The sequence below is a fragment of the Leguminivora glycinivorella genome, chromosome 12, assembly GCF_023078275.1.
Source record: "Leguminivora glycinivorella isolate SPB_JAAS2020 chromosome 12, LegGlyc_1.1, whole genome shotgun sequence".
NCBI classification, from domain to species: Eukaryota; Metazoa; Arthropoda; class Insecta; order Lepidoptera; family Tortricidae; genus Leguminivora; species Leguminivora glycinivorella.
Genome location: NC_062982.1, coordinates 18429272 through 18717629, shown reverse-complemented (window position 1 = coordinate 18717629; position 288358 = coordinate 18429272). Strand labels below are relative to the sequence as shown.

The following is a 288358-nucleotide window of genomic DNA, read 5'->3' as shown; positions in this document are numbered from 1 at the left end:
GCGTAGGCACTAGTTTTTACGAAAGCGACTGCCGTCTGACCTTCCAACCCGAAGGGTAAACTAGACCTTATTGGAATTAGTCCGGTTTCCTCACGATATTTTCCTTCACCAAAAAGCGACTGGCAAATATCAAATGACATTTCGCACATAAATTCCGAAAAACTCATTGGTGCGAGCCGGGGTTCGAACCCGCGACCTCCGGAACGAAAATCGCACGTACTTACCGCTAGGCTACCAGCGCTTCAGTGATCGGCCAATTAAAATTACATATTTTAATTCCAGCACTGTTTCCTTCTTTCTTCCATTGAAACAAATAATTGAAAAGCAAGCTTCTGCTTAAAGGCATACAATTCAATAGTTATTTGTTATACAAGGGGGCAAAGTTGTATTTTAACACCGAGTGTGGAATTGAAAAACGAGCAAGTGAAAGGATTCTATAGTTGAACCGCGAGCGAAGCGAGTGGTTCGAGAATAGAATCCTGAACTTGCGAGTTTTTTAACACACGAGAAGTAAAATACATTTGCACCCGAGTGTAACACAAAACTTTTCCCCTCACTACAGCGAGGAAACTACAACGCAAAAAATGCGTTTATCACTGCTTTCAGTAGTTCCACAGGTGGTAAATCATCTTTATTACTAGATTCACCAACTTTTATCAATTTTAAATCAGTTAATTTGACTTTATTCAAGGTCAAATTACTTTACCCACTAGTGGATAAAATGCGTTTTTACCCGCTGATATTAAAGGACAAAACACGTGTTTCCGAGCTAGTGAGGGGAAAAGTAAAATAATGGTTACTTTTATCCGTTAACCTGTCACATACGACGTTTTAGTACGCGTGAATAGTGTTGACAAATGAAATCGCACACAGCGCAGTGTTGCGCTACGAGTTTTAGCACCTTTCATCGTTTTATATCGCTAGTGCTATTCATCTTTTAATGTCAGCAAATAAAGGAACGATGCACTTGAAAATGTGTTCTTGGCTTTATGAATGTTCAGTACATGCATGCAGAAGTAGAGAGCGAATCGAATTCCTTTTATAATTTTATGAAATAGTACATTACGATACAAGTGCGTAAAAGAGGAAGCTCGAAACGAGTGGCGATAAATTAAAACACGACCGAAAGGAGTGTTTTAAATCGACACGAGTTACGAATTTTCTTTTCGCGCGTGTATCGTACGACGTTTTTCAGTACAGATTGCCATCCGAAGTTTGGACCTGACAATCATATAATGAACCACTTCTCGCACTAGTGCGTAAAAAAATACCACCTATACTGAAAAAGATATTGATATAAAAAATATGTGTTGTTATCAACAAAAAAGTACCTACATTGATTGAGCATAATAATTTATTTATTTGAAAACATATTTCAATGACATTACAGATAAATCCAATGCTTCATGAAATTAAATTAAAAAAAACAGTACACAATAATTGTTCAGTTGTAATACTTTTATGTCATGTTTTTTTTTTTCAATGTTCTTAATTATTATTTACTGTTTTTTTAAATTTAATTTCATGAAGCATTGGATTTATCTGTAATGTCATTGAAATATGAATTATTGATTAGGGATGACGGAACAGCGTGGCTCCATTGCGTATAATATGGATCCCCTAAAAGTTAATTTGTTTTAGCTGACTTTATCCTTACAGTGACAATTTGGTACAAATTACTTGAAAACGTCACTCAATATTTTGAACTGTTGTTAAAAGTGATTAGTGACATTTTAGGTTGAATATCACAATTATGTCCATAATAAGATACCTATAATTTAACTACCTGAATTGGCTAACTGGTTTCCGGCAAGTTTGAGTAGGTAGTTTTCATTAGTTATTGGAGACTATTTAGAAAACTTTAAACATTTTATCATGTTTTATTATTTATAATGTGCAGCGATACATCTCATAAGCACCAAAATAATAAATCCTGTATTAAAACTGAATCAATAGACGATCGAAAACAAACGAACATGGAGATCGTTTTGAGCGATACCATTTAGTTCAGATCATGTTAACACACCAGTTCCTGTATTCCCACCGCAGAATAATATCACATGCCACCAAAATGTGTGCGATCTCTCGAATGACTTACTTGACTTAGGCCCTCTTGCACCAACCACTTAACTCGGGGTTAGTGGGCTGTCATCTGTTAAATTCCATATAAAATGGTGGGTTAACCCTCGGGTTAACCCTGCATTTTCGTTGATGCAAGTGGCCCTTAATGTTCTATGTCCCCTAGATGGGGCAGAGGGCGTCCACAGTGCGTCGCCATCCCGAACGGTTTTGAGCTTCGCTCTTTACTTCGCTCCAGGTCATCCCTATCGCCTTCGCTTCTGCAGTGATCGTCCGCCGCCAGGACTGCTTAGGACTCTCGAATAGTGGACTTAAAATCTGTAGTCACGGCCGTCATGGGACATTTACAACAAATTCCTTCTACTACGATCCAATCCAAAGATCGATTCCGTGTTTAAGAAAACCCGAAATATTAAAAAAAAAAATCTTATAAGGAAATCAACGTAGAACAAAAACTTAGATTGCTGAGTTTGACAGAAATTACGAAGAAAACAAATGTCGTCTCTCATTTTCGACAATTTCTGCGTGACTAGCATCTCCCGAACGTCGTCGGCGTCTAGTCACCTACTACGAGTGTGTATGCGTCTCGACGCAACGTTGAGGCAATTCTGCAGCAATTCTGTAACCACTCACCAGAAGGCCCAGTCGTCCCCGATACCTCGACGTAAGAGCGCCCCACAAGGATGGGGCGCGACCAGATACAGCCCTCACAGCGCCCAGCGCGGACTCATACCCCGGCAGGGGTGTCGAACGACATCACAGCAGCAGCCATTTTCTGTTGCGCTGTCAGACACCGGCGTTTAAAGGGCACTACTGTCGGGTTCGGGGGATTGTTTTATATTTTTTTTTTATTTTTTTTTATACTACGTTGGTGGCAAACAAGCATACGGCCCGCCTGATGTAAAGCGGTCACCGTAACCTATGGACGCCTGCAACTCAAACAGTGTCACATGCGCGTTGCCACCCCATTAGAAAATGTATATGTATAGTTAGTTATTTTTTCAAATTTTTGACAGCCAAACACTCCAGGGGTTGGGCACATTTCTAATGGACATATGTAAGCGACGACTCGCTTATCCTTTGGAATAATAGCCCAGTAAATAATAACCTGCGATCACAATCGAGAGGTAACATTATACTCTTCGATTGTTTTTATCGACGGTGTTAGGTTCTTTTCAGATCATCGATTTCGCGGAGAATTTTAAATTTAGAACCGGAATGTGAGTTATGGCTCTGGCTTTAGTTTTAAATGTGGCAGTTTGGAAAATCGACATAATTAATTTATTTAGACAATGTGGTCACAAAACTAGTTTTGTTTTGTGCGTAGTAGGTGTGCGTCATAACGGTATTATAAAATCGAATATATCTAATTTTTTTTTTGACAAAAGCTATGTCATAAATAATCATTAGCGCTAGTCGTACATCTAGCAATTACCTGTGGAAATACTAAGCCCTTAGTACTGTACGGAAATGAGCAAATACAGTGTGTATTTTTGATATTACCACATAGTTAAAAGGTTATTAGTAGGTATTAAGCCACACGAAACATATTTTCATGAGGTTTAATTAAAAAAATACCACTTCTATTTTTTCATACAAAACCATTCAGCATGCAATGTACTCGCATTACTACTTTTTTTTTAATACGTCGAACTTAGCCGACTTTACGTAAGAATAAGAACTATCAATTAGTCCCCGCCTTCCAAATGTCAAATAGGTGCACGCAATACATTGCTGCTCTTTTTTTTTTCAATTACGCTCTGAAAACCTTCGTCTGGTTAAAATTTACGGTAATATTTAAAATACACGCTGTATATAATTAGTAAGTACATATAAATAATATTATTACTAAATAATACAGAATTCATATTAGAGTGCAAGACCGATTGGCCTGAAAATCAATTGAAAATTTTGTCAATACCTAATGTTTTTTAACACTTTCCCGAACCAATACCACGTGTTATAAAAACATCCCACAACCCACCGGCACTGATGATCCCATTATTATTCCCATTTGTGATGCGACGGAGCGACGGAGCAAACAGGCTACTGTGCGACGTAATGCATTGTCAATATCACTGTTTGCTAGCGGACTGAGTGCTCAATGCTCAAGACCAATTCAGGGTTGTCAAAAAGGCTTAAGGACGTCCTCCAAAAAAAATGTAAACGTTAGTTTAATTAACGCCGTCTGTTTTTCCGCATTTGCATTCTCTCTTTTACCCAAAAACTGTATATTTCGGTAGTACATTAGTGTTAATACTGAAGCAGGTATTCAGGCACTTTAAATACATACACGTGTTTTTCTCTCCGAGTGTTTATTAGGAATATTTATGTTCCATGCAAGAACACGTCTCAACAGTTGATATGCTGTAACTTAGTTCAAAGTTAATTTTATTTAAGATAATTTATACTTACTAACAAAATTATTTTGAAATTGATGAATTGGAAACAGTTTAGTAATATTTTTTTTTATAAATGTATTCACTATAAGTTGTAGTACCAAATGTGTGCTGTTCTAAGCTGAAGCTCAGGCTTCGCCTTCCTATTAAGCCTCGGCGACTACTTTGGTCTATCTAGCTCCAGTTGATCTTAATCGCTCGTAAAAGTAAATCTTTCAAAATTGTACTTTTTATCGTCACAACCCTAAAATCAGAAATGGCGATGCATTGTAGACGGCGCCTGCCTGAACTTAAGTTCAATTAGTCGATCAGAAAAAGCCCGAGAGCCGCCTGTATGCTGAGATTAGTACAAATATTTCTCTATTTAGGACGCCATACTTAAGCGTTCTAGCGTAACCTATGAGAACATAAAAATAATGGTACTAATAGTAATTCGTAGGTAAATGTTGTGTAGCCAATTTTTGGCCTATGAATTGGATTGGGAGTGATACGTTTAGGTACTCGAGGAGATATCTTTTATTTATCATAAATGTTTATGAACATCAATAAAAGTTCAAATGTTTGTATAATTAATTTCCATTCCGACAGTTTAGTCTCGATTTTTTTTTGCCATAATAGCACTCTTTTAATGTCTCTTCAGCGTTTAGACGCGACTATGCGAACTATTAAAAAAATCTGGTTTGTTATATGTATTATCGGCGTTGGAAAAAATAGAAGTGAACTCATGTTGTTTAAATTTGATTTTTTTTTTCACAATGTGTCATTACAACTTGTTCTACTACCAATGACTTGCTTCTATCTTTATAGAACCAAGTAAAACATACAGTCTTGTCGAGGGAACGGAGAGAAAAATAAATTACCCCAAAACGAATTTTCACTTACCTACCGTAAAAAGGTGGCGCTGGCGATCTCTCGTTTTGGAGGCCAAGATTCACTTTGAATCACTGAGCCAAAATAGTTAGTAAAAAAAGCAAATATTCCACCTTCCTGTCGCGCCATATAAAGAAACAACAACCAGCATTAGGATGCAGATAATCCCTGATTAAATTTATATGATCAGTCAAGCACAAGGTAGAATAATCGGGATCGGCTGCGGGCGTGGTTTGGATTACAATACGCCCGAATGTGTAGTAAACGTTATTTATTACTCGGCCATCGCGGGCCAGCGCCTCGCCCCTGTGCAGAGTATTGAAAATGCTCAGCTGTTACAATGTAAGAATACGCTACAAAAATTAATACGAGGTACGGTACAATATATATCGTAAATATAGGTCGTATATATTCTTAAGAAAATGAAGAAGAAGAAGACAAGTGTGATGGCGGATCTGTGTCAGCTACAAGCCAATGATTGGTAGAAAGCTGCGCAGGTTCGGGATAAGTGGCGTGCTCTCGTTTTGGAAGCACACATTATTTTTGGATTCCAGAGCCATATAAGTTAGTTCTCACGAAAAAGAAAAAAAGGAAGGAAAAATAGTTTACCGCAAAATAAAAATGGGACAAGGATAAGACAAATTATATTGATGCAAAGGATATAAAGACTAAAAGGAATGATCGAGTACCAAATATCAAAATTAAAGCAAACAAAACAAATGACATGATTTACAAAATTAAATAATGATACAAATGAGAGATACATACATATGAACACAAAATATTTTTTCCAAAATCTTACCTATTCTCTAACTAGCTATTTTAAAAGAGAAACATCATCTTAATACTTATGATACGCATTCTGATTAAACAAAATACAAGAAGACAGCTACTCTGTACCTACAAACCGATAAAAGAAATAAAATCACTCTGGTTACATATGACCCGGGCAGTCCTACAGGTTATACAAATATATCTTATCATACTTAGAGGAATTAATAATTAAATATACTAATTTATAGCCGAGATCGCCCGTGGGACTAATACATATTTTAATAGCAATCTCGTTGTATTAAGTTTCATATTGGACTACCGATATATCGGATACGAAAGGCAAATTATATTGGATATTTAATGGCCGAGTTTAAGATAAGGTTATAAATGTAGTGATCCTTATTTGTTTAATTTGTAAATAAATGTAAAACAAGCAAAAGACGATTTGCCAAAACCGGAGGGCATAAATCAAACATGTGGCAGAAAGTGTTTGTTTGAATGCGAAAATACTGGTGGAGTGTTATACAAATACAAAAACACGCTTGGGATGACCTGGTTTATTTTCTCTTCATTAGGTCTACCAAGAAGGTATGAAGTGCGACATCCTATGAAGACAAAATATATCATACTAGCTTTTGCCCGCGGCTTCGCTCGCGTTAGAAAGAGACAAAAAGTAGTCTATGTCACTCTCCATCCCTTCAACTATCTCCACTTAAAAAATCAAATTTTGCAATGAAAGACGGACAAACAAACAGACACACACTTTCCCATCTATAATATTAGTATGGATTGTATAAAAGGCAAACACGTGTATTCGAATCGAAGTGGATTCCAGAAAAACTTTAAGTAAATTAGTTTGTTATTATAAAATCATACAGTTTATACACACAATTTTTTTATAAATAGCCTCTATTGTGTCCCACTACTGACTTGAGCTAAAGCCGCTCATGTACTCCGATACTCGTCCGGCTTTGTGCAGAGTTCACAAAATGAGTCCAGGCTTTTTTGATCTGTCTCTGCCTAAGCCTAAGTATGATGAGACTTTGATAGATTTAGTACCTACGGCACCCTATGCCGGGATTTATGGCAACAGCCAATCGAAATTTTTTTTTTATTTTTTTTTTATTTATAAGGTACAGACAAACATTTACAAAGTTTTGTGCTTAACCTAAGAATATGTACATTTAACAAAAACAAATGCAGGTACCTCAGGTAGGAAATTTACAGGTCAGGTTACTCTGGTTCCTACACTAGGCTCAGCCTGTCTCGTAGGAAGCCATACTCCAATGAGTTAATGTCAAAATTTTCGAATTTACAGAACTTAGCAGCGAGGCATCCTACAATTAATTAAAGTTAAAGTTAAAAGGCGCCTGACAAACTGAATGTGACCTGTTAAAGCCGACGCCGTCAAAGTGTCACAGTCAATGTCCGGCGCGCAAACACGAGTCACCACGCGTGTTTGTGCCGGTAAAAGCCGTGACCGAGGGCCGAAAGTGAGTCGAGAGCGTGGAACAGTGACCCAAGATAACGTGAGAACATACATACATAAAATCACGCCTGTATTCTCAGAGGGAACATGAAACTGATCAAGTTTCAATATCTCTCTTGGCAATTAAGGGTTTAAAAGAAAACGAACTCCACAGACCAGCCATGTGGCGTACCATGGAGCGAGCTCCCCGTGAACATGCTCACCACTTAAGACGCTACAGAAGCGAAAACGCTAAAATGGAATGGAGCCCCCTTCCAATTTGGAAATTCTAGTTTAATATACTAGTGTTATTCATTAGATTTATCGAAAAAAAATTGCCCATTAAGAACAACTCAGTGAAAAGATATTGCGAAAAAAATCTTTAAAATCGAGGTTCCGCTCTCGACTGTTTCCTCCTTCAAGACGTAATCAATCGTTACGAAATTTGACAATCTGAATAACAATGAAATTGTATCGGACCGTTTAGTTTTTTTGGTTAATTGTCACTAGTTTTGAAGGCACCTTTTTTTACGGCATAATCAATAACGCCGTTTTTGGAAATTTTATATGGGCTCTGGCGTCTTTAAAATAAAAATATCAAAAAAATCAAAACGGCCCGACAGAAATAAAAATAATCATAATCTGTGTTAAATAAATTATTGCTCTATCTTTAAAAACCTGGGAAGAAATAGATGAGGGCGTTTGTATGGAGAATTGACCCCTCCTGAAGCGTCTTAATTGGAAGGTTGCTGGATCAAATAAGCTGGGAATTATAGACGCCGGCAAAGAATCCCACTCCTTGTAGGTACTGACAAGAAAATATGAAGCAAAGAAATACACATAGAATATTATTTAATATACTCATCATCATCCTCCTTGCGTTATCCCGGCATTTGCCACGGCTCATGGGAGCCTGGGGTCCGCTTTGACAACTAATCCCAAGATTTGGCGTAGGCACTAGTTTTACGAAAGCGACTGCCATCTGACCTTCCAACCCGGAGGGTAACTAGGCCTTATTAGGATTAGTCCGGTTTCCTCACGATGTTTTCCTTCACCGAAAAGCGACTGGCAAATATCAAATGACATTTCGCACATAAGTTCCGAAAAACTCATTGGTACGAGCCGGGGTTCGAACCCGCGACCTCCGGATCGAAAGTCGCACGCTCTTACCGCTAGGCCACCAGCCAATATACTAGTAACATAAATAAAAATATTACAGGACATTCTTTCACAAATTGACTGAGTCCCACAGTAATCTCAAGATGGCTTGTGTTGCAGGTACTCAGACAACGATATATACCTCTATAATAAACAAATACTTACATACATAGAAAACATCCATGACTCAGGAACAAATATCTGTGCTCATCACACAAATAAATGCCCTTACCGGGATTCGAACACGGGACCGCGGCGCAGCAGGCAGGGTCACTACGCGCTAGGCCAGACCGGTCGTCCGCTAGGCCATACTGGTCGTCAATTTTAATGACGCAAATGACAGTACAAAACAGCAATTAATAATCGTGTAATTAATCCTATTTTGTTATCACCAAACGACGTAGTACAACCGTGTCATAATGAGATACGTTTTTAAGCAGATATCACTTAACTGGTTCACATTATTAAACTAATATACGTAATTAGGTGCTAAATCAATAAAGGTACCGTTATATTGATTAAAATTAAATAGGCTTATTAATTAAGTACTACATTGTTGTGGTACAGATGTTCAAAGTCAAATAAATACTGAATTCAATGATACTTGAATACTCCTTCCTTGTCGTATCGTCGAAAGAATTATTGTGCAGATAATGGAATGCCGTGACGTGGCTCGCAAAACTAAACTGAAGAACGCATCAAACTCTTACGAAATTTATTTAATCTTTATTGTAAGGTATAACAGGGCAAATCTCGATCTTCGAAAATCTTGGAGGCCAATTGTAACTAGCCCATTTATTCCATTAACAAAGAAAGAAAAACTTATATACAAAAGAAAAATTAGACTACGAAAAGAATGGGAACTCCGTAGTCCAATTTATATGTTTGACTCGTAAAACAATAGATGGCATTACTATACTCTCGCGACAAATGGTATTGTTCAATTCACGAAATAATTTCATTTAAATGACCCAAGTCGTAATATTTAAAAATTTGGAACTTGATCATACAACATTATCATTATATAACACCGAAATTTACAAAAACAATTAATTATTTTTTTACCAATCGGGTACTTGAATCAGGTTCAATTCATGGTGTTTTGTACGTTTGATGACTAATAGCAAACATTATAATCCGGTAGATGGCGCGTATGCAAGATGCACAAAACTGCATGCGCTGCATGCTAAACAAAATTGCCATATTGAAGATAACAGTTTTAGTATTTGTTTTGAGTTTTTAATAATATTTTATTCCAAGATAGTTCTAAATTACCTTGGACGTACATTCCAGAATAGGCAAAATATGCTACGTAAAATATTACAACACTAAGTGCGTTTTCACATTATCCGATCAGATATCGGATGTAGGAAGGATTTCAAAGGCGAAAATCGAAAAAAGGCGGCTTAAATATATGGGATATCGGTCCTACATCTGATATCGGATCGGATAATGTGAAAACGCACTAAGACGGAAGTATTACTTTCTGATTATTTTATTTTTATTAGTATAAAAATGTTTTACCACAAACAGCTACATATATGTATATCAGCACGACAGAATCAGGTGGCACTATAATCAAAATGAGACAAAAGTTGTCAAATGATTTACGGATTTTTTTTATACTACGTTGGTGGCAAACAAGCATACGGCCCGCCTGATGTAAAGCGGTCACCGTAACCTATGGACGCCTGCAACTCAAACAGTGTCAAAAGCGCGTTGCCACCCTATTAGAAACATATACACTCCCTTTTGCTGTGTTAAGTACACAGCAAAAAGGAATGAACAAGTTCTAAGGAGGGTTCGGGTAGCCGACGACTCAAAGGACAATAGACGGAACAAGTTAGTTCCGTAAGTGCTCCCGTCATCAACACACCGCACCCTCGTTGAGCTCTGGCACCCTTACTCACCGGCAGGAACACAACACTATGTCTAGTGCTATTATTTATTTGGGGTATTTTTTACATATCGAATATTAATGGGGAATAAAACAATATATTTGTGGGATATTGTTATGCCTCGAATGAAAACCCAGCAATAAACAACGAATAACTTTTAATTAAGCAGCAAATAAGAAATTAACAGATTTTACTAAATTCTTTCACGTTCGATCGCTCATCGTTCAAAACTGTTCTCCCATCGCCTTTCACACCTACTGTCATTCTACTATCATACAACGTTCTGTTTCACGCCATCACCTTACGTTCCGATCCCACATTCTCGGCTGTCCTGCTCTCATATCTGCCTTCAGATGGGCATTTCTCAGTGTTTAAATTTTTTTGTTTTCGGTGGCAACAGTTTTACATGAATCCTGTAAAGAGTCACATGAAATTCTGTCAATTTAAATAGAAGTCGCGGATTTCTACCAGAAACAAAGAAAACTCATGCTACGCTTACGGGGTTCGGGTACTAATGCTGCCACCGAAATCAAAAAGTTGAAACACTCTGAGAAATGCCCAGATATACTTCAACGTTCATTCATCTAACTACATCTCATTCATTCAACATTACATTTCAACATAAATTGAAAAACATCCGACAATATAAGCATTAGATATAAAAACAATGACTGTAACAACTTTTAGCATTTTACAACACAACAACATTTTAAATATTCACCAAACTTACTAAACTTAATAAAGTAACAAATCAAGTTAACTTTTAGGCACCAAGAATTTCTTACAAAGTTAAAGTTTCATCTTCACAGTACTTCTGAAAGCTCTTTTCTTTAATGCTTTACCTCGGGCAAAGGTAATATGTATAATAGGGTTACCAAACGTCTGTCGCTGCAACTGCCACTTGCTAATCACCTCTGCTCTAGATGTCGACTTCATCGGGTAGGGCCACACACACTTGGTGAACGCATCAACAACTGTAATTGTGTGATCGTAGGGCTTCTTCGTCTCAGTGAATGCCCTTTTCCTTGTTCTCATAGCAAAATGACCATTACTATGCACCTTATATGCAACTTCCTTCCCCATTACCTTAGGCACCACCGTTTGCTGTTGGTCTCCTTTGTTTGGCATGCCATTTTCCAAACACAAGTCATTATAGTCACCATCTTTCAAAACTTAATTATTAATTAAGTAATTTATCTATGCCTATATTTGACATCTTAGCTGTGTAATTTATAAAATGTAATAAATTGACTCAATCCTTGTGTATATTTGTAATGAATTATTGTGTAACAAAGTATATTGACATTATATTGTACATACTTTAAATAATTGTTAAATATTGCATGCCTTGCTTGGTAGAACATAAGAACTGCTTTTCAATGTTATCATCTTATGTAATCTCACTATGTTCTTGCAATAAACGATTGACTATTGGCTATAAAATCAGCTGTTTAGTCGCATTGAGCTCTTCATTTCGCCACAGGGATATCATCTTTCAGAGTGATCTTGAGCTCGATCGGCGCTTCCTTAGTCTCCACCGGTTCATACTCGACAACCAAATGCTCGACGTTTTCCTAACAGTACCATCGCGATCAGAAACAGTGAAGTCCTCACTCACGCAATCCACTTTAAATTCGTCGAAAGAGTCTTTGTTGATTAGGTTATATCCACTGCCAGAGTCTATTTACGCCTGCGTTTCTACGTCACATAAACTTTAAAGGTTTTTTTTAGTAGTTTTCGTCTTCATATCATCTACAATATCTACATTATCGTATATTAAGTATTTTGTTGCAATGTTTACATCGTGCCGACAACTGTTTCCGCCATGTTGACAGCTGTCTCGTCATTGGCCAATATTCCAAATATGACCGCTTGTCGACGAATATCTGTCGCCGCGGACTGCTTTACCGATGGAGCCGCTTGCTGATGATTCGCCTTTTCTCCCGAGCCATAGGTGCAACACTGCTTTACCGACGGATCTGCGCAACCAGCGTGGTCGCGCGATAGACGATAAAATATCAGGCCGTCCCTATCGCACTTACAAATAGTGCGATTGGGACGGCCTGCTATTTTATCACTTATCGAGCGACCATAATTGCTTGCCGGTCTTCGAAGGACACTCGCTGAGTCGCTGCTTATATGGTCATAAGTCATAATAGACGGAGAGCTGGCAGCTCCTTTTGCTGTGGGCCACCGTTTACGAGGTATTGACGAAAAACGGAGCATGTAATCGATTAAAAAAACTTTCTTACTAAATTATCCATTTATATATTGATCCTATCGAAAAAACGTACATAACCTTTCTTGTAGGAAATTAAAATATGACGTCCACGTAGATATTTTCTGTTTGGGCCCCAAAAAATTAAATCTTTAAAAATTCATAGCTCGATAAAGCCCCGCCCCTTTAGCTGCCAGACTTGCAGACCTGATGTTGGTCATGATTAGAGAAGCATCTGAGCACCTTTCCAGGTTGCCTCAAGGACCTACTCTAAAATCCTGCCAGCTCTTGGACCATAATCATTGCAAAAAAACACTTCAGTCCTTTAGTACATGATCCTCTTGACACGGCGGCAAGTGATTGGAGAGTCGAGTAGGTAGATAGGTACTTCCCTATGGGCCTATCGGTTTTATAAACACACATACAACAAGTAGGCGCGAACAATTTATACTTACTTTTCTATGATTCAACTTCACGTCATATTTTATTTTCTAATATTCAATTATATATAAAAAAAGTAAAAAACAACAATATAACTGTTTTTCAAACATATTAAAAAAATCCGGACCTGGGTCTCGAACTCGGGATCATAGACGTGCAAGTCAAATACATTAACCCCTAAGCCAAAAAACAAGGAGCCGCCCGGCTCAAAATATTGAATCGTATTCATATAAGGTTACTCGGCAATGTAATTAATTATTATCTCACTAGACGACACTTTTAAACATTGAAAATAGCGCCATCTGTAAATAACTCGAAAACTAAGAGGTACCAGCGACGATAACTCGCGTTAAGTAGGCCGTGTAGCGATGTACTGAGTTACCAATCTTTCTTGATTTATCTATGTTTTTATACCGTGTAGTCAATAGCAATGTACCTTATACAATGGCTAATATTCCAATGTTTTCGAAAGAATTATGACAACATTTTGGAAACCTTTAAGCCCACAACAAACTTACAAAACATCTTGAAAAGTGGTTCAATTTCTAGCCCGTGTCCCAAGATAAAATTTAATTTACCACGATCAGCTATGTTATCCTAGAAATTCAAAACAGACACACTGACGGTGACGCCACAGTATAATAAAGAGTACTATCGTACAGTATGGCCACTCCCGCTCCCCGCTAAAAGTGCCGCCCACCCCCTCTCGGTTACCTCACAGTTACCGCCTGTCAAAAACGCAAACAGTCGACCTGTCATATTTCACTCATACAAGTATAGCACGCGTTCACCTACACGAGCTCAGACTGTGTGCTAGGAACGCGCCTCTTTCATATATTTGATCGCCAGTGTCCGAGGTGCGCTGACGCACTAGGTTATATTACGACCGTGCTGATGCTGATTCCGCTGCACTCGGGTAAATCTGTACATTTGTCGGGTAAATATGTGTAGGTAAATATTTATAGTAATTATAAAAGATATCAATGCTTATTGCTTATATTGACTGTAATATAGACCGTGATTCCCTTGGAGTCATTCTTGTACGATCCTTCACATTATTAAGTATATTTTTTAAACCATACTGCGTTATCAATATTGTGTCTCCAACTATGAACAAGTGAGAAGATGGCGGACACAATAGAGAGCACAATGTCAAGTTTTTGCCACCAGAACTCTGCTAGATTATTACTCTATTCAATTTAGAGTACCTACGTTACAGTGAATGCATAGGAGTGTGTAGCTAGAGTTAATGTTGGCAAGAGTTGAAAAATATTATTTGAAGTATGCGCAAATTAGCTAGTCATGTTTTTAGTAGGTAAGTTTTATAAAAGGTTAATACTTTTTTTTCATAACTAAGGTAATTATAATATTATCCCTAAGCCCTCCTACGTATACACTTATAACTTTGCTGGCCAACTTTATTGCCACTCGTGCCAGCGAGTATTTAAAAGCAAATTCGGCCAGCCATATTAGAGCACACCCAAGGAAACGTCCCGTAAGGTCTTTTTAGAGTCGCCGTCATCGAAAACGATAATGAGGACCACAATTGTAATGTTGTTTGGATTTCAACAGCCATGGATTCTATCTATCGGGGACCATTTACTATTGTTTACTACTTATTACAGACGCATCAGAATTACTACAGATTGTGATGTAATAAAAATTAAACATGTATCTGCATAAATTTATGAGCTTACTAACTTAAGCAATTAAGTATGGAGAAGTGGATCATAGTTATCTTGTATTATAAAACAATATTAACGTCGACTTAAACCTTTCCTGATTTGCACATTCACAAGTCTATCTAGAATAATAAAGAACCACAATCCCCAGTTGCCGCTCGTAAAACTATTTCACTGACAATCGCCGATGGAAACTCCTTCTCAGAGCATTGTATACACTGTATCCGGAGCCTACACTTTGAAACTATCACGGCTTTTCAAAGTTGAAAAAAAATGTGAATTTTTTGTATAAAATATTTAAAAATTTATATGAAAACTTTAAATGCGAAAGTTTTTATCAAATACTCAACTTCATAAATATACAGATGGCGTATGAAATAGTAATTGAATTTTATTGTATAACATGACTACATCTATCTATATATATATAAGAAGAAACTGACTGACATATCATATCAACGCACAGCCGAAACCGCTGGTCCTAGAGATTCCAAATTTGGCACGTAGGTTCTTTATAAGGTAAAGAGGAGCACTAAGAAAGGATTTTACAGAATTATCCTCCTAAAGGTGTCCAAAGTTCAACGTTTACATAAGATTACTTATAATACACGCTTAATATACAAAACACTATGCTGCTACTTATAGTTTTTATTTTACCCATTTTATACGGCCCGACCCGAAGATTAAGTTCACAGTTAAGTCAAAATTCGATTTAATTACAATAATATATGAATTGGATAATATCCAATGGATATGCGTCTCATATACTAAGTTTCGTAGTTAGTACGGCATGGTATTCGTGTTATAATTCGACTCCACCAATGAAATGTTATTTTAAATTATTATAAACTAGCTTTTACCCGCGGCTTCGCCCGCGTAATAAAAGTATTCTTATTGAAACGTTTACAAAAAATAAGATTTTCATTTGGATCCGTAGGTTTCTTTGTAGGTACATCTGTCCGCGATTATTTCGATTAAGGTACAGCGGGGCAATTCTCGACTGGGGGGGCATTGTAACTGATCTATTTGCTGTACGGTCAGCCAAGAAAGTGGTTTACCACTTTTCGACTCTATTGATTGAAAAGTGGTAAACCACTTTTTTGGCTGACTGTACCTTACACATATTACTATTGTTTTAAATGAAATTCTTGCAATGATTGTAGAATTGTTACACAGCGACCACAGCTTAGGTAGTAATACTGGAGAAACTTCATACAACCCACATAGCCAGTATCTCGACGCTATGGTCGGTAGGGTAAAAAGTACTTCCTTGCATTATCGCTTACAATTTTTTCCATTTTGCTTATACTTACTGCAAACGTAAACATATAAAAGGCAAGCAAACAACGATCTTCTTACAGCACATTGAATGTAATAGTTATTACGGTTGCAGGATACTCGCCAATGCCTACTTAACCCCTTCCCACTGAGCCGCCTGCATTTTACACTGCCTAGATATCGATTGCCGACCGATTATTCCGACCCCAATCCCTATTCGTATCCCCGTCCCTATCTCTATCCTTGTCCCCGTCCCCGTCCTCGTCCCGTCCCTGTCCCCGTCCCTCCCCTATCCCTATCCCTATCCCCGTCCCCGTCCCCTATTCCTATCCCTATTTCTGTCCCTATCTATCCCTATCTCTATCCCCATCCCCACCCCCAGCCCTAGCCCTTCCCTATCCCTATCCCTATCCCTATCCCTATCCCTATCCCTATCCCTATCCCTATCCCTATCCCTATCCCTATCCCTATCCCTATCCCTATCCCTATCCCTATCCCTATCCCTATCCCTATCCCTATCCCTATCCCTATCCCTATCCCTATCCCTATCCCTATCCCTATCCCTATCCTATCCCTATCCCTATCCCTATCCCTATCCCTATCCCTATCCCTATCCCTATCCCTATCCCTATCCCTATCCCTATCCCTATCCCTATCCCTATCCCTATCCCCCTATCCCTATCCCTATCCCTATCCCTATCCCTATCCCTATCCCTATCCCTATCCCTATCCCTATCCCTATCCCTATCCCTATCCCTATCCCTATCCCTATCCCTATCCCTATCCCTATCCCTATCCCTATCCCTATCCCTATCCCTATCCCTATCCCTATCCCTATCCCTATCCCTATCCCTATCCCTATCCCTATCCCTGTCCCTGTCCCTATCCCTATCCCTATCCCTATCCCTATCCCTATCCCTATCCCTATCCCTATCCCTATCCCTATCCCTATCCCTATCCCCATCCCTATCCCTATCCCTATCCCTATCCCTATCCCTATCCCTATCCCTATCCCTATCCCTATCCCTATCCCTATCCCTATCCCTATCCCCATCCCTATCCCTATCCCGATCCCTATCTCTATCCCTTCCCTATCCCTATCCCTAACCCTGACCCTATCCCGTTCCTGTCCCTGTCCCTGTCCCTGACCCTGTCCCTGTCCCTGTCCCTGTCCCTGTCCCTGTCCCTGTTCCTGTCCCTGTCCCTGTCCCTGTCCTTGCTCCTGTCAAATTATCATGCTAGGAGGTGAACTTTGAAAAACCTTTCTTAGTGCTCCTCTAAGGAACTTCCGTGTCAATTTGAAATCTCTTGAACCAGAAGTAAAGATAAAAACTAAACCTATACTTATGGCTATTTTGGATATTTTAACCCCATTGCACAACAACAGGGGAGAAAATTTCTTTTGCACCTCATTAGATTTTAAAATCGTTGTATTTATCGTGATCAGCGACCCGATAAACCATAAAAACGATACCCATATTGTGTTTTTGACTTTACCCCCTTTGCACCCGTTTTGGGGTCAAATTTTCAAAAAAACCTGAAACATGTATTTAGTCATATGTCTTTAGGAATCCTTCTGTGAAGTTTCGAATAAAATAGTCAAACTAATCTTGTTTCCCCATACAAACTTTGAATCCCCATTTGACCCTCTTAGGAGGCGAATTTTGAAAAATCCTTTCTTAGTGCTCCTCTACACTATATAAGGAACCTACGTGCCAAATTTGACATCTCTAGGACCAGCGGTTTCGGCTGTGCGTTGATATGTCAGTCAGTCAGTCAATATCTTTTATATATTTTTTTGATATTTAAACCCCATTGCACCACAACAGGGGAGAAGGTATTTCACTTCCGCCTCGTTAGATTTTAAAAACGTTGTATTTATCATGATCAACGACCCGATAAACCATAAAAACGATACCCATATTGATATTTTGACTTTATCACCCCCTTTTCACCCTTTTAGGGGTTAAATTTTCAAAAAACCTGAAACACGTATTCAGTCATATGTCTTAAGGAATCTTCCTGTGAAGTTTCGAATAAAATAGTCAAACTAATCTTGTTTCCCCATACAAACTTTGAACCCCCATTTGACCCCCTTAGGAGGTGAATTTTGGAAAATCCTTTCTTAGTGCTCCTCTACACTATATAAGGAACCTACGTGCCAAATTTGAAAGCTCTAGGACCAGCGGTTTAGGCTGTGCGTTGATATGTCAGTCAGTCAGTCAGTCAGTCAGTCAGTCAGTCAGTCAGTCAGTCAGTCAGTCAGTCAGTCAGTCAGCTTCTTCTTTTATATATTTAGATAGATACAAATAATACAAAATTTTGCCTTGATTTTGATTGAGTCTCTTATGGGGTCGGCTCAGTTAACATGCATTTTTGACGACCGGTCTGGCGCAGGCGGTAGTGACCCTGCCTGCTACGCCGCGGTCCCGGGTTCGAATCCCGGTAAGGGCATTTATTTGTGTGATGAGCACAGATATTTGTTCCTGAGTCATGGATGTTTTCTACGTATATAAGTATTTATATATTATATATATCGTTGTCTGAGTACCCACAACACAAGCCTTCTTGAGCTTACCGTGGGCCTCAGTCAATCTATGTAAGAATGCCCTATAATATTTATTTATTATTTATTTATTTCTGGAAAACCCGAATAATGTCCACATATTCATCCCTTTACTGACATCGCACTGCAAATACATCTCCTTTAAAATAATCATATCGCAAGCCGACTCGCGCGCAGTATTTATTACACTTTCGGAAGCGTGACCGAGCCTTTTTTCACCAGACATTTTGTCCGGCGTTCGTGTTATGTTTTGAGATAATAAAATAAAATCCCAGTTGGTATTTTTTTGTTCAAATACACGTTCGCATATTTGCATACAATGCCGTTGGGTGCAATATGTGGCTAATGTCCTGGTAGCCTCTCTCCAATAACAAGTATACAGTTTTTAAAAAATCCGGAAGGTATAAGGATGAAAATTGTGTATATCTTTTTGGATAGTATCAAAGGTTTAAAGTGAAAAAGACGTAAGATAATCACGGAATTGTCTTTAGAATTTGACTGGATTTTACTCATAAGAGTTTATTTAGTTTATTGATATATTCGATTGTATCTTTCATCTTCGCTAAACGTTTCACACTCGACGTTTTTTACTGAGATTATCTATGATACCTAAAAAACTTCTCGAATGGAATGAGGTTTGGTCCCAAATAACTTCTTATTGTTTTTCCCAATAAAACCTTAGTCGTAACTTCCTACCATTATAGCCAAGGTAAACATATTTACATTCAATAAAGGATGTTCAATCATATGGAAAAATAACCTGCATATATAAATAAGAAGGAAAAACTATACCCAGACATAGTAAAATGGAATTAAACATTAATAATACGACGACCGGTCTGGCGCAGTCGGTAGTGACCCTGCCTGCTACGCCGCGGTCCCGGGTTCGAATTCCGGTAAGGGCATTTATTTGTGTGATGAGCACAGATATTTGTTCCTGAGTCATGGATGTTTTCTATGTATATAAGTATTTATATATTATATATATCGTTGTCTGAGTACCTGCAACACAAGCCTTCTTGAGCTTACCGTGGGACTCAGTCAATCTGTGTAAGAATGTCCTATAATATTTATTTATTTATTTATAATATTTACATTTCTGTTTTTTGTATAAATTTTATATTTGTATATAATATATGTACACACAAAAGTTATGTCACATGTTTGTTTTTGGCTTTTGTAGTTATCAGAAATACACTTGCAATTGGCACACTTTACGAGTACCTATGTCACTATACTTTTAATTTTAAAAACGAATTTAATTAGTATGTCACTATACCTACTTTTAATTTTAAAAATGAATTTAATTACACTATCATTTTGAAACCATAAACACACTATATTTATTCTTATTAAAATAAACATTTCCTAAACTACAAAAACATAGATTAGCCGTGCGAACGTACCACTTTAAACAAGACTTGAAACTAACCCGTGACCCTTGTGTACATAAGAGTTTCTCTTTCAAAAACCGCGTGCCTGTACAAACGTGTACAAGTACTAGTACATTAAATATGAATATCTAAATACCGAAAACCGTGACGGTTTTAAGAAGGTAGAGCAATTTAGCTCTCCACTATTATTAGGACACAAAACGCGAATGACCAGAGCCTTTACAATGCGAGTTTGTGACGATAGCGTAAACTTGACTGACTGAATGACATTCATTGTATAGAGAAAGTAGACAGATTACTTACTAGACAGAAAAATTACATAAATTTTTAGTGGCATGGACGCTATCGAGTACAGCACTAGTGAGTTTTTAGCGTGGAGGGTTGGAGACCTTTCAAACTAGAGGCCAAGGAGTCGTTAAATTGAGTATAGTATTTGGGAAAATTCTGTGAAATATCTTCAGCTACATTGAATATATTTCTGGGCTTACATAGGACTCTGCTGTTTTTCGTGTTGAGGTCGTTGATACTAAGATGAAGAGAAATAAATTAAGAATATACTAGCTATCCATTCATACTTATAAGTGAGCTTCCGTAAAGGTGACATTATGTAGGTATAGCGTATACTTCCTATAAAACTCGGTTACTCCATAAAAAGCCCCAAGTAAGATGAAACAGGTGGTGTTTCAAATAAGCGCTTACGTAAAGCACAGAACATAATTTAATAGTATCTGTCCTCAAAACGTGATATGTAACCTCACCTCTCACCTCACATTGTTTGACACGTCTCTAAAGCAAACTCAGGTAACTAAACTATTGAATATTCATTCCGTAGCGCACGCATCCTACAATGTAACCAAAAATTTCACACAAACACGACGAAAAAAAACGTCTTTTACTCAAATAAACAAATATTTAAACGCTTAGCGCCGTCGGTGAATGAATTTGTTTAAATTTAAATAATTTTCGTTCCCTTACGCCATCTCTGGGTGTCTTTTGAATTCAGATTTCGAGTTCATAGTTTAATACCATGCAACATCTTTCCGTTTGTCCGATGTCGTGTGACGTTTGCATGATTGTATGTTTTTATGGATGAGCAGTGTTTTTTTCTTATTTGACTTTTATTGACAAGGGAAAGAATTAATTTGTTATTTGAGACAGCGTTCTTTATTTTATTTCTTCGTGAATACATTAACAGTTACTGAATAAATAAAAATTGCATTTTTTAAAACGGTGGAACTGTTTTGTTTTAATCCATACTTTTAGGTACATATGTACCTACTTTATAATACTATAAACGCGAAAGTGTGTATGTATGTGGTTCTTCACGTTTAAATATCTAAGGATAGTTTTCACCTCCACTTCGAAAGTGAGTATTTATTTTTTGTCATCGTCCATCGACTACACAAACTACTTACTGATTTCACATGGACGAAGTTTTTTTTTATATTGTATAATGATCGGCGATTGACCCTGAGTCGCGAAAAAAAGCTTGCATGTTTATATGTATACATAAGTTGCTATTACTAAAAAAACATACAGATTTCTCTCATTTCTCGACCGAATAATAGGATTTGTATTAAAGCGATTTGCCCCACATCCATAAAATTTAAACTATCCCAGACTCCCATTCTATTAGAATAAGCTTAGATTTCGACAAGCGAATAATAATTTAATGCGATAACAGGGTACCTAGCCAACATCATAATCGCTTACACTTCGTAAGTGTACCGTAGATAGCGTAGCGAGCTCTCCCTATCGTTATTCTGGGGACCGATTTTAGAATTTCGAACGCACGAATTCGCTGTTCGGAGGTCTATGAAAAACGACGTAAGGTAAAGCGGGACAAATCTCGACTGGGGGACAATTGTAACTTATCCATTTTTCCATTTACACTATGATGTTGAGTTCTACATGTATCCACTGAACATGCCTACCATGCATTGTTAAATAGAGTGTATATGTCGCAGGGAAATGGCCAAAACAGAGATTTCATGAAATCACTAAGGGATATGATCAAATCACGCAGGATGTCAAAATGGCGAATCCATTTTATCATTTCTCTAGAAAATTTCAGTCATTTGACTAAATCCCATACTCTGTTTAGTGAAATCACAAAATCGACCAACAGACACGCCACGTTTTGTCATTTCACTAGATTTGTTTAGGGATTTGATAAAATCACTGAACCACGTCAGTAAGTTGACGAAACGAGCTTATAAAGTCAACTAGTTTTATCATTTCGCTAAAAAGTTCAGTGAAAAGACAAAATGTTTTAATAAATATGAAAATAATTTAAAATGAAACATTTTTAGCTTTGTTTCTTCACTTATTCTATTTTTTTTTCTTATTTATAGAAAACCAAAAACTCGTAAAACGGATTCAATTTTACCATTTCACTAATCTAGTTAAGGATTCAATCAAATCAAGTGACAAAGGCAAGAGTCTAATAAATCTAATTGGATATATTAGATTCTTGGTTTTGTCATTTCACGAAACCAGTTCAGACATTTGATCAAATCACCAGTTGAGACTTTATCATTTCCCTAAATTTGTTTAGGGAAATGTTAAAACTAGTTGACTTTTTGAGTTCGTTTCATCAACTCACTGTCGTGGTTCAGGGATTTTATCAAATCCCTAAACAAATCTAGTGAAATGACAAAACGTGCCGTGTCTATTGGCCGATTTTGTGATATCACTAAACAGAGTCAGGGATTTAGTCAAATGACTGAAATTTTCTAGAGAAATGATGAAATGGATTCGCCATTTTGACATCCTGCGTGATTTGATCAAATCCCTTAGAGATTTGATCAAATCTCTGTTTTGGCCATTTCCCTGCGACATATATAAGTGGACACTCTATTTAACAATGCAAACATTGTAAAACATGGAAAAAATGGATCAGTTACATTTGTCCCCCAGTCGGGATATGCCCCGCTGTACCTTAATGCTATTTTTGAAAACCGGCCAAGAGCGTGTCGGGCCACGCTCAGTGTAGGGTTCCGTAGTTTTCCGTATTTATCTCAAAAACTACTGAACCTATCAAGTTCAAAATAATTTTCCTAGAAAGTCCTTATAAAGTTCTACTTTTGTGATTTTTTTCATATTTTTTAAACATATGGTTCAAAAGTTATAGGGGGGGACGCACTTTTTTTTCCTTTAGGAACGATTATTTCCGAATATATTAATATTATCAAAAAATGATCTTAGCAAACCCTTATTCATTTTTGAATACCTATCCAACAATATATCACACGTTGGGGTTGGAATGAAAAAAAATATCAGCCCCCACTTTACATGTAGGGGGGGTACCCTAATAAAACATTTTTTTCCATTTTTTATTCTTGCACTTTGTTGGCGTGATTAATAAACATATTGGTACCAAATTTCAGCTTTCTAGTGCTAACGGTTACTGAGATTATCCGCGGACGGACGGACGGACAGACAGACATGGCGAAACTATAAGGGTTCCTAGTTGACTACGGAACCCTAAAAAGGACGGCTAGTAGTTTTAATAAGTGGTAATGACCACTCGTTTTCGTAGCTTAGCGTCAACGATTGTCACTTTGGCTAGGCAGGCAGCGCTATTATCTTTACAACGGTGGCGATCAATCATCGGGAGGAATGGAATCGACGCCAATTTGTGAACAATTTGTTGAACTTGATCGATCGGTACTTTTGTCACATACCGCTCTTTTTGTCGCTTAGGCGAATGAACAGGCACATAGTTTAAATTTATCTTTTTAAAAATATTTGGCCTAATTCTATATTTCAGTATAATTAGTACGTATGTAAACCCGCGAGTCATCAAATGTGTTTTATCACATAGGCTCCGGCTGATAGTTAACTAATCTAAATAGTTTTGAAGAAAGTACGGAATCATTCCCGCTACGTTTACTTACTGTTACTTTGAAAAAGTTCCATAAAGTCTTTTGGCGTTAAAAACTAACTGCTCAAGATTGATGAATATTATGATATTAGCCTTACTTGACTTATAGGTATAAGATGAGCTACTAATAAACATTACATTCTAGTTTTGGACCTATTTAAATCTGACTGTGTACAAATCGACTCAATGATAGTTTTGACGACCGGTCTGGCGTAGTTGGTAGTGACCCTGCCTGCTAAGCCGCGGTTCTTGGTTCGAATCCCGGTATGGGCATTTATAGATAGATATATATTTGTTCCTGAGTCATGGGTGTGTTCTATGTATATAAGTATGTATTTATTTATTTAAGTATGTATATCGTCGCCCATAGTACAAGCTTTTTGCTTAGTTTGGGGCTTGGTTGATCTGTGTAAGGCACAGATGGTGTAAGGTGTATCCCAATATTTATTTATTTATTTTTATGTCTAAGGGTATTTCACAATTCGTACGTATTCAAAAAATCCTCTTCACCCCACGCATCACAAAGTTTTTTTTTACCAGTGTACGAGTACATCTAAATTTCCCCGACTCCATGGCTCGGTATCTAATAACATATCATAATCGAACTGTATTAGTTCACACTCGCCCACAATAGCCAGAACAATGGTCTAATAACACACAGCACATGTTACTCTGGTAACGAACAATACACGATTTGAATTTAGTGTAATTTATATCTAACGTTGTAATGTGGTTATTATTGTGGTAATAATTGTTGTAACGTGCCTGTGCGAAGACTAAATTCAGCTGTACATAATATAATACAATGTAGTGGGGCTAGCACCATGATTGACGCGACAGTATGTGGCCGTAACATAACTTAGATCATAAGGCTAGTTTCCTATACTTAAAATAAAATATTTTATACAGTGCACGAAATAAAGCATCACATAATTAGAAAGAAACATATTAATGTCTATTCAATAAGTCAAAGTCAAAGAGAAAGATATGAAGTGAATGAATTGACCGTGAGTCACTCCTCAGTATTTCATAATAATATTGCACACAAAACATAAGATACAGTAAAATACAATGAAACATCATAGTAATTTTATATCAGCAAATTGTTTTGACAGTTCTTAAAAAGAAGCTGATTTTGACTAGTAGGAAACTAGCCTATTGCCCCGGCATTTCCGATCTCTTTCCTTCCTATATTTGTGGTCACCAGCTTTTTTTTTTAGAGGAAGAAGCTTATCAACGCAAAATTTTAAATTAGATTTCAAAAGTAAAACCGGCCACAGACTTTTAGCGAATGACAATGAATATGACTGTCGTGAATCAAAGCACCGTCCATTTGATACGACTTTTTTTCAAGTTTGTGACCATGTCTCGGGTCACGTTGAGGACAGTCTATTCAGATAACCCCAGTCATTAATTATGGATTTTGTTGATTAATTTCAATTATGTTTTTACAAGTTCCTACTTCCATTGTGTAGTGCAAAAAATTGGCATTTCGATGTGTGATTAATTGGTTTACGTTATTTATTATTAAAGAAATATTTGACCTGGAGCATTAATAAAATACAAAGAAAATTTAATGCAACATCGGATATTTGATTATTGGATATGTTAAAAATGGTTGGTTGCTATCGCATAGTATGCTGCCATACAATATTTCATACCATGAATTTTATTCGTACACCTACTCGTAATATAGGCCAATTTGAGACATTATTTTAGAGTGCGAACATGAAAATAGGCTAGTTTCCTATACTTAAACAAAACTATATTATGCAGTGCACGAAATAAAGCACCACATAATTAGAAGAAAAATATGAACAGTAGTCATGTTTAAACGTAATTTCTATTTAATAATTCAAAGTGAAAGATTTAAAGTAAATGAATTGACCGTGACGTCACTCCTCAGTATTTCATAGTAATTCCATATTAGCAAATCGTTTTGACAGTTCTTAAAAAGAAGCTGATTTGACTAGTAGGAAACTAGCCTATGTACTGATTTACTAACCTTCTTATCTTTTAGCGAAGAATTCAGAACATAATAGTAAATTTATCATATGTTTTTCTCCTCGCAAAGACGCATTTGCATGTTTTTGATGTATTATACCCTACTTTTTAAAACATTTATGAACCTCCAGGTCTTTTATACCTTATACATGTTTGCTACCTATGTTATTTGATATATGACTGTATGTGTTCTGAACAATAAAAAAAATATATAATAATAATATCATCTTAAAATTAAGAAAATATTTATATCTTTGTGTATATGTACGTACTACAATCAATAAATCAATATTTAAAAGACAAAATTAGAACTGATGGCACTTTATAAATACACTTATTGGTGTGAAGAGCACAGATATTTGTTCCTGAGTTATGGATGTTTTCTATTTATATAAGTATTTATATATTATATATATCGTTATCTGAGTACGGCAGCAATTCCCGTCAACTTTGTACAATGCCACGTCAGCAAATTTTAATTGATCCTATTTTGTTACCAACATTTAGTAATATAATTCGACTTTCGTAAGATATATACAGGATAATTGTTATAATTAAGAAAATATAGATACTAGAGAACCTTAATGACGAAATAAAACTTAATAAAATCTCAATTAATCAACAAAATCTTGGTAACAAAATAGGAATTAATAAAAACAAATTTAACTTTTCTCTTAATTTTTGTACAAAGTTGACGGGAATTGCTGACCCACAACACAAGCCTTCTTGAGCGTACCGTAGGCCTCAGTCAATCTGTGCAAGAATGTCTTATAATATTTATATTTATTTATTTTTACACTTTACCTAAACAAGAAGTACAAAAAGGAATCAAAGAAATGGTCACCCCATTTTACGACATTCTCATCGAAAATTGTTTACGCTTTATGCCCCCGTAATAGTTCAAAATGTGGTATTAAAAACGTCACGTTTATTTACGGCGAACTAGCCGAATCGAGTTTTATTGGAGTTTTAACTCCGAGTTAGTCGGAGACGTTGATGACTTCGATGTTATTTATGGTGTTCTCGTGATCCCATTTTAAGTATTTGAGTGAAAAAGGCATTAGGGTCTATGTCGACCCTAATGACATATACCGGGACTGACAATCTCATACAAAAAATGTACCCCTGAAATGGCCTAAAATTCATTGGAAACTAGATGGCACTGTTTCACAGTCTGGAAGTGGCAAAAATAACATTTTCTCCAATATTGCGTCTTTTTAATTTATTTTAAGAACAAACGACATATTTCTTTAATATCATGACAACGCTGTAACAGTGCTGTAAGGCTGTAACAGTTTTCTAACCGTTGCTGTATGCTACATCGGTGTAACATGAGGAAACCGAGCCAACAGAAGTAAAAAATCTTATGGATACACCTATAAAGTTAAGTAAATTTCATTAAAAAACAAAATATTTATCGCCACTCGTTTCGAACTTCCTTTTTTTCGCACTTGTATCGTACTATTTGGGGGTTTTTTTTTAATTTAGTTTCAACTTTTTTCGATTATATTTTCACCTCAAAAATAAATATTATATGTGTATGAATATATGCTTTGTGTTAGTGCATACAGCAAAAAGCGAAAACTAAAGAGGTTATAGGTTACAATTCGTCTAGAAGTCATTTAAAGGTTTCTGTATCCTTGTCACTCATGTGGTGACAATTAAATAAATAGAGTTTTTGCCAAAATACTTGTTTTCCGTGAAATAGGTGACATAAAAATACCTATCTCATTGTAACAGTTTTCAACCGGTTATGCTTTATGCTGTCGCAAAAAGTCATAATGATTTTACGTGTTCATGTTTACTTAGATGGAATAGACTCAAAGTAAAAATAATGAAATCACAGTATTACCCCCCTATTCATAAACGGACACTAAAGTTATCAAGCCGATAAAGTTAGTTTGTCCCTTTCCGACGTGTTACTTTGAGAGAAAGGGACAAACGAACTTTATCGGCTTGATAATTTTAGTGTACGTTTATGAATAAGGGGGTTAATGGTATGTATGTATGTATGTATAAACTCTTTATTGTACAAAACACAAAACACAAATACCCAAAATAAATAATAATATAATAATAGTTATGTATTTATGCACATCGTCACCTAGCACCCATAGTACAAGCTTTGCTTAGTTTGGGGCTAGGTTGATCGGTGTAAGGTGTCCCCCAATATTTATTTATTTATTTTATTTTTATTTATTTATAAATCTTTGAATAGAACATTCCAAAACGAATCAGTAACTATAGATGACACAAGTTTCCTGGAGAAAAACGATTCTTAACTGGCATTCATGTACGAGTACAGTGAGTCGCGAAATGGCATGGAGAAATTGTGAATGAATTCATTGATTAATTCGCCATGAACTTTTGCAGCTCACTGTAGGTACGTGAAAATGGAGTGAGCTACAATCAAATGTTGTTCTTCAGAAAATTGCTCCATAGACGACTGTCGCACTAATACTTGAAATGAAAAGTCAAATCGTCTCAGTATCCTGACGCATGCAATCGTCACCTTGCCTAATAGTCAGCTAGGCACAATTATTTCACATCTAATTCTTATGCTTGGGCACTATGCCTCAGGGACCCTCTTAAATTTTTAGTTTTCTTTTTAATTGCATAGTTTATGATATTTATTGTATGGAATTTTTATTTAAGAGTTATTAATAAATAAACTTATAATTCTTATGCTATGATTAAATTTACAACCTGTCTCATGACATTATTTTTTGTCATCCTCAGCGTATCAATAATAGGTTTTTTTTTGCAAAAAATTCATTTTTGGCACAAGCTTTTATCGCCGACTGTACCTTTCTTTCAACAGTAATCTACTGCTCTCCGAGACGTTTCTAAAAACCCCTTACTCCATGGGGATACGACGTTTCATAACAAAGTTCCTATGAACACCTTTCTGCTCCATCATCAGATCAACTCCATGATACCATAATATTGCATTGTCACGTGATTTACATATGTGTGCAAAATTTCAGCTCAATCAGAAACCGGGAAGTGAGTCAAATTTAGCTTCTGCGTTTTAGAGAAAGAATAAAAGCTTGTAAAAATAATGCAATCGAATTTGGTACATTTTAATCGTAATAATAATAGATTAGAACGGTATATTTCGGTCATAAAAAGTGGTTACCCACATCGCACATAAACCTTTAAATTTATACGTTCATTTTTATTCAAATCATAACACGTGCTATGTATGGCGTTCACATTTAACTAAAATATGTACTTTTAAAAGGCCATTCCAACAATGGGAAGTAATTTGACTGTTTCCCTCGCGGGTTATCTAAAGACCGTAAAACTGTTGGGTGGTCTCTAAGTATAAATTTAATAAATAATATCAAACTTTATTAACTTCTAATAAAGTTCAAATTGATTGTGCTTACATGTGTTTGTTTGATGTAACGTGTGTAAGAAGGGCGTAAGAACGTATGGAGCGCAAATAGATTTAGGACTTTTTGTTTGTAGCTGCGGTATTCCGTACTGACTTGGTTAAACCGCATGTAACCAACAAGATACTAATATTGTTGTGTACTACATTTTAATAATTTTCAGTTACTTCGAAGATTTCAAATGTACTTTGAGTTCAAAATGGGTAAACTATAAATTGATGACGACCGCGGTGCCGTGCCGTGGCGTGCGTTGCCGTGTGGTGACGGGTTAAGAATTTCACCACCCCCTTTCTTCCCGTGGGTGTCGTAGAAGGTGACTGTGGGATATGGGTTAAATTGTGGCGTAATAGGCGAGAGGCTGGCAACCTGTCACTGCAATGTCACAGTTTCGTTTTCTATCAACCCCTTATTTGCCAAGAGTGGCACTGAAACTTGAGTAGTTTCATGTGCTCTGCCTACCCCTTCATGGGATACAGGCGTGATTGTATGTATGTATGTATAAATTGATAAAAGAGGGCAAAAGAGCGACAGACAAGATGGCGCTCGCCGCTGCGTTTAGTTATAATGTCACAGGTCCGCGTCGTACAGCCGCTTTCGTGACCAACAAAATGGTCCCGACGGAAGACCAGCGCTGACCCTCGGGTGAGCATTTTATGCTGAGTCGGGACCATTTCGTGGTAACTTATATGTTTAATTTCTTTTATTTGCTGTTTCTGTTTTCTTACTTGTGTATTTTGTAGTTATCACGAATAAATAATTGATTGATTGATTGATTGATTGAAAAGATAGGAAAGAAAGGAAATCCAAATATTAAAAAAAATTAAACAAAAAATAAATATTTTGTAATCAGAAAATATTCTCGCGGGGAAAATCTACCGGTCCTAGCTTACATAATGAAATACTATTCAATAACTACAAAATAGCATTTTGTAGCGTTACCAAAAAAAGTCAAAATCAATTGCATCTCACAACAATTAGAATTGCATCTACAAGTGAAATGCACTTCAGAATGATACGTGAATAGAATTGCACAGGCACCGATAACAGATTTCAATATCAACTCGTAAGTTCAAATTGGCTTACCAATCTTAAAAATAGAACATCTGAAATCAAAAACACCACATGATTCAATAACATAATAAATTATTTATATAAACGCACAGTAACTTAAAAATAGATAGAAGACACCTCCGAGTCAGATAAAAATCAAATCACGGGGCGCCTCAAGTCAAGCATTAAACAACGGAACTGACGTTAATATGACATCAAGTAGTTAAGCGACTAACGTTAGTTTATAGCAGTGGAGGGTTAACTTGTTGTGACGGGTTAAACTATAACTTTTTAATGAGGAAGTTTTGTTTAAGTATTTAATAAAGATATTAAACTGTTATTTGTAATTGACATGCTGAGATTTCTTTGTTAGATGTTTTGGTTGCACAATACTGAATTAGTGATATTTTATATAGTAATAATAAGAAAACAGTGGGCGGAATTTTCATCTTTTCGGAAGATGACATCCATATAAATGATGTTTTATTGTTATTTATATATCTTCTTAAATATTACTTTTTAAATATTAAAATTTTACTGTATTAACTACAACTATCTACACATATGTCGATAAACAATGTCGGTTTAGTAAACTAAATTCAGCATATGACTTCGAGTATGCACAAGCAAAGATAGGAGTTCAACGGGTTACAATTGAATTGAATTTCCTCGTCATATTATTATAGACAAATGTACAAAACAACCGCTTTTAATATAAAGACTTTTACGTGACCAAAAATTAACCTAAAAACACACTGATGTAACTGAAAGTATAATGTCTAAAAATGTAATGTCTTAAAGTATAATTGTCTGAGTGCCCACAACACAAGCCTTCTTGAGCTAACCGTGAGTCTCGGTCAATCTGTGTAAGAACGTCATTTAATATTTATTTATTTATTTAATGAAATTCTCTTAAAATAGACTTTTGGAAATTTAAGCCCTTCCGTAGTGACCAAAGTGCGCAAAAAACTTTGATTAAATTATCTTAAAAGAGTCTCTCACGCGCATGTGACACCCATTAAGTTGCAGGCGTCCAGTTAGTTATGTCCATCAAGCGGTCCGTATGCTTGTTTGCCACCGACGTAGTATTAAAAAAAGGTAAAATATATAATTATCGTCTTATACATATTGCATAATACCGTTCAGTCTCGCGTGATGCTCGTAATTTTGCGATATCGCATTGTTTAGTGGACCCGCCGCGACAGGTGCAGGCCTCTTCGACATGAGTTCATGGGGCTTTCCCGGAGTGATAATATTTATTGGGAAAATTGTAACACGAGAAAATGTACAATATGATGTACAGATAAATTACGTTCTTATAAATGTAAAGATATTTCAGAGGTGACCGAAAACGTAAAAATCGGCAAATACCTCGGTCTCGGCGCCGAATACAGTTTCGTTCCATTCGGGCATCGAGACCCTCGGTCCGTGGGGTCCGGGCGCCCTGAGTCTCTTTGGGGAACTTTCAAAGAGACTCAGGGACACAACTGGCGACCGTAGAGCTGGCATGTACCTCGCTCAACGAATCAATTTGGCAGTCCAGCTAGATAACGCAGCCAGCATCTACGGCACCTTACCGCGGGGACCTTTTTTAGATTTAGTTTAGTTTTAGTTTTTTATTCTTTCTATATATTTTTGTATTTTGTGTCAAATCATTCAATAATATAATATATAAAATATTGTAGTAGGTACTATCGATATTGATGGAAAAAAGGCGTTCAAGTTTTTATGAAGTTTAGTTCTATATGAATTTCCTGTATTAAACTGTGAACTGGCAAAACATTAATTTGAGAATTACCTAATTCGAACCTGTATCACAATCTTTATTATTTAGCCAAAGATTATTGAGATCGATTGCTATATTGGTTATAGAACACTACCGACATGGTTACTTGTTCGTATATTCATTATTGAGAGAAAAAAATGCACCTTCAGTTAGTCTCTCACCTGAATAAAAAACGAAACGGCAGCTGCGAACATTGCATGTTTTACATTAATTACAATCAAATCGTGTTTAATTACAAAAAACAACACTCAACAAAATATCGATTACCACTCATTCTGTCACTGCCTTAATAAATAACGATTCGAACTAACATATCTACCCTTCGCTTTTACAAACTCTTAAATAATAATAAATACAGGTTCAAACTAAGCTTTATGGTGAAGTTATTAAGTATAAATTAAGGTATTGTAAAATAAATATAGGAGGTTAAGAAAATATGTTCCTGATATCTGGAGATCGGTATCGTCGAATATCGTCGAAGTTACGAGCGCGGCGTATCCCGGCATCGGTCGCCATATTGCGCGAGCACCATCTTGTGGAATGGCGATGCGCGCGCAGATTGTGGGACGTCTTCGACATTTTTGTGCGAAGAATTAGCTACGGAATGCGAGGCGTTAGGAGTTTATTGTGATTTAGTTTTGTTTTGAGGGTTAGTAGTTTGTTTGGTAGAATAAAAAACCATCCTTCCAGCCCTGGAGGAAGTCTGTCAGATGTAGCCAATGCTCGACGTATCTCCCTGGAGGCGATACGAAAAGTTTCATTTACTAATTGCGGTGATATAACTTGGTCTGTGTAAACCAACATTGAGGGTAGAGAGTGAGATTTGTTTCGATGCTTCTCGTATATGTTTGTAAGTGTAAGCTGAAAAAAATAGTAGTGAGTAACTAAAACAAAAGTACTCTTTAAAGTACTCTTTAAGGGCGTTCCCTGCGCCAATGGCCTTCGATTTGAATCAATTAATATTATAATAGTTTCTAAAACTTCTCATATTAACAGCATCGTCTTTAAACAAAATAGTATCTCATAATTACTTCATGGCTCATTATTTCTGTGATATTTGATATCAAAGTTGAACACTTTTAGGGTCAAAAACTGGTTTTTTGGTCATAACTTTTGTTTTAATTAGTTTCAAATTAAAATCTCTCTTGAATTTTTTAGAAAAGCTAAAGGTAAATGCAAACATGTCGATTTCATGTATGCAACACCCTTCACTAAAATCAAATTTCGATATGTTTTTAAGAAATTCATAGAAAGATAAGTATTATTCTTTTTAAATATGGCTCTTACGAATAGAGATAAAATATTGTAGAATCGAAAGCCGCTGGTCATTCTATCTCTAGTGGAAATTTAGGAGTTTCAACTCAAAACTTGTCAAAAATCGATGAAAACCGTGTGGAGCCCCTTAATATAAATAAAATCAACGCTATTAAAACTGAAATAATTGCCTATTTAATTAATTAAAATTAATACATTAGAGTCGAAACATTAATGTCATCACTTTAGAATACAAAAATAAGGCACATAGGCTTACGTAGATAGTAGTGAATACTTTTTTCCGAAAGTATTATTTGGGATTTTTTTAAAGCTACGTAATTTAAAGCCTTTATCGTGTGCCAGTTAAGTATTACCATTCCTCAGTACATATAAAATCTAGTTTGCTCATAAATAACAAAAAACAAAGGCCAACACACATTAGAAGGGCTCATTAAACAAAAACCAATAATGTGGACATAAGTCACACTTTCTAACCGGCGACAAGCCCGTAATCGGTACAAAATCCGTCTTTAATATATATCGCGCCAGCTGTCTCGGTTAGAAAAACTCACGGATTTGTGGGTTGGTTCCGTAGATACAGCGCTGCGGCAGGTCAGTGAAATTGCTATCTTTTTTCAATCAGTACCTTAACTTTTAAAATAGTTTCAAATAATGTATCTTGTTTATTGATGTGCCAACGAAAACTTTTCAGAATTACGAAATTTTCAACATTGAAGAAAACCTGAAACTTACCTTATTTTTATATGGAGATTGAAATTTTCTATTTCATAAATTTAAATTTCCTGTATTTCTTGTGATACTTTCATGAAATCTCCAAGAAAATTTTCAATCTTTTTTGAAAAGTTTCCGCAACTAGCATATCTTGTTAATCGGTGTGAATATAATCTGTAAACTATGTATGTCATAAAAAACAGATTTCATCGATAAAGGTAAAAAAATATTTGCAATCCACGAGTATCCTAATCCGATTTTTCTTTTATTTTTCGTGATACTATTGATTATGTTCTATTCTAAATCTAAGATAATGTTAAGGATACGTCAATTTTTGCTCTAGATAGGACCAAAGTGACATCTTTGCTTGAAGAAACATTAAGTAAACTTATTTACGCGGCGGTCGGGGTGGTGTAACGGTCGAACACGTCAGCCGCGATAGCTGGAGACCCGGGTTCGATTCCCGGCTTCGCCACCAGTCGGCTTGATTGCTTTTTCTTTAGTGTATGGTATCTATTTCAGTTAATAAACTTATTTAGTTAAGTCCGTTTACCTTAAGTATGTTTTAGTGAGAACGTTTAAGGAAGTAAGCGTGCAAATCTAGATGTATTGTTACTAATGTAATCTTTATTATCCTGTCACATACTTCTGTTGTTTCTCCAAGAAATAAAATAAATAAAACATCATCTTTATCACTGACATATCCGATCAAATATCGTATTTAAGCCAATATTTGACTTATGTATTAACTTAACATTATTAAGTTTGAATTTCACCATGTTTCTGTCATAGCATAGTACTTAAGCTACAATCATTATCTTTTCAAGTAGGTAGGAGGTACCTTAATATCCAGAGTACATACATCAGATGCGCAATATTTTACATAACAGTTTTTACCTGTTTTTCAGAGACTAGTTTCAATCCTTCCTCGTCTGGTTATTGTTATTCCTCATAGAAAAGGTGACCTTAAAGTGACTTTGACAGACAAGAGGACGTAATTTAAATACTGTCTGACATTTCAGCTCAAACATTAGAAATTGTTTTTACAAGTCTAATATAGGTGGTTTCAAATGATCCTATTCAGCTGTCAATCTCTTTCGTGTCGAGTAAATTTTTAGTCTTCCTATTTTTTAGTATTTAAAAACACTTTATTTATCCATGAAATACCTAAATTAAAAATTTTAATATTGAGTATTACATTAAATTTTTGTATATTAATGAAGGACAATGTCACATTTCTGTAAATTTTTGGCAGTACAAATACATCACTGTCATACTTGATCATAATTTTAAAATAATTTAGATTCAAATGATGACACAAAAACAATTATGTTCAAAAAGTTTAAATGCGTTCGCTGGAAGTTGTGACAATTTTCAGATTTTTCATGTACAGTCAACCAATTTGAATCATAGGCCACTGTAGAACCTTTGCACATTAAACGTCAATGTGACTTCTTATGGCAAATAGAACACGACTTAAATAAGAGAGGGTTCTAGAGTGGCCTAGGATTCAAATTGGTTGACTGTACCTACTCGTATGATTTATTTAATATTCAAAAGCGTTTATATCTTCAAACACTTTAGGCTAAATTGAACACTTTAAATTAAATAGAGCAGGATTTACAAATAGAAGGCAGAATTTTTTAAATAAAAGATTAAATCAATGATACACCATATCCCAAGAAAAAAAAAATTAATAACCATTTCTTATACTTTTTATTACCACATGGTACGAGTACCTGTACTATGATGATCATTGGGATACAGGGGACCGATTTTTTAATTTCGAACGCACGAATTCGCTGTTCGAAAGTCTGTGGAAAACGACGAAATGCTATTTTTGAAAAAGAATGGCTGTTACTTAGTAATTTTAAATCTAGTGAGAATAACCACTCTTTTTCGATTCTGGTAGTAGAATTTTAATCGTTAGTAATGGAGATATTATTGAACGAAATTCACGAAAATCGGCACCCTGAACCGTCTTTTTTTATAAATATAACATTTCCTTCAAAGATGCTATCTAGTACTCTAGTCGTAGCTCACCTTACATTTTAAAGTGTACAGTTAGCAACACCATTACCGGCACATTCCATCGCATCCCTAAAACAAAACCGATATAAAATAAACGGTATCGGTTCATCGGTGAGAAATAGTGCGGGCCTCGTATAGTTAACCCGGGGTCGGGCGCAGCACTAAATTTATTTTAGTGATGTCATGTTGCCGATACGTTATCCCGCTACTGTGAGATGGTGCGATATCGGGGATAATTTGTTGATCGGAAATTATATTTTTAGATATATCGGGTTGTTCTGTTGCAGAAATGGTTGGTTTAAGGACCACACTGGAACTAGATTTAGTAGATAGGTACGAGGTACATGTTGGCAAGTGTAGTTGCTATTATAATTCCAAGTTAAAGATTGATATACAGCTATCTAATTGGACTTAGGAAATGTTTAATAATAAGGATTTTTACAGGAAAATCGTTTATTCTTGGTTTGCTTGCTTGTTAAAAGAAACGAATTCTCTGAAATCATTTTTGTTGCATACAAATCGACTGCTTTAAAACTTGCATTCTATCAAACAACCCAATTTTTTGCTAGATTCAACTTAGTAGGTACAATGAAAAAAAAAACACACAAAAACGTGTCGTGTAACCATAACCTTTTCATTCTAATGAACAGCGAGCAAATCGGAAATTTTTAAACATTTTCCGGACGTACTCGTAACTAAATGCGACACTTGGCGGTATTTGTACTCTTTTATATTCAATATTGAGCATTTCTATACTAAGTTCGTCATCTAAGATAAAGATTACGACTCTGTCCGTATATTGGTAACCTATTGACACTCATTGTTCAAAGTATTCCGTGAAATCGAAAATGAACTGTGTGCCCAATTACTCAACTCATTGTATGTTAATGATTCTTTCACAAAAGATAAACTATATTAATGTGTTTTTTTTTTCGGCTGCATTTCAAAAATGTTATACTGGATATGAAATGGTAGCGAAATCATTAAGATTCTTCAAACTAAAATGTTTGGCTTGTAAAACCACAATAGACTAGTAAATTCTGTTAAAAATACATGTACAAAATATATGTAAAATGGTATTTGCTGTCGAGTCAAGGTAAGTAGGTATACCTACATTGCATAAGGTAACTACCGGCGCCTAAGATCGCCGCCCGTTATATATTTTTATTGTTCTTATTTTCAATAATATTATAAACTTGTACATTTGTTTGTAGTAGCAACGAACGTGGACACATAATTGAAAAAACTTTGAAATTTTTGAAGGAGGGAATCTTACATAATATTACCTGGGCGAGAAGCTCGGGAGTTCCAAAACTCGCGCGGTTTTCCAAGACCTAAGGACTAAGCTAGATATGTACAAGAATTGATCATTTAAAACTATTACGAGTAGACTATTAGGCGCCACAAAGTCTCCGTAAAAAACATCACAGGAATTCCTTCGGTAACATTTCTTGGCGGGTCCCGATAGCATGCGTGGACGCGATGGGATCGCACTAGGCGTCTCCCAACCTATTTTTACCACCACTAAATCCTTCCACCTTTATAATTATGTTACTTTTCGTATAAATAGTGATAATAGTCAGTTGGTTTTGCATCACGCGATGCAATCTGCGCAGGCGCGGGCCTAATTGCAGGGTAATTCATTTATAAACGCATTAATGAGATTTTCAGGTGGAAATTTGCTTTGTTTTTTGTTGGGTTTTAAACGTAATTAAAGTTTATTTAATGGATAATTAGTACTACTATCAATTTTTCACGTAAGTAATAAATAATACATTATACTCACCTAGATGAAGCACACAAAACTACTAAGTTTCCGTGCCAATCTTGGCAATTAAGGGGTTGAAAGGAAATGAAATTGTTACAGTGCCAGGTTGCCAGCTCTCGCCTACGCCACAATTGAACTTATATCCCATACTCGATTTCTACGACCTATCGACAGCACAGAGGGGTGAAGTATGCATCTCATCTTTTTAATTTTTATGTTTTAGAATTGTTAATATGTTTGTTTATTTTTTGCAGAAAATAATTACATTTCTTCCTTACTCAACTTTCTACTATCTGACTGTCCTCTTAACAATTTTTTAGTAATTTACGAATTATTTATAATTCATGTTTTGTCTAAAAGATATTAGGCTACACACAACACAGGATATTAGGCCACATTAAATATCTTAACTTAAGCAAAACAATAGTAAATTTACGTGTGTCACCGCTTGCCAGACGCATGATTTATGAACAAAATACCTATTAATCCAAAACAGCACTCTGACTCATTGGCTCAGCTCCAACCAGTACCGTAATTAATTTTACTACCACCCAAATGTGGAAGTAAACGCTAGTAACCTTGGCTACCCCAAGACCATGGCACTTGTCTTTCTTTGTTGAGGTCAAAACAATGGCTAACATCTTCCGATCCTGGCCTTAATGCAGAAACTAATTGATATTATGGTAGCTACATCCAAACTAAGCTAAAGCTACAATAAACCTTAGTGGTTTCGTTCATGGTTGGGGTTAGAATGTTAGGTGGTTTGTTGTTAGGTTGTTGATCGGATATTGAAATGCGGAATTTGGAGGTCGCGAGCGCACCGACAGTGTTTGGATTCGTTCCAAGCAGCGGTGCATCGGGACAATGCATCTTTGTTTAACAAGGCCGTGCTTCACCTTGGTCCATCCGGGACGTAAAAATAGAACTTGTCTATGCTGTCTACATGATACTCCTCGTGTGTGTTTGCTTTTAGAGTTTGGGTAAATTGCCACAACGTACGATTTTATAAATAGTTTAAGGTTGACTCCCACTTAACTCTATCCAACGCCGGATACTTTGTGTGCTCTGCAGTGGCGTCACTATAATGAATAAGTATTAATTATATGGTATTAATATGTGTACTTACATGTAACGTAACATCTCACAGCTCTTTAGCGATAAGACCGCCTGTTGTTTACCTTTGTTCGTGTTTCTTCCTTGTTTTGTATTGTTGTATTTTATCAAGGTGTGCAATAAAGAGTATTGTATTGTATTGTAACGTAACATCATGTATAGTCAACCAATTGGAGCCCTAGGCCACTGTAGGACTACGTCATACTGACGTTATAGATCACATTGTAAGAAATCTCTCACTGCTTGTCATTTTGACATAGTTGTAGAGCGGCCTAGGGTTCCAATTGGTTGACTGTACCAACAACGTGTATGGATGTACCTGACCTGCCCTGGGTGGCTAGCCGAATGGCACAATCGCTCACGAAACGCTCACGAAACGAAGCGCTAGTAGATATCTATCTCTATCGCGCTTGCGTATTGGCGCGACAGAGCCAGCGGCGTATCGCTTTCGTTTGGCGTCGGAGAAATGCCATTCGGCTACGGGGCCAGTATGGAAGACGGAATATTGGGCATTGAAAGTGGCTCCGCTGTGGATTGAAAATGGTTCGAGCATTATGCATTATGAGATCACCAATGCATAATATGGCGAATGAATGGTAAACGCGCTTGGGGTGGGGCTCGTAAGAGATGGTCAAACTGTGTGAAGAAGTCGACTGGCGGCAGCCTATATCGTGCAGTCCACATGGCTTATCACCGCGTTCAATGGAGACACGCTACTTGTGGTCGCGATCCTCAGCACTGAGGGAATGAGGAAGAAGAAGATCTTTTTTTTTAATTTACTTTTTAAAAATATTTTATGTGATGAAATAAATAATAAACGCTGTCACAAACAATGTATGAGGAAATATATCTGACTAAAGTAGCTTTTTATTACGTTCGTATGTGTGAGTGAGAGAGAGATATTTAGGCTGGTTACAAAAGCCCACACACTGTCTTGGCACGTGCCTCAAATTTTCCCCCACAGTGACTAACTACCTAAGGTGTTAAAATTCAAAGCATACTTTCGATTTCATCGAGATCCTTTGTCTGAGGGGTGATTGGCTCCTTATTTACATGTACTATTGTGTTGGATCGTAAAAAAGACGTTGTACTTATGACCAAAGTGACATTTGCAAATCTGATAAATTTGATGACTGACAGCCTGGCTGGTAGTGACTACAGTTCCACAGTTGAGCTGACGCATACCGAATATGCGTGTATTACTGTGTATTAGCTTAAAATCACTTCCCTAAAAACATAATTATTCAATCTTCTAAACTAAATAGCTATTTCCTCATCCATTTTATTAATACAACATGTAATGAAAAAAAATTAGGCACATGAAGAAATTAAGAGTCGTGTATTGGGTGAATCCACGTAAAAGTAACGCGAGTCACGACTTCATTGGGTGTTTATTTGAACTACCTACAGCTACAAATGAAAGGATCTATGCATATATCAGAAAAGTAACACTTAATTAGAGATAGGTTATCACTTGAATTTGCATCGTAAATAAATGGAACATGCCTTAAAATCGTGACTTATGTTATGTTACTCTTGCCGCCGGTTGACCCTATTCTCATTTTCACCCAAAAAGACGTGAAAAAGTATAAATATTAGTGCCTTCGATAAGATTTTAATGTAAACGGCCTCTGAATTTGATTTTTATTCTAGCAGTCTGCCAAATGAACCACCAAGATGTTATCCATATTTGGCGAACCATTCCTCTAGCAAACATTTCTATCCCATAAAGGGGTAGGCAGAGCACATGAACTGCTCAAGTTGCAGTGCCACTCTTCGCAAAAAGGGGTTGAAAGAAAACGAAACGTTACTAAATATTTGTTTAAATATACATTTAGAATAGTAAAACAGGCTAATTGAATCGAAACACTTTCAAACAGTTAAAAAAACTTCCATTCATACAAGTAGACGGATCAAACGATAAGAAAAAATATTTATAAAAGTATGTTTCAAAAACAGTTACTTTAACAGAAGGCTAATAATATCAAAGATAACCAAAACACAGTCAGGCACGAGATCAAATAACTCGCTGTCCACCAATCTTATCTCAGAACACATTACTAAAAATATGGAAACGTAGATTTGATTTCACTGTTCGATGTTCTCAATAAAGCATCTCACGTCCATATGAAGAACATAAATTTATTAACAAATCAATAAATAATAGACGAACGACAATGTCTATGGAAATGCTTTAAAAACAGTCGCCGTCGACATTTCAACTTTAAACATTAGTTCTGTGGTTGATTTTCGTTTGTTTATTTTTGGTAGCTTTGATAATATACCAAATGGGATTTGATAAAAGTTTCGTGTGAAAATAGAAAGCAGAAATGTCTTCTATTGTTTGTTGGCTAAATAATAAGATGTGTCATGCAGGTGCTAATCTACTTATCTTGGGAGTGGATAATGTTTTATGCGTGATTTGATCTTAAAAGTGGGTCGTAACGGTGACCGGGGAGTTACTGTCGCAATTGACACCTCACTTTTCTAAATATAGTAACGGTATCAATACTTTACACATGGTATTTCCACATAAAAAAAAATAGTTTATAATAAAATAGATTTTTATCTTTATGATGTCTAGTGTGATGTGTACTTCACATCTCAATGTATGTTTATTTTTTTTATTTATTTATTGTTCAGAACACATACAGTCATATATCAAATAACATATGTAGCAAACATGTACATAAGGGATAAAAGACCTGGAGGTTCATAAATGTTTTAAAAAGTAGGGTATACATCAAAAACATGCAAATGCGTCTTTGCGAGGAGAAAAACATATGATTTTACTTTAACAACAAAAGTTTAGATCTAATAAGTCCTTTCAAAGCTGGAAGTGAATGCATAAATGAATCGATGTCATAGAAATACTCATTGTAATTTTTAGATACACGTTTGAAAAAAGTATGCCTAGAATAATTAGTACGTGCGAAACTCACATAAAACAAATAACGAGGACGTAAGGAGCGATGCGGTACATTAAACATAATATTTTGTAGTAGATTAGGGCTATTAAATTCATTTCTTAAGATTTTAAATAAATACATTGTGTCTATAAAAAGTCTTCTATTACAAAGAGAAATTATGTTGAAATGCTTAGCCGACCTGGCTGATGACTCAAATAAAGTGCCGGTTCTGTAACAGAGTGCTCGTAAGAAAACATTTTGTATTCTTTCTAGGCGATTTACATGTTATGTTATTTTTAATGTGTTTTTGTACAATAAAGAGTTATACTACTACTACTACTACTGCTACTAATATTAGTACCCTTGACAAAAGGTTTGAATTTGTGAACTTCCTCATATTTTAGTATAACAATCGAAATTTTCCATTAAATTAATTTTCCTGCTCAATATCCTCCACCGATATTTTACTAACATTCGAAACTTTCCGCAACTTACATATCTGTATTTAAAATACAGGAAGTAAAAATAAAGTGGTTTACTGTTGCACAATCTCTTCTGATTCCACTTCTGGACTATGCGGATATCGCACTCGTGGATCTCACTGAAGAATTACTTGATAAGCTCGAACGGCTGCAAAATGTGTGCATTAGATACGTTTTTGGCCTTCGAAAATTTGACCACGTCTCTGCTTTCCGCTCCCAGCTCAAGTGGCTACCCATCCGTCGTCGTAGGGACATCCATATTCTGTCTCTTCTTTATAATGTTTTGTTTTCTCCATCGTCCCCTCCTTATCTCTCAGAACGTTTTACATTTTTGGCAGATGGCAGTGGGCACCGGCTTCGTTCCAGTGCGAATCTCACTCTAGGTATCCCACCCCACAAACATCGGTCATATAATAATTCGTTTACGGTGTACTCGGTCAAACTGTGGAATACTTTACCACCTCCTCTTCGACAGTGTCAATCGGTCGCATCGCTGAAGGCGAATCTAAAGAAACTGTGGCTATCGGACGAAAACTGAGACAGGGATTGTATGCGGTTTTGTAAGTAGTATATATATATTTTATATATATTAAATATTTATTGATTATTTATATATTTATTAATATATACTGCGTGTTAGACTAAGGAATGAAAAATGTATTGTTATTATTTTGTAGTTTTTGTATTATGTGGATGTCTACCGTCTCAAACTCTCCCTCAAATGCTCAAAGGTTAACTGGAAGAGATCCCTTAAAGGGATAAGTTCGCCTTTGTACTGAAACTTTTTATTTTAAATATTATGTGCTGTATTATTTTTCTGTACAATAAAGTGTTTACTTACTTACTTACTTACTTAAGGAATTTCCACCGTGTTTTCATTGATATGAAGTGTATGTGTTTTTTTTTTGCTATCGATATTAGATTTGTTTTACAAAACAGAGGTAAAGTAAATGTAATACAAATAATAAATAAATCAATCATTAAAACTATTCTAAACTAATAGTTAACATGATAAATTAAACTAAAATTAACACTATTTAATTAATTAAGTTACGTTCCGGCTATCACCTGATCTAAAAGTGCCAAAAAATTTAGCCCTTCACAACCAACTTTTTCAGCTACAATAAGCCATTGTCACATCAACACTACTCCGCCGTGGCAGACGAGGTGGTGGACTACGTTCGCCGGAAGACTGGCTACACGCTGCGGGTGCAACAGCTGCAGTCGCGTCACTACGTGCACTTCAGCTCGTTTGTTGTGCGCGTGCCGCGGCCGCTGCAGTACACCATCGCGAGCGCAGACTTCTGGCCGAAAGGTGTGGTTTTTCGGCGGTTCCGGGGCAACCTGCCAAATCCTACACCGGGGCAAACGACGCAACGGAGCCACGCTGTTACGTCATCGCCCAAATCAACTGTTTAGTTGTAAACTTTTATTGTCTGTTTTTTTTTTCATGTTCATATTTACTGTTTTTTTTAATTTAAGTTTCATGACGCATTAGATTTATCTGTAATGTCATTGAAATATGTTTTCAAGTAAATAAATAAATCAACATTTGGACTAAATCCATTTACCTCCCATACCATATCAAATTACACAAAAATGTACTCTCATATTGTCCTAAGCGGTAAAAAAGCCAAATTGATTGTTACCATTAACACTCGTGTCGAAACATGGGCGTTATAAAACCTAAAAAGTTACATAGACGTAAATAATATATCACATACAACACCCATGCGATATCTTTAAACACCCAATCATCCAATACAATCAATACTAAGCGAAGACGCACCTTAAGTTAAAGATATTTGGGTGTTTATTGCATTCAACGAACGGCAAAGTTAATGTGGTAAAAATGTTCAAAATCGGTCTATATTAATTGACAGACACGACCTGGAGAAGGCTGACAAATTAGATACACAGGGCCGGGTCGGAGGCGGAACTCCTTTGTTTTTGGTGCGGTCAGTGTTTCTTTGGGTGGTACTCTGTTTGGATGGTCATCGCTGAATTTGGGTGTGAAATAAAACCTGTGCCTTATATGGGTCGATTTAAAAAAGGAACGAGGGAAAATCTTTTTAATTTTGTCGTCGAAATTTAGACCAGATGTAACCAATTTGGTAAATAGATAAGTCCTTAGATTAGATAAAGGAATATGTTTTTAAAACGATGTTTTTACAGGTACCTATTCGGACACGCATTAATACATAGATGTGCTATTTCTGAGAGGCATTTGCCAGTTTTGCCACTAATTTTACTTTTTATTAATAAGCACTGACGTTATGACATACTATTTCTTAAATAAGTACCTATATTTTTTATAAAACGTAATGACTTTTATTTCTGGCAATCTACGAAATATATGTCGACTTATCTACTCTATGGTTCTAATTACTGACTTTAATGTAATCTAAACAAAAATTATGATTCCCATGGCATCTGTATATAGAAATATTTCCCATACTATTGTGTGTTCAACATGTTCCTTTAAAATGTTTGTCCCTGATTCGAGTAAACAAACCAAATACGAGAACAGCGTACGGTTATTCATATAACGATATTAATACAGCGAAACAAAGAGGTATAACGTAACACCCGGGACCACACGTTATGTTTTGGGGCTATTCCGGCTGAGACCTCCAAGTTTATCAAATTTAAATAAGGTAGGTTAGGTAGGTAGTTACCAGCAGCGATTGAACCATACAAGCCGATTTCCACAGGCTTGCCTCAAAATGATTATTAGTAAAGTGCCTAATGTAAAGGTAGGTTTCTTTTTGCTTAGTGTTGCCTAGCAGAAATTTTCACCAGCCGCCACTGGTAGGTACTTACTTTATTTTTAGTGACAGCTTATAATCATTTTTTTAATAATATCTACATACATAGTAATAAAATAAATATATCACTAAAATATGATTGTCAGCTCGATACCATTCAGATCTCAAATTGCATCGAAAAGATGTTATAAGTAGATAGTTCTGTTGCTGATCAATTTCCTTACATCGATAACTATTGTATTTTCCTTATATCGATAAATATTTTGTGTGATCAATCAAGTGTGATTATAAGACAAATATCCGCCATGCTGCACGGATAGTATGTATTCTTTATTTGGTAGAATCATAGTACAGCTATTACAGTACAGATGTCATGAACATAAAATTATTAGATCCAGCACAATTCTGCCGACTTGCATGCTCCCTTGCTCTCTTGGTTGCATGGTTGCGCGATAAACAATTAAAGACCTGACCGTCCTTTTCGCACTTACAATAGTGCGAAAAAGACGGCCTGACGTTTGAACGTTTATCGCGCGACCATGCTTGCCTGTCTGGCTTCATTAGGTGGATACGATTCGGATGAGCTACAGGTTTCGTCAAAATAATACAACTATTAAGTTTAGTATGCTACAGACTTTTTAACATAAAAGAACACACTTTAACAAACTAATTAAAAACAATAAATTGTGAATGTGCTATCACTCGACGCTAGCAAGTTTTTTTTTATACTACGTCGATGCCAAACAAGCATACTGTCCACCTGATGGAAAGCGGTCACCGTAACCTATGGACGCCTGCAACTCAAGGAGTGTCACATGCGCGTTGCCAACCCATTAGAAACTCGTACAGTCCCTTTTGCTGTGTTAAGTACACATCAAAAAGGAGTGTACAAATTCCAAGAAGGGTTCGGGTTGTCGACGACTAAAAGGACAATAGACGGAACAAATTAGTTCCGTAGGTCCTTCCGTCACCAGCACACCGCATCCTTGTTGAGTGTTACAAAAAATACACACATTTCAAAGAATAAATTCACAGGTTCCAATCAGAATGACCCTAACCAGTGACCATTTAGAAAAAGTTGACCATAAACTATTTATATTAGAACCATCTCATTAACATACGATAAAATGGTTCTCAAATTACAATGAATATTACAATTTGTTACATGAACTATATCCGCGTCTACACGGTAAAGGCGTAGTATTGATTTGATCATTTCATTATTATTAAAGGCATTAATGAAGGGTTATAAATTAATTCAGTCACGAATTATATGTTATAGTGTTTCAATTGATGATGAATGTTGTTTTAAATGTGTTTGTTGATTTAAGATTTCAGTGATATTTTTTTGTAATGCTATGTGAATTTACACACGTGTAAATACGTACATGTAGTGTAGCTAATCGTTAAAAACATAATATTGGTACCTTTTCAGTACACAAGGTGATATTTTATAGCACTAGCGCGAGAAGTGGTTCATTAGGTGCCTATGTCGAAACTTCAAAGGGCCATCTGTACTGAAATTTCGTACGATACACGTGCGAAAAAGAAATCCGTCAGTCCGTCATTGCCTTCGGTCGTATTTTATTGGGTTGGTAAGAAAGTAATGAGCGATCGATTGAATTCCACATAAAATTTTTGAGAGAGTTCTAGAATCTTCTATGGTCGAAAGTATATAAAGGGAGAGTCGCACAGTTTCTCGTCAGTCATTCACTAGCTGTCGCCGAGCTAATATAAGGAAGAAAATGGACGAATTAAAAGTGCATGTAAGGCATTGCTTACTATATGAATTTCAGTCTGGCCATTCAGCCGCCGAAGCAGTGCGTAATATATGTCAGCGTGTTGCTCCTGAAGTTGTGTCTGAGGCCACGGCGAAACCGATGGTTCCAGCGACTTTTCATTATCAGATCAACCTAAGTCTGGTCGACCGGTGAAGATTGATGTAGCCAAATTAAAAACCTTAATTGAAGGAGATCCGAGGCTAACGAGTCGTACTCTTGCTACCGAGTTAGGCTGCTCTCATGTCACCATAGAAACACATTTACACGAGTTGGGAAAAAACTACAAATACAGTGTTTGGATACCGCACGAACTTGATAGAGATCAACTAAACCGCCGTGCCGATATCTGCATACAACTTCTGTCTTTTCGCCGCACATTCAACTGGTTGGACCATCTTATCACTGGAGATGAAAAATGGGTCTTATATATAAATCACACACGCAAACGTCAGTGGCTAGCTCCAAACGAAAAAGGAATAGAGGCACCAAAAACAGAGCCTCACCCGAAAACAGTTATGCTGTCCGTTTGGTGGGATATTCATGGTATTATTCACTGGGAACTCCTACCAAGTGGAATGACTGTTACCGCATCAGTATACTGTAATCAGCTTGAAAATTTAAACCAAAAAATCTGTCAGAATCGTCCACAGCATGCTAAAGTTTTTTTCTTACACGACAATGCTCGCCCACACATTGCAAAAGTGACTCGGCTAAAGCTATTGGAGCTAGGTTGGAAAGTGATACCTCATCCGCCGTACTCTCCATACTTGGAACCTACGGATTACGCATTGTTCAGATCACTAAGCAATGCCTTGAATGAAAAAAAGTTCGATGATCAAGCCCATCTACGACAGTACATAGCCGAGTTTTTTAATCTAAACCTAAGAACTTCTTCGTCGATGCTATTCATTCTTTACCAGAACGATGGAGACAAGTAGTAGATAACGAAGGCCGTTATATTTTTGATAAATGATTAAAATAATAAATTAAATAAAAATTACAATATTATTATTTTTAAAATCGGGACTTAATCGCGTATAACTACATATTAAACTGACCTCCAACGTTTCAAGGACGGCGTTGTCCCCGTGGTCTCGGAGAAGACTGGCTTGAAATGACATCAACACCTTCTGACAGCCGCGCGAGTTTTTCGAACTACCCGCACTTGGTTTTGATTATCAACTTGAACTGTTTGCGCACTAGGGATGTTACTCTGTCGACATACAACACTGACGATATTTGATTTAACGACTGTCGATATTATTTTCGGCTTACACTTATTAATGACAGGATTCCATGTGGATGAGATCCTAAAACCTTCGTCCCGATTGAAATTGCGATGTTTTTTGATTTCAATGGCTTCACGCACTTTTCTACTGTAGAAATGGCGTTCCGTGGAAAGGACTTTAGGGTCATGTAGTTCGATCCAGTGGTTTGGCCCTGACTCTAACAAATGTTCAGCCACGGCAGACTTGTTGACCTGACGATTTTTCACAGCCGCGATGTGCTCCTTTACCCTTTCTTCTATGGTGCGCTTAGTTTCTCCAATGTAGGAGCTACCACAACTGCAATCAATTTTATAAACGCCAGGTGATTGAAACGGTATAACGTCCTTAGGTGATCTTAGGCTTCCTGCAACTTTGGATAATGGCGTGTACACCGTCTTTATAGAGTACTTTCCAAGTACTGTACCAACCTTATCCGTCACACCTTTAACATACGGCAGAAATGCCGGTTGTCTGGACACCTCAGGACGTTTCCCCCTTGCCTTCCGTCTAGGTTGCCACTTTTTATTCTTGTACCCGTTCCTTCTAAGCACCTCCTGAATATGTGACAACTCATCCTTCATATATAGAATCACATATTAGAATCACAGCGCAGTTTGCCATTCTTAGACGTGAAAGTGATTGGTCGAATGGACGGAACCCTAACTCACACTGTTTACAGAAAGCCTACGCACACTGACAGGTATTTGAATGCCCTTTCTCACCACCACCCGCGCCACCTGCAGTCAGTTGTCTCATCGCTGGTGAATAGAGCGTATGATCTATGTGACCCTGAATATATGAAGGATGAGTTGTCACATATTCAGGAGGTGCTTAGAAGGAACGGGTACAAGAATAAAAAGTGGCAACCTAGACGGAAGGCAAGGGGGAAACGTCCTGAGGTGTCCAGACAACCGGCATTTCTGCCGTATGTTAAAGGTGTGACGGATAAGGTTGGTACAGTACTTGGAAAGTACTCTATAAAGACGGTGTACACGCCATTATCCAAAGTTGCAGGAAGCCTAAGATCACCTAAGGACGTTATACCGTTTCAATCACCTGGCGTTTATAAAATTGATTGCAGTTGTGGTAGCTCCTACATTGGAGAAACTAAGCGCACCATAGAAGAAAGGGTAAAGGAGCACATCGCGGCTGTGAAAAATCGTCAGGTCAACAAGTCTGCCGTGGCTGAACATTTGTTAGAGTCAGGGCCAAACCACTGGATCGAACTACATGACCCTAAAGTCCTTTCCACGGAACGCCATTTCTACAGTAGAAAAGTGCGTGAAGCCATTGAAATCAAAAAACATCGCAATTTCAATCGGGACGAAGGTTTTAGGATCTCATCCACATGGAATCCTGTCATTAATAAGTGTAAGCCGAAAATAATATCGACAGTCGTTAAATCAAATATCGTCAGTGTTGTATGTCGACAGAGTAACATCCCTAGTGCGCAAACAGTTCAAGTTGATAATCAAAACCAAGTGCGGGTAGTTCGAAAAACTCGCGCGGCTGTCAGAAGGTGTTGATGTCATTTCAAGCCAGTCTTCTCCGAGACCACGGGGACAACGCCGTCCTTGAAACGTTGGAGGTCAGTTTAATATGTAGTTATACGCGATTAAGTCCCGATTTTAAAAATAATGATGTGTAATAATCGTGAAAGTTTAAATCAGTGAATTACAATATTGGTTATGATTCGCTCATTACTTTCTTACCAACCCAATAATTTATCGCCACTCGTTTTGAACTTTATTTTTTCCGTATTTGTATCGTAGGTAACGTCCTATTATGTGTTTGATTGGCATTAACATTTTTAAGAAGAACAGGTTCTTAATAATGTTTTTATAATTTGATGTATTACCCAATTTCTGATTAGGTACTAGTGATACGCCGTGGCTTGCGTGGGCGACGGTCGCGCGATGCGACGCATACGAAATCAAACCTTATCGATATGGAAGTATGAGACGCGACGGCGACGGTCGCGCGACCGTCACCCATGCAAGACACGGCGTTAGCATTAAATAGGTACTACTAACCTTTGTACTTCACGTCTCAATATATGCTATTTTTTAACCCCCGACGCAAAAACGACGGGGTGAAATAAGTTGGACGTGTCTGTCTGTTTGTCTGTCTGTCTATCTGTCTGTCTGTTTTTCTGTGGCATCGTAGTTCCCGAACGGATGAACCGATTTAGATTTCTTTTTTTGTAAATCGGTCCACTATGTCCGGGGTTTTCTCAAAATTTAATTTTTGTGGTTAGGTTATTTGTAGCTCCCGAACGGATGAACCGATTTAGATTTAGTTTTTTATTGTTTGAAAGCTGAGTTAGTCGGGGGTGTTTTTAGCCATGTTTCATGAAAATCGGTCCACTATGTCGGAGGTTTTTCTAAAATTAAAATTTTGTGGTTAGGTTATTTTAAATGTGTTTTTGTACAATAAAGAGTTAAGTACTACTACTACTACTAATTTTGCTTCTGATTCTGGCACAAAACACAAAATTATGACTGTTAAAGACAAGCATGCAGTAAATCGTAACGCGCAGCTCCGTAAATATACTTAGCTCTTTGCAGATAGGTAGATAAAATAAAACCTCGTCAACCTTGTTATAATTTGATAACACTTTACATAACTGACTTTGACTTTGATTTTGACAATAGGAGATCGCACGGCCTTGCACTAAATACAGGTTATGTCCAATTACGGCTTATGTCACAGATTCTCACGAGCAGGCCTTGGCGCGTGTGAGTCGGTCGTGTCATTGTTTGTGTGGTGACAGATTGTGTTCAATGTTTCAGTGTTTTATGGAGTCTTAAGGAACCTACTCGCCAGAAGGCCTGTCAGTTTTTTGGTGTTGTCTCTAACTTTACTAAAAGGCTCTCTTCTCTCATCTACAGACGTCCACTGTTAGACATGTGCCTCTCCCGTAGATTGCCATCGGGAGCGATAACAAGCACACTGCAGCAGCACGCGACAAGCGACGTCCATAGCTCTATGTTGCGGCGATTTCTCTTAAGTCGACTGTCGCGGCAATCATCTGGTAACAGTTTAGCACAACTTGCATTTTCGCGCGCGAATCCATATTAGAAGTAGATTTAGATGTGTGGACGCGCGAGTGTATACCGCCAGATCGTTCGTTCTTCTCGTTTGTGATCGTGAGGAGCTTACATGATCTACTATAAACATTTTTTTTATATAGGATAATATAACACCATATTAAATTGATTCACAATTCATGTCTACTAACAGATATTCTACTCTGTGTTATTTTAAAAATAACCATTAAGATTCATTATCCCTCTGAAAAATCTACTTACACACTCCATAGAAATCGAGCATCCTTTATTGCAAAATTAAAAGATACTAATCAAAACAAAACTACAAAAATAAATTAATTCAAAGCAAAACTAATTAGTATTATAAAATTAGCACGGATCTACCCCAATGTCAAGTCCCACGTTTTTGTGGTCGCAAAAAGTTCACATCGTATCATTGTGACCTACATCACAATCCTTGATAGTAATTAGGTGAATTAGTTTATTGTGCCTTGTTATTAATTACTTTTGGAAACAAATTGGGGTTTTTCAATTGTTTAGTCTTGTTGTACAAACAAAGAGATATCCTAGTGATTATAAAGTTATTTAAATAATGCTTAGATGTACAGGTCAATTTACAAGAGTTGGCACTCGAATGGATAGAATGAAAATGTTGTGTGTATGACATCTGCATAGGTATATAGTCGTAACTTTCAAAAGCCACTATTTTATTGGTTAATCTGTCACACACATGGATATTTTCGGTCACTCATTCGCTCCATTCATGTCATTTTTGCGAATTGACCTGTTTACCTAAATTACTCCATTGGGAATCATGTTTTTACGTTTTAATGATAACCATTAGAAGGTAAGACGCAAAGAATAATACGTACTTCCAGGTATTAATTGCACAAAAACAGCGAATAGACATATAATTATTAGAAAAGCCATTTTTAGGGTTCCGTAGTCAACTAGGAACCCTTATAGTTTCGCCATGTCTGTCTGTCCGTCCGTCCGTCCGTCCGTCCGTCCGTCCGTCCGTCCGTCCGTCCGTCCGTCCGTCCGTCCGTCCGTCCGCGGATAATCTCAGTAACCGTAAGCACTAGAAAGCTGAAATTTGGTACCAATACGTATATCAATCACGCCAACAAAATGCAAAAATAAAAAATGGAAAAAAATGTTTTATTAGGGTACCCCCCCTACATGTAAAGTGGGGGCTGATATTTTTTTTCATTCCAACCCCAACGTGTGATATATTGTTGGATAGGTATTTAAAAATGAATAAGGGTTTACTAAGACCGTTTTTTGATAATATTAATATTTTCGGAAATAATCGCTCCTAAAGGAAAAAAAAGTGCGTCCCCCCCCTCTAACTTTTGAACCATATGTTTAAAAAATATGAAAAAAATCACAAAAGTAGAACTTTATAAATACTTTCTAGGAAAATTGTTTTGAACTTGATAGGTTCAGTAGTTTTTGAGAAAAATACGAAAAACTACGGAACCCTACACTGAGCGTGGCCCGACACGCTCTTGGCCGGTTTTTAACCAAAAGTTATCACATGTCTCTTAAGCATAATGAGAGCTCCAACTGGTACTTTTACTGGGCAAAGTGTTGGAGTGTAACGCTGGCCATCTATAGAAATTAATTTGAATTTTAAATGTCATAGGTAGTGTTTTCTTTACCTGTCACTCGACTACTATTTTTCTTGTTAAAAATGTCACTCTTAAATACCCTTTCATAATATTATTTATCAAATATTTCACCGTCTTCCTATCTGTTTATAATTCTACTCTCATAACTACTAAAGCAAAGTCACAAATGACAATGTTGTAGTAGGTAATATAATGGTTACAGGGTAATGGGCTCATTATAGACGGTGCATCGCTTGACCTTGCACCATATCCTTCGTGTTCCGATCTTATCGCGGAGATGAGCTGTACTGTCGCGCTGACAAGACTGTTATTTGTGTATTATGTTTAAAAAACAAAACAATGGGAGAAGGAGGCTGGCGCAAGTGGACTAGGATGGAAGGATTTGGAATTAATCGCCCAGGATCGTGAAAAGTGTAAAATTCTTCTAAGAGCCTTATGTCCCTAGTGAGGGATAACAGGACCACATCATCATCATCATCATCATGTTTAAAGACACCTTTAAGAATATCATTTTAACGAGTGACTTGGTTACGTTTTATACTGATTATGAGCATTAATAAACCTTGGATTAGGTATACTCCTAAGCTATAATATAAATAGTAGGTAATATAATTGTTACAGGGTAATGGGCTCATTATAGACGGTGCATCGCTTGACCTTGCACCATATCCTTCGTGTTCCGATCTTATCGCGGAGATGAGCTGTACTGTCGCGCTGACAAGACTGTTATTTGTGTATTATGTTTAAAAAACAAAACAATGGGAGAAGGAGGCTGGCGCAAGTGGACTAGGATGGAAGGATTTGGAATTAATCGCCCAGGATCGTGAAAAGTGTAAAATTCTTCTAAGAGCCTTATGTCCCTAGTGAGGGATAACAGGACCACATCATCGTCATCATCATCATGTTTAAAGACACCTTTAAGAATATCATTTTAACGAGTGACTTGGTTACGTTTTATACTGATTATGGGCATTAATAAACCTTGAATTAGGTATACTCCTAAGCTATAATATACAAATACAAATAATTTATTCAGAAAAACATAATTTCACAGTGGTTACTCTTAAATATATCAAATAACGGTTGTCTATTGTTTGCCCGACAGTCATTTAACATAATATTCATTTGCCCGAATGATTTGTTTACCATAAAAATCATATGACATACTCGTTGTTTATCCGAATATTACCTTCCATAATCATACAATGCCATACTATTTGTTAGCCATATTATTAAGTGCAATAATATGGTTTCATAGAATATTCAAACGCCATAAGCAATTATTGCCATATTAATTGTTGCCCATATTATTACCTAACCTAACCTACTTTCTGATAGCAGTTTCATTTTCCAGGGGTCACAGTTCTAACCTAACCTAACCTACTTTTCCAGCAGTTTCATTCTCCAGGGGGTCACAGTTCTAACCTAACCTAACCTACTTTCTGATAGCAGTTTCATTTTCCAGGGGGTCGCAGTTCTAACCTAACCTAACCTAACCTACTGTCTGATAGTATTTTCATTTTCCGGGGGGTCACCGTTCAAACCTAACCTAACCTACTTTTCAAGCAGTTTCCTTTTCCAGAGGTTCACAGTTCTAACCTAACCTAACCTTCTTTCTGATAGCAGTTTCATTTTCCAGGGGGTCGCAGTTCTAACCTAACCTAACCTACTTTCTGATAGCAGTTTCATTTTCCAGGGGGTCACAGTTCTAACCTAACCTAACCTACTTTCTGATAGCAGTTTCATTCTCTAGTCCTTCTAGTACCTATTATAGTAGTTTTCGCTTCTGCCAAAGCACATTATGGAAATTGACTTTTCTGGACGCTAATTTGTATGACAAATGATGGTATGGAATGTGGTAATTACGGATTTCGATGATTCTGACAAATGACATTATGGAAACTGACTTTATGGGAAACAAAGTTTCTGGCACTAGATTAATATAGTAAACAATGATTATGGCATAAGATGTTATGAGAAACAATATTATGATTGTTGAATAGGATGGCAAATAAAATTATGGCAAATGAAATTCTGGCAAATGGGGGTATCCCATCAAATAACTATTAAACAAGAAGCATTTACTGATGTATCAACTCTAGAAAAGCAAGATGCATGGAATCAAGAAGCTAATTATTCAGTAGCTTGTTATATACATAAGTGGTAAAGTATAAAATTGTTTAGTTGATCAATGCTAACCTTGTAACTACATCTTATTACAAGTAGGTAGTGCAATAGGCTAGTTACCTATACTCAAAATAAAATATTTTACGCAGTGCACGAAATAAATTATATGGATAATTAGAAGAAATAATATGGACAGTAGTTATGTCTAAACATAATTTATATTTAATAAGTCAAAGAGAAAGATATAAAGTAAATGAATTGACGGTGACGTCACTCCTCAGTATTTCATAGTAATTCCATATGAGCAAAACGTTTTGACAGTTCTTAAAAAGAAGCTGATTTGACTAGTAGGAAACTAGCCTATTCCTTTATACAAAAATTCATTCACAATTGAATATGTTTCCAGTTCTGTAATCGACAGTACGCCTCTCGAAGCATATCGTGACATTGCACTAGTTGCCGCCACCTTGAATCCGCCATTGTCGTGTATTCCCACCTCATTGTTTAACAGATTATAAGAAACCGTATCAGATATATACTCAAGCCAATTCTAACTTACACTGATGTCATTAAAACTTCTGAAGTTTATTTCATTCGGATATCCTGCATCTCGCTTGCGCGTGTCTGTAGCAGTATTGGTGCGGACGAGACGCACAATGACTGAATGACACCTTATATTATCATTCTCATGTTGGTGTATGTCTGAAATGGTATGTTCGCGGTCAATTAATCCGTGCGTATGTAAGTATTAAATTAACAATGAAGATAGAATTTGACCACGGTTTTTATTTCGGTACAATGATATAATTGTTATATATGAATGGTAAATCTGTTGATTTTATGGATAAGTCAAATATCCAGTTTTATTATGCGATTAATGTTACACTATAACTAAGATGTTTTTGTTCTACAATGGTACGTAAAACCTTATAAAAAACAAACAGTTGCGCCGTTTAAAAACTTTTTTCGTTCAGATAAGACATACTTATTCTAGTTCTAGAATTGTTCATGAATCAAGAAACTTTAACAACTACGGCAGAAGGTAAAACTGTTCATTTCATATCTACAAATGACGTAAAATTATATCAACTACTTTTTTATGAATTATTATAATATATTTATGAAAGTATCCTAAGTTTTTCTCGTGAAAAAGTAATCCCCAGAAGATAATCCCGGTTGATACCTATTTTTTATTTGTTGGCTATGGAACCGTAAAAATAACATGTTACCACTGACAAAACCATAGATTTCGCAGTCACGGCGGCCATTATGATTTTAATCCGTTTATCTCAATTCGCGCTCTGATCCTATTTCACATATTTACTTACACATTCGACATACTCTGACCGGCCTTACCTGATCTTTATTTTCCTACAATCGTCAAAACTCTTGGGGCTTAAATATACTAGATATGAACTTAAAATTGAGATACAAAATTTTTATTTGTTTAAAAATTCGATATAGTTATAGTTAACGACTAAATCGATTTCGGTTTCATGGGAGAGTAAAAAATTACGTTAAGGTGAATGCAAAAATTGTTCTCAGTTATAATTAGTGTAAAAAAAACACCGTTAGATACAATGAACTAAATGTTAAAATATTATCTAGATACCTACAAATCGTACGACAGCAGTTAGCAAAAAGTTTGTACAAAAATGAAGGAAAAAGTTAAATTTGTTTTTATTATTCCTATTTTGTTACCAAGATTTTTTTGATGAATTGAGATTTTAGTAAGTTTTATTTCGTCATTAAGGTTCTCTTGTATCTATATTTTCTTAATTATAACAATTATCCTGTAAATATCTCAGGAAAGTCGACTTATATTACTAAATGTTGGTAACAAAATAGGATCAATTAAAATTTGCTGACGTGGCTATGTACAAACTTTTTGAGAACTGCTCACTACATACATAAGTACATTGATATGTCACGTGTAAAGTATTAGAAAAAGATCAAATTTATGAATGCTCCTTAATTCATCGCAGTAGTTTTTTAAAGAGAGACAAACTATGTAATTCTGAATAAGTATAATTCAAAGTTGATGTAACCGTACATAATGTCGTTCATTTTAAGGGAGTTAAATTGTATTAATGGTTATCCATACTAATATTATTGTTACGAACTCTTTTAGTGTTTGTGGTCAAGTTAAATGTCAAAATATTTAAATTTATGTTTTCTTATTGATTGTTATGTTCTTCTGTATGTCACTCTAGGAATAAATGGCGAAACGTATCGTGGTAGTTTTCTTCCAGCTCATTAATTATTTAGTTTCCTTCATCTGGCGACCGTTAAATAAGATGGAAATACTAAAAAAAGAACGTAGTGTAGCCAGGAGGCTTTTTACAATCGCGAAAAGTGAAATTAACGCTATTCTAGAGTCGGCAAATATCGACGATATCACCGCGGCCTTCAATAAACTCCAGCTTCGAGCCGATTCCCTGTTCAACGTTGACCAGCGTATAAAGGAACAGTGGCTAAAAACGGACGAGATGACTGAAGACGAAATTGACGAGGATTGCATGACCAGCGATAAGTATATAACCGACTGGGAGCGTATAAAAGTCATGTACGACAGCGTTTGCCGGAAGAATGAACGCGTGAAGAGGTCTCGCAAGTCTAGCGGCAGCGATGTGTCGAATAATACAGATAAGTCTCATCAATGTTGTGAGAAGTCGACATGCAGTACAGCATGTCATACAAGAAGATTTCGCCTACCAAAATTTGAGTTACGCAAGTTCGACGGAAATTCTAAAAATTGGATTAGTTTTTGGTGTCAATTTCAGAAAATCCACGACGACGAAACAATTGACGACGGAGATAAGTTTCAGTACCTCTACCAGTGCACTGTTCCAGATACTCCAGCACGAGAGATCGTCGAGAGCTTTCCGCCGTCGGGAGCTAACTACAAGAAGGCTATTGAGCAACTGAAGTCCAGGTTTGCGCGTGATGAAATGTTGATCGACATTTATGTGCGTGAGCTCCTTAACCTTGTACTAGCACAAGCAAAAGGTAATACTTCTTATAAATTAGGCCACTTATACGATAAATTAAATACGCAATTATTAGCACTGCAAAGCTTAGGTGTCACTATAGATAAATATGCTGCATTACTTTTCCCTTTAGTTGAGTCCGCCTTGCCCGAATCTGTTTTACGAGCATGGCAGAGATCCCATGCAACCGAGGAGAAAGGCGACGATCATCTGAACCGGCTTATGAAGTTCCTGAAACGCGAAGTCGAGTCGGAGGAGCGGATCCAGCTCGCGCGCAGCGGGATAGCATCGGGTGACAGTTTGCATAGCGTTCCTACTCAACAACCTACCGCAGCATGCTTTGTGTCCACGGAAGACGCAGGTAAGAAAATTTGTTGCGTTTGGTGTGAAAAGGCATCACATAGCAGCTTCGAGTGCTACAAGGCTAATAAAATGTCGTATGAGGCTAGGAAGGAAGTGTTAAATAAAAAAGGAGCATGCCTAATTTGTTTGAAACCGGTATGTGCCCTGACATTAAAACGTCAAGTCAAATTGAAAACGTGAAAAATTCGAATGTTGGAACGTCAAACTTAAGTAACAACGTAACTCAATATAAGGCTAGTACCACACTGTTGCAAACGTTTATGGCAAATATTGTCAGCGATAATAAATGTATACAGGTAGGATGTTTTATCGACTCGGGAGCGCAGAAGACATACTTACGTCGCGACATTATTGAAAGCTTAGGCTTGAAACCTATCGGTAACGAAATCGTGTCAAATTGCCTTTTTGGAGGAATAGAAACTGAAAAGGAACTGTTTCATACATACGCGATTACTTTAGGAAGCCGTGATAAAAAGTTTCAATGTACAATGACCGCGCGAGGGAAGTCAACGCTCTGTGGGTATGTTCCTCGTTTAAATATAAATCACGAGATGTTCAAAGAGTTGCAAAGGAATAACATCACGTTGAGCGACGTCGGCGACGCGGCCGCACCCGACATCGGGCTACTGATCGGCGCGGATCACGCAGGTGCCTTGCTCACTAAAAGTTTTCTGGAACTGAACAATAACCTCGTTGCGATTAAAACCAAATTCGGTTGGACTCTTCAAGGACCCATTATTACAAACGCATGCAGTGTCTTGACGAACGTAGTATTGGTGAATAATTTGCAGATATCAGAGCTTTGGGACTTAGAAACTCTTGGAATACGAGATCCAGCGGAAGTTGCGAATAAGGCGAAGACAGATACAGTCATAATGGATCAGTTTAGAGACTCGATCAAGATTAATGACGAAGGACGGTACGAAGTTGACTTACCGTGGAAACCAAATCATGGAGAACTCCTTGACAATAAACATTTAGCTGAAAAGAGACTGATGTCAACAACGCAGAAGCTAGAAAAGCTAAAAGAGTTTGATAACTATGGACATGTCTTCGAAGATTGGTTAAACGACGGCATAATCGAAGAAGTTGATGACGCATCGAAGCCTAAACACTACCTGTGCCATCACGCTGTCATTAAGAATACCAGCCTCACTACACGAGTTCGTCCGGTCTTTGACGCGTCAGCGCGAGATTACAACGGGAATTCGCTTAACTCGTTTCTAGAAAAAGGCTTGAATTGTCTGGAATTGATTCCAAAACTATTGATAAAGTTCAGAAAACATGCTATTGGGATAACGTCCGATATTAAAAAAGCATTCCTGCAGATATCATTGAAAAAAGAAGATAGAGAATATCTGTCATTCCTGTGGTGGAAGAATAATGAAAGGAAAGAGTTTATAACCTACCGCCATTGTCGAGTCGTATTTGGTGTAACTTGTAGTCCATTTCTTCTAAGTGCGACAATAAACTACCACTTAGAGAAGTACACCGAAGAGTTTAAGGATACAGCCAAACGACTAAGAGACTCATTCTATGTTGACAACTGTGTCATCAGTTTAGAATCGGAAGAAGAAGCCGAAACCTTCATAGAAGAAGCAAAAAGAGTTATGTCAGATGCGAAATTTGATTTAAGAGGTTGGGTGACTACTCCCATGTCCAAATGTATAGAAACTATTTCAAATGAAAATAACTTGTCTGTACTCGGCCTTATGTGGGACGTCAATATGGACCAACTATTCTGTAACGTCAACTTCGCACATGGTACTGGCATAAAAGAAAACGTTACAAAAAGAAGTTTGCTCTCTATAACTCAGAAAGTTTTTGATCCTGTCGGCTTGGCATGTCCAGTGACACTTGTACCTAAGCTAATATTACAGAAAACTTGGAATTTACGCCTGAGTTGGGACAGTGAGCTACCTGATAATTTACAAAAGGAATTTTTGGAGTGGTCTAAACATATTCACTTGCTGAACGACTGCCGAATCCCACGTCGACTTACTTGTAAGCCTATAGACAAATGTGAAAACAGTCTGCATGTCTTTTGTGACGCAAGCAAGGTTTCATTTGCAACTGCTATCTTCTTACGAAGTGATTATGAAGGAGAAGTCACTGTACAACTAGTCCAAGCCAAATCGCGCGTGTCCCCAATCCATGAGGTCAGCATACCGCGTTTGGAACTGATGGCAGCATTGATTGCTACACGGTTATATCTTCAGGTTAAACAAGCCTTAGATATGTCAAACTGCCGCGTTTTTTTCTGGACTGACGCAAGTGTAGCTTTTACCTGGATTACTACTGAAGGTGATTGGAACATATTTGTCAAGAACAGGGTTAAAGAAATCCGACAGCATACAAACGTGGAAGATTGGCGTCACTTACCAGGCATAATGAACCCTGCCGACTTACCATCTAGAGGCTGCAACGCCAAACAACTGCTGAAAAGCAAATGGTGGGAGGGACCTGCCTGGCTAAAAGCAAAAGAAAGTGAATGGCCTAAATCTCAATTAATCGTAGATGAGCGAGAAGTTAACAAAGAAATTAAGAAAGTAGTTCTTGTTAACACTACTACAGACTATAGTACATTCCTGTCTTCGCTAACCTACTTCTCCAAATACACTATGATAGTGAGGATGGTAGCATGGATATTGAGATTTTCGTACAACTGTAAAAATGCAGAAGATAAACAGAGTAGTGAACTGACCTGTGAAGAGTTCCAGAGTGCTGAGAAGAGGCTCCTGAAGATTCTTCAGACCGAAAGGGCAGAAGTAGATCAAAAAAAGATGAACAATTTGAAGATGTTTAAAGACGAAGAAGGCTTACTGAGGATTCGCACTAAATTAGTTCTCAGCGACGAGCCTTCTGACTTTGTCTGTCCGATTTACTTGCCGGGCAAACATGTGATTATTCAAAGATTAGTTGCTTCCAAACATCGTCTTATGTACCATGCCGGTCCTACTATACTATTGGTAGCCCTCAGAGAGAAATACTGGATCACAGGTATAAGAAGACTCGTCAGCTCGACCGTCTCCAAATGCATACCCTGCAAGCGGCTCGCGGTGAAGCATGCTGATACACCTTTACCACCTTTACCTCGTGACAGAATAAAACCAGCTGCCGCTTTCGAAGTGACAGGTATAGACCTAGCCGGTCCACTTTTTCTGCGGTCGGGAGGGAAGGTATGGATAATTTTATTCACCTGCGCTGTTTACCGAGCCGTACATCTTGAACTTACCAAATCGTTGACGACAGAAGCATTTCTCATGGCCTTACGGAGGTTCATCGCGAGGCGTGGAAGAGTTGACACGATATACACTGATAATGGAACCAACTTCCACGGAGCTGATAACCTTCTTAAGGGTTTGGACTGGCAAGAGATTGCGGCCTATTCCAGCGTGAGGAACATTAAGTGGAAGTTCAGTCCTCCTGCAGCACCGTGGTGGGGGGGTTGGTGGGAGCGTTTGATACGTTTTCTCAAGGACCTCCTTAGACGAAACTTAGGCCAGAAGATATTAGCATACGAAGAGCTGATGACTTTGATGCACGATTGTGAGGCTTTGATCAATTCAAGACCTTTAACCTACGTCGCGGACAACTCCGATAAGCTAAAACCCATCACTCCCGCGTGCTTCACACAAGGGCTTCCTTCGAGCGAGATGCCGGACTTAGACCAGCTCGATCATGACTCACTCAACAGGCGCCTCAGGTATCTTCATAAGTTGAGGGAAGATCTACGAGAAAGGTTCAGGAACGAGTACATCGGGATGCTCATCCAGAAGGGCAAGGAGAGGGACTCTCATTTAAGGGTAGGTGATGTAGTTTTAATAGAGACAGACTCTAAGCGTATTAAGTGGCCTTTAGGGAGGATTGTAGAAACCTTTGCTGGTGCTGACGGTTACATAAGAGTAGCCAAGGTACGCACTGCTGATGGAGAGTATACACGAGCAGTTCAACGTTTGTACCCACTTGAAGTGCCATCAGACACAATATAAGGAAGAGTTTTGGGCCTCTGCCCCAAAAGGTGGGAGAATGTTACGAACTCTTTTAGTGTTTGTGGTCAAGTTAAATGTCAAAATATTTAAATTTATGTTTTCTTATTGATTGTTATGTTCTTCTGTATGTCACTCTAGGAATAAATGGCGAAACGTATCGTGGTAGTTTTCTTCCAGCTCATTAATTATTTAGTTTCCTTCAATTATAAATGGGAAAGTGTGTGTGTCTTTTTGTTTGTGCATCTTTCATGTAGCGACGAATTGACGTGATTTTTTAAGTGGAGATAGTTGAAGGGATGGAAAGTGAAATAGGCTACGTTTTACCCCACACTTCCTTAAAATGGGAGGTGGAAGTTTGTATGGAATATTCCGCAATTTTAGAATTTAAAGCGAGCGAAGCCGGGGGCAAAAGTTAGTTAAATTATAAAAGTAGGGAGCCAGCTTGCCTGTAATAATATTATGATAACATTAAATCAAATGTGTACGAAATGCGGACGGGCATGTCGCTCCCGGATAGGTCTATATAGTCACGCGAGGCGTTGTCTCTCGCATTCAGACGCTGCTTAAATCATCTGTCAAGACGTAAGAGGCCTTATGAGTGAGTGAACATTAAATCAGCTAATTTTATGATCGAAACTAAAACTCACCTAAAAATACATACATAAGTATGTATACTAAATATGTATGTAAGACATACCTACAAAAATAGATAAGTAACAGCAAATATCACCATCACGTAAAAAAAATATTACTGACCCTAATTACTTACAAATCGAATCAGAATCATCTGACATGTCAATCAGTCAATTGATTGGTCGTATTCCCAGCCACAGACTTACAAAAGTACTAATAAAGTACACTTGGAAGAATTACAAATAAAGAATGTAGTTTATATTGAAGGTACAAATAGAATCGAATGCAGTGACCGTTATAGTATTGGTAACGAGAGATTTGGAAATGTTTCATGAAAACATACGGAATGTTATTTTGTTATGAAACGCTATCAACTTGTCTTATACTCAGTTTACTTCTCATGTAGGGTAAGGTGGTTGACAGTGGGTCGCTGGGGCACAATAGGTCACGCACACTACGACGAATCCGCCGCGTGAATTACGCGCCGTGGATACCTCTGGCCACGGGACCGCGCGAACAGAACATCGTGTGCAGGTGTGAACGTGATATCACTCCGCGGGCAGCATATTTACGTAAGTTGAAATTTATCGTAAATTTTCGAATTATGTGCCACTGAATGTTTTGTTATCGTTTTTATTACTTACCTTAATTAAAAAGCTATTGTGTGTTTAAACATTTTCCGCTGTAATTTTTTTTTCTATTTGTTTTTAATTATTTGACCCATATGACCCAGTGTCAACCCACACGCCAAAAAAATTAAGTACACAATGGGTCAGATTTAGTAGACATTGCTATGTTACAGACTGCCGCGAAAAAGGGTCACCTGTAGAAAAGAAGGCAGAATACCAAACGAACGAGTGGAAAAATCATTGGCTGCCATTAAATAACCTAACCACAAAATTAAAATTTTGAAAAAACCCCGACCGCGACATAGTAGACCGATTTTCATGAAACATGGTTAAAAACACTCCCGACTAACTCAGCTTTCAGACAAAAACAACTAAATCTAAATCGGTTCATCCGTTCGGGTACGATGCCACAGACAGACACACCCACAGACAGACAGACAAACAGACAAACAGACAGACAGACAGACAGACAGACAGACAGACAGACAGACAGACATACATACACACAGACAGACACGTCAAACTTATAACACCCCGTCGTTTTTGCGTCGGGGGTTAAAAACCGCCCATATCACCACCCCGTACATTCCACAACCCCATCGGTTAAAAAACATCTCAATCACACATTCGCACGTAAGCATCTCTAATTGGTTTAAATCAAATACGAATCATCACACCATACATCAAACACGACCAAATATTATAGACCCCTCTATGTCTGTTAGCACTTTGAAAACCGTGCACAACTCAAAGGTTGCGTGGGGTCTCCTTAAATTGGTTGTGATAATGCGTTAGTCTCTTGTTTTTTTTGTTCGGCGCTGAACCGTCATAGAGCCCTATAGCTTAGTTCTATAAAGTCGTAAGTCCTTATAATTTTCATATGTTTTTTGTCGTTGTGGGACTAGGGTGTATGTTGGGCATACATACAGGCCTGAATAGCGGCGCGATGAAAGCTTATAATCTCGTTCGTTATGAGCGGTGCGCGTACGCATATGGTCGAGCCACTGGTGTTGAGCAGTTATACTGTACTCGTATATTTTCTTATGCTTGCTTCTTTTTCAGGTGCTCCCTGGTGCAGCTAAATATGGGTAAGATAGCCTTAGAATTACATAGCTGTAATTAAAGTTACTATTTTTTGCCAAGCGACCTACTACTTTAAAGGACGTCATCTTATATTGTCCGTGTTTACTTTTTTTTGTGCAGCCGGATTAATTTAACGAAAACCTCTTCATCATTATTCATCATTAAAACCTCTTCAATCGGTAAAAAATATTATGACGCTACGGGAGCGAAAATGCTAAAATGGAAAGGAGTTCCCCTTTCAATTTGGGAATTTCAGTTAAATACTAGTGTTATTAACTAGATTTATCGAAAAAAAAAATGTCCATTAAAAACAACTCAGTTAAAAGATATTGCGAAAAATTTTTTAAAATCGAGGTTCCGCTCTCGACTGTTTCCTCCTTCAAAACTTATTTAAACGGAACTGTATTTGTGAATCTGAATAACAATGAAATAATCTGTGTCGGACCGTTTAGATTTTTTGGCTAATTGTTACCGATCTTGAGTATCATACCTTTTTTTGAGCCATATTGAAAATAGCCGTTTTTAGAATTTTTTGATTGGCTCTAGCGTCTTTTAACATAAAAATAAAAAAAATCAAAACGGTCCGACACAGATAAAAAATAATAGTAATCTGTGTTGAAAAAATCATTGCTCTATCTTCAAAACCCAAGGAGGAAATAGTCGAGAGCGTTTGTATGGAGAATTGACCTGTAACGTATCGTCTTATGCAAAGTTTATTTTTTAAGTCACAACCCCCAACCCCCGACCCAAAAAGGGGTTTTATAAGTTTGAAGTGTCTGTCTGTCTGTCTGTGACATTGTAGCTCCTGAACTGATGAACCGATTTAGATTATTTTTATTTTTTTGAAAGCTGAATTAGTCGGTAGTGTTCTTAGCCATGATTTTGTAATGTTTGATGGAAAATGGTCCACCATGTCGGGGTTTTTTTTGAGGTTAGTTTATCACCCGTAAAGTAGCCGTATGCGTACGCGCAGTTATCGCCGTGTGCCTGCTATACGGCCACAACTCAAAATTTTTAATTTTCTGGATTATTGCAGATTCGTATTCAAAATTGTTCAATTTACGACCTTATTTCGAGAGCCATAGTAGAAAAGGTCCTTAAGAGCCTTTTTCTCACAAGTGGCCGTATGGAATTGACCATCAATTGTCAGAAGATTCCCTGCAATACGGCCACTTGCCAGTTTGTTCGCATGTAAACCGACGGCCGTTTTGAGTTGTGGCTGTATAGCACACGTTTTAAATGTAAGTTTTGAGTTGCGTCCTAAAAACTTGAGTGATAATTGCGATAAATTCCTTTAAATATTGTGTCAAACAGTCAGTATCACACTTATTATTACAAAATTACTAGCCCGACGACGCCGAAACTACTACACAAAATCATGAAACAAATCTCAACTTTGTTTTCTTACAAGTGCAGTTCAATATGTCTCATTACTAAGGTCATAATTATTTTTACCAGTCAGTACACGTTGTTCTCTACTTAAATTATTAAAAAACTAGACTTAAGATATTGAACGGCATTTGTCGAAAGTGTCTTAGTTGTCAAAGCGGACCCCAGGCTCCCATGAGCCGTGGCAAATGCCGGAATAACGCAAGGAGGATGATGATTTGTCGAAAGTGTCTTAAGATCTGCCCTTTTTCCGCTAAACTTGGTTATGGGGCACTCGAAGGCACCATATAGGTGCACCGTCGGATCTGGGTGGTCACACTGTCACTCCACAGACTCGCACCATCTCCATCTGCACCACAAAGATGAGCAGTTTCCGATGCCTGTTCTGATACGGTTCAGCCGACACCAAACCTGTCGAGGCTCCTTAAATCACACTGGTCGGGCCCCAGTATCGAACTCGTACAGCTCTGTAGGAAGAGCTCTGGCTACCCAGTCCATTATCCATGCCTCTAAGGGGCTTACTTGTGACCCACTTTAGTGGAATTCAATTTGGGGGGGTAGTCGAGACTTCAGTCTGAGAACCTTTAGCGCGTCGAGGTCTCGGTGGATGGGGAAATTAGTGTCTCCTCGAATCTTGGCGATTTCACGAAATAGGCACTTTTCTCGGCGGAAGTTTAGAGGCAAAATATGAGTCAGCACCGGCAACCAGTGTGTGGGAGTTGGTTTTGGGCAGCCTCTGATGAGTCGCATAGTGTGGATTAGCTGGGCGTTACCGCGGTAGTATGGGTGCTGTTTAGCCACACCGCTGAGCAGTACTCGGCAGAGGAGTAGACTAGGGATAGCGCGGTTGTCCGAAATGTTGCTGCGCTGACACTCCAGGTAGTTCCAGTAAGCTTGTGAATGATGCTGTTCCGCTTCGCAGAGAGGCTGGTCAGGGTGTTCCTTGAAATTCAGGCTTCTATCCAGAGTGACACCAAGATACGTAAGCTACAAAGTTTTATTTGTTTCAATTTTAAATAATTAATATTATTTGGTAATGACGTAATATAATGTTGATGATTATAAGGTAGTTACACATAATTATTGCTGTCGTTACTGTCAAAGTTCGTAAATAAAATTATTTTAACTATTTGATGTTTTTTCATATATATTTTCATGATACCTTTATCGAATAATATCGTTTAATTTTGGACGCATCTCAAAATCATAAAAAAATGTTTCTGCAATACAGCCATAACTCTAAATACCTGTCTTTAAGGCATTGTATCTTAAAAAAAAGATTTTTTTTGCAAAAAGTGGCGTGATCTTATGGAGGGTTATATCATTCCGAGTAAAAATAGCTAAATTTCAAATTCATAGACCTAAAACTCAAGAAGTAAGATCCTATTTAACAGCCTCAACTATACTCTCAAAACTTTGAGACGCGATTTCTCGAAAAAATGGTTTTTTGAATTGTGGCCGTATAGCAGGCACACGGCGTTATAATTCAATTCGGTAGCCGCGCGGTACTAATTTGTTCGCGGCGCCTATTAGCCACGCTTGCGCACAGCAGTTAGCTCTCATTACTACATCTAAGCAGAGCTTATAATTTTAAAATTATCAGACATCCCCCATTATTTTAATTTTAACATTGTAACATTGTGAAATTTGTGATATTAAATAAAGCCATTCTATGTCTATGTCTATGTCTATGTCTAATGTTGGTTTCATATTGAGGAATTAATTATGAAATTTAAAAAATATTGTAACATACGAGTAATATAAGCCAATACCTACGAGAAAACTATAGGGCGAAACGGTTGGCAAAAAAAAATCGGGAAATATTTATACCTAATACCTTTCAATAATTCCAATGATATTGATAATTATCGACGTCATGAGTAGGTATCACTCATATTAATGGAAATATTTGAAATTCTACCGATCAGGTAGCTCATTAATGTGAGGTCTTATACAATTTATGCACATTTTTTTAACAAAACATAATTCGCAGTATGCTACCTTGTAATACGAGTACCTCACAAATGTCATAGAATAAAAAAAATTCTAATTTTACTTCCTAAACGGTGAAAAATGTGCCTAGCGACTATAATTTGGCAGGTACAGTCTTTCTAATAACCTACTACGGTTTTAAGATGTACCTACCTAATATTTTGTATTTAGTTTATTTTAGCCTTCAGTACCCCATACATACATTTACTTGTTAAAATAATATTTGCCTCATTAGGAAACAGTTTATACACTACCTTATTTTTCTTAAAACCGTTAAATCTGACTATACAGTGTACACCCGTTACAAGATGCAACACGATCTAAACACAAACAGATGCCACAAACGGAATCAAACCCGCATGCGATCTCTATCAGCCAAGAACGCGTGATGTCGCATAATCATATCGTACGCCAAAAGTATGAGCTTCCTGGGGTCCTATTCTTGAGCCGCTCGACAAAATTTCGTTAGTCGAGTTGTTAAAAGTGACAAATAACGACTGTACTTAGATGTCTACGGACTTACTAAAAATCACGGGCAATCCTTGCAACCGCACATAGAGATAATAGCTAAAAGTAAATGAAACAGCAAAAGTTTCAACGAGTGCCATTGGCACATCCTTTTAAAAATCTGTAAGACTACCCTTAGCAGTTATGTTTATAATAAAAAATCATACATGGCTTTCAAGTACAATAAAGAATCCTTTCCATCAGAAATTCTGATAAAAATAGTTACTACCTAAATTATAAGGACCCTATTGGCACTGAACATTACATAAATTGTATAATTTTTATAATTCTAAGTTAAAAAATGATGAACCAAATCGGCAAAACGGTAGCCTCTATTGTACATACAAGGTTTGACTGGCACCCTGATATCTCTCATTTTGTCTAAAAAATCAGCGGATTTCAAAATGTTTCCGCTTATTTAATAACATTTTAATAATCGATTAGTAATCCATAACATCATTCAACAACGCACCAACAAAGACGTCAAAAAGTCACTCAATCCGACAGTGATAAAGACGTCACAAAAAGTCAGAATAGCCTCCTGTCAAAGGTGCGAAATGTCACAAAAAACAGACAAACAGACAGACAGTTACAGATTAGACGCAACCCCCTTTTATTATAAATATATTAAGATATTATCTGGGCTCGCACAAAAAGTCGCCTTTTAAATTGCGTTTAATCCTTTCATCCTTTATTTCACGGTAGCAACTTTGAAGCAAACGAAAACACATCCTATGTATTGAATATAAGTTTGAACTTTGTACAAATTAAATTTACACATTCGGAGTTTGTAATAGAAGATATTTTGCAAAGGGATGGTGCAGTTAAAATCAAATTTAAATCTTATTTTCAAGCTATTAAGCTTTGCATTATTAAAAGATATATAGTAACGGGTAAAGGTTTAAAAGTAAATGTAATAAAATCGTTAAAAGATGTTACTTCTCATTTAGAACAATGAAGCCGTTTAATAAGGAAGGGAAGTATGAATGACTTAGCATAGATAAACACAATGAGATTTCTGATGCATAAAAGGATTTATCTTTTAATACGTCTGCACGTTTACACTTCTTGTTTATAACATGAATTTCATACAGGGGTGTCATCTGTTTTAAAATTTGGTTTATCCCAAAACAAGAATATTAATAATTTGTTTTACCAATAATTCCTTACACGCCTAGGTAAAATATTTATGATTCTAGAAGAACGAGGCTTGTGATATTTTTTATAAAACTAAAGACCTCAGTAAATTTTAAACAAAATAAAAAAAAATACTAATTTTCCTCACAGTGCATCTGTGATAACCAGAGATCGGACGGATTTGCGACATTCTTAGGCCCACTTGCACCAACCACTTAACTCAAGGTTAGTGGGCTGTCATCTGTCAAATTCCATATAAAATGGTGGGTTAACCCTCGGGTTAACTTTCCATTTTCGTTGGTGCAAGTGGCCCTTAGTGACTTACGTCATTTATAGACTTTTAGTATGAGATGACGCACAAAAATCCGATCTCTGGTGATAACTGACAAAAATCATCACATACTATGAAATAAACGACAGCCTAAAATATCGGACTAAGGAAATAATAAATCCATCATCAAAACCACAAATACCCGATCCAAAGCGCCATCGCTCCATTAGCATCAAAACAAAAACAACAATAAATAATATCCACACTAACCACGAACACCCTAAGGATATAAATAATAATTAATCCAACACAATAATTGTTCTCATAACATTAATTGTTCGAAACAAAGGGCGAGGTACAAATAGATGATATCTTTAGAAGCGTTCCAACTACCGACACTGTGCTACTTGGCAATGTTACGCTTGAAGACTTTTGACTAGAGATGCCCCGTAATAGTACTATTGGCCGAATACAGAATATTCGGCACCCACTCTTGGTCAAAAAGGTACTGAATATACGGCGACCAAATATTCGGCATGATACTTGCTATGAATATTTACTGCACACTTTCTCTGAAAATTGTTCGCCAAAAAGCAGAGCGTTTACCTAATAAATTGTTTAATAAGATAACGTATTTGTTACTCAGAACTATAAAATGTTGTTTAAAATTATAGTGAATGTTGTGAGTCAGCCAAATCAACACCATGATAAAATATTTTAATTGAACGATTTGTTGATTGTTTCACAACTTTCCAAGAATACTTTTTAAATATATTGAACATTTTTATTCCATTATTTTGTTTGTAGGTACTTAATGTAACAGATACATGGTAATTCTGACAAACAGTAGGCAGTATTCGGCCGAACACAAAATATAATACTCAACAAAATGGCTGCCACGGCCGAATACCGAATAGTTGGCGAATATTCGCGGTATCTCTCTAAACACGGCGTTGCTCCTTGAGGTAGTCCGACTTGTTTTGGTTCACCGCCTTATGGTAGACAAAAAAAAACGTAATCTGCGTAATAGATGCAAATGTTTTGATGCGCCTTAAGTGAGATTTGACTTCTTTTGTTCGTTAAGTATTTATAATAGTGCATCGTCACACCTGTGATTTCTTGAATGCAAAATGTTAATTGCGTTTTTTTTTAAACTGGGCTTTATTAAATCAAATGCTTATGCTGAACCTGTTGTTAGAGGACATGAAGTGTCTTATAATTAATTAAAAATTATATTAACACTTTTAAAACTATTAGAAGCTTTTCATCATAGACAGGTCCATGCTTGCCAAATAATTATTTCATGAAATCATGATTTTTTCAACTTCATGTAAATTTATTAAGTATAAAATGAGTATCGGTTGTTGTAGTCTTCCAAATAGTTCCACACTATCCTCACTTTTATCTATAAACCTTCAAACGAAGCTTACAAACTTACAAAAATCAACGTCTGGAGCTTTGTGCCTACATTTTTTATAATAATTCTATTTTGTAAAAAAATAAAGAACTACCTCTTAAAATTCATATATGAGGTAAATATACGAATAATATAAGTAGTAAATATACGAATAAAATAAGATAAGTAGTTTAAAAATCCTATAAGTACATTAGGTCAAAACTCAGTTCTAATGTTCCACTCCATCCTCAGTATCCTCACTTCTAATCTATCTATAAAAACCTTTACCCGCGAAAATTCTTCACAAAAATCCAGTAACAAAACGGGCACCGTCCGTACGCATGCGCCGTCAGCCTTGTGCCGTTTGCGCACAATGCGCCGATAAGCGCAATTACGTGCGCCGCGAGATTTGGCGTTACATTCCTGGCGCCCGAGCTACTAACGAGACAGAGATTGTGCAGCTTTTTAAATTTTGGACTTAAGACTCTGAACCTTTTTTTTTAGATCTATTATTACATGTAGGATACTTGTAAGTATGTATTCGTGGGAAAGGCGGAGACAACTATATTGTACATACACAAAATCACACTTGTATCCCATAAAGGGGTAGGCAGAGCACATGAAAATATTAAAATTTAATTTCACAGCGACTCTTGGCAAATAAGAAGCTATAAATAATAAGCTATTAATTATAACTAAGTATTTACGAATTTTCTCTACAGCAAATTATTTTGCCAATTGTGCTCCTGTGTGAGTAGGTTCAACTAAGGTGCAGAGTTCTAGCAACGCGCATGGAACACCTCGGAAGTTGCAGGCGTCCGTATGATTAGGTATCTTTAGGGAGATCCTGCCAAGAAGTGGGAAGTATGCTTGTTTGCCACTCACATAGTGTAAAAAATGCAACAAAATGTTTTACCGATAGTTAATAATTACTTAAATTTCTTTGGACAGGAAATGTTCAAATATTTGATGATATTAGATAATAAATAATGTTGATTACTCCTATACTTAATAAATAAATAAATAATAAATAAATAAATATTACAGGACATTCTTACACAGATTGACTGAGGCCCACGGTAAGCTCAAGAAGGCTTGTGTTGCGGGTACTCAGACAACGATATATATAATATATAAATACTTATATATATAGAAAACATCCATGACTCAGGAACAAATATCTGTGCCCATCACACAAATAAATGCCCTTACCGGGATTCGAACCCGGGACCGCGGCGTAGCAGGCAGGGTCACTACCGACTGCGCCAGACCGGTCGTCAAACTTAATCCTAGTAGCAAATGCCGTGTCCACACACTCTTGCCACAAGCATCCTAGCTCCGTCCAGGGCTAGGTGTTCCCGATAGCATCTCACCTGCGGTCATCGCCGATGCGCAGATTCCATTCACGCGCGATTTTAGCCATGTTTGATTTAACACCAATTATGGGCTTCCTTGTTCGCTGGCATCGACGGGATTCTATTGGGTGATTTGGGATTTTTCGGATTTTATTTTAGCGCTTCCTGCTTCGCTAATTAAACTTCAAGGACTAGTAGCTCAGAAAGCCATTACCTTCCGAGAACTGATTTATAATATTTTTTAAACAAGTCGAAATTATTGACACATTTGCATGTAATGATATCTAAACGATGTGATATTTAAGACGATACGGTAGGGCTCAATTCTCCATACAAACGCTCTCGACTATTTCCTCCCTGGTTTTTGAAGATAGAGCAATGATTTTTTCAACACAGATTTTTATTATTTTTATCTGTGTCGGACAGTTTTGATTTTTTTGATATTCTGCTTTTTAAAGACTAGAGCCAATCAAAAATTTCCAAAAACGGCCTTTTTCATTGTGGCGCAAAAAAAGGTGTGATACTCAAGATTGGTAACAATTAACCAAAAAAGCTAAACGGTCCGACATAGATTATTTCATTGTTATTTAGATTCTCAAATTTCGTTCCAATTGATTAAGTTTTGAAGGAGGAAGAGTCGAGAGCGGAACCTCGATTTTAAAGATTTTTTTTGAAATATCTTTTGACTGAGTTGTTCTTAATGGACAATTTTTTTTTTCGATAAATCTAGTTAATAACACTTGTATATTTAACTAAAATTCCCAAGTTGAAAGGGGGGCTCCTTTCCATTTTAGCATTTTCGTTACCGTATCCTCTTAAATATCGCACGTGCATTTCAGTTCGTAAATTTATTAGCGCAAGAGAACGTTCTTAACAAAATCACCATTTTAAGAATTCCAAATTTAAAAATAGATCTCAGGCCTTATTGTAAAAATTTTAAACACTCGGTCAATGAATTTAGTCAACCAAAACAATACGCACTTACATTCAAAGTATCGTAGTAACTACATACGCAAAAATAATCGCCCATCACTAGTCGAGTAATAATTACACCGTTCAGCCCTCGTCAAATTAGTAATTAAAATAAACAAAAGCGGTCCCACATCGCAACCTTGCCGAACACCTATTTCCCAATTCAATATGACAATAATCAATAAAATGCATACGAGCGGTTGTAATCGATTGTCTTGTCCAAGCACGGGCCGAGCTATTGTACAGTTTTTTCCATATTTCCACAGTGAAGGGAAGGGACTGTGTGAACGCCGCAAGGTTAACGTTGTCAAACGCTTATGATAGATCCGTGCTGCGGAAAATTTTTAAAGCTACCAGTTCCTTCAACTTTATTAAAAGTACTTTAAGTCTATTGTGCGTTGAAGCTGCCTGTTCATGTTTTCATGCAGTAATTGCAGGTCGTGCTAAGGCGATTGTTGTATAGTTTTTTCATCTTTATGATGTATCAATTGTTTTATTGTTTTGCAGGCTTCTGTTTTTGCGCGTGATAAGCTTGAAGTATTATTAAAATAGCTAATTAAATATACGTGATTTATAATTATTATATAATTATATCGTAACTGTTTCATTCGTAATGAATTTTGAAATAAGAAGAATATTATTCGAATGCAACTAGGCTGTTATGGTAACGGCATTTGTAGGATGTGATGTGTATTATGCATATTGGCCAACTAGACTTCCTTTATTGTAAACGGTATCGATTTAGAAACAATATCACTAGAAATCTCAAGGGATGACGACGAGCGGGCGCTGGCTCTGGTTATCTTCACGATCTCTAATAATTCTTAAGGAGGAGTAGGTACAGTTTTTTAAATTTTTTTGAGTTTTTAGTCCATTATTAATTTGGTTTAAATAGTACATTACGATACAAGTGCGTAAAAAAGGAAGTTCGAATTTCCTTTTCGCACGTGTATCGAACGACGTTTTTCAGTAAAGATGGACCTCCGAAGTTTCGACCTGACATGTAATGAACCACTTTTCGCACTAGTGCGTAAAAAAAACACCATCTGTACTGAAAAAATATTAATAGAAATCTTGAGAACTTATTAAATAATTATATGAATATGAAATTTTAAAACGGACCTTTTAAAAAAATATTTATTAAATAAGCTTTTTAACATTTTTCCAATAAAAATATCACTTTTCACACATCCATCTAGAACGAATATTTGACGTATCTATACATAACTAATACATACCATATTTGCGGAGGCTCAAACTGACGGCTTTGCAGTAATCATACGCAAGAAAGCGGCCTCATTACTGCGTAGAACCAGCGACAGCCCAACCCGAATTCTGGGGATGATTGCTGCCCATGTAAGTTGCCCTATAATTTATAATATAATTAATTTAATTAAGTCTAACATAAGTTTTAAGTTTTAACTACTAACAAAAATGAGATCATTGTTATCTTAATGTAATAAAAAAAAACTTTAAATTGTGAATCTCTTCTCTATGAATAAGTGTGACAGAGGAGGTAGAGGTGGTTTAAAATGCGAAATCGACTGTGGTGTAAAAAGGGACGACTCCAGTTTTTTATTTTTTGTTGTAGACTGATCAGTTCAGTGAATTTGAGTAGAATTTGAACTCACGGCGCCTTAAAGTCGTGCATCGTTACTAGTACCTTTTTATGCGAAGGTTTAAAACAGTTTGCGCTACGATTAGTCGAATATCGTATAAATTATCGATTAACTGTCATACGAGTAACGTGAGACGAGGCGAGGTTAGACCCGTTGGCATTACATACGCGAAAATGATGACAGAAGTAGCGCCTTGTACTGGTGGCTACGAAAGTGCTTTACCTGGCAAAGATTATTTTAATGGTGATCACAACTGGATGAGACTAGCTCAGGATTGGGAATATTGGCATAAGTGGCGTACTAGAAGAGAGGCCGATGACAAAGAGGGCTGATGTGATTATGACGATTAACACTGAAAAGTGTTGAATATTTCATAAAATATAAGCAAACTTTAATTCAATGCTATTGATAAAAGAGTATTAAATCCTAAAGTGATCATTTTTGAACCCTCAGCATTTAGAAATGGATATTTTTTAATTAGCTGACTCATGTTCTAGAAATTAAATCTTATGCCTTGCCTTTGAAATTTTATGTATACAAATCGCTCTAACCAATTTCAGTGACGGACCAACCCTAAAATTGTAAGTAGGTAATGAAAAACAATTGGCTGTTTCAAATATTTCGGCTCGGCTAGTCCGAAACGATCCGAACGAAACTCGTGTCGATTTATTTAAAACACTATCTTCGGACGTGTTTTAGTTTAACGCCACTCGTTCCGAACTTCTTCTTTTCCACACATGTACCGTAATGTACTATTTTCCATCACTTGTCTCCGCCAAAGTCCGTGCGAGTCGCCGTCGCACGTAAATACTGCGCCGGGCGACATCAACGTCCACTCTCGCGCAGCGCGGCCCGATTACTTTATTAATTAAAACTAGTGTTGGGATGAATCTTCACTTCACTATCGATCTTATCGATATCGATGTGAATTCTCTTCTATAACTATTTCATATTTCATATTTGAGCGCTAGAGGGTCTACCACAGGGTGACCCAAAACGGCGGGTTCTACAAGATTTATTTTTATTTTCATCAATTTTAATTTATTTATTAGTCTTTAGTTTATAATAATTTATGGAATTTATTTCCGGAATAAAATCAATTACGTTTCATTTCATATAATTCATTGTAATCATGTTCATTTGTACAATTTGGTCTTACATTTCGTCAGGTAGGTAATTTTATTCTTGCTTTAAGTTCTATCCTTGACCTTAGTAATGTGTTCAAAAAATTTCCAAATCAAATATTGTTAAATCAAGTAGGTAGACATATCACGAAGCATTGTTTGACTCTCTTAGATTCTAACGACTAAAAAATAGTAAACCTATATTTTGTAACAGAAGCTGTCAATTAGAATTGACAGCTACTGTTACAAAATATAGGTTTCCATTTTTTTTCGTTGATCACTACAAAGAAACGTCAATTAAAACAATAACAACTAGACAAATACGAGAAAATTAATAGCTCAAGACATACCAAATTACCAATTATACAACTATGAATTACAAAATACGACTAAAAAACAATTAGCTACTTATTTGTTCCGTAAAGCAATTAAAAAAAGATCCAAGGTGTCAAAAGACTGTTATTTCGACCGGTTTACAAAACACTAGAAGTATTTGCTACAATATTAAGTCTAAGTTAATTTACTATTAATTCAAGAATAATAAACACGATTATATTAATAGTCCCCAATTAGTATAAACGTTTGTACTGTGTGACAAAATCTGATATTGCGAAAGCGCTATTATGTTACAAAGTTAAATAATTTAATGAAAAATAAGAAATCAGTACAAATTCGCGTTTATTGCAACATGTTATAGGTTATTTACAAGTTTAAGAAAAGCATTATATTTTTGTACATGCAACTGGACATAAGAATGCACATTGTGAGACATGCAGTCTTGCCAACTTGTCTAATAATGACACTGATTGACTTACTTTAGGCCACTTAGATAATGTTTGTTTTTCTTGATTTTAGGCCGTAATTTTAACAGGACTTTTGGAATATTTTGTAAATAGTGTAAACTTTACACGGTCAAGTGTTCTTATAACTGGATAACAATTGATTCCCTCTCAGTCTAATTAGTTACCTATCGTCTTTTATAAGAAACTTATTTGAATTACCTTTAACAATGGTGATTTTGGCTTTGCATTCCTCCAGAAGCATTTAATACGTCTTTGGCACCAATACTTTATTAAGTAATCTTTTTTTTACAAAATGTCACTCAGTAATATTTTATTCGATATGTTTTTTCCTGCATTTGATTCTTGATCTTCCTGGTAACACTGTATAAAACAAATAATTTTACTTTAGTACTCCTTTAACTTCAATTTTCTTTACCTTCAGTAGACTAAAAGTTATACATTAAAGCTTGTGGAGTAGGTATTAAGTTTAATGCTATGGTTTTATATTTCAGTTAATAAGGGACATGCCGCCTAAACTTCTGATCGAAGAAACTCTCCTTTATTTTTTCATTTTTTTTTTAATCCTTACAGTACACAAGGCTGACTTAATACCAAAACGCATAATTATTAGGCCTTAAGGTAACACACAGCAGAATTTAATTTTCCCACCAAATAAAAAAAAATCTCCAGTTACATCGGAACTGTGATCCCATCCCTACACCACTAGAGCGATAAAGGGTGGAACATATGATCGGTACTCGTATCTAAATAACGCTACAAATCGGTTTGTTTGTACAAGATCTCGAGATAAGGAACATAATCTAGTTAGCATTCGAGGTATCTCGGAAATCGTGTCGGACTAGATTTTGCTTAGTTATTTGCTGAAGACCTAATAGTCTTTACATATTTAGTATAGTCCTGGTAATATTGAACGGGATTTGTATAGACTTTATGTAATTTTTTTTTAGTTTAGCCTTATTTAATATTTATGCAAATTATGAAATCTGGGCCCGTACCACAGCACTTTTTTTTCCATCTGAAATACCGGCAGGGTTAGCACATGATTGCCGCTAGAGTATGTGGCTGCGAGATAGACTACCCATCCTTATGTCTTTAATCGTGTGCTAGGCCTACAGATAGGTACATAGTTTTTGTCTACCATGATCTTATTAATTCAAGATGCCCTTGAGTATGTCAGCATATATTATGTTAGATTAATACATATTTGTTTAAGATTTTGGTAATATTTCTTATACATTTTTTTCTAATTTACAAAAGGTATGGGTATAAGTTGACGAAAGAGATACTTGTTTGTACTGGCCGTGCAAACACGTAGGTATCTTTACTGAATTCAACCTGCATTACTCGTATGTAGGTACATTATTTGGAATAAATAATTGGATATGAAGTAGTTTCAATTTATTTACGTTAGCGTCGTCGGTGGCAAGAGTATTTATTATTTAATAGGCCTGAAACCCCAGATTTATTTGCCATCTAGACTTCTTTAGAGCATAAACACTATATTATGCCATAAAGTGACCATGACCGGTAGTTCACGCCGGACAGTGCTAATATACGATGCGACCACCCGCTTGCGCGATTCAGGACAAATCCTGGAGTTACGAGCGTCGTATTTTAAAGTGGGCTTATTCTAAAGTTCATAATTCACATATCAAAATGACATAGAAAACGTGTTGACTGTGGTACAGTCAGTATTAATAACAGCGTGCCATAAGTACTAGAGCGTCCCCTTAACTTGAGCTAGTCTTTGCAGATTTTTGCGCCTCGTCTCTTTAACAGTTTAGTTTTTATATCAGGTGCGCGTTAGCCTGTGTTTCTTTTCAATATTAGATTAGGTACTACTAGTTTAAATTTTAATAATTAATAAAGAATAAATAAATATTATAGGAATTTCTTACACAGTAAAGCAGCAGTCCCACGGTAAGCTCAACAAGGCCCGTGTTGTGGGTACTCAGACAACGATATATATAATACTAGCTTTTACCCGCGGCTTCGCCCGCGTAATAAAAGTATTCTTATTGAAACGTTTACAAAAAATAAGTCCCTGTCCCTGTCCCTGTCCCTGTCCCTGTCCCTGTCCCTGTCCCTGTCCCTGTCCCTGTCCCTGTCCCTGTCCCTGTCCCTGTCCCTGTCCCTGTCCCTGTCCCTGTCCCTGTCCCTGTCCCTGTCCCTGTCCCTGTCCCTGTCCCTGTCCCTGTCCCTGTCCCTGTCCCTGTCCCTGTCCCTGTCCCTGTCCCTGTCCCTGTCCCTGTCCCTGTCCCTGTCCCTGTCCCTGTCCCTGTCCCTGTCCCTGTCCCTGTCCCTGTCCCTGTCCCTGTCCCTGTCCCTGTCCCTGTCCCTGTCCCTGTCCCTGTCCCTGTCCCTGTCCCTGTCCCTGTCCCTGTCCCTGTCCCTGTCCCTGTCCCTGTCCCTGTCCCTGTCCCTGTCCCTGTCCCTGTCCCTGTCCCTGTCCCTGTCCCTGTCCCTGTCCCTGTCCCTGTCCCTGTCCCTGTCCCTGTCCCTAGTTATCAGGCTAGGAGGTGAACTTTGAAAAATCCTTTCTTAATGCTCCTCTTATGGCTGTTTTGGATATTTTAACCCTATTGCACTACAACAGGGGAGAAAATTTCTTTTCCACCTCATTAGATTTTAAAACGGTTGTATTTATCGTAATCAGCGACCCGATAAACCATAAAAACGATACCCATATTGTGTTTTTGACTTTACCCCCTTTGCACCCCTTTAGGGGTCAAAGTTTCAAAAAACCTGAAACATGTATTTAGTCATAATTATGTCTTTAGGAATCCTCCTGTGAAGTTCCGTATAAAATAGTCAAACTAATCTTCTTTCCCCATACAAACTTTGAACCCCCATTTGAGTCCCTTAGGAGGCGAATTTTGAAAAATCCTTTCTTAGTGCTCCTCTACACTATATAAGGAACCTACGTGCAAAATTTGACATCTCTAGGACCAGCGGTTTCAGCTGTGCGTTGATATGTCAGTCAGTCAGTCAATATCTTCTTTTATATATATTTTTGATATTTAAACCCCATCGCACCACAACAGGAGAGAAGGTATTTCACTTCCGCCTCGTTAGATTTTAAAAACGTTGTATTTATCGTGATCAGCGACCCGATAAACCATAAAAACGATACCCATATTGATTTTTTGACTTTATCACCCCCTTTTCACCCTTTTAGGGATTAAATTTTCAAAAAACCTGAAACACGTATTCAGTCATATGTCTTAAGGAATCTTCCTGTGAAGTTTCGAATAAAATAGTCAAACTAATCTTGTTTCCCCATACAAACTTTGAACCCCCATTTGACCCCCTTAGAAGGTGAATTTTGGAAAATCCTTTCTTAGTGCTCCTCTACACTATATAAGGAACCTACGTGCCAAATTTGGAATCTCTAGGAGCAGCGGTTTCGGCTGTGCGTTGATATGTCAGTCAGTCAGTCAGCTTCTTCTTTTATATATTTAGATATATTTATAGAAAGCATCCATGACTGAGAAACAAATACCTGTGCTCATCACACAAATTAATGCCCTTACCGGGATTCGAACACGTGACCGCAGCGTAGCAGGCAGGGTCACTACGCGCTAGGCCAGACCTAGTCTAAATAATGTAGAAGTTACTTTTCTTTCAACCTCGTACTTATTAACAGTAGGGTTGAGACTTGCGCCATTTCATTTGCTATGCCTATCGTTTTGGGAATACAGGCATGAGTTTGTATATATTTGTAATATGTATAGATGGAGCTATTTATGTCATGTTATGTTTGAGCGCAACTGACATCTGTGGTTGCCCTCCACAGAATTAGATTTATATAGAAGAAACAAGTTCATCTATTTGTATGGCGGCCGAGCGTGATTTTAAATATTTCTCAGGCCCTTGAGTGTCCCTAATTTTTATGTTATTGCAATTAAATATCACGTAACAAGGCATTTGGGCATATTCAGAATTTGGGACACCCCAATTAGCGTAAGTTGTTAACAAAAATTTACTTGCTGTCACTTTTGTGACGACAATTAAGCATAAAATCTATCTAAAAATTTACTTTTTTCACATTCTGAATGTAGATTATCGCTCAAAATTTATGTAATTAACACAAAAACAATATTTTTATAAAAATTTCTTGCTTAGTTATCGTCATAAAACTGACAGTGAGTTAATTTTTGTTAACAACTTACGCTAATTGGGGGGTCCCAAATACTGATAATGCTTATTTACAATGATTTTGTTAACTTCAACTTACCAAAATTGACGCCCGAAAGCTGCAAGCTGCGATTAAAGACGGACAACTCAGTGAAGTTTAAGCGCAAAGAACCATTATTATTATTAAATTTGAATTTCTAAATCAAGAGACAGGATGGCGGCGATATATTTCCAGGATTCCTAATACTTTATGGTATAATCTTCTACATTTCCGGTTCCGAGACCAGTTTACATATAATTAAATGCATGTCTTCCTCCCTTCCACGATGTGGGGTCAGTAATTAAATGCAAGTGTGGAGCAAATTAGTGTGCAGATATTAATTTGTTTAGTGGTCAATAATTATTTTAGAATGCTTATTAAGAAGTATACTTATATTAAATTAAGTTATTCTTAACTTCCTTATTGATAATAAAATTGTATGATTAAAATATTTAAAAATATTTGCTACTTATCTACTTAAATTAACCTTTTTTATGTTTATAATTCTTGGTTTAATGTTTCCTTAATGAATGGTAAACCTTTTTTGAGCTTACATTAGGATTTATGCATACATTTTTGCATTTATTATTATTTCCCGTGTGACGAGTTAAGAATTTCACCACCCCCTTTCGTCACGTGGTTCAATTGTGATGTGGGCGATGGACTAGCAACCTGTTATTGCAATATCCCAATTTTGTTATTTCGACCTCTTACTTGCTAAAAGTGACCCTGAAACTTGAGCAATTTCAAGTGCTTTTAGAAATATGTACATGCTTGAGTAGGACTAACTATGAACTGGTCGCGCTAATGTCTTACTTAGTCACATTATTTTGCAGTATTATAGTATTTACAACGGTAAACCATCAGTACGAAAACATACTCAGTTTCTATCCTTTCAAACAGCTCATAATTATTATACCTAAACACCACACAAATTAATAACCCAAACCCCTTAAACAAACCAATTACGATTACCATCGTACAGTCAGCAACACTCACACAATAAAGTACAGTCGTGCATTGTGCGCGTGCGATCTGGAACGCGCCTTGACCGCGCGGGCGCACAATGCGCACCTTGACGGCGTAGGATATCCGCGCGGACTATACTTGCGATTGTTCTGTTGAGACGTGAAGTGCGACTAAAGGGAGCCTTGCGTCTTCCTTTAAGATTCTGGGAGTGATGATAGGTCTATAATGCAGTTTACGATCACTACCGCCCATGGGCACCCGAAACACCATAAGGGTAGGAAGTAAGATAGATATACTGTACCTAAGAGAGACGGCCTATCGGTGTAGGGCATCCGTTAAAAGGGAAACTATTTTTTTTATTCCATGGGAGCTAAATTACAACAACTACTCCCAATCGCTGCTTCTATTCGAATGCCCCGACAAAATATGTTCGTTCTCCTTGACGTTTATCTATTGTTTTAAATTCAAATCGGGGACTACGGCCAGTCACCATCAAATGCTGTAAAAGGTTTCATTCCGTATATAAAACCTCTTACAGTACGCTCTTTTCTTGAAAAGGTTTTGTAGATCCGAAAATACGGTAAGCGATAGATTATTCCACAGTTTATCTCTCTCTTTTTCTCTAGCCTATTCGAGGGCCGCAATACTGGATTCTTCCCTTGATTTTCACAACTCCCGATTTTCCTTGCACTTTAATTCAATATTCGCAAATCACTAGCAAAAATATACAAATACCTAATTTATACCTAAAGCACGTTCTAACTTCTTACCATATTTTACGAATATGCTTGTAAATATACCTCATTTCATATAAACATCACTTTTCCAACTTTAGAATTGTCAAACTTATAGGGCAAAAATCCGGCCCCACTATCCGCCTACCAACAAATACTTAAAAATGAAATGTAGTTGTAATTTTTTTGGAAAGCAATAATCAAATACTTCACTACTACATACCTACTTACTACTATCACTTCGTCTGAATTAAAATTGCTACGATATAAAATGTGATCGCTTACCATAAGGGGACCTGTCTACTTATTTACCTCCTTTAAAAGAAAAGAATTTCCATTAGAAAAACAAATAATACTAAATGTGATAATGGCATCACCATACTATATACGTAGTAAATAGTTTTTATAAAACGTTTCACTTAGGTAATAGTTTGGTTAAAAATAGGTACGACATTTTTAGTTTCATATAAATTACTATTAAGGATTATAAGGGCCTCTTTGAAACTCATGTAATAGGTACAATAATCTCAGATTTAAAAATATGAAGATACTGTACAAGTCAATTCTAGAATAATATACATTATACATATCCGCAAACAAATTATATCTTAACTTATATTATTTATATGGCCCTCCAGCGCAAGCGGTGAGTGTTATAGATCCATAAAATACTCATAATACGGCGTAGTTAAACTAAATACTCGTTTTAATTATTAAAATCATAGTCATTAGCGGGGAATTAAACATTTGCGCTCAGAAAAGGAATGCAAGTATCTACCTACCTATCAATTCACACGATGGTAAAAACTTTGCAGACATGCCGTTTATTTCTATGTTTAAGATACCTATAGTTAACCAGGCAGAGATCCGATATGACAATCATATATCTCGAAGCAGGATTAATCGGGCCTTTATATTATAATTTGTATGTTAACGCTATCTACTGCGATCTGAAAAGTAAAAGATATCACTCTAATTTAAACGGCCGGTTTGAATATGCCAACAGTAATGCCGTCCCTTATTTTAACAAAAAAATTGACAAGTGTAATTTTTACATCCGGCTGTCAATTTAATACAAAGAGTAAAATAATATGTACATAATGTTTAGTAACCAATTTTTTTTTGTTAGCCTATGTGAGTGTCCCACTGCTGGGCAAAGGCCTCTCCCCTGGCTCTCCATGACTCCCGATTCTCCGTTTCCTCCGGCCAGTTATTCAAAAAGGCGTCAAGATCGTTTCGCCATCTTTGCCTGGGCCTGCTCAGCCCACGCTTCTTCATCGGCATCCACTTGGTGGCTATGTTAGCCCACCTATCCGTATGCATGCGATAGACGTGGCCGGCCCAGTCCCATTTAAGCCTGGCGGTTTTTTTGCCAACATCAGCAATGCGAGTTTTGGAGCGCAGCGTAATGTTTCGGCGTAGTATTTAAGTACCTAACTACTGCTACAAAATCAGACCAATAAAACCATACACTACTCCAACTTAAACTTTAATTTAACTTACTTAGGTTTATTCTTCTTATAATTGTCTAAAGTAGTTGCTGTGATACCTGTTTATAAAATTAATGTCTAATTTGGTTTATCTTTTGTTTAATTAGGAATCATTAGGGAACGAGTTTTACAAGCAGACTGAACGGCGACATCCACAGTCATAGTGAGAGATAGTTACAAATATTTATTACAATTTTCGTTATTATACTTACATGATAATTTCTAATAGCTGAATCAAAAACATGTTGGAAAATATTTATGGTTCTAATTTTTTTTAGTTCAATCTTGATACTTGCCTTAGAGATCGCTACTTTCATATCATATCAAAACTATAACATAGTGTGAGATCAGAATAAGCTTCTTATTTAGATAATATCTTTGTAAAATCCTGTATGCAAATTACCTAATTGATAATTTTCCACGATTATATTTAGACTTCAAGAATATCTTTATCTTGAAACTCTGTATTATACTCGTAGCTACCTTCTATTTTTTTACCCTGCCTGCTGAGCCGCGGTCCTGGGTTCGGATCCCGGTAAGGGCATTTATTTGTGTGATGAGCACAGATATTTGTTCCTGAGTCATGGAAGTTTTCTACGTATATAAGTACATATTTGGATATTATGTATATCGTTGTCTGAGTACCCACAACACAAGCCTTCTTAAGCTTACCGTGGGGCTCAGTCAAACTGTGTAAGAATGTCCCACAATATTTATTTATTAATACCAACATTACACACTTACTGTTAATATTTTTTTTTTTGATGAATACTTTGGTTTTTAAATTGTATCTTGTTTTTTTTAATGCATGTTAATTATAAGATGTAATGTTTTGAAAAGAAGTGGCCCGCCGAGTTTCTTGTCGGTCCCATAGTGGATACCCCCCTCCAAATCTTCTCGAGGCTGAGGCGTAAGGTTAGAGCCAGCGTAACTTTCATATGCGCATTGTGATATGCCTACTTGGAAAATAAATATTTCATTTCATTTCATTACCTTAGTCCTACATGATTTTAAACAAAAACAATATGTTGTGTATCTTAACCTCGTCTGGCTCGTGAATGATTCACATTTAGTTTACATATCCAAAAATGCAAGACAATTAACATACCCAAAATGTATTTATACCAACAGGATTCGAACAAAAACCCTAAAATTGGACTAATATTCGATCCAAACATTAACTTCAAAGGTTAGGGAGAAATCGATTATCGTGCGAGTGTGAATTCGGCTTTACACGGCTCCGATATTGTTATTGTTTTGAAATGTTTCAAAATTTTGTAGGTATTGAATGATATGCTAATGTCGTGCACTTTATTTTTAAATATATTGTGTTTTTATACTTTCAGTTACTCTGTAGGTATAGGTAACTCTTTGTTAACTGGAGCGATTTGGATGAATTTATTTTGATGTCAAATCCCTAGGTACTAACATCACAATCATGGTAAAGAGTAACTTCGACTGTCCATATGTGTGTTACCTATTCACGGATAAACAAAAAAATATTAGTCTGTGGTACCCTATAATTATCATTAAAGATACATAAACCTTGCTTTGATTTTTCGGCACAAAGAATACACAACAAATTTTCGGCGACAAAAAATATTAGTCTGTGGTACCCTATAATTATCATTTAAGATACTTAGAAGCTTGTTTTTATAATATTCTTTCATACGTCATTAGGTCACAAATATTAAAGAAATTTCTAGTATCAAACAAAGTGATTAGTCAAACACAAACTTGGTAACAAGAACGCAAATCTTGGTACGATGTGTTGTTAGAATTGCCACATTCGAGGCCTAAACAAATATATAAACTGGATCTGGACTAGCATGGTGCTAATCTCGTGACACTCTTGACAACTGTGTTAACAGCTGACAATGTTATCAGTGCAACTGATAAATTGCAAATTATTTAAAATAACCAAGATTATTATGAGATTATTAAAACGCAACATTTTACTAGCTTTAGAAAAACTTTTTTGTAATTAAATTCAATTCAAAAACAAAATGTTAGTATAAAGAGATTTTACTTAACTTATTCTGAACGTTATAACAATTTCTGTGAAGCTCACTTTCAAATGAATTTTTGATCGGCCTTAGTGAGTTTCATTTGCAATTCAAATTGACTCATTGTCGTTAATATTTCCAAGAATTTGTAGTAAAATTCATCGAAATGCGGCCGAATACAAAACTAGTTATAAATTGTTTAGGTTTTCCTTTCTTATTACTAATTTCATTACACTAAAATTAGTAAGCAGATTTAAAAATATGTACCGTCAGCAGTAACAGTATCGATTGATATATTGCGCCGAAAGTATCTATCACGTATCTATCAACCAAATTTCTTTTTACTCATCTTAAAATCTCTTGTATATTTAGCGGTTAAATTTAATTATTCTATATAAGGTCCTTTATATCTTTTTGTTCAGTTTTCAGAGGATTCAGCTAGTGCTGATGCGTTTTGTCATTTGATTTTCATGCTGACTGTACCTATATCTTATCTTATACTTTTAAACGAGCAATTCTTGTATATTTATTTATTTATTTATATATATATTTATTTACACTGACGATCTCGGAAACCGCTCTAACGATTTCGCAGAAATTTGTTATGTGGGGGTTTTTGGGGGTGAAAAATCGGTCTAACTTATCCTTAGGTCCCGGAAAACGCGAATTTTCGAGTTTTCATGCGTTTTTCTTCGCGCGCCATCTCGTGTGCAGTAGCTGTACTGTTAAGACAGAATTCTTTCGGTCGATGTAAGTACTATTTATTGCAAACACTAGATGGCGACACAGGTCAAGGCTAAAACGAATAGAAAATACACTATTTGAGTTTTTGTGGCGAAATGCGCGCCATCTCGTGTGGAGTAGTTGTGTTGTTAAGGCTGAGAATTCTTTCGCTCGATGTAGGTACTATTCATTTTTGAACTAGATGGCGACACATGTCACGGATACAAAACAGAACCGAGCGAAGCTCGGTTGCCCAGATATTGTTTGTTATATTGGTACTTCACTAGACGGGTATATTGCACAATATAAGTAGTAAATGTTGCCAAATCGATTTACAATACCTAAGCAATTAGAAGACAGGCAGTTTAATTTTATTCCACTTCACACTAACGTCATTTAACTTGAAACAATCTAGAAAATCATTTTTAAGGATAATATGTACACCTTGTTTTTATTGAATTCCCTTAACTTCGGCATATAGTTAGGTCCATTATAGGAACAGTTTTTTTTTTAATACGTAACTTTTTTCTGAAAAACACTTGTTACATCAATTGCCATTAAGAAACGGGCTTTGTGTGTTCGATATGCGATTGACATGTCATAGTTTTGACACTAAGTGTGAGTTAATTATAAAGCCAGTTTCTCAATCAGCAATTGATTTATAATATCTATTGCAGGTGTATGGTTTTTTTAATACTACTTTTAAGAAAACGAACAATGCCATTCTGTTTCCTATAATGGACCTAACTATGTGCCGAAGTTAACGAAATTCAATAAAAACACGGTATATATTATTTTTTTGTTACAAATGCGTCCAAGTCCTTTTTGTACCTACATTATATTATGTTCTGAAATAGCGTTTTTTTTCTTAGAGCATATGTTTTTAAGTAACTATACATAGTATACACCCCTATCTATACACAATTACTGTCAATTACACAATTTCTAATAGGTATCACAGAATATATAATAGTACAAGTACAGAAGGCTCACTCCTTTGATATTCACAAAATACTATAACTACATTAACAAACGGACCGCACGCAAGCAGTCGAGATTGAATTTTATTGCGCCGCGCGAAGGTGGCCACTACTGAATGAGCCGCGAACTCGCGGCCGTAGCGCGGCGATAGAATCACGGAGTGAGCCGCCCCTGTAGGTATCTAAAGATTACGTAAGATTACAATTGGAAGTGGCACGTATGTACCAAGAACGCCTATACCATATTGCATACATACATACATGCAGAGCACATGAACTACTCAAGTTTCAGTACCACCATACCATATCTACCATACCATACCATACCACCACCATAACATTATATACCATATTATCTACCGAAAAATCAAAACATCGCTCAAAATCTAACCGAAATATAGACGTCACGATAATCTTAAGATAAATAAAGGCATTTATCAGCGAGTCTGTACAAAGGCTGCGCACGAGTTGATAAATAGAGGACATTTATTCCAGAGAGATTGTATCAAAATATTTAGTTTGTTTGGGATAAGTGTCAAGCTCTTAATGGCAGATTAGACGCGCCCTGGGAGAGTGCGATTGTCCGGGGCAGACGGGCGAGAAATAAACGACCTAATTTCCATTGAGTGTGGTAAGAATATCACCACTCCTTTTCGGTGCAGTCCCGTACAGGGTAGGCTAGCAATCTATCACTGCAATGTCACAATGTCGTTTTATTCAGCCCCTCATTGATAAGTGTGGCACTGAAACTTGAACAGTTTCCTGTGCAGCAGTCCTTTTGGAAATACAATGGTGAGTTTGACATATATGTGTGTAAGTATAATTTTACTTATTAGTACACTAAATTTACTATCAGCGGTGGTAACATTGTCGTATTCTATCGCCTCTCACCACGCCTGTCCTGTATATATCCGAAAATGACATTATGATGAAAAATCAGCCACGATACCAACGCAGATTATAAATATGATCTGGAAATCTGGACTTGTTGTGAATGTGCTTTTTGTGTCACATCAATAATTTAATCTGTTATTCCATTTTGATTCTTACCATACCTACTTCTTGAATCATACCAGATTATTTACTTAAGGTGATGGTGGCTGCTAACTAACATAAACATAGAATAAGAAAATTACAAAATAAACCACTCAATATTTGAAAAAGTATTTCCTGACATCGAGCGTTTTAAAAACCGCCCGTCTGCGCAGTCAAACAGTTAAACATTCCTGTGATATTGAATAACCTAACGGATCCTATTATGAGAGTGCGCGGGAGATTTGCGCATCCATTCATAAATTGGCCGATTCAAACACAAAACACTGTAAAACCAAAATATTTTCAAACAATTTCATGTTTTAAACAAGTGTAATAAAGCATATTTTCACCAAGATGAGTTTAGGTATATAGATCATATGGACATTGAAGCTGTCCAATATTATAGTATTAAGTTCGTCGATGAATGTGAATAGATTAAGATGAACCTCTAGAAAGGTTAAGGGTTGATATAAATTTGATAAAATAGGAAATGGCGGCTTTGGTGTAAATAAGTACATTTATTTACAATTGACCTTTGGCATTCTAGGGACACTTGGGAACCGTTGCGTTTTGATTAACTTAACAACCCTAGTAAGAGATGTTCTGACTGTATGAAGAAGTCGACTGGCGGCAGCCTATACCCTGCAGTCCACATGGCTTATGACCGCGTTCAATGGAGACACGCTACTTGTGGTCGCGATCATCAGCATTGAGGGCACGAGGAAGAAGAAGAAAGACCCAAAGAAAAGCGTCTATAAAATTAACAGAACTTGACGAAGCAAATGCACACTCTGCAATTCTAAAGTGGAAATAAGAATTAAGACGCTGACAACACCCAATAAACTTGACGCTAGTGTACACTGTCTATTTGTATGGGAGTAAGTGAGAGCGCGATGTCACTAAAAAGAGGGCGGTTAGATACGAATAGTACCGAAAAATATTAAAATAAAATAGAAAGATGCATTATTTGTGCAATATGTTTAGTTAGTGTTTCAGATATGTATATTTCTGTTAATAGAATTTTAATTAAAGACAACTAAGTGCATTGAACGACATAGAACCGTTTAATGACGAACTGGTTTGCGGGTAGAATTCTTATTTATTCTATTTTTATAGTTCTAGTTACTTAGTACAGTTTGTACACCAAAGACGATGTACCGGCAGCACACAATGAAGGCACTGCAACAATCATCAGCTAAGATGTCGTGGCCAATGATGATGACAGTTTGCGTAGTACAGTACTTATACCACAGAACTTAATTTAGATAGAAGAAACAAATTCATAATCATAATCATAATAATCATAATCATTTTATTGGTAATAGATAAATTACATGTCAATATTTGAAATACAATCGTAATAAATAAAAATTATTAGTACAAGACTAGGAACTATTATTGTAAAGAAAGAATTCCCTATAATCATAGAACGTCTGCTCTATAAGCCAATTTTTCAGTTTGGTTTTAAATGTTGCTATATTAGGTGTAGCGATTATTGCATTCGGGAGGTTATTATAGATCTTGCGACCCATGACGTGTGTGAGTTTCCTTGACTTAGCGAGTCTATGTGACACGCAGGGCAGCTTTCCAGCGCGCGCGCTACGGGTCTCATACCTGCGCGGGGCCGTGTTACAGTTGGGCGTTGCGTCTACTTCTTCTCGTGTGGTCACTGCCATTTTAAAAATAAGGAGAGATGGTAGCGTCATAATACCGAGTGACTTAAAGTGAGGTTTGGCAGTTTCGGTTTGAGAGATCCGCACTATAGCTCTTACTGCCCGTTTTTGTAAACGAAACACCCTTTCCCAATCAGCGGCTCCCGCCCACAGTTCGACCCCATACTGAAGGTGTGAGTGTATGGACGCAAAATAGCACGACCGAACCATTTCTTTCGGAAGTAGTCTCGCTAATCGTTTAAGTGCAAAGCACGATGTAGCCAGTTTACTGCAGACTTTATCAATATGACAACTCCACGTGAGACTGCTGTTCAACTCGAACCCAAGAAACGTGGCATTCATTACTTGTTCTATGCGCTTACCGTTAACCGTTACTGACAGTGGTCTTGTTTGTCGGCTTGAGAGGTCAAAGTGGATAAACTGAGTCTTTTTGGTGTTTAATATAAGTCCGTTAGCCATAAACCACTTTGACACAGATGCAGCGGTTAAGTTTAATTTGTGTTCGAGTTCATCATAGGTCAAGGCGTCAACCACCACAGCTACATCATCAGCGTACATAAACGTCTCTCCGGTATCGATGGCGTTAGGAAGATCGTTTAGCAGTAGCGTGAAGAGGATATTGGAGACGGACGATCCTTGGGCAACTCCCATACTCGTTGAGACTGTGTCCGATCGTACTCGACCACTATCAGCCACCACAACTTGAGACCTGTTATGTAGTAAGTCAGCTATTAGTGCAAGTGCAGAGCCTCCAAAACCGTAGTGCTGCAGCTTGTCGATTAGGACTTCGCGATCCGCGACGTCGAAGGCCTTCGACAAGTCGCAACACAATACAGCTACCTGGGTCTTGCGCTCGCGTGCTTCCATAATTTGCCGAACCACCACTCGTGTCAGTGTGGTGGTTGACAGGCCTTTTCGGTATGCGAATTGCCTCTCGGATAATGCGTCAGTTGATTTCAAAAATTCAGTTAATCTTGAACTTAGACCGTACTCAAAGATCTTTGCTAGTACGGGTATAATCGCGACAGGTCTGTAGCCGTCGAGGTCGTCCCTCCTTCCCTTACCCTTATAAAGCGGACAGATGCGGCTTTCCTTTAGTGGATCAGGGAAGACGCCTTCTCGGAGGCACCTGTTGTATATGACGGTGAGAATAGGGGACAGTTCAGCTGCAGAGGAGTTAATCAGCGTCACGGAGAGGTCATAAATATCGCGTGTTGGTTTTTTGGCTAAATTAGAAATGATGATGCGGTATACTTCGTCAGGTGTGAATGGCTTCAGTCTAATGCATCGGTCCGAGGGCGGGCGGGCGGCGCGCAGCAGGGGCGCGCGCGCGACACGTCCGCGGGGGCGCCCGCACGTCGCAGCTGCGCTCGCGAGTCTATTGTTCATGGCATCTGCTGCCGCTTTTTTTGTTGTAAATTTATGTCCATTTGAGTCCAAAATGATGTCAGTAAAATCCACAGGGTCATGGGGTGCCTTACCTTTTTCTCTGTTGATTACCGCCCACATTGTTTTGATTGTGTTTGAACTGTTAACAATTTTATTTTCGTAAAACACTGCCTTTCTTGAATGAAGTAGACTATTATATTTTAAGCTCATACTAGCGATAAGATTTTTTATATGTACGTTATCCGGTAAGCGGTTTGCTAAATCAGTTATTTCGAACATTAATGTTTTAATATTATACATTTCAGTCGTTACCCATGAATCTGATTTTCTGTTATTAATAGTTTTGAGAGGGAAGCAGATTTCAAATTTATTTTTGAGAACAGTAATTAAGGACATAGTTAATCGGTTTACGGATTCATTGTTACGGTGCAAAATTTCATCCCAATCTACGCTTTGGATAGCCCGTCTAAATTCGAGGTAGGATCGCGGCGAGATAAGCCTTGCGCGGCGGGTGAGGGGGCGGGGCGGGGCGCGCGGGCGCAGCAGCTCGGCGCGCACGGCGAGGTGGTCGCTGAGGTGCGTGACGACGGGCGCGGCGCGCAGCGTCGAGCAGTCACCGTTCCAGTACACATGGTCGAGGCTGGTGGATGTGGTAGCCGTCACCCTAGTCGGAAAGTTCACCAAGTTCCTAAAGTCATATATTTATATAGGGGCCGAGCGTGTCAAATTTTGTACTGAAGTTGATTCTTGCCTGTAATTTTAAATATGTCTCAGGCTCTTGATTGTCCATAATTTTTGTGTTGTTGCAATTGAATATCACGTAACGAGGCATTTTTTATGGTTTGGTTGACTTCAATTTACAAAAAATTGACGCCCGAAAGCTGCAAGCTGCGAGTAAAGATGGACAACTCAGTGAATTTCACTGAGTTCATTTGACACGCTAAGTAGATACGTTTGCGTGATCTATGGTATATATGACATCTGTGACTTATACTAATAACTTTATTATTAAAATTAAAATGTTTAGTACATATGTGCATAATAATCAATGACTCGTATCAAATGTTTGGGCAAATCAAACAAAAGTTCATGTGTTTCATCCACTGAATTGGCATTCCTATGTCCTATGATTATTTAGAGAAAGGGGTGACAATAAAGACGTAATAACGAAGCCGTGATAGTTTTTCCCTGTTCTTTTTAGGGTTCCGTAGTCAACTAGGAACCCTTATAGTTTCGCCATGTCTGTCTGTCCGTCCGTCCGTCCGTCCGTCCGTCCGTCCGTCCGTCCGTCCGTCCGTCCGTCCGTCCGTCCGTCCGCGGATAATCTCAGTAACCGTTAGCACTAGAAAGCTGAAATTTGGTACCAATATGTATATCAATCACGCCAACAAAGTGCAAAAATAAAAAATGGAAAAAAATGTTTTATTAGGGTACCCCCCCTACATGTAAAGTGGGGGCTGATATTTTTTTTTAATTCCAACCCCAACGTGTGATATATTGTTGGATAGGTATTTAAAAATGAATAAGGGTTTACTAAGATCGTTTTTTGATAATATTAATATTTTCGGAAATAATCGCTCCTAAAGGAAAAAAAAGTGCGTCCCCCCCCCTCTAACTTTTGAACCATATGTTTAAAAAATATGAAAAAAATCACAAAAGTAGAACTTTATAAAGACTTTCTAGGAAAATTGTTTTAAATTTGATGGGTTTAGTAGTTTTTGAGAAAAATACGAAAAACTACGGAACCCTACACTGAGCGTGGCCCGACACGCTCTTGGCCGGTTTTTACATTATTAGGCTCAAATCCTGTCACTTCCAAAAACATTGCCAACTAAAAGAACTTAAGACTAAATCTCAAACTAAACCATATTTAAATAAAGTCAATCATAAATCATTTCAACTGTATCTTTAGTAAAACTCTCCCCTATAAGGATTAAATTTAAACAAAAGGTGACAAAAGACAGTCGATCTTTTTTTTTATTTGCTATTATTTCTTGATCTAAATATTTTAATGGAAAACAAAGGAAGGATTATTGTCTGTGGTTGGGATTGTAATAAGCTAACTGGGTGGTTTAAACACAACGGTAGAGTTTTACAGTTACTGGTAAAGTCGGAATTAAATATTGAAACATTGCAGATGTTTCGAGATGGTTCTTTTTTTAAACGTACCGAATATTTGCATCTTTAACTATAACATGCACAAGTACAATACAATAAGGGAACTACCTAAAAAACTAAACTATGAAAACTAAACCTAACCAAAAAATTATTAATTAATCCCTAAAAGTTGCCTTCTAAACCTTGGCTTCCACGCAAGATGCTCATCTCGCAGATGGTTCCTGTAGTAGAATTTAATGTAAACATATAAAAAGTACATAGGTATTTATAGAATTTATAGAAAAAACATTGAATGGCAGCTGTGGTCTAATCTAAAGAAGGCAAAGTATAAATATCCCGTTGCAATGTTGTGCTCTTTAGATATTATGGATTATGCGACGTTCTTGCCAAAGTCACTTCTTCCTATTCGCAATTCTGGACGCGAATAGGAAGAAGTGACTGGCAAGAACGTCGCATAATCCGATATTATGACTCCTCAAAATTGTAGTCATTGAGGGGATCTTTTTTCGGAATTAAATTTCTTTCAGTAATATTTATTACTTTTATAAAGGTTTTGGTATCTCTTACGCGATTATAAATACAATTTTATTAAAGATCGAGTACGTAATGTAAAGTATAATAAAATATGAGAACATAAACATATTTTTACCACAAAATTATTAGATCATGCAGCAGTAGCCGAGGCAATTTATCAAAAAGGGTCATATAAATAAATCGCCCAAAGTGCGGTGTCGGCTTAACAGGCACTAAACGTCCCGGGCCCGTATCTCACGAGACGTGTTAATTTACATGCTCGGAGGCTGCTGCTAGGGATCCTCTAACAGGGTTCCTATTCACTTGAATTATGAGTTCATTGGACCCTATTGCCAGCATAACCAAATCCACCGGAACTTTTTTTTAATTATATAAATGGGCTTACTCTTAACCACAGACTAGCCAAAGCCAAAGACGTGGCCTACGATGGAGTGAACTTACCCATAAGATGCCTGTTCACCCTTGTTTTGAAGGTTACCGGGTTACATGAGCTCGGAAATATAGCCGCCGGCAAGGAATTCCACTCCTTGGCAGTGCGCATAAGAAAAGAAGAAGCAAAGCGCTTCGTGCGAATTCGCGGAGCATCTACCAAGAAAGGATGGAAACTGGCCATGTGTCTAAGAGTCCGATGTAGAATGGGGACGGTGGAATAAGCTCCTGTAGTTCTTGAGCTCACTCCCCGAAGTGCAACCTGTAAAACACCGACAGACTAGCGACTTTCCGCCGATGAGCCAAAGACTGTAGCTAAGCCGTTAACAGATACCTGGGCATTTTCAGAATTTGGGACAAAATTAGCGTAACTCACTGTCAGTTTTGTGACGACAAATAAACCGGCGTGATAACTTTAGAGAACGTTTATGAATAAAGGGGTTAAACTGTTGCCTATAGAACTAACATCCTAAACAAATCTGTGTCTGCAGTAATTATAAGGTCCCTCCGCTAACAACACGACTCACGCTTCACCTCAAAAATTACGAATAAATATAATACCCGTTACTCAATACTATTATCTCGTACACGGACGTATTTAGGTACAGTCACACCAATAAATACCGCCGTACAGTCGCACCGATAAATCCAGCATATTGAGACGTAGATCTAATCTCCGGCCAGAGATTTATACATTCAAAAGATTTATTTTGGGTAAAAAATGTCGTTTCTATTAGAGAGTGATTATTTTGGTTGTGTGAGTCTTTTTTCGATGGGAACGATGAACTAGTTCGGTGATATTTGTATGTGGAACAAGTTTTTGAAATTTAATGTATTTGACTTTATCAATATGTCTATTTAAGGAACATAAATACGTAAGGTACAACGGGGCAAATCTCGACTGGGGGGCAATTGTAACGGATCCATTTTTTCCATTATTACACTATGATGTTGAGTTCTACATGTATCCACTGAACATGCCTACCGTAAATAACCGGCGGTGGACACTCTATTTCATAATGCAAACATTGTAAAACATGGAAAAAATGGACCAGTTACATTTGCCCCCCAGTCGAGATTTGCTCCGCTGTACCTTACCTAATATTTTACTTTGGCACCTTCCTACATAGATGGTACTGTACTATCTTATGTACTATGTACTAATGTTTTGTACCAATTGTACCATTGCTTTACTGCAGTAAATTAAATTACATCATTACATTACATTTAATAATCAAAGCAAAAAACTACATTGGTCACAATGTGTCCCGATATATTAGAAAAAAAAATAATAATCAACGCTTTTTTATCGTTGTCCATGTTAAAAATACCAGAACGATAACCAAAAGCAAATCATAAACACCGTTACTTACTATTAAACTGTTACCAAACAAGAACCTTTCTCGCCACCCGTGCCCAAATAAAAAACCTATTGTCGTGACGTCACAGGGTAACGGAGTTTCAAAACAGTTAACAGTCGTGTAATAAAACAATTACAATATTTGTGACAATCCATCACAGAAAGGCCCTTATGGCAGGTATTGAGTTAGGCACAGATCCTAAATCTGCATTAAATAAGCTATCTAATACAAAAAAAATCATGGCCCTAGGCCACGTACTTTTTTTTTAAAAAATCATCAAGCATACACATGCTAAGTATTGCACTTTTGAGAAAACGTGAAAAGAAGTTTGAAACTCACTTTAAGGGTGTTCCCATTGGAAGTTACATAGATGACGATTGATTGTGTATCTCAAGGTACATTTCTTTGAGAATCAGTTGTGATTGTGTTTCATCGACTTCCAGATCATGAAAAATCGAGCTTTGATTAGGGCAAGTCGCTTATAAGAAAAAAATTAGGAAAACATATTTTTTTGGCTTTTCTTCTAATATGTTGCTATCTGAACTATAGTACATAGTTATATATGTTTCAACTTACATTTAAGGATAGAAATAAAATCCCATGGTTCATTAAATATGTATATTTTAATCAGAATATCACAATTAGAATATTTAACATCTGCTCCTATAATAATAATAATTTTCGTATAGAGACTTCTAAATTATATTTAATCAGTCTACACATTTATAACTAAAGTGTCAGAATTATTCTGCATGTCTTATTTTTTTATTTATAAATTTTTAAAGTTACATAAAAATCACAAATTATTGACTCCCATACATTTGGGAAAAGGGCCCTTATGACCATCACAGATAAAAATTACTCATTGCTAATGTATTTTATTATTTTAGTTACTTATCTTGTATTATAACAGAATACCAAAGAAAAAATGTTATATGAAGTAAACTTAAAATCTTGATCATTAATCAGTAATTCTCATAAAACGTTTAATATAATTATTAATTCACACAGTACCTACCAGATCGATTTGTAATTCTTAATATTTGTTTTTTAATTATTTAAGACACTTAGTATATCGGAAGAAAACACATCTTACCACCGATAATGTCACCAATAAGGGACCATTCATAAACTACGTACCGTCAACTGCTGCAACATTGCCACGTGAAGAGCGCGGCGTGCGAAGTGTCGCGAGTAAGAGAGAGACAGTGGTAACGGCGGCATTAGTCAAAGGAAGAACATCTTCGCTTTGACACGCCGCCGAGTGAGGTTTGAAGTCAGATTGCACTTAGTAGCTACTCACGAGTAAGATTTTTATTTTAAAGTGACGACTAGGTACCTAAATCGGGTAATTTTTAAATTAGGTATCAAAGTACTTCATTGAATCGTACCTATATAACATAAACTAACTTATAAACAAAAGTTGTAAGTAATTACAACATTTTTTAACAACAGTTTTCATATTTTCGAACGCGCTCTGGCATAAGGGCCCTTTTCTACTAAACTTTGAGCTGAATTTTAATATAGAAATACTTAACGTACACTACTGAAACCAAGCTACAATTGCACGTCTATTCGTATATTTTACTATTTTGCATAAATTCAAAAATCGATAATTTCGAACGATTTTACAAAAACGTCGATATCTCCGTAACTAGAAACCGCCATAAGGGCCCTTTTCTTATGGATTGTCACATTTGCTCTCATAACAGTTTGTGCAAATTTCTTTTCTATGAATTCGTCGGCGTTTGTGTCGGCCCCTTTGTAGGGTTTTTTAGTTGTGCAAATGTTTTAAGTTTTTGTTTTTACCGTAGAATTGGTATTGATTTTATTGGACGGACAACTAGTTTAGCGATACCGTTTTAACTGATTTTGGAAATGAAGCTTTGCGATTTAGTTAAAATTAGTGAAGTCCGGCTGTCGTATGCGGAATATCTTATTTATTCCCAAACTTCAAAAACTCATTTACTTCCACAGGTACTACGTCTGGTTAACTATTTTCTGGAGTTAATGAAATGTTGTTTTGTACCTTAAACATCATAAACAGAGTACCTACTAGTTGTACATAAATAGGTACCTACTGCAAATTGATTCATATATGTACCAAAGATGCTCCTCCATTTCCATATACATAGTTCCACTTATGACTACTTTATATACTTTATCTTAGCAGGGTCTTGCATAAAACTTCGATTAATTCTACATGAGTATAATATGTTATCCACAATGATGAACTGTAATGTCGCCTGTGTGGTGACGGGTTAAGAATTTCACCACCCCCTTTCTTCCCTTGGGTGTCGTAGAAGGCGACTATGGGATATGGGTGAAATTGTGGTGTAGGCGAGAGGCTGGCAACCTGTCACTGCAATGCCACAGTTTCGTTTTCTTTTAACCCCTTATTTGCCAAGAGTGGCCCTGAGCTTTGGTAGTTTCATGTGCTCTGCCGGTAGGCCCTAGGCGATAGGTACCTTTGTACGATACAGGCGTGATTGTATGTATGTATGTATGAACTGTAATATACTTGGTTCATTCACATCAGTTCGCTTCCATGTTGATTATTGCGTCGTTGTCTTTATATTGTTATTTTAATTTGTTTAGTATGTTAACTGTATTGCTACAACAGTGTCTGTATGAAACACTAGCTTTTACCCGCGGCTTCGCCCGCGTAATAAAAGTATTCTTATTGAAACGTTTACAAAAAATAAGATTTTCATTTGGATCCATAGGTTTCTTTGTAGGTACAGATGTCCGCGATTATTTCGATTAAGGTAAAGCGGGGCAATTCTCGACTGGAGGGCCATTGTAACTGATCTATTTGCTGTACGGTCCGGTTTTGGCTGACTGTACCTTACACATATTACTATTGCTTTAAAATAAATTCTTGCAATGATTGTAGAATTGTTACAAAGCGACCACAGCGTAGGTAGTAGGTACGAATATGTATGTATTTTACCTATTTAAATATTTATACTGGGGAAACTTCATACAACCCACATAGCCAGTATCTCGACGCTATGGTCGGTAGGGTAGAAAGTACTTCCTTGCATTATCGCTTACAATTTTTTCCATTTTGCTTATACTTATTGCAAACGTAAACATATAAAAGGCAAGCAAACAACGATCTTCTTACAGCACATTGAATGTAATAGTTATTACGGATGCAGGATACTCGCCGATGCCTACTTACTAATACCTTCCCACTGAGCCACCTGCATTTTATCCCCGTCCCCGTCCCCTATTTCTATCCCTATCCCTATCCCTAACCCTATCCCGTTCCGTCCCTGTCCCTGTCCCTGTCCCTGTCCCTGTCCCTGTCCCTGTCCCTGTCCCTGTCCCTGTCCCTGTCCCTGTCCCTGTCCCTGTCCCTGTCCCTGTCCCTGTCCCTGTCCCTGTCCCTGTCCCTGTCCCTGTCCCTGTCCCTGTCCCTGTCCCTGTCCCTGTCCCTGTCCCTGTCCCTGTCCCTGTCCCTGTCCCTGTCCCTGTCCCTGTCCCTGTCCCTGTCCCTGTCCCTGTCCCTGTCCCTGTCCCTGTCCCTGTCCCTGTCCCTGTCCCTGTCCCTGTCCCTGTCCCTGTCCCTGTCCCTGTCCCTGTCCCTGTCCCTGTCCCTGTCCCTGTCCCTGTCCCTGTCCCTGTCCCTGTCCCTGTCCCTGTCCCTGTCCCTGTCCCTGTCCCTGTCCCTGTCCTTGCCCCTGTCAAATTATCATGCTAGGAGGTGAACTATAAAAAATCCTTTCTTAGTGCTCCTCTAAGGAACTTCCGTGTTAATTTGAAATCTCTTGAACCAGAAGTAAAGATAAAAACTAAAGCTATACTTATGGCTATTTTGGATATTTTAACGTCATTGCACAACAACAGGGGAGAATATTTCTTTTCCACCTCATTAAATTTTAAAATCGTTGTATTTATCGTGATCAGCGACCCGATAAACCATAAAAACGATACCCATATTGTGCTTTTGACTTTACCCCCTTTGCACCCCTTTAGGGGTCAAATTTCTTTAGAAATCCTCCTGTGAAGTTTCGAATAAAATAGTCAAACTAATCTTGTTTCCCCATACAAACTTTGAACCCCCATTTCACCCTTTTAAGAGGAGAATTTTGAAAAATCCTTTCTTAGTGCTCCTCTACGCCATATAAGGAACCTTTGTGCCAAATTTGAAATCTCTAGGACCAACAGTTTCGGCTGTGTGTTGATATGTCAATCAGTCAGTCAATATCTTCTTTTATATATTTAAACCCCATTGCACCACAACAGGGGAGAAGGTATTTCACTTCCGCCTCGTTAGATTTTAAAAACGTTGTGTTTATCGTGATCAGCGACCCGATAAACCATAAAAACGATACCCATATTGATTTTTTGACTTTATCACACCCTTTTCACCCTTTTAGGGGTTAAATTTTCAAAAAACCTGAAACACGTAGTCAGCCATATGTCTTAAGGAATCTTCCTGTGAAGTTTCGAATAAAATAGTCAAACTAATCTTGTTTCCCCATACAAACTTTGAACCCCCATTTGACCCCCTTAGGAAGTGAATTTTGGAAAATTCTTTCTTAGTGCTCCTCTACACTATATAAGGAACCTACTTGACAAATTTGACGTCTCTAGGACCAGCGGTTTCGGCTGTGCGTTGATATGTCGGTCAGTCAGTCAATATCCTCTTTTATATATTTTTTTGATATTTAAACCCCATTGCACCACTACAGGGGAGAAGGTATTTCACTTCCGCCTCGTTAGATTTTAAAAACGTTGTATTTATCGTGATCTGCGACCCGATAAACCATAAAAACGATACCCATATTGATTTTTTGACTTTATCACCCCCTTTTCACCCTTTTAGGGGTTAAATTTTCAAAAAACCTGAAACACGTATTCAGTCATATGTCTTAAGGAATCTTCCTGTGAAGTTTCGAATAAATTAGTCAAACTAATCTTGTTTCCCCATACAAACTTTGAACCCCCATTTGACCTCCTTAAGAGGTGAATTTTGGAAAATCCTTTCTTAGTGCTCCTCTACACTATATAGGGAACCTACGTGCCAAATTTGAAATCTCTAGGACCAGCGGTTTCGGCTGTGCGTTGATATGTCAGTCAGTCAGTCAGCTTCTTCTTTTATATATTTAGATAAGATACTATATTTTGCCCGCGGCTTCGCTCGCGTTAGAAAGAGACAAAAGGTAGCCTATGTCACTCTCCATCCCTTTAACTATATCCACTTAAAAATCACGTCAATTCGTCGCTCCGTTTTGCCGTGAAAGACGGGCAAACAAACAGACACACACACTTTCCCATTTATAATATTAGTATGGATTATGTATTTATGGCAGATCTAAAATTAAAAAAAAACTGACAATCCTGTGCCTAATTCTGGGTTGATAAGTAACATTATCGTCAAGGCCCGTAACTTTCATTCCGATGACATAAATTTGACGAAACGCTGCATATAGGATGATTCAAGAGTTTTATATAATCATTATTCATCAATCATTTTAATCATGACTTCCAAAATAACCTAATCATACGTGAAATAATTAATAACTACTTGATACGTGAAAAGTAAATTAAATTACTTGTTTATTTTTTAACATTCATTTTATTAAATATATTTGTTACCATATTTCAATAAATTATTAAAACAAAACAAATTGTTTCCTTTTTGTTTCAATATCAAGTCGGTATTAATTATTCCACGTATGAAAAGCTTACTTTTGAAGTCATTTGTACATGAGAGAAATTGATTAATGAATAATGATTAATTATTACAAAAAAACTAACTATATATTTGAATCATCCCATATGCAGTGTGACGTCAAATTGATCATCGGCATGAAAGTTACGGGCCCTGATTATAGTTATTACTCAGTGTCAATAATTCTTTGTTTAACAGGCAACGAACGGTAAAGTGTCACTCTCAGGTCAGGCGACATTTTGTCACTGTGATGGAAAAGGCCCCTGTGTAGGTAAATCGGATACTTCAGTGTCAAAAATGATGACTGAACTACCAGTGATCTACACGAAGGCCTATCGGCAGTTTTTTATACCTTTGTTTACGTCTTTTTGTACCCAAATGACTGCTATTACAAAAAAAAACTTTGCAAAAGTACCGTTCTCGGCAAAGAAAGTTTTATGACCGGACGGTGTAGTTGCGTAAGTAACAGTTTTATTATTTTGAGATACTTTACCTTTTTTAGTAGACCTTTTTAATGACCATCTATTGCTAAGGAAGCCCTTAAGGTGTTTTTTACTTAAGGACAGTTAAGTTATTTAGGTCAAAAATGTGCATTTTATTTTTTAGCAGATGTTCTACAAGTTAGAAGTTTTTTAAGGTTTAGTTAAATGTGATTAGTGTTGTAAGACTAAGTATTATTATTTATCTAACTTTGTTATGTTCCTGATTCATGAATGTTTACCATGTACATATATTTCTTTATTATATAGTTACCATGGGACTTGGTCAATATTCGTAAGAATAACATTTAGGTATTTATTTATTTTATTTTTAAAGCAGCCTAATAAGGTATCTACTGATCTTAAATCAGCTTTCACGGACATAAGTTATTTATTACTAATTAGCTAGTTAATTATGTAGCTACTTACTACTTCGACTCTGTAGATATAACCTAACTAAAATAAACTAAGATATTTTTTGTCTTGTCGTTCTTGATTGAATAATGTTACAAATTTTCTGAACTTATTTTTTTTGCAAGCGATTTTAAACATCATACCTACGCACCGCTACATTAAATATCAACTAGCTACAGACTGTCGATATGTGCCGGTATGCTGATAAGTTACTTTGTGGGTGGTGGGTCACTTGATAAACTTTTAATTTATTCAAAATGCACACGCATAAAAACAAGTAAACGCATTAAACTATAGAATTACGATAATCGCGCGATCTATAACGTCGCGTATCTTTAATCGCGGGCGCAGTGGCAAAGTTCACGCTCCCACCATAACGCACAAGAGTGAGATAGAAATAGCACCACGGCGCGCGAGCGAAGGAGATAAACTACCGATAGATGTTGCGTTAGAAGCTCCGCCCACTTCTCGCTTGGCCCGCCGAATCCTCCTACAGAGGCATTCGTGCGCGTACGCCGATCCGACAACACGCGCGCGAATTGAATTTGAAAATTTTTGAATTAAATTCGTAAATTTAAAAATGCAGTTCGTAAATTTCTACGATACTTTGTATAAAATTTAAAGCTCATATTGTTTTGTTTTTGGTAAACTGTGGACTGTGTTTGCGTTTTCAGTTAGCGCACTCCTGTAAATTGGACGCCTGAATTTGTTTGTTTTCAGTGAAAGTGACTGGACTGTGACATTTGAAATCGATAGTATTTGTAATTGAGGCACCGCGGATGTGGGTCGTCTTCGAGTGATTTTAGACATTCAATTGTTTTGGAAAATTGGTGAAGTGTCTGTGGGATTTTTATGAAGGAGACCAACGGCTGCGATTAGCTTACTTTTATCTAGCGCCAAAGATTCTGTAAAGGTGAGTCATATTTTTAAGATACACACATGAAAATATCGTTTACTGGAACTTATTTAAAAAAAATCAGATTTTATTTTCAAAAAATAATTTGTGTTCAAAATGCATTTTTTTTTAATTATAATATATTCACTTAATTTAAACATCATACCTTACATCAAATTCCTAACTTGACCACTTCATCGGGAAAGTAGTATGTTTAGAGCTTCCTGTAAAAGACATCAACGGGACAGCGAACGGCACAAAAAAACGCGCATTTAATTTCAACATGTTTCATATTTAATTAAAATAATTCAATATATGACATTATTGTTGTAGTGATGCATAGATTTTGTATACTAAGAAGCAGGCAATTAGGGTTCTCAAAGGTCTGCAACGCGTAAGTGGCTCCCCTGATGGTGCTTAGGTATGTCCATGGCCGGCGATGACTGCTTCCCATCAGGTGGCTCGTCTGCTCGTTTGCTGCCTATTTCATAAAAAAAATGTTGATTACACAATCGTAAAATAACAATGTCATCATTCACAATATACCTAAATTCGCACTATTAGTATTTTTTTACATTATCCACATACTATCAATGTTGTACGAAACTACAAAGATTATAAACTGTTGATAAAAAAGTTTAACGCCATACTAAACTAACATTTTCTCCACATGATTGCTAAAAAAATCCGGTTAAAAGACGCACTTAGCACGCATTGAAGTTAATGTTTGCTCAAATCTAACATTAATCTTTCGATGTAGGTACGAAAAGTTTGCGAAATACAAAAATCAACACAACTCATATATACGCTAGATACTGAAACATATCTACCTGGCAGATTTTCCTAGATAGATAATTAAGAGATTATATGTGTGTGTAAATGCAAGAAGAAACAAATATCGCGGGTTGAAAAACCGAATATCGTGAGTGTTGTGTGTCGACAAGGTGACATCCCTAGTGCACAAAATGTTCAAGTGGGTAGTTAGGACCAGGTGCGGGTAGTTCGAAAAACTAGTACAGCTAGAAGATGTTGATGTCAACTTCAGCCAGTCTGCTCCGAGACCACGGGGACAATGCCGTCCTTGAAACGTCGGAGGTTAGTGTTTAAAACATAGTGTTTAAAACATAGTAAATACGCGATTAAGTCCCGTTTGCAATTTTAAATATATATGTGAGTGTGTTTAGTAAAACGTCCCACTTTGTCGGTTACCATTAAAGTAAAATTTACTTGTATCTTTATATGAATAAACTGACAAAGCGGCTGTATAGCAATCGACAAAGTGGGACGTTTTCCCGTGCACACTCACATATATTTTAAAGTTTACTTCACAAATAGAAATATGTATGCTAATCTCGGTGCAATGAAAAAAAATGTTCTTAATATTTAAAGTTGTAAGGATAATCCGCGTAAATTTTAAGCAAGATTACCAAAATAAGAGAATTAAATAGATCACTGAATATTTTGATCCAGATTACCGTTAATCCCTTTTTTGATAAAAGGAATTAAAAGAGGTAGCCAAGTATTAAAATCGTGAATATGTACCTCTCTACTAATCTCTCTGGATGTCGCGTGTTACTTATCCATCGGGATTCGATTAGGTATTGGGCTATTATTTATTACGAAGGTGTCCTCATATCTTATTCTGAGATAAAACTACCTAGGTATCAGAAGTTTTAGGTTTTATTTGAGACCAAAATTATTTTCAATCAGGCAGATTATTTTATGTAGCTTGAAAAATAAAAAATGTTATTTGTAAGCTTTTTGTACTTCCTTATGCAACTCTCTCTACGAATTGTATAGTTTTATAATATAGATTAAGGTACTAGTGCGATGAAACTGCGTCCTGTAACACAGGGTTTCCTAGCTCAGGACACAGGGTCGCGATTTTCTGTAAGTGTTAATTTATATAATAAACTTTTTTCATTTTTTTTTTTTCAAAATAATGTGAGTAGGTAAGCATTGTAGTACGGATAGGTATAGTTAGTTAATTATAGCTACGCGTAAGTCACATATTCTGCGACGATACCTACTCATGTCATATGATGTCATGATATAGAAGAGTAGTCAAATGATGATAAATAATACGGAAGCAATTAAGGAAAATTATTAAACAATGTCGGTAAACAAAATCAAATTAGTAGATGTCGTATAAATTAAATAATAACTTAAGAAAACAGTAAAAGAGACAAAAAAGCAATCAAACGGTAAAATATTATTAAATAGTAAATTGTTCATTAACAAGTGGTTACGTTACCTTATGCCATCGAGTAACTAGGACAATCGTACAAACATAAACCTAGCTGACCCTATCAATTGAACAATTGACCATTATGCGCATAATTGTAAAAAATCGCATAAAAATGCATTTTGCCGAGACAATGTCCCTCTGAGAACGACTCCCACGGCTGGATTGTGATAAGTTTGAATCGCAAAAAGCCGGGCTTATGTCTACACAATCACCATTGTCAAACGATACTGGTTATTTTAAGAGGCAACAGGTGTTTTGTGGTTTTATTGAGATTAGCGGTGACTTATTGTGACGAGGTACGTTCTCTTGATTATACACTAATTGATAAGAAATAAGACACTTTTAATTTATATTCAACTGTATAATATTAAAGAAACGTTTGATTTGATTTTAGGATATCCTTTTTATTGATTTTTTGATTGATTACCTTACTAAGCTAGCTAATTCAGAAATCAGTTAAATAGTTTTACTCATTTACAAATATATAATATTTTGTTTCACAAATTTCTAATATTTATACTTAAGATATAATTTAATTTAAATCAATGAATGAAACCCCTTACTTTAGTGATTATAGAGTGCATTTGTTTCAACATAATTGGACAATAGTTTGACACCTGTTTATTTTAGTGCCTTCAAGATCATCACCTACACACAAATCATGTTTTTATTCAGACAGTCAAAAAACAATGTATCTATCATGTTAAATATTTTTTACTTTAAATATACGAACTGAAAATTATTTACAAATTGAGAAGCTTCGTAAGTTTGAAAGCCAATTGAAATGTAAAAACCGTGCTAACCTACTTACGAATATTTTGATGAAATGAAACCAAACTATGAATTTCAGATTATTTTAATGTTCATAAAGATTAATCTAGACAACATAAAGAAAATGTAAGCAAGGATACAAAGGGCTTAACTTACATTTCAAGTAAATTAAGATAAATACTATTTACAAAACGCGATCATTGTAAGCCCTCGAAAGAAGTTACGTTTTCCACCGCATGATAATTTGTTACGCAAAATAAAATAAAAAAAGTACAAATCGAACCACGGAAGTCTAATCAACTACTGAACTTCCATATACATCAAGTGTTAAGTATGTACAATATGAATTGTTTTTTTTTTATGTTTAAAAAAACATCACTTTCGACACCGACAATTCTATGCCTAATATCTAGCGTGTATTTACCTTGATATCATGGCGAAAGTCACTTGTAAGTATACGAAATTAAAGCTAGGAAAATGGCCTAGTTCCAACCGCTGAACATTTCCCGCGCATCGGGACAGTAATTGTCGGCACGGGCTGCGCGCGCGCCGCCGGTAACCGACGCGGTTCCCACAATTATCGCGCGCCGGTAATCGCGCTTTTTGCATTTAATCGCTATCTATCCGACGCTCACTCATTATGAAAGGTGTCATAACTTTTGAATTAACGAGTTTAAATTCGTCAATTCATAAATTAGAATTTTGAAATTCAATAGTTCGTAATTTGAAACTAAATTTCATAGTTGATACATGTTTTAATTTAGAAATTTATTAATGATTGTTTTTAGTTAATGTTGGTAACATATATTGAAACGACGCAGTTTTGGTCTGTGAAGCAGGTAATCGCACTTTTTGCATTTAATCGCTATCTATTCGACGCTCTCTTATTATTAGTAGGTACATAATAGGTCTTTTGACAATTAACAAGTTTGAATGTATGAATTAACATTTTCGAATTCAATTTTGAAATTAAATTGTATCTAAGTTATTTATGATTAAATTCAATAATTCATAGATGAATTTAAAAATGTTTGACTATTTATTATTTTAAATTATTACTAGAACTCAACTTTGCGTGGAAAGTAAAACCTCAGAAAATATTGGGAACATTTTTTGAGATATTTTTATTTGAATAGTCATGAATTTTACGAAAAGTTATCATATTTGAGTACTATAAAAATTAGCACCCGTTATGAGTATTCGATTCTTAAAAACCCGGAATGTTATTATTTTCTTTAAATTGTACCTAAAATATACTCATCTAAAGTACTTGAAATGTAAAAACTTAATCGGATTACGCTAAACACTTCTAACCTGGTATACTTTGAGTTATGTCATATTTTCAAGCAATTAGAAATAATATCTTAAGCAGGTAACTACGTTTTCTAATAAAATAACGTGACCGACGGACCGACAGACAGACGGACACAGTCGCACCATAAGGGTCCCTTTTGTACCTTTTTTATACGGAATCTAAAAAAGTACATAGAATATAAACATATAACTTTGTAAAATCCATGCTATTGACTAGCAAACGCGTTGGTAAATGTGTTGAAACTTGAAACCCCGATAGAAATTATATAAACCTATTCTGGATTGGCAAGAGCCATCAGCTTCGCATTAGCCGTTTACCGGGGCCTTCTGTAATGACCAATTAGGGGACCAATGTCGCAACTATTGCCAGAGATGACCAAACACTTGGACGTCTTAGTTTTTATCTCAGAAAAAAAAAGTCACATAATGACAATAAACATTTTGCAAAAAGTAGGTGTAGCGAAAAATTCAACCAGATTACATAAATTGTAGGTATTATAAATAAATAAAATAAAATTTTAAAAAAGCCTTTTGTTTCTTGCAAAAAATTAAAAACAATCCAGTATTACAGTTTCTTTGATGATTCGATGATTCTTTGATTTTAATGATTCGGTTCTGTTGCAACCCCAGTTTGGGTACCTACAGGCCTCCTCCAAACGGTTCCATCTCTCTCTGTCTTGAGCCACTTGTATCCACGAAGGTCCAGCAATTTTGATGAATAAGATAGGTATTATAATAGTGACAGTTTTATCAAAAACATGTACAATGAAGAAAGAAACAGAATGATTTTATTCGAAACTACCCTAAAATAGAGTAATAAATAGGGCCGCGACATAGAACTTTTTTCGGGTCTCTTGTGTGCATGGTGTTTGAATTTTTTTTTTGTTATTTTATTTGCATTTTACCTATGCTAATGACAAAATATAACATATATCAGTACAAATATTGTTTAGTCAATGTGTAGTGAATTCAAAACAATTTCGGATTTCGCAATAGCGCGTAGTATATAATCGTATTTTTCTAAACTTCACCTGGAGGGCGATTTTTGAATCTCGCATACGGGATTTTGTTACTAAAATACCGGTTGAAAACGGTGACTTGCTTATTATTTTCAATGACAATTTTCTGAATTCGAACGCGTGAGATTCAAAAATCAGCCCGCTGTTCACAGGATATTCCACAATCATGAAAAACTATGCCTTCCTTTAAAACATACCTGCTCGTACATTTTCAAGTATTCAATGAACTGATTTATGGGTTATGCACAAAAAGTATAATAATATTGGATATTTTTCTCAATCTTTAAATTAAATTTATGTGTATAGTTTCCATTTTCAGAGGGAAACTAAATACCCTTACCGTTTTATTGATTCATTTTTACCATAAAAGAACGAGCTTTTTGTTAGAAAATTACAGCTATTGAGATCTCATGCCATTCCATACCGATCCCAGTTGTATCTCAATAAATCTATAATAATTGTGGCAATTAATACATATTTGTAACACTCGATCAAGATAATAAGGTAAAAGTGCCAAGGTAAAGCTTAAGACTTTTTGTAACGTCAATTAAAAAGCTGATCGCCTTTTAATGTATGGCTCCATTGATGTTTGGTGTTTTTGTCGAGTGTCAAGTACAGGCACGCTTCCCGTAGAACAAGTATTTGCAGCTAAAATTTATCACCACTCTTATGCTCTTATTCACAACTAGGTGCTTTAAAAATACCCATTTAGAGCATCTAATGGATCCATATAATTAACAGCCAGTTTTTAAGCTCTTTCCTGCACGAAATTAGGGCTAGAATCGCTCGTTTAGTGCTCCGTATTGACTTGTTTAGCCAACTCCTGTTAGTCTACCAGAGCGCCGTAGATGGAAATTAAAAATCATTAATTAAATAAAGCAGAGATGTAACAAAAAATGTAAGAATTAACCCGTTTTATTTCTTGCACCGCAAATGTTGTTTAAGTCTTTCAGTCGCTAATTAAATGTAAGTCTACCTCTCCTGTCTTTTATTTATTTCAAGAATTTTTATTTAATTCGGAAAACTACTCTGAAGGGCAATTCTGATAATAATTAAAGTAACGCTTATAAATATTATCTGGATTTATAAGTACCTAGTAGAATTGAGAGTTTTTTTTTTCAAGCTTAATATTAACAATAAATTGCCTTATATCTTTTAAAATCAGGCTAAATACACCGTCTTGATTTTTAAAACAAAGGTATTTAAATCATAATTTTGCTAAACATAAGTTTATTTATTGCTTTGATCCTTCATAAACTCCGCATTTCAAGATTTACAAAACAATAAAAAGTAGTTCAAAAAACTAACTTAAAAATTAGCCTCTTAATTTCTGTTTCGTTCATATTTTCCATTTATGTTTTTATAAACCGTTCTTAGTAAACTTCGAAGAAATAATATTTGTATCCCACAAAACGCGGCCAATATAACATATTCCGCTACAGCAAGGTATCACATTAGTATATAATATCCTCCCCGCGGCCCGCACCATTTCCCACGGGCGGTAATGGCATAATAGCAACTACAATTGTACTAGGATATGCGAGGGTATTTTACGGTACCACACATCGGTAAGGCACAGTCACGGCCGTAAACATGCATACGTATAAACAGTATGGAAGTGTACACACTAGCGTTTCAGGCTACATTTTCTTAAATATCTTTTGACCTTCTTTAGTGCTATTTTATAATCCTACTTGTATTTTCAATTAAATATGTAAATGTACTAATGTATTAAAACAGAATTGACATTGTTTTTTTAATGAGTATCTATCTTAGCGATTCCGTACAAAATTACACGCCGAGGTATGTCGCATTGCAGCGGCTTGCTGAAATTAGAACGGAATCGCTAGGAAAACGCCAAGAAGACGCTGATAGTGTGTATTAGACTGTAAGTAATCTACTGAAAAAAATATTTGGTAATTATTACAATTGCGCAATTGATTATTTACCTTTGTGAATCAGAAAATGAACGTCAAACGTATAATGTCGCGCCGTGGAATACATGACGTGTTTTTCAGCAACATACCTACGTTCACTTACTTGTCATTTATTAATAATAACGTGCAATGACCTTAGGTTATTTGAGTTCAAAGCCATGGAAAAGGATATCAACAACACGCATTTAATATTATAAAAACATCGCTTTTTATCAAAAAATAATTCTCGTACAAGCCTTTGTCGGTTCCTATACTTTTCTTACCATACACACAAAGCTCACCGGATTAGCAAATTGAAGTGGCAGTGGGCTGGTCACGTTAGTCGCAGGACAGACGGTCGATGAAGCCGAAAGGTTCTTGAGTAGAGACCGCGATTCGGCAAACGTGGTGTAGGACGCCCTGTGACAAGATGGAGTGAAGACATCCGCAAGTTGGCTGGTGCGGGCGGGATGAGATTAGCTGAAGATCGGGAGCAGTGGCGTGCATTGGGAGAGGCATATGTCCAGCAGTGGACGAAGATAGGCTGATAATCATGATGATGATACTTTTCTTATTTGCAACATGCAACATAAACTCATAGGAACATTTACAAATTAAATAAAAGCTTGTAATTAACTAGGCACGTAACAAGTGTTACAACATCGGTAAACTACATGTCCTTTCAATGTATCCTTACATTTCTGCAATAGGTGTGGCGTTCCTCGCCCCGAGAGTCCTCATGCTTCTAGTATACCTAACAAGAGATTTAAAGAGAGAGATTTAAATAAATAAATAAAAAACAGGTAATGTAACAGCACCAAATACTACACCGACCAACGCCGAGCGGCAAAACAAGTTTAGTAACCAAAAAACCGGCCAAGAGCGTGTCGGGCCACGCTCAGTGTAGGGTTCCGTAGTTTTCCATATTTTTCTCAAAAACCACTGAACCTATCGAGTTCAAAACAATTTTCCTAGAAAGTATTTATAAAGTTCAACTTTTGTGATTTTTTTCATATTTTTGAAACATATGGTTCAAAAGTTAGAGGGGGGGGGACGCACTTTTTTTTCCTTTAGGAGCGGTTATTTCCGAAAATATTAATATTATCAAAAAACGATCTTAGCAAACCCTTATTCATTTTTTAATACCTATCCAACAATATATCACACGTTGGGGTTGGAATGAAAAAATATCAGCCCCCACTTTACATGTAGGGGGTACCATAATAAAACATTTTTTTCCATTTTTTATTTTTGCACTTTGTTGGCGTGATTGATATACATATTGGTACCAAATTTCAGCTTTCTAGTGCTAACGGTTACTGAGATTATCCGCGGACGGACGGACGGACGGACGGACGGACGGACGGACGGACGGACGGACGGACGGACGGACGGACGGACAGACAGACATGGCGAAACTATAAGGGTTCCTAGTTGACTACGGAACCCTAAAAACCCGCTAGATGGCGCTGTCAACCTCCCATAGTATTCGTAGATCGCGGTGTTAAGATTTTTTACGATTTGGTTAGGCTCGCCGCTTGAAACTTACTATGTATCAAATCTTAGGTACAGACAATTGTTACCTATAGTCCCCTGATTCCCCTGTGTAACTACGTACTATAGCTAATTAGCGTCTCACAAAACGTGCTTCCGCTCCGACCTCCTAACTCTTGTCGGCTGTGGAACGTCTTCGTTCTGAATCATATATTTGTACTGTACGGGTTATTTTACATAATATACACCTCTCACGATACTTCGCTTTCCCTTCTCTCCCCGCACGCACCCCCGCTACAGTAATCCATAAAACTATATTTATATAGAAGATTATAGAAGAAATAAGTTATATATTTATATGTATAGAGGTCCAGCGTGTCATATTTTGTACTCACATTGCTGTTACTTACCGAGGCCGCGGGGATATAAAATAATTATTATGTTCATAATTTTTGTGTTGCCCCAATTTTGATTTCCACCTACAAAAATTGTCGCGTAAGGAAAGGACTATAGGGACGAACTAGGTATAGTCAAACAATTGGAACCCTAGGCCACTGTAGAACTATGTCATAGTGACGTTATAAATCAGATTGTAAGAAATCTCTTACTGCTTGTCATTTTGACATGGTTGTAGAGTGGCCTAGGGTTCCAATTGATTGACTGTACAATGTACATAGATATTTTGACTGAGTTCAGGCACGCTATGTAAATGCGTTTGCTTGATGTAATGAAATTTGTGAAACATTCCAACATATGTAAAGAACCACATATGAAGAAAAAGTATCCTTTTAATATGAAAAGCCACATGTAAACCTGAGCGGTCATGATCGTGACCAAATCGTACAGTTCGTGTTAAATTTATTCCTCTCTAATTAACATGATCAAGAAATCTGGTAATTAGGTTTTACAAGGATGTTACTTTGTATTATTTAAATTTTATTAAGCTTTAACCGAAAAAATCCATATCCATATCAAAATATATGTATATACGACCGGTCTGGCTCAGTCGGTAGTGACCCTGCCTGCTAAGCCGCGGTCCTGGGTTCAAATCCCGGTAAGGGCATTTATTTGTGTGATGAGCACAGATATTTGTTCCTGAGTCATGGATGTTTTCTATGTATATAAGTATGTATTTATCTAATTAAGTATGTATATCGTCGCTTAGCACCCATAGTACAAGCTTTGCTTAGTTTGGAGCTAAGTAAGTAGATCTGTGTAAAGTGAAGTGTCCCCAATATTTATTTTATTTATTTATATCCGTATTTTTTATTTATTTCGGTTTGTCGGTAAATAAAAAAATATATATATATTTTAATTTCTATGCAATTTTTTTCATAAATCAAAGCCATAAATTTATTATTTATAACAGATCTCTCGATAAACTATGTCATTTCAGCAGGCCTAGCACATGATGGCCGCGAGAGTATGTCGCCGCGAGATAGACTACCTGTCCTTATGTCATTAATACAATTAGACATAGACGTGTCATCTATCTCGCGGCGACATACTCCCGCGGCCATCATGTGCTAGGCCTACAGGGGTAATGTAATATTGTACGTTTATAACTATGGTAATATAATATTCGTATAGCCAAATCATTTGTGCACTCGTGATCTTAAAAATAAAAGATACATTTCAAATCCTTCCTCATAGCTGACAAAAAAATAAGTAAAAAGAAGTTACAAAAGAAATAATCATATGAATATAATAAATTACCGTTTTCGTTCTGTCATTTGATTAAAAGTCAGACCTGTCAGTTCATCATCAGCTGTAAACTTTAGAAATAAATTGATATGACACGTCATTTAACAATAACAATTTATATTGCTGGTGAGTATATTTTAGAGATCCGTGCTGCTTAGATAGTTACTTTTTTTTCCATTCCATTCTGTTGTCGGCGTTTTTCCACCATTTTTGGGTAGAATGCATCCAGGTCATCTCGCCATCTCCTTTTTGGTATTTTTGAAAGCGTTTAAATCGCATTTTGTTTTAAAAATATGTACTACTCACTCTTTTTATGAAAATGCCATCACATGATACTTACTAGTAAAGTTACGTTACAAGAGGTTCAATTGGGTCTATTTTAGTTTTAAGTAAACCGATTCACATAAAACGATCAATACAAATACTCAAAAATCCATTCTTAACCCCAAGTACAAAAGCAAGTGATTCTATCTTGGCCATTTTTTACCAAACACCCCAAGTAGCCCAAGCCAAACCATTAGTTAGAATACGCCGGTCAGTTACACACTATTAATTATAATTACCACCCAATCTACCTAATGGTCGTGTGAAGCGACGAGCGGTAGCGGATTTCGGACTAATCAATCTAACTAACCATCCGATTCGAACCTCTAAAATTAGATCTTCATGCGATATGGATAAGATATGTAGTATATTTGCCAAAGCTCATCGAAGGTGTCGGCGGAGTGTTAGTCTACGACGCGGATATAACACTGGTGTTGCAGGCCTCCATAGGCTACTGTGAATGGCATTATTTGATCCGTGTGCTTATTTGCCACCTACGTAGCTTAAAAACTCTGTGTCAAATGTGACGTTTTTTCTGTATCGTATTTTAATATAATATTTGACGACTATAAAAGTTCGAATCAGGCTGTACCTTCCGTAGCATGTGACTCTGGAAGGCAGAGTAGCAAACGTCTATTAATCATGAAAATAGCGGTTATTATAATTATAAGATGACACATTGTGAGACTGATAATTAGGTATTAATCTTGGTACTTAATTACCTATGTTTTTGTCAGTGATGGAAATTATTATAAAATTCTCATAACAGCTTTAATTGAGATTTAACTGATCATTTTTATATTTTAATTCAAAGATATTTAGTCATTTTGCTTGTTTACTTTCCTTAGAGGCCGCTAAGATTTCAGTTAAGGAATTATAAGCAACCAAATTCTTACAATACCACTCTGCAGTCTTGTTTACTGGAAAATTTTTACACCAAGAATTACGGTTATTAATCAAACACTGTAATCGTAAAGTTTCCAACAGTCCAATAACAATTCAGAAAAGCTAACATAAAAATAGAAAGCTTCATCGTAAATTGCAAACAATATTCCCGCTACCGCTTGATTTCCACGCCATCTATATTTCGAAGACGATACACGTTCGCATGACCCCTTGCATCACTCACATCTCTAATTACTATGCGCCAAAATTTTACTACATAATACGACCAAAAGAAAAACGCAGTACAGGTCTTGCCGCTCCATATATCCTTACTGCGTTTTTACTTTGGAGCGTAAACTTTATTCTTACCATATTACTACCGTTTCAAAAATGGAATTTAAACAAAAGAAGACTTTAGTCGCACCATAATAAGAGGATAAAAGGTTTGTTGGACTGCGATCTAAGTTGTATTCGGTTCATATGTCAAGCGTTGATATTTAATTTGTCAATGTTGCAGTTGGCAGGCGTTATAAGTATTTTTTATCGGTCGAGTGGGACGGTGAAAGATGGTCGTTCTACAATATTGGATTTTGAGTGTTGAATCGAAATCAAATTACATGAGGATGCTTTTAAACTGTTTGTAGTTACGCTGAAGAGGTTTTAAGTAGATTTCGACAGTCGTGTTTCTTTTTTGTCAATGACACGGCAAAAGAAAAGGTTTAGAACGTGGTAACGAACTGTGTTGAATAAGATATGATAACGAAGAATAGTAATAACATGTAGGTAGGTATTATTTTTGGGTATTTTTCTAAAATAACTTCTGTAATATCCACTATCCGGATTCAAAAATCTACGTATCAATAATATATCATATGCAAACATGGAGAAAATGAAATACGGGAACTATTTAGCCGTCATTGGAGAAAGAAAGAAATTATGGACAAAATAATACAACAAAGAGTTATTAATCTAAAATTCCACCACAGTAAAATACGAACTGAACATTTAATAGACAAGCTTCCTTGCCATAATTCCGCCTTTACCTGAATTAAATTCGAAAGATGCTAGATCCAGTCTATTTCTCAAGAAATAAGACTTAAGTTACAATAACAGGAGTTGACCGGACACCTCAAATAGTTTCAAGACTAAGCGCATCATTTAGAAATACAACGTATTCAATCACAGCGCGTCCACTATGCAGTTTACGCCGGAATGCACCTAAAATGTGCAATGTGCATCAACAATAACGGCACATGCATTTCTCCTTATCGGCGCCGGAGCGTCTGCATTCTTCGGGGTGTTTTAGGATGTGCGGAGTGTCTTGTCGTGTCGCAGTCGTTACGTTGTATTATTTTATAAAACGATTTTGATGTAATCTATACATTTGAAAAATTAAAGAAAAGTATCTGAAGTTGACAGTTTCACATTTTACTTAAATATTAATAGAAACCAAAGATAATGTTTTACGAGTAATCACTTTCTAATTTTAGGTACTTAATAATTTTGTTTTTTTATTTTAACACTGTTATCAATTGTATCAAAAAAAACACACAGCTACTGTAAAATCACATCTAGATTTATTTCGTACATGACAGACTGACAGTAATTAAAATTTACACATATTACAGTCACTTTTCAATATTTTAGTAACAATTTCAGCAATATTTACCAGTAGCATTGCGTACGGGTGTGAAATCGTGTCGCAACATATAAATCGCCGTCCGTAATAAGTAGCAATAAAATCTGTGACATTTGCTATTGAATTTCAATTTTACGACACAGGCGTCGCTGCGGAGCCGCATTCTACTGTCAATGCACATGACTGTCAATCTCATTGATGGTTGCAATTATTCGTGGTTCGAATGTCATTCGGCCAAATGACCTTTGGCTAGGGCTGTAAAGTGTATAATAGGCTATTGGCCAAGACAAACGGCATATGTGATGTAGGGTAACCTTAATGGGTATCGGTCTAACCAGTAGTTATTGCTGTTAAATTGCTTATTTGTTTCTTCTATTGAGCAAAGGCCACTCTCTTTTTCCTAATCTTGGTATATGGCAACATTAGGTCATTACTTCTGGAAGAATTCAAGTCAAGCCGCCATGTCCTCAAATCTGCCGTGTTTGGTCAACACTCGGTATTTGGTGCCACTCTTTCGTGTATTATGATGTACTTATGTTCCGTGAAACGTAGTGTTCGAGATGTTAGCCGTGAAACTTACTAAAGACGCCGCGCCAATTCAATCTCCTTTGTATCTAGTTCAGTTTAAAGCAAAGTATTATCAGCGTCATATTGTACGCCGCGCCGCGTCATAATGCTTACTGGAATTACTTTTGTGGTCTTTACACGCCAACATCGACATCTAAACTTCGTAGAAACAGTGATACTGAGCTCAGACTTCTCATAATTATAGCATAACATAGAAGACTACGGATAAGCCAGATGAGACCCAAGACATTACCATCCAACAAAAACCATACACCAAAGAACACGATATGCTCACAGTACTCATCAAGAGCACCGTACATTACGCTTACATCCCATTTATTTGGGGTCGGCGCAGTATGTCCTTCTCTTCCATACCTCTCCATCGCCCGTCATCTATAGACAACCTTACCATCCAAGAAAAACCATACACCAAAGAACACAGTACAATACTCATCAAGAGCACGGTACTCTACGCTTACGGCACAATCAACGGCAAGTGCACCAATTAGCGAGACAATGCGGGCGAGACGTGACGTCAGCGCCCGCGCCACTTAATTACGCGCAAGATCAAGGTCGCGGCGCGGGCGATAAGCGGTAGCGGATGTTCTACCATTTCTTCGTTTTCTTTACTTTGCTTTGATTGAAGCGGAACAATGAGCGAGTTAAACATTTGTTGGTTGAATTGGATAAAACTTCCGCTATTCATAGATTTTTACCCCTATCTCTGCATTCTCTGCTACATTACTCTAGTGGGCAAGTCACCTCATTTGACCGGAAAGATACTTGATTAAACATAAATGTGAATGGGTAATGCTTTTATCTTAAGTAATCGTAAACCAATAACATACAAAACCAATAAGTTACAATAGGTAGATGAACCCCAATACGTAAGCATAAGGAAGACGACTTTCAAAGATGAATGGTTGGCTTGTACTATCGGCTGCAAAAGTGCATGGCGAATTTATCAATGAATTCATTCACAATTTCTCCGTGCACTTTTGCAGCTGATAGTACATGTCACACGTATTGCTAAATAGTAGCGCTTAAATTTATGATTAATGACTAATTACTCTGTTACAAGTAAAACCCACGAAGAAGATTTGCATATCGGTCCTCTTATGAAACCCGCTCGTTCCCACCGCTTGTGCCACACACGTGAGAACTGGAGCAATGTTTTTACTTTTACGCGTCGTCACGGTCCGATCGTGTCGCGTGACGTCATCGGACGTGTTACGATTACTTGCTTACGCTTTTTTTTTTTCTTTTATTTGCTGACGCTGCCGGTAGATGTCGTTTGCGGGATTTGCGTATTCTGCATCACCCTATCATTCGTTTTAGGATAATATTATGAGAATTTAAATGTAAACAAACTGTGTCACTACTAGAAAAGCTCTAAATATTATTTTTTTCTATGAAAGACATCGCACTCCACCCTTTGACTATTTTTTTTTTTTTATACTACGTCGGTGGCAAACAAGTATACGGTCCGCCTGATGTAAAGCGGTCACCGTAACCTATGGACGCCTGCAACTCAAACAGTGTCACATGCGCGTTGCCACCCCATTAGAAACTTGTACACTCCCTTTTGCTGTGTTAAGTACACAGCAAAAAGGAGTGTACAAGTTCCAAGGAGGGTTCGGGTTGCCGACGACTCAAAGGACAATAGACGGAACAAGTTAGTTCCGTAAGTCCTCCCGTCATCAGCACACCGCACCCTTGTTGAGCTCTGGCAGCCTTACTCACCGGCAGGAACACAACACTATGAGTAGGGTCTAGTGCTATTTGGCTGCGCTCTTCTGTAAGGCGGAGGTACTTCCCCAGTTGGGCTCTGCTCTAGATTCGAGCGAGACGATATCCGCTGTGCTGTGCCCTACCACACAAAGCGGAATTATCATTCGCTATGCCCTACCTCCTACTCCACTAATCCGTCTTTTTGTTGTATGGTTAAGGTAGAAATACCTACTTGATTTTCCAGTTTTTTTTTTTCTATTTTTAAAGTATACTTGCACTAAATATATGACTTTATTTTGACTGCTAAAGTCAATGTCTTCGCCATGACCTTTTATTAAAACAAATGACTGTTTGCGGTAAGCTGCCTCGTTAATGAATCAAAATAAATCATTTCCTACTCATTTACTAACAAAAACAATGGCCCAAACCGCGCTTTAGAGAATTATCGACCACAGTGGGCCACTTTGTGGCTTCTGTACAAAAAGATGGTAAACAAACATAATTTTGAAGACTAGCCGAACTACTGAACCGAACTTCTTTACGGCACTTTTAAATTATTATTTATTTCTTAAATTCATGTTAAAAGAGATGGGCGGCGGGAAAATACCCGGGGTAGATATCGGGTATTTACCTGGGTATTTACCCAATCTACCCGATATTTACCTTTTCTACCCTAATGGGTGGGTATAAATAAATATTGTAATAAAATGGGTCATAAATTGAATTTAATCGTGAAAAAATGTTTTCTTGGTATTGTATAATATATTTATATTTTATTAATATAGTTCTATAAACATATATCGAAGTATTTGTATTGAATAAGGAATTTGTTAAATATCATTGACATGCTTGTGTGTTTGTTACCTCCTCCTCCTAAACGGCTGAACCGATGGGGATGAAATTTTGTGTGCTTATTATAGTTCCTCTCAAGTAACAATTTCTGGTCCTATAGTGGTCGAGGACACCAAATTAAATCACACTAAATGGTCCTATAAATAGTCTATATTGGTACTGTAGAGCCGATTTGGCGCAATTATGCAGCCATTTAGTGATATAATAGGCCTATAGCAGTATCATCCGTGACGTTTAAGGTCTATAATGGTGATGTAATGATGACTATTGTGCTAATTTGTTGACATAGAGGACACAGTAACGCTATTATAGTATCAATGTATGCTATAGTAGCATTTGAGATTCCGTTATACAGGTTATTTTGTTCTATAATAGCAGTTGCCGTCCCTTTTAATGCGAAATTTCTAAAATAATTTAATGTGTGTAATATTTAACAAAAACTGTTCTAAACGAGGAACTTAACGAAAAGTGGCGTGTGAACTTGTGAAGTTTAGTGTCAATTAACATAATTTGGATTTCGTATACTTCCATCATTACTGCAAAAAGGTATGCGATGGAAATTTTACCGTTAAAAGAATATTAGTTTAATGGAGTATTTTAAATGCGCCCTCGATTTATACATGTTTTGAATAAAATAAATAAATATAATTTAATACAATAAAATTATTGGCACCATAGTTTCTACTATGGATCCAAGAAGTAAAACATACGCTTTTATAGTTCGACTATATCACTTATCATACGCATTCACTGCCATAAGCCCGCCATCGTGGATTCAATTAGGGTTGCATGAGAATTTAACTATGATCCAGTTTAACTTATAAGTTCTTTATATAGAAAACAATACTTGTTTTCAATGTTTTACTATAGAAAGATCTTTTAAACAGTATTAATAAATGTTGTTTTCTTTTTAGTATGACAAATCTAAACTACAATTGGTCGCTATGTGTATTTTTAAAGTTAATTTCTAGAAAAACACTGTACGGAACCAGATACCGCATCTTTGGCCTGATTTCATAATTACGATGTATAAACACCATAAAGCAGCCTTTTAAGGTCAAAATTGTCATTTAAAAGTAATCGTTTTCTACTCTTATATATCTGATTTGGTTTATAAAACATATAGTAAGCTCATCTATAACGCTATTGTGTTTTAAAAGAGATACCGAAATCATTATTCAACAGGTCTGTGATATTTAAAGAGTCATTGTGGCGTATACGGCGATGAGATATAAAAGGCATTAGAAAAAGACTATAACCTTTTCAAAGCTATATAAACGTATCTGAAAACTTTATTATAAAAATAGCTCTATAATGGTATTCATATCACTACTATACAGTGTTAAATACTATAGCAGTGTTTTCCAAAGCCACTATATCCCAAAATAGTGGTATAGTTAGGTTTTAAATCTGTTAAAACACAACTACTAAAAATACTATAAGCGGCTTGTTGGTAACCTTAATAGCGCAAATTGATAGCATAACAGTGATTCCTAACACTATTATACAATAATATTGTTCTTATTTGATCCTGTTATAGACCAGGCCTATAGCGGCTCTATAAAATGGTGATATAAACGTTTAAATCACTTCCTAATAACACCTTTTAGCTGTATAACACAACAACTATAGCGGCTTGTCGGGAACCTTAATAGCGCAAATTGATTGCATAACAGTGATTTCTAACACCATTATACAGTAATATTGTTCTATAATAGTCATATTTGATCCTGTTATAGACCAGGCCTATAGCGGCTCTATAAAATGGTGATATAAACGTTTACATCACTTCCTAATAACACCTTTTAGCTGTATAACGCAACAACTATAGCGGCTTGTCGGGAACCTTAATAGCGCAAATTGATTGCATAGCAGTGATTTCTAACACTATTATACAATAATATAGACCTATAGTAGTCATATTTGATCCTGTTATAGACCAGGCCTATAGCGGCTCTACAAAATGGTGATATAAACGTTTACATCACTTCCTAATAACACCTTTTAGCGGTACAAGCTTATAGAGCTAAAAGGTGTTACTGGAGGCTTTTATACGACAGGCGGTCACGCCGAAAACCTTTATACGACATCTATAGTAGCTTTTAGCGTCGAAAACCAAAATTATAGCACTAAGATGTTACTTGCTGTTTGTTTGGTAAAGCCTACTATCTAGCCGAAGTCCAGTATCTAGCCGAAGTCACATAGAAGGCATTATTACAGTCCGAATTCAAAGCAAGTGTTAATTAAAATCACACATGGACGTGGCGCTTGTTTAGCTAAGTACAAACTAAAGTTAAATACTTATCCCATAAATAAAAATAAAAAAAAGTAACTGACCAGTCAAGTGACTTATTGCACCCTTTCAATACGGATGCACCTACCTGGCGTTTTGCAAAGCTGTGACCTCATTGGCTAATGAATTTGAATTTGTCTGTCCACCGTGTTTTAAGTTAAGTAAGTTATTTGAATACTTAGTGGGCCTAAAACATCTGGGGAATACAACTTTTTAATTGAATGTGGTAAATTACACATGATATATGGAATATTTGGAATCTCTGTGAACATTTTAATATTAGTTAGTCAAATATATATATTTATTTTAGTAGAAAAATATAATTTCAGTCATGTAAATTAAGAATAATCTTTAATTTCATAGATTATTTTTTATACCCGCTCATTTGGGTAGATACGGGTAAATACCGGGTAGATTGGGTAGATATGGGTATTTTCCCGGTATTTACCCGTCAGCGCCCATCTCTATCTGATAACGATCGTGCGTAATTGTTCTCAAGTAAGTGATTTATACGCTCTTTATACCTAGAAGTAGAGATGGGCGGCGGGAAAATACCCGGGGTAGATATCGGGTATTTACCGGGTATTTACCCAATCTACCCGATATTTACCTTTTCTACCCTAATGGGTGGGTATAAATAAATATTGTAATAAAATGGGTCATAAATTGAATTTAATCGTGAAAAAATGTTTTCTTGGTATTGTATAATATATTTATATTTTATTAATATAGTTCTATAAACATATATCGAAGTATTTGTATTGAATAAGGAATTTGTTAAATATCATTGACATGCTTGTGTGTTAGTTACCTCCTCCTCCTAAACGGCTGAACCGATGGGGATGAAATTTTGTGTGCTTATTATAGTTCCTCTCAAGTAACAATTTCTGGTCCTATAGTGGTCGAGGACACCAAATTAAATCACACTAAATGGTCCTATAAATAGTCTATATTGGTACTGTAGAGCCGATTTGGCGCAATTATGCAGACATTTAGTGATATAATAGGCCTATAGCAGTATCATCCGTGACGTTTAAGGTCTATAATGGTGATGTAATGATGACTATTGTGCTAATTTGTTGACATAGAGGACACAGTAACGCTATTATAGTATCAATTTATGCTATAGTAGCATTTGAGATTCCGTTATACAGGTTATTTTGTTCTATAATAGCAGTTGCCGTCTCTTTTAATGCGAAATTTCTAAAATAATTTAATGTGTGTAATATTTAACAAAAACTGTTCTAAACGAGGAACTTAACGAAAAGTGGCGTGTGAACTTGTGAAGTTTAGTGTCAATTAACATAATTTGGATTTCGTATACTTCCATCATTAGAATCATCATCATCATCATTACTGCAAAAAGGTATGCGATGGAAATTTTACCGTTAAAAGAATATTAGTTTAATGGAGTATTTTAAATGCGCCCTCGATTTATACATGTTTTGAATAAAATAAATAAATATAATTTAATACAATAAAATTATTGGCACCATAGTTTCTACTATGGATCCAAGAAGTAAAACATACGCTTTTATAGTTCGATTATATCACTTATCATACGCATTCACTGCCATAAGCCCGCCATCGTGGATTCAATTAGGGTTGCATGAGAATTTAACTATGATCCAGTTTAACTTATAAGTTCTTTATATAGAAAACAATACTTGCTTTCAATGTTTTACTATAGAAAGATCTTTTAAAAATTATTAATAAATGTTGTTTTCTTTTTAGTATGACAAATCTAAACTACAATTGGTCGCTATGTGTATTTTTAAAGTTAATTTCTAGAAAAACACTGTACGGAACCAGATACCGCATCTTTGGCCTGATTTCATAATTACGATGTATAAACACCATAAAGCAGCCTTTTAAGGTCAAAATTGTCATTTAAAAGTAATCGTTTTCTACTCTTATATATCTGATTTGGTTTATAAAACATATAGTAAACTCAGCTATAACGCTATTGTGTTTTAAAAGAGATACCGAAATCATTATTCAACAGGTCTGTGATATTTAAAGAGTCATTGTGGCGTATACGGCGATGAGATATAAAAGGCATTAGAAAACGACTATAACCTTTTCAAAGCTATATAAACGTATCCTGAAAACTTCATTATAAAAATAGCTCTATAATGGTATTCATATCACTACTATACAGTGTTAAATACTATAGCAGTGTTTTCCAAAGCCACTATATCCCAAAATAGTGGTATAGTTAGGTTTTAAATCTGTTAAAACACAACTACTAAAAATACTATAAGCGGCTTGTTGGTAACCTTAATAGCGCAAATTGATAGCATAACAGTGATTCCTAACACTATTATACATTGTTCTTATTTGATCCTGTTATAGACCAACTATAAAATGGTGATATAAACGTTTAAATCACTTCCTAATAACACCTTTTAGCTGTATAACACAACAACTATAGCGGCTTGTCGGGAACCTTAATAGCGCAAATTGATTGCATAACAGTGATTTCTAACACCATTATACAGTAATATTGTTCTATAATAGTCATATTTGATCCTGTTATAGACCAGGCCTATAGCGGCTCTATAAAATGGTGATATAAACGTTTACATCACTTCCTAATAACACCTTTTAGCTGTATAACGCAACAACTATAGCGGCTTGTCGGGAACCTTAGTAGCGCAAATTGATTGCATAGCAGTGATTCCTAACACTATTATACAATAATATAGACCTATAGTAGTCATATTTGATCCTGTTATAGACCAGGCCTATAGCGGCTCTATAAAATGGTGATATAAACGTTTACATCACTTCCTAATAACACCTTTTAGCGGTACAAGCTTATAGAGCTAAAAGGTGTTACTGGAGGCTTTTATACGACAGGCGGTCACGCCGAAAACCTTTATACGACATCTATAGTAGCTTTTAGCGTCGAAAACCAAAATTATAGCACTAAAATGTTACTTGCTGTTTGTTTGGTAAAGCCTACTATCTAGCCGAAGTCCAGTATCTAGCCGAAGTCACATAGAAGGCATTATTACAGTCCGAATTCAAAGCAAGTGTTAATTAAAATCACACATGGACGTGGCGCTTGTTTAACTAAGTAAAAACTAAATTATAAGTATCCCATAAATAAAAAAAAAAAAAAGTAACTGACCGGTCAAGTGACTTATTGCACCCTTTCAATACGGATGCACCTACCTGGCGTTTTGCAAAGCTGTGACCTCATTGGCTAATGAATTTGAATTTGTCTGTCCACCGTGTTTAAGTTAAGTAAGTTATTTGAATACTTAGTGGGCCTAAAACATCTGGGGAATACAACTTTTTAATTGAATGTGGTAAATTACACATGATATATGGAATATTTGGAATCTCTGTTAACATTTTAATATTAGTTAGTCAAATATATATATTTATTTTAGTAGAAAAATATATTTCAGTCATGTAAATTAAGAATAATCTTTAATTTCATAGATTATTTTTTATACCCGCTCATTTGGGTAGATACGGGTAAATACCGGGTAGATTGGGTAGATATGGGTATTTTGCCACCCGGTATTATTTATTTGGGCTCGGACCGTCAGCGCCCATCTCTAGTAATATAATAATCAATTTCATCCGGTTAAGGCACTTTCTGAGACCGCTTCTGCTAAGTGAGTATTGAAAAATAGTCACTTTGTAAAAAAAAAACTTTTTTCAGCAAATATTTTTAATTTTGTAATTGTAATTATATAATAATAATTATATATAATACCTACAAATTCTATACAAATACATTGGTTGGAAATATATTTTGCATTGGTTCATCATATTACTTCAAACTGTAAATTGTCGAATCAATTCCAAAATTTTCAAACTTGCATCATTTACAGTGATTTAAGGACCTCTTTGACTGGAGTAGAAGCACGAGCACCGAACACGGTGATCTAATTCCGCGGATAATGTTTTATGGGTCGTGTATGGCGTCTTCATCGACCGGGTTTGCATTCCGAATGCTCTAGGGTCACCAACTTGTTTCCAAAGTGTCACGGATTCGATCATATTTTTATCCTACTCTTTTAGATTAAAACAAAATATTGTTTTTTTAAATACCTACCTAGGTCTTATTTGTTTTATAGCCTTCACAAACATGACCATTGATCGCTTTTTTGTATTAAGTATTTTCTAATCAGAATCATTAGCAACCAATCAATTTTTCAGCACCGAGGAAACCTGAACTCACGACCATGACTATTTTCTTGCTTAAGGGTAATTTTAATCAAAATAGAACTGATATTCGAGTATAATTCGATTGATTTAGTTACAGTTCATTTGCACATATTTTGACTACCAATCTGTAGCAGGCAGTGACCATTTTCTAAGTACACACAACACAAATCTTCTTGAACTTATTGTAGGACGGTCAATATGTATTTAAATGTCACTATAATATTATTTTATTTCTAGTTTATTAGTGGCTTCTATATCTAGACGTAAAAAAGCGCGATTTACAGTTCAGGAGTGTCTTTTCAAAAGGACTTATTTCTATAAGTCAACAGAGGTTATTTTTATCAATGTCTTCCTAGAGAAATAAACCTTGTTGACTTATTTGCAAGCATTTTCTTCAAGCTCAGTGACGACTAAAATTATAGAATCCCTCTAAGTTTCGATACTTTCAACATATATCTTTATCACACATTGCGTCAAACAAACATTGCCTTCGTGATCGAACCCATGTTAACATCGACGAAATATCGGACGTCCCATGGAAACACGCACGAAACACGGCTGAACTTTGCACGGACGGCCGCATAAATTTGTATGTGACATGTTTGCGAGACTCGAATTAGTGAGGCGCGGCTCCATCGGTGCATATAATGAAAAACAATGCGTAATTTTTAAGTCATCGCCCTAATGTGACATTGCACTGAATTTTTTCCTTCCGAAAATCTGAGTTTTTGTGGAACATAAAATAACAAAATATGAACAGAAAGACGTGCGTCCTTTATTTAAGACTAGCTTTTGCCCGCGGCTTCGCTCGCGTTAGAAAGAGACAAAAAGTAGGCTATGTCACTCTCCATCCCTTCAACTATCTCCACTTAAAAAATCACGTCAATTTGTCGCTCCGTTTTGCCGTGAAAGACGGACAAACAAACAGACACACACACTTTCCCATTTATAATATTAGTATGGATAAAATGGATCAAAAAATTGAGTCGGAATATTAATTACTAACATATTGTCTCCATGTAACATTTAGAATAGAATACTTACCTATGTATCTTTTTATTCGTGAACACATTTACACCTATGAATCTTCTCAAAAGTTCAAGAGATCTAACATGTTGAATACAGGAGAAACTTTGTTAAATACTAGCAATAAAGCTAATAGAACTAAGTACCCTAAGTCTAAGTCATTGGAAAGGCCTATTTCAACTGTCTAGTAATGAATACAATTTAGTTAATCATGACGATGTAGACATTTCGAACATGTGAATTAAAATTTCTTATTGATATTTTGAATTATAACCCATGATCCCTACTGTGCACGCTTAGTCAACAAACGAAACGTTTGTGTAATATAACGAACGATGTAATACGAGCATTAAAGACCACTTAGCGCTCTTCAGAAAACTGTTAGAGCTCCATTTGGTTCAATTTTCCAGCAAACTATAATAGTTGTCATAGACTAATGAAAACATGATCAAATCGAATCCATCGGAAGCTGAGCCGAACCCACGTTTTCAGCTTAGCGGCTAAGGTCCTTAATAGTGACCACTCTGCTGCTCCGATGGCCGTCACAAACTCTGCGATACTGACTTTGAAATAGGTAAACACAATGCACAATGTCGTGCGACGTAATACAAAACACAAATAAAAAAAATGTTTCAAAAGTATAATTTGATTTATTCCTTATGCAGTGTTTCGTTTTATTTATTTGGATGCTGGAAAGTGTAAAAAACTTCAGCATAATCGGAAAGTAACTTTGACATTAATTAAACCCAGATTTAATTTTAATCCCACGGTCCATGTTAGCATAGATCTTTCGAAACCGAAACGCAAACTTGATCGTTATTGGAAGCGCAAGCGCACAACATTCACACCTCGATGTAAACAGAAACAGCTTAACACGGATTTAGTGAAGATATTTTATGGATGCATTCATTAGTACATTAAAATGGTGTAACACTGACAAAATCCCATATGAATGTACACCAGCAGCGGCTGATCCATACAAGCCGACTCCCACAGGCTTGCCTAAAATTAATTACTAGTAAAGTACCTAATGTAAAGGTAGGTTTCTTTTTGCTCAGTGTTGCCTAGCAGAAATTTTCACCAGCCGCCACTGATGTACAATCACATCAGAAATCATAGGTAAATTGCCAGAACATGGGCACCTTGTTCCAAAAATGAACTCAACAGAATTAGATTTAGATAGAAGATACAAGTTCATCTATTTGTATGGCGGCCGAGCGAGTCAGATTTTGTACTGAAGTTGTTACTTGCCTGTGATTTTAAATATGTCTCAGGCCCTTGATTGTTCATAATTTTTGTGTTGTTGCAATTAAATATCACGTAACGAGGCATTTTTAATGTTTTTGTTGACTTCAACTTACAAAAATTGACGCCAGAAAGGTGCAAGCTGCGATTAAAGACGGACAACTCAGTGGATTTTATTTTCATTTCACACGCTAAGTAGATACGTTTGCTTGATCTATGGTATATATGACATCTGTGGTGAACTCTGTATAAATGTAATCTGAATTCTGTTATTGGATACTGGCCAGTGACTGGCAATTTACCTATGAACGACATACACGATTCATAATTTAGATATCAGCATCCTTTCTAATGTGGTGATAAGTTAATAGGTGATATTCTTAAAAGACGCTATAACATTAAAAATAAATCAAAAACTAATTCACACTTAAAATCTTTACAAATACCCAAACATTTTACTATTAAGGCGTCTGCTTAGTAATTTAGTTGGAATAATATCAACATATATCAATTATATAGTAAAATGCGTGATATAAAATAATTAAAATACACATGTTATCTAAATATTGATACAAGTTACCGTGATATCATATCGACCATCGCGTGTACGGACGGCATAAAAATCAACTAAAAATATGCCTTCACAGATATTATTATGTTTGCAGTATTTTGACTCTATAACAAAACGTCAATATTATAAAAAAAGTAGTAACAATAGCTTTAATCAGTCGCGTATGTGTCGGTACCTTCAATTTTAGCAAGATTAGCACTAAATAGCATCATAATCTTATTTTAGTAGTTAAAAATGACATACCATACCGCAAAAAGGACGGGGTATAAGTTTGACGTGTCTGTCTGTTTGTCTGTGTGTGTGTCTGTCTGTGGCATCGTGGCTATGAACCGATTTAGATTTCGTTTTTCTTTTGTTTGAAAGCTGAGTTAGTTGGGAGTGTTTTTATATTTCATGACCAGGGGTGGGTTTTTTTTTTTTTTCAAAATTTTAATATTGTGGTTAGGGTTATTTATATTAAGAGCAGACAGTATCGCACCGTCCAAGGCAGTAAAACTACCTGTTAAAAAGACTTCGATACGAAGTAGATCATTTATAGTAGAGTTAAAATACTTTGCGCGTATATATTTTAACGTACTTTGTATAATATCATAGTTACGTCACACAGCCGTGTCGTTTTAATTGTCCAGCATAACCATTTCAAAACTGTGTGTTTTCTTGATTCAACCGTGGTTTTAATAGAGGCGATTTTTAAACAATTTCAAAATGTTATGATTATAAATGTCACGGATTACACGCTTTAATAATTGATCCATAAAACGATTTTAGGCTTTGCTATTGATTTTTTAAATGAGTCGTATTTTTTGGATTAATTTAATAAAGTATAGCGTCTTTTTTATGCCAATAATTATATGTTATATTCTAAGTCAGAACACCTGAATGAACTTAAGTCACACTGAATTGATTAAGCAATAAAATTGTGTGATTATTGATGAGTTCATCACGAATTAAAAGCCCTTGATAACTTAATCTTATTCTGTATATTTAGGACTTGATTTCCGTCACACATAGTATCTTGTCATAAGCACAACAGTGATTTTATTGTTAGTTCATCCCAATAAATACCAGCTACATAAAATACATATAATCTGTTTATAGTGTTGATTCTACTAAAGAAAAAAAATAGCCCATAAGCACCTCTTTCCAAGTACACTGAGCTGCAAAAGTGCACAGAGAAATTATCAATTAATTCATTTATAACATCTGCATACCACCTTTGGAAAAAGTAGCGTTAATAAAATTAATTCGGGATAGTGATACAATGATAAACAGGGATCGTTGTGTTCTTCTTATCAAAAATGTTTGCGCTCTTAACAAACACAAATATCATCTTTGAGAAGGCTTAAACATGAATTTTCAAAGACTTTTCTGCGCACCATCCACAATTACAGTCTTTTCCCACGGACAGACCTTGGCTACACCCATGCTTGAAGCCCGTCACTTGCCGATGACAGCCGCATTGTCTACGCTCGTTACTGGCTACAATGTTATAATTGTTGCCTGTTAGTTCAAACAGACGTTTCTTATAGGTAGGTACCTAAAGGTAATAAACAATACTTAGTAATACCTCATAAAGAGGAGAAAATTTCCAACTGATTGCAATAAAAGCTATTTAGCTCATTTCGAGTTAACTTTTCATTTTACCCGTCTATTTTCTAAGGCAAAAAGTACACGTAGCATCAATTGGATCCCATGAAGTTGTCATTTTTACTCTTTCCACGCAGATTCTTAATCATTTTCGTGGCTATGTCTCGACACTCATAAGTCACTATAAACTTTTAAATGATATGAGTAAGTAAAATAGTTACGTAACTTGGTTTTACTGTAGTTTGTATGTAACCTCACAGTCTAAAAGATGATCAAATTTAAACATTTCTTTGTAATCATAATTACATGTAAACACCTTCGCTATAATAGCATTAATAAAACTAGTTCAATCAAATAGGATGGTGAAAATTATCGCGCCATAGATCACGCCATTGCCTCAAAATGGCAGGCAGCTTTTACAGCTAATAATTATATTTAAAAAAAAACACATGTTTGAATAGTCGTAAAGAGCGGTAACTTGATTATCTGAACGGTCATCTTAGGATCTACAATAGGAATTGGTTTTAAAATGGTTCAATTGAGATAAGTTATGACTTTAGTTAATAGTGATATGTTAATTTAGATCGTGCTGTTTCAGGGTTTTTTTTGAGAGATTATTTTTAACTCCAATAATTACTCAATCAATTCATGAATATTTACCTTAAATATAGTAAGTATAGCAACAAAAAGTAAAAGTTACTAAAGATGCAATACAGTCGTCTCGTTTTCTTATATAAATTGGTTTTAAAGCTACGACACCACAATATTGTCAATTTTTGATTTTACTCTTTTTGGTTTTGTCTAAGTGCATATTTGTTTTATGGAGTTTCTATTCCTACATATAAAATATAAAAATACTGATTTACCATTGTTACTAAATCTTACCTTTATAATGTATCTTTCGAACCCTAACGCGTAATGTATTCCTGCTCTGGAAATTGACTTAAAAATACTACAAAAGTGCTGGTCAACGTAACCCTAAAAAACTCTTCCATTCTGTGTGAAATAAAGCTCCATATCACTAATCGCCGACACGCAGTAACGCTTCCACTCATAACCAAAACGAATTAACTTTATTTGAATCCAATATGTCACATACTACCTTTTGATCATAAACTGTCCGAACGGCCTTTGTTACTGTTGACCCGGAATGATTACACCTAAACCACAATAATTTACTCGTAAAACAAGCAATTTTCAAACTTACTTCGTAAACTTTAAGGTGAAGAGAGAAACTGCGTTACTATTGTTTTGCGTGCGTTATTATTCTCATTATTTGACCCCAGTGAGAAATACGCGACGATGTAATGGTTACTTTTGCAAGATGTAATAGTTACTATGTAGGTTAGATTTCCTGTAAAGATTCACTTTCGTATTGGTTTCGTAGATTTCATCTTAATGAAATACAATATAGGCATATATTTTTAATTTGATGGATAATTGGATATTAATTTATTTATCAAGCTGTTAAAAAAACGAGGCGAGGCGAGGCGAGGAAGTGGGCTAGGAATTTCACCATCCCCTTTTTACCGTGGGTGTCATAGAAGTTACCAACATGTGACTACAATATCACAATTACGTTTTATACTAGTACATATCTAATTTTGAAACGGGATATTTTACCTAACGTTTTTGTTATATTTAGTCTTTTTTTTTTAATAAACCCTAACTTTCCCAAATGGTATCCCAAATTTAAAATAAAATAGGTTTAGTCAAAATAACCGGTGGGTCTGAGTGGGACCCACGGAACACCGTGGATGTTGCAGACCGGGGTTCAGGCAGACCCAAGAAGAGATGGCGGGATGACTTCGACTTGTTCTACCCGGGATGGCATGGCAGGGCACAAACAACAGGGTTGAGTGGAAGAAGCGAGAGGAGGCCTTTGCCCAGCAGTGGAACACTAAACCAGGCTAGCAAAAAAAAGCCAAAATAAATAAAAATTTGCTACTTACATAATGTTTATTATTTGTCTTGGCATTGTCGAAACCAGGCTAAGTGCCGCACGACACTGGGGGCGTAAAAGTGGGTGCTAACTCGATCGTTCCGCCGCGCAGGCGCTAAACGATAATACGGTGACCACTCATCCGTACGCACTACGCAGTGAAGGTACTAAAGATCTTGTATTATAGTAGCACTGATACTCTTATATATCTAAACATTTCTATAGCAACTGTTGATGACACTAGACACTACTTATGTCTATACTATTTATTACATGACAAACATGATTGTCAGATCATGTCAGATTTAATGGAATTTTATCCTATTTATTGCGTAAAATTGTGTGTTCCTTGGAGCCATGCCTGCACCTGTGGATTTTAAATTAGTAATATGTAATGCGTCTTGAGTACCTACTTCTTGTGCTGTCGTTTAAAACTAGAATAAACAGAAGTACCACAAAGTGTATTGAACCAAGCCATCTTGATATGTATACGAGTATGTACCTAATGCAACAAGGAAATTAGAAATGTTTCGTGGCGTGCTGAAATGCTTTAAACAAACCTTTAATCATCTCTTATCACGATGTACCAGCTCTGAGATCAATTAGTTTTTAACCGACTTCAAAAAAAGGAGGAGGTTCTCAATTCGACTGAATGTTTTTTAGTCAAAAAATGTCGTCAGTGACAACAGTCAGGAATGTTATCGAAATGACTATACCGGGGACGGAAGTTCTGTCTTACCGGATGCAGAGGCGAAGGTCCGTAACATCCCTAGTATTCAGATACTTCTTTGTCCCAGTTATTTATATATAAGACAACTGGTCCCGCGATGTATGTCACGATAGTCACCCTACACTCCCGCTAATTCGGGCAGTATCAATCGGTCGCAGTGTTAATTTGGAAACTCGCTACTTTCGCCGTCGCTGTTTGCGAGATGATTATCGCCTGCGACCGGTCGAGTTCCGAACAATTGGGTGGGCCGCGGAAGTAGGAATCGGATACTTGTTTTTGGGATATATACCGTTACTATAAAATTGTGACATGGCATATTTATTTATTTACAACGATATTTATGGCGATATTGGCGATTAATTAGTAAGCAATGTCCATCGAATGACCATAAATCGATTTATTTACTTGAAATTAAAAATGTAACAAAAGCCGCATAATATAAACAAACCATGTTGCTTATATCCATAGGCGGCGATGACTGCTTCCCAACAGGCGGCTTGTCTGCTTGTATATCATTAAAAAAAAGTATGTACATACTACTAAACAACGCATTTAGGTGTATGTTTAGGTAGATGTCGATTATTCTAGTTGTCCAAAACCCAAAAGGACGTATGTATAATTGGATCAAGCATGAACTAGTTGTTTTCCATAATGTTATAAGACCATTTCTTTCCCGGTCAAGTAGAGTGTATCTGTATTGAGACCACGTTTGTGATGCACTTAAATTGTTAGAGCATTGGGCCAATGTTTACCCAATAATGGTTGAAAAGTCAATAGAAGCATTATACCATGGCTCAAACAAGTAAGTCACTGCGCTTGTTATTTAGTTAGCAACTATGGAAACAAATATTGGCGGCTGGAACTCCAAACTCCTCAAATGCTTGTTTTTTTCCTTCTAGCACTATTACTGGTTGTGCATTTTTTTTTTGCATACTTTTCCTAGACTAGGTTTTTGTATACTTTGAGAACAAGTGTACATATTCAAAACCACTTTTTCTGCAATAGTACGAGGGTATGTTTGCAGCAAAACAGATATTCCCAGAAACCCACATTATGCGGTCTAATCCTATCCCATCCTGTCATTGCTACCCCAAAGCTCATAAATACATCAATGGAACTGTCACAAAAACAAAAAACAACGCTACTAAAAGGAGAACAATTGTTCATTCATCGATTTCAAATCCCCGGGGGTTATTCCCTACTTGTCACTACCGTTTAGTCATCGTTCTTTTTATAAAATTGTAACCCGTTTCAAAATAGGGTTTCTTCTGTTTTCAACTGTTATTTATTTGTATACAGTCGCTTATCGTATGAAGAGTTCCTCATAGTTCCGTCTTTCCGGTCTTGAGACGAGTCTCATGTTCTATTTTAATTTCTGAATTGTGATAACAATTATTAATAATCTGTTTGTTATTTCAGGTACGTCCCACTTTTGTTGTCATAATCTGCGGTAAAGTAAGTTAAAACAAATCCTTTTCAGGTACAAAAGGGATGGTCTGTGATATCCCGTGGAGCGAGAGTTTACCAGAATATTGACAAATTAGTAGAACTTTGCAAAAAAATGACATTTCGACATTTGTCGTTTGGATTTTTGATAAATAAAGTTCCAATGATCAATAATCATACTAGAACTAGACTTTGATCTTAATATTTTGGCTTAAGACTGTTATGTCAGACAAAAAGTCTATGTTTATTTGGTATCTAAATAATATTTGCGTCTTAAAGTCTAAAACGGTTCAAATCAAATCATACTGTAAAGATGTTAGGTTAGTTTTCATTTCATCCATATCTAATTTTACGAAATACGCTATTAGAAAGCACCAGCCCATTTAATTCCTAAACCATTTGAACCGCATAGATAAAACTGGCTCCAATTTAAATGCATATAAAATCAGTTTATTAGTTGGGCATTTCCTAATGGGTCTGGGCGTAGCGTATGGGCTCGCGGGTCGAGTGGGTCAGCGATAGACTTATGCTTCAATTGTTTTGCGCGCTGTTCCTTTTTCAAAATGAAATATTGTTCACACTACGCGAGGTCCGATTTTTAATCGATTTATTTAACGATCGATTTTATGACGGATGAACGCGCCGTGCAAGGATATCGACACGTACGATTTGATATGTTCTAATTTGGGTTTTGATGGGTTTAGATGGGATAGAGGTTTCATAAACTGCATTGCTTTGACAGGTAAGATTTAGTTTCAGTTACAAATAAAAATATTAGCATAAGAGTTTTGAATGATTCATGGTTATTTTCATTAAACTTATATTGACCCGGGTATAGCATATTACTTGTACTAGAGCAGATCAAATGTTTTTTGAAAGACGCACGTGTACATTCAATGAGTTGTTTCTGTTATAGAGACGGCGTTTTTAGGATTTAATAATAGTTTTAATAGGCACATACTTCATTAACTAGGATGGCAGGCGTTTCTAGATAAAGCTGTCTTCACACGATATTACAATCGCATTGAAACGAATAGTCGGTGAAATTCGCACCGATTAGACCCTCAAAAATCGAATAGAGAAATCGTAGTATGTAATTAAGTAAAGGTTAAAGCGTAATCAAGATATAATGTGCATCTGACCCGCGGCCGGTAATTTAATATCCGGACTATTACAAACAAACCGACGGACGGAGATAAAGTAGATGGAAGTGCCTTGAGCGTGGTTTACTTTAGGTTATAAGCGTAGGCGATAACAAATAAAAAAAAATAGTGCGTGGAGTCCCTTCGCGTGGAAGAAGTGAACGTTTAAGACGATACAGGAGGGGTCAACTCTCCATACAAACGCTCTCGACTATTTCCTCCCTGGTTTTTGTAGATAGAGCACTGATTTTTTTAACACAGATTGTTATTATTTTTATCTTTATCGGACCTTTTTGATTTTTTTGATATTCTGCTTTTTAAAGACTCTAGAGCACATCAAAAAATTCCAAAAACGGCCTTATTGATTATGGTGCAAAAAAGGTGTGGTATTAAATATTTTTTCGCAATATCTTTTAACTGAGTTGTTCTGAATCATTTTTTGCGATAAATCTAGTTAATAACACTAGTATATTAAACTGAAATTCTCAAGTGAAAGGGGGGCTCCTTTCCATTTTAGCATTTTCGCTCCCGTAGCGTCTTAACGCTCTCAGTTGGAAGTCGCATTAGAAGTTTCACTTCAAATCTCTTATTGAATTTCATGTTTATGTACACCAGGCAGGCAAGTATGGTTGCGCGATAAATGATAAAACATCTGGCCGTCCCTATCGCACTTGATATTAGTGCGATAGGGACGGCCTGATATTTTATCGTCTATCGCGCGACCATGCTACCCGTGCATGTTTCACAGACATGGCTGGCAACGCATTTCACTCTTCCCTGTGCCCTGAAAGACGACGATTCATCAGTCATGTCGAGTTTACGGCCCGGGGTTAATTTTTTTTATACCACGTTGGTGGCAAACAGGTATACGGTCCGCCTGATGGAAAGCAGTCACCGTAACCTATGGACGCCTCAACTGCCATTATTGTATATAAGTACTATCAGCTGACAAAGTGCATGGCGAATTTATCAATGAATTCATTCATAGTTTCTCCATGCGCTTTTGCAGCTGATAGTACATCTATTTTTATTACAAGAGGAATAAGTTTCACATGTTCAAGCATAAAGCAGTAAGTATTAAACCCTATTTGTTACTTTTTTATGCTTAATTTGGAATTTATAATTGCGTATACGGATAATTTCTTTTAAAAATACAGTTCTCCAAATTCAATTAATTATGAACTACAGTATAGCGTTCTTCAAAAAAGGAGTGTACAAGTTTCTAATGGGTCGGCAACGCGCATGTGACACCCCATGAGTTGCAGGCTTTCCATCAGGCGGGCTGTATACCTGTTTGCCACCGACGTGGTATAAAAAAAATAAAAATTTTCATATTAGATAAATATTTTCCCTAAATCAGAAACTTTTATAACTCAAAACTGTTGCCCCATCCAGTGCTTTTATATCTGCACCCAGCCTTAGCTCTAGGCAACCCGTAATGTCTCTGTTTAATCTCGATTACAGAGATTACGGTTATTAGAGAAGTTTTCATTAGGCCCCCGACAGTACTTTTAATTATTGCTTTGAGAATTAATTGATGTTGGTTTTTGTGTTTAATTGTATTTGGAATTGATGAGCGATTCGATTAAAATCAGGTTGGAACTATTTTAGGAAAAAGTTTTTTTTCTATGTAGGTATACAGATTTATTTATTTAACGGCACTTTTTAAACATAATAATAATTACATAAGCTAGTCATTATGTCGGTAGAATACCTCTTTAAGTATATGTCTCTTTATACCATCGCAGTGTTAAATAAGCACTAGTCAAACGAACCTATGACAATGAAATGAGACATTGTCTTGTCTACAAGAGACAACAACATTAAAGTGTGTATGTGTGCGCATTGCCAATCTATTATTATTAATAAAAAAAGTCTACACGCAACATATCTATCGTCTAAACAGAATCATGAAAGTTTCATCTTTTACATTTCAACCACAGTACAATAAAGAGAACTAAGGTACAGTATGGTCACTTCCGCTGCCCGCTGAAAGTGCCGCCCACCCCCTCTCGATTACCTCATAGTTACGCGATCAGTCGACCTGTCTTAGCTCACTTATACAAGCATGGTACGCGTTCACGAGCTTGCACTGTGTGCTAGGAACGCACCTCTTTCATATTTGATCGCCAGTGTCCGAGATGTGTTTCAACTGAGCAAACTGTCTCAACAGTCCAAAGCTTTCAAATAACCCGTCTAACATGACAACATAATCACACATCCACAACTTATTGTTATTTCCCACGTTACATATTATTTTTAACTCCGAGCTCTACTTAAATCCGACCATGTATTACAAAATATTTAATAACCTCCATTTTGTTCAACACATAATAAACCAATGCATTTGCACTCCCACAAACATATATTTACACCTATTAAACTTAGAATTGAACAATCTTAAACCTTACTTTCTTTCCCGTAAGGTTTACCGAGTTTGAACTTACCGGTAAGTGTAAGAACTAAAGAAGGTGTAATATCATCATTGCGGATAGTGCGGCGCCTCAAGCGATCGGCACGACTTACTCCATCCCTTTCCAACTAACTACAACCATATATTTTATCCCGCTCACACAGTTCGCGTTGTCATTTTTGTAGATGACCTACGACCCTGAAATATAGAGATTACGTTACAAATGGATTATATGGAACTCGATACGAGGAACGCACGGGTGACTTATGGCCTTGTGCGAATAATTGATTGCTATTAAATGTGTTTTTAACCGGTCGCGAAACGACTAAGAACGGCACTCACTTGCTAAGAACTTTGCAAAACATAAACATAACACACTGAGTAAGAATCATCATACAATTTGTAATATAAAATTTTATATAATTTTGTGATTATAATTGTGAAAAGTATTACGTGCAAAACAGTTCTTTTTCATTTACCTACTAAAGACACAGTTACACACATGAACATCATACAAATACCTACTTTAGGTTACTCGAGGAACCCCAGGCTTTTCATAAATATATCTGGAAAAGTGCTAAAAGGAAGCAGATTGACAGGAGTAATATTTCGGTTTCATATTATCATAAATTTTATTCACAATACTTAATATACAAATTACTAAACAAATTGGTCCATAATTCAATCTATACTTAACGATTTTACTATTTTTTAATCTTATCTTTTTTTTTTCGGTGCCTATTCGAAACTAACAATCGCAACTTGATTTGCTATTGGGGGAAGACTGGTCGAAAATACGGGGAAAGAAATGTCTGATTTCGCTATAGTAGTTACCATAAACAAATCGATTTTAGATTTTAAGTCTCCGAATCCATCTCGCAGTGAATGAATTGCATTAAAACTATTAATAACCTCTGAATCATGGTTAAAATATTCCGTCCCACGCTTTAGGCCGAAGCCATTGTTTCACTTATCTATTATTAATAATACGGATAACACGTGAGTGATAACAGATAAACAGTGATTTATTGTACTTTAATGGAAGAAAAATACTTTTGATAGCCGCAAATTAAGGAACAGAACAATAGTTTATGAGAAAAGCCTTCATTTATGGCACAGAAATCATCATTCATAATAGGGTAGTTACCTATACTTAAAATAATAGTACATTACGATACAAGTGCGTAAAAAGGGAAGTTCGAAACGAGTGGCGATAGATTAAAACACGACCGAAGGGAGTGTTTTAAATCGACACGAGTTCCGAATTTCCTTTTCGCGCGTGTATCGTACGACGTTTTTCAGTACAGATGAGCCTCCAAAGTTTCGATCTGGCATATAATGAACCACTTCTCGCACTAGTGCGTAAAAAAAACACCATCTGTACTGAAAAATATTTTATGCAGTGCACGAAATAAAGCACTACGTAATTAGAAGAATAATATGGACAGTAGTTGTTTTTAAACATAATTTCTATTTAATAAGTCAAAGAGAAAGATATAAAGTAAATGAATTGACCGTGACGTCACTCCTCAGTATTACATAGTAATTCCATATTAGCAAATCGTTTTGACAGTTCATAAAAAGAAGCTGATTTGACTAGTAGGAAACTAGCCTATTGTACCAATCTGTTTATTCATATCCTCACGTAAAAGATCCGTGAGCTATTTTACCACAGTGACTTTGACACTTGACACTGATCATTCTGTGCCTATTTGGGTTGATAAGTAAATTGTTACTCAGCGACCTCAGCGTCAATATTTCCTTGTTGAACGGTAAATGAACGGCGAAATGTCACTGTCGGGCGGCAATTGTCACTGTTATAAAATAGGCCAGAGGAGCAACCCTTGGCTCCATAATTATACTGCGTCTAATACTACCTATCGTACAGATTACAATGGCACCAAAGTCGAGCAAACCCGCGGGGCGAAGCAATGGCCGTTCCCACGATCCGCCCGCCCACGCGCTGCGCCCGCGCACATTATTTATAACTCCCGACGATTATACCGTTCGCACTGTACGTACTGCCTTTTTAGGGTTCCGTACCAAAAAGGTACAACAGGAACCCTTATGGTGCGACTCTGTCCGTCTGTCTGTCCGTCTGTCACATTCCTAAATATCTCGAGAACTACTAATGCTATCAACTTGAAATTTGGAATAGTTATGAACATTGTAAACCTCTACAAATAGAAAGTATAATTTTTTAAATATATTCATTTTAATTGTAGAAAATGGCCAAAATGAAAGGGGGGCAAACTGTAAATTTCAAGTTACTAGGTCAAGTGGGGTATCGTTGAAAAGAGCTTAAATTGAACGTAAATAAGCTATTTTTTATAATTTTTTTGTTGTGGAAAAAAAAGAATTTTGAAGGAAAATGTAAAAAAAACTACCGTTCCCCCCCCTTATCTCCGAAGTTTACCAACGAAAAATTATGAAAATTTTAGTAAACATTGGTTTTATGCTAAATATTACAGGAAAAATAAAATCGTGTTTGTATTTTGAATACTTTTTTTTTAATTCACAAAAAACTTTTCAGATTTTTACATTCAATTTACCCACCCTTGCAGATGTATATCGTACTTCAAATTAATACGAGATGTTACGTAAACCATCTTCTGTCTAATAAAGTAAAAACTGTTTAAATCGGTTAACATTATAAAGAATTATCCCTGAAAAACCAGGTCGCGCAAATTAGTTAGCAAATTGACCGGGAGATGGCGCTATACACAATAATACTCATTAGTGCCTATACTTTTGTCTTCTAGTCAAGTCATTAGAGTTATATGAAAATATGAGATTATTTTTACTAGGTAGTTTGAAAGAAAGTTTGTACGGAACCCTCGGTGGGCGAGTCCGACTCGCACTTGGCCGGTTTTTTTTATTTATAAAGTGGTAAACAGCCATAAGGTCTAAAGGGCGGAACATGTGGTGAAAAATTTCGGGAAGTGTGGATGAGGTATTGGTAGCTTAGAAGGTAGAGCGCTGGGGTACTAACTCAGAATGCTTCGAGTCTCATACGAGACATTTTTTTCGAATTTTAAATATGTATATTCTAAGTCTAGTAGCATCGTTCATTTCTGCTCGATAAAAAAAGATACGGTAGGTATATACATACACATATATATATATATATATATATATATATATATATATATATATATATATATATATATATATATATATATATATATATATATATATATATATATATATATATATATATATATATTACTCATACACTAGTTATACTCATTCTCAGTAATATATATGCAAATGATTTGTAATTAATAACGAAAACGATAGCAATAGCAGATGCACCACTACTTTCGCATTCTTGTGCGTAATTTTAACATCAAAAAGTGCCATAATCATAAACAATTTCATGTACAGTCAAGTTAGTAAATATAGATGCGGACAAACTGCCAAAAATATGTCTACACGACTTTATTGTTTTATACACGTTAAGGTAGATACATATTTTTGGCTCTTTTTTCGCATATATATTAAACTAGGTTTTTCCCGCGGCTTCGCCCGCGTACTAATCTAATCTTGTTTTCCCATACAAACATTGGATCCCCATTTAACCCCCTTAGTGACCGGCCACATCTAAGAAACGCATGTCCTGAGGTGCGGAACAGACGTCCGCGCCACGCCGCCTGAATGTAATTCAAAAAACGTCTCCTCAGTACATTTTGTATAGGAAGGACGTAAGGCGCAACGCCAAGCGGCGCGGCGCGCGCCACGCCGCCGCCACGCCGCCTATACATTTTTTTTTTAATACTACGTCGGTGGCAAACAAGCATACGGCCCGCCTGATGTAAAGCGGTCACCGTAACTTATGGACGCCTGCAACTCAAACAGTGTCACAAGCGCGTTGCCACCCTATTAGAAACTTGTACACTCCCTTTTGCTGTGTTAAGTACACAGCAAAAAGGAATGTACAAGTTCTAAGGAGGGTTCGGGTTGCCGACGACTCAAAGGACAATAGACGGAACAAGTTAGTTCCGCAAGTCCTCCCGTCATCAGCACACCGCACACTCGTTGAGCTCTGGCAGCCTTACTCACCGGCAGGAACACAACACTATGAGTAGGGTCTAGTGCTATTTGGCTGCGGTCTTCTGTAAGGCGGAGGTACTACCCCAGTTGGGCTCTGCTCTAGATTCGAGCGAGACGATATCCGCTGTGCTGTGCCCTACCACACAAAGCGGAATATCATTCGCTATGCCCTACCTCCTCCTAACTGTAACTGTACTGAGGAGACGTTTAGACTAAAAATGTACTGAGGAGACGTTTTTTGAATTACATTCAGGCGGCGTGGCGCGGACGTCCGTTGCGCGCCCCGAGACACGCGACGCTTAAGTGGGAACGCTGCCTTAGGAGGTGAATTTTGAAAAGTCCTTTCTTAGTGCTCCTCTACACCTTATAAGGAACCTACGTGCCAAATTTTAAATCTCTAGGAGGGCCATTTTTTCAAAGTTGTCCACCCCACTTTTTTTGTAACATGGGTATTTTTTACGCGATTAATACTCAGAATCGTGAGGTCTTTCGATCCTGATAGGAGAAAAAAAATATCCCAAGATTTCCATACATTTTTTCGAACCTTCCATTCCGTTACCGCCATACAAAATGTATGAAAAAATGGTAACGGAATGGGAAAGAAACTTGGGACACTTTTTTTATCCTATTAGAATTGAAAGAGCTCGCGATTCTGAGTTTAAACCACATAAAAAATTCCAAATCCAAAAAAAAAGTGGGGTGGACAACTTTGACAAAAATGTCCCAGGACCAGCAGTTTCGGCTGTGCGTTGATATGTCAGTCAGTCAGTTTCTTCTTTTATATATTTAGATACCTGTGAATGTACTTTTAATATGTCCTCTTTGCTATCTTTATCGTATCCATTAAGTCTACGTTAACTATATATAAAAGTTATCTTGAGTTATAATCTGTCCGTCCTTCTATAGAGATAAAGTGTTAGGTATGGAGCGGGCGTAATGTAAGTCTGTAATTATTACGTGCTTCGATGGTTAATTTCAAGCTAATGTAGATATGCAGAGTGGTAGCGTCGCCATCATATGTACACCGTGGGCCTGAATAACCCGAAAGATTCAATCACGCATTTTAGATGTAAAAACAAACAAAAAATATTTTCACATAAAAAGTAAATGTTATTTATAAAACTGGCGCTTAAAATTAGTTTAAACGTTTTTATTTTTTGAAAACCTTCTTTATGATAGGTTTTAATTCTTACGTTTTGACATCTATCAATGAGGATAGTGAGTCTATTCTCCATAATGGGATCAACGCCATTAAAAATACATTTTGTACTGAGCAACAATAAGAAAATATTTAGTTTTCAATTGGTAATAACTCTGAAACTAGGCGATATCTAGAAAAGTTTATATGACATTATAGTACCTATCTGAATGTGGTCAGGAATACATTGTTAAAATCATACGGGTTATTCAGGCCCACGGTGTATAAAAGCTGTCGTGATGCTCATAAATATCTGAACACGCACTCCAACGCCTTGAAAATAACGGTGTTTACATACTGGACAATAAATAAAGGTGTTTACATACTTGTGATAGTCTTGGCCGCTCCGATACATCTGTTGGCGATTGTATATTTCTGGAAAATGTTTGTCAACGGCTACTGTTTTATTAGAAGTGGATACAGTTAAAAGAGACATAGAGATAGTAGTAACATCCTATAAGGGCTACTGTTTAAGATGTATAGATAAAGATCAATAATTACGCCGCCCTGATGCATAATGTTCTCTTTTAGCGCGCTATTAGGTATAGTTGTGTATAGTTTTTTTTTTCTTATTATAAACTGGCCAGTGATTGACCTTAGTCGCACCTGATGGAAAGTGACGACAATGCCGAAGTTGTAGCTCACTGGTTCAGTAATAGCCTATTCACTCTTGACTTGAATACACCCAGATTGTTTTCGGCCGGGAATACAGATGAGGGGAGCATGTTCCACTCCTTGTACTTATTTTTATACAATTTTGACGCCTTTCTATCAGAGCATGAACTTATTGGTGTCCTACTAATGAAAATCATACATAAAATGTTATTTTCATCTTAAAATCCGCCGAAAATAATAGAAAATTTCTAATAGGTTGGCAACGCGCACGTGACACTCCTTGAAATGCAGGCATCCATAGGTGACGGTGACCGCTTTCCATCAGGCGGACCGTATGCTTGTTTGCCAACGACGTAGTATAAAAAAACTACAAAACATTCTGATCTACCGCTATCACATGCAAAAACCATTACGTAGATAAACAAACAGTTCAGATCGATCCCTCGACCCCAAAGCGTTTCGAAGAACCTCTAATACCTGACGCGCTCGGAGCCAAACGTGTGCCCACGCACGGGGCTCACACGATGCTGTATGGGAGAGTTCATACACACCGGAGCAGGGGCGGCTCACTCCGCGATTCTATCGCCGCGCTACAAGTACATGCCGGGGCCGCAAGTTCGCGGCCCATTCAGTGGTGACGACTTTCGCGCGTCGCAACAGAATTCAATGTTGGCTGCTCGCGTGCGGTCCGTTTGTTAATGTAAGTAAGAATTTAGAATGGCGGCATTTTGTGAATATCAAAGGAGTGAGCCTCCTGTACTATTATATATATTATACTATTATTATATATTCTGTGACCGGAGTTTGATTTGTATACCGATGACCTATTTAATGATGACTATCAAAATCGTCCTCCTTGAGTTATCCCGACATTTGCCACAGCTCATGGGAGCCTGGGGTCCGCTTTGACAACTAATATCCCAAGATTTGGCGTAGGTGTAGTGTATAGATGCTTAAGTATATTATGATTCATGTAACTCTCTATATATTCCGTAGGTTAAGGCTCATATTCCAGTATTAAATCATACTTCAAAGAGACAAGTTGTTTCCATCAACCAACCTCCTTACATGGCGATCCTGCCGACGCAGTCCGTTGCGCGCCGCCATGACTATCGCGCGCGAAAGTGTTAACGTCAAATAGAATATTATCATAGTTGCAAGGACGAACTACATCATTTTACACATAACGGCGAGATGGGATCTTCGCAAACAAAAGAAGAGGTCGTTATAGCCCAGAATGCTGCCGGGGGCTCCAGCAACAACGCTGAGGTGGTCAAGAGTATAAATACCACAAATTGTCTGCTCGTCGTGGTGGTATGCATTTTTGGTATCATTTGCTTGGGTGCTGCATACTACATGTACCGGAAATGCCACAAACGGTGGATCCGCGAGGAGATACGTGGACACGCATTGAGAAGGTCAATTTTTCGCCGAGCGCCCAAATCAGAAAACGAAGTTTAATTCAGATTTGAACATTTAGAAACAAACATTATTTTCATAAAACAATACAGCCAGAATATAGTGCAGTGAAAAGTGTTGTGTTGTGCGCGATATGATCGTCTGTACCGAATGTACTCGTATGTACATACCGCACCGGACTGTGAGTAACATGAGACTTAATTGATTTATAATTAGTGTTGTTTAGGTATTGTTAAGGCGAATGATATTCTAATTTTAATAATGTTTTAGTATGGCAGAAGAGTTATTAGCTTTAATTGAACAATTAACTGCTATAAGAAAATATTTGATTAAAATCGGTCCTAAGAGAAGGGAAGGACCAGTTGTTAAAAATAAATTAATTGAGGCACAAACTGTACTTTCTGATTATACTAGTTTTTTGGATAGCTTAGAAGAAATAAAAGATAGCATAACGCAAGATGATCTTATAACTATAAAAGAATTGTGTAGTCAATTTGACAAATTGTATGCGGAGATTATAGAATTGTGTAACGAAAATAACGGGTCCAATAATTCAATCGAAATGGAGAAGTTTAACTTAAAAACGGCTTTGAGTCTATTACCAGTTATGAAAGATGATATTAATGAGATACAAAATTTAATTGACGGTATTGAATATTATCAATCGCTTTTGGATAGTGAGTCGAAAACAAAATTGGTAACCTTCGTCTTGAAAAGTAGACTATCGCCTTCAGCTAAACTTAAGTTGCTACCACAGTATAGTAGTGTTGAAGCGTTACTCTCGGACATGAAAAATGAACTTTTACCGAAAAAATCTGTGCCAAGTTTGCAAAAACAACTTTTGAATTTGAAACAAAATGAACTTTCTATTGATGATTATGGTAAACAATTAGCGGAAATGTTTGTCGATCTTACTTTGTGTCAGGCAGGCGACAATGTCGATAACTATAAGGTGCTACGACCCTTAAATGAACGCCAGGCTATTCAGAGCTTTGCGGATGGGCTGCGCAATCGCAGGCTTAGTACTATCATCGCTGCCAGAAATTTTACTACACTAAAAGATGCAGTTCAAGCTGCTATTGATTACGATCGCTCCACACCAAGTGCGAGTACGTCAGGTGAAGGACTGTTGACCATTGCCCGTCATCATAATTATAATCCAAGGTATTTCAGAGGCCCATTATCCTCACACGCTAGAGGACACCGTGGTAGGTCACACTCTGCATCGACCCGCGGCCAACCATCGGGCCGGTACGGGACCAGTAGTCGCCAGCGAGGCACGGGACGAGGCTTCCACCCTGCGGCTACTAGAGGACCAACGAGGCCCTACCACCAGAACAGAGGTAGGTCCCAATTTTATTATAACAAAAATATTAGAAACAATGGGATACCTAACCAACAGCAAGTACATGTCATGACGGACAATAACAGGAGTAATAGCGAAAATACATTTTTTCGTGACTAAAGAATACATTTTAATAAATAGTAACAAGAAACATAGTTATGTAGAATTATCTATAGGTAATAATAACGATATCTCTACGCAATTTTTAATAGACACGGGCTCTACTATATGCGCTATAAAATATAAGTATATACGTAACCAGAATATTCCAATCCATAACGATAATGTAGTAGTCAGCGGACTAGGTGGCAAAGTCCAACCTATCGGATATGTTTACTTAAACCTTAATTATGGAGAGCATAGCCTTAATCAAAAGTGTTATGTTTTTAATTCCTTGCCATGTACGGCTGGCGGTATCTTAGGACATGACTTTTTTAGAAAGTACACGTCTACTATAGACTACTATAATTACACTTTGACTTTAAGGAACCGCTTAGATTATAAAATAATACTACCGCTATTTATAGAGGATGACAACCGTTTGACGGTACCGGCTAGGTCGGAAACTATACGTTATATACGGACGAATATGGCAGAGGAATGTGTGGTGTGTGCGAACGAGATTCAACCCGGATTGTTTATGGCTAGTGCGTTAGTGAAACCTAACAATGGCAAGATACCTATTCGTTTGCTTAATACCACTGATAATGATTTGACTATTAACCATTTAAATCCAACTATTCACAGGGCAAGTGACTACGATGTGTGTATGTTTGGCGAAACGCACAAAAATGCAGAACGGGTTAAAAATATGTTTTCTCATTTGAAAATTAGTCACTTAAATAAAGAGGAACAAATTTCTATTGAAAAATTGTGTGCCAAATACTGTGATATTTTTTATTTACCAGGGGACAAGTTAACTACGACCAATATATACAAGCATAAAATTACTTTGAAAAAGGATGTACAACCTGTGTATGTCAAACCATATAGGCTACCGCACTCGCAACAAGGAGAAATACAAAAACAATTAGATAACATGTTAGAACAGGGTATTATAGAGCCGTGCAGAAGCGAGTGGTCAAGCCCAATATTATTAGTTCCTAAAAAATCGGATAACAATGGAAACAAAAAATGGCGATTAGTAGTAGATTACCGTAAACTTAATAATTGTATTACAGACGATAAATTTCCCCTTCCCAACATCACAGAGATATTAGATTCGTTATCCGGTAGTATTTATTTCACTCATTTGGACTTAAATCAGGGATATTACAACGTTGAATTAGAACCAGACAGTAGAAAATATACAGCATTCGGTGGAGGTAGGTGGCAAATGACCAGAATGCCCCAAGGTTGTAAAACCAGTCCAAATTCATTCTCTCGGATGATGACAATGGCCATGGCTGGATTAACTTATCAAAAATGCTTTGTTTACTTAGATGATCTCATAATTTTTGGCCGTAATTTAAATGAACACAACAAAAATTTACAGGATGTATTTGAAAGACTTAGAAGCGTAAATTTAAAATTAAATCCGGAAAAATGCGACTTTTTGCGTAAAGATTTACTATATTTAGGACATGTCGTATCAGGTGACGGAGTGTTGCCAGATCCATCTAAAATAGAAATTATGAAAAATTATCCAGTTCCAAAAAGCACAGACGAGGTGAAACGATTCGTGGCTTTCGCAAATTATTACCGAAAATTCATCCCGAATTTTGCTGAAAAAGCTTATTACTTAAACTTGTTATGTCGCAAAAATGTAAAGTTTCAATGGGATAATAATTGTCAAAAAGCATTCGATAGTCTTAAAGATTGCATGACGTCACCTCCAGTTTTACAGTATCCTGATTTTTCGGAGAAAAATGAATTTCACGTACAAACAGATGCTTCCAAATTTTCAATAGGTGCAATTTTATCAAATTCAAATGGATTACCGGTAGCTTACGCCAGTAGAAGTTTAAATAAAGCGGAAATACAATACCCCACAGTGGAGAAGGAATTACTCGCTGTGGTTTGGGCAGTTAAGCATTTTAGACCGTATTTGTATGGTCGTAAATTTAAAATTTGTACGGATCATAAACCTCTTGTGTACTTATTTAATATGAAGGATCCCTCTAGTAGGTTATTGAAGTTCAGACTAGCAATGGAGGAGTACGATTACGTGGTTGAATATGTGAAAGGGAAGGACAATGTGGCTGCAGACGCGTTGTCCAGGATACGTATTACGTCAGAAGAGTTGAAAGAGATGAATGAACAGGTAATCAACGTGATAACTAGAGCTCAGAGAAGGAGGATGGATGCGGTATCTCCGGTTGATATGGTTTCTACTGACGACAGGTCTGATCAACCAAGAGTTGTAGCAACACATAACAAACCGAAAGATTCCGTTGAATTGAGATTTTTAGATATAAAAAGTATAGACAAGTTAAAAAGAGAGAAACTAATAAATCGCGAGAGTAAAACATTAAGTTACAGTAAAGAAAACAAGACTATTTATATAAAACAAGTATCTCCATCACAACTGACGCGAGCCGCTTTTGTGAGAGAACTTTGTGACTTTTGTAAGGAAATTAATGTAGATGAGATTTATTTTATTAAAAATGAAAACAATGACATATTTGTCAAAAAGTTAGTAAGTGAAATAAAAAATATGGTAAACTGGTCCGGACCACGACTAACTATATTGAATAAAGTGAAACGAATAAACGACAAGGACGATAAAAGAGTCATACTCAATGATTTTCACCTTTTACCCACGAGTGGCCACGCGGGTGCTAGGAGAATGTATAATAACATCAAAAAGTACTATTACTGGCCTGGACTTGAAAGCGATATAAAGCAGTTCATAAGTAAGTGTGAAAAATGCCAGCGCCAAAAATATACGGTTCACATAAAAGAACCTATGGTAGTGACTACAACAGCGCATACCGCGTTTGAAAAAATATTTCTAGACATAGTGGGCCCTCTAGATAAGGATAGTTATAATAATTCATATATTCTTACGATACAATGCGAATTATCTAAATATGTTTGTGCGTATCCCCTTGTCTCTAAAACTTCCACAGCAGTTGCCAAATGTTTTGTAAACAATTTCATTCTTCAACATGGCATACCGAACACCATAGCAACCGACAGAGGCACCGAATTTATTTCCGCAACGATGAAAGAGGTATGTAAAATATTAAAGATTAATCAAATTAACTCTACAGCTTATCATCACCAATCAATTGGATCTTTAGAAAATTCCCACAAACACTTAGGTGCGTTTTTACGCATACAGACCGATAATCACCCCGAAGCTTGGAGCGAATGGCTTCCATTTTGGAGTTTCGCTTACAACACATCAGTACATTCTGAAACAAAGTTCACCCCTTTCGAATTGGTCTACGGTAAACAGTGTAATCTACCATCTAACTTAGTTACATCCATAGACCCACTGTATAACTACGACGATTATCCGAAAGAATTAAAGTATCGATTACAAGTTACACAGCAGGAGGCACGTGACAATTTACTATCAAGTAAATTACAACGTAAACTCAGGTACGACTCCTATATAAACCCAATCATTTATAAACCTAACGATCAAATTTTAATAAAAAATGAAACTGGTAATAAACTCCAAAGCTTATATTCAGGACCATATGTTGTATTAAAAGATATCTCACCCAATGTAAAAATAATGAAAAATGGTAAAATTGATGTAATTCACAAAAACAGGACGAAACTTTTTAAACCATGAAACCCATGATACATTGTTAATATATTATAATATGTACTTACTTACTGTCTGTTAATTTGTTTACTGTGGTTCATACAGAACATACTCGTAAATGTATTAGTAATTAGATATCAGTAATCAGAGCTATGATGTCTGCATTATTGTAAACATACAACTCTAACTAAACATATGCATTCCTATGCACTTAGTTATAGATTAAAAATATATACATGATTGTTGAATTACTGATAAGTTCGAAAAAAAAATACTTGTACTATTTTTTTTCTCTTTTCCTCCGTGGGAGATGTAGTGTATAGATGCTTAAGTATATTATGATTCATGTAACTCTCTATATATTCCGTAGGTTAAGGCTCATATTCCAGTATTAAATCATACTTCAAAGAGACAAGTTGTTTCCATCAACCAACCTCCTTACAATTGTACAAAGCAATATACAATACAAACAAGCATGTATACATGCTTTGCTTTTGAAATAGGCACAGAATTGTCAGTGTCAAGTGTCGCAGCAGGCAGGCAAGATGCTCGCGCGATAAATGATAAAACATCTGGCCATCCCTATCGGGCTTACAAATAGTGCGATTAGGACGACCAAATATTTTATAATTTATCGCGCGACCATACTTGCCTGCCAGAACCCCATACACACTATCCACTTGCGCTTGCCACTAACTTATTACTTATCCACCTAGCGATTAAACGGTGGACACACGATAACCATCGACAAAGAGTCGCGCGTCGTCATAACCCCACGTGTTTATTCACTGATCGGATCTCGCGCCTCGGCGTATATCATGTTTTTATCATTTTATCGACTCGGAGCCATGTAAGATATTAAGTGTATCGTAATTGGTTGATTTGAGGATAGGTGTACTGGTTTTATCTAGATTTAGAATTTAATCAGACTGTTGGTAACAGGCTTTTGCGTACGGTAAATAATACAATTATTTTCCATACGCAAAAGTTATTACATAAGAAAGTCCGGAACTTTATAACCTCGATTGTTCAAGATACTAATCTTAGTCATGTACCTACTTAACACAGCAAAAGGGAATGTACAAGTTTCTAATGGGGTGGCAACGCGTATGTGACACTGTTTGAGTTGCAGGCGTCCATAGGTTACGGTGACCGCTTTACATCAGGCGGGCCGTATACTTGTTTGCCACCGACGTAGTATAAAAAAAAAAAAAACTATTTAAGTAATATATTCAACTTAAACATGACTGACTATACGTATGCCTCCTAAAGTTGCTATACATAGTGACCCAGTCGGTAGTGACCCTGCCTGCTACGCCGCGGTCCCGGGTTCGAATCCCGGTAAGGGCATTTATTTGTGTGATGAGCACAGATATTTGTTCCTGAGTCATGGATGTTTTCTATGTATATAAGTATTTATATATTATATATATCGTTGTCTGAGTACCCACAACACAAGCCTTCTTGAGCTTACTGTGGGCCTCAGTCAATCTGTGTAAGAATGTCCTATAATATTTATCATTTATTTTTTATTTATTTTATCCATACTAATATTATAAATGGGAAAGTGTGTGTGTCTGTTTGTTTGTCCGTCTTTCACGGCAAAACGGGGCGACGAATTGACGTGATTTTTTAAATGGAGATAGTTGAAGGGATGGAGAGTGACATAGGCTACTTTTTGAAATGAAATGAAATGAAATTTATTTGTTAATAATTTGTCTCTATCTAACGCGAGCGAAGCCGCGGGCAAAAGCTAGTTTTATATAAATGACAATTTTTCACAGAAGCATACGAAAGGTTGATAGATCCGATTTAGGTAAGGTGTATTCGGGTAATGCCGTTAATCGGATAATTCCGAAATTCAAATGATAATCACCCGTGATTCCATAGTAATTTCGGAATTTACCGACGGTTTTTGACGTTCGGAATTACCTGAGTACACCTTACTACCTGTTGAAATTAAATTACCATATAAACTGTGTTTTAATAATATCAAAGCATATGTAATACTTTAAAAGAAACATGAATGCCTTGCGAAAATGGAATACTTTGAACTATTGAACTCTATTCAGATGTTAGCACGTTAAAATTCCAACAGGGCCCAGTTACCCTAACTCAGGCGCAGGAATTGAATCCCAGTTATCTGCGCTCACTTATTTGTAATATTTTCTAGAGATCACATCAAAACATCCAACAGAGAAAACAAAACGATCAAATGTATACGAGATGCGATTCCTTGAATCCCTTCAATGGGCAAAATAAAACAGAAAGCAAAATGGTATCCTATGTTCTTTAATCATAAAGTCTACTTGTAAACGACAAGCGAAAACCTCCCGCTGGGAGCGTTAGCAGTTGAACTTAAAAAAATAAAATATCAATTTTTAAAATAATAAAATCTTAGAGCGGTCACACCGCGTCACAAAAACAACATTATTAATGCACATACCGACTTAAATGTCAGACTAATATGAACCTAATTGTAAACGGCTTAAGAATTCTGTAGAATTATAAGACACACACGTTAAATTGGTTATTATGCGTTGTAAGGAACCGCATAAATTCGAATAAAAATGTCAAAAATGAATTCTCAAGATCGTAATCGCAATAAAGTTAATAATATCGCGATGAAATTCCATATAAATTATTGGTTCGTTTTGTTGGTATAGTTTATGACGGTTCTACTTTTTGGGAGTGCCACAATATTTTGTAGCAAAATATTGATTGCTTTTTTAATTCGTTTTTGTCTATTCCAATTAAGAACACGCGGAGACTTCTTTGAATTCCGTTACGGATTGCTAAGAAATTCTGTTCGTTTTAGTTGCATTGCGGGTTACAAATACGTAATATGTATTAAGTTTTTTTTTTTTTCATCATAATAAGTAGGTAATTAATTATATTAAACTTAAAAATCTCAAAATCTGTAAAATTCTCAAAACGCTTAAAAATATTAGCAACTCAGTGATATCCCTAAAACTGTAAGGTTAGCACAGTCATGATTGACGCGAGAGTTTGTCGCCGCGATTCATATAGAACACACGTCTATCGTCTATCTCGCGGCGACAAACTCTCGCACCAACCGTGCGCTAACCCTGTTGTTGGTTCTTCTCAAAAAATTGCTGACCCCTGCTAACCCATTCAATGCCTATAAGCAACATAGAGCACATCTTGCTTATGGATATTGAGCAACTCATTGATAAACCTAAAACTGTTGGTTCTTCTCCAAAGTTTGCCGACCCCTGCTAACCCATTCAATGCCCATAAGCAACATAGAGCCCTAAGTCACAGGCAGGTGTATTCTTTACGAGCGTGTTCTCAGGTCAGGGGCACTTACACTACATCTCACAGCCAATTATTTTCAGAATTATTACCTGCAGTATCATTGCAATATACATCCGCCATAATGCGGAGTTATCGGTTGTTTTGTTGTTATATTTTAATAATGGAATGGCTAGAGGTTTTCTGATTTATATGTTATTATATGGTATTTAAAATACGGTAGTTTCAATAATAGTACCTGAGCTACTATTTTATTATATCGTGTTTTAGAATATTTATACCATACATAAGTACCGTATTTTGTCGCTTAATAATGCGAAAGAAAGACGCATCAAAATTTGAAAAATCGCGGTGTCCAGGACGTAAGACTGAGCTAGAACGGTTTTTCACCCCCGAAAACCTCCACATAAAAATTTTCAGCTAAATCGTTAGAGCTGTTTCCGAGATCGCAGGTATATTTATAATGCATTACTCATTTAAAGGTATTAGATAAATTTATACTTAAGTGAATGTTTATTTTTTAAATATTTTTAGTATTATTTAGCATTGAACGTTTACGATGTAAATTTCGCGATGTATAATTATAGAGTAGGTTTATCCACAACTATTTAAATATGATAGTAAATACATTGAACCGTTCCAATATGTCATGTTAGCAATTTTATGCATAATTCAAATTATTAATCTGTATTTGTAAGTTGAATATATTTTTCTCATTTCAAGGTTACGATGATGGCGTAAATTATAGCTTAAGAGCGTTATAACATTTCGGCGTCGGGCGAAATTAGGTATTTTACCCGCCGCGCGAGCCCAATATGCCAACCCTTTCTAGCACGTCTTATCACTCGCTCGCACTACAATAATGGACAAAACAATCTTGATCCTTTCTATGGAATTTTGATAACAACCACAATCTACTATCTCGATATAAAAAAAAAAAAAAAAAAAAAAATATATATATAAACTTTTGGTTTCTAATAAACATTATTTTGTACGAAAATACGAGAATATAGCGCGAAATAATATCAATTATGTTAAAATTTATTTAAAAAATTAAAGTAATAATTATAAAAGTAGATCCCATCCCAAATATTTGCTTTTGTTGTATGATAAGTATTAGAGTAAAGTATATATTAATATGATGATAAAATAAGACAAATACAATTCTAATTGGTGAGTAAGGCTGCCAGAGCTCAACGAGGGTGCGGTGTGCTGATGACGGGAGGACTTACGGAACTAACTTGTTCCGTTTATTGTCCTTTGAGTCGTCGGCAACCCGAACCCTCCTTGGAACTTGTACAATCCTTTTTGCTGTGTACTTAACACAGCAAAAGGGAATGTACAAGTTTCTAATGGGGTGGCAACGCGCATGTGACAGTGTTTGAGTTGCAGGCGTCCATAGGTTACGGTGACCGCTTTACATCAGGCGGGCCGTATACTTGTTTGCCACCGACGTAGTATAAAAAAAATACAATTCTAATTACTTCAAGGCGGTGCTCAGGGTCTGATGATGGAGCCAGATGGTGGTCACCAATACCAATGAACAATATGACTATACAACTTCGTGGTTTACATGTCATTCTAGCATTTTCACTTTCACATTTCAAGTGCATATACCACGAGTATAGGTTTTCGGGTGTGCTGATTTAAAAATTAATGACCGATTTGGAATCTGACATTGCTGACTGTCACTTTGACACAAAAGTCAACATGGGTGTCGTAAAATAGGTTTTAGGGGGTGCTGATTCCAAAATTAATGAACAATGTGGAATCTGACATTGCTGACTGTCACTTTGACACAAAAGTCGTCATGGGTGTCGTAAAATAGGTTTTAGGGGGTGCTGATTCCAAAATTAATGACCAATGTGGAATCTGACATTGCTGACTGTCACTTTGACACAAAAGTCGTCATAGGTGTCGTCAAATAGGTTTGCGGGGGTGCTGATTCCAAAATTAATGAACAATGTGGAATCTGACATTGCTGACTGTCACTTTGACACAAAAGTCGTCATGGGTGTCGTAAAATAGGTTTTAGGGGGTGCTGATTCCAAAATTAATGAACAATGTGGAATCTGACATTGCTGACTGTCACTTTGACACAAAAGTCGTCATGGGTGTCGTCAAATAGGTTTGCGGGGGTGCTGATTCCAAAATTAATGAACAATGTGGAATCTGACATTGCTGACTGTCACTTTGACACAAAAGTCATGGGTGTCGTAAAATTGGTTTTAGGGGGTGCTGATTCCAAAAATAATGACCAATGTGGAATCTAACATTGCTGACTGCCACTTTGACACAAAAGTCATCATGGGTGTCGTAAAATAGGTTTTAGGGGGTGCTGATTCCAAAAATAATGACTAATGTGGAATCTAACATTGCTGACTGTCACTTTGACACAAAAGTCATCATGGGTGTCGTCAAATAGGTTTCCGGAGGTGCTGATTTGAAACTTAATGACCGATTTGGAATCTTGACATTGCTGACTGTCACTTTGACACAAAAGTCGTCATGGGTGTCGTCAAAAAGGTTTCCGGGGGTGCTGATTCCAAAATTAACGACTATTTTGGAATCTCACAGTGCTAATTGTCATTTTGACACAAAAGGAATCATGGGTGTAGTCAAATAGTTTTTAGGGGGTACTGATTCCAAAATTAATGAAATGATTTAAAAAGTTATGACCGATTTGGAAACTGACATTGCACAGTACCCCTGGAAACCTATTTGACGACACCCATAACGACTTTTATGTCAAAGTGACAGTCAGCAATGTCAGATTCCAAATTGATCATTAATATTGAGATCAGTACCCATGAAAACCTATTTGAAGACACCCATGATTCACTTTTGTGTCAAAGTGACAGTCAACTAAAAGTGGCTGAGATGCGCGCCATATTCGTGAACGGGTGCTGTTTGTGAAGACCGGTCTGTTTCAGCTAATAGGGGCTATGCTATTCTATGTAACATTAATTTTGAATGAGATTACGTTGAGGCACTCTGTTCGGTCCTTGTTTGTTTATTTTTCTTTCTGACTCTTGGAGACCATATACATCTCCAAGGAAAAAAGTAGATTAAGTATACATATATTTTTTTTTCCTTTGCTTAAGACAACAAGAGTCTTTTACAACTCTAAAGTTATTTTGGTTATTCGGTTTTTTTCTTCATGTATAATTTTTTTAGATGTACTTTGACACTTAGAGACTCTATACATCTCTAACATCTCTTATTAATAATCATAATAGCTTTGTACTTTGTATAATTTCTTGTGTTAATATTTTTTTTTATGAATACTTTTGCTTATTAAATTGTATCTTGTTTTTTTTTAATGCATGTTAAATATAAGATGTAATGTTTTGAAAAGAAGTGGCCCGCCGAGTTTCTTGCCGGTCCCATAGTGGATACCCTCCTCCAACTGAGGGGGGACTGAAATCTTCTCGAGGCTGAGGCGTAGGGTTAGAGCCGGCGTAGTTTTATTTGACGTTCATAAGCGCATTGTAATATGCCTACTTGGAAAATAAATATTTCATTTCATTTCATTTCATTTCATTTCATTTCATTTCAACAGTGTCAGATTCCAAATTGGTCATTAGTTTTCAAACACCTCCGGATACCTATTTGACGACACCCATGACGACTTTTGTGTCAAAGTGACAGTCAGCAATGTCAGATTCCAAATTGGTCACTAATTTTGGAATCAGCACCCCCTAAAACCTATTTTACGACACCCATGACGACTTTTGTGTCAAAGTGACAGTCAGAAATGTCAGATTGAACATTGGTCATTAATTTTGGAATCAGCACCCCCTAAAACCTATTTTACGACACCCATGACGACTTTTGTGTCAGAGTGACAGTCAGCAATGTCAGATTGAACATTGGTCATTAATTTTGGAATCAGCACCCCCTAAAACCTATTTTACGACACCCATGACGACTTTTGTGTCAAAGTGACAGTCAGCAATGTCAGATTCCACATTGGTCATTAATTTTGGAATCAGCACCCCCTAAAACCTATTTTACGACACCCAAGACGACTTTTGTGTCAAAGTGACAGTCAGCAATGTCAGATTCTAAATTGGTCATTAATTTTGGAATCAGCACCCCCTAAAACCTATTTTACGACACCCATGACGACTTTTGTGTCAGAGTGACAGTCAGCAATGTCAGATTGAACATTGGTCATTAATTTTGGAATCAGCACCCCCTAAAACCTATTTTACGACACCCATGACGACTTTTGTGTCAAAATGACAGTCAGCAATGTCAGATTCCACATTGGTCATTAATTTTGGAATCAGCACCCCCTAAAACCTATTTTACGACACCCATGACGACTTTTGTGTCAAAGTGACAGTCAGCAATGTCAGATTCCAAATTGGTCATTAATTTTGGAATCAGCACCCCCTAAAACCTATTTTACGACACCCATGACGACTTTTGTGTCAGAGTGACAGTCAGCAATGTCAGATTGAACATTGGTCATTAATTTTGGAATCAGCACCTCCTAAAACCTATTTTACGACACCCATGACGACTTTTGTGTCAAAGTGACAGTCAGCAATGTCAGATTCCACATTGGTCATTAATTTTGGAATCAGCACCCCCTAAAACCTATTTTACGACACCCATGACGACTTTTGTGTCAGAGTGACAGTCAGCAATGTCAGATTCCACATTGGTCATTAATTTTGGAATCAGCACCCCCTAAAACCTATTTTACGACACCCATGACGACTTTTGTGTCAAAGTGACAGTCAGCAATGTCAGATTCCACATTGGTCATTAATTTTGGAATCAGCACCCCCTAAAACCTATTTTACGACACCCATGATGACTTTTGTGTCAAAGTGACAGTCGGCAATCTGAGGTACTACATATTCGTAATCTGAAAGTAATCAAGTCAATAATTTCAGTTATTTTGAATCGACTATGATTCCGAGTTATTGGTAATAGTAATGATTGTATAGATGATTAGTGATTCCTTTACATGTAATGGTAATTTACCGTTTCACTTGATTACATTACAAGTAAACAAAGTAAAATCAAGTAATCGTGTAATCCGGAATCGATTACGATTTCCCCATCTCTGGGTTTAGTTATATGGTTCATTGGTACTGGTGACCACCATCTGGCTCCATCATCAGACCCTGAGTACCACCTCTTGTCAAAGGTCTTGTTGAGACGAACCCAACGAGCCTAAACACGAAGTCGTTTACTTACATGGTTCACTGGTACTGGTGACCACCTTCTGGCTCCATCATCAGATCCCGAGTACCATCTTGATGTGTCTTATCATCTTGACCGTATTGTAATTTTCACATTTTTATCATCACAACGTTGTAATACTTTAACATTCAAACATAACAAAGTATTACAAAAGCAAATATTTACGGATCTAGGATCAAATTCGTTGGTCGCTGTTTACACACACACAATGCGAGGATAGCCCGTGTAGAAACAAGGCGTCCGACCCACACAACAATAAATATTCTCGACGTTTGCGATGAAAACTCGGAGACCAAAGCGACATACGTCTTACCTGCTCGAGCTCCGGCGCGGCACTGAAATCGCAGGCGTCCGTCGCCGGTAAAATAGCGACAGGAAGGCTAGTTTTCAAAAAATTGGCAAAAAATCATGATAAAACATTATAACGACAAATGGATAACAGCAGTTTAAGCACATTGTGCAGATTATTTATATACTAAAATAACTTCGATAACATGTAGATTTTCGGAGAAATGATCACTTGTTTCGATGTATTTTCAAGACAAAATTGAGTTCGTTTTACTTTCAATTTCTCAATTTCAAAGGATTAAATGATAAATATTGTTTAATGGGCCTTAAGTACAAGATATTTGGAACTTAAATTTACCTCATTTATGAGAGTGATCTTATCAAATTGTACATAATAAGAGCTCCGAATTCTGTGCTTCACGCGGTTTTTCCTAAACGAGCATCAGAAAAACAATCATTACTAATTGAAAAAGCTTTTTTTTTCATGTTTTTTATTTAACCGACAGTTAATAAGATGTTCTAACTGAAACAAGTACTTTCACTGTCTTTTAGTATGAGTAAAGTGTACAATTTTGTCGATAAATATTGTGCATTTTACAATATATCGCCTTTTTTTGTCATAGCGCTCTTAATCCAAAATTTGTAAAAGGCGTGTTTTTTACTATAATGTTTTTATAAAATACAAAAACAGTAACGAATAAAAATGTATATATTTAAAGTATAACACATGTAATTATAATTAGCTGCAAAAGTATATCCTTATCCTGCTTTAAAAGTCTACCTAAATAAAAACACACGCATAACACAAAATACATATGTATAAGGAACACAATTTGAACGTGTACCTACGTCATTAAAGTTTAGGTACAACTATTATATCTTACGCACACTAAATCTATACTAATAAAATAAATGGGAAAGTGTGTGTCTATTTGCTTGTCCGTCTTTCACGGCTCACGGCAAAACGGAGCGACGAATTAACGTAATTTTTTAAGTGGAGTTGAAGGGATGGAGACTGACATAGGCTACTTTTTGTCTCTTTCTCACCCCCCACTTCTCTAAAACGGGGGGGGGGGTGGAAGTTAGTGCGGAGCATTTCGCAATTTTCAAATTTACCGTAAGCGAAGCCGTGGGCAAAAGATAATAATAACAATATTTGTCGCATAGTAATTATGTATGTCGTCCCTCAAGGTAAATATTCCAACGTTAACTTGTCAAGTTATAAAATGTAGGTTTCCAACGGTGTTCAACAAAAATTAACATACAATCCGCGACCGTTTCAATAAATGTACGATAGTAATAGATACTAAACGGGAGATGGGAGAAATGCACAGAATGCCAGGCCGGCCGCTCCACAGTGGTCGCGCCTAGACTGGGGAAAATATTTCACTTATTTAACGTCCAAATAAAACTTTTGTATCAAAGATCCTTTTATATAGTACCAGTTTTTGATTCTAAAGTTGCGGAATGCTCCGTACAACCCCCCCACAAACAAACAGACACACACACTTTCCCATTTATAATATTAGTGTTATTATGAATAGCATCTAATGCTTATTTAAGATTCACAGTATAATCAGTGCAAAATTAAATATTAAATAACTTACTAGAAAATAACATACTGTATTAAAGTACCTGACAGATTTTTGTGTCAAACGACAAGTAATTAGTGCTGTTGTCGGTATCCTTTACCGCAATTTGAGACAGGAACTAGTCTTCCTCTACAACGACTACTTAGGTTAAGATTACCTATATACACAGTTAATTGAAGGTTATTAGGTATACATATGTTGAGTTGGTCGCATTATTATTACGAATACTTACTTTAAATATATTATATAATATAATTCCCGATAGTTTCATATACCTAATTTTTTTTATATATTGATATAATGACGTGAGGACAACCGTTTATTGATTAAATATTTGAATATGTCTCACGAAAGATTAACACTTAAGGGCCACTTGCACTAACGAAAATGGAGGGTCAACCCGAGGGTTAACCCACCATTTTTTATGGAATTTGACAGTTGACAGCCCACTGAGTGAAGTGATTGGTGCAAGTGGGCCTAAGATTATTAAAACTTGTCTCAGACAATTTTGCAAAAAAGTATACATGTTTATAGGCCATTCATGTTTATGTTTTGAAAGTAAAAATCTTCATTATATAAAACTAAAAACCGTGTATTTTGAACATTGGTCTTTATTTGTTTTAGTTAGTTTCTGCGACAGTAATTCAAAAAGAACTATTGCACCTATATATGTTTCAATTTAACTGTACGTTTCAACACAAGCATTCAATTTATGTAGATTTTATAGCCACGTCTGCAAAGGACGCGGAACCACTGTAGAACAAACCACGCGTGAAAGGTTGGTCTCATCCCGTGACCCGCAGAAAGCGTACCTTAGTACCATTTAGTAGCATCGATTCCTTCCAACACCACCAACCTCAAATCAACCATAAAGGTGTAAAGCTAAGGTTGAAAATTCAGTTGGTAATTTTACAATTTTATAAAGAACCTAGTGAGAGTGCTAAAGGAAAATGGGTTGTGTGGCGACGGAATAAGGACTAGGAGGTAGTGGTTGAACTAGAAAGTCTGACTTCAATAACCCTTGGGTCTGGTTGAGTAAGTAATAGTAATTTTGATTTCGTTTTAAAGCGGGTTCATTACATATGCTTCGGATAATTGTTGGGATATTATAATTGCACAGTAGTTATAAGATAAGTACTTGCATTATTAATGTTATTTATAAACGTAATTTTACTTTCGTTTTTGCTCTATGCTTTTAATCATCTAAATAAACAGTGCTTGGCTACCAAACTACTTACGTATGTATCCGAACCTATCGACAAATCGGCAACTACCTGTCACGTTCAATTAATTCATTTAAAGTCATTTAAAAAGCTGTAGCTACAGCTGAGTATTCAAACTAATTCCTTTATTTATTTTGCTTCTTAGGTTAAGCTTTTTATAATATGAATATAAGAGTAAAATACAAAAACACATACAAAACAATATAAAAAACATATAAACACATTATAAAAAACCTAACCTAGGGTGCCGCCAGCAGCGGGGCAGGGCCCAAGCTGCCGGTGGTTAGGGCTGCAGAGAGAGGAACCGTCGGACTATCCGCGCCGTGTCCAAGATCACCGCCTTCTGCATCTGGCCCTTGATCCAGCCACCTAGCGAGAGTCTCTTAAGATGTTGGTCGAGACTCTTCGCTATGAGACCGTTCGCTGAAACGACTATCGGAACAATGATCGTTGAATCAACATCCCACATGGCGGTTATCTCGTGAGCCAAGTCTAGGTACTTACTGGACTTGTCCTTCTCGGCTTTCACGAGATTCTCATCATGGGGGATGGTGATGTCAACGAGCACGGCCCGGCGTTGCGGTCGATCTATTATCACAATGTCAGGCTTATTGGCTACAATAGTCCTGTCAGTGATAATAGATCGATCCCAATAGAGCGTGGCACGACCATTTTCAAGAACTGGCGCAGGCAAGTACTTGTAGTACGGTACTTCGCGGTCCACAAGGCCGTATTGAAGAGCAAGTTGCTGGTGAATAATCCTGGCTACGAGATTATGTCTGTGCAGGTACTCGCCGTTAGCAAGATGAGAACAACCGGAAATGATATGCCTGAGTGACTCTCCGGGACGGCGGCATGCCCGACAAATGTCGACCGTACCGTCCTTCAGGATATATTTCCGGTAGTTGTTCGTCATCATAACTTCGTCCGCAATTGCACAGGCAAAACCCTCGGTTTCTCCGAAGAGGTCCCCGAATCGTAACCAGTTCACCGATGCGAGCAGGTCTACATCGGGTCCCGTGAGGGCCTTGTAGAACCGCCCGTGTAGCTGCTTGCTCTCCCATACCGCCTTGCGGTCCGCAGTACTTAGTACCACAGGTTTGCGCCAGTTCTCTTTCGCCAAGGAGAGCGGCGTGAGGTTTCCGTCAACTGCCACCACATCACGATGCATCCCACATCCCACACAAACTAATTATTATTAGGTATATATCTTCTGACAAAATGCAAAGCTATAACTTACGTCCTTTGGACTTCGGACTTAGCCAACTCAGCTAGATCTTCTCTAATTTTTTTTAACCTTAAAATCTTACTATTGATTTTACTACATACATGAGATGAGATACTTGTTAGGTTAAGTTCGCCTTTATATTATTATATACAACTCAATTTGTTCTTTCTGTAGGCCTAGCACATGATGGCCGCGGGAGTATGTCGCCGCGAGATAGATGACACGTCTTCTTCTAACTGTATTAATGACATAAGGACGGGTAGTCTATCTCGCGGCCATCATGTGCTAGGCCTACTGTTGTATTCAATATTTGTTCTTGTTCGTACAATAATATGTTTACTCATTTATGTATTTTCAATGTGAGTTGACAATCGACAGTGGGGTAGTGTGTCGCTGCGCCGGCGGCATTGCCTCACTTCCGCGCGCGCGCACCGTGACACCGCACAGGGTGTTCACTTACTTTGTTTGTGATTTATTTACAAATTTCGCTTTGTTTACATTACTCTAATACTCCTGAAACCAGGTGTCTACTTAAACGAGGTTTTGGCTTCGATTTAAGGAGGCTTCGTTGCGATAATCTGGTTTAAACCAAAGGTTTGATATCGGTCAAAAACTTGCCATTTCGCGCCGCCAAATCCAAAACTGTATTTTCGGGAGAAGGTATCTATTTTGAATTTTGAGTGCTGTTCCAGTTTTGGTTTCTTTCTGTTGCGGCATAAAAAAAACTGTGCCGAAATTTATATTGATTCTGGTTGCGAGGTTTCTTTCGTCCATCCACGTAATAAAAGATAGTAATTTTAACATAAAAGTACAGTAATTGATAAAGCAATGTTAACGCCATAAAGCGTCAATTCAATTCCTGACCATTGCATTAATAATATTAACCAAATGAAATACGTATGTAGACCAAAAGCTGAATGATATTGTGCAATACTTGTCATGTATTTTGGTAGCACGATGTGCGTAGTGCATGAAATCTAACATTTGCATCACGACATCCCGGACGGTCTTTAATGACTGACGATCGGTGGGTCGAGGACTCGAGGTCTGTAGAGGTCGGACCGATTTAGTAGCTGAACGTCATCAAACCAACAATCTGTACGTGATATATAACGCTAAGTTACTATCAACTGTACCAAATTGTAGATGAATTTTAGGAACACTATGTGAATTAAATTTAATATTTGCGTCACGACATTGTCATTTTTGTTGTATTTAAGAAACAAAAATTTTCAATAAGATGTGACCCAGCCACCGCACGTTTTGCTTGTGGATGCAATGCAATACAAGCATGCACTAGGGAAACCACGACACCCGAAAACATCGTTTAGATTTCTTAAAATGTGTGTGTAAGAATTGGGTCATTTTTGTCACATTTTACTCCAACCTAAGTTACAGTTTTGGATGATTGTGTACCTATAATGTTCCACAGTAGTGACGCAAGGTGAGTAATGACTAATGACCCGTCATTACCCGAAGGTCGCCGCAAAAATTCTGATCAGGATACTGAGACAAAATCAAACATTCAGAGCTCATTGATTTTAAGGGCTAATCTACACTACAAGATCTGGCATGCGCCGTCGGAATTGGATATAACCTCAATAGTCAGCAATCTACTTATCTAAAATAACACGAATTCGCGCGCCGTCTAAACGTTCCAGGTACCAGTTCAGTTCAACCTAAGTTACAGTTTTGGATGACAGTGTATAAAATGTTCCACAGTAGCCATGACGCAAGATGAGTGATGACCAGTCATTACCCGAAGGTCGCGCCAAGGTTCCACTGAGGATATTGAGACAGAAAAGAGTGGTCATTACGGAATGATAGCTTATTGAATATACGTTTTATTATGTACTAGTATTGCACCGCGTTGATGTCGTTTGTTAATAAAATGTAACAAGGTCGCCCAATAGCAAAAAAAATAATTCTATCAAAGCTTTGATTTTTGATTTTGAAGTCAGACTGTTTTATAAAATATTTGCTGAAATTATCGTAAATGAAAGATAAATAATCCATAAAATATATACATAAAACTGAATACAAAATGAATCTATCAAGTATTCATTTAAATTTGATATGTAGACGGCTGAATAGGATTTTTCTGTTCATAAAAGATACCCCGCTAATATTTTGATTTTGACCTATCGTAGATAATTTAACAAAAAAAATCTATGAAAATACTCGACTCACTACACTAATATTACAAAATACACCCCGTTTTTACTAATTTCCGAATTTAACAAAAACCAATATACCTACCAAACCCTTTAGCACAACTTGCCTTGTCGCGCGCGAGTCTATACTTGAAGTCGCGCTTGATGTAGGTATGAACTCGCGCGCGACAAGGCAAGTTGTGCTAAAGGGGCAGGTAGCTTCCGTGAATGAGCCTAACGATATATCAAATTTAAGGGAAATAAAACAAAACACGTTTCATATTTACGAATAAAACATAAACTATAACTCTTATACGCACTTGCACTGGGCTAGTTGGCCTCCAATATCAATATTTGCCGCCAATCCGCCATGCGCCGACAAAGTGGCTATCTGATCGCGTGCGCACCGCTGACACTTGAATGCGATCCTCATCCATATTGATCGCTGATCGACGATCGACGGCTGAGGGTTAGGGTGCATTATCATCCGCTGTACGCTTGTGGCGCCTGTACTTTGTATCAAAACTTTGCCATAGATTGCCTGTGTTATTATTAAATATGACTCTGAAATAATGTCTTTTCATTATTTTCTTTTTCATTTTATTACTCATTAGAATAATTGATTGCGTGCAGATTGGATCTTGTAGTAATCTAAGTACTTTGATAGCTACTATGCAGTTAATACTTTGTATGTGACGGAAAAGACTCACAACACTGATTGAGCTTACCGTCCGTGGGACTCAGTCAATATATGTAAGAAGTTCTATAATATTTATTTTATTTATCCATACTATATATAATATTATAAATGAGAAAGTGTGTGTGTCTGTTTGTTTGTCCGTCTTTCACGGCAAAACGGAGCGTCGAGTTGATGTGATTTTTTAAGTATAGATAGTTGAAGGGATGGAGAGTGACATAGGCTACTTTTTGTCTCTTTCTAACGCGAGCGAAGCCGCGGGCAAAAGCTAGTTTAGAATAAAACGGTCCCAATTTAACGACTCATGTCTTTCCTAATAGGCTGTGATTTAGTTTTTTTAAATATTCAGCTGTTCTTAGCACTAGTGTTAAAAAAGCACTATCTAACGACTTTATACCTATTTCAAATAACACGGAGCATGGTTTTGCTCATGCTTTCTAGGACAAACGCTACGCTAGTAGGTTGTTCGCGACTTGGACACCAGCCACAAGCGGTAGCGGGCCAGCAATGTGATCAGCGCGTCGCGGCGCTTGTGATCTAGATCTCCTAATCCCGTCCGTGATGAATCTAATACATTTCAACGCGCGCGCGGTGGGAAGTGGATCGCTTTTTATACCGCTCCTGAACAGCACATTGACATTATCTTCCTGCGTACACTACCTATCCTTTTCTAATAGTATTAATTAGATGCAAAATAAGCGAACTGGCAAATAAGCGAACGGTCTGCTCATGGGCAGTCTAACGACGAACAACATTGTAGTTCAGCCATGAATTTTTATGAGATAAGAAAATACTAGGTACGTAATGAACTATAGATACAACACCTAAACATCAGCAGTAATGTGTTTTATAAGCTAGTAGACTTCATTCTAAGCTACAAAATTTAGCTTTTTAACTTAGTGAAACTTCTCTTTACTGTATATCCCCGATGATTTACTATAGTAATAAATAATAATACTTACCAACATACTATCACATGTGCGAATACCTTGAGATTGAGGTTATACGTATTTACGTATACAAAACAAGGTACATATACTAAGTAATAGAAATATTAGATCTAGGTAATAAGGAAAATCATTAGGTGTTTAATATGTATGAACAAAACGGTTGTAAATTATATGACTACATTTACATGAAATATTTGGTTGGATACTGTAGATATGTTTATGATGATTAAATTTGAGATAACATCGTTTTATCCTTAAGTGTAATCGCAAACTGGACGAGTGTTACTTGAGTACTAATATTTTATGTATTAATAAGTAGTTTTACCATTGTTTTACATTCGTCATTACTGGACGCAGATATCTTGCATCCTAAATCGGCTTGAGCTGAGTTTAGAAGAGCAAGTTATTGCTGCAAGTTTTGAGACAGAAGCATATGCAAGAAAGAGATGCAGATACTTGCCAAGTTGCCACTCACTCTTACCTATAGTTGCGTCTCAAAACTTGCAGCAATAACTTGCCGGTCTAAACTCAGCTTTAGAATCAACTAACTTCCACTTTGCACCAAATTTTTCTAATAAATCCAATTTATGAAATATCATATTGATATGCGAAGTGGAAGTCAGTTGAACCGAAGCCGATTTAAATCTCTTTAATTGAATTTTTGATTATAACGCATAACAATAATAGTATTTCACACTGGTTATTTAATTTTTTCACGTCAAAAATACATTAAATGAGATCATAATTTATATTAACATATAATATATTATCAAAGGCAAAGTAGTAGGTACTAGTAAATAACGTTGAATGAGGTACAAGATGTCATTAATAAATGCAATTATCACTTAGATGTTTCCCGTATGTTATATACTAGTTACCTATACATTAATTTACTAGTAGGTATACATAATAAATGCATCGTATATTCCACGGCCAACTAGTACACATTAGGTAGAACATAAATAGTGCGTAGCAGGACAACATATTTGTATATCTGATTTTATGAGAAAATACATAACTACATATTGGTACAGGTGAATCATTGAAGGCATACGATTAGATAAGCGTATGTATTATACTTATTACAAGAATACTGGTTCTGACTATGTAATTAGGTATATACAGTACCATAGTCATTTAGAAAATTCTAATTTAATGTTACATTTTGCAGATAGAAATCATTCTTATGTTTTTAATATTCTTAATCATAAATTCATGTTACATTCAGATAAATTTAATCTACTTGGTATCTACTAGGTAGCACCACACTACATTCGTTCACTAGTCCGTACTACAATATTATGTTTGTGACTATCATTCATCTACTAAATATACATCACCAATACTTTCAGTTCGAATTTCAAACACATATCTATTACCAGCCAGTTCCCAAATTCCTATTCAAATTCTAACAATACCTATTCAAATTTGAAATCCAGCACAAGACTACAGACGTTCACACTGATCTGTATATCATGTGACTACATATCATTCATCCACTAATATCAGCATCACCGACACTCTCAGTTCTTATTTCAAACACACATCTATTACCAGCCAGTTCCCAAAAATTTAAAAGAAAACTAAATTCAAATTTGGAATCTTCATGTGACGTTTAGGGCCCGCCGCGCGTGCGTGAACGCTTGCAACTGATTGGTCGCCATCGCTCCGCCCAACTGTTGCGTAATCTGTATCATACCGCTATATATAGATCAGTGTCACTCTTAGAACGTTACTGTAGGTAGTTAACAGGCCAATGCGAGTGTATAGTGTGATATCAGAATTGTGTCATTAAACTGTTATGTCGTTCAGTTGTATTACATTTCGTATTTACCAGTGTGGCGCGGCTGCACTATGCATAATGAAAAGACATGGTTCAAATCAAATATTATTCTAATGTCCGTCGTTGGATCAAATCAAATATTATTCTAATATCGTCGAATGAATCTGTTACATATTCCGTATGAAGAACGTAGCTTGACATTATACTACTCGTACAACGGGATAGCTAAAAATCATAAACCACAAAGTACCTAAGCATAAAAACATAATGTATATGATCCTAAAGTATTGCAAATGCACGAGTGGTCAACTTTTCGGTGGATTTTATAGCGGTAAAAAATGTAGTAACACTTTTTTGCACAGAACAAATTACAAGTACAGTGAAAATGAAAATGAAAATGAAAATGAAATATTTATTTTTCAAGTAGGCATATTACAATGCGCATATGAACGTCAAATAAAGCTACGCCGGCTCTAACCCTACGCCTCAGCCTCGAGAAGATTTCAGTCCCCCCTCAGTTGGGAGGGGGGTATCCACTATGGGACCGGCAAGAAACTCGGCGGGCAACTTCTTTTCAAAACATTACATCTTATAATTAACATGCATTAAATAACAACATACAATTTAACATGCAAAAGTATTCATCAAAGAATATGAACAGACTAGGTACTCTATGGAAATCAATTTCAATAAATTATATTATTGCTTAATAATACGTCGTTCTTCTTCAGAGAAAACATATCAAATTGTCATAGAAGAAAAAGATAATATGAATCTCAATATCATTAAATATGTAATTTACCTACACAACATAAAATATAAAATATTTGATGTGCTTTCTTATCTGAACTGTGTCCTCTATACATAATACAATTATTTTAATTGCTATTCGTTTTTTGTAGTTTCTGGTTCGGGCCATGCATGTTTGTCTGTCAAATAGTCCTCGACTCTGTAATAAGCCTTTAACATCAATGATTTTTTTAAGTAGTTCTTAAGAGCTGGGAGGGGTAATCTCAAAGCAGTGTCAGGTAACTTATTATAAAAATGAATGCATTGCCCAACAAATGACTTCTGTACTTTACGGACACGAAACTTCTTTATGGCAAGCTTATTTTTGTTTCTAGTGTTATAATTATGGATATCAGAATTCTTAGTGAAACAGTCTAAATTCTTAACAACATAAATTATACTATCATAAATGTATTGGGAAGCTACAGTTAAGATATTAATTTCTTTGAAGAGTTCTCTTACTGATTCACGTGTTCCTAAGTTGTAAATAGAACGAATGGCTCTCTTTTGTAATACAAAGATAGTCTGTATGTCAGCTGCTTTGCCCCAAACCAGAATACCGTATGACATTACACTGTGAAAATAACTATGATACACTAGGCGAGCTGTCTCAACATTAGTCAGTTGCCTGATTCTCCTAACGGCGTATGCGGCTGAACTTAATTTGCTTGCTAGTTTCTTTATATGAGGACTCCATTGTAGATTTTTGTCCAATGTTAAACCAAGAAACAGTGTTGTATCTACCATCTCTAAGCATTCATCATTCAAAAGTATTTTTGTATCGATTGGTTTAACATTCGGCAGAGAAAATCGAATACATTTGGTTTTCTTAGAATTAAGAAGTAAATTGTTGACAGTAAACCACTGCAGTACATCAGCTAACGTGCTATTAATTACATTGTAATCCGTAGATTTTCGGTCAACATTAAAAAGCAGTGATGTATCATCAGCAAAAAGTACTATTTCACAAAAGTTTTTCACTATACATGGCAAATCATTTATATAAACCAAAAACAGGAATGGACCTAAAATTGAGCCTTGTGGCACTCCTAATTGGACTACAGTCCCGCTAGAGCGAGTTTTGTTAACAACTACTGTTTGTGTTCTATTGCTAAGGTAAGAAGACATAAAGTTTAGGGCATTTATAGACAAACCATAGTGTTCTAATTTCAAAATGAGCGTTCCATGATCCAGTGAATAATTATAATGGCTATGTACAAAGGCAAGCTTATCCCTTTAAAATGTATTTTATGATATAGTATCCTAGATATCAACGAGAACACAAGTTTCAAGTTATTCCTAGTATTTTAAGGGCTGTTCCACTGCGGTCTTCTTTCAAGTTGAAACGCTTTTAAAAGTACCTATTGCGCTCATTGCGTTGGCCAGTAAAATTCACTCAACGAAGCATATTTCAAAAATAACAGAACATGCCAAGGCCTTTATGTTCGCTTTATCTTAAACCCTAAACCTTCTAACATCCGACAAAACATCGTATCTCTCCATAATTCATAATAAGATACGACTTTTCTATATTATTGCAAAATCCTAGCTAACCCTCACAATGGTTGTGCAAATTTCTTTTCTGCGAATAGATTTTATGACTCGCCCTTTTAGAACGGAAAAGCAGTAAAAGTAATGACAAGAGCATTCGAATTCGCACCGTAACATGTGTAGTGTACAGAGGAAAATTGATTTTGTTTTGTTTTAGTGCCTCTTTTGTTTCGCGGCTCTTTCATGCGCCGACGCAGTTTTTGTTGCTCTCAGGGTTCGGTAAGAAGTGTAAAAAGCGATGCTGAAAATGCCCGACCCACAAAAAAGCCATATCCAAAAAAAAAAACTTTACGACTTGTTAATGACATTTTTTTTTATTTGTTGATGTTAAACTTACATTAGAAAGGCGTGATATGAATTAAAATGTAAAAATTTCTTGTTTACCTAGTTCATGAAAAAAGTCAAGGAACCAAAGATGTACGCGATTTATCCCTACAAAAATTTACTAAAGATCAAAGAGGATCGAGTATTATAGAGAGTTACTGTCGAAGTAAAATGTGTAATCACAGTGCATAGACTGCAATCTCTCGACACAAGCTTAAAACTTTTGGACCTCAGTTTTGACAATTTGGCCAATATTCTTAGCTTGATATGTGCTAAAATGTCAAATATTAATATTAGCGCCATCTAGCTGAGCGTACCCCAAAGGTGTAATGCCATCTAGGCCACCGTACCTTTTTCTGTATGGTCTTGAGGTATGTTTTTTATTTTTTCTTAGACTTTATCTGTCTATACGGAGTAATTATATGTCTTTGCTAAAGAATTATAATGGTTTCAACTGCAAAGCTTGTCCTTTATAAAGTATGTAATTTATGTTAAGGAAAATTTTCATAATATCAGGCTTCTCCATAATTATTTCAATTTTTTTTAGTATACTTACATACGGAACTCTGTTGAAATTGCACGACCTTTTAACGGATATGCTCATTGTATTGTATTCATTGTTACCGTTTTAGCGCAAATTTACTTGTTTACTAATTACTGCAATAAAATACCTGGGTGGTATGCCCATACTAAACATGAACTTGAACACTGAAGTATGGAAGTATGAATATAGTAAATACTTACGACTTTCTTTAGATTGTAGTCTGTAAGATAAGAGCAATTGTTTCCATTTGCAATTTTTGGGATTTTGCCTAATTACAAAAGTGGTTAGTTTTTGCTTTACCTTGTTATCTCCGTTTTGCTAAATAAAATAATTTTTGCTTGTAGTAATTATTACCTACTTATAGTTTTTTTGTTTGTATATGCATGTTTAAAAACACGCAATATAAAAAGTGCCACGTAAAAGGATAACTTTTGTTTAATACAATAAGCAATAAATTAATATTGTTTTTAAAAGACGTCATATTTTTTTGTTATCATAAATAGTTACGTAACAAACTTAATACAGTTGGATAACTTGGCATATAATGAATATATGAATTGGCTTGGTTGATATGTACCTATCAAAAACTTAAACGCTTAACCTACTTTAAAATTTCATTAGGATAACAAATTTAACCACTTAATAACGATATTTCAAATAAAATTTCACATTTGTAAAACATTATTAGAATTTGTTAGCTATCCAACAAACAAAAATGTCTATTATAAGTACAAAATACCATCAAGGGTTTATTAGACTTCCCAAGCGTTTAATAAAAGCGCAATGAATCAAGATAATACATAATTCATCTTCATAAAAAATCTTCAATAGCACGACATCGCCAATGACGTCATAAAATGAACTTAGCCAAGTTGATTGACCTATCAAACACAGGTTACAATACTCGTACCTAACTGTGTAAGTAATACCTAACCGGCATCAATTACCATTGGACTGAAGCTAAAACAATAACTAATTAAAAAATCGTTCTCAATATTGAGTTTACCACCTCATATCATATCTAAAAGACGAATGTCTCACAGGACAATTTTAACTTCCACTAATATTGTAAGGATATCATTCAACAATCGTATATTTCAGTCATGCTTACCCGTAGCTATATTGGGGTAAGAGAGACAAAATATAACTAAAGGACATCTTTCAGATACCGTTCTGATGTCAGTATTGCCAGCGTACGTTCCGAATTGGTCCGTAAAGTTCAACATGGTTGTTACATCGTTCTAGAATCGATAGTTATTCGATACTTGAATCGATTTAGAGCATCTGAAGCTATTGTTTTTGACAATGGTACGCCTTTACATGGCATGTGACAGACTTGCTTTGACATGTCATTTGTGCGTTTTGGCATCATAATTATGTTTTAATAGCTGTAGTTAATCATTGTTTTTGACATATGAAGGCTGATATTTCTTAAAATAAGGAAATGACGACCGATTGAAGCACGGACAGAACCGACAGATGGCTTTAAAAGTTTAAATTCAAAACTGCCGTGAAAAAGCCTCTCTAGACAATTAAGTTAGTTTCCAGTTTAGAATTAGCTCACATTTACCTACGTAAAATGGACGTAGTTACGCAATAACGTTCCAATCCACATGAAATTGTCATTAAGTTTTAGACCTTGTATGAAAAACAAAAGTCTCTCATTTCAATGACAATTTCAGATGGATTGGAACGTTATTGCGTAACTAGTTAACTACGTCCAAATATTTCTGGCCCCGTAGCCGAATGGCATTTCTACGACGCGAAACGAAAACGAAACGCCACGAAAGGTAGTCTGGCTCTGTCACGCCAATACGCAAGAGCGATACAGATAGATATCTACGAGCGTTTCGTTTCGTGAGCATTTCTGCATTCAGCTACGCACGCTGATTCGGGTCCTTTTCGATTCGCTCGCATTCTTCTTTATATTTAAAAAAAAACTTAGTAAATACTAAAACTACCAGACATAAACCACGTTCATATCAAATTTGAAGCACCTAAACTATTTAAAAACATCTTTTTAAAACTGAGAAACGATCTTCTAATTTATGGCGGCGGTTTTTCATGCGATTTAAAGTCAAAGCCCTCAATATGCCCCAGTGAGATAGCGTGCCGCCGTTGTTATAGCAACGACTACCTGTAATTACCGGTTATAATTAGTAACAATTAAATCAATAGCAGAATCGTGCCAACGGCCATTAATGTCACGCGGCGAAGTCTCACGGTAACTGTTTACCAAATTAGGAATATAATAAGAACAAAAATAGGGTCGTTGTACTAATTTCCGTCCATGCTCTAATTTTCGTCCACTTGACGCAATATCCTAACAATCCATATTTACTTAATATTATAAATTGGAAAGTATGTGTGTCTGTTTGTTTGTCCGTCTTTCACGGCAAAACGGAGCGACGAATTGACGTGATTATTTAAGTGGTGATAGTTGAAGGGATGGAGAGTGTCATAGGCTACATTTTGTCTCTTTCTAACGCGAGCGCTATTTTTAATTAATACAACTTTTTTGATTATCAATACCTGTATTATTTGGTCAGAGGTTTATTACAAATCTTTGAAAAAATAGCATACCTACATTTTGTAAGTGTATTCGTCTGACCTTATCCAGTAATTTGGGGTCGGCGCAGCTATCCTTCTCTTCCATACCTCTCTATCGCCAGTCATCTCATCATTCACTTGTTTCCGTTTCATATCATCTTTCACACAGTCCATCCACTTTTTCCTCGGTTTTCCTCTCACGTTATACCTTCGATATACGTTCGTAATTATTTAGTAGTATAACTAATGAAATTATAAATTCATCAATACACCAATCAACGCCGACCTAATCTTGACATGACAATCGCAGCGTCGAAACCCGGGCCTAAACTGCAAAGTATCACTTACACCAAACAATAGAAGAATTACATACAAAAAAGTCAGGTGATAGCTTCAAGCTATTGTATTTAGCCGATGGCCAGTCATGGAACACTCTTTATATGAAAAAGGTTTTAAGTGTGAGAAAAATTATGTTAAGTTCAGTCATTTTAATGCTATGGTATCCTAGGTTGTAATTACTATCGCTTCATAAACGTGCGACTCAATAAAACCACTTTAAGGACAGCCAAAATAAAACAGTTCTGTAGCAGATCGGGAGATCGTACTTGCTTATAAGACTATACTGAATACTGAGGCAATAGCTCGCCTGAGCTCAATAAGCAATTGGAATTCGAGGAACAGGGCAGGTCACAGGTCGCCGTCCATACAAATCTCTAATCCATACTATTATTTAGATCCGTAACTAATATAGGAAATGATTATTTGTTAAATTGTCAATCAATTGGCACCTATTCAAGTGTAATTTTACACTGACAACTCGATTATAGTAAGCTTCGATAACGGTTTGACGATTCGCATGTTACAAGTTCTTGATTAAATGTATGTCACGTTTTTTTTTTTTCAAATGTACATATTTTTTGCATTCAAACTATTATTCGACATGTGATAAAATGATACATATGTGTTTTTATAAATAGATCTTGAGAATATGGAACCTAAAATATAATTAATAGCCTAACCCCCTTATTCATAAACAATTTATACATGAAATAAACTATACCTCTAATTCCTACGTGACTTTTGCGCAACAGTTGACATCTGAAAAAGGGATTATTTTACTATATATTTCTTTATTTTAATTCTCACATTCAAATTCAATTCAGAATTTACATTTGCAACAGATGCCAGAGAAAACGCACAGTCATTCGACAAATCGTATTTCAGAACGTATCCCAATAAAACTTTTTCTTTAATTCGGACCCGAATCATTCATTCCAATTTTCAAATTTGAATTAAGAACGCACTGTCATTTCGTTCTCTGTGTTACTTAAACGGCACAACTTGCAATTTGTGAAATAGAATACATTTGATTTTTGTCCTTTTCTGCTCTGAATTAAGGTTTATCAATTATTTATTTAAGTGTAAAAGTGAAATTGTTCGAATGCATTCCATATTCATTGATGAGGGTTGGTATCGTTTGACGCAACTGTTGAAATATTTTGTCACAACAATTTGTCATGGTCTGTCAAAATGTGTTGCGTCATGACTTCATACGCGACCCCTGAGGGGCAGTGACGTGAATTATATCAATTAGATATAATAAATCATGCGTTTTTAACTATAATCGATTGATCGTCTAACGGAATCCTTTGCCTTCTTTGAATGACAAATATTCGATTGTTAAAAATTACAAAAAAGGACAAATTTTGTTCAAAAAGGGGCGCGTATTTTTGATTATTGATTGATGATATATTTTTAAAAGTCGCTGAATCACTTTGCATGATTCTACGACAAAAAATGTATGATCCTCAAGTTCTATATATTATATCCACCCGCCGTTATATTGTTACTTCAAGACATAATGTAATAAAAGTCACATTAGTTACGCTTATTAAGCTGCTAATAGACAAAAGCACGTGTATGTAAATCGCGCTTCACGGCGCATGCGCCCGAAAGCGATGCGCGCCTAATTGTGCGCGAAACGATCTAGATCTGTTGTGTGCATGTCGTATTAATAGATCATTTAACACTGAATAACTCATCGAGTGTGACATAAAGTTTTAATACTATTTTATAATTCGTTTTAAGTGTTGAATGTTGTTACAGCATTTCTTTTTCTTACAAGGTAGTAAGAAAATAAATTAAATTGACATACGAAAGTTGACAAAAGTCTTACATTTATCTTAAGTGGCTTTCCGTTATGAAAGATGATGTGTAACAAAGACGTTTTTATCTGAAATATGCATACACCTTTTAGGCATGGAACACCTATAAGTATTATTGACAAACTGCTGCCAAAATGATAATAAAAAAAATCTAGAAATTGAAATGTATAATAATGTCTGTTATTTTTTTTGTATTTGTCAAGTAAATTTCGTATCGCCTATTTCAATTAGCTGAAATTCCTATAATAGCTTCAACTAGGTGCTTATATATGACTACACGACCCTTTATACGTTATTAAACCAGTTAAAGTCACTTAGCACCTTTATTTTCCTCTAATTTTCTTCTCAGGCCTACAAGTTTAAATACCTGAATAGTTCTATCAATTTAATGAGCATAGACACATAATTATACATTTATAGGAACAAACGAAATAATTGGAGGTACTGTAAGTACAGTCAACTACATATTTGTCGCAAAACGTTAAACCAACAGCATAAAAATGTTTTTTCACTAAGAGTTTTGAATGATTCACGGTTATTTTCATTAGGTAAGTAGACTTATACTGACCGGGATTAACTTTTTGGTTTTTGTCAAGCTCCCGATATTTCGACGCAGTTGCTTGCATCATGATCACGGAAAACTGACGAAGGCGGGTGGATGTTAAAGTTGCATAGACAGCGCGCGATCTACCCTCCTTCGCGCGCGTCGATACCGGTCATTGTAGTCACACTGAACGTGAACATGCAACCGAATAAGTACGCCTCTAAAGGGAACAAGTATTTTTGATACTCCTTGTCTTCTGCTGACTTTACAGTCAACCAATTAGAATCCTAGGCCACTCTAGAACCCTGTCATATTGACACTGCTTTATTTGCTATAGCAGTCACTTTGACTTTTACTATGAAAGGGTGAAGAAAGCTTTTACAGGTGGCCTAGGATTCAGATTGGTTTACCGTACATTCAGTCAGCGTCAACTATTTGTACTCTTAGCTACAGGCAGCGGCACTGAAAACACTACCAAACAAGTATATAAACTAGGTAAGTATTCCGAGTATTTTGGTTATACCTTATATTTCGCTGACTGTACATTGACTCTAATTGGATTGTACGGTAAGTGAGCGGATTCCTCTTGTTAATTGCGTATTTATTCACGTTTGTCGCGTTTATCGCCTAAGCCAGCGTCAATTAAAATAATCGCGGGCCTTCACCTGTGCCTTATTTATTGAACTTCACTGCGCGTATTTGTTTTGGTGGAGGGTTCAAATGAATGTGGCATAATTACTGTACGCACGGCAAACGCCTTTTATGTGACCAGAGCCATGCGTTAGCATTTTTATACCTAGGTACAGTCAACCAATTGGAATCCTAGGAACTCTTGGAACTCTACAACCATGTCAAAATGACAAGCAGTAAGAGATTTCTTAAAATTTGATTTACAACGTCACTATGACATAGTTCTACAGTGGCCTAGGGTTTCAATTGGTTGACTGTACAAGTGTACAGTGAGATGAAAAATTGCATGGAGAAATTATGTATGAAAACATTGATAAATTCGCCATGCACTTTTTCAGCTCACTGTACAGTCAGCGAAAAAAGTGGTTTACCACTTTTCAACCTTATGTGTTTGAAACAGAGTCGAAAACTGGTAAACTACTTTCTTGGCTGACTGTACCTACCGAAACATACTAAAACTTTACCGCAATACGCACAGTTGCGCCCAGTTAGTTACATTTACGTACCTACATACACGAATAAAAATATCTTAATATGCTTTTATGTTCAATGTTTATAAACTACACGCATATCACAATATATCATGTCATATGAAACTATCACAGTCGCTATGAGAGCTATTTTCTGTAAATAGTCTTGATATTTTTACGACAAATGTGACGTGTCCATTGACCGAGGTTTTGCGACTATTTTAGCGACAATTTTTTTTTTCTAGCCTATAATTGTGTCCCACTGCTGGGCAAAGGCCTCCCCTTTCTTCCGCCACCCATCACCCATTAGCGATTAATGCCTTAGAAAAAAACTGGTAATTAATTGATTTGATGATGATTCCCGCTCGTTCGTCTGCTATTACATTACATAAAAAAATGATGATATTCGCGTCACCAAGACCTACGGCAACTTCGCAATCATGAATATGTATTGTGGCTAGTCGTGATCACACGGCATCCGAAAATCAGCCGGCCAAGCCAAAGTGACTGTTTACGCAACGTGGCGTTCAAAACGCATTCTGGCTGTCCCGTACGGCTCAGCCACGACATTGGTCTAAGCGCGACAGCGGTGAGCGGCGGCCATACATTGGAGCGAGACACAGCGATTAGACTTTTCATTCGCACATATGGCTGCCGCTCACCGCTGTCGCGCTTAGACCAATGTCGTGGCTGGGCCGGTAGACGTGAGTATTTAGTTGTTCGCGAATGAAAGATTCAAATGACGTACTTCACTTGATGTATCATTCACTAGTTCAGCTCGAATTTATTTAATTCTTTACTTCAACCACAGTATAATAAAGAGTACTATCGTACAGTATGGCCACTCCCGCTCCCCGCTGAAAGTGCCGCCCACCCCCTCTCGGTTACCTCACAGTTACCGCCTGTCAAAATCGCGAACAGTCGACCTGTCATATTTCACTCATACAAGCATATATACGAGCTTAGACTGTGTGCTAGGAACGCGCCTTTTTCATATATTTGATCGCCAGTGTCCGAGGTGTGCTTCAACAGTTCAGTTAAGACGATACGGTAGGGGTCAATTCTCCATACAAACGCTCTCGACTATTTCCTCCCTGGTTTTTGAAGACAGAGCAATGATTTTTTCAACACAGATTGTTATTATTTTTATCTGTGTCGGACCGTTTTGATTTTTTTGATATTCGGCTTTTTAAAGACTCTAGAGCCAATAAAAAATTTCCAAAAACGACCTTTTTCATTGTGGCGCAATAAAAGGTGTGATACTCAAGATTGGTAACAATTAACCAAAAAAGCTAAACGGTCTGACATAGATTATTTCATTGTTATTGAGATTCTCAAATTTCGTACCGATTGATTAAGTTTTGAAGGAGGAAAGAGTCGAGAGCGGAACCTCGATTTTTCGATAAATCTAGTTAATAACACTTGTATATTTAACTAAAATTCCCAAGTTGAAAGGGGGGCTCCTTTCCATTTTAGCATTTTCGCTACCGTATCCTCTTAAACTATCTTTTCGTTTTCTTGCACTTTCGCTCAGTGATAAATACAACACGGTTCAAACTTCGATTCATAGAATTTTATTTGCGTCATTCATAATCTATCTGTCAAATTATTCATTCCTTTCAATACCAGTGAATGAGAGAACTGAAACCAATACTGTTGATACAGATGGATACTAAGCTACTGAACTAGTAAAAGAGTAAAGCATTTCACAGTGTACGAAAGATACGATTCTTTTTTGTGACACATTTTGTGCATGTCTACTGTCGCTGTCGCGCCACGCCACTACAAAAGAGCGATAGGGAGAACTAGCTACGATACGCTTACAAAGCGTAAGCGAATATGACGCTGGCTAGGTACCCAGGTGTAGTGAGGTCGCGGGTCGTTGTGATTCGCTCGTGCTCGACCGAGGTCAGGCGAACTACGTTATACTCGACCACAGCTACCACGAATTTTTGACGTATTAAAATACGTTACTCGATATTGTAAACGTAATGCAAAATGCACTTACAAACGCTTATGATAATATTGTTATCTTAGCTATCTCTATCGCTCTTTAATATTGGCGCGACAGAGCCAGACTGCGATTAGATCGGCGTCTAGCGTCAAAGGTTGTTATTCGGTTAGGCCGGCAGGGCTGCCAACCGGTTAAAACAATACGCGGGACGATACGATTATCTCGTAAGTCGAGACGGTAACGTATATTAAAATTTAAGAAACTCATAGTAGACGTATAATTTTTATTTCTAGCTAAGGTGGAATATATAATAGTACCTGAAGTACTTCACAAATTTTACGATGGAGTCGTGTTTTTCGTGTGAACAAACACTAGCAACCTATAAAGTGTCACAACTAATCCTAATCAATTTTATTGAAATGATTGTACATATCGTCACTACTTTGAAAAAATCTCGTATTTCACACTGCTCCTCAAAAACAAAACGTAGTAAGTCTATATGCATTCCATACATACTTAATACATTTTTCTCTTCATTTACAGAAGAAGATACAAGTTTTTTTTTAAAGTAGTGCCGATATGTAAATATTGCATCCTCATACACAAGTAAGTATAAGGGCATAAGTATGTAAATTCTCAAGCAAATCTCAAGAATTGACGTTGTATTAATTTTGATAATCGAGAATGTTCTTCCACGCTTCCTCGTTTTAATTATAACATAATAATATCTGTAGGTACCTATAAACATATGCATTCATGCTAATGAGTGGTTATTATTTTATTACCCTAGTTTATTTCTATAAGATTCTTGAATCTAGATAATATTCCTTAGCCTCCTAGCATGGCGTAGCTTAACAAAATTCGCATTCCTAATAACTTTGCGGTAACCAGTATTTTATTATAAGTTGTAAAACTTCAGGAAACTTAAAATAGCAATAAAACGGTCTTATAGAAAAGCCGCGATCTCGATAAGAATTAAACCTAGGCTAAGTAACCCTTTTAAAGAGCAATAAAAGATAACCTCTAATAAAATGGGTTCACAACAAAAAAGGTCGCTTTTTAGTGCGCACTTTCCGTGCACTTAGGATATTTTATAGGAGGAACTAGTAAACAAGCCGCTCGAATGCTGCCTTGTAAATAACCTAGTTGCCGTCCGTCTCTTTATGCGGAGCGTCTTCTAATTTTAATAATTGAGCATTTCTTTTTTTTTGCCAATATTTTTTTTAAATGGTTTTAGGGAATTTTAGGTCAATTGTACTCAGAATCACGAGTACTTTCAATCTCACTGGGAGACAAAAAGTGTCCCAGAATTTCCATACATTTTTGTTACTTTCCTCTTTTGTTACCCCATACAAAATGTACGGAAAATGGTAACAAAATAAGAAAAAATCGTATGGGACAATTTTTTAACTACTAGGATTGAAAAGGCTAGTAATTCTGAGTAGAAAGAGCATATTTTTTTTCAAAAATATCACACTTCATAAAAGTGGCACAAAAAAAGAAATGCTCAATTAAAAAAAAAATTTAAAAAAAAAATTATCTGTTTATTTCTAAGAAACGTACAGGCATTTATAATATACTTAACTGCTAATCTTAAATTGAAAAGATTATTTGATCAGGACTTGTTATAGTCTTTGGGATATGATCTGTCAGCCTTAAATATGAAATTTCAGAAGATTCAGAACAAATATAGATCAAATTTATTTTCTGTTACTACGAGTATAAGTCATGCATTGAGGTCAGAATAAACGAATGAAATTATATATTTATGAAGCCTAGCAATAACAATACGAAGATTATCATAAGAAACAAATACTTATTGACTTTATAGATGTATGTACTTACTAAAAATAAAAAAATACCTTAAGGTAATAATATACCATAAAATATAGGTATCGCATTTTTTGTTTATAAAATATAGTTATAACCAAAGATATTTTTTAAGCTATAACATGCATAAATCGAGGCATTACGAATTAACATCTATCAAAACTAAATCAAGGCAAGTACGGTACGCAAAAATGTTCAGTTACAATGCTTTGATAAGCCATAAAAAATAAGTGTTTTGTTTATGTTTAGACTATTATTTTCCCGCGGCTTCGCTCGCGTTAAATTCTAAAAGGAGTAGGAATGCTTCATACAAACGTCCACCCCCCATTTTAGGGAATTGGGGGGTTAGAAAAAGACAAAAAGTAGCCTACGTCACTGTCCATCCCTTTAACTATCTCCACTTTAAAAATCACGTCAATTCGTAGCTCCCTTTTGCTGTGAAAGACGGACAAACAAACAGACACACACTTTCCCATTTATAATATTAGTATAGATAAGTAACTGATTGTTATTTATTCGTTTTATCTAAGACATAACAATAGGTTCTAACTTTTTTAAATTAATTTAACGGTTATTTTGGCTTAAAACTAAAAAGTACTACGTATACTTTAAAATAACAAGAATAAAATACTTAACAAACAGGTATAATCCAAAAACCTTCACACTATAAATTAATTTAAACCTTATCTTATTTCACATGTAAATTGGGTTTCTTTTATTGTTAGCCATTAATAAAAGTCTACAAGATGTTATGGACAAATTAGTTTGCTTGAAAAATAAAGTTGTTTTAGCACCTAACCTTTTGAATCAATCAACTTATCTAAAAGATCAGATATACGATTGGCTAATAACGTAAAAATAAATGTCAACTTGAGCGTTCTTATTTTTTTTATTTTGTTGTAAATACTTTGAAATAAATTAAAAAAGATAAGTACAAATTTATTTGTAAATTAAAAAAGTCTGCTTGCTGTCAAACAATTAGTCAACATCAACATGTCGGATTAAGTTAAGATATTTGAGATTTGCACATACATAATATAACTATGCTTGCAACGGTATTCTAAAAATAATTATTACCAACACAGTTTCATGTTTGTCCTTGCAAGGGTATCCAATGATGTTTAACACTACAGTAAATCCATCATAACCAGACCAGATATACATAGTCTTGATGATAATCAAGAACGAAAAACTCGGCAAAAATTGGTGCAGTTCTCTGTGCGATAAACTTAATGAGTCATCTGTCATCGAAACGTGTTGATGCTTTAAGGATTCTTAATTGTCAGGCAGTATTGACGAGCAGCTTGAGTTAATTATTTTCCTATCCAACCAAAATAAAATTATCGCTTACCCGCTAATAATAAAAACTGTGCTGATCACTTACAAAGCACTTTTACAAAAAAAAACACATGGAAATATCTGTGACCCTTTTACCAGGTATTTAAAATAGATCATCTCTGCAGTCTGTACCCATCGTCTCGATGTTCCCGCGGCATTACAGATTAGTCGCGCTCACTTATAGACTCCGCAGTTATGCAGCATTGTGAGAACTGCCATATCGCGGCCCGCGATTAGTGCTGTTCTATTCCCATATTGTAAACAGATCACGTTTTACGATTTTTTATGAAAAACAGGGAAGTGAACTCAGAGCAAAATAGAGAAAAAAACTTCGAAACAATACGAAATAAACATGTATAGGTATCAGTGGCGTGGCGTGAAAATTTTCTTTTAAAGAAAGAAAGAAAGAATGATATGATACATATCATGACAATGCAGTTCACCTGTAAATATAGAGCAACAACATTTTCAAGGTCTTGAAGAGTATTGGCCCTTATAGCTATTTGGCTGTATTCGAAACATGCTTTGACAAAACAGCGATACGATACCGTTCTGCCAGTGTTAAAAATATGTAATACTTTTCGTTGAAGAAATGTTTTATTTTGACAGAGAAGTACCTATCACTCCACACCCTTACCCTTAAGATATTTGTGAACTTGATGAAGTCACATTAAAACTGAAAGTATCCTCTGCTTATTTACAAAACTCAGACCCTCATCTCTTTTTAGGGTTCCGTAGTCAACTAGGAACCCTTATAGTTTCGCCATGTCTGTCTGTCCGTCCGTCCGTCCGTCCGTCCGCGGATAATCTCAGTAACCGTTACCACTAGAAAGCTGAAATTTGGTACCAATATGTATATCAATCACGCCAACAAAGTGCAAAAATAAAAAATGGAAAAACATGTTTTATTAGGGTACTCCCCCTACATGTAAAGTGGGGGCTGGTTTTTTTTTTAATTCCAACCCCATCGTGTGATATATTGTTGGATAGGTATTTAAAAATGAATAAGGGTTTACTAAGATCGTTTTTTGATAATATTAATATTTTTGGAAATAATCGCTCCTAAAGGAAAAAAAGTGCGTCCCCCCCCCCCTTTAACTTTTGAACCATAATATATGTTTAAAAAATATGAAAAAAATCACAAAAGTAGAACTTTATAAAAAATTTCTAGGAAAATTGTTTTGAACTGGATAGGTTCAGTAGTTTTTGAGAAAAATACGGAAAACTACGGAACCCTACACTGAGGGTGGCCCGACACGCTCTTGGCCGGTTTTTTATTATTATAAATCGGCTTACTCTTGGCCATAGACTAGCCAAAGGCCGCCTACGCCGTGGCCTACGATGGAGTGAGATCGCCCAGAAGATGCCTGTTCACTCTCTGTCCTCAACATCATTCTGTACCAATACAAAACTATAGGAATCATTTGATCCACTCACCGCACCTACTATATTTACTCCCCGGGCGTGTGAACGCGCGGCCCTGTCATTTGGCGGGCATTACAGAGTGCCGACGCCGTCCGAGTGACCTCCGTGGGAATCTAGGGACAACTTTCTTTGATCTCCTCTGATATATGGCCGCCTGGTACTTTTCATGTGATTTTCTATCACGTAGGAAGTTTGTTGAAAGTTATTTATATAGATTGTCTGAGTCAGGATAGTATTTAAATGATCCAATCCCTAAAAATCTATGAATGTCATTTAAGTAATACGTTTTGAGGATGGGTCATTCCCGCTAAACTGTGTCCATGTTTAGAAACATAAGTTACGAAATGTGACAAAAATTGGATTAAGAAACAGTTTGCCCTAAAAACTAGAAAATATGTTTACAGACTGCAGAAAAAACATTTTTAAAAGACAAAAATTGCACACGAGCATAAAAGAGAATAAATATGCAAACTCGAATTAAAAACTCAATCCAAAAATGTTCTAGAACAAAAAGACAATCCCAAAGAACATGAAATAATTAATATGCTAATTGTGTGTCGAGATTTCATTCAGATAACTGATTATCCAGTGACAACCTTTTCGGCTCGCCATTTTTCGTCCTCATGTCATAAGCCTTCAGTTTATATGGTTGAATAAATAGCAGACCTTTTAAACCATATCCAACTTTAACTTTATTTCTTAATGTTTAAGTTTGCTTGTCACTAAAGCTTTTAAAAAATTAAAGTACAGGGAGTCAAATTAATTAAGTCGTAAGGTAAAAATCGATCCGCTGCATCGCATTACATGCTCGAATACACGCTGATTCGGATAACGCAGTTACGGCATTTTGCATCAGGTTCGTTGACCGGGGAGAAAATTTAAATGCAATATGACAAGAGTAGGCATGCTTTCACATTCTTAAGGGTAGTCAGAAAAAAAGTTGAAACGGTGCTTTTATAAAAAAAAATCATTTAAATCGTTCAACATCTTGGATACGACATTGTAGTAACCTATAACATAACTCACTAGTTAATGTCAATGCAACAAAAAGGGTAGAGGTAAAACAAGCATCGTAGGCCAAACGACTAAAAAAACCAAACAGCAGGACTACCAACCATTAAAAAAGTTAAAAGACCTTAACAAGCGCGGATATCATAAAAACGACAAATCATCGGGCGACATTCCCTTAAAACAAGCGAGTGCTTGTAGGGAATCGTGTTCGATCTAATTTAGAGCGGGCGATCGGCGATAAGAGCCGGCTCATGCGGCGTGATTTACTCCGAGCGGTAAGGCTGCGACTGTAGCCACAGTGCTGAGATACAGTAGGGTTTGGAGTGAGTTTTCGTCGAGTTTTTCGTATTTTCGTAGAGTCTTTTGTATGCACCTAGAAGAAAACTTGATCTAAAGATATCAGCGTAAGCTGTAGAACATTTTTATGAATGGCGAACATGCTTTGATTTAAAATCAGAGTTTTTCAAATATGAACTAATTTAGAGCGGGTGATCGACAATAAAATATCATATATTCGAACTAGGATTTGAGTGGACGCAGCAAGAGTCGCGGGCCACCTGTGTCTGTGACGGGGTGTCTAGGGTTGTAGTGTGCGGTGTACTATCATTTGTTTCATGTTAATTTGTTCAGTAAAATATTAATTGCTGTATGCGTGCTATAGTAGCTTCTGTTTGAAACGTTGTTTACAGTCAGTGGCAAAAGTATATACTTTTCTTTTGTTTTTAGTTGAAAATTATATACCTCAAATATAAATTTTTAAGATGCAAACATATTTTTTAAAAATATTTTTTTTATTTTACCTCTGTTAGCGTTAATATTTTAAAACCGGCTAGACGTCTTTGCAAAATGCAGTGTTGAATTGTTGATATGTCAAAATGAAGATTTAAATTAAGTGTGCAGTATTGAATATTTGTATCAGAAAATAGCCGGTTTGAGCGGTTAGAGAATATCCATAAAATAATTCGTAGCTAAATCAAAAACGATTACCAGTATCGGCAATATCTCATCCAAATCTAAATTTAAGTGTCATTATTATTAATGCGCCTAAATATCTCCAGATCCAACGGAATTCTTTACACTCCAGTAAATCTCGTACCGAAGTACCCCGATGCATATCGACTTGATTAACAACTATTTTTGAACGTAGACATATTTACATACATTCTTAAATGAGCACTTAATGAGCAAGCTTCTTGATGTAATGACATTTTATTCCAACTAGGGAACAAATAAAAATATTATAAACCTATTTCGTGTTTTTTAAGAAGTGGCTACTATAGTTACATAGATATACGTCCAAACAGATACGAGTATCATGCACTAAAGTGAAGTTGCCGAAGCAGAAGAAGAAGAAGCCGAGCTAAGAATCGTATCTGCGTTTGAGGACTACTCAGAAAAAATAAAGAAGATTTTCTTATAGGTACTTACCCCCTTATTCATAAACGTTGACTTTCTATCGACCCGATACGTCGGAAAGGGACAAACGAACTTTATTAGCTTGATAACTTTAGTGGACGTTTATGAATTATGAATAAAGGGGTTAGAATATAAAACTTGGTCACTTTATTGTAGGTACCTATGATACAATTTATATTTTTGTGAATTTTTTCGTACGTGTAAAACTCAACTATGTAATTGGATTAACATTGATTGCAAATTTGTAGAACGTATTAACATAGAATATAGTGCAATTTAGTGCATAGTTACATCACTTGATGCTTATAATCCAAGAGCATTACTTATTAACAGTAAAACATTTCAACAGGACATCATAAACTATATTGACTAATAACTTAACAAGAAAATAGACATTGATATAATAATTAACATATTCAAATTCAAGTTCTAAATTCCAAATTAAATAAATGAAACTTATATTGACATTGTATTATGAAAATCATAGTTATCAACATTTAATTTTGTTTTCTGCAATCCACAGTTCCATAATCTTATTGCGATTTTATACAGATTAATCAAAATTATTACCCATATTTATGGCATTATTCCTTGCCTTAAAAATGAAATAAACTTTTTAACCGCACGAGCGGGTGTTAAAATGTATAACAGAAATTTATTCAAATCCTGAATAATGGATGTTATTCATTTCATTACTCTTTAAAACCGGATCAAAATTCGAATTCAACGCTAAACTTGCACCTGTGAGCACAGGATATGAAACTTAACAAGATTCAGTGCCACTCTTAGCAATTAAGGGGTTGAAAGAAAAGGAAATTGTAATATGTACAACAAATCATCATCCTCTTTGCGTTATCCCGACATTAGCCACGGCTCATGGCTCTGGTCCACTTTGACAAGAAATTGTAACAACAAAAAGAGCTGTTTCAATAATATACATACACCTTCGCACGTCCAATAACCCTTTAAACACTTGCTCAATTACTACCGCTATAAAACTTATAAAAACAATAATCGAAAACTAATTAAGTCGAACGCGTAACCGATCGGCAATGCGCGAAACCGAACAAAACTAACCCGACAAATTGAAATGGATTAAAAAGTAAAAAAACAGCGCAACTAGTAATCGATACATAACGATTCTGAAACATACATGAGATTTTATCGAAGCAATATCATGCACTGTGGTCCTCGAAATTAACAACTAAATGACTGATTGGAAAACGGTCGAGTTCGGTCACGGCGTATTAATAGCACAGACTACAGATGCCGCATTATTAGGCGTTTGCAAAGAGCGCGTGGTTACTACACATATGTACAATTTTACTGGTAAAATAACACTTTTTGAGCAGTAGCATCCTAGCATCTGACACCATTGCAAAGTATAACAAACAGCCCAGGTTCAAAACGAAAACTGTTAAAATATAAATATTCCTAAATTATACGAGTGCTGGTCGAAACATCGACACAACTAAATCAAGCGTCCCCGTACAATAAAATAAGAATATTCTTTATTGCTTACCTCAATTAAAAGATTATGACATCAAAATTAACCACATAACTTTAAGACTAAATTACTACAGGAGAACAGTCGGCCGCTTCATGCATGGATCTGCACAAAGGATTACGAAGGATCCGTGAGGCGGTTCAAGGAGGGCGGAATCCTTATATTTTTTATTTTAGTTTTGAGGTTTTTTTTTGTAAATAATATTTCTTTATTCCGTAGGTAATTAAGTATAAGTACGTAGATAATATGTATTATCTTGAAATATACTTAAACTAAATAAATCTAAAATTAAACTAAATAAATCTAAAACTAACCTAAAATAAATCTAAAAACGGCCCCCGTGGCATAGTACCGCAGACGCTGCCAGCATTGAGTTTTGAGATTTATTGTAATAAATTTCTCTAACACAAATGTTAACTTCAGAGTTACTAACCATATTATGGAACCTGATGTCTAAAATATATATTACATTACGATACAAGTGCGGAAAAAAGGAAGTTCGTTCGGGAGTGTTTTAAATCGACATCACGATTTACGAATTTCCTGTTTTCACGTGTCTTGTACCTCGTTTTTCAAATGCCTGGCCCTTTGAAATTTCGACATGATAAAAAATGACCCACTTCTCACACTAGTGCGATAAAAAACCACCATCTGTACTGAAAAATGATTTTTTTATGTCTTGAATGCTCCGTCTAGTGGTGGACGTGGTCTGTGAGCAGTGAATTGGGTTTGTGTGCCGGGTTCGCGCGTTTATGTCGTCCGATAACAACAATATTACGGTTTGAAGGTTTATTTCTCTTAGTTTACTGTCGGGCTTCATTTGTTGTGTTTAATTTTGTTTTGATGCAGGTATAGTTTGCATCTAGTGTCCTAGCTCAAGTTCTCTACTAATATTATTGTTATATTTAGATATCGTCAATATATTTTTTTTAAGAGAGCAGTATCAATGTCATTATATTATGTGCTTTTCTAATTAGAATCTAAATTGATGTGTCTATTAGGCATAATAAGAATGAACTTTTTGCTAATACGAAACAATCTAATACTTAATTTTTGTCTCTTTTTTATATTTTCAGCAGTTCTCAAAAAGTTTGTACAAAAATTAAGGAAAAAGTTAAATTTGTTTTTTTTTATTCCTATTTTGTTACCAAGATTTTTTTGATAAATTGAGATTTTAGTAAGTTTTATTTCGTTATTAAGGTTCTCTAGTATCTATATTTTCATAATTATAACAATTATCCTGACGAAAGTCGACTTATATTACTAAATGTTGGTTGAATCAATTAAAATTTGCTGACGTACAAACTTTTTGAGAACTGCTGATTTCTGTGTTTATCCTCTATGTCTTATTCTGTAGTTTCACAGTGCCTTAGTGTAAACTGTAATGCTGTGTTACTTTTTTGATTAAATAAATAGTAACGTGGACTAATTTGGATTTTTTCTTGTTACAGATGAACCAAAAGTGCAAAGTGTGTGGGGAGCCGGCCGCAGGCTTCCATTTCGGAGCCTTCACATGTGAGGGTTGTAAGGTAAGCTATCAGACATTTTTTTTCTAAAATATCAGGTTTTTTTATGAGAATTTCAAATCTGTAACATGCAGCACTAATAAAATAGGTAGGTATACTCGTACAAGTGCTCTTCCCAAATGAAAAAGCAACAGCTTTATTCCTGAGTATTAAAATGTCAGCAAAAAATGTAGGTAAAAGTGTATCAGAAGTGTGTCTTAAATTCTTAGAGCAGTTTTTCGAATCCAATAAGAACCCGTAAAAAAAAGTTATTAGAAATATTTCTATGGTATAATTTATGCACTAGATCCGAAGAATGACGGAAAGAAATCGGATGACGGAGATCGGATTGTACGTAACCTCAACAGTCCGCAACCAAAATTGCATTCCCGTTCGCGCGCGTCTAAATGGACCCTTGTATTGTATTGTATTGTATAACGGGCGATTTTCCGCAACTCGACGTCTAGCGCCTATTTTGCGTGATAAGAGGGAGGGGTTGGCTAGTCCTGCCATCCCAACTCCTCGAGAAATCCTACCAGACCCTTGATGTTGAGTAGGACCTCGGGGAGGTCTCTCGGAGATCCGAGATATTTTGCCCTGTATGGAGCCACCCCGCTGCACTCCAGCACCACGTGAGCAGCTGTTTCCTCTGTCTCCATGCACCCTCGGCACAGGGGACTGTCCGTAGCACCTGTTATGAAAAGATGTTTGTTAAATAGTCCATGACCTGTTATGACACTGGTTACCATTCTCAGACGGACCTTCCCTAGTTGAAGGAGCGTTCTTGTGAGTTTTCCACTGATGCTGGGCATGGCCATTTTCGCTTGCCTGCATCCAGTCTGGTTTAGCCAGTGTGCTGTGTGTAGTTTCCCTGTATATGATAGTAGCATTGAGCGTACCTTGCTGAATGGTATCGGGAGAATTGGTTCTGGGCTAATGGCCCCCGCACTCGACCCCTGTCTGGCTAGCTCGTCTGCAGCATCATTACCTCGGGATCCGCTGTGTCCCTTGATCCATTGTAGGATGATCTCGTTTTTATGACTTACCTCCATTAGTCGTTTATGGCATTCGTGTATGAGTTTGGATGTAATTAAATGGCCCCTTAAAGCCATAAGGACTGCTCTACTGTCAGAGAGTATGCGGATGGAGGATCCTACTACCTTCCTTGCAGTTATAGCAGCTGCCGCGTTAATGATGCCCATGCACTCAGCTTGGAAGACCGAGTTGTGAGCTCCTAGCGGAGTGGTAATCGACATGTTCAGGTCTTCTGAGAAGGTCCCAGAGCCCGACCCGTTGTCCGTTTTCGACCCATCTGTGAAGATTCTAAGCTCCTTGGGATTGAGCCCTTCGTAGTTGTCGTCCTCGTATAATTGTATCTTGTACCTTTTATCGAAGATGACATGTTTTTGAATTCGATCCGTACCTGACCTGAGGATTGGGAATTCGTCGTATACTTTTTCCAGGCATTTTGTGTGAAGAACTCCTGTGTTAGACCAGATGTTGAGTGTATTTAACCTTACCGCTGATAAGCTTGCTTCCTGCTGTATGTGCAGGTATAGCGGTGGAAGGCCCAACATGACCTCCATGGCTGCCGTCGGAGTAGACTTCGTGCAGCCAGTGGTAGCCGCACATGCGAGCCTTTGGAATCTTTGTAGTTTGTCTCGCACGTTGCCTAGGTTTGTTCTTGGCCACCAGACCAGAGCACCGTAGCAGAGCATTGGCCGGACTATCGTCTTGTAGAGCCAGAGGGTGATTTTCGGGTTGAGTCCCCATCTCTTACCGATCATCCTTCTGCATTGCCAGAAGACGACTGCCGCCTTGTCTATTCGTTTGTTGATGTGGTTGTTCCAGCTGAGTTTGCTGTCGAGGGTTAGACCTAAGTACTTTACCTCTTCTGTTAGATTTAGCTCAGCTTGGAAAAGTTTTGGTTTGGTAAAGTTGCCAAGAGACCTTTTGTTAGTAAACATTACCATTTCTGTTTTAGTGGGGTTGACTGATAGGCCGAATTCTCGGCACCAGCGTTCCACAATTCGAAGCGCTAACTGAGTGAGATCGCAGACTGTACTGGCAAATTTACCTGATATGGACCCTTATAATCAGAGTATTGCTTTCACAAATCCTTACTTAATGAATTCATAAGTACCACAAGTACATTGACGATCGGTCTGGCTCAGTCGATAGTGACCCTGCCTGCTGAGCCGCGGTCCTGGGTTTGAATCCCGGTAAGGGTATTTATTTGTGTGATGAGCACAGATATTTGTTCCTGAGTCATACATATTTTCTATGTATATAAGTATGTATTTATCTATTTAAGTATGTATATCGTCGCTTAGCACCCATAGTACAAGCTTTGCTTAGTTTGGGGCTAAGTTGATCTGTGTAAGGTGTCCCCAATATTTATTTATTTTTTATAATATTATAACTAGATATACGCATAAGTGAATACATACTGGTTGTAGTTGTATGCACCAAATACCGGCAGCGTACAATCACATAACAGATTTCATTTTATAATCGACCGAATCCTCTCATGCAATAATCCCTTAATCAGAACAATTCTTAGAGTAAAATTCGCTTATCGATTACGATTCGTTATTAAATCTATACTGATCCTCTCTACTCATCAAAGCATTATAAGCCTCATTATGAAAGGCATAAGCATTATGAAACGGTAAGCTAATGTTGGTATTGTGAGGGCAGCTCCGGGATTTCCACTTCAATAAGTCGAGCAGCACGCAAAGGATCTGATACCGATTTTTTGTCGAATCTAAATTAGACCAAATACTAATATAATGAGTTTCCTTTAATCGGTTTTATTATGTTTCCTTATTTGGCTTTCCGGAGCGTGTTCGCATTTGTTTTATCCTCGCAAGTCCCAGCGTACTTATATAAGTACAAACTGTATTGGATTTTTGAACTCTTATACACCGTGTTTCACTTAACACTAAAAACCTGAAAACTGTTTGTTCAGAATCGAGAGTAGAATCGATTGAGCTATATCTTGATGGGGGTAATATTTTTTTGTTTTAATTTGTATTATTAGTTATTGTTTACGTGCCCATTCTACAAATTTGTAATACAACATTGTGCATATCATATTGTTAGAGGTTGTATACCTTTTTCAGTATTTAAGGGTATTAATACTGGCTGGTTACTTGGACGATTATTTTTTCCGCTACGAGATAGACGTTGTGCGTCAGTTTAATTTTAAAGTTTATCATAAGTCATAACAAATTGAACTCGTACCTAATTACAACCTTGTCATTTTGAATTTTAGGTTTAAATTTGCTTACTGAGTCACCTGTCCAATTTGAAGTTTACTGTGACACAGGTTAAAGTGCTTTACATTGACATAGCTGTCTATTGGTAAACCTTATGTCGTTGCAGTAACGTACACAATTAAACAGTTTGAAGGTATATGATGGACTGATGGTAGCTAGCAGTAGGTGATTATTGGGAGTTTCAAATCAAAGATTTGAAAACTCCCAATATCACTTCATATTTAGGACTCGTACTCAGGTTTATTGGTGATTTAAAACTCTCAATAGGTTTTCAGATGATTTAAAACTCCTAATCGGCTTTCTCATGATTTGAAACTCTGAATAGGTTTTCTGATGATTTAAAACGCTCATGACGAATATATAGACAAAAGTTTATAAAACTCCGTTAATGATAAAACACCTTTCAAGTTAGTTGCACGTGCCTATTGACAAAATGAAGTTCGTAAAACAGTCTCAGAAATTGCAGTTGGATGCTGTTTGTTCTTTGTCCAATAAACGTTATTTTCGACATGGCTCGCTTTTACCCGACACCATTCGCTGTATAATATGTGGCCCATCGAACTGTGGAAAAACAAATTTAATTGTCGGTTTGCTGCTACATGAACATGGTCTACGCTTTCAAAATGTTTATGTATATTCTAAAACCTTATTTCAACCAATGTATCAATTTCTAGAGCAAGTTTTAAAGCTAGTTCCTTCAGTATCATTTCAAAAATATAACGCAAATGATGAAATCTTAAGTCCTCATACAGCAAACATGAATTCCATTATAATATTTGATGATGTTGCGTGTGAAAATCAAAATAATATACGAGATTACTTTGCAATGGGAAGGCATAAAAATATAGATAGCTTTTATCTAAATCAGACGTATAGTAAAATACCTAAACAATTAATAAGAGATAATGCTAACTTAATTATTCTTTTTAAACAGGATGATATTAATTTAAAGCATGTTTATGATGAACATGTAGGAAGTGATATGTCATGGTCTCAATTTCGTGAAATGTGTGCACAAGTATGGAAGATCCCGTTTGATTACTTAGTCATAAATAAAGATTGTAATAGAAATTCAGGCTGTTATAGAAAAGGATTTGATACATTTATAATTCTAGATTGACTTGATATATAAAGCATAGTATTACATTAAACACTTATTGCTTAAAATGAAACCATCTAGTTCAGACATGGAACATAAAATTAATGAAGAAAAATTATTTAAACAAAAAGTACTCAAATCTGCTGAAGCAGTAAGAAAAAAGTTAAACGCATTCGTGATGTTAAATCAAACGATAATATGATGTTGGAAGCAATGTTAAAACCAATCACAGACCCACTTGGTGAAATGGTAAAAAAACATAGTAGTAATGATAACAATCTAATCATTAGTGACTCAGATTTTGATAACGATAGGTTTAAATGGAACAAGCCAGTAAAAACATTGAAATATAGTCCTTCAGAAGATGGGATGAAAGAAAGTTTGGATAATAAAACTTTGTTGAGAAAGTCATTTGAATCTGAACCAAATTATAGTGAAAATGAATTAAATGATAGTGATTCTTCATCTCAAGAAAGTGTGAACCAAAGTGATTCTGATACAACAAATAATATTTCATTTAGAACGTCAGACTCGTTTCCTTCTCCTCGCGATGATCCCGCTTGGCAGAAACAATATTTTATCATGAACATTCCATTTGGTGTACGAAATGAGCGTGGAAAGCTAATGCTTGGATCTTACCCAATTTCTGTTAATGATGATAAACTCGTGATAGGTGGAGAAAGTTATTTTTTAACACAAGGCTTACATGATTTGTTGTTTAAGAAAGTACCTGACTTAAAACTAGTAACTGAAGATGATAAACGATTATATAAAACATTGTTAATGAAAACGAATGCACATAGACGCGACTTTGATCCAAAGAAACCCATAAAAAGCAACAAGGGTATGAAATATTTAAACCTTATAAAACCTCTTTTCAAATTATCCAAACAGCGCACAGTAAGTGAAGAATATATATCCGGTAAAGGTTTACCATCAATGAAAAAAGTAAAAAGAGATATTTCATATGTATATTGGGATGATCCAAACGAATTAGTTGACAGATTAAAACTGCTTATAGCATCGCGTGACGCTGGAAATACAGGGTTAGATAACGAGATAATATCCATAATTGAAGAATTACGTGAAGCAGGCTTAATAAATAATATATAAATGTATATACTCTTACCTTTCCCATCAGTTGAAGTTTGACTTTCAAGTAAAAAATGAATATAGACAAATTCGGTCACCATGTTCATAAACGTTTGCGTACTGATGAAATCTCTGAGCTCAAGTACAAGGCTTTGCTTCGAACAGAAGCAGGAAATTTTGATCTAAAAACTATAAGATTAAAAGGGGTTGTTAAACCATTATCTTCCGATGATGCAGTTAACAAGCAGTACGTTGATGAACACATTCAAAACATGTACGAAAAGAAGTATATAGACTCTTTGTTTAACACAATAAATAATCAAATTCACCAACTCGTAACTCAGTTAAAACTGAACTTTTATACGAAGAAGGAGATAGACGATATTTTAAAAAAATATAATAATGATAAAACAACAAATAGTGAACGAGATCCACAGGTCAGCGCGAAGAAATTTTAAGCGACGATCGGTTGTACTACAAGGAATTGATGATTTATGGCAAGCCGATTTGATAGATTTACAAAAGCTTCATACTGTTAACAGAGGATATAAATATATTTTAACCGTTATTGACACATTTTCAAAGTATGCATGGTGTACACCTATTAAGTCTAAAACTAAAACAGAAGTCAAAGATGCATTTGAACTAATAATAAAAACATCTAAACGAAGACCTAAAAACTTACAAACTGACCTAGGAAAAGAATTCTACAATCAAGAATTCGATTTCTACTTAAAATTATTAAAAGTTAATCATTACTCAACTTATTCAATTAAGAAGGCATCTATTGTTGAAAGGCTGATAAAGACACTTAAGTCTAAGCTCTACAAACATTTTGCATTAGTTGGTAACTATAAATGGGTTGGTAAGCCATTAGACGATGTAGTAAAATCATATAATCAGACTGTGCATCGCACAACAAAAATAAAACCTATTGATGTAAATTTTGATAATGAAATGCAAGTATTAAAAAATATTAAAAAATCACTATCCAATTTGTCTTATAAATCGAACAAATTCAATATAGGAGATTGTGTACGCATTAGCAAGTATAAAAATGCCTTTCACAAAGGTTACACACCTAATTGGTCAACAGAACTTTTCACTATTACTCACGTGAATCGCACTCAACCTGTTACGTATCACATTCAAGACCAGCATAAAAACACTATACTCGGTACATTTTACGAGGAAGAACTTCTGAAAACCAACCATCCAAACGTTTACCTTGTAGAAAAGGTTATTAAAAGAAAGGGTAGAAAGTTGTATGTTAAATGGTTGGGCCTTAATAATAGCGAAAACAGTTGGATTGATAAAAGTGCGGTTGTTTAAAGATATTTATATAATTTCCTTTTAATGATAGTGTTATTATCTCACGAGATATGAAAGGGAAAGGACTGTTAAACAGCGCTATTAATAATTTACCCTTTGAATTACACTTACCTGGTTATAACTATTGTGGTCCGGGAACAAAATTGCGCAAAAGGTTGCAGAGAGGCGATAAAGGAATTAATGCGCTAGATAATGCGTGTATGAAACACGACATAGCATATGATAGTTATTCGGATTTAGCTGATAGACATCGTGCTGATTTAGAACTATACGAAATGGCGAAACAAAGAAGAAAATCGAAAGATGCAGGGAGAGGAGAAAAAATTGCTTCGTGGTTAGTTAGCAAAGTGATGAAATCTAAAATAAAGGCAGGTGCGGGTATAAAACCATTTAAACGTTTTGTGACCAAGATACGCAGTGAATTAAAAAAGAAACCAAAAACAAAAGGTAGTAATATAATTGAGCGGGCACTTATTGCTGCGACGAAAATTTTAAAACCAATTCCAAGGTACGGGTACCTCGTCTTATACCAATTCCAAAAACTGGAGGCTTCTTACCGCTGATACCTATTTTTGCTGGTCTGTCTGCGCTAGGGTCATTAGCAGGAGGAGCTGCCGGAATTGCTAAAGCTGTAGGTGATTACAAAGCCGCCAGAAAAAATTTAGCGGAATCGGAGCGACATAACAAGATGATGGAATCTATTGCATTAGGAAAAGGCTTACACATTAAACCATATAAAAATGGCAAAGGATTATGTTTGAAACTTTCAAAAAACTAACTGAGAGGTTACCCAGGCGCGCTCTTTCAAATATTGACATTTTAAAACACTCATCTGATATTCCATATTTTCGAGGAGTTTATATGAGAGACAGTTTACCAAAGACTCCTAAAAAAGTAGAATGTGGAATTGTTAATTTAGACAGTTTTAAAAACAATGGTACACACTGGGTAGCCTACGTAAAAGATAACAATTATTGTGAATATTTTAATAGTTATGGTGACCTTTCACCTCCGCTAGAATTAAAGAGGTATTTAAAAAAATATGATATTTACTATAATTATGACACATATCAAAAGTTTAACACTGTCAATTGTGGACACTTATGCCTAAAGTATTTAAAACAATATTGGTATAACCGTTTAAATATCATCGCACAATAATCAGTTTATCATTCTCACAATGTCTTTCACTTTGTCTATAACTGGAACATCTTCCACTCTGTTAACAAACTATTCACCAGCTTTTCACCTGGATGGTGAATATGAGTGTGGGCTATTGTATATGTCAACTTTTAATTCTATACCCAACATAGACGACAGAAATAATAAGTTCTATTATGGTAAAAACAAAGTAATTAAAATTCCTGAAGGATCATATGAACTTCAAGATATTGACGATTACCTTAAAGAACATATTGAAGGATGCTCTTTTGCACTAACATGCAATAATAATACCTTAAAAACATCTATTTTATGCTCTGAAAATATTCATTTCGACAAAGAAGGCTCCATCGGTAATATACTTGGCTTCGGTTCAGAATCTATTCAAGCTAATATATTAACTGAATCCCCTTATCCTGTCTCCATTCTCTCAACAACCATAGTCCGCATCGAATGTGACATAGTGAGCGGTTCATTCGTTAACGGAAAACCTAGTCATATAATTCACGAGTTTGTACCAAACGTGCCACCTGGTTATCGGATTATAGAAACACCAAAAAACGTTATTTATTTCCCTGTAACCCAAAATAGCTTAAACACAATAACGATAAGAATTTTAGACGTTAACAATAATCTAGTTAATTTACGGGGTGAAGAAATTCAGTTATATTTACATTTAAGAAAAAAATGATAGACTTCAATAAAACTTCAGTCTCTCTTAAAAACATTACCAGTACTCATCCTGCAATCACGAAAAGAAGACCTAAAGTAAAACTCACAAAACAAAATAAGCAATTCCTCCAAAGCTTACGCCTATTAAAATGAGTATATTAAACTTAACAGAACCTTTTGTCTTTGATAATTCTATCGAGAGCTTTGAATATCATTCATATAAACCGTACGTCACAAGTTTCAATTTCAACGATGAAATACGTATACCTATAAACCAACAAGATCTTTACGTACTACCATCAGCAAGTTCTTTATACATAGAAGGTACTATAACCGCATTCAATAGAGAAACAAAAGCCGAGGTAAAAAGTGTTCTTCTTACAAACAACCCCATACTTCATCTATTTCAAGATATTCGATATGAATTAAATGGAATCGAAATTGACAAAATTAAAAACGCAGGAGTTACAACAACTATGAAATCTCTTGTATCTATGAATGGACTGGAAGCATCCATGTCTAAGTTATGGGGATTTGATGTCAATGGTATAAAAAACACGGAAGGTACATTTTCTGTGTCTGTACCTTTAAACAAGATTCTCGGGTTTGCTGAGGATTACAGCAAAATCATAATTAATTGCAAGCATGAACTTATTCTTTTAAGATCCAATACTAATTTGAATAGTGTTAAATTAAATGCGAATGAATATATAGACAATATTACTATATCTAAAATAGTATGGCGCATGCCTCATGTTAAAGTGTCTGATCGTGAAAGATTAAATTTACTCAAATGTTTAGAAAGAGATCGTGCCGTTCAGATAGCATTTAGGACTTGGGATTTGTATGAATATCCGCTCTTGCCTGAGACGTCAAAACATTCTTGGTCTATCAAAACTTCATCGCAAATTGAAAAGCCGCGTTATATTATAATTGGATTGAAAACGGGACGAAAAAATGAAGCTAATAAAGACATATCACACTTTGATCACTGTAATTTGAGAGATGTTAAAGTTTTCTTGAATTCAGTTTACTTTCCGTACGAAAGTTTTGATGTTAGTTTTTCGGGTGAAAAGTTTGCTATATTATACGAACAGTATGCGAAATTTCAACAGTCTTATTATAATCGTCTACAAGCGCCGTTGCTTAGCCCTAAAGATTTTAAAGATAAAGCTCCTTTATTTGTTATCAACTGTTCTCGTCAAAACGAAACCTTAAAAACCGGTTCAGTAGATGTGAGAGTTGAATTGGATTGTGAATCTGATATACCAAAGAACACTGCAGCTTACTGTCTGATTTTAAATGATAGTGTATTTGAATATAAGCCTTTAAGTAATATTACGAAAAAAGTATCGTAATGCAGCATATATTTGTAGACCTTCAAGGGTTTAAAACAAAAGAAAACGAATTTATTATCAAAGAATTTGCATACAGCACGCTAGAATACACTCAAGTTTTCTTAATAAAACCCCCTTTTCGATTTTCTAAATTGACGGAAAGTGAAGAGAGGCAGACAAAATGGATTGAAAAACATTTAGGTATTTTGTGGCACGAAGGTTATGTTGATTATAGAGAATTTAGAAGACTTATTTATAATCATATTAAAGATAAGATAATATTCGTTAAAGGTATGGAAAAAATTAAATGGATTAAAGAATTATATTCAAACTGTACTGTTATAGATTTAAGTGAAAAGGGTGCACCGAATTTACAAGAACTGTATAAAAAATATTGTATTAATGATTGTATTTTTAATTGTGTGTACCATAAAAAAACTTGTGCATTAAAAAATGTAATATGTATGAAAAAATGGTATTTAGAAAATCACGTTCCTCTTTGAATAAATGAATGTGCTAAATAAAACGCATTTTATTAACCTGTAAATTATACTCCTGAAAACAATGTTTAAATCAACTCATGATACGATATTGTACTCGTGATACAGGTATACGATCATAACATAAGTATCCTGAGTTGATTTAAACATTGTACATAAATATGGTGGGTTTAAAAAAGAAAAACTATTTTTTTTTTTTTTAAGTTTATTTAATAATAATATACATACTGGCATAGCTAACTTAAAAAGTAAAGTAGGTGTTTACAAATTAGTTCAAAGTTTCCTTTAAAATATCACTATATAACTATATTTAGAAAAATGAAGCATGTCCCCACGCAAGTGTGTGAATATTGTCTTTTAATATTACTCGTTTATCATCATTCGAAGATAGTGCTACTTTCATTGTTTTTAATATTTACACAAGCTCTTCGATGTTTTATTAACTTTGGTAATTCTATAAATCTAGACGCTCTAAGAGGATTATATTTGTTTATGTTTATCTCGAGATATAAGTTTCGTAGAAAGCTCCAGCCACTGTCCCGTTCTTGAAATTCATCAATTTTCGTGCTCAATGTGTTCAAAATGGTTGAAAATATTTCTTTAAATTCGTAACTCTGATGTAAAATGATATTTTGCGTAGCGAATGATTTAATTTCACATGCTTCATTTTTCGGCAAACCAAATTCAGCAAACAGTTCAAAGTTAACCTTTATAGATCCAAAAGCAAGCCTTCTCGCTTCGAGAATATGTTTAATATGTCTACGAAGAGCGCACAGAAACTTTACCGGTGAGTCATGGAGGCTACTCTCTGGTCCACGCACTCTGTATGATGCTATTCTACTACGGAAAGCGCTGCTTATTTTTTCAATATCAGGAGTTAATTGAACAGAGTTATTATTTTTATGCAAGTTAGTGCGCAAGTGAGCAGAAAAGGCTTTACTTGGAATACTTATGTCACACACTGAACAAAATATGGAGCTATTATGAGGCATTTTGCCTATTGACATAGGAATAGACTAAATTAGACGTAAAAAAGATTAAAGATTATTGGCTTTTTTTATCTGGGAAAAAGGTTCCTTCATCTGTAAAGTCGTCCTTACAACGCTTTAGAATCTTATTTATTCCATCTACTATATCCGAAACGGAATCCACACGATATTTAAAATTAACCAGCGCTTTCTCCCAACGGGCTTCAGATGGAACGTTTTGAATATCTACTACGTTATACAGTTTAAGATCAATAAAAAGATCACCGGTTAACGAAGCTGTGCGACGCACGTAGCCGCCTGGGACGCGACGTATCAGCACGGACGACAGAGAGTTGGCAGCGGATGCTCGACGCTGGGCTTCAACATGTCCTTCGTCACCCCAGTTTGAAAACCAGCCTGGCTTACAATCAGGTGTCTCTTTCTTCGACTTGGTTGTCGTACTGGAATATTAAAAACTTATTTATATTATCGAATACAACAAAATATAATTAGTTAATTAGGTAAGTACTTAACATTTAAGAATTTAAATACTATGGTTTAAAATGTTTAGATTCAAAGGCTAATTACAATTAGTTAAGTAAATATATGTATTACATATAAAATAACTGAATTGAATTAATTACCTTTTAGTTTTGTCTTCTTCATCAAGGTCAGTGTCACTGTCCTGCAACGTATCAGTTATTAACACGGACGATGCGTGCTTTTTCACAGTTTTCTTTGGTTTGATCTTCTTGCTGTAATATTAAAAACTTTATATTACTTCCAGTTCTCATAAATAAAGAGAAATAAATAAAAAGTTCGCATTTGTAGACAAGTTTTCAAACACAGTTTTAATTAATTACCTTTTACTAGCACATTCTTCGACGACGTTTCTGTCCAGCGACCAGCCCGCGTCACGTTTCGGGATCTGAGAAGCGTTTTTCCTTTTGGTTGTTTTCTTCTGAGTCCTACAATACATAGTGATTATCCATCAGATCATTAATAATAACAAAAATTAATAATAAGTCAATAAAATCTTAAATTTAATTAAAATACATACTTTAATGATCCAGATTCATCCTCAGAGTCGAGGTCTTTCTTAGACTGGATTACATGGTACTCAAAGTCAGACCTGAAAATAAAAAATAAGATTCTGTTATGTTCAGTCGAACGAGATTTCACAGTTGTACTTGTACCTCTCTCCAGCGAGGGTTATAAATTTTAAGTTAAAGTTAATACCAATACGCACTTAACTCGCATAAAACTGCTACTTAGAAGGATACTTATCGGTAAATTTAATCGAGAACAAACATCACTCAACACCATATTCAGAATAGTTTATAGCTAAATAAAATATTACAAACTTACGAACATTGTTTCAAGGTGAATTTCTCCGTGTACGTAAAACTCGCACTGTAACACTTGCACTTGTTAGAAAATAGTACAGGAAATGAATAAGCCAGGGGTTTTATTAATAAAACGAAACTGACGTAAAGTCATGAGTTAACAACCTAAAAGCAAATTATAACTAACATAAACTACAACAATTGCAAAAATACAGTAAGAAACCAATATAATACAAAGGTTGATCATCACTGTAATATAATATTCAACTCAGCTAATTATTGAAAAACAAAAGTGTAATATTTCTTTTGTCGGAAACAAGATCCGCATAACATAAACGAATGTCGCCGCGTTAAGACCGCGTTCAATGTGCAAGCTATAATAGCTAATAGCTATACTATATTTTGTTACTACGAAGTTATAAATAGAGCATTTAATAAATTAAAATTACAACAGTTCGAGATTTCAAGCCGGGTGCATTATCAGTTTCAAAATCAGAATGGTATGTATTTTACTTTTATTATATTCTGGTATCTTTGAGTACTTTTATTTGGTGTTGAAATATATTTAACTTGATATTTTTTTTTTTTACAGGGCTCGCAACCTATTAACCACGCTGCTGAAATGACTGAAACCACACCATTTTATTCGCAAGTTTGTGAAAAACCGAATGATCCGCTCAATTATTCTCAAGACATGGATGCGTACCTGAAATACCAGGATTTGCTCCTGAATCCATCTTTAGAAATTCCATTATCAGGTACACCAGCAAAAAGTCAGAAGAAAATCGCTAAGAAAGGAAAGAGGAAAATAAAAGAAATGGGTTTAAATTCCCATGTCATCAGAAAGGTTACAAAAGGAAAGCGTCTGATTAAAATCAGTATATCCGATTTGGAGCAATCAAATATCGAATCTAATGGGGTTACAGTACAATATGTTGTTCAAGATGACTATGATGAGTTATTAAATGCAACTGAAGGTCTGGTAGAAAAAATTGTAAAAAAGTTGAGTGAAGTGAGTAATTATTAGAAAATTTTATGTTATAAAATGTACTTTACTTTTTAGTTAGTCGTCGTGCTTGTAATATTTCTCATTACTTAAATAAAATGGTTTCATGATAAATTAATTGTTTTATTTTTAACATACTAAAACATAGAGAATAAATACGATATTATTTTTAGAGTTTTACCACTCACAATATAGTTGAAATATGTATACTGAGATCTATTTTATATCAAAACCATTTATAATTCATGTAAATCGTGATCATTTTATAAGATAAACATAGCGAGTGAGCAACCAGGTAAACTGACTCAAATTACAACTAAATGAGTGATTGCAATTTCATCACACTGTTCGATGTATGCCATGATTTTAATATAATCAAAATTTGAACCTTATATATTTATGAAAAGTTCTGCTTTGCAAAGTGCAGTATATGACATACGCTAGCCTTTAATTTATACTGAACTCTTTGTTATGGGTGTCAAAGAAGATCATATTTTATATACGTTATTTTAAACCATATATTACAAAATTCGTAGTAGATATGACGTGGGAGTACGTAATCCGAAACAGCCAATAGCATAACTGGGTCTACATCACACTTATAAAGTTTTTACAATGTTTCATATAAATAAAAATGGTGATGTGTAGTATGTCGGGTTGTGACGACCGACAACCTCAACACGTAAACCATTCCTTGGCTTGGCCAACCGAGGCATGTAGTGTTGAATTCGAGACTTGGGGATCTCTGTATTTACGCGGTCGATAGATATGGAATCCCATACCCGGAGGGGGTCAAACTCAATCGATGCATGTAAAACGCGACTACACCAGAGTTCACACTTTGGGGGTCCATTCGTGTTCTGCGACGCTGACGAGCTGATCAGACACGTTGTGTGTAAACGCCACTGTCAATCGAGCAAACGCTTGAGAGAGACCACATCTGAGATTGGCCACCTCGGAGAGTGTGTTGCGTTAAGCTTTTGCTATTTAATATCATACCTAACTTAACTTTACGGCTTACATTTTCGGACCATTTAACAACGAACACCATACTTCATCTGTTTCAATCAAATGAACGAATCCGAAACGTTAAGTTAAAAATCTTAATGGAGGTTTGAAATCTTGTCTAACCAGAAAATCTGATTGCGCTTTTACAGTTCACAAGTTCTAATTCTAAATATGCAATCGTAAACCTTGTGTGCTTTTTAAACCATCAGAAAACCTATTGAGAGTTTCAAATCATGAGAAAGCCGATTAGGAGTTTTAAATCATCTGAAAACCTATTGAGAGTTTCAAATCATGAGAAAGCCGATTAGGAGTTTTAAATCATCTGAAAACCTATTGGGAGTTTTAAATCACCAATAAACCTGAGTACGAGTCCTAAATATGAAGTGATATTGGGAGTTTTCAAATCTTTGATTTGAAACTCCCAATAATCACCTACTGTGTTTTTACCCATACTGAAATAGTACATTACGATACAAGTGCGTAAAAAAGGAAGTTCGAAACGAGTGGCGATAAATTAAAACACGACCGAAGGGAGTGTTCTAAATTGACACGAGTTACGAATTTCCTTTTCGCACGTGTATCGTACGACGTTTTTCAGTACAAATGAGCCTCCCGCACTAGTGCGAGAAGTAGTTCATTATATGGCAGGTCGAAACTTCATCTGTACTGAAAAACGTCATACGATACACGAGCGAAAAGGAAATTCGTAACTCGTGACGATTTAAAACACTCCCTCCGGTCGTATTTTAATTTATCGCCACTCGTTTCGAACATCCTTTTTTACGCACTTGTATCGTAATGTACTATTCTTGTGTGAGATTTAACTCATGGCAGTAAATAGCCAACCATAATCAATTCCTACCAACCGCCACAGTTAAACGGTACTCATAAAACCAGACCAAGCTAACTCTGCAGATTTTGTTAGCGCATACTGAGTGATATTTTAAACGTCATTATTTCATAGAAGTTTTGACATTTAAAAAGATACACGCACACTACGTACAGCTTGTAACTACTTATAATATAATAAAAGTACATATTTTAAATATTACGAAAACATACATTACGTCTTATAAGCTAACGTAAAGGGAACGCATACAGCTACCGGTATTTTTTTTATAAATTTACTACTTACTTATAAAAAAAATACCGGTAATCCGCTCAAAAACCCCACAAGTTGTCTATCAAAACGAACAATCAGAACAAGGGCAGACGCACAATTTATGCAAACTCAAACAAGCAACTTAACTCAATTCAAACAGTTTCACAATGGCCATTTCCTTAAATCACATTAGGAGTTACGTCACTAAGCGGACCAGCAATTTGTATGAGCGCACTGACTTATATATTGCTTGAGGACGTGGCATACGGGCACTAAAATGGTTCAACACATTAACACCGCTCGCTAAGCACGAATAAGAATTTCTCCGAACGTTTCAACCGGTTTGACTTTGGTGACAACTATTTTACGTGAATCCCGTAAAAGTATCACATGAAATGTGTTAATTTTACCAGAAACGAAGACAGCTTATGCTCCTCTTACGGGATTCGGGTAACAATGCTGCCAACAAAGGTCAAGCGTTTGAAACGTTCGGAGAAATGCCCGAATGCGCGTCAAACGTACCTACAGTCTATCGCTCACGTAAAGCTCATCAACTAATTGCGTTGTAGCATTCGACCAATGCGCACGAGAATTTTCAGTGGAAATTTTATCACTTGTGTTGTGAGTCCGATCAACCAACATGCACAGGATAGTAACTGGCATACCATCGCCTCAACAGCGAACCAAACCATGAATAGCCTTGTCCTTACTTTAGAAATCATTGTCTGAGCGCAAGTGGATCAGAACAATGGTGGTTGGGAAACAGAACCTAGGGCATTGTCGGCTTGACAATGCTGAACATTGACCTGGTTAGGCAGGTCTTTAATTATGGCTTTTTTGATCAAATTTTAAGTTGCTTTTTAGTTTCATGCGTGATAAGTATCGGTTGCTTGTTATGAGACAATCTGATCGCTGTATGAAATGGAATCCACAACAATTTCTTATCGTATATTTTAATTCTCCATCGTCGGTATCAATTTTTCCAGTATATCTATGAAGAGTATTAAAAAGTGACGTGAGTTTTATATTTTGAAATTTTCCCAATTGGAAGTTACTTAAAAGGATTCCAAACAAAATTGTCACACATTATATTTATTCTACTCTAGTAAGGACGTTTTTAACTTTCAAATATACTTAATCCACCAAAAGTCACCATATCAAAAAATGACAAAAAGATAATCACAGTTTATGTACTCGTCCATACAACTCCAATTGAACATCATCCTCGATTTTGAATTTTACAAATGCCAAACCGGATTCTTATTTTCCCTTGTATTGTCAAAAATTTGCCTTAATTTCCAAGACTTTTATCTCCATATCAATACGCATTGTATTTGATAGGCCATTATCAGTATCGCAATGATCGTGGCAGCCAAAAAGACGGTCACGGTGTCCACTGTCGGAACTTCTCATACCCACTCCATATGAGCACTTTCCACAATTTTGGATTTTATAAATTCCGAACTAAATGCCCTTTTTTCTTACTTTACAATATACCACTTGTTTTCCCTCGACTTCTTATAAATTGGCCTTTAATTTCCAAGATTTTTATCTCCATATCAATTCGCAATGTATTTGATAGGCCATTATCAGTATCGCAATGATCGTGGCAGCCAAAAGGCCGGTCATGGTGTCCGCCGCCGGAACGAGTTGGCCAACTCAGGCGCATGGCGCGTAAAATCGCCGGCGAAATATCGAAATTGTCGACCGAGAGCTTCCCCAGACGATGTTTAAGTAAGAAGTTGCAAAACAGAGGAAGTTTATAGGAAATCATGAGTCTGTATAGGTTGTTTGATTATTATAGACTATTGTCGTTGTATCTATTGTCGTATAACAAATTGTCGTTGTGCTTTGATAAGTAAATTGAACAAAAATATATCAAAACTTATAATAGTTATTTGTTATACAAGGGGGCAAAGTTGTATTTTAACGCCGAGTGTGGAATTGAAAAACGAGCAAGTGAAAGGATTCTATAGTTGAACCACGAGCGAAGCGAGTGGTTCGAGAATAGAATCCTGAACTTGCGAGTTTTTTAACACACGAGAAGTGAAATACATTTGCACCCGAGTGTAACACAAAACTTTTCCCCTCACTACAGCGAGGAAACTTCAACGCAAAAAATGCGTTTATCACTGCTTCCAGTAGTCCACAGGTGGTAAATCATCTTTATTACTAGATTCACCTACTTTTATCAATTTATCAATTTTAAAGCAGTCAATTTGATTTTATTCAAGGTCAAATTACTTTACCCACTAGTGGATAAAATGCGTTTTTACCCGCTGGTATTAAAGGACAAAACACGTGTTTCCGAGCTAGTGAGGGGAAAAATATGTAAATAAATTGCTATACTCCGAGACACCTACTACGTCTTTTGTGGGAAAAATGCAACGCAATAAGGTTGACTTCCCGTCAAAAAAAAATTAAGTTCGTACCTTGTTCACTGACAAAATTTTTGTGCCAATGAGCCAATGTGAACTGCCTAACTAAATTATGAGTTTTTATTTGAGCTATCAGTCGCTTTTCAGTTCATTAAACACTACAAAAGTCAGAAATTACATTAAAAGTCTCAAAAAATGCTCAAGTCTACAAACAAAGAGAGAAGTTTCTTCTAGACGCACAGACTAATAATAATAACAATTTATTGGCAGCAATCGATGATAGTAATCGATCCCGATCCCGCGTTGAGTCGATTACAAACAATAAAAAGTAATATCTCACTTTAACATCCATAATATAAAACTGCCAATTACAAAACGATATCAATACCATGAGGAAGTTTAGAATTCGATTTATTTGTCGATTGTTTTTTTAATGGTGCTCTGATTTTTTAAACCTGTTACGCGTTGAGCTGTGTTATTCTAACGAATGAACTGTTATTTTTGCAGTTTTTCAGCAATTTTTTTAAACATTTTTTGTAACTGAAAAAGTTAAAGAAACCGTGGCTCGATTATCAGATGTCTCAACTCAACTCACCAAACCGATCCAGTCCGATAAGCAAACGGTCGCACGGAATTATATTCCAATTTGGCCCACTCGGTACACATTCAAATTGCGGTGCAGCACGCGAGAGGAAACAGATATTCGGGCTAAGCTCTGTCGTAACTCGTCCATAAATCATTGCTTCTAATTTGTTTTTAAAGGTTTCTGGAAAGATGTAATCGGTATTGTACCGTCCTCTTTCAAATGGAGTTACCAAGAGAGGTAACAGTAGTTAAGAGGCCGCACGGCTATTTGTCACCGGCACAAAGGGAAGGAAACAAAGCGCTAACGACCCTCTAATGTGGCTTAATTAATTGACATTGTTCGTAATTGGCCAGCTTTGTCGACGGTTAAGAGGTTTTGACTCTATTTACTGATTTGGACAGTGTCAATTGTTTTCGAGCGTCATGAAAGCGTTTAAACTTTAAGCGGTTCTGAAGATATATCGTGAGTTTTTGACGTGTAGAAAACTGAGGTTTAGGGTATAAAGAATCGAACGTCAAAAACTCATGGTCCGGGCCAGGTTGCACTAGCCGTGGTCACGGAAGACTGATGTCCCAGCAAAATGTCATTTTATAATGTACACTTGTACAGTCAGGTGCAAAAATATACATACATAAGTACATACAATCACACCTGTATCCCATAAAGGGATAGGCAGAGCACATGAAACTACTAAAGCTTGAGTGCCACTCTTGACAAATAAGGGGTTGAAAGGAAACGAAACTGTGACATTGCAATGACAGGTTGCCAGTCTCTCACCTACGCCACAAACATAATTATGTATCGAACAAATATACTCTTATTGTACAGGAGAAGATGCTACGGGACAATAATTATGTTTGAGTAAGACGTTTACACTCTTATTTACAAATTTCATTATTTCAAGTCTTGCGTGTTTATTGTTCGACGATTTCATTATAAAATTACACATATTATAAGGCTATTATTACATATTTGCAATCTAAAAGATGAATGGAATATTTTGCATCGGACCAAAAATTAATTTTAATACTAAATACATGATTTTATACTTTTATCTACTTGATATAGATTCTTATGCTTGTTCCCGTTATTTCACGTCTACTTAACGAACCTTTCCATAAATACGCTGTATATTTCAATAGGCTGCTAATTGTACCATCTTCCACAAAATATACTGGTTCTAATAAACTAATAGTTACATATACAAAGTCTTCGTTCTTATGGGTCATAAATGTTTGTCATAAACATCTACTGGAGTATTGATCAAAGATATATTGCATGGGACCATGAAATAACGTCAATAACTTCATACTTACTTAATTTACTGGGCTACATGCATTGCGAATATTATAATCTTGTGTTTAGTTCGTATCGTTAATGATATAACATTTTTAAATGAGAAATCTCAGTAATTTCACTATTGAGTTTCATAGCAAGAATGGAGGACTTGAGGAGTAATATAATAAGCCGTGTAAAAATAACAAATTCTTTCACCGACGACAATTTTGTTTTTCATGAAAAGATTTCTTTATTTGTCCTCTATCTAAATCGAATTAATTTTTAAGTTTCGTCTCAAAATTTCACAACAAACAATTGATAATGCCACTTTCAAAGGAAAACGTATTTGTCCAAACCAAAAATCTGCCATCCGACTTCTAGACTACACGCAGTGGCTACTACGATCCCGTAACTCACTCGGCACTCGATCGTGACGTAACTAGTGCTGTTCACACGTTTTTGCCGCGTCCGCCATCAATCATGAGGCCATTACTCGTAACTACCGCTGGCGGCTTTTGTTTTAACCTGAGTACGGGGAATATGGCTTTAGATGGATTTAGAGCTGTTTAATGAATAGTAACACTGGTCATTTTAGTAGCTTTATCCTTAAATTATTATTCTTACTTTGGTTGAAACAACTTTGGTTGCGAATTAGTAAACTCAGTTTTTTCCAACATTTTCGAATTTAAGAAGTTTGTCATTTATAAAAGAGGTACAATCTTCTTCGGAACAATCGACTCGTCAATAATATTTCACTTCCAAACTGGGTGTGTGGTCGTTTTTCAATATTCAATAAATATTTAAATAGTAAGAATCTCATTATCTAATGATAAATATCTACTTTAATATTGCGATAGTACGCTGGTTTGATTTCAGCCTCGGGCATTAGACCTTTATACCTTTTTGTAATATCAATTTTTTTATCGAATATAACTTATTACTGGAATCATACTAGATATCACCATTTAAGGGGCATTCCACGACCATGTCGCTTACGACATGCAATTCTTCTAATACTTATGAAGACGCTAAGAAAGCGAAGTTGTGTTTGACCACCTTTAATGACTTTGATTGATAAAGCTGCCATGCAAGGCAAAGCATGTCGTAGACGGCTTTCTCGTGTAATGCCCCTTAAACCTTTAAAAGCCATTATAGTATAAAACACTTTAAATTTCGCGTTTCGCACACATATTTAAAATCAGCATTATCTTCCGTGACCACGGCCAGTGCGCCCATTCGAATCATTGTAAAAAAAACAATGTTATTCAATCGCGTTCGACCAGTGACTTTAAATAAGCCTAGTACAAACCCAGTACCCCAATTCAAGCAATACCATAAAGAACCATTACCCATACAAAGGCGGTTGTCAATTTGTCCACAATTAACCGGCGCTGGCGCCGTTTGTATGCAGATGCGTCTATTCAGTCTTATAAGGTCTTTGCGGAATCCGATTTGGACGCTTTTAATTTCCTTTAGCTTTACTAATTAAGAGGAAATGCGGACGGAGAGTATTTAAGAGGCATTTCAATGAATGCAAGAAAAAGGATAAGTGACACTCGGTTTGATTTCACTAACCGATTAGGCCTGCCTTCGTTTCGATTTCTACTTTTTAAATAATGTTTCTTTGTTATATAAATACTTATATGTTTTTTGTTTACGCTTTTAAGTTAATGAAACTAAGCTAATTTGACAATTGTTATTTAATTGGAAAATCGGTACGAAAACAATACTCATTTAACATGCCAGAACAATTAAATTGCTACATAAAAATCTTGTGATATTCTTATCGTATAAACATTAATATTTTCTAATAAGTAATTACAGACACCTACTTAATCTAACTATTACTACTAATAATAAATTAGAACAATTTAGCACTTACTTAAATACAGATTAAATTTTCCAACGCGCCCTTGCGACAACCTTGATAAAAAACCTAATTAAAAAACTAGATCAAAACCCGGTTGATTTGGTGCAACGTTGAAACAATACTATTTGTTGGCAATCGTTTCCAATCGATTCGTCTCACCCGATAGTCGTCATCGCAATCGACTCCGTACTAGTTACAATTAATAGCTTATTAATGTTACGATTATTGATAAGTTAATTCAATCGATTATGGAGTCAATTTATTGTATTTGTCTTTTCGATTGATCGGTTGGTTTACCGATTAATCGAGTTTAATTGGACTGTTTTGCCTTGACCCGATTATCGATTAGCGCGTCTTCCATGGCGTATAGTGATGCAAATCGTATGTTTAATGATTATTGTTTTGAAACTGTCGCGAATGGTTGCGCACGATTATTGGAGCGTGGCCAAATAAACTAACTATATGTTACATGTCTTATACATTTGACTTGGGTATGCTACTACCTACTGGATTATAACTTGGCAATAAATAATATTGTTCTCATCTCTAAATCAAACGAGTGAAATTGAAACAAATCAAGTAATTGTCGGTGGAAAAAACAATTAAGTAGTATAACTTAATCTATCTTCAAGAAAACATCCATAAGACAGTGTACTTAAGCATTCCTAGTTCGGTTTATAAATCTATTTTCTGTAACAGTGTCAGTACCTAATCATAAAAGTACCAAAATCTACCTAACCAATCTAATAAATCAGTTTATGGGCAAAACTCACTCACTGATCACTTGCTTAATTCGTATCTAATAATAATAAAACCCAATCTACAATCGATACAGTGAAAAACCACCATGGCATTCTGTGGTAGATCATTAGGATTCCACGCGCAATCGCAGCGTCCGTACACTGTCTGATTAGTATTGCATAATATATTCGATTATTCCAGCTCTTGAACGAAAAACGTCTTATCTGTCTATAGATTTTGTAATAAAACATGTCCTTTTTTAATAAAGGTAGCATTTAAGCGCGCGTGATATAAAGTAAGCTATGATCTAAGTGCGACCAATTTGATGGAGAACCATTTGTATGTACTGTTATGTCCTACCGTTCGACGGGGTATCATAACATTGGATTGGATTATAAATATGTCTCATACAATTAAAACGGACCCATATAACCATAATCGGTCGCCGTTCCTACGCAAATCCTCCTATTTTGTGTACACACAGGTCTTCGGGTCTCAATGCTTAGTCGCAGTACGGTCGCCGTTTAGTCGAGGCGACCCTAATGGGGACGATTGGTAACAGGCACAAATGGTCACAGAAGTGACAGAAGTGTGCACTACGCGTGCACACATTGTTACCGTTTGGCGACTACTTTCCCAAAATCATTCGTTCATTTTATTCTTTTCAAATGGCGACTGTCAGAGACGTCAAAGTAAAAAAGAAATAAAATCATTTGACATTAAAATGTAATGGCGTAATAATTTGTTAAAGTTAAATATTGTTTGCATTTGTAATATAATGTGGGCTAATTACCATGGCCAATTCCAAACCATTACCATGGTCAAACTTTATAAACAATTAAATATGCCGTCGTACTCAGTTGTCCTCACTAAAGAAGATTTAAAAAAAATTGTAACGTGCGTACCGAGCTGCTGGGTTGTAAAGGATCGGGGATCATATTATTATGGTCTTCTATAGAGCAACTAGTATTTTGCGGCATTTCACAATTGACACTTGTTGTCGTCATTAATATTACTATCAACATTAATTTCAGCGATCTGTACTTCTTTTGTTAAGATTTTTGTATAGATAAGTGTCCACAAATTTGTAATGTTAAAGAGACATAAATAAAACGTAGTAGAGTAAATAATGTGTTTTTTTTGTAACCCAAACAAAATACTTGTAGATACGAGTGCGGAAAAGAGGAAAATCGATACGAGTAGCGATAAATTAATACACGAACGAAGGGAGTGTTTTAAATCGACACGAGTTGTGAATATCCTTTTCGCACGTGTATCGTACGACGATTTTCAGTACCTAAATCTAAGCTAAGAGTTTCGACCAGACAAGAAATGAATCATTGCTTGATTTGCTCGCACTACTGCGTTAAAAAAAGCAGCATCTGTACTGAAAAAAACTATCATTGCGCAACAGAAATTCTATTAATATCACAGTAAATACTCTATTTCATTTGATTCCTACTTTTATTGTGTAAAGCAACACTACACTTCATTTTTATCAATAAGAATTAAAAATTATATATTTAATACATTAAGTAGGTAACTATAAAGTGCTTATCTATTTGTATTATCATTCTGCACTTTTCTTAACTTTCCCACATTTCTATAAAATGTCGAAGAGTGCTTAAATGGTCGTCGTCGTTTATTATTATTTAATTCGCTCATATTTAAATGATTCAAAGCAACCAGTCCACAACTTCACAAGACAGTTTGAGAAACCTTCGTATTTCAGATTGTCATTTGCGGATACAGTGGTTTAGGAGCAGTTCGGTAATCAGACCTACACATGTGTGTACAAATTCTGTCAATGTCACTGTCAGAAACCGTTCTGACAGTGACAATGACAGCCACAAATTCGTCCACATGTTGTTACCGTTATGTGTGCAAACGTCGACTAATAAAGTGTCGTTAAAAGTCATTCTGACAGTGACATTGACAGCCACAAATTCGCACACATTTTGTTACCGTAACGAGTGCACACGACGACTACATTTTGTTATTGTATCAATACGGTCGCATTGTTTGCACGACGTTACCACGCGTTATGTCACATTTGACAGTTAGTTACTGATTTAAAGATTTTGCGACTGAAATGGTTGTATGGGGAGTCATGGATAATCTTTATACCTATATATGTATATAGAAAACACGCAGTAATACCAATTAAAGTAAAAGTGTACCCTAAAACTATTTTCAATTGCAGTTCTCAAGTAAATGTTAATAACTAAGTATACCAATGTACATGCTAGTTTTAGGTAATTTCAGTTATTATGTATAGGTATGTTAGTTTTGGGTTGTTTCAGATACCTCTTTGTTTAAATTAGTTAGTATATCCTCACTGAGATTGTAAGATTTCATAACGGAATTCTAGTTTCCTCGACTATCCATAGCCAATCAATGACCCGATGATATACGATTTCAATCATCGCCCGAGACTGCCAAAATTCGCTTCCGCATTGATTGATGGCTGAAAACCGAGCGCAATCGACTCACGTTACTCGAATGATCGGTAACACGAATAATCGATTGTATTCGAATGTCAGCCGCAATCAAAACATCTCGAGAACTGTACAGGTCACTGCTTCTGAACGCAAACTCAGGATGACAAGCGCTCGCGTTCTCTATGGTCCATCTCTGTTCCATTTTTGAAAAACATGCCAGTCAGTATACAACTTTAAAACTAACGCCACTAAGAATGAATTTAAATGCATTTTGCGTGCAAATGGCAAAGTTATGACGTTTAGAACTACCGTTGTGGAGGTCAAAATAAAAGTTATCTCTGTTATCTATGGTGTTCTCACGCCTGTTTGTGTGGGTTAGCTGATTGGATGAGTCCGGTTTGTCTATACCAACTATTTGTCAGCCAAATGAACCTGCAAATTGTTTATGGTATTTAAAATTGGTATTTCGAAGGACGTTAATTTGAAATCGGTGGAGCACTTTAATTTAAAATGTGAAAGTGACATCTCTGAGAAACGGGCTATTTTCAAGGCAGCAAGATGAAAAGGTTCACATTCACACAAGTAATTGACATTCCCGATACATAATTCATCATGCTTCGACCTCCTAATCAATTTGCGAATAGCAGAATTACACATTATTTACAAGTAACAATGTTTACTGCTGGCTTTTCAATGTTTACGTTTTAATTTGACGAAACAGTTAGAGACCTTCCATATTATACGGACATATTTATCTCGGTGCTTTCTTTTCAGTATCATCTAATCAGCGTTTTCGCGTATACTTACTTATTCCAGTCTTACTTATAATATTACGTCCCCTCGAACAAATAACTGAGGTCAATAGTTGCGTGTATTATGGCGACTCTCCAATAGTCAACTGTTAAAAAATTTAGGCAAGATTATACTCGTAGGTGCAGATATGGTGATCTTTTCAGCGGCGTTTTTTCCTTTTTTTCACGTACCCGGCAACCTAGCCCGATCGCGCTGCGGTAGGTAAACGCCGCAAAATAAGCAGAAAATCTGCAACACGCTTTTATCCCTCATTTATGGGGTCCTAATGGTGTTGCGGGTTTCTTTATGAGCCCTACTTTGTAGCCGTCTCGGTACTAAATGCTCGTTATAGTTGCGACGATAACGTAAGTGACGAATAAGCGATTTTATGGTGTTTACGTAAGAGTCGGTTCACTCGGTTTTTATGACAATGACGTTGATAAGGCGGTTTAGTGATCTGGCCCTATGTTGGGTGACCCTTTGACGTTATTCTTTTTACGATAGCGAAAAGGTTGCCTTTATTTTCTCAATACAATTTTGAGAGAGAATGTTATCGGTTGAATTTTTTATTCATATGTACAATATTTTAATAAGCGGACCCTGGCGCTAGGCCCAGAAAACGCTAGGTTGAAGAAGATATGTACAATATTTTATTTTGACACTATTTTTTAGCGATGAGTTCGAGTCATTGTTACCGATTAAATAAGCATTAAAGTTTGATTGAGTATGGTTGGCATCTTAATACAATTAAAAAACTTTATAAGCAAGGACTCGTTTTTATTTTACACTAAATATATTGACATAAAGAGTCTATTCATAGTATTAATTTATTACATCTTTGAGTCATAATAAAATACATTATCAATTTATCACCATATTCTAGAGCACAGAACATAAAATCAAGATGTTTTATAACCTATAAATAATGATTACGATAAACTAATGTTTGACACGCATAAAATAGGTCCAAAATGACGAAAAATGGGCAATTAAAAGGACCTACCGCGGAGATAGTTTAATTCATAATTAAATTACTTGAAAAGCTATAAACATGGAAATTCAATTTACAAAGGTGTAAATGTATTGTATCACTTTAACCTTTATTATTGTGGGAACAAAGTCAATAAAATAGAGTATGTTCATAAAATAGGTAGAATCTGGATGACACTTCTAAAATCACCTCTATGAAAAAAATCAATCCGCAAAAAGATACAAATATTAGATATAAGAGAATCAGTTGAGAGATACAGTTTGTAGATGAGACCATAACAACATTATGTAACAAGGAGCATTTTTTCCCACGCTAAAACGAAGATCATTAGAATTACTCTCTATTAGTTACTACATAATAGGTACGGACAGTCAAGTAACCGGTACAAAAATCTATGCAAATTTTATTTCCCCATCAATTTAATAAACATCATAAAGCATCGTTCAATAATGTAGCAAATATTGCCACAGCCCTCCTGTCAGTACATATTCGTGTCTGGCCGCTTGTCGCTGCCTAGGCGACGCGAAATTTATCGTTCTTGCCTTCAACTCTGCGCCTGCGACTGCCGGCAGCCGAAGTGACAATCGTTGACGCTAGGTGGCGCTCGAAACGCAGTCTGGCTCTGTCGCGCCGCTGCAGAAGAGCGATAGGCAGAGCTAGCTACAAAGCGTAAGCGGTTGTCACGATGACTAGGCAGCCTGCACATCCTTTACAAAACACAATCGAATACTTACACTTACATGTTGAAAATAAGTTCGATTATGGCGTGAGTTGGAAGTGAATAAACTGACAAGTCTTATTAAAATGATCGTATGTTTTTGCGAGGTTTTGTGCCTGCCTTGTTTTATTTTGACGTTGTACATGAAACTGATAGTAAATGCATTTATTTTTATTCTTACACCTATCTCAGTGTAACTGTAAAACTGGTTACTGTTGCAGATAAACTACCTACTTAACATGGTTTTCATGTAGGTAGGTGTTTAGTTTATCTTCTCGAAGGAGAGAAGTGGCATAATATAACTCAGACTGAAAATGTCACAATTATATTTTGGGATATTACAAAATTAGTACGTACATATTCTGAAAATCGTACATGAGCATTATCACATTCATAAGACTTCAATCACATACATTCCAATAAAAGCGTACCTAATCAATCTAATCATATAAAGTTCATTAAAATAAGTCTGCTATGTTTTTAAACCAACGATCCCACCAAATATCTCCACAAGTCCCTCTGACTAGGCATTGTTATTCTGTTATCTAACCATCAATCAATAGTCCCTAATAGCGCTAAAACACTTCCACTAATTCACCAACTAATCGATAGATGTCACTACACGTTGAACCTCGTAAATTAGCGGGACCTAACGAAGGCAATAAATGAATAATAATGAAAGGTGGCAAGGGCCATCGGGCAGAGGTCGGGTAACTTTAGCGAGGTCTTGCCTAACGTTGTTTATGGGAGGACCCAGGGTCCCTGCGGAAGAAGCTTAAGGTACAGATTTATTGTGCATTAAATGGTAAATACCTAGTAGAATTTTTTATTTGTACATAAAAATACTATCGCTCAATAAGTACATAATGTTACTGGAAGTTAGATCTATTTCACCAACAGGTCCGATCTGTCTCTTATTGTTGGACAAAAATCGACGACATGCAGATTGCGTAAGTTAAAGTATCTGAAATATAAAAACAGGGCCCAAGTAATAATTATAATAAATGCTCAAACTGTATTCTTGGCTTTTTTATACAATTGACCAGTTTTTGAACGACCATATACCAGTATAATAATAGTAGGTATATATACTCGTACACTATATACCTACTTAAAATAATACATAATTGCTTTGTTTGACTTTGTAGTAATTAAATCAGTAATTTTCATTGTTTTTACGAGTATAATTGCTATACTTTTAAGAGCTGATTGTTCCACAAGATACAGATGTATTTTTACGTGACCAAATCTATTTTTTTCGTGACCAAATCTATAATTATTATGTCAATTACAACCCATAACACCAGATCTTTATTTATCAAATTATAACTCCTACAACAAAATGCTACACGGTACTTATGTTACTCTAAAAAACTGAGAAGATTTAAAAACAATCATGTTTTAGGTCCAAGATAAATTGGTAACGACTTTGACAACGTCGCCGGCGCAATGTTTTTAGTGAGAGCTGTTTAGGAAATAAGCGAACGTTTTACTGTGTGTTTGAAACATTGTCTCCTGCTCGTTTATTTCTGTTTGCTTTCCAAATAAAATAAAATAAAATAAATGTTGTTTTCAATGTCAAATTTCGTTAAAATTATGACGATTACTTACGCTTACAGAGGTGGAGTTACCAAAATTGTTGCCAACGTATTTTGACATTTTTAACTCTAAACCACACTGACACCGAACCTGCGAGCTTACCAGCCGGCCTAGCCAAAATGACAATCGTTGACGCTAGATGCCGAACGAAACAGAAGAGCGATAGGTATAGCTGGGTATGTTTTTCCTACTCAGAATCACGAGCCCTTTTGATCTAGGACAAAAAACAAGAAACAGAAAAATGGTCCCTAATTTTCTTTTATTTTGCATACTTTTCCACTTTGTAACCGCTGTACAAAGTTTTTGTAAAATGGTAACGAAGTGGAAAAATTAAATTTAGAACGCTTTTTTTACCTAGTAGTATCGAATGAGCTCGTGATTATGAATAGGAAAATCATTAAATTTACCTAATTAATTTAGAAAAAAGTTTTTGATTCTTTTTTCGCGAAAATGCCCAGCTATGAAAAATATATTATCGTAAGCGTTTGTGCATTTGACTACGTACCCAGCTACTCTATATGGCATTTCCTTAACAAGCCTCGGACATATGATGCAATTAGTATAACGCATGCGCCGCCCTTATCTGCATTAATTGCAGCCCATTCGACGCCATTAATACTTGCGTTTACCTTAATCTACTGATCTTTCATAATAGATAATCTTGATATATATAATATTGTCGTTATTACGCGAGGCCAGCTAATGGACACTATTTTGGCACATCAAAGCCGATAAAAATAATCCTAAATGAGGTTGACATTTTACTTGATGCCATCATAAATTGGTATTATAATTATAGTGTGAATTGTGTGTATCGTCTTAAAATGTATGTATGTACGCCTGTAAAGGTAGAGTTTGGTGAGACTACTTGAGTAGCAAATATAACCTAATATGTAACCCATTCTCCACATGCATAAATAAATCATTTCATTTCATTTCAAATCTTTTTAGGGTTTTTTTATTTCACAACAAAATATCAAGAGCATATTCTCTGATGGATATTTTAGATTATTTTTCTTGTTCTTTAAGACTTGTTAATATTATTAATAAGTAAGCTCCAGAACGGGAAAAACAGACGTAGCTAAAACTGCCGCCAAGCTTAAATGGGACTGGGCGGGACACGTTTGTCGGATGCCGGATGCCCTGTGGGCCAAGATAGCCACACGATGGGTATCACAAATTGAAAGGCGTCGCGGTAGACCTCGCCAGAGATGGCATGACAAGCTTGACGCCTTTGACGAGGACTGGTGGGACACTTCAGGGGATAGGGATGCGTGGAGGAATTTGAGGGAGGCCTTTGCCCAACAATGGGACAATATGGGCTCTTAATAATAATAAAATCTCAAGTACAAATTTTGAATTTGTTGTGGCTCTCAGACTTCTTATTAAAAAAAAACCATTTTACACTTTAGTCACTCTCTATAGTATTGTGACACTCCCAAAAACGCAAACGTTTATAAATCGCAATAAAATTCAACTCACGCGCACCTAAGCTGGCATTGTTCGGTTCAAACGCTTAATCTATGACGCCCGGTGCATCCCACTTACTATTCAACGACGCGCGCGCAACTGTTTTGGCAATGCCTTTTACAACACATAACTAAGACACAATCCTATTTGAAAGACTGTCTAAATTCCACCTAATATAATAGCTAGGTATTTAATAGTTATTTGTTATACAAGGGGGCAAAGTTGTATTTTAACGCCGAGCGTGGAATTGAAAAACGAGCAAGTGAAAGGATTCTATAGTTGAACCACGAGCGAAGCGAGTGGTTCGAGAATAGAATCCTGAACTTGCGAGTTTTTTAACACACGAGAAGTAAAATACATTTGCACCCGAGTGTAACACAAAACTTTTCCCCTCATTATAGCGAGGAAACTACAACGCAAAAAAAGCGTATATCACTGCTTCCAGTAGTTCCACAGGTGGTAAATCATCTTTATTACTAATAGATTCACCTACTTTTATCAATTTGAAAGCAGTTAATTCGACTTTATTCAAGGTCAAATTACTTTACCCACTAGTGGATAAAATGCGTTTTTACCCGCTGGTATTGAAGGACAAAACACGTGTTTCCGAGCTAGTGAGGGAAAAAGTATAAAACAGTTCTTAGACTCATGATGCTTTTCGCGGTGGCCAAGTTTAGAACTGTCATAGATTATTTTGAAAATGAAAAAAATAAATATTTATATTTCAAGTAGGCATATTACAATGCGCATATGAACATCAAATAAAGCTACGCCGGCTCTAACCCTACGCTTCAGCCTCGAGAAGATTTCAGTCCCTCAGTTGTTTTAGAATTGAACCAAAATAGTTTCAGACTAATGTGGCAAAAAATGTTATAACTATAATAACCTTTGCCTGCGGCTTCGCTCGCGTTAGAAAGAGAAAAAAGCCTAGCCTATGTCACTCTCCATCCCTTCCACTATCACCACTTAAAAAAATCACGACAATTCGTCGCTCCATTTTGCCGTGAAAGACTGACAAACAAACAGACACACGCAGTGTGTCACACACTTTCCCATTTATGGATATCACAAGATTGTACAAAAAGGCGTTGATTCGTGCAAGATTATGTCGCCGTGAGATAGACTACCAGTCCATATGTCATTAATACAAAAATTAGGGTTTTCTGAAACGTTTTTTCTTAATATGAAATCGACTTCAATACGGATACGATTTGATTGGTGGATTTTGAAGTTTGCTATCAGAACGATCTGGCGCCTCAGTATCGCCGCCTGGCAGAAAAAACGATTCAGAAAACCTTCATTAGAAAAAGACGTGTAATCTATGTCACGGCGAGATACTAGCAGGTTAGTAAAGGATTACATATGATAAATTATAGATGTATAATACATATGTGCAACTTTTCATAATTAATGTGTAATTACCTAACTAGTCTATGTATAGATTAACCTATCGAATCCAGGTTATTAATTCTAGAACTTTATCGGTGCCTAACTGGACCTGAACATCCGGAGGTCATGTGACGATGGGAAAGTTTTGCTCCGATGCAAGTATTGCAAGTGTAATGTAATTTATATATAATTTATGATTATTTTCCACAGGCTAGCCTATTAATATAACCAAGTCGTTGGGGTCTTCTTAATGAAACTGTAGTTGAAATAGATTAGAAATTACTCGATTTGAAATGTATGCAGAGTAAAATACCCGGACATCTAAGACTAAAGAGCAATATGACTTGAGTTCTTGGGACCTAAAATAGTCTTACCTTGATTCGTCGTTATTAATACTACTGATGAGTAAATTATGTTTAACTCATTACCTTGGTATCTACCTACACAGAATTACAGTTAAACCAGAATGAGTAGTTAGGTCAAAAAGTGTGTCCACATGAGAGGTCATTGTTTGGGCTGGTGTCCCTCTCGCACTTACTGACAATGTCAACATTATTCAGTGACGTCATCACTGTCATACATTAGGGATACCAGTCAATTTTCAAAGTTACTACCAAATCTACTAATACCCATTTGAACATATTTTTTAATTATACAAATCTTTGATTTATTGGCATCAAAATAATTACATTATAATTATTTTCCAATTCTTTGAAATATATCGAAACCCTAGTTTGAATATAACCCTAAAATAATATAAGAAGTTATAAAGTCAGGTAATATACAGATAAAAATACTACTACTATGGTAACCTCATTAACACTGGCAACACGTGCGAGAGGGACACCAGCCCAAACAATGCCCTCTCATGTGGACCGTTTTCGCTAGTCTGATACGATCACCTTTCTGTCTCAGTGATAAGGTTCAATTTAGTATGGCAAAAAATGTGATTCCACAATCTAGTTTAATAGTTCTAAATCTATGGGTACCTATAAACTATCCTATATTCTCACATAACTACCAACCGACGGCATAAATACGAGTAGTTTATGCTGCCTGTGGGGTGGAAAACTTTCGATCTAACACTAACGTTAATATAAGATACGAGTACTTAATAATATATTGTAGAAACATGCAAATAAACAGATAAAGACGCTGTCAATAGGAATTGCGAACAATGTAAATAAACGGAATGGTTGAAATATTCATATTACAACACTCTTTTATTGTTTTTAATGGTCTAGGATCATGTTGTGATATGAATTGACTGATTAACACATTTTTAAGCCAGTATTTGATTAGTCAGAATGGGAATTAAAGGCATTTTGAATACAAGGTTTGTTTACATTGTTCGCAAATTCTGTTGACGGCTACTTTAGGTACATTTAAAACGATAACTCTAGCACAGATACCTGCCTATTTACATGTATGTCATTCTAAAAGTCTTCAATATTGGCAGATGCTTCTGGCGCGTCATTCAATGTGCTACCGATACCGCTGTCTGTAACTACACCAAAACGACCCAAACTTGTTAACCCAAACCGTTTCCGAACCAGTAGCCACGCCTTACATAACACAAGGTCGCAGAAACAAAGTGACCACCAGAGCGTAGCCCATTTCCACGGGAAATGACGTCTTAGGGTTTTCACTCTCGGGGCTACTCGGCGGCAGCCGGCCGTGTAAACGTGTCTTTAGGTCGCCAGGCTTCGGTGGACTTTTGATTTCTTTATCGAGCCGTAGTATTTGTATTTGGGACTAACAAATAACTAACAAATAGAATTCGAAGAGTGATAGTCTAAAATAAGACGCTGATTTATAGATCTGTCTTACCTAACCAATCTCCTAAGGACCCCATAGTCAATTTGACTCTCGAGACATTTGGTCTTAAAATAATCGCTATAAATCGATTAGTCGCATAGACAACGCCTGAATTATTTAGACCTCGTGTAACAGCTGGGTACCAAATTCAATAAGTCACATTTATTATCGTAAACAAATGCTTAATATTGCTGTTATAAGCCGTAAACGCGGCAATACTCATCTGTAAATTGTAAAATGAATGTATTTACTTAGGTATAATCGTTATACATATTTATATTTAATAATAGTTGGTAGGGTAATATTTAAAGACGTAATAGTTTTAAGTCATCGATAATTTCATAAATTACTGGGTTTTTGCCTTACTGTTACGGTTTTGCATAAGTAGTAAGCTCCTCCTTTATGTAATCATCAATAATATGGAGATATAGAGTTTATCCTAATGATTGGGTCACTTCATACAAAAGTTATACGAAAATTGAGTAATTTGTCTAACTTTGTGTTTCTTCTTTACAGAGCTTCTTCGGACGATCGTACAACAACCTCGGCTCCATCACGGAGTGCAAGAACAACGGCGAGTGCGTCATCAACAAGAAGAACAGGACCGCCTGCAAGGCCTGCCGCCTACGCAAGTGCCTTCTCGTCGGCATGTCCAAGTCCGGATCCCGATACGGCAGGCGGTCCAACTGGTTCAAGATCCATTGCCTCCTTCAAGAGCAGCAGCAAGCGGCGCAATCCAGATCGCCCCCCAGAGTGCCACAATCCCCCCACCATCTAGCCCCGCCATTCCCTCCTCACCTATTCCCCGGATTAGCCAGACCGAGGACAAAAGAAGAACTGGCTCTTCTAGGCTTGGATGAATACAAACCGCCCTGCTCCGGTAGCCCCGATTCTCATCGCAGTGGCTCGTCCCCTAGATTAGACGAGAAAAATAGAATCACACAGAGACAAGAAAGACCTCTCACACCTCCCCGGGATACGTTCATCCCTATGCCGTTAGCCAACATGTCCTTGCCCCACTTCCCCCACTCGCCGTTCCTTACCCCACCACCTTTCAGTCCGTTCGCCGCCAACCATCCGCTGCTATTCCCTCCAGGTTTCCACCCGCTGTACTCAAGGCATCTGCTTGACCACGCAGCTTTGAGGCAAGCTGCGGAAAATAATAATGATGTGAGAATTGATGACCACAACGCCGATTCATCGAAGCGATTCTTCTTGGATGAAATCCTGAAACAACAGCGGTCAGTTCAGCCGCCTCCTCAGGAGGAAGTGATTCCTGAAGCAGAGTTTGTGCCCACGCCTCCGGCTGAGCGGAGAACGAGCGAATCTCCTTTACAAGAAAACCCGATGGACTTATCTGTGAAATCTGACGGGCGGTCGAGCTCAGCGAGGCGAAGATCGGACGACAGCGAAGTGATAGCTCACGATCACGATGACAACCACTCGGGCAGCGGCGCAGGCTCCGCCAGCGAGGATGAAGACGTCACATTCCCCGAAATCAACAGGATTAAACTCCATCCTCTGGACCTTACCACCAAAGTCTGATTCGAAGGGATCTCCCTCTTGTGCCGTCGAAACCTTTAATAGCGTCAGTGAATAATTAAAGGCCAGTAAATCGGATTGTGATTTTAAAGATAAGTAGGACCAGACTTACGGCAGTTGTTTTGTGAAATTGTTATCGCTTGAAAGAGTCTATCCAAATACGTAATTTAAGTAGCAAGTAATTAAAATGTTATTGGTACTCGAACGGTATGTACAAAACGAATGTAAATAATATAAATTATTTCGTAAACTAAGCTTAGGATACTAGTTGGTTTTAATGATGTAAATGGAGACAGCTCCGTTATTTTTGTAAAAAGGAAATTCTTACGTATGTTTTTGGATAATTCGAATATAATTTATTCAATTGTAGTAGAATTTGGAGTGTTTTTTGTGAGTTTGAAGACTTCGGGTGCATTGTGAGCTATCCTATCCGTACTTTTAAGTTTTTTTTTATCAATTTTAAATATTATTTGTACAACTATACATTCCAATTGCTGTGCTAAAAATTGTATACTATTAACCCTTAGACCTCTGTCAGAGGCAGTATCGAATTATAAATTTATTAACGCGACCCAATGTTGGTTGCGATATGACTTAGGCATTAAAAGGGTAAAAACAATACAAATTTATTTATGCCAGTGGCAAATCGATGTAATCGAATCGTAGACTTGAAATTAGTGCGTAATTATATTAGTTAATATTTTCGTCACCGGCCAAAATAACTTTGTAATGTTTTAGATCAATACATTCCTGTATTTGCTCAATATTACGTGCGAAGCTTCGATAATGTACTCAAATGTAGTGAAATTAGTCACAAGACACATACTCATATATAATACTGTTGTGAGACAATAGGCTTGTTTGTTTGTTTGTAAATATAATTGTAGTTAGCGTGTTTTAATATCGAGATGTAGCGGAGCGTACAAAATAAAATATTGATGCACTCGACATTTTGTATTTTTTCATCACCTTCATATATTTAAGCCAATTTGATGAATATTACCAGTAAATAAAAAACCCGATTTTAGTGAAATCTCGTCTTCACTAGTTAAAACTATGTTACAGGCGTTACAGCCAGAATTCGGAGAAATAACTATTGACTAGGAGTCAAACACCCCAGTTCATACATGTGTACCTTACTTCATAATTTATGTAACATGTATTAAAACTGTAATAAGTAATTTATATTCAGGCTATACATGAATATAGTTTTAGTTAACCCTTAATAGGGCAGAAGAATTTTGGAAATTAGTCAAATTTGAATTGTGACAAATTGTCAAATAAAGTATAAAATATGGTGGTAAATATATGCCCCCTGCCTTATTAAGGGTTAAGGAAAACAAGTTTTCACTACACACGAGTTTTTATAGTAAGGGTATCCCCACAAATATCGACTGGGCTCGTCTCAACTCCATTATATGACGACGGCGTCTTTTTCGCTCTCATTACACAAGAAAATTACTTTTTTATCTATAATCTTATGCCGCGTTACGTCAATATATTTGGGGAGACCCTTTTATTTACAATGAGGTAGGTTTAAAAAAAAAAACAAACAAACTAATAACCGAAAAAGCACAGAAACATCTAATTTTTTTAAAGACATGGCCAGAACTAGAAATTGAAGCAATAGAGATGTTCGCTCATATGTGTGGCATATTTTACCCGACCATTATAATACAGTTACTAATACAATATGGACTCAACTGTCTATCCGATTACAGCCTACATTTCACGTCGAGTAGTACTAGAATTGCACCTCACTCACAGACACGTATCACAAAAACCCTAATCTATTTTACGACCCGCACTTTGGAAGCGCACTGTTCCCGAGACAAGGCATCCTAGAGAGTGCCGTCCAGTGCGACGTTATTTATTTATTTATTATCACCAGCACGCATGTGCACTGACCCCTGGCCTATAACTCAACACCAAAAGGTGATAACTACATATGAAAGTAATAGGGAGTTACAGCCTTTTGTTCTGACTAGAGCAAAGGTGCAGGTCTCAGGTGCGCTTGAGTTATGGCAGCAATATTAATAAAGCGGGATAAGTAATGTAATAAGTTGGTGCGAAATTAATAATGCCTTTAAGAATTGTGTAGTACACTTTTATGGCTCCTTGAGTACGGCAGGATTAAATTGAGTAAAGGTTAAACCTCTAAAATATTCAAGTCCTTGGGAAATCTATGCTGTCTGTAAATAGTTTACACAGCTAACGGTAGGTAAAAAAATCTAGGTTTATTGAATTATTGAGGATGTAAGAACAAATGTACTTATCTCATACATTTGCATACAAATGTCACTAGTAAAACTTTTAACTACTTAAAAACTGTAATTGTACAAGTAAAAATATTTTTTCCCCTCACTAGCTCGGAAACACGTGTTTTATTGTCCTGGTATTAAAGGCGGTGTCCGTGTGGTGTCGGGTGAGAATAACACCACCCCTTTCTTCCCGTGGGTGTCGTAAGAGGCGACTAATGGATTAAGGCCAAAGTATTTCGTATGGGATATTAAGCCCCGAGACGATGACATCGAGTCTCCAAAAAGAAGGAAAACTAATATAAAACCCGGATCTGGAGCCACCGTTTAGGCGCAAGCCAGGCACCTGCGGCCAAACCGACACCACACGTATTGACTCGTCATTCCTGTGGAACATGTCGGGGAGGAGAGAGAGGGTGGTACGGGTGCTGGGCAAGCCCGTATTGCCATAAAGTCGTCTGTCCCAGGCGCAGCAGCATCCGCGGAGAGGGCACTTCGCCCACCTGCCGTGCAGGGGGGAAACAACACGGGGAGTGGCAGTTACCGGTTATAAGCCCGCACGAATAGGCGTCGTATGTGCGGGCGCCAGGGGCCACTCCCGACAGTAGGAGGATCCATCGAAGGTCCACTGATCAGTTACCGCCTGCTTCAAGTTGAGCAATCCTCGACCAATAAGGTACTGATCCGCCTCAGCGTTAACTTGTTTTGTCTGGGTGAACAGAACATAAGCTTAACAGCCGGACGTTAGCGCTGTAAAACCGACCACCTGCTCAGAATCAAAACAAAACATTTAAACCCAATATCAACGCTTCCTACATGCGCTATGCGACATGGAACGTCCGAACAATGAGGACGGGTTTCCCGAACACGTGTGAAAACCTTGATATCGCACAAGATCTGCGAAAGACCTACAATATCGACGTGGAGCTCAATAGGTTAAAAGTCGATATTGCAGCTTTACAGGAGACCAGGATTGAGGACGAAGGCTCTTTACGGGAAGCTCACTATACTTTTTACTGGAAGGGCAAGAGTTCCACGGAAACACGGGAGCATGGTGTAGGATTTGCGGTCCGTAATCAACTTATTGATGCTATTGAGACACCAGTAGGTGTATCTGAGCGCATCATGGTCTTGCGTCTTAATACAAAAAGCGGCTATGTTACCTTGATCTCCGCTTATGCACCGACGCTTCATTCCACATCCGAGGCCAAGGATCAATTCTACAACCAGCTTGATGAAGTACTCCGCGGGGTGCGTCCATCCGACAGGCTACATATATTGGGCGACTTCAATGCTAGGGTCGGTCAGGATAATACTGACTGGCCTGATTGCCTAGGTGCGCATGGTGTCGGTAAGCTCAACGACAACGGACAACGATTGTTGGAGTTCTGCTCTAAGTATGAACTATGCGTCACCAATACGTTTTTTAAAGGAAAATGGATGCGAAAAGTCTCTTGGATGCACCCCCGCTCATGCAGTACGTGACGAAATTGCGAATTGGGACAGTTCCGTATCAGCGCAAGCCGAGTGGGAAATGATTAAGTCTCTTCTCACAGACGCCGCGGGGAGGGTTTTTGGTTATCAAAAGGCAAAGTCTCACGACTGGATACTTGAAAACGAGGAGCACTTACTTCCCCTTATTAACTTGAAACGGCAAGCTTTCATAAATTTCCGCCTTAATCCCTGTGATTCTGCACGAGAAGAGCTCAAAAAGGCGAAAGCCTCACTCCAGCGCAGCTCTCGTTTTTATGCAAACGCATATTGGACAGAACTCTGCCAAGGAATTCAGGCAAGCGCAGACGCAGGAAACATAGGTGGTGTTTATGAGGGTATTAAGCGAGCTCTTGGACCTCCTACAAAAAAGACGGCCCTTCTAAAAGAGGCTGACGGCTCTGTCATAACAAACAGCAGCCGTCAGATGGCAAGATGGGTGGAACATTATACCGGGCTATACTCGTGCCCAGTCGACATTCAACCAGAAACTGCAGGATTAATGCCGACCCTGGACACTTGGCACGAGTTGGACTCCGCACCTACCGTAGAGGAACTTTACCTGGCCGTCAAGCAGCTAAAAAATGGCAAAAGTCCGGGCAAAGACGAAGTGTACACCGAAATCGTCAAGTTGAAGTGCATCCTTCCTGTCCTTCATAACCACCTGACCAAATGCTGGGAACAAGGCTGCGTGCCTCAGGATATGCGCGATGCTAATGTCGTCACTCTTTACAAAGGCAAAGGCGACCGCGGTGATTGTAACAATTACCGCGGAATATCCCTCCTCAGCATAGTCGGCAAAGCTTTTGCTAGGGCTACCTTAGCCAAACTACAGAAGCTGGCTGACCGCGTATATCCAGAGGCACAATGCGGTTTTCGGGCCCAACGGTCAACTGTCGATATGATTTTTTCACTCAGACAGTTACAGGAAAAGTGTAGGGAGCAAAGCAGTCCTCTTATCGTAGCATTTGTCGATCTCAACAAGGCATTTGACACTGTGAGTAGAGAGGGGCTTTATTCGGTTCTTGTCAATATCGGTTGCCCTCCAAAGCTCCTGAAGATAGTGCAGTCATTCCACGAGGGTATGGAAGCCACAATCCTTCACAACTGCGAAACATCGGCTCCCTTCGACGTACGCCGTGGCGTTCGTCAAGGTTGTGTACTGGCACCTACTCTCTTCGGAATATTCTTTTCTGTACTCTTGAAGGTTGCTTTTGGAGATGATCTACAGGGGATACACCTGTATACAAGAGCCGATGGTCAGATGTACAATCTTGCTAGGCTTAAGTCCAAACGACATAGAAAGGACTTTTTTGTAGATAGCCTTCTCTTTGCTGATGACGCTGCTTTCGTCGCTCACAGTGAGTCTCAACTGCAGACCATCATGGACAAATTTCAAAAAGCGTGCGACCTCTTTTCCATGTCGGTTAATGCCAAGAAGACCGTCATACTAGCGCAAGGATGTTCAGAACAGCCAACTATCGTGCTTAACGGTGCACCTCTAGAGGTGATCAGCAAGTTTTGCTACCTTGGCTCGCTTGTGTCGTGCAATCTTTCGCTTGACGCGGAGATCGACTCCCGCATCGGCAAAGCGGCCACAACGTTCGGGAGGCTCCGTACAAGGGCTTGGGACAATAAACATCTCACGGTAAAAACGAAAATGCTCATTTACCAAGCATGTGTCCTAAGTACACTTCTGTACGGAGCGGAAACTTGGACATCGTACGCAAAACAAGAACGCCGGCTGAACTCCTTTCACATGCGCTGTGTGCGGAGCATACTGGGCATCACATGGAAGGATCGCGTGACAAACGAGTCTGTTCTAGCCGAGGCACAGCTTCCTAGTATCACAGCCATACTAAAGAAGAGGCGACTGAGGTGGCTCGGGCATGTGTATCGAATGGAGCAGACTCGTTTACCACGTCAAATCCTGCTGGGAGAGGTTGCAGATGCAAAGAGACCGGTCGGACGGCCAATGCTGCGCTTTAAAGATTGCGTGAAGCGTGACATGGTCACATTTGATATTCCATGCAACCAGTGGCAGCGGCTGGCCGAAGACCGACCCACGTGGCGCCGTGTTGTCCATGACGGTCAATCCAAGCACGACAACGCCTGGTTCTCCTCCTTGAATGATAAACGCATGAGGCGTCACGAGCAGGCCTCTAACCCCCGCCCATCTGGGGGAGCATACACCTGTCGTGTGTGCGGACGAGGGATCCTCTCTCGAATTGGGCTATACAGCCACGAACGTAAGTGTCGCAAGGATGCTGCTTGAATCATCTGTTATAGATGCAAAGGCCTGTTATTAGTTTTGTGTTATTATTAAATTTGACAATCCAAATGACTCATCCTTATTAATAAATTATAGTGTAAATACCAAGTATATAGACTGATGAACGTTGAACCCGGGGTGAACATCCGATCAGGTTACTGTTGTACCCAATATCGTATGCTAATCTAACATCGACAAATGTCGGTTTAGGAGATAGAGTAGAATAGCGACCTTTACGTTGTCTTGTTATTTTAAAACCATATATGGTGTTAAATAACGTAATTTTTTTTGAAAATGGGAAATATTTAAGCACCTCCGGTTAATCTAGATCTTGGGATTATTCGGAACGCCGGTCAGAAAATATACAAAAGTATCATTTGCGGACGTTTTTGGTAAGATATAAAACTTTGTTTTATAACCACAGTTAGGTAAGTAGCTCGTTGGATGGATGGCATGCGTAAAAATATGGGAACCTTCTGGATGAGACTAGCCCAGGACCGGGATAACTGGCACACACGAACAGATGCCTATGCTCAGCTGTGAGTGACTGGATGCTGAAATGACGATGATGGGTAGGTTGATCAAACAGAGGCTTGTTCTCTCCAGTACATATATGTAGCCAAAGGACTCGTAAAAAATTAGCATATTTAGGTGTCCGTGCCTTCGCTTGAACCACTAATGAGATTAACACCTTCATAACTCGGCCCTAATCGAGTGAATTCCTCGACTAGTAGCGCCATCTGGCGCGCCAGTCAAGTACTAGTGTCGCCCGGTTACCAGCGCTCGGCTGCTTTTTCCTCAGTACGCTTTTGTAACTCGGCCGAGCAACACGTTTACAAAAGCAAGTCTTAAAAAGTTCGAGAAATTTAAAACATCGAAAAGATTATGATTACTTCTAACTTCGTGATATTCCGCTCGGTGCCTTTGGCCCAGCGACGAGACGCAGTGACCTCCTGTAGGCACCGTCATAAATACGCGGATACATATGCCTCACTCACGTGAGACTGACATGGCGTCGTCCCGTGAGACGACAGACGTCGTCCCGTGAGACGACAGACGTCGTCCTATGAGACGATAGACGTCGTCCCATGAGACGACAGACGTCGTCCTGTGAGACGACAGACGTCGTCCCGTGAGACGAAAGATGTCGTCCCGTAAGACTATAGACGTTGTCCTGTGAGACGACAGACGTCGTCCTGTGAGACGACAGATGTCGTCCCGTGAGACAACAGACGTCGTCCCGTGAGACGACAGGCGTCGTCCCGTGAGACGACATGACGTCGTCCAGTGAGATGACATGGCGTAGTCCCGTGAGACAACAAGCGTCGTCCCGTGAGACGACAGGTGTCGTCCAGTTACACGACATGGCGTCGTGCCGTGACACGACAGGCGTCGTCCAATGAGACGACATTGCATTGTCCCGCGAGACGACAGGGTTGTTCCTGTATGGTGGCATGGAGACGATGAAGAAAATTGACAGCGATGGGACGCAGTGTAATCCTATGCACCGTCATAAAGAATATAAGGGACAAATGCCACGCTCACGTAAGACGAGACAGAGCGACGTCCCGTGAGACGACATAGGTTCGTCCCTTGAAAAGTCATAGCTTCGCCTCGTGAGGTGACAGGACACAAGAGATGTCTTGAAACGACAGATGAGGTCCCATTAGATAACCTGGCCTATGAAAAGATAGGGCCACGATCCGATAGGGCATCGCCTCGTGATATGACAAAGGAGATCATTCATTGTGCAGACATGATTCGTCATTAGAGACAACATGAGTAAAGTTATGCTGTGCGAAAAAGTACACTGTCATATAAATTGACAAACGTCGCCCCGTAAAAGATTAAACTTTGCAGCGACTTGGAATTTGGATTTCGTTGCCCTATGCGATGATTTACGACATCCTGTGAGAACCCATTGGGTTATTACATGCTATGCACTAATTCACCTTTCGTGTCATGAAACGAGCGTTATGATCACGAGGCAAAATGTTGTATTTGTACTCGAATCTCAATGAGATTATGTCGCTTTAACATCTACTTTGCGGTAATTAGCACAACTCTTAACTAAACATACTTTGTATAAGGTATTTCTAAACATATGTACTTCGTAGAAGGTCTTTCGAATCAGAACCACAGCGTACGTGTTAACCTGAGACATACACAATTACACAGTTTAGTCATTGTCTTATTAGACAAAAATCATCACGTGATGGGTTCCCATAAGTGGGGTCGTTTTAGACAGGTAAAGTGAACGACATCGGCGTCGTCTCAATTGTCTAATTAGCTAATACACAATCAGCGTGGTCACCTGACCAACAGATGAATGATTGTGAGGAATGTCCAAATTTATCTCACTCGTGAATATCTGAACGGCCATAATGATGACGAATGTGTGATCCAATTACTGTAAAGCAACGCCGTTATTGCCAACCTAATTTGTCATGTCAACTTTTAGAATGCTCGTCATGATAGAGGTTTTTAGCAGGTTTGACGTTGTGAAAATCCACTTCCACATCTAAAAACGTGTGGGTGGAGCTTCGGTAGTAATTAAGTAGCACTTTGTTGTCAGATACTAAGCGAATTAAGAAATATACATAATAGTGATGCTAAACAGAATGAAAAACCACTTTATATTACAAAGCCCTTCTTGCCCAATCAGAAAGGGAGAGGGGGCGGCGAAGATACCAATGGGAAAAAGAAAATCCATTACATAATTTATGCCACTGTTTTACGCTATTCCTAGAGTGCAGATTCTTTTAAATGAATGATTAGAGCTCTAGTCTCATCAACTCAGGGGCGTCAATAATTGACGCATGGTCTTGGGTCTTGATACGGACTTTAGAAATGCAGAAGAACCACTCAGGTACTTAGCAAATGTTGACTATTAGCTACAAAATAACTTACCGCAAAGGAAAATTCTTGTACTAGGCTCATTACTCTGTGAAACCTGGATATTCGTCTGTATTTCAGCAAACTTATAGCTGTCCGGCTGAAACATCCAGTTGGACTAATGGCGGATAATGTTCCAGTATATATTGTTCAGTATACCGAACTTACAAAAGTATTACTTCTATAACAATCGACCCAGTAGAGACTCCTGAACCAATTCATTTAGAAATAAAAAGCTACAGCTCGGAAAGTTTTCTAAGTACGATATATACATATATGTACTACAAATTGACCTCAAACTGCCGTTAATCGACCAACGGTTAGGATACTCAATCATGCATTATTACTAACGTTATCTAGACCAAGGTTACAGACAATCCTTGAAGAGGTTAATTACAAAGACAACAAACTCGTACCGGAAATCTGACTCCCAAATATATACGATATTTTGTGAATAGTTTGGCAAAATGACTTAAAGGATATGTTATTTAGTACAATAGCATTTTAGTATGCCTAGTTGCATTGTTACTCAGGACGGACTCTCGTCGTAAAAGGATTTGTCGGTTGCCCAGTTCGATGGCGTAATGTTACGAATCCTATGTTTCTATAAATAACTAACGAATTAGATTAAAGAGACGACCGAACAATATTCTCAAACTATTTACAGCGAAGAACTATGGCTTACATCTCTTGACCGAAGTAAATGAAGTTGGTCCTAAACTTAAACAACTACACAAAACAAAGCAAAAATCCGTGTAGGTAAATTGTATTCAAAGTGCTTATTTGTTGTATGAGTATGATGTATCGAAAACACTTTAAGCTCATTAAAACCAATAGGGCAATACATTTTCCGAGAGAAGCCGATTTTCACAATTTGCTAAGGCACTCTTATGGATAAAATGTTGAAAGGTAGTCAGTGAATGTGGAGGCCTGTTTCTGAAATAATAAATTAAACGGAAATTGAAGGATGAATCTCTTTCGATTTTAGACCACAGTTTCCTCTTACAAATAAAGAGGCGCTCGCATCCTAAAATTATCGCCCGCTACTGCGGTATTACTAACAGAAAGTTCCCGTTTATTTCATTTGACAAATGTTTTCCGAATAGGTTTCTGGGGCCTAGAGAGATTAACAGAAGTTGTATATTTACAATTAACTTTTGGAATCCATTAGCGCGTTGTAGGATCGATAAACATTTCCGCAGTTGCTTACTAAGCGCCATTTATTAGAATTTTGCGGCGCGACTATTTGTCAGTAACAGAGGAGACGCCGGAATAAAGATGATTTACCACCTGTGGAACTACTGGAAGCAGTGATAAACGCATTTTTTGCGTTGTAGTTTCCTCGCTATAGTGAGGGGAAAAGTTTTGTGTTACACTCGGGTGCAAATGTATTTCCTAGAGCTTTCTCGTGTGTTAAAAAACTCGCATGTTCAGGATTCTATTCTCGAACCACTCGCTTCGCTCGTGGTTCAACTATAGAATCCTTTCACTTGCTCGTTTTTCAATTCCACACTCGGCGTTAAAATACAACTTTGCCCCCTTGTATAACAAATAACTATTAAACGTTTAGTAATGAGAAGTAGAAACTTAGATAGATTTTGCTCTGAAAGGACGACAATTTCAGAATTACCAATTTATCACAAATACCTACCTACAGTTATATGTATCTTGAAACGTAATAAAATGGTTCTATACTGGTTCAATATTTACTCAAAATCAATTAAAATTATTCATCCAATATTTAAATACATTAAACGTTCACATTAGAGCACAATTATCAAAGTAGGATAATTTTATTGTACTTATAGAAAATATTTAGAATAGCGCCCTGCTTCTACCTCGGTAGCCATATTGTATGATCTATTCAGTTGACAATCCAAATGACTCATCCTTATTAATAAATTATAGTGTAAATACCAAGTATATAGACTGATGAACGTTGAACCCGGGGTGAACATCCGATCAGGTTACTGTTGTACCCAATATCGTATGCTAATCTAACATCGACAAATGTCGGTTTAGGAGATAGAGTAGAATAGCGACCTTTACGTTGTCTTGTTATTTTAAAACCATATATGGTGTTAAATAACGTAATTTTTTTTGAAAATGGGAAATATTTAAGCACCTCCGGTTAATCTAGATCTTGGGATTATTCGGAACGCCGGTCAGAAAATATACAAAAGTATCATTTGCGGACGTTTTTGGTAAGATATAAAACTTTGTTTTATAACCACAGTTAGGTAAGTAGCTCGTTGGATGGATGGCATGCGTAAAAATATGGGAACCTTCTGGATGAGACTAGCCCAGGACCGGGATAACTGGCACACACGAACAGATGCCTATGCTCAGCTGTGAGTGACTGGATGCTGAAATGACGATGATGGGTAGGTTGATCAAACAGAGGCTTGTTCTCTCCAGTACATATATGTAGCCAAAGGACTCGTAAAAAATTAGCATATTTAGGTGTCCGTGCCTTCGCTTGAACCACTAATGAGATTAACACCTTCATAACTCGGCCCTAATCGAGTGAATTCCTCGACTAGTAGCGCCATCTGGCGCGCCAGTCAAGTACTAGTGTCGCCCGGTTACCAGCGCTCGGCTGCTTTTTCCTCAGTACGCTTTTGTAACTCGGCCGAGCAACACGTTTACAAAAGCAAGTCTTAAAAAGTTCGAGAAATTTAAAACATCGAAAAGATTATGATTACTTCTAACTTCGTGATATTCCGCTCGGTGCCTTTGGCCCAGCGACGAGACGCAGTGACCTCCTGTAGGCACCGTCATAAATACGCGGATACATATGCCTCACTCACGTGAGACTGACATGGCGTCGTCCCGTGAGACGACAGACGTCGTCCCGTGAGACGACAGACGTCGTCCTATGAGACGATAGACGTCGTCCCATGAGACGACAGACGTCGTCCTGTGAGACGACAGACGTCGTCCCGTGAGACGAAAGATGTCGTCCCGTAAGACTATAGACGTTGTCCTGTGAGACGACAGACGTCGTCCTGTGAGACGACAGATGTCGTCCCGTGAGACAACAGACGTCGTCCCGTGAGACGACAGGCGTCGTCCCGTGAGACGACATGACGTCGTCCAGTGAGATGACATGGCGTAGTCCCGTGAGACAACAAGCGTCGTCCCGTGAGACGACAGGTGTCGTCCAGTTACACGACATGGCGTCGTGCCGTGACACGACAGGCGTCGTCCAATGAGACGACATTGCATTGTCCCGCGAGACGACAGGGTTGTTCCTGTATGGTGGCATGGAGACGATGAAGAAAATTGACAGCGATGGGACGCAGTGTAATCCTATGCACCGTCATAAAGAATATAAGGGACAAATGCCACGCTCACGTAAGACGAGACAGAGCGACGTCCCGTGAGACGACATAGGTTCGTCCCTTGAAAAGTCATAGCTTCGCCTCGTGAGGTGACAGGACACAAGAGATGTCTTGAAACGACAGATGAGGTCCCATTAGATAACCTGGCCTATGAAAAGATAGGGCCACGATCCGATAGGGCATCGCCTCGTGATATGACAAAGGAGATCATTCATTGTGCAGACATGATTCGTCATTAGAGACAACATGAGTAAAGTTATGCTGTGCGAAAAAGTACACTGTCATATAAATTGACAAACGTCGCCCCGTAAAAGATTAAACTTTGCAGCGACTTGGAATTTGGATTTCGTTGCCCTATGCGATGATTTACGACATCCTGTGAGAACCCATTGGGTTATTACATGCTATGCACTAATTCACCTTTCGTGTCATGAAACGAGCGTTATGATCACGAGGCAAAATGTTGTATTTGTACTCGAATCTCAATGAGATTATGTCGCTTTAACATCTACTTTGCGGTAATTAGCACAACTCTTAACTAAACATACTTTGTATAAGGTATTTCTAAACATATGTACTTCGTAGAAGGTCTTTCGAATCAGAACCACAGCGTACGTGTTAACCTGAGACATACACAATTACACAGTTTAGTCATTGTCTTATTAGACAAAAATCATCACGTGATGGGTTCCCATAAGTGGGGTCGTTTTAGACAGGTAAAGTGAACGACATCGGCGTCGTCTCAATTGTCTAATTAGCTAATACACAATCAGCGTGGTCACCTGACCAACAGATGAATGATTGTGAGGAATGTCCAAATTTATCTCACTCGTGAATATCTGAACGGCCATAATGATGACGAATGTGTGATCCAATTACTGTAAAGCAACGCCGTTATTGCCAACCTAATTTGTCATGTCAACTTTTAGAATGCTCGTCATGATAGAGGTTTTTTAGCAGGTTTGACGTTGTGAAAATCCACTTCCACATCTAAAAACGTGTGGGTGGAGCTTCGGTAGTAATTAAGTAGCACTTTGTTGTCAGATACTAAGCGAATTAAGAAATATACATAATAGTGATGCTAAACAGAATGAAAAACCACTTTATATTACAAAGCCCTTCTTGCCCAATCAGAAAGGGAGAGGGGGCGGCGAAGATACCAATGGGAAAAAGAAAATCCATTACATAATTTATGCCACTGTTTTACGCTATTCCTAGAGTGCAGATTCTTTTAAATGAATGATTAGAGCTCTAGTCTCATCAACTCAGGGGCGTCAATAATTGACGCATGGTCTTGGGTCTTGATACGGACTTTAGAAATGCAGAAGAACCACTCAGGTACTTAGCAAATGTTGACTATTAGCTACAAAATAACTTACCGCAAAGGAAAATTCTTGTACTAGGCTCATTACTCTGTGAAACCTGGATATTCGTCTGTATTTCAGCAAACTTATAGCTGTCCGGCTGAAACATCCAGTTGGACTAATGGCGGATAATGTTCCAGTATATATTGTTCAGTATACCGAACTTACAAAAGTATTACTTCTATAACAATCGACCCAGTAGAGACTCCTGAACCAATTCATTTAGAAATAAAAAGCTACAGCTCGGAAAGTTTTCTAAGTACGATATATACATATATGTACTACAAATTGACCTCAAACTGCCGTTAATCGACCAACGGTTAGGATACTCAATCATGCATTATTACTAACGTTATCTAGACCAAGGTTACAGACAATCCTTGAAGAGGTTAATTACAAAGACAACAAACTCGTACCGGAAATCTGACTCCCAAATATATACGATATTTTGTGAATAGTTTGGCAAAATGACTTAAAGGATATGTTATTTAGTACAATAGCATTTTAGTATGCCTAGTTGCATTGTTACTCAGGACGGACTCTCGTCGTAAAAGGATTTGTCGGTTGCCCAGTTCGATGGCGTAATGTTACGAATCCTATGTTTCTATAAATAACTAACGAATTAGATTAAAGAGACGACCGAACAATATTCTCAAACTATTTACAGCGAAGAACTATGGCTTACATCTCTTGACCGAAGTAAATGAAGTTGGTCCTAAACTTAAACAACTACACAAAACAAAGCAAAAATCCGTGTAGGTAAATTGTATTCAAAGTGCTTATTTGTTGTATGAGTATGATGTATCGAAAACACTTTAAGCTCATTAAAACCAATAGGGCAATACATTTTCCGAGAGAAGCCGATTTTCACAATTTGCTAAGGCACTCTTATGGATAAAATGTTGAAAGGTAGTCAGTGAATGTGGAGGCCTGTTTCTGAAATAATAAATTAAACGGAAATTGAAGGATGAATCTCTTTCGATTTTAGACCACAGTTTCCTCTTACAAATAAAGAGGCGCTCGCATCCTAAAATTATCGCCCGCTACTGCGGTATTACTAACAGAAAGTTCCCGTTTATTTCATTTGACAAATGTTTTCCGAATAGGTTTCTGGGGCCTAGAGAGATTAACAGAAGTTGTATATTTACAATTAACTTTTGGAATCCATTAGCGCGTTGTAGGATCGATAAACATTTCCGCAGTTGCTTACTAAGCGCCATTTATTAGAATTTTGCGGCGCGACTATTTGTCAGTAACAGAGGAGACGCCACAACTTATTCAAAAATGGTTCGTAAGGTCAGAGGACGAGTCCCAGTCCCAATTGAATTCAGTGTAAGGAACTAGAAATATGATGTTTATAACATTGCTGTGCTTATGACTTAATTTAGAAGACTTCGGACTCCTAATATACCTGACATACAAGAATTTGTTAGGACACTCATAAAAGGGAGCGCAGATTCTAGGCAGAATGGGTTTCTAGTGGTAACAGAAAACTTAAAATTATTGCCGTTTAAATAGATATTGATGAACTATATTTATCAGAAGTAAGGTCTTGACACCTAAATGAAAAATAAAAGCTCAGCGCTTAATGTACGCAGTACTTATAGCTACGATATTTTGACCTATTGGTCTCGGATGACAGGCAAGTGTAAATACCATTGTTATCGTCCGTGGCGCTACATGCTACAGCCGTGCGCACGTACGACTTTTAAGAAAATTCTAATTACATGCCATACGATAAATAAATAATTGTCATCTCGATATAATTGTAGAATCAGGTATTACCCTACATAACAGTTGCATCTTGTTTGTGGGACGTCCCGCTGCATATGGATTTTGGGAAATAAGCAAGAATACAGTAAATATTAACCCGTATGTTTATGTATATACATCAGTTTATAAAGAACGTGAGACATTTATATTATTCGCACAAAAGAGCAATATAGAATATATTGCTTTGCAATTTGGTGATAAATTACGAAAGTTCTGAAAAGAAAACTATTTACTATCTTAAGCTGATGACTAAATTTTAATTATAAATGGGTAATCGTACATCATTAACCCTTATTTGAAGAGTTATCTGTCGTCTTCAATTCTTATTAGAATATCGAAATGGACTAAAGAGCCATAAGTCGTAATGTTTTAGAATTACTAGCTCACGAATCGTACAATTTTGCCTTTGTAAATTCGGCTAGTCAGCACATAAGTCATAAAAATGATAAGCCTAAAAATATATGCATCACATATTCATAATTATTCAAACACAAATTAAATATTTCAAATATCGAAAAAAGCATACTAGCTAGACATAGTAAAAGACTAAATAAAGTTGACGCGTATAGTGTAAAGAGGATTCCCGCATTAACATTCATGTATATTCATGGAAGTATCAAAGTCAATTTAATTAGAAATAATTGCCTTCATTTGATCTTCGCCTAAGTATGTGTGACTCATTAGATCATTGATTCGTTTCAATCGCTTGTATCCCAAAGCTTTTTGCTCAGTTGACCCATTTTAATTTAATAGGAAAAATTTGCATAGTTTCTGTTCTCGTAAAGACTTTGAGTAGGAGCTTACCTTTTAATATATGGATCCTAAGCTAATCGTGGCCATGGTATTGTCAATTCAGTCAGAAGCCGAAAATGTATTATCATCTTATTTGCAGTTTTGCTACCAGTCCAGCAGTAACGCATACATTATCGTGATGTGGGTATACATTACAAATTAACATATGATAGCGTACAATTTGTTCCAACTCAAGCGTCCATTTCAATTGTTTTGGCAAATGTATATTTCATATACAGAATTCATAACACATTATGCTATGGGAAATGTTGACATTTGGCAGTGGGCTATGTAAGACAATGTTTAAGCTATGTCAATATTGCTTATTACTCAGTATACTAACAATAGTATGTGCATATTACATATACATATAGGCGCATTACTTATGGTACAGTAATCAATTTACATGAAAAATAAAAATTTAAACATAATGTCATAATGCTCATGGCAGTGCTATGATATAATTGTGTTTTATAGTTACATGATATAATTATAGTTATCTTAAGCAGAAGAAAACTAGTATCTTGGTGAATTTATAACACAAAAAACATGTATATGATCTTGTTCTGACTAGGGACTGTTGTAAGGGAAACGTGAGACAAATTTAGCCGACGTTGATGTAACACCCATTGAGGAAGGGGAAGTTCTTCAGAGTTTGGGTTGCTACAGAAAATTTTCTCACAAAAATGTTATTGAAATAACAGGTTTTATTTCCGTAAATATTGTAATACCGATCTATTAACTACTGGCTTCCTGTCGGTTTTATGTTATACATAAATTAAGTAATTCACCACCATCATAGAGTCATAATGGATAACTGTGCTGTGCTGTGTGGAGTCAGTTTCAACTCATGAAACCTTAGTGACTAAATTTTGAAGCATCCCTTTGTATACCTTCCTATTTCTTATTATAATATTTCTGTATAAATAAAGTATATCAGTCACAGTACGCCCTAACCAGCGCCGGCAGAGGTTTAAACACGTCTCATTAGTGGTTCAAGCGAAGGCACGGACACCTAAATAGAACCGTTTTTCCCCCGAAGGGTAAAAACGGATATTTAGGTTCCTGCCGAAGCTTGAACCACCCTTAAGGGCCTTGCCGGCTAAAGGTACTGAGGAAAAAGCAGCCGAGCGCTGGTAACCGGGCGACACTAGTACTTGACTGGCGCGCCAGATGGCGCTACTAGTCGAGGAATTCACTCGATTAGGGCCGAGTTATGAAGGTGTTAATCTCATTAGTGGTTCAAGCTTCGGCAGGAACCTAAATATCCGTTTTTTACCCTTCGGGGGAAAAACGGTTCTAAATTGGATCTCTGCAACAATTTTATAACAACAGGGTACGTAGCCGAATGGCACAAACGCTCACGACACGCTCACGAAACGAAACGCTCGTAGTTATCTATCTCTATCGCTCTTGCGTATTGGCGCGAAAGAGCCAGACTACCTTTCGCGGCGTTTCGTTTTCGTTTCGCGTCGCAGAAATGCCATTCGGCTACGGCACCTGAACTTTACGGTGATATATTGATTTAAACTAACACGATACGGTGATAGTACCTTACTCAATTGAAACCTAAATTACATAGAACATTAAGATATCCAAGTTAATTAAAAAAGGAAGTTACAATGGTCTCGTTGGAGACAGAAAGTTGTCAAGTGCTTTTATTTTAATGTATTGAGATGTGGGAAATCTCCATATAAAGAAATACCACATTGACGAAATATTTGTTATTTACACCGATTTGTCATACAATTTCGAGAAATTGTTGTAAAGCAAATTATGTTTCGTCCATTATTTATTTTGCAATACTGAATAATGATGTAATTGTTTAATTAATACCTTCCACTAAAGAAACGTAATCTTGCTTCACTTGCCATGAACACTGGTACATACTCGTAGGTACCCAAGGTAGGTACGTAAAACTATTTTCATTTATTTATAACTAAGGGAAACACCACCTCTTTTGTTAATGCGAATACTTGTGTCTACTGGCACAGTATAATAAAGAGTACTATCGTACAGTATCACAGAATATATAATAGTACAAGTACAGAAGGCTCACTGCTTTGATGTTTACGAAATGCCGCCTTTTTAAATACCTACAAAATTCTTACAAAGAAACGAGCCGCATGTGCGCGGCGTCCGGCGATAGGGTTACCTATGGATTAAAACGAATTAATACTCACATAAAATGTTATACTATTATATTCAAGTCTTGGGTACTTTCTAAGTATATATACTGTATTTATATATTTTTGTTCAAGTTCCAACATTACAAGCCTTATTGAACTTTTTCGTCGGACTTAATTAGTAGTAGATCTGTGTAAGAATGTCCTATGGTATTTATTTTATTCATGATGTCTATTTAACTAAGTATTATTAGCCATTCAACACGTGGACATCGCATATGAACCTTAAAAAAACTCGCGACGTAAAGTAACAATAGAAAGTGCGAACGTGCATTCCGTGAGAACGCGCGCCACCCCTGAGTAGGCCGCGAACTCGCGGCCGCCAGGATGTACTTGTAGCGCGGCGATAGAATCGCGGAGTGAGCCGCCCCTGACAGTATGGCCACTCCCACTACTCGCTGAAAGCGCCGCCCACCCCCTCTCGGTTACCTCACAGTTACCGCCTGTCAAAAACGCGAACATTGAACCTGACATATCTCACTCATACAAGCATGGTATGCGTTCACCTACACGAGCTTAGAGTGTGTGCTAGGAACGCGCCTTTTTCATATATTTGATCGCCAGTGTCCGAGATGTGCTACTGGTTGCCGCTACAATAATTTTGCAGATGCCTAGAATTTCTGTCGAAATTGTTTCAACAACCTTGATTACCCATTGTTGATTAAACTAATTTTAGCTCATCACGAAGAGAAAATGCTGAGAAAAATACTACCACATTTTCGTGTCTATTTTAAGTTTTTATTATTTAATATTATACATAATTAAACTTAAAATAAGTCTTTTTATTTCATGAGTAACTATGGCGGTAACACTCATGAAATAAAACTGTGGAAACAGATTATAATCGATATATCGCGTATAATGAATTTACAATTCATCCCGACGTTTAGAACACTTTACAGCATTCGTGGTCAACGGGTGACTGAGGAAAAATTACAATGTGCAAAAGCTACCCACATACAAGAAATATTAACGAACCCTGATCATAAATAATATAGATTTTTAAGGCAGGTTCACACACTATTAATAAAGGTACTTATACAATATTGAAAAAAATAACAATTACTATGCTAAAAAAACAATTAATCAATTAATCTACACAAAATATACGAAATCCGTTTCCATGGTTTTATTTTAATTATGTACCTACTTTATTTAACACCTGAGGTTTGTCGTTTCCATTTGCAAAAAATAAAACAGACAAGAGAAAGAAAAGATAACAACCAAACAGCAATATTACAAACATAAATATTAAATACTTTACCAACAACATTAAAAAAGACGTTAGTCTTGTCACCGCTCGACTCCCAATCACGGCCTATCTACCCAACATCATAATATTTCTCGATCATTATGATTATCACCACTAAGCTTATTATACTATCAATTATACACAATTATCCATTTAACGGCTGTCTGGGACCGTGCACGAGTCGAGGGATCAAGGCGGTGCGCGAGTATTAAATGCATTAAATATATGCGATTAGTGTGATGTTACTGCGACTCGGATAGTTTCAGTGAACATTTCGTGTACAGTCAGCATCGTACGTATTAATAGGTACTAATTAGTAGAAACTTATTTCCATACGGATGATTGTTTGTATAACATATAATATTGTACCCTGTAGGTAGAGGTTGTGTACCTATTGTACACTACCGTCAAAAAGTTTAAGACCAAACACGATATATGCAAATAATCAACATTTCATGAAGTTCCTATGAGAATATTACTTTTCAGTACCTACAACCGACAAAATAAAGCGTATAACAATTTTTAAAAAGGGATCATAATAAGAAATAAAAGCTAAACGTTTTTCTCATCCAAAAATCCTCCTCGACGCTTTTTCACTTCCGAGCAGATTCTTGGCATTCTTGCTATAAGTTTGTGTAGCGTTTCTTGGCTAATGGATTTCCACTCGTACTCCAGTATCTCCCATAGAGCTGTTGCAGATGTCGGACATTGTCTTCGGACTCTACGGTCGAGTTCATCCCATAAAAGTTCGATCGGGTTAAGGTCTGGGAATTGCGGTGGCCAAATCATATTTTTTAACACACCTTGGCGTTCTTTATTGACTGTGTAGCTTCTGCAGATCTTTGCTGAGTGTTTGGGATCGTTTTCTTCTTGCAGAACAAATGGGTTGCCGATCAATATAATAAGATTACGTTGTTTTCTATTAATTACAAATTTAGTTTGATGATTTTTAGAAGGGTTTATAACAATGACACTGAACATTGTGTTTGGTCTTAAACTTTTTGACGGTAGTGTACCTATGTATGTTTGTCAGAAACTACATGTTTCGAACAAGGCTGTACGATTGGGCGTGACCTATAACACGGCGTTGTGCACTACTGTTACACAAGTCGCTTCCACTGGCGACGAGCTGTGGCACAAGATATAAAGATCATGGAAAGGGCCTACACAAGTACGCTCAGCCATTGTTAATTTAACGGCCGTCCACAAGATTTCTATGCCTGTGGCTAGTGAAGCCCTTTTCAAATAACTGTCACTGATGTTTAAATTCATACTACAGTAAAACCCAGTTATGTGAAACTTCAAGGAAAGAGAAAATTTGTTACAAAGGGTCTCAGTTAGACAGGTATAATAAAATTTCTGTCTCATTTATAGAGTTAATCACTAACATAAACTAGAATAAGGGATATGTCAGTTATAGACGTGATAAATAAGCAATAGAAAACATTATATCTGTACCTATGTCGCGAGTACTTATAAACATCGGAGCGCTACGCCGTAGACGTACCTATTCGTAGCAGCATTCATAATATTGACATTATACCTATTAATGCAATGCATGAGACATACAGCTTGTTTTAATGAATTTAAATTATTTTTCTCCTCACTAGCTCGGAAACACGTGTTTTGTCCTTTAATACCAGCGGGTAAAAACGCATTTTATCCACTAGTGGGTAAAGTAATTTGACCTTGAATAAAGTCAAATTAACTGCTTTAAAATTGATGAAAGTGGGTGAATCTAGTTATAAAGATGACTTACCACCTGTGGAACTACTGGAAGCAGTGTTACACGCATTTTTTGCGTTGTAGTTTCCTCGCTATAGTGAGGGGAAAAGTTTTGTGTTACACTCGGGTGCAAATGTATTTTACTTCTCGTGTGTTAAAAAACTCGCATGTTCAGGATTCTATTCTCGAACCACTCGCTTCGCTCGTGGTTCAACTATAGAAACCTTTCACTTGCTCGTTTTTCAATTCCACACTCGGCGTTAAAATACAACTTTGCCCCCTTGTATAACAAATAACTATTAATTCCAAGGTACAGTGAGCGAAAATTTGCATGGAGAAAATATGAATGAATTCATTGATAAATTCGCCATGCACTTTTGCAACTCAGTGTATGTCTGGTTTGGCCTAAATGTCGGTTCCAGTTTCTTTAAGGCTGTCGCGGAGATGCGCCCGCGCTGCGGGTCAAGGATCGCCGCTCACAGAATTACCTATCAAACGCGACCTGCGCTTCTAATGTATGCGCTTTGCGAGCGCTCGTCTCACTAGAACTCGATGCTGCGAAAAACAATAAACTTTTTAAGTAACGGAATCACCCAGGTGCCGTAGCCGAATTGCATTTCTGCGACGCGAAACGAAAACGAAACGCCGCGAAAGGTAGTCTAATCTGGCTCTGTCGCCGATACGCAAGAGCGATAGAGATAGAGCGTGTCGTTTCGTGAGCGCTTCGTGAGCATTTGTGCCATTCGACCACGTACCCTGGGTTTCTTTGTTCGTACAGGTACCCTGCAACCTAATTTTGACCTATTGTGCGAATCCTGGTTTAAATTTGACCAGTTTTCAATGAAAATTTACATTTTCAATGCCATGCTGACAATGCAATGTTACCACCAGAAGCTCCCCCTCAACACAAAAGGAACAATACCTTTGTTTAGAAACGTTCATTTCAAAAAAATCATACTATAAAGCATGGTGGCGCGATAAGTGATATAACATCAAGCCCTATCGCACTTATAAGCGAATGCGAAAGGCACGGCCTGACGTTTTATCGTATTTTTTTTTATTATTATGAATGAGCTTACTTTTGGCCACAGACTATCGTTTATCGCGTGACCATGCATGCAGGACACAAAGGCTAGCACCACAACTGAAATTTCTGACAATAAAAATTACGTGACTAAGTTCGTGTTGTTTGTCCCTGTTTTGAGTCCCAATATCCTAGGGTGCTTTGCGCCATCACAATTGGCTTGTCATCGCGAGGCGACTGCTCGCCAGCGCTCACCAGAACTTAGCAACAGCACCAGCTTACGACCGAATACGTTTTAATAACCAGCGTTGCGCACAGGCGACGTAATTCAGCGTTACTAGACGCGCCGACTGTTTACCTCGTGATCTATGTGTGTTTTCTGTTTTGTTGAAACTGGGGAATATCTCTATTGCAAATGCTAGAGGTACTTGCATCGTTTAGGTATAAAATACTATAGGTACAGTCTTGCCCTCTAGCCAAGCGTGCAATCGTTGACGGTCCGTATCATATACATCTCTAACATCTCTTATTAATCATAGTAGCTTTGTACTTTGTATAATTTATTGAAATTAATTTCCATAGAGTACCTAGTCTGTTAATATTTTTTTTATGAATTATTTTGAATGTTAAATTGTATCTTGTTTTTTAATGCATGTTAATTATAAGATGTAATGTTTTGAAAAGAAGTGGCCCGCCGAGTTTCTTGCCGGTCCTATAGTGGGGGGTACCCCTCCAACTGAGGGGGGACTGAAATTTTCTCGAGGCTGAGGCGTAGGGTTAGAGCCGGCGTAGCTTTATTTGACGTTCATATTATGCGCATTGTAATATGCCTACTTGGAAAATAAATATTTCATTTCATATCGTTTCATAGTTTTCTCTTCCATATTGGCTCGACGCGGCATAGCCAAGACTAGAGCGTCAAGAATAGGCTAGTTTCCTATACCTACCTAAAATAAAATATTTTATGCAGTGCACGAAATAAAGCACTGCATAATTAGAAGAAAAATATGGACAGTAGTTATGTTTAAACATAATTTCTATTTAATAACTCAAAGAGAAAGATATAAAGTAAATGAATTGACCGTGACGTCACTCCTCAGTATTTCGTCGAAAATCGAAAATCGTTTTGACAGTTCTTAAAAAGAAGCTGATTTGACTAGTAGGAAACTATAGCCTATTCAGTGTGCGTAGCCGAATGCACGTCACTCACGAAACGGTCACGATAATATCCCTTTCATAGCTATCTATCTCTGTCACTCTTGCGTATTGGCGCGACAGAGCCAGACTTCATTTCTGCGGCGTTTCGGTGGCGTACGGGGCCGGGATGCATACTGCCTATAGCCAACGTCACCATCGCCTACGGTAGTTATGACCCGTAGCGCACGACTATTTCTGCACTATTATAGAAGAGTGATAGAGAGATACAATGCGTTACATTATCGAAGCGCGAGTGATTATGACGTTGGCTAGGTACCCAGTAGTGTATTCGGTAAAGTAATAAAATTAATTTTATTATTAATTACGTTCTTTTAGTTCAATGAATTTTCTCTTCTTTTACTTGATATCAACTGTAGCAATATGTTCAGATTCCTTTTTGTATAAACTTGTATATTTCCATCAAATATCAAGGTAATATTAATTATTAGATTGGACGGTCAACTGTCAACATTTGTCTTCGTCTATAAATAAAATCAACCTTGATATTGAGTAAATCTTTTTGGTTATATTGTAACTATTGTAAGCTATTCTTGATTAAGCATGTCTGTATAGTCTTAAGAATTTTTACGTCTTTTATCGTATTTTATCTGAGACTTGCGAGTAGAAAAGTTTGTAAGTAAAATAACTTACCAGTGCTATGCTAATGCTCAATAGATGACACCCATCTGTCACCTTTATTGACAATGACTTAAAATTTCAAGTGGCATGTCTACACACGTCTGGGTATTGGACTACTGTCAAGCAGGCACTTTTATCTCAATATTTATGATGAAAATGTGGCGTGCATTTTATTCAGACGAATTTGAAACTCATGATACATTTCCGATATTCCCTCAAGATTGACAATGACAATGCTGCATTACATTAAGTTAAGCTAATGTCAATTGTGGTGCAGACAATAGGACAGTTTACCTAAATATTCTCCAACAATGTCCACAAGCGTGTGTAGGCGTTTTGATCGACCAGCGCATCTCGATTGCCCTCACTCACATCGCAACTGTATCGCGCCTGCATCGCGGCAAAAAGTCGCAGCGTCTGAGACGGCTCTTACGGGGTGATCTACGCGATCTGTCGCCATAATTCAACGCCCGCTGCGCGCGCAGTCGCGGCCACTCATTATTTTAGAACAGCACAACTGCAAAAAGGCGGTGTGTATTACAAAAAATGGAAGGAAATCGTAATGGGCTGCTTAACAAGATTCCGGAGGTGAGGATCGTTCTGTTTATTGCGAGCAGGAATAAGGGAAGTATTTATAATTACAAGCAAAAGGTAAACATTTGGTGCGAATCAAAAATATTGTGCAGTAGGTACCTTTTCTACCATTACCTATACATAGGATTGTCATTTACGCATTGTATTTATTTGTGACGCGCGAATGTGACAAATCGCTCGCTGTTGCTGGGTGGGAGCACGATCTATAGTCATTATTATTGCATATCGTTTAAAGGACGACATGACAAAAATGTAATCCATACTAATATTATAAATGGGAAAGTTTGTGTGTCTGTTTGTTTGTCCGTCTTTCACGGCAAAACGTAGCGACGAATTAACGTGATTCTTTTAAGTAGAGATAGTTGAAGGGATGGAGAGTGACATAGGCTACTTTTTGTCTCTTTCTAAACCCCCCCTTCCCTAAAATGGGGGTGGAAGTTTGTATGGAGCATTCCGCAATTTTCGAATTTAACGCGAGCGATGCCGCGGGCAAAAGCTAGTATAATGTGTATGCTGCTCGTCAGTAACAAAATACTGAATTACCAAACGCATTTAGGAAAAGTCTGAACAACAGATGTAATCTTATACAAACACAATCACGGTGGGCTAAAGACTAACCCCCTTATTCATAAATGTACACTAAAGTTATCAAACCGATAAAGTTCGTTTGTCCCTGTCCGACGTATTGGTGTGATAGAAAGGGACAAACGAACTTTATCGGCTTGATAACTTTAGTGTACGTTTATGAATAAGGGGGTAATAAACTTGGTACGTTGTAATTACTGTGCCAATTTTATTACAACCAACAGAATGATATTATCAATATCCATTCGTGGAACTAGTTTTCATTTTGTTTCTTACAACTATAGGACGCTTTGTGCAGCTAAATGTTTTGACTTTAGGACATACGTCAATTCGCGTCTACAAATCCAAATAATGATTAAACTTGAAACGATGTGCAGATGGCTACCGATTTATAATTTCATATTCCTACTAATTATGACAGTTATAGATTTGAAATTCCTTTGCTTAGTGTATAGGTAATTGATTCTGAAGTTCAATGTGATTGAATTATTTAATCAATTTAATTTATTGGGTCTATTTGAAATATTTGAATAGACATCTCAGAATTTTTTTCTAATATGTAATACACACAAATTCATATAATTTTCGAAAATGTACCTATTGTCAATCCGCTTAATCACCGCCGGACTGCTCGTGACAGTACCTTTGCATATATTATCAAATTTTGCCAAGTTAGCGTACAACTTGGCATAAATTAATTTTATTATTCCTAGAAGACACACCTCAAAACTATTACATAGGTACTAATAATTACTTTAAGTAGAAGTTAATGAACTACAAGCTCAATAAAGCGACCATCACCATCAACATTCACATTTAAATACCAAAAACTGACAGATTTTTAAAAGAGTATTTTTAATTAGCTTTCGAAACCATCTAGATCAAATAAAATTACATATACAAATTATGAAATAGTTTTCGAAAACACGCAAGTAGCTTCAGATGAGTTTAGTTAAATTCTGAAGTAGTCGTAACTATATCAGATTACAACTAGTTTTCTAATTTATTTTATTGATTTTAACGGAGAAGAACATCATAATTATTTATTACTAATTTTATCACAGGTGACTCAGCTTTCTGGATTAGTAGGAATTGTAAGAAATATTATCTTAATGTCAAATCTTATGAACAAATCGGCCAGTCAATTTCACCGATTAAAATCAGTGTAATGTTTGACTATTTTACCGTTTTTATACTCAATCAGTGACGATGTTCATATACATATTTTGAACGCAACCTGTTAACTACTGCTCAGGTTACGTTTGATAAAATCTGTAGATTTTATTAAGCTCTCGATGTTTTTAATAAAATCTATATCATTCGTTAGCATATATTCTAATAAGTTTCTCACAGGTGTAGGTTGTTCCCAACCGTAGAATTCCGAGCCCGATTTTAGCTAATTTGTTGTCACTTTGGTATTCAAATACACCATTGAGATGTAGATGAAGATCTGACAACACTGTGTCGACAAATTCCGTATGTTTTTGTAGCGATAATATTTTCTTTCAGGTTTGATTTCGCAGTTAAAAGTTTCATAAGAAAAAATACTCTCTTTTCATTTTCACTCATTAACTAATTTATTAAAGATTAACGTAGGTACAGACTAGCATTAAAAAAAACATGAAAGATTCAATTAAAGACACGTAATATATATTAGCCCCCTAATTCATAAACGTACACTAAAGTTATCAAGCCGATAACGTTCGTTTGTCCCATTCTATCACATCAATACGTCGGAAAGGGACAAACGAACTTTATTGACTTGATAAGTTTAGTGTAAGTTTATGAATAAGGGGGTAAGTATGTAATTTATCTATCCGAATGTATCCATTTCAGAGATATAAGTAAGGTTATAGATTTGTTCTTTATATATACATGAGACTAGAGACATATGTACGTATCAAATATGTACTTTTGGCGCTTAATCTAATAGGCTACTTTTGATGACGTCTATACTAAATACGTACTGTACGCCGTCACTCATCAGCATGAATGAACGTCATCTGAGGTCCGATCATAGAGTTTATTAGAAAAAAGTTTAAATTTTGCTTAAAAATGTTATGTAGGTACTCCATCGAGTCCATAAAACATATTGAAGACTCATCGATATCATTATTTATATCGACATTAATTTCACAATTTATTGAAAACCGTCGGATCTTCTGAACATAATGGCGGTCCATAAAACGGGTGTACCGTTCGCATCCGCAGTAATAAACACATGGCGAACATCTTGATTAGTAATTAACCACAAATTACAGACCATTCGTGATTTATATGTGGACTGGGGTCAAGGGGTCTAGGGTTCGATTTCCATAATATACGAGAATTTGAATATGGTCACATTTACATACTCGGTTTTGTATTTTGTAAGCTCGCAAATTGTTGGTTCAAGTAACGTTTTCAGATTCTTTATTTATTTCAAAAACGAATAAAAACTATATTATTCATAATCACGGGAATAAATCAATAAACCTTTTTTCTTTCTAAATGTTTTACGTCACATGAAAAAAGTTAGAAACATTTTAAGATTTCAGTGTTGATATTTATAGTTTTTCATAAAATGAAACCAAAAATAATGATAGTTACATACATATATATCTTTAGTGATTAATCCTTTCGAGGTCATGCTAATTTAGATTTAGTTCGGCTGATTCTAGCCTGCGTTTTATCTTATTATTTGCAATTATGAATTATGCTTGGCACTACATGATTCGACAACGGTAAGTGACACTAAAATCCAGATTTCTTACTTATTTTTCTTCCGATATGCAAAGGTATTCATTAGACCTTTCATCTGCATTCAAAACATCTCTTAAATTATTCAAATTGATTAATTATAAGCATTATAACCTCACACGAGATACCGATACCTTCGACGGGTGGGCCGTGAGAAGCTACCATACAAGCTACCGGCAGAACCCTAACGAACCATCTATGATTCCGATAATCCGTGACACCTGTCACTCACTACTCAACTAATGAACTGTATACACATCGTATCATTCATGAAGACTCTTGCGTTGACTCATAATGCCGTAGTATTAAAAGATAGATTTGACAAAACTACGCGTCGTTTACGATGGCACGGAGTATTCATCTATTAATTCTTTTAACTCTTATCTACTTCAACTATTGACCTGAAAAGGAACACTATAGTGAGCTAAAATAGAGATGATTTTAACATGTGTGTAAGAGGTAGTATAGTTCGGTTGATATGGGAAAGTTTTAATAGACATTTAGATACGTACAATAATCAACGCTGAATAATGTGTGTAACGAGTTTTATAATGAAATTGTGAAAAGTAGGCTTTTATGACGCGAACATAAATGATGTTCATTTAGCCGCTGTTATCGATATGAGGTGTTAATGTTTAATGCCCACCTGAGATTGGTGCCCATCTGAATCTTAATGGCGTAAAAGGTCTAGTCCTAGTCGTATTTAACGAAAAGGTATAGACATGTGAAGAGAAGTGTAAAAACATGGCTGTACAAAATTTGCTCAAAAATATTTCTCTATGTCGATTAATCCAGAGTTATGGGACAATTTTTTAAGCAAATTTGTACACCCATATTTTTTACACTTGAAAATACATTGTTACTGCAAGCGGTGTAGATAAAATTGGATAAGATGGATTTATCTATTATGTAGTAAATTAATTAAGTATGAATACCATGGTGCGTAGACAAGAGTCCAATCGCTAGCGCTCCGTATCTCTTCCTTCAGCATTATTGCACGGGAGAGAAGTAAATAGGTACCTCTTGTATAAGCCATGGGCTCCTTAATGGTACAGCTAGAGGCGCCCTGAAGTTTTATCAATGGAGCTTTACTGTAAGCACCTGTGAGTGTCAAAGTAGATAAAAAATCTTGAAAGTCTTAACTACAGCAGCAGGTTTTCAAACTACACTACTTATACATTCTTGTGTGTTCAATCCCTATTTGACTTTACTGATGTTCAGTCTATACGATTTCACCGGCCCACCGTGTGTGGTCCTTATCTGTCAGCTCTCCCGTCATACTCGTAGATAGAGGTCCAACCTTATGGTAATGATAACACTATCATTTCATATTGTTACGGTGTTTTTGGTGGACACAACAAAATTATCTCTTGGATACTGACCGAGATGGGAATGGAAATTGGACGCATTCTGTTCGAAATGGGGGTATAACGCAATTGACAGGCTCTTTTGCTGAAATCGAGGGCATCTGACAATCAGTGGGACACTTTTAGCGTAATAAAAATGGATATTTAAAAAAATCTAATTATAAAATTTTAGGAAAATTTTAATGTTTACGAAACTATCATTCTTTATCCAGGAATTGAAAAAGTTTGCGATAAGTAGATGATTAAATATTGGTTTTCCCATTTTAAAAATACGCATGTAAATTAAAAATAAACAGGAGTAAAGTCCACCCTGCATTTCAAAGTCATAAGGTTTTACGGTACCTCTGTCAATTAGGTACTACTATGTTTATTTGTCCTGATTGAAGAGGGTTAGATCACAGGGTCGTTTATTAGTCTACTTTCTGAATAATTATGAAGTACCTACTAGCTTTTGCCCGCAGCTTCGCTCGCGTTAGAAAGGGACAAAAAGTAGGCTATGTCACTATCCATCCCTTCAACTATATCCACTTAAAAAATCATGTCAATTCGTCGCTCCGTTTTGCCGTGAAAGACGGACAAACAAACAGACACACACACTTTTCCATTTATAATATTAGTATGGATTGTAACTTTGCCGGTTGCTTAATAAATACCAACATTGCTCATATAAAATGTATAGGCGTTACCTGCTGGAAAATATGTCTGGAGTCAAGTAAGCAGTCGGCTCGTCTGCTCGTTTGCTGCCTATTTCATAAAAAAAAAAGCACAGACTACCTCTGTAAAATTTAAATAAGTATCCAATTTCTTGTATGCACACTACACATGAATAATAACATATTATCCCGTTCTTTTAAAACTCACGACACGATGCTTTACTTTTTCAACCACCGTGAGCTCACGACCACGCTCCAAATGTCAAGATGTTCTGAGCTAGCACGGAACTGTCAAACAGACAGACACATGACGGGGTCATGGCAACAATTATCTAATTAGATTTAGATCCAAAGCCCAAGATCATTAAAACTACTACCAGCATCCGTGTATCGATTCGAAACGTCCAATCTACAAGCTATAATAATTGAAATCATAACTGTTTTCGTGAGCAATGAAGATTACTTTCAAAAACAATGTTAGCCTGGATTTACATATACATTTTAAACTAAGATGTCTGTTTGGTTTTTGAAACGTCGTCACTGGCCAGTAATAAAGTTTAAGACACTGACAACAGCCAAGCATGATCAATCGAAGCTTGTTTTGACTCTGTTTGACGCGTAGGTAGATTTCATCTTCATTAGATTATCAGTGACATATTATACACGTTCCTCAGAACTGGCGTTGAATTCGTTTATTTAATGTGTAACTTCCGCACGATTAACACAGGACTCCATAGATAATATACATAGATATGACTGCATAGTTGATTAAAATTTTCCGTTTCAGCCTTTGAAGGGCGGAAAATTTGGCAGTACTTATTCCATCTTTCCTATGTAGCATAGTCGAGTTCATAAAATTGTTAAACCTAATTTCAAATTAGATAAAATGAAATGTATATGAACCTACGCAAATGTTATGAGCTCGATAGTACTTTTAATGATTTTGAGTATTTTTACAATCAATATCTATTAACAAAAAAATGGGAACACTCCATCAAGATGGACCGATGACCTGGTAAGGGTTGCGTACGTACAGCGAATTATGGTGGTCACGACCTTCAGTCATGACGTCATGAGGTTTCGACGAAAAAGAAGAAGAGAACAAGGGTTGCGTTGCGTTGCAAACTGCGCTCGATCGATCGATTTGGCATTCTCTGGGGGAGGCCTATATCCAGCAGTGGACGTCTTTTAGCCGATATGATGATGATGAAGTACATATAAATGTAGAATATTTACGTAGTATTTAGAAAACTTTAAAACTAATATACAAAATTAAATTTTATTACTATTTCACAGCCTCAACTGTTCACAAATAAGGGCTAAACTCATTCAATTAAATCAATTCTTAAAAATATTATTATTATTTAACGCACTGATCAAAAATGTCTGATGCTATCCGCCTCAAATAAACTAGTGTACCTGACCTCTGATTACAAACAGTATTTAAGACCCTTAAAACTTCAGATACGCTGGTTCAAATAAAGCATTACATGATTTGGACAGGATTGGACTGTTTATCTTACGATATCGGCTTAATGTATTTTTTATTCATGAGACTATCGTCTCTTGAATTGAGCTATCACGGTCGAATTTATATTCCAGTCGATAGATAGATCATTCGGCCGCGGCGAAATGGCCTAAGTCGAATTTTTACAATTCTAAGATTGCACAAAAAATCGCAAATCTTGTTTAGTTGATTGAATTATTCGTGTCTTTAGTCACGGCATACATTTCTCGCAATCAATGGCATTTTTTGTCGGTAAGTGGCAGATCGATCGGTTATTTTACTAATTGTTCGACAGTTATGATTGTTTTTTGAGAGTCGACGTCACTGTCTCGAAGAGGAAAAAGGTTGTAAGTGAGTTTGAGCCAAGTATAATAAATATACTCCTCTTTTTTATTAACCGTCGCCTCATATCTCTCAAGAAGGACGGTTATCAAGTCGTCTGTATGTTTTTTTATTTTTATTTTTTTTAATGTTTGTTCCTCGATATCTCCGTCGTTTCTGGACCGATTTTGAAAATTTGTTTTTTTGATTGAATGTATATGCATACAGATTAGTCCCATTTTTCTCAGAACCCAGTTCTGATGATGGGATCCTGGAGAAATCGAGGGAACTCCTCGAATCTGAAAGGCATACACATGGTGATTTTTGTGTTTTTAAAGGAACAGCATGCATTTAGGTACGGAACAGTGACATTTGGTGCAGTGGAACTGCTGATGATGGCCAGAACGGAACTCTTCAAATCTGAACGGCACGCTTATAGTGACTTTGGTATTTTTATAAGAACAGCATGCACTTTCGTCCAGAACAGTGACATTTGGTGCAGTGGAACTGCTGATGATGGCCAGAACCAAACTCCTCAAATCTGAACGGCACGCTTATAGTGACTTTGCCATTTTTATAAGAACAGCATGCGCTTACGTCTAGAACAGTGACATTGTACAGTGGAACTGCTGATGATAGTCAGAACCGAACTCCTCAAATCTGAACGGCACACTCATAGTGACTTTGGTATTTTTGTAAGAAAAGCATGCATTTAAGTTCAGAACAGTGACATTTATTTAGTTATGTTTGTTAATTAGAGAGTTAATTGAGTTTTCAAGTCAAAGTTTGTCAAGCTTCGATTTCTTATAATATAATCGGATTCATGAGGAATTGAGGAAACTCCTCAAACCTTAACGTTATACGTATATTCATTTGTGTTGCCATCTAATAATTAAAGCATTAAAAGCAGTTCTAATAAAAAATACTTACACATTTCTACATAATCCAACATTCGCAAGTAGCTTTCACCAGAACCCGAAAGGCGACGGTTTTTTTTCCTTAAAAATTATTCATCGTCAGATCGTTCGCACTTTAGATTAATAATATAATTAAACAATAATGAACACTAAGCAAACCTCTTAAAGTAGTTATTTGAATAGCTACATTAATATGTCCGTTTAGTAAGGACGCTTGACGTGACGGACACTATTGCCAAAAATAGCAATGAAGCATCTTGTAAGATGATCGCTTTTATGTTTGATATTGAAGTGATTTCAAGTTGTTTGAAGTAGTGTTGCGCAGTTATTAAAGCTTTTACACGTGTTTAAATAAATATAGTGCCAACGCTTTTTGTAGTGTGTTAATTCGGATTTTTATTTTTCATGGCTATGACTAAGATGGATCCGGTAAGGTCATGACCCTCCCACACTAAGACCAGGATTATTTTCTTGAATTTGACCATACAAAAAGCGTTCGAAAAACCCTCGTGCGAATAAAAATATAACTAGAATTTGACAAAGTCCTTTCTCCTCATATAAAGCAGGATCCGCACATGGTAACCCCCTGGTAACTATAAAGTTGGGTTCATCCTTGCGCTATTAACACAAATTGGTCGTGAATTAAGATTTACGCACAGTACGAGCTAAAACAGAGATAAATAAGAATTCAAAGGCACAAAAATAAATAATTTTATCATAACACCTTTTACCACCTCGACTCGGACCCTATTACAATAATTAACTTACAAATATATGTACAGATAGGGTCGGAGGTCGCGATCTCGTTCGGCTTGAGAAATGGTCCCCATTTGTCAGGGCGCTCAATGACGTGCCCTAATTGGCTTGATAAAACAGATCGCTTTCCGAACGTACGTTTTAGGAAATCCAAGACACGCGAGGTGTTTTTTTCTTTTTCGGGTCAACATACTTTTTCTGTTGCCGAGGCTTCCACCTAGTTTATTTATTTATCTATCAAAAATAAGAAATTAAAACGACACTTCAATGTTTATAATGCGTATGTTTACGGAATAATACAAGGCATATTGACTATTTTGGTCCTGAAAATATTAAAGATACATATTTTGTTATGTCAAACGGACTGGACTATAATCCATACTAATATTATAAATGGGAAAGTGTGTGTCTGTTTGTTTTTCCGTCTTTCACGGCAAAACGGAGCGACGAATTGACGTGATTTCTTAAGTGGAGATAGTTGAAGGGATGGAGTGTGACATAGGCTACTTTTTCTCTTTCTAGCGCGAGCGAAGCCGCGGGCAAAAGCTAGTACCTATAAGCATAACGGTACAATCCAACTAGTATAATAAAAGTCTAGATAGCTCATTATACGAGTCAGCAAATTCTGTCACGAACATAAAAAGAGGGATCGTCATTTTACAAGTCAATCATGAATAAAATCTTAAGTTTCTACACTCCACCCACGTTCTAATTCATGCTACAGCTAAAATAGCTATTATTATGAGAATCCACTTCTGTAGGTAGGCATTTTATTCATTCATTCATCACTAACTAAATTTGGTATTACAACTCTAACACATCTATCAATTATTAGAAAAAATGGGAGCTCCAAATTCGATTGTTGTTTTTACAGAGTTGTGTTAATTTTATTCTCCTCTCACTATTATCTATGTTTTGATCAAAGGGTATATTTTAATAAATTTCCAATTTCCTATTGACATTTTTAAATAGGTTATACCTACAAGCCCCGTAGCCGAATGGCATTTCTACGACGCGAAACGAAAACGAAACGCCGCGAGAGGTAGTTTGGCTCTGTCGCGCCAATACGCGAGAGCGATAGAGATAGATATCTACGAGCGTTTCGTTTCGTGAGCGTTTGTGCCATTCGGCTACGGGGCCTGGTATCGATTTGAGGTCAGCCATTGGGTCTTTAGCATCTTTACTGTCAACAGACGGCACCTGTTTGAGAGAGATAGCCTCTCTAGTGACTTTATTAGCCAATACGGTACCGGCATTTATGACCACATTAAGTGCAAATCAAAGAGGATCGAGTATTATAGAGAGTTACTGTCAAAGTAAAATGTGTAATCACAGTGCAGACTGCCATCTCTCGACACAGGCTTAAAACTTTTGAAAATCAGATTTGACAATTTGGCCCATATTCTTAGCTTGATATGTGTTAAAATGTCAAATATGAATATTAGCGCCATCTAGCCGAGCGTCCCCCAAAGGTGTACGCCACCTAGGCCACGGTACCTTTTCCTCTATGGCTTTGAGATACGTTTTTTTCTTAGACTTTATCCGTCTATACGGAGTTACATATGTCTTTGGTGCAAATGAATCAAGAAGCCAAGCCGACGGCAACTTCAGTTAAATTCTGCCTTCTGGCCACTTTAGAGCAAGAATCCTGGTACCTTCCTCTAAATGTTATAAGTATATTTGTATTCTACGAAAAAATCGGCAATAATGTCGTCGAGAAATCACGATTACATGGCTCAAAGAAAATTGCAAAGTCTTGGCTGACTTTTTCTAATTCGCTGATTTGCTTGACTAGTTCCGATATGCAAATTCCACTTATCTTAGCATGCGTGTGTATAATAATACAATGTTTAAACCATACTACCCCGCTTATATGCCTATATTGCCTCGTGTCACGACTGACCGAAAAATTTATAATTCCTTAATGATTCGCATCATTTTATTGGGCTTTTCTCTAATTGTTTGATTGTGTATGCCTTCGACACGGTGGACGTATAGTTTCGATCGATTAAGGGGCTATTAATGTCATAGTGAACGGTACACTATTGTTCAATAATAACTAAATTAACGGAGACGGCCATTAACACACAAACGCACAGTTTTACTTTGATATTTATTGCCATTTTCCCACAGTGATGATTTCGAATCGATTCGGTGCGTTTTGTGTTTTAATTGTTTAGGATGAATCGAGTGTGACAACATCGTATAAAAATAAACAATAGGTGGTATATTTTTGTAGGTATTAAAATTCAGGTTATTTGATTTACGAACGCACATGAACTAATATCCAAACGACATATATCGTCACTACTTTTAAAAAAACTTGTATCTTCGTCTGTCAATGAAAAGAAATTTGTAGTAAGTATGTATGGAATGCATATAGACTTACTGCGTTTTAACTTTGAGGAACAGCGTGAGATACGAGATTTTTTAAAAGTAGTGACGATATCTATGCAGCGGGCGTGGCACACTAGTTTGATAAACCTTATCGCGTGGTCCCTATTGCATTTACAGCTAGTGCGAAAAGGTCGGCCTGGCGGAATAGGCTGGCAGTGCTTGCCCGCCTGATATCAAATATCAATAGCGAGCGATTTCACTATTTGCACTTATTTATATATATTTGCGCAAGCAAAGATACGTAAAAAACCTGATTCTACCTGAAAGCGCGATCGCCTTTAAACTTTTCATACAATTACCTAATTTGACATTTTCATCGACGATAGCAATTTGTTACACAAGTCATCCGTCTCCTACTAAGGCCCTCAGATTCCAATGTAATCTGCCTTCGGACTGATAGACATTAGTTTTTAGTGTCCCCGTCCCATACTCGGAGCGAAATTCTGAAGAACACAACACGACCAACCGACATTAAATTTGAGGCTTAAAAAGGAATTGTTGAGATTGGTCAAGAGGGACAGATGGGTTGTTCGAAGTTTATTATTGCAAGATAAATCATTGCTAAATTTTACTGATATACGTTTTAAAATGTAAATGTTTTTATTTTTATTATTATTAAGTATTATAAAATACTCAGTTTATTTATTAATTCCGGAGCAATAAAATAAACAAGAGCACAATAAAACAACCTAGATCCCAATATATAAGCATGTCCAGGCAATAGTAAGGTATCCGGAAGCCTGGCCGCTTAGCCCCGCTGTTTATTTAATACCGACTACCGACGAAGATACCGACTTTGTTTATTTAATTTAAATAAATAATATGATGAGGATGATGCTAGTAATAGGAGGAGTAAAATCTGCGTCTAATTACGCGAAATCACGAGCCTACGCTCGCTCTCCCTAGTAAATAAATAATAGCATAAAATTATAGTAAAAGCCCTATAAACAAGGAACAGAGGCATCATTCCCCTAGACCCACATACATCACTGCCCCAATAAAAATGTAAACAAAACCTTAAGGCGCTGTCAAGCGGTCACAAATCATCGCAATTTTCATGGCGGCCGACCTCTGACCGCAAATGACGGGCGGTTGACAGCCAACAAAGGATTTAGCCTCATCTGTCGCAGGGACCTGCCTCAGGCGACCACCGTAGCTTAGAAAGGATGGTGCAGTCTCTGACAATACACATTATACACAGTATACAGTATACATACTGACAAGACAGTAGCAGGCGACTTCTTCTGTACCAAATGATGAGGTTGACACTTGACAGTCAATGAAGGATTTAGCCTCGTCTGTCGAAGGGGCCTGCCTCAGGCGACGAGCGCAGCGTAGAAAGGATAGTGCACTATTTGAGAACACACAATATATTAGATATAGGGAACATAATTGTACTACATAGGTACTAACTTCGGACGGTAAAGGATTTAGACTCATCTGTCGCAGGGACCTAGCAAGTGACGGCCGTAGCAAGGATGTCACCCTCTCTGAGAATATACAGTTCGTACTCACTTGAGGTGGTAATCGATCGCTTCGCCATAAAAATGATGCTGTTGACACGTTGACAGCATAATTTAGTCTCATCTGTGGCCGGGACCTGCCTAAGGCGATGGCTGCAGCGTAGAAAGGATGGTACAAAAATAGTCCCAATTTCTTTCCCAAAATTTGTCATATGAAGCAGCTGTCAAGTTATTTAGTAGTAGACGGTCAGGTTTAGTCTGCGGTACGCAAGGGCAGTGAGAAAGCTGTGTCCTTTACCCGCCTGCGCCCGCTGACGGATAGCTCGCATTATTGCGTCGCCGAGATCGCCCGTAATGAGATGCTATCTAGACTACGGTGCACCAGAGACGCCCTTTTATCTCCACAGTCCACACTAGACTTGTCCACTAGCCCTACTGACGACATCCAAAAATGTTCTAAGAAAAAAGACCACATTTTAACTTTAATTGTCTTCTTGTCTTGGTGTTCCAGTATTGCAAATTAGCGCATCGTCTCTGGCCTCTGACGACTTCAGCGAAAATTGGTGTCCCAATTTATCACCGCCAGAATCAGATAGGAATAAGCGCTACATAACATTTGCATTTATCTGAAACAAATGGAAATACGCACGAAAAAGGAAAATCTAAATTAAATTTTTGACGCCGCGCTGGTGGTTGTTGTCAATTTTAGTTCCATTAATGTCCGTTGGACTTTATTTGAGGCCGCCACTAGTATAAACGTGTGAAGGTTTTGTAAGTGTGTGTGACGGGAAGTTGGCGTTCTTCTCCTAGTGAGTATTATATTCTTTGATGCGGATTCCCAACAAGTGTTTGTTTCACCCCATGTAACGTTAGCAACTGTGGATTTTATTCATTATTTTATTTAAGGAAGTGGCAGATAAATAAATTCCGGTTTTCGTTTTTCGCGATAAAGCCTCTTCGCTTCTCTGCTCTACGCTCGCATCAGTTACGATCGGCCCGTTGGGCCAGTTATTCTTTATCGTTCAAAACACAAACATAAAATTAGTATCACATGCATTCATAACTCGTGGAAAATATATCTGTGGTTTGTCAGATTTCTGGAGCCACCTACAATCTGCGCACGAGCCCCAAGAAATGTAGGGAATTCCTGAGACCTTTGGATGTGCTAAAGAGTTTATAACCATTAAATTAAGTTATTATTGCTTAAGTCACTCAATTTCTAATCGCTAAGTCTTGCTCGATTGTTACCTCAATCTTGTAAATACTAATACTAAAATATTTTCCTGAGTGGTGACAATAGGGCAAACCGAGATGAATTGAATGGGACTAAACATGTTAGTGTACTTACTTACTTACTCCGTTGGCTCAGTGCCCCAAAATGAGACTTGGCCTCCGATACAAGACAGCGCCACTTTTTTCGGTCCTGCGCTACCTCTCGCCAATTCTTGACTTGGAGTTCGCACAGATCCGCCTCCACCATGTCGCTATAGCGATACCTAGGAGAATATGCTGCTAGTTGCAGAGAGGAAGATCCTACGGAAAATATTGGGCCCCAAACGAAGACCGGATGGAAGCTGGAGAATCCTTAGGAACAGTGAAATCGAAGACCTAGTGGCTGAACCTAACATCATAGGAGAGACTAAAGCACACAGACTCCGTTGGTTGGGCCATCTCGAGAGGATGGATGTGAATCGAAATGTGAAAAGAGCATACCTGGGTCGCCAAGCAGGAGGACGACCTGCCGGACGCCCTAGGTATCGCTGGCGCAACATGGTTAGTGTACTTACGTCAACGCAAAATTTCTTTCGATATCAGTTTCGCGCTTTGTGGTCTGATAAGTGTAACTATGACATTGTTACAGTTGCTATCACATAAAATAATACTTTACAGAAACTAGCTATGAACAAACCTATCAAAAGATAATTTTGTATAACAGTTGCAAAATACAACTGTTTACTGCATTCAACCACATTTATACAGGTATCTATTGCTATGAGACTGAACAATCTATTGTAACAGATTAACCTCACCATACTCGGCTATGAATCGTTCCATCAGCTCTAATTTGCCCTTTAACTAAACTTTAATAAAACAAGGGTATCGAGCGGCAACAAATCAAACCCATCGTGCCTTTGGAGACGATCCTGAACGATTACTTAAGGTCGTGACCAAAATATAGTCATAAATTGTACGAGAACGAGGGCGAACCCACTGATGACAATTACCTGCTATTACACGTCTATCGTATATATTTTACACAAACATATCACATGCACTTACTTCCCCAACCCTTAAAATTACAGTAAGCTTTATCCTCCAAGACTTAAGCGTGAAAATGATGATAATCCCACCAGATTTGCACTTGTCCAACCGCAAATCTGCCGGTGTTAACTCATTTAAAAACAATTTGTATTCTACAGTCCCGTAACTCATACCCATATCTTATTACATTGAACATAAGCATCAAAGTGGGTTGTTAATTGTTTTATAAAGAGTAAGAAGGTTGGTAATATCCAATAAGAGTGGACCGTCAGTTGCGGTTTGGAGCGTAAAAAGCTCCTAAACGATTGCAAATTGACGTTTCGTACGCCGAAAGGGCTGGAAAATGGTATTCGGGGTACTAAATTCTGACAGCTTTACTGGAATTTGCCCATAAGAATTAATATAGGTACTTGTAATAAGAGTGGTAAATGAAAACATGCTTTAAATGGCTTCAATGAGGCATGTAAAGTATGTACATCATCAGCATCATCAAAAGTACGAGTAGCAGATCGGACTACTCTCCAACGGCTTAACAAACAGATGCATTGTCTTTATAAAGAGCAATTCCTAGCGAATATAAATCGTCTAAACAGAGATTTTTTTAGACACTATATTTTGAAAGGTAAATCTTTGGTCGCGTTTGTTTCATTCAGTACACTGGCACATAGAGGTATCTTTATGTTTATGGTAATAAAGGTATGTGCTATAACAAGTGGTTTTTGGTACGAGTATCTCGTATTACCATAGCAATTATTTTGATAGTTGTCAATATTATCTTCTTCTTCTCAACGATAGCGCGTCCACTGCTGAACATATATGTCACTTTGATTGATATCTATGATATGTCACATGATTTTCATTCTGTTCTATTTGCGGCGGGTCTGTGCCAGATCGGCCCTGCTGCCGTCTTTTTAATGTCGTCCGACCCACTGGCTCGCGGTTTCCCGTCATTTTGGCTTCCCAGCCGTAATACATATTGGTTATCAATCAAATTATAAATACTAAATGAAAAGTAATAAAATAAATGTAAAATGATTAGTGCGAAAGCCGATTCGACTTTGTATATTGAATACTGACCCAGTTTTCATTGAGGGGTTAAACGTCAGTGCGGCTAAACGCGGTGTGTGGCTTCCACCGGCGTTAGATCACGAGCAGGGTTCCCACACGATAGTACAAAGATATACACCTCAAGGAAACACCAATAGATATTATTACATACCATTTATACACGTTAAACTTTCGTGAGACATATTCAAATAATTAATGAATCTATGGTTGTACTCACGTTATTACCTATATCGCTCAGGAACTCAGTCCACGGAGTTTAGCCGCCGCGTGAATTCCTTTATGCCTGAAGAGGGAACTCCAAATTGGCCCGAAACATGTCGCACCAATAGCGATATAATAACGTGAGTAAAGCCGAGCCGTAGATTCATTAATTATTTGACATAAATACCATTTTCCAATATTAGAGCTTAAGGGCTGAGAATGAGGTTATTTAAAGGCGCCATAGGCTATGCGAAGCGAAGATGTTGCTTACGATGGAATGGAGCGAGCTCGCCTAAAACAGTCTTCGCTTCCAATACAAGAGCACGCCACTTTCCTTGGGCTCTAGAGCGGTAGTATCACGCCAGTTTCGCCGTGGAGCTCACGGAGGTCTACATCTACTCTATCCACCCAACAATAAATATTTAGGGTGACCAACAGTACAATTAATCCGAAGAACTCTTGTACCAACAACATATTCTAAAAACCGGCCAAGAGCGTGTCGGGCCACGCTCAGTGTAGGGTTCCGTAGTTTCCCGTATTTTTTTCAAAAACTGTTCAACCTATCAAGTTTAAAATAATTTTCCTAGAAAGTTTTTATAAAGATCTATTTTTGTGATTTTTTTTTTCATATTTTTTAAACTTATGGTTCAAAAGTTAGAGGGGGGGGACACATTTTTTTTTGCTTTAGGAGCGATTATTTCCGAAAATATGAGCATTATCAAAAAATGGTTTTAGTAAACCCCTATTCATTTTTAAATACCTATCCAACAATATATCACACGTTAGGATTGAAATGAAAAAAAAAATCACTCCCCACTTTACGTGTAGGGGGGTACCCTAATAAAACATTTTTTTCCACTTTTTATTTTTGCACTTTGTCGGCGTGATTGATATACATATTGGTATCAAATTTCAGCTTTCTAGTGCTAACGGATACTGAGATTATCCGCGGACGGACGGACGGACGGACGGACAGACAGACATGGCGAAACTATAAGGGTTCCTAGTTGCCTACGGAACCCTAAAAACACGCGTCACAATATCAACAATATATATCTAAAAGACACGTATAAGGAGCCACCGTTTGCCGCCTACGTCCACGGCGAGAGGTCATCAATTAGAGCAACCTCCACTTTTGTTCTCATCGCTCTGAGCGAGCGCTAAACGTGCTGATACGTGCAATTTGTGAGCAGCCGGCAACAAAAGAGTCGACTGATCGATTCCCTTAGTAAATTGATTTGTCTATCTTAGTATTTTACACTAAATACAAGACATGAAGACTTACGCCGTGGCTTGCGTGGGCGACGGTCGCGCGATGGTCGCGCGACGGCAATGCAACGCATACGAAATCAAACCTTATCGATATGGAAGTATGAGACGCGACGGCGACGGTCGCGCGACCGTCGCCCACGCAAGACACGGCGTTAGGGAGGGGGTTATTTATACCACAACAATATAAATATCAGAAGTGCGAAACGGGGCTGATATGTGCAATTGATTTGTCTATTCACACTAGTCATGCCATATGATAAAAATAGATGTAAAAAAAACATAAGAAACGTAAAATACGAAGAAGAAAAATAAGAAGCGGAGTTGTTTGTTACATATAGGTATTAGCTATGTCTACACATCCATAAATATGGTACGCCAAATATTATCTTCAAATTGGTTATTTTCTAAGTGGGATGAATAATAATCGAAGCATCGCGGACCTATTTCTTGCTTCACTTGCGAACTGCGGAAAGCTGAAACTTATTAATTTGAGCCTTTTGATCCGTTTGAACTGTAACCCTCTTATTCATAAACGTACTCTAAAGTTATTAAGCCGATAAAATGTATTTGTCACTTTCCGCCGCATTGGTGTGATAGAAAGGGACAAACGAACTTTATCGGCTTGATAACTTTAGAGACCGTTTATGAATAAGGGGGTAACAGTGTATAGCAACTGCATAGCAGTGTAGGCATGCAGTTCCCATACAGCGATACTTGCAGTTGACTTGCAGTCCGTCTGAATTTCTGCGACGACGTTTTGTGGTAACAACGCAGTGGGGAGGACATGAACTTACCTAACCACGGGCTGAATGAACGCATCATGTGATCGACAGCCCGCCTTTTTCCGACCAGTGTGCGCAGCTGAATGCACAAGCACTCACGAAACGCTCACGATAATATCTCTTTCGTAGCTATCTATCTCTATCACTCTTGCGTATTGCCGCGACAGAGCCAGACTACACTTCTTCGGCGTTTCGATTGCGTTTCGTTTCGCAGAAATGCCATTCGGCTACTGGGCCAGGCGTCACTACACTACATCTACATCTGTACCTAATCAGGCTCTAAAGTATACACGATTTTATAATGCTTCACGTCTGGCTCAAGTAGGTATAAACCTACCTCAATATAAATTAAACAATACCTCATAGTAAATATTGTCATAAAATGATAAACGACCATAGTTTAAGTGCGCCTATGTCACGCTACCTCTGGCACCAAAACCTTCTAAAGGTGCAGGTCAGATCGCCACAGGCACTACACTACCGCCGTTTAATATTCGCAGTCATAAAAGTCGAAATAAATAACGATAATTTTCATGGAACATTGTCAACTTGACATAATTTACGTGTCCGAAAAACATGGGTATACTCATTTATAAATAATAAAAAGGTAACGGGGACATTACAGCATAGACAATGTAGAGGCGCGATAAATTTTCCGTGGGGGGGACGCGTACGCATCGGTAGCATAAATTAAAAGACGGTGATCGTCAGTTGGAAATGAATATTCTATTACTATGTAGGTAGCAGCAACGGCTGATCCATACAAGATGATTCCCACAGGCTTGCCTAAAATTGATTAGGTACTACATAGTAAAGTACCTAACATGCCTTTACGTTTTTTGCTCAGTGTTGCCTAGCAGAAATTTTCACCAACCGCCATTGGTAGGTAGCTACGTGCAACTAAGTACCTACCTAAGTACCTATGTACCTAAACACAAATTAATAGTAACCAGTGTGAATATTTTTTAAACGTAGGTGTAACAAAAATGTATAGATCCTTTTACGGGCATACTCGGCATCGTAGTGCAATTAAGGAAAAAAAAATGAAGCGATAAATTTTAGGCTTTTGTATGAATAGAATGGTTGACCAATTTGGACGACTTCATATAAAAAAAATCTAGTTTTTTTAGAACTCGAAGCCGAATATGCCCGTAGCAATATAAGACTATGCAAGTATGCAAGCAACAATCTTTCTACTGTTATTCCACTCAAGTCAGATCTAAAGGAGCTTGCTACCAGTTCTTTTTTAAACAAAAATGACAACAAACCGAACGAACATGTACAAAACTAATAAACACGAACATTATTCAAAACTACTTCCATCTCCAAAAACAAAACACACTCGTCCCATAACTCATAAAAAATCCGTTTCTACACCACTCCTGTTCCGTAAAATAAAATAATTACATTAGTTTGGTGGCAATAACAATATTTTAACCCGTTGGATGCTGGAGATCGCCTTATGTTTCACAGATCACCAGATAGCAGCCCTAACTTGCATGCTGTTACAGACAACCTCATTTGGGTTGACAAACATTTAGAAATATTTATTAAAATGGATAACCCACTATGCTGGTTGACACTTATTGAGATACTTTTTATTTGGTTGCCGGTGTCAACCAATATAGCTAGTTATGGTTTTTATAAGGCACCCATGATTTTGACGGCGGCGCCAAGAAGGGTTGAACGAACTTTAATTAGGGATATAAATCGTATATATTTTTTTAACGAAGGTAAAAATATGTGGCGATTGTAGCAACTGAAGCATTAGATGACATACTTGGGAAATATTTACCATCTTAAACGTAATATTCATTATTCTATGACAAACTCATGAATAGGAGGTAGGGCATAGCGAATGATATTCCGCTTTGTGTGGTAGGGCACAGCACAGCGGATATTGTCTCGCTCGAATCTAGAGCAGAGCCCAACTGGGCTGCCGTCCTAAGGTAAAAGGCAGCTATTCGACAAAAGCTAGTTTTGAGATAATCGCAAAAAACCTTATTTGTTGAATTTCTACAAAACGGATTAACTTTTTTCATTATTTCTTTTTGTATATAGTAGGTATAAGTGTTTACTTATTTTAGACATTATTTGTGTGTTTGTACAGCGACTGGTTTTTTTTAAATTCGATAAAAGCCTTTTTGCATAGTATTAAGCTTCAAAAATGGTAGATATTACTAGTCAAGAAAGCGGTAAAACATGCTTTATACGGTGTTCTAATCTAGGATTTTCTCTTAATCTAGGCTATAACGCCGTATATAATCACATACTATCTTATTGCTTAGCAACAATGCCCATCTAGCACTCGAGATTCTAAGTTAAAGGCAGTATCGTAGTTATTCGGCCTTTTTAATTAGTATCCTAGTGAGTTTTCCAGATTTTCGACTGTACTGCTAGTCTAAAAGAACGCATAGGGGGAAGCGGGGCAGATACGTACACCTTTTTTCAAAATTGATTTTAGAGCCCAAAATGATCTTCAAATACATTTTTTTTGTACCTAGTTGACAGCATATTTATTAAGGTATACAAAATTTACGTTTTCTTGTTAAATTTATACCCAGAGTCAGAGATATATTGATTTAAACAAAAAATGGTATTTGTGTAATTCTGCCCCACCTGCAGGGCACTTTGATATCTAGTATGGGACACTTTGATACATCAATTTAGGGCACTTTGATACATATCAAACTGCCCCTAACAGCATGCGTTTCAGAACAACACACTTAGCTGACCAATGATAAGCCTTTTAAACATTACAAAAAGTTTATTAATGGTTAATTAAGTGTGGTGCTCTTGATACCTACGTACCTACCAGTAAGGTTATTAGGAAAGGTACACTAAAGGGGCACTTTGATACGTTCAAAACTGCCCCAACCAAAGTACCCCATTCGACAAATTCAAATAAAATATTTATTAAAAATATACTATGAAGTTTTAGTTCTAAATAATAAGCCAACTTGATAACTGAATAGATATACTTACTGCTTTTGATAATGCTCATCCATTAAACTATTTAAATTTGCGGCACCACTCGATCAGAAACACGTAAAATTTTTACTTAGGGACCGCGAAAACACGTTTCGACGCGCTGAGCGGCAACGGCTGACTGGCGAGCGGCGCGGCCGCCGGTACGTCACTCACACATACAAAGGCACGTTTGAGTGTTGCCGCAGGTGTATTTAAGCTTGTAGGTAAGGAGTTAGTGTGGGTGTTCAAAACTGCCCATTGTGCCTAACTACCCCGCTTCCCCCTACTATCAAAAAAATCGTATATACGGCTTTATAGATTAGTATATTTGGAAGAAATTGGAACAAAATGCAAATACGTCGTTTAAAAACGTATGTATTAAAGAAACAAGAAAACGCCATTCTGTCCCTATTTACTTAAAAAAAAAAACTAGATCTATCGATTCTTTTTGGATAGTGATAAATATAATATAATAAACTTTTACAGTACACAATAATACCTACTCTTTTAAATTAGACAGTAAGTAGTCAATTATTAGTATCTAAACGTCATTTTTCCTCAAAGCCTAGATGATAAGAGTGCCGTCTGTATACTAAACATACGTGTACTAATTCGGAGTTTTGTGGAAACTTTCTTACGTTGCTAATGGAAACAAGTTAGTAAGTAATGATAAAAAAGGTCAATTTGTTATTTTGCTTTGAAAAAAGGTCAATTTTTATATCATATGTCATAATTATGTCAATCTATCGCGTCACTTCTGAGAATTGGAGGCAAAATAAATTATAATTATGTAATTTTAATGCCAAGATGAGAGGTAGAACAACAATGGGTTTTAATTGTGACCAATCTTATCTGCCAAGGAATTGGATGACTATGAAATTGGCCGCACGAGATGTGAGTTAGAAAGCAGTTTACACTACCTACTACCAAATGGTTTCGCATGAATTATACATACAGTTTAGAAGAATTTCATGGTCGCTCCAAAAAACCTGGCTCTTTTCTATAAAAAAAATTAGAGAAAAAGATAATATAATTATTATGCGACGAACAGTTTGCAAACAAAAAACAATTTTACCAATTTCTATTAGAGATTGGTAAAATTGTTTTTTGTTTGCAAACTGTTCGTCGCATAATAATTTCGCATTTTCGTCGCATTTCTATTAGAGATGGTGCGAATATGTAGCAATAGTTCAGTAAGCTAAAGAGCGTCATTCACTGCGGCTGGTTATATACATGAAACAAATACATCCAAAACGCATCCAAACTCAGGAATCTCCCGTCAAATCAAAACTCGAGCTCGGAAGTTAAACGACCAAGAGGTACCTCAACCTCTGATAGGTTTCAAATACCTACGATAAAATGATTTTTTGCGAAAAATTTGGGCAAAAAGTGGTTTGGCAAGCAATTTGTCTATTCGTTTTTTGTTTAAGGAAACTTACATTTCTAGATTTACAAGAAGGAATGCCTTCATAAGCAGGTTCTGCTTAAGTATATGAAAGTACAGGGATCAAATATTCTTCTGGTCCGATTAAGCTGCTTTTCACTACGCTCGCCAAGTACCGGTCTGGTATCAAGAGAATGATGTCGAGTTTGTTGCGAAAACATTAAATCCGTCGAACTACCCTGAAATGAATTAAGCTAAGAAACAGATAACATCGAGCAATTCAGAAATTACTGGATTAGTAACCATAAAAATCTTCAACAATATTACAATACAAAAATTGCGATCCAAAAGTTTATAGAGAGTATCAAAATCAAAGTCAATCAAAATAATTAGTTATAAATTAAATTCGACTACAACAAAATAGTCATTTAATGGATTTTCTGGAAACAGTGGCAGATGACCCCGTAAGTTTATTATATAGGCCTAACTTTCACACGAACATGCCTATGCTTTTTGATACTGATGGTTATCAAAAATATGATTATTTTCATATTCAATTTCCTATTATATTCATATTAATATTCCATGTTTGTAAAATAAAACATAGTTGAAAATGTAGACTACTGCCAATACTTCTCCTTCTTATTCCTCATACCCTTATCTCATTTTATGTGGGGTAGGTAGAACAGGTCTTCCTCTTTCATTCTCCTCTTTCGTCATCTCTACACTCTTATCTGTCTCTCTAATATCCTATTTCACATAATCCATTCATCGTTGTTTGTATTTACCCCTCCCTCTCTATATCAACATTCATCTCTAACGTTCTCATTCAATAATTGAAAATTATTTACTTGTTTTACTGTAAATTAAACCAAAAAGGATAACGTTAAATACTTAAACCATGGAATATTAATATACCTCATATAGTGTTTGCTGCAAAAAAAACTACATACGAACAACTTTCCCACCGCAAACTACGCTAAAAAGACGTATTTGCTTTCGAGCAATAATATCTGAAAATCGAGTTAAATGTTTGTATCTCGAATAAAAATGACAATAGAAATGACGTAGGAAATGTAAACAATAGTTATTATTGTTAAAACGTATCAAAAATGCAATCATTCAGTATTTTTCCTAACTTCGTTTGGTTTCGATCAATATTTCGCGCGAAAAAAGCCAGCTGCGCTCTCGTACTGTCAGCCACAAGCTGCGCCGGTGCTCGCAGCTCGTCACTGATGGCTTTTCCATAGCATAAAGTATCTTTCGGCTAGCGGGTGGATTGACAAAGGTTGGAGCATATACTGTTTTATAGGCTAGTTAGCAGCACTTTCACCCATTTTAAAAGTTTTTTTACGTTTAATATGACACCCATACAAAATAAGAAGAACGTATAAAACTTATTCGTTTTTATAGACTAATATTGTGTTGTAAAACAATCGAGCGATACTAGGCTTAAATGACGTATTTGACATTTTTTACAGAAAAAATGTATATACGCTTTTTTAGACTAGTATCAGTTTAAAAAATTGATCAAAATCCTACGCTAAAACTACGTATAACGTCTTGTACGTATTTTTAGCCTAGTTTTTCACTTTTACGTACTTTTAGGCTAGTAATACTGGATAACATGTCAACCTAACCAGAGCGTAAAAAAACGTATATGTGCATTTACGTTGATTTAGCTTAGTTTTGTTAAATAGCTGCTTTTTTGGCTAGGAAATCTTGGAAAATTAGTGCAAATACTGCCTTTTTAGAGAAATTTTCTCGGAAACTAGGCAACATATCGAAAAACGGAAAAAAGTGGTCGATGCAGCTTAACCTGTACATTACGAATATTACAATAAGTCAATTTCGGCAAAATGTCGAATAGCTGCCTTTTACCTTAGGACGGCAGTGGGGTAGTACCTCCGCCTTACAGAAGACCGCAGCCAAATAGCACTAGAACCCTACTCATAGTGTTGTGTTCCTGTCGGTGAGTAAGGCTGCCAGAGCTCAACGAGGGTGCGGTGTGCTGATGACGGGAGGACTTACGGAACTAACTTGTTCCGTTTATTGTCCTTTGAGTCGTCGGCAACCCGAACCCTCCTTAGAACTTGTACACTCCTTTTTACTGTGTACTTAACACAGCAAAAGGGAATGTACAAGTTTCTAATGGGGTGACAACGCGCATGTGACACTGTTTGAGTTGCAGGCGTCCATAGGTTACGGTGACCGCTTTACATCAGGCGGGCCGTATACTTGTTTGCCACCGACGTAGTATAAAAAAAAAAAAAAAAAACTTACCACTCATGAACCATAGCCGATACATAAAATTGAAGTCGGGGAGGATAAGATATTAAATTTCTAAATTGTTATGCAACGGATTAATCGAATGCATTCCAGTCAAATTAATTTAAAGTTATTGATTACAAATTGTTCGTGTAACTTCAATTTATCCAACATATTACTTTGTTGTACATAATGCTTAGCTAATGTTATTTTAATCGCACCCTATTTGCCAATTTCTTTTAATTTAAAAGGTCTGAGCTGTATACTCACAAAGTCGCCTGACAGATTAATTACTCCGTGACGTAACTAATTCAAATAACGTACTATATTATTCTAAACTAAAATTTCAAGTTATGACAACAACCTAAATCAAACATATATCTCCTAATCTAACTCCAATCAAAGACAAGAACATTATCAGAGGAGCCCCCGCGAAGATAATAAATGGGCATAATGACAGGAATCCCTCGCCCAAAAAAAAGTTTAAAAAATAACACGTTGTCTATGGAATTCGAAACGCGTAAGCTACATATTCAAATTGAAATTTTATATCCGTTATTGTGGTTTCATTTTGTTTGGAGTTTATTTGATCTATTTATCGTAAATATGTTTTTTACGGGTGATTGTCGAAAAATGATTTTATTGTGACATTTGTGACACATGTAGTGTTTTTGAGCAGTATAATAATAAAGCCGTTATTTTTAAACATACCTAATTACTAAAATGTTTATTGTTTGATGTCAAAGGTTTTATGTACATACGTATATTATTACTCTTATGTCTAATGGTTGTGTGGAAGGTTCCAGTGGCTTTAAAGAGATCTAATTCCAAATCGCAAAATTATACAAGGTGTAAACCTAATACGGGCGAACCTCTTAACGGCGGTGAGTATAGGACATAAAAAATGGAATTAGATAACATTTACTTAAAATTGAAATATTTTTTTTATCCATACAAATTAATTCGGCCCGCAACGTAATGCAAACACACTCGCGTTAAACGCTCTTTGACAGTTGTCATTGATTGTCATCGCAACCACGTTTACAGTACATTGCTGCTGGGAAATTTTTCAAAAATTCATCATGGGGTGAAAATTAAAAGTAACTCAAAAACACCTCTTAATTAATGATAACAATATTGAATTATATGCCTGGTTTCATTTATCGCCCTTATTACGTTTACGCGCTGTATATCACCATATAAGTCAAGCCCAGTTTCCAGTCCCATGGTAACTGCTGACACAGAATGTCTCAGTTGGCTCAGTCTCAAATTGTCATCAGTTCGTTATTTCTTCCTTACACTTAGTTTCCTGTCCAACCGGTCAGTACATCACAAATTCCTCGCTCGAGAAACATCTCATTTATCCAAAAACACACTTTAAATATTTAACTCCACCGAACTCATTAACCCGAGATCACGCGATAATCAAAAGCGCCATTAAAATTTAAAACACATTATTAAAGTAAAATCGATACGAGAACAACTAATCAACTCGCACTATTCGTCACGTTGTGATCGATTACAGACTCCAATTAATCGATACGATGTTAGGTGTATAATTATATAATAATAAAGCGATTCGCATTATGGATGAAGTGTAATGTCACCATTGAGAAGAAAAAGAGCACATCAACACGTTCATCGGCAGAAATATGTAGACCATTTTCAACCTTACTTCAATGTGATGAGGTGAAAAGCGTACACAAATTTATGTATGGGTACGGGGTTATAACAGTTCAGTTCTGAAAAAAATAAATTATTGATCTAATAAAAGCGGCACCTCTTATGTTTTAAAGCTGTCAGTAACCGCTGACGTCTTCATCTCATGATTGATGCATTGACTATCGATGAATTCGACCAAATATCGAATCAATCATGAATTTATAACACACTTATTAATGTCTGTTTGCTTAATGGGCGAATTACGAGGCGAGAGAACGAGTTTAATTTTAATCTAAAACGCTGACAATAAATTTTAATGACATGTAATATCGACAAATCTAATTCGAGCATAGGGGCAGGCCTAGCAGACGCCATTAAACGTATAATAACGGTGATTAACCTCAGATTAGCTTTGCATTAGCTCGTGCGGCGATTTAAAACTTAAAAAACGCCGTTGAAACCATTTTGAAGTTTAAATTTCGAACAGAGGTGACGGGTTCACACGCTCGCTCGACTTTCATCGAATATTTTTGAATCGATAGCAATCGATTACGATTTAGCTCGGGTGTTACATTTAAGACTGTATGTAGACCGTTTGTAGAACATCACAGTACATTAGCCTAATCTAATAGTTTGAACGTGAGTTTCGATACCATTCTGATTTAAACGGTACTGCTGATTCTCGTTAAAACAAGCGAGAGCAGTTATAAACTAGCGAATATTTTGTACCCCAGTTTAAATAAATTGTGTGTTGATCTGCTTGGGAATAACATCCTACAGTTTATTTTTTTCTTGTGTTACAGGCCACACCCGATACCTATATAATATACTATGTTTGTATGGTTATATTTGTTATGTTCACCAACGAATAAATAATATTTTGTGTTGTATGTACTTGCAACATCTGTAGTGTGTTTGGTAACTAAAATCATTATATGTTATCTCTTCTCAATTTAATTGCCAAGATACTGCAACTTGCCGATTGACACTGAAACTTGAGCAGATTCATATGTGTGTGCTCTGCCTACCCCCTTTGAGAATACCGGCGTAAGATTATGTATTTATATGTATGCATTATTATTTATTTTCGACAGAATAAATATTGTAAAGCTCATGTTCCTTATTGATTGGACTAATCCAAACGCCGACCCAGCTCCAATGGAGAGATCATTAACGAATCAATCGAATCAGTTGCGTTACCATTCACCATAAAACCCAATAATTAAATATTTATTCGGTATTACAATCCAAATCGATATTACACCGAATCGATTAGATGTGGAAATGTTCAAATTACTCACAATAAAACTATAAAACGCCGTGAAATACATTTGACAAACGACCGAGGAGAGAATCTCTATTTACCTATACCATTAACTCATTAATCGATAATCGTTATATATAATTGAAAGCGTTTAAGCTCGGTATTGTCCATGTTCCCTTAACCCACTCGTGAGCGATACGAATCGATTCTATCGATATATCGATAGTCCGCTTTGTCACGCGATAGCGGCCGATCGCGAGATTACGGAGGACACATAGACATGTGGCCAAATAGAAGCTATGTAAGTGGTGTGAATTTCTATATAGATCATCCAGCCGGCGTATTATGATTCCAATTTTATCACTTATCCACGTGGATAAAGCATCCGTCACGCTTTGGCAAGTATGTCAGTGTGAGAGTGACAGTTGTCTTATCCACGTGGACAAGTGATAAAATTGGAAGCATGATACGCCGGCAGGTAAATCATAAAATAGAGCTTTTTTTATTTATGATTTTTTTACCACGATATTGACACAAACCGCAGTACGGCTGTTGCTGGCTAGGTATGGATATGGATGATTACGTATCGTATTAATAGCAGTGATATCAATTGAACACCAATATAAAAAATGTAAAGTTAGATTTATTTTGGTTAATTTTATTTTGAACATAAATAATGTATTTTTGAACTACTTTTTAAGTTGCCATATATTATATTTAAATAAAGATGTGTTATTTTTATCATATGAGAAATAAGAGATAAACTAAAATGTAAAGTAATTGCAAAGGCAAGATCAGCCGCCTTAAAGTGTACTGGGTTGTCTATTCATATTTAGATATCTGGGGAGGGGAAAGATAAATTCACACACTCGAAATAGTATAAATTGTGGTGCTACTGTTGCGCACTTGGGTGTTATTCCATTCGCCTTAGTAAGCGAAAGAGTCAAATGCTTCAGGAAAACGAGGAATAGGTACTGTATTAAGAAATTAATATTGCACTGTTGATGCAGCAGAACAAAACATTAAATAAATAAATAAAAATAAATAAATATTGGGGGACACCTTACACAGGACATCAACCTATAGCCGCAAACTAAGCAAAGCCACAGTATAATAAAGAGTACTATCGTACAGTATGGCCACTCCCGCTCCCCGCTGAAAGTGCCGCCCACCCCCTCTCGGTTACCTTACAGTTACCGCCTGTCAAAAACGCGACCAGTCGACCTGTCATATCTCACTCATACAAACATGGTACGCGTTCACCTACACTGGCTTAGACTGTGTGCTAGGAACGCGCCTCTTTCATATATTTGCTCGCCAATGTCCGAGGTGTGGCAAAGCTTATACTGTGGCGGTAGATTAGATTAAGTTATTTATTACCAGAAATAAAAGGCTTTTTTATTTATACTGTGGGTGCTAGTGCTAGGCGACAATATACTAATTTAAATATATAAATACACATAGAAAACATCCATTACTCAGGAACAAATAAATGCCCTTACCGGGATTCGAACCCGGGACCGCGGCTTACCAGGCAGGGTCACTACGCGCTAGGCCAGACCGGTCGGAACATTGTTATTTATGGACAATTAAATTAATAATTATGTTGTTTCTAGTGGTCTAAGAACTCTATTGCAGGCAACGCAGCCCAAGCAACGCCTCCTCAAATCCTGACAGCGAATTACTCGTATTTACACGGGACTCACAAAAGAAAAAACTCTCATTCGGTTGGATTTACATATTTGCAATCCCTTTATAGAGCCCTCCTATAATTGTTTGTGGATCACATCTAATTGGTTCGTCATCCAAATACCTACCACACGATCAGGGCAAAGATCTTTTGCATGGCTAAGCAAAATTTAAAGGAACCTTAAGTGCGTTTTCACATTATCCGATCCGATATCGGATGTACGATCGATATCCCATACATTACAGGTGCCGTCTTGGATTTTTTCCATTGAAATCCTTCCGACATCCGATATCGGATCGGATAATAATGTGAAAACGGTTTAAGGATATCCCTGCTAGTGCTAGGCCCGCGCAAGGATGTCAGGGTGATCATCATTCGCCTACAACTATCCCAGTCATTTGGGGTCAGCGCAACATGTCCTTCTCTTCCTTAGGTGCCTCTCTTTCACCCGTCATTTCATCATTCACTTGTTTCCGTTTGACGCAAGGATGCTGTTGTATAATAAATGGCTGTGGTATCATTGATCAAGAAACTGGTAATCAAGGGTACTTTGTCCATAACTTCATTAAGTATATTGTCCCTGTTAACACTATGAAATTAATTATTCTAAATTAACATATTTATCAGTATATTTTATCTGTGCTGACAGCTTAATGCCAGTAGCACGTCTAATAAAATGAGTAGTATAATTATAGAAATAAATTGTTGCGAACCCCTTCAATCTGTGATCAGATCAAAGGAAAGACCTGAACAGGACACTATTGATTGAAATTTACAGGGCCCACATATTCTATCCAACTTCGATTAGAATTATGTGGGCCCTGTACATAAGTAATTAAATATTAAACTCTATTCTATTACATGACTTTAAAGTCACAATTAAAACGAGATCCAGGCAAAAAATGCCGAATGAATATGAATAATATCTGGACAAAGTAGTAGTAGTACCTACGTATATAAACACTCTATGGTACGAAACATCATCATCCTCCTTGCGTTATCCCGGCATTTGCCACGGCTCATGGGAGCCTGGGGTCCGCTCTGACAACTAATTCCAAGATTTGGCAAAGGCACTAGTTTTACGAAAGCGATTGCCATCTGACCTTCCAACCCGAAGGGTAAGTAGGCCTTATTTGAATTAGTCCGGTTTCCTCACGATGTTTTCCTTCACCGAAAAGCGACCGACAAATATCAAAGGACATTTCGCACATAAGTTCCGAAAAACTCATTGGTACGAGCCGGGGTTCGAACCTGCGACCTCCGAATCGAAAGTCGCATGCTCTTACCACTAGGCCACCAACGCTATGGTACGAAACATTTTTTTTTAATTACTATTACTATTATAATTACTACTATTTATTCCTCTTTATTCATTTTAATTCTTAGGCTAGGTTTTATAATATGATTATAAAAGTAAAATACAAAACTACATACAAAACAATACAAAATATATAAACACATTATAAATAATTTTTAAGAAAAAAAAACCACCGCCTTTGGGGTTCTGGTGAAAGCTACTTGCGAATGTTGGATTAAGTATTTCGGTTCTGACCATCACCAACAGTTCCACTGCACCAAATGTCACTGTTCTGGACGTAAGTGCATGCTGTTCTTATAAAAATACCAAAGTCACTATAAACGTGCCGTTCAGATTTGAGGAGTTCGGTTCTGACCATCATCAGCACTTCCACTGCACCAAATGTCGCTGTTCTGGACGTAAGTGCACGCTGTTCTCATAAAAATACCAAAGTCACTATAAGCGTGCCGTTCAGATTTGAGGAGTTCCGTTCTGACCATCATCAGGAGTTCCACTGCACCAAATGTCACTGTTCTGGACGTAAGGGCATGCTGTTCTTATAAAAATACCAAAGTCACTATAAGCGTGCCGTTCAGATTTGAGGAGTTCCGTTCTGACCGTCATCAGCACTTCCACTGCACCAAATGTCACTGTTCCGTACGTAAATTCATGCTGTTCCTTTAAAAATACAAAAATCACCATAACTATGTATGCCTTTCAGATTTGAGGAGTTCCCTCGATTTCTCCAGGATCCCATCATCAGAACTGGGAAAAATGGGACCAATCTGTATGCATATACATTCAATCCAAAAAAAAATTTTTCAAAATCGGTCCAGTAACGACGGAGATATCGAGGAACAAATATTAAAAAAAATAAAAACATACAGACGACTTGATAACCGTCCTTCTTGAGAGATATGAGGCGACGGTTAAAAACCTAACCTAGGGTACCGCCAGCAGCGGGGCAGGGCCCAAGCTGCCGGTGGTTAGGGCCACAGAGAGAGGAACCGTCGGACTATCCGCGCTGTGTCCAAGATCACCGCCTTTTGCATCTGGCCCTTGATCCAGCCACCTAGCGAGAGTCTCTTAAGATGTTGGTCGAGACTCTTCGCTATGAGACCGTTCGCTGAAACGACTATCGGAACAATGATCGTTGATTCAACATCCCACATGGCGGTTATCTCGTGAGCCAAGTCTAGGTACTTACTGGACTTGTCCTTCTCGGCTTTCACGAGATTCTCATCATGGGGGATGGTGATGTCAACGAGCACTGCCCGGCGTTGCAGTCGATCTATTATCACAATGTCAGGCTTATTGGCTACAACTACTATTTATTACTATTATAATTACTGATATGAAGTCGAAAGGCGAAATAAATCCCTTTGACAAATCACACTAATTTTCGTAACTAGAATTCCACATCAAAAGACATGTAGCATTTACTTTTTCTTCGGGGTCTATTGATGTACGATAGCCATCTTCGCTTGGCCTAAAGTCCACTGAGCATTCGACACAGCGGCAATGGGAACACTGCCTAGGTTTTATCGCGATATCTCCGGTATAAACTGGCTCTAATTAAAGAGGGTATGGACTACTAAGGTTACTTGTTATTGGATTTCCTTTGATCCTCGCTAAATGCCTGCAGTATATTTAGTCACCTAGATAAAAGTTAATTCTAGATATTTTTGAAGACCATTGTTGTTTAATTATCTATTGAATGGGGCATTAGATGTCATAAAAATAAAATTTTAAGGATTAAATTATAACTGGTTACTCCATTATTCATTAGGCTGAGCCCATCAAGCATAGTCCTGAGTCGGTTTTGTACAAACTAAAAAACGTGTATTTTCAAAAGGACATTCATCACTACTTTTAAAAAAACTTGTATCTCCGTCTGTCAATGAAAAGAAAATTGTAGTAAGTATGTATGGAATGCATATAGACTTACTGCGTTTTAACTTTGAGAAGCAGCGTGAGATACGAGATTTTTTTCAAAGTAGTGACGATATTTAACCCCCACCGCAAAAACGACGGGGTGTTATAAGTTTAACGTGTCTGTGTGTCTGTCTGTGTGTGTGTGTCTGTCTGTGGCATCGTAGCTTTCGAACGGATGAACCGATTTAGATGTTTTTTGTTGGAAAGCTGAATTAGTCGGAAGTATTCTTAGCCATGTTTGATGAAAATGGGTGAATTTAAATTGTATGGTTATTTCGTCCCGTAGACAAGGGGTAGAGTAACGAGTTGAAACTCGTTTAAATTGCTTGTACATACCTACATCTCTATAACCACACAAACCCAAATCCTTCTCAACAGAGCTACAGTTCGTCGATCTCAGTCCACATTAACGAGTCAAGTTTAAGAAGAGCAAACAACCAGCTCTAATTGCTCTAATCCGACGGATTGGATGTTAGTACGGCTCTAATGGTTTCATCATCGGCACAATGTGTTACTTTGCTTGTTTGCTTACTCGTTCTAATATGCTCATACTCAACAAGGTTGGCCACAACTTGTGGGGCTTCGTGAAAGAGTTTCGATGTTCTGAAGTATTTGTACCGATTTTTGAATTTCGAATGCACGAATTCGCTGTTTGAAAGTCTGTGGAAAACGACGAAATGCTATTTTTGAAAAGGAGGGCTAGTAATTTTAAATGTAGCGGCAATGACTATTCAAGATATCATTCATCGAAATTTACGAAATCGAATGGTCGACATTCAAAAAGCACCACCTGATTTATTAGGCTTATACAAATTCAAAGCACGACCGGTCTGGCCTATCGTGTAGTGACCCTGCCTGCTAAGCCGCGTTCCCGGGTTCGAATCCCGGTAAGAGCATTTATTTGTGTGATGAGCACAGATATTTGTTCCTGAGTCATGGATGTTTTCTATGTATTTAAAAAAGTATTTGTATATTAAATATATCGTTGTCTGAGTACCCACAACACAAGCCTTCTTGAGCTTACCGTGGGACTCAGTCAATCTGTGTAAGGATGTCCTATAATATTTATTTATTTTATTTAAAGCACTGAATTCTATAAGTAATTTCATTTTTACTTATTATTAATTACACTGCCGTTCTAATCTTTTTATGTACCTGTTAGCACACTCACTTAAATGATCCCTTTAAGCCTTGACAATTTCTTTATCAGGATGACAGATAACATGACTATAGTTCAATGCATTACTTAAATTGCATCTTTGCAAGCACATACTCATTCATTAATTAATGTTATTCGAGTTCGTGTCGTGTGTTTCGTGTAAGACGACTTTATATAGGTAGTTTATATTGAATACATACTTAAAATAAATAGGGTTACAAAATTTCCCAGAGCAGGTTAAAAAGTTAAATAATTACGCCGCTTGTCTAAACAATGTAAGCTGACAACATAAACATTTTATTATCAAACCACACATCTTTCCACCATTCCTAAACATTAAACGAACATTTTGGTTGTTAAAGATAAAATTTAAAACACTAACGTGAAAGAAAACGCATTCGTTTGGCCATCTTCGCCGCTCATTCAAAGTCAATCTACATTTCAATAACCATCGTGTTCACATTAAGGCCATCGCCTCGGTGATTCGAGATTCGACCTATCAAGTTTATTAAGTGACAACAGCTCGAGGAATCCCATTCTCGCGTCTCAAGTCAAAGTTCGACGCAACAAACCATAGGAATGCCGACCCAACACAGATAGATGGATAAAATCGCTGCATTTTAATTCACCTTATAAGATAGAACCGAGAGCGTCGAGTATTTGTAATGCCAGCGGAGAAATCCGAAAATGTCACTTTAAATAATCGTGTTCATTAGTAAACATTTAAAACACGCATTAGGACCGGCGGGTGCTGGCGCCTCGCACGATCGCGATCACACCCAAACATAACCCTGTCCCGCTTTAACACCAAATAAAATTATATTGGAAGAGCGGGAAGCAAAGCATAGTTTTAAATAAGGAATAGGTGAGCCCGGCGATGCTATCGACTCGGCACGGGATACGTACTAATTAAGGGACTCCTTACGATAAACGTCCGAGATCCGCCGGTAGATGTCGCACTATTAAGCCATACGTTTTACAATCGAGCGGACGATTTAAAACGATTCGATTAATCGATTCTTATAAAATTATCTGACGATTAATATTCAAATTTAAAACAATGTTTGACGGCCCGCGGCGCAGTAATTGGTGATAATTTTTTAATTGATATAGCCGGCCTGTGCCTGTAACTCGTTTGTTTATGACCAGTGTTGCCTGATTGTTTAATTGTGGTCACGGTTGACTGTACTTAATTTTAATATTAAACACTCAATCGATAACATTTAGAAAGGTTTAAGGAAATGCGGGTAAATTGCGTGCTTTTGTCCTTTCTGACGATTTGGCAAATTGTTTTAAATGTACCATAATTGTTTTTTTATTCATGGGAATAAGGTCAAATTTGAAAATAAGCTATAAATATTCGGAAAAAGAAAAACAATAAATGACTGTCGGGTACATACTACATCTTAAAATACTGGAAATATGGAATTTCATTAAAAACAACCAAAAAAATAATGAGTTGTGTTTGTATCTTGAAAACATACGAACTTTCTTTTCAGTACCTAAATGAAAAAAATCCTTTAAATAAACTACTGTTCAATTAATACATTCTTTATCAAATAAATTCATACTGAAGTAGGTACATTCAATGTCTTAATTTATTGAATGGTGTTATGTGTTGATCGTGTATTTTTATTATAATTCAAGATATGTAAGGTACATATATATTTTTATAATTTACACATTGCTCAATATAACCATCATCATAAGTGATCACCTACATTTATAAACGCACACACAGACTATCACAACTTCACAACTGTTACAACAAACATCAAAACTAAAGACGTCAAATCGATGGACACAATCTAATGTCTTACGAAAAAAAACACCTGAACTCTAAAAGCTGTTACATCTATAAGTTGTACATTATAAAGAGCATAAGCCGACATGATTCAGCAAGGCAATCGACACCACCGTGTCTAAACATTATAGTCTAATTTAAAACAACACCTCAAAACAGCATTTTCTACCTTTTTTGGACCGCACGAAATGTCTGTTATGCCGTTTGGGTTGGGAAACGAAATGCTTAGTTCAATTATGACAATTAACAAGATATCTCTAATCCAGCATCCGAGG

General features: G+C 36.7%; 4 protein-coding genes across 4 annotated transcripts; 3 read left to right on the top strand and 1 right to left on the bottom strand.

Moving 5' to 3' along the window:
• Positions 1 to 57755: 57755 nt before the first annotated feature.
• On the top strand, positions 57756 to 64996 carry LOC125232033. The gene is made up of 6 exons (XM_048137644.1): positions 57756 to 57953; positions 58050 to 58275; positions 58390 to 58617; positions 59181 to 62533; positions 63651 to 63778; positions 64936 to 64996. Exons 1-6 carry the CDS (start codon positions 57756 to 57758, stop codon positions 64994 to 64996), a joined length of 4194 nt encoding a protein of 1397 aa, XP_047993601.1.
• A 39241-nt stretch (positions 64997 to 104237) lies between these two features.
• Positions 104238 to 228502, top strand: LOC125231581 (knirps-related protein-like). The gene is made up of 3 exons (XM_048137040.1): positions 104238 to 104631; positions 191984 to 192061; positions 226529 to 228502. Exons 2-3 carry the CDS (start codon positions 191984 to 191986, stop codon positions 227555 to 227557), a joined length of 1107 nt encoding a protein of 368 aa, XP_047992997.1. The 5' UTR covers positions 104238 to 104631; the 3' UTR covers positions 227558 to 228502.
• LOC125231583 lies at positions 202715 to 205019 on the bottom strand. Its single transcript, XM_048137041.1, has 5 exons — positions 204852 to 205019; positions 204540 to 204611; positions 204343 to 204447; positions 204124 to 204234; positions 202715 to 203940 (listed from the first exon to the last, which is right to left on the bottom strand). Coding segments are annotated over exons 1-5 (675 nt in total). The 5' UTR covers positions 204854 to 205019; the 3' UTR covers positions 202715 to 203555.
• Positions 205170 to 206813, top strand: LOC125231584. Its single transcript, XM_048137042.1, has 2 exons — positions 205170 to 205325; positions 205418 to 206813. The coding sequence occupies exons 1-2, from the start codon at positions 205323 to 205325 to the stop codon at positions 205850 to 205852; spliced, it is 438 nt and encodes a 145-aa protein (XP_047992999.1). The 5' UTR covers positions 205170 to 205322; the 3' UTR covers positions 205853 to 206813.
• Positions 228503 to 288358: the final 59856 nt, after the last annotated feature.

Excerpts from the sequence above, each read along its gene's own strand:
- LOC125232033 (XM_048137644.1), top strand. The coding sequence starts at position 57,756 with ATGACTGAAGACGAAATTGACGAGGATTGCATGACCAGCGATAAGTAT. Across the intron at positions 57,954-58,049 it reads AGAAGTCGACATGCAGTACA|AAAATCCACGACGACGAAAC; the intron begins GCATGTCATACA and ends TGTCAATTTCAG. Across the intron at positions 62,534-63,650 it reads GTTACATAAGAGTAGCCAAG|GGTAAGGTGGTTGACAGTGG; the intron begins GTACGCACTGCT and ends CTTCTCATGTAG.
- LOC125231581 (XM_048137040.1), top strand. The coding sequence starts at position 191,984 with ATGAACCAAAAGTGCAAAGTGTGTGGGGAGCCGGCCGCAGGCTTCCAT. Across the intron at positions 192,062-226,528 it reads TCACATGTGAGGGTTGTAAG|AGCTTCTTCGGACGATCGTA; the intron begins GTAAGCTATCAG and ends TCTTCTTTACAG.
- LOC125231583 (XM_048137041.1), bottom strand. Across the intron at positions 204,448-204,539 it reads GATGAATCTGGATCATTAAA|GACTCAGAAGAAAACAACCA; the intron begins GTATGTATTTTA and ends TATGTATTGTAG. Across the intron at positions 203,941-204,123 it reads GAAGAAGACAAAACTAAAAG|TACGACAACCAAGTCGAAGA; the intron begins GTAATTAATTCA and ends TTAATATTCCAG.